This window comes from Lynx canadensis, chromosome D3, assembly GCF_007474595.2.
Source record: "Lynx canadensis isolate LIC74 chromosome D3, mLynCan4.pri.v2, whole genome shotgun sequence".
Taxonomy (NCBI): Eukaryota; Metazoa; Chordata; class Mammalia; order Carnivora; family Felidae; genus Lynx; species Lynx canadensis.
In genome coordinates this window covers 27,598,778-27,885,366 of record NC_044314.2, presented here as the reverse complement: position 1 = coordinate 27,885,366, position 286,589 = coordinate 27,598,778, and the positions used below count along the sequence as shown (strand labels likewise).

The 286,589-nt window shown below is 50.6% G+C and overlaps 2 protein-coding genes across 2 annotated transcripts; one reads left to right on the top strand and one right to left on the bottom strand.

Annotated features, from left to right (window-relative positions):
- The first annotated feature begins 61,879 nt into the window (after positions 1-61,879).
- Positions 61,880-102,853, top strand: RNF165 (ring finger protein 165). The gene is made up of 8 exons (XM_032595325.1): positions 61,880-61,931; positions 86,376-86,691; positions 88,627-88,737; positions 93,892-94,021; positions 96,198-96,302; positions 96,636-96,731; positions 101,543-101,649; positions 102,138-102,853. Exons 1-8 carry the CDS (start codon positions 61,880-61,882, stop codon positions 102,253-102,255), a joined length of 1,035 nt encoding a protein of 344 aa, XP_032451216.1. The 3' UTR covers positions 102,256-102,853.
- A 13,536-nt stretch (positions 102,854-116,389) lies between these two features.
- Positions 116,390-281,009, bottom strand: LOXHD1 (lipoxygenase homology domains 1). The gene is given in 46 exon segments (XM_036064316.1): positions 116,390-116,870; positions 121,836-121,994; positions 123,318-123,450; positions 129,352-129,522; positions 134,866-135,051; positions 136,668-136,842; positions 137,564-137,681; positions 143,976-144,103; positions 146,895-147,080; positions 147,939-148,147; positions 150,042-150,177; positions 150,284-150,493; positions 154,355-154,509; positions 157,989-158,151; positions 159,098-159,214; positions 163,390-163,571; positions 167,524-167,688; positions 168,849-168,977; positions 171,573-171,677; positions 172,552-172,721; positions 181,666-181,799; positions 183,722-183,876; positions 184,327-184,801; positions 187,378-187,538; positions 191,072-191,264; positions 193,653-193,849; positions 194,730-194,806; positions 199,377-199,405; positions 199,407-199,468; positions 199,471-199,528; positions 199,530-199,538; positions 201,423-201,443; positions 201,445-201,489; positions 201,491-201,579; positions 213,448-213,583; positions 213,978-214,064; positions 215,050-215,210; positions 215,771-215,906; positions 224,471-224,721; positions 227,244-227,367; positions 237,083-237,231; positions 244,213-244,311; positions 266,539-266,723; positions 268,584-268,664; positions 275,186-275,300; positions 280,880-281,009. Coding segments are annotated over 46 exon segments (6,837 nt in total).
- Positions 281,010-286,589: the final 5,580 nt, after the last annotated feature.

Below are 286,589 nucleotides of genomic sequence, written 5' to 3'. Positions count from 1 at the left end.
ACCTGTGTACCTAATAGCCTGCACATTTCATCATAGTTTCTAAGTTACATGGCACTCAGTTTGTGATGCTGGGGAAGAGGGAGGGGTATAACACTTAGGTTGAGAAAAGGGATACTGTTCTTAACTAGCAATCTTGTAGCATTTCAGACTCGCCTGAAAAACCCATTTTTGGTTGTGTTTGAACTTTTCCTTTTACTGTCTCATTGATTTACTGTCCTTATAAATCATGCTGGGGGTAACATGTTACATGCAGTTGAAACCATGGTCTAGAATTTTAAAGTACCCTCTTCTATGTGCATCTTTAAATTCTTGAGACCTGCAGTGTAAGTTTTGCATTGAGATCCTGCATAAGGAAGATGTTGGCAACAGAAACCAACCCAGACCACCCCCACATTTATCCCAGGGTCAGCAGCCTGACCTGTTACCGTAGAAATAAGAGGGTCTGTGTCCTCTGTAGGCTGTAAGCCAGTTAAAGCTGATTATAGCCTGGTTCCCTGACAGCTGCCTCATCTGTGGCCCTACTGCCTCTCTTGAGAAAGAAAGCCCGATCTCTTGCCATTGTCGCTCTGTGTGTGTGTGTGTGTGTGGGCGCGCGCATGTGTGTAGGAGGTGGGATGCGGATCAGGAGGGAAACTTACCCCAAATTGAATTGGAAGAAAAGCCCTTAACGTGTATCTTTTTTCCATAATTACATTTGAGAAGCCAGTGGAGAGGTATTTTTCCCCCAGAGTGGAACCCAAATTCAAGCATTTGTCAATTACACCTATTCAATTTCAGCCCAGAAGAAGTCTTGCTAAATGAAGCATTTTAGACACCCAGGAAATCAGTTCATTAAAGAAATTCACGGTTTCTACAAAGGGTCATCATTTTGGAGCCGCTCTTCCTTGGGCTGTACCTCCTCCTTCCTTCTCTGGGCTGTCTCCTGGGGTCCCTCTGCCCCTCTGCTGGCATTCCTTCCCCATGGAGGTGCACCCTGCCTGACCACAGTGCTTCCTTGCCTTCTTTGTGGCTTGGTAGGACTCTCCTCTCCTCCCATTACTGCCCTTTCTGCTCTGGGCCTTTGTTCTCATGCTCTCCCCAGCCTGGGTGGGAAAGCTGAGCTGATTTACTGTGACACATGGACACACATGGAAGTTCCCAGCAGAGGCTCATGCTGTAGTTGGTACAAGAAGAGTATGCAGGCCTTCAAGGATTTTTTTTTTCTTTTTTTGCTTCTCCTCCTCCTTCCTTTTCTTCTTTTATTTTGGTTTACATGAAACTTTTAATTTTGTTCCTAGCTTGAGAAAGCAAAATCAACCATTCCCCAACCCATCCTCAACAATGGTAAAAGTACCCTAAATCAGGTGATGACCCTCATTTTTGTCCTAGAGAGCAGTGGCTTTTATTAGATTGATGTTAACCAACCCTAAGATTCTATTTCTCTAGATTATGTGTGTCAGAATTCATTGAACAATACATTGCAAGGATGGTCTCATAACCTAGTAATAATATAGAAAGCTAGTGGGGTTAGCGGGAAGTCATGCTTTAGCAATTGATCAAATGCATACTCTATTTTCACCCAGATTGTCAGAAGAAACACATTCAGATGAAGAAGCCTTTTCCCCTGACTGGATGATCCAATCATTACAAAGCCATTGTACTTTACATCTACTCTCTCAACCATCTGACACATATCCGTTTTAATAACTTTTGACTCCAGGATTTTGGAAAAGCCATCTGTTACTTAGATCCTACAGCACAGACTTTGTAATGAGATGAAACACAGATCTTGTTTACCAGTCTTCTTTTCAAACAAAAGAACTCTTTTGAAACTAGCATCAGATAAGGACCACTTAATTGATGAGTTTTCTTAAATAATAGTTACCTATAAACCAGCAAATACAATTCATCACTCAAGACTAGGGGAAAACCTTCAAGAGTCTCGATGCTCTAAGATGCAGGTGACAGAGACCTGGGTCCTCTTTTCTTCACTTTACAGTTTGCTCTCCTCCTGTCTCATCCTTTCCCCCCACATCTCTCCCATCTTTAAATAAGCAGCCTAAAGTGTCCCATTGAAAAACTTACTCATTTCCTGGTTTCCTGAGTGAGGGAAGCAGCAGCTCTGAGCTGGACCCAAGTGCAGTGTGAAACCCCTTTCCTGGCCAGGAGACACACACCCTTGACTCCAATTCAGAGTATGACTCTGGATCTCTCAATCCTACCTGACTACTGTTTGCACAAATGTGCCAGACATTTTTGCCTTTGTTTTCCTATGGATCTAAATAGCTCTTTAAAAATTCCTGGCTTAACACTGTATGAATGTGAATGAGTTTTTATTAGTTTCCGGTACGGCTTGGCCACGGATGAGCCAATATATTTCCAAGAGAGTTGGGGGGAGAGTAATGGGGAGAGCTTGCTTTGGGGAGAATCAGATTTTCTGGATGCTTTGAGAACTAAAAGCAAATGTTCATAACCCTGAAGCACAGCCGCTTGCAATGCCTGTGCCTTCATGTACTCAGTCATTCATTCATCCACTTACCTGTTTGTTCATTTAGTTATTGAGCGTTTATTGAATACCTACTTGGGACCAAGCTAAGGGGGATACTAAAGCAATGTAGGACCTGAGTGTCTGCCCTCCTGAGGTTTATGCTGAGGCTGGGAGATGAATGCTTAGGAAACGAGATGCTGTCTCAGATGTTCTGTGATGGCAGAACATACTGACTGGGCAAAGTGGGAAGAGCCTGAAGCAGTCCCGGGGTTGAGTCCTAGCTCAGTCTTGACCTGGAAGGGTGAACTTAGACCTCTGCTCTGAGCATCCTCTAAACAGTGACCACCATCATACCCGATAGGGTGTGTCTAGACTATTCAAAGTCACCTGGCACACAGCAGGTGCCTAGGCTCCGCTAGATGGTTGCCCCTCCATCCCCCATAACTGGAGGCATTTATTCGTGAGGGATCAAATAAAGTCTCAGAGCTGACCTTGCTGAGGAAGTGGAGTTAAGATGTGCCTCAAAGGGTCGTATAAATACAGGAGGGAGGAAGAGGAAGAAGGGCTGCAGGTTGGGATAGGGTAGAAGTGAGACTTTGGCTAAGGCCAAGAGGCTCCGCTGATTTGGCAAGACCAGGATGTGCCTATGAGGAAGGGTGTGTGTGTATGCACATGTATGCGTGTGTGCATGTGTATAAGGGTGTGTGTGCAGGTCTGTCACCTTGCATGGCCATAGGAGGCCCTGGGGTCATTGTACTGCTTCTCCCTAGTGCACAGCTCCAGGGGTTAAGCAGCACGTGGTCTGGAGAATGTGGGAGGAAAGTCTGGAAGATATTTTGAAGCCAGTTTTTGAAGGCCTCAGGAAGCTTCAGCAGAGTTTGAACTTGCTCCTTTAGCCATTGGGAGCTCTTTGGGGAGAGTGGTATTTCGACAACTCATTCTGGCAGCTGATGACAGAGGGGTGAGCCAAGGGGCCGAGGCCGGGGAGGAGGCCATGGCAGGCTTCCAGGGGTGATGGAAGCCTAAACCAAAGGTCTGGGGGATGGGAAGGACAGTTCCCACAAGGGGCCTTACCATAAGAGGAAGTGAGCAGAACTGAGCCTGGGTGAAGTGGCTGGGAGTGTGTACGGCCATGAAGACAAACTGGGAGATGGGAGCAGTAGTTTCAGGGAGAGCTGAGTTCAGTGAGTTTGAGATGCCAAGAGTGACAGAGGAAAGGGGACTGTGACAGTGTCCTGTGGTTTAAGACTTCTGTACCCAGCGCGGTTAGGAAATTCACTTCAATAAAAATTCCTCATGTTTACATGGCAACTCCTCAAAACCCTCTCTCTGCAGTCTTGAAATCCCCTTCTTCGGTTATATGCACGCATCTTTAGTCAGTAGGCCATTCTCTCCATAGCCTCCCTTACGACACAGACCCCTGGGGAGCTGTGCCCCGCTGTGCCCTGATGTCTCAGTTTGAATGGTTTTCATCAAACTTCACCGTTTTTGAGAAGAGAGACTCCAAGGCAGGCAAGTGCCAGGATTCTTGCCTCCACACGTTTGCGGAAAGGTTGACTTTACTTACCCACGTGAGGAGGAAGAGCTTGGTGTTTCAACAACTTCTATCTGTGTTCTATCATGGAAGTAGTGGAATGACATTTTGGAAGGTTTAGAAAATAGACCAAAGGGAAAAGAAATCTTTTGGATGTCCACCCCCTCCGATCATGTTAGTGAAATTCCTTCCACGTGTTCGTGCACACATACGTGTATATATTGCGGAGAGCTGTAAACACAGTAACATACACTCCTGCATTCTCCATTTTTTTACGTCACATGTCACAAGCCTTTTCATGCTTTCCTATGTTGTCCCCATGAGCATCACTTTTAATGGCTGCGCAATATTCCCCTCGAATGGTGGCTCTGCCCTTGGGCTGGTGGAGTCCAACGCACTCACAGGGCACTGGGTTGAGGGCTGCTGTGAGCCACATGGGAGGAGAGGTCAGCGGATGGGTCTGACAGCTCCAAAGCCTCTCTGCTCACCATCGGCCTCTTCCATCAACAGGTCCAAATAGGTGGAGAGGAGGGCGGGTAAGAGAGGGCTTGGAAGCAGGAAGGTTTGCATAAACTTCTGAGATCTGGGTGCTGGTCTTTTTTTCTGCCACAAACTCCTGTGATCATGAGCAGGTCAGCTTCCCCCGCTGGGCCTCAGTTGGCCGGTCAGTCAAATGGGGATGATAGGTCCATCGTGTCTGTCTCACGGGGAAGGACTTGCCACAGAAAGTGACGCAAATGAAACAAAACGAGAAGTCAGCCAAAGGCCAGGGTAGCGGCACTGACTGGCATTCCCTAGTGGTGGTCCTCAGACAGGAGGGACAGTGCAGTGGGGACAGCCCGGACGCGGGGTCCTGCTCCGCCAATTAGCGAGGGTGTGACCTGTGGGTCACGTCCGACTGCTCGGTGCCCTCTTTGCTGTCTGCTACTGGAGATGATTGGCCGAATGGCCCCTTCCTGCCTTCAAAAACTGGGATTTCCCCCAGATGAGAATCAGTTGCATCACTCTTTGCCTTTCCTTAGTGCCACCTTCCTAGGCCACTTCCGCTGGCCGGCTCTCCGCGCCGCGGGACGGCAGCCAGGGGTCCGCCGAGGCCCTGAACGCCGACCCGACGCGGGCCGAGCTCAGGGTGGGGCGGCTTGCCGGCGCAGCGGCCCTGGTTCGGCCTCAGAGCGGCCTCAGAGCGGGAAGTTCCCGTGCTTTCCTAAGGCATCCTTTCCTTGAAACCTCCCCCCCCCCCCCCCCCCCCCGGGGAGCCAGCGCGGGCAGGGGAGACAGCGCTCGGGAAGTCACCCAGTGGGTGGCCTGGCCCGTCGGGGCTCAGCGCTCCCCCAGGTAGCCGCGGTGCGGCGGGGACAGGAAGTGGCGGCTGCTGACTCAGCACCACCCTGCCACGTGGAGAGGGGGTGGAGGAGAGGCTGGGAGGAAGCGAGCACTGGGCCAACACCTGTCTCAAGGAAGGGCAGGAAGCTCTGGAACAGCTGCTGCTCGCAGTCTGGGGCTGAGAGTGGGAGGGAAGGGGGCGGAGGCGCGCTCGAGTCTGCCCCTCCCCCACAGCCAGTGTCGCCGCGGCTCTGCTCCCCTAGCTGCCGGGGCCTCCGTGCCACCCCCTCCCCGTGTTCCCCAGGCACCCGCCTCCTGGAGCAGTTGCTCCCGTCCCCAAACTCTGTGGGCAGGAATGGATGAATGCCTCCCCCCAGGACTGGAGATCCTGGTAGCGTTCCTTAAGCCGGAGGGTGGAGCTCCCCGGACTGGTGGGGGGGGAGGGGGGCATTCCCTGCAGGCGAGCTGGAATGGACTGGCCGAGAAAGAGCGGCTGGCCTGTCCAGGCCTCCACCTCCACCTAGGAGGCATGGTCCTCGTGACCAGAGTTGAGAAATCCAACCCTGGGGAAGGTGAGACATGATGAGGGGAAGGCTTGGGTCCACAGGGATGTCCCCTTCTACGGGGCTCCATGCACTACCGGTCACCCCTGGCTTGGGAGCCTGTGTGTCCAGGTGAGGGAGACAAAAGAGGTAGCTGGACAGAGCCTCGGCCTTGATTTAGTTGGAACTCACTGGAGCTGCTCTTGGACACCAGGTTGGGTAGACTGTGGCACAGGTGCAAGTCCGGCCTGAGCCGGGAGCTCAGCGGCTGGTCTGGGTGGAAGCTGGGCTTGGGAGGCAGTGCCTCCTGGACTCCTTTCTGCTGAGGGGATAGATACTGAGGCTGCGGCAGGCAGGGGTGCCCGGGAGGCAGGGCTGGAGCCGAGCCAGAGGGGAAGGGCAGAGGGGAAGGACAGGAAGAGGCAGCCGTGGGGAGGGGGGAGGGGAAGAGAGGTCGCAGGTGGCGAAGGGAACAACAGCCAACCAGCCCTCACCTGGGCAGGTGAACTGGGAGAGTGACGGAGAAGGTGGAGAAGGACCCCAGACAGGAACCTGTGCTGCATTTTCGCATTCTATCCCCACTTCATCCTGAAGGGTCCTTGACCAGTCCGAGCTCCCCCCCAGGAGACAGGTGGAGGAAAGAAGGAGCACGACATGAAGGATGGGAAGGAGGAAGTTAGAGACATGTTGTCACAGTCCCCCCTGCTCTTCAGCAGGTGGCACTCACCGTCTCCCGCAGTACTCACTAAGTCTTTTCGGAGTCCCTCTTGTGCTCACCATGGCCGGGTGGTCCAGACCTGCCCTCTAGGAACATCCAGACTAGCGGGGAGTTGGGAGAGGTGTGCAAGGGACAGACCGCAGAAGCCGTGACTCCGGGCCAAACACGGCCCTTCCATGCCCCATGCCATGGAAACATAGCGTGGTTTCCAGTTTTACTACCAAATCTGGGGAAAAAGAGGTTTTTATATTAAACTAGACAAGGAGCTCTTAAGTCATCAATTGCAAAGGTTGCGTGAACTTTTGAGTGAAAATAGAAGACTTGGATGACACATTTCATGTGGGCAGGTCAGACTGTACCCCCATGGCTGGGGAGCTCGTTGTTTTACATTGACATTGGGGTGCTCCCGGGGAAGAGTATGAGGGGTGCTGGGTGAAGCAAGTTCTCGTCACAGAACCGGAATCCCAAGCCTGCCCAGTGGCTGGAGTTGCAAAGCCAGCTCCCGAGCGCCCCAGTCAGGATCGGGACCCGGGTGTCCTGATTCTGAGGGGCCAATGTTCTTCCTGATCTTGATTCAAGGCCAGTTGGAAGCGGCCTGAGCTCCAGGAGCCCTCACAGGGGTGGTCGAGTGAAGCTCTGTCAGGGGCACAACTGGGTGAGGCTGAAGACAGTGTGGGGTTTAGGCAGAGAGAGAGAAGGATGGTATTTCAATATGGTGCCTCATCTGCCGTATTGCCTCCGAAGTCTGGAGAGCCAGGGCGAGGACTGGGAGCGAGGGTCTGAGTGGGGGAGGCCGGGAGGTGGAGACGAATCCCAGGAAGAAGCAAGGGAGGGAGGCTTTCCTGTGGGGGGTGTCTAGCAGGGCTTCCCCCAGGACTCTCATTTTTACTATAGTAAAATACATACAGTGGCTCCCCCTTACCTCTGCAGTTTTGATTTCCACGGTGTCAGTTACCCACCACCAGCTATAGTCCAGAAACAGATGATCCTCTTTCTGACACATCATCAGAAGGTCAGTAGCAGCCTAACCTACGTCACAGTTGCCTGGTCGTCCCCCCCCACAATCATGGACGCATTTTGTCACCACACGTCATCATGGGCAGGCTGAGTACAGGACAGTGAGATGTTCCGAGAGGAAGACCACGTCCACATAACTTTTATTTGTACGGCGTATCGTACAGCATATTGGTACAATTGTTGCAATTTATTATTAGTTATTGATAATCTCTTCCTGTGCTTTATTTATAAATTACATTTATTGCAGGTAGGTGTGTATAGGAAAAAAACATAGTATATACGGGGGTTTGGTGCTGTCTCTGGTGTCAGGCATCCACTGTGGGTCTTGGAACATATTTCCTGTGGATAAGGGGGAGCTGCCGGATAGCATAAAATTTGCTGTTTTCACCACTTTAAGGTGTGCAGTTCATGGGCATGGGGTATATTCACAGTGCTGTGCCACCATCACCATTTCCTATTTTTAAAACTTGTGGATGACCCCAAACAGAAACTAAGGGCCCCCTTGACCTTGAGGCCTGCTCCTGGGCAGGGCACGGCTGTGCCTGCTGGGTCTCCTTGAGGACCACTGGGGGAGACTAAGTGGTAGCAGGAAGTACACAGATTTTGGCATCGGGAAATCTCGGGTTCAATTCTTGGCTTTGGCACCTACTAGCCAGGTACTTTGCGTCCCTCTGAGCCTTCTCTCTTCATAACAAAAAATGGAGGTAATTGTTATTGGTACCAGCGTCAGGGGACAGCGAGGATGAAGGAATTACATATCAGATACAAGGCACCTTGGAGGTGCTTAGTAAAACATGGTCATTCCCAGCTCCTGCTGCCTCCTCTGAACACGCATCCTGTTTGTTTGGGCCTGGAACCCTGGGACAGTCTAGGGGCAGACCAGAAGGGGCTGGACACGTTCCCGTGTCATTGCATACGCAGTTCATGAGAACCTAGGGTGCTGGGGAGACCCCCGAGCACCCCGGAAGTGGGTGGAAAACCCAGACTGGGCGACACAGAGGGTGAAGCCGATGGTGATGCTGGCTAGAAATGGAGCCTGGAGGCAACTGGTCAGGGTTGGCACACGGGATGGGGAGAGGTCGCTGAGGCCTGGAGAAGTCAGGAGGGCCTCCCGGAAGAGGCAGAGCTGGAGCTGTTCCCCAGGAGGGAGAGAGATCTGCCCTTTGCTGCCTGGGGGAGCTGTGAGGTCAGCCTGCCTCCCACGCCCCCTCCCACTAGGCCCACATCTGATCCAAGAGGTGAATGTTCAGAGTCCTGTGGCTGTCATCCTTGTCTGAGTTTTCTTTTTCTTTTCTGGAGCATTGGGCCCTCTCATTTCATTGTCATCCCACCCATTCCAGCCCCGCTCTCCCTGCTCTCTCCCCTGCCCCACCCCCAGCCATCTTCCCTATAACTCTCTGCCTCCTCTCCCACCCCCTGCCTGAGCGCTCCAGTGGGTCAGCGTGCCGTCCCTCGGGAGACCCTGTGGAGGGCGAGGCTGCCCTAGGGGAGCTGGGGCTTTCGTGACCTCCCTCTGGAGCAGGTACCCCCCTCGGGGCATTGGTTCTGTTCTCTGCAGCATGGGGTCCTCATCCTGACGTGCCAGGCTGCGTGGGGTGTAAATGGGCCCCCCGTGATGCCCGGCACAGAGTATGGGGCTATTTTTGTTCCATGTGGCTGTCCACTAGGGACGTGCCACACACAGAATCCCCTGCCTGCTTCTAGGAGGCACTTTGAATTTGGTAAGGGGAACAAAGGCGAGGAGCCAAGACTTCTTGGAGCCAAAGTGCCCTCATCGGTAAAATGGGAACAATCCTGGTAAGCCCATGCCCCACTCCCACTGGCCCCCCTTATCATGAGGCTCAGATCTGATGGTCGTTTTGTGCAGCTCATCTGACAGGTGTGCACTGAGCAGCCCTGGCCCAGGCGTTGTCCCGGGCACTGGAGACACAAGGGTAACAACGACAACAGGAGCACTATAGCATATGCTCACGGGGTACTTGTCCGTGCCAGCCGCTTTCCTAAGCGACTTACCCTAAACAGACTCTGTGTGGTGGGAAACAGGTACGTGAGCAGTCAGAAGTGAGGGCCCAGGTACGTACCGGGTGCTCTGTCAGCCTGCGCGGGGACGTCCCGGGGAAGGCAGTGCCCGGGGGAGCTGGTGCGGAGCTGAGTCTTGGAGCGTGCGTGGGCTTGACCAGGGGATTGGGCCGGGGCAACATCTCGCAGGCAGAGGGGCTGCAGGGGCACCGGGCGGGCTGAGAAGCAGAATGCTGCCCATGGGGCCTGGAGGTGAGGCTGATGTCCTGTGGGGCAGCCGGGGCTTTGTCACTCCTAGTTGTCAGCACAGCAGTGTTGCCCGTCCATCAGCGTGGCTGCTGGTTGACTGGCTTGTGTCAAGAACGAAGTGCACACGCCCTACCCAGAGATGGCATGTTCTGAGCCTCGGGCTGAGGGCGGGACCCAGAGCACTGCCCTCGAAGGCCTAGGAAACAAGGTTGACATCTCGACAGACCCCCTCCCCCCCCCAGCCCAGGAAGCAATGAGGGGACGGGATACCCTCCCCCCACCTTCCAAGGGTTATCATGGCTGACTGCTGGGAGGAGGGGGAGGAGGCCAGACGAGGGCAAGATGAGGGGGACGTGGTATCCAGGAGTCTTGGAGGACATGGGCCTTGAGCTGACTGACCCTTGAACTAGGGCCCCGGGGCAGCATTTTTCACCCAAACACTAGGACCCCTTGAGCTGTTAAATGTTGTTTCTGCAGAAAAGTTACATGTTCCGCCATTTGGGAAAATGCTGCACGCGACACCCCTGTCATGGAGGTCCCCATTCATGTGAGCACACTGAAGGTTCTGGTAGCTTGCACAGTACTGAATGCCCTTTGGTTCTGCTTCAGTAGCACTTCCCCATAGTCTCTGACCACAGAACTGTGTGTGTGTATGGTGAGTCCTAAAACATCCCTTGAACTTGGCGCACGGAGACCGTTTGGGAAATGGCAGCCTGGGAGCTGGGTCATCTACCTCAAGGCTGGCCCAAAGCAGCTCCTTATGTGAGGGGAAGTAGAGGCTAAGAAAGGCCATGAAAGGTGGCCCATCGGTTGGTGACTGCCTGTCTCGAAGTTCCCCCCCTCACCCCTCCAGCCCAGTCTTCCTCCCAGGAGGGCCATCTTTACCTGCTGAAGAGAAGACTCTAAGATCAGGAGGTCAGTGGTGAGCAGGTCACCCCCTCCCAGCGACACCCTTGCTGGCCAGCCTGGGGGAGCTCCAGCCAGGGAGCGGAGGAGACCCTGGAGGGAGCTCTCGGCCCCTGGAGGGATGGGCCTTGTACAAAGCCCTGCTCTGCTTAAGACTTTCCTCCCACCTTTTATATTTATGACCTTGTCCAGATGCCACGGGGTGGGCTTTCTCCCTACCCAGCTGGGAGCCCCCATGCCCCTGTGCCCATAGCTATATTTGACACACTGCACATGGTCCACGCAGCTCTTGATATTCACCTAATAATGCACCCAGGTGCTCAACCCCAGCACGCACGCACACACTCAACCCCACATGGTCCCCGTGTAATACACATTCGTACACGATCCACACGCAGTCAGAATGTCAGCACATACACTCATTCTCACTCGTTAACACCTGTACGGGATCGGAATGTGTGGTACACACATTCACAGATGCAAATAAATGCACACCTATGCACTTGCAGCCACGCACACGCGTGCACACAGGTATACCAGTGACACCTCCTCACCTCGCAACATACAAGCTTAAATGTCTCCAGATGGGGACCTCCTTCTCCTTCTTGTCACTGACATGCCACCTGTGCCCGATGAGGCCCCCATCTCACCATCACTGAAGTCACACAGTTAAAATTCCAACAAACAGATGGAGACCTTCAGCCAGGCTAAAGCCACGAGGCCTGAGCGTCTCCATATCCCCTGGTCAGGCTGGCCAAGGTAAGGGGCCCACACCTGCCTCAGAGCCGGGGCCTGTGGCATCCCGTTGTTCCCATCCTCAGGACTCTGCTTTCTCCACGGGGCCTTGCTGAGGCCCAGGAGGGGCAGTGGCTGTGTGGGCTAATGCGGGAGGCACAGCTGATTTGCTATGGTATCCACTATAGCCGCCTGGTGATGGATAAAACAAACATCGACAGCCCCTTTTGGATGTCAAGTGGCCTGGAGGGCTTCATGGAAGAGGTGGGTCTCGAGCTGGGGTGAAGGATGAGGACCATGTCAGCAGGAGGTGAGAGAGGGGAGGACGTGGAGGCGGGGAAGTCACACGAAGGGCATGGGGAGCAGTGAGCATGGCTGGTGGCCCCCTAACCCAGAGAGCCCCAGTGATGATTGTGGGAACAGTTTGAGCAGAGACGGGAGAAGAAGCAGTGGGGCCAGGAAGCAGTCAGTAGCCCTGCTCTGCTGGGGTTTCCTCCTGCTGCCCAGGAGACTCCTCATTCAGTGCTCAGCTTCTGCACCCAGGTGGTTGGGGGAATTAAAGAGACCATGCAGTATTAATGTTGCTGCCTTGTTTTATAAAGTGTCCTAACAAGCCAGTAAGCCAGGCACACTCAGTCTTATTTACAGCTGCTATTATTTCTCTGACATGGAGATTAATTTGATGATAGCCATTTATAAGCTCTTCTATCATCAGATGGGCCCATTACCTGGGAGGAGAGGAGGGCTGGATTTAATTTGTGAACAGTGCGCTGGGTTTTCCTGCTCCGGAGTGTGTGTGGGAGTCACAGTCATAAATCATGGAAGGGAACAGCAGCGCTGACTGAGACTGGAGGCCGGGGAGCTCCCCGAGCCGGTGGAGTGCGGGAGGGAAAGGGATGTCCTGGCGGGTGTGCAGGTCCGCAGGCCCAGCAAGCTGGGTGGGGAAGCCCAACCACCTGTGTGGGAGAGAGACACTGGGGATCGCCCAGCCAAGGAGCTTCAAACTCAAGTCTACACCAAGTAAGAATCATCTGGAAGCTTATTAGAATGCAGATTGCCCTAGCCTAGGGGCAGGGTTTGGGACTTGCCCCAGTCTGGAAAAGGGTCTGGAGTGTTCTCCGAGGAGGCCTGCCTGGTGCATTGTTGCCTGTGGACAGGCCACGCTAGTCCCCCTGCTCCAAACAGTGGCTTCCCTTCCCTGGATTTCTGAAGAAGAAAAGGACAGGAGAAGGGCTGGCCAAGAATGAGGTTGTGTCTTGAGCAAAATGGTCAAGTTTGCAAAGGCTGTCTCTTTGCATCTTTGGAGGCTCCCAGCACTGCGGACCCTCAGCTGGCTGTGGGAGCCTCCGGCCTGGCGGGAGAGAAGCATTAGTCCCGGAATGTTGTCCCACTGGGGGCTTTATAGGCACCCCCTGCCGATCATCCCATGTTGCTCTTGGGTTAGCTTTTATTAAAGCCAACTGAACAATCAGAAAACTGAGGTGTTGCAAGCAGTGGTTTTGAATGTCATGACCTAGAAACTGAGGCCTGGGTTTAAAGGCAACTTGGACGTTGATGTCCTTTCCAGGACCGGTGGCAGTATCCCCAGCCTGGAGGCAGGGCCCAGCCCTGAATCAGCGCACGCACACTGACACCGCAGCACTCAGCAGGGAGTAAGACAGCTGCGTGTGTTGGGGTAGGGGTCTGTAGGAACTCGAGCTATTCGAGGAGTCCTCATGGCTCATGGACCTACGCAGCCTTCCTCCAAGAGCTGCGTCTGTTTTCCTGGGGGCCTCTAGAACAGAATGCAGTGGATCTTTCTCCACGGGTGGCCCGGCAGACACTATTACAGGTCAGTGGGGGAGATGGGTTGTGGAGGAGGAGGGCCTACCTGACTCACACACGGAACTCCATCGTGTCCTGATGGATGGCAGTGGCCCGTGGGTGGTGAGCTTGCTCCTGGCATTTCCCCTTGCATTTCCTGGGCCTGTCCCCAGGATGGCTGCTTCGTGTCCCCTGCCTCCCAGGCCTTGGCCTTTCCTGCCCTGCCACCGGCTCTTGGCAGCTTTTGCGGGGCTCTGCTGGAGACTTCTGACGGTTCTTCAGGCCAAACACCCCCATTTCCTTCTCCTTGGGTGCCTCTGGTCCCATCCAGGACGCTTGCCTTGATGAGCCCCAGCTGGTTAAAGCCCATAAAATGGGAAGGCAGCCAGTATGGACTCCAGCAGATGTCTTCCCCTAGTCGAGAATCCACACTTCTGTTAATGCAGCCTGATTTTGCACCAGATGTTCTGAGCACACAGCACCCTTGTATTGAGCTTAATTCAGGTGGACCAGAACCCTCAAACTGCCAACACCTGCTACGGAGGCTCTTCTGCCTTAGCTTATTTGAACTGGTTTATTTGGTAGGGTGTGAGTTTGGCTCTGGTGACAGAGACACAAAGTAAAGGTGGCTCAAAGGGGCTACCAGCTCTCTGGCACAGCCTGGAGTTAGTGTTCCTGGCCAGGCCTGGTAGGTGGGTACTCGATGTCAAGCATCAGATACCTCCTCTCTTGCTGCTGCACCCCTCCCTAGGGCGTGGCCCCTTTCTGCGTGGTCCAGAGTGGTTTCACCCCCATGTCCACTTTCCAAGGAGTGGGATGGAGGAAGGAAAGAAAGGGTAGAAGGAGCATGACACAAGCTGCTGTCACCCAGTCATATCCCTTTGGGCAGAACTGGCCCACATGACCTCGTGTGGCTGCAAAGGAGGCTGGGAAATGTGGTCTTCATTCTGGAAGGCCATGTGCTAGCGAAATCCGGGAGTTCTGTTACCACAGAAGGAGAGAATGGATATTGGCAGAGAAGTCAGCTCTGCCTCTGTTGGTTCTCCGACCCGTACACCGGGCCTTACACTGACGACCTGTGTGTGTACTTTTCCATTTAGCGTTATGGTGGGTGGGCTAGCATGCCTTCTGTGGCTTCCCCACTAGGCAAGGACAAAGCCCCAAGGTGGGAAGGGGGAAGCCACCCTCCAAGCTGGTATCAAACCCTGTGCTGTATTGATGGGATGTGCTCATTCATCTAGTTGCAGATTCTCCTTGTTGTCCTGGTGACTAGCTCTCATTTGGCATCTTGTCCCCGAGAATACAGTAAGATGTTGGAGTGGAGACTGAGATGATGGTCGTGCAGTGCCCGGCCCGGGGCGTGTGTACAGTAGACCCTCAATAAACGCTGTGCGTCCTTGGGCAAGGCACTTAACCTCTCGGGGCTTCTGTTTACTCATCTGAGAAATGGGGATATAATCATGGCCGGCCCCTGGGTGGCTGGGGGGATTCAGTGAGAGTCCACAGGGAGCACCATGTAGTGGCTGGCGCAGGGGGTGGAAGCTACCACAGAGGCAGGCTGGCCTGGGGGTCCGGAGAGCAGGCTCTGGGTCAGGCTGCCGGGTGAGAGTGAGGCTCTAACCTCTCGAGAAGTCGTGTGAGTGAAATGGGATCCAGTGAGATTTCAGTACAGGTGCCTGGTAAGCAGTGGGTGTTCAATGAATACTAGTTTGCTCCCTATGCCTACCTCACTGCCACTGGTGGGGGACCCTGGATGCCAATCCCTGGATCCCTCCCCCTCCCCCGGTAGACACTCCGTGGAGACAAGAAGGGGGGCGGGGCGGGTCTCTGAGAATCAGAGCAGAAGTGATGGGGCCAAGGAGCTGCTGGTGAGGAGAAGACTGGGGTTGTGGTGCCTTAGACCAGTGTCATGCCCACTGTCCCCCGTTTCTGCCTCAGATCCTCTGCTGGGGGAAATGAGATGTGCCTCCAGGAACAGTAACTAGACACAGACTTCCCATTTTGAGGGCTGGGGGCATGGTTCCCTGGGCTCCTGGTGGTGGCCTGGCTGTGACAGAAGATTCTGTCTTCCTGTCCACCAAGACTCAGCTCTCTGGGTTCTTACTGGAAGCCTGGAATAGCAGGGCAGGAGGGGACTCAGAGATATCCAGCTCATTACCCCCACCCCTCATTTTACAGGAAACAGAGCCCAGAGAGAGGAAAGGGCTTGGCCAAGGACCCTCAGCCATGGTGAAGACCCAGACCCACCTCTCAGTCTCCATTCTTGCTCCTGACCTGGGAGGGCCGGAGCCACAAGCCTCTGTGCCCCCTCCCCCACTCCTCTTTCCTCTCCTCTGCCTTCTGCCCGCAGTTAGGAATTAGTCCGTTTCTTCCCATGGTGCAGTCACCTGTCTGGGGAAGGCCCAGGGAGGGGCAAGCACATTAGCAGAGGCACTGTAGGGAGGGGGGCAGGGGACAATCTCTTGGGGAAGCAGCTGTGATGGGGAGGGGGCATTGCAGTGTCAGGGGCTGGGGGCCGGGGCCTGGCCGCCAGCTCCGAGGCTCACCTGTGTGTGCCAAAGGGCAAGAGCGGGCACCGTCGGACTTGCCTGTTGGGGTCAGGGTGGAGATTCATCGACACAGGTTTGTAAACCGTGAGGGGCCATTCAGATTCGAGGGCTTCTGTCCATTTAGGCTGTAAAGATGAGGTTCCTCGGGCACAGGGCCCAGGAAGGGAAGAAGCATGGTAAGGATGCGTGGGCACCGAGATCTAACTGTGCTATTGGTAAGCTGGGGAAATGAGAGAAGTCTTTACAAGAGTGTCCGTAGTTGGTCAGAATGCTTGCAGGGTCTCTGCCTGACACTTCCGGGTTTTCACAGAACATTCCACTGTTCAGCCATCAGTAAGCTTCCGAGCTGTACACATTTCCGCAGTTCACATCTCCGAAACTGGAGGGCACCTGTGAAGTGCCCGTGCGTTCTAGTTTAATTGCCCTTAAAAAATCTTTTAGTGGTTGATAAAGGATGGTTCACTGTGCAATCGATGGCCTCTTAGAACTGATAAAACTCGGCAGCTTTTTTATGCTCCCCATGCACAAAGCTTTGGGGGCCACAAATAAGTCTGTAAAACCCTCAGAGACAAAAACATCAGTGCCAAGTTTGTGATTCATAATATCTAGGTTTCTTTTGCAATAGGGACTATCCTCCTTCATCTTGTTTTTAACATTTCACGAGAACCCAAGGACTCAGGACGATGAACACATTGGGGAGGGCCAGAAGTGGGCGAATCGGGAGACAAAATTCCTGGGACCCCTCTGATGGGGACCAGCTTTGTTACCATTTTGGGGGGGCCTTGGGCTCTTTGCTGGTCCAAAGGGAGGAGCATCCTCTTTCTGCCTTACTCTTCAGGGGCTGGTGAGGACCCACAGGGCATACTTGCTGTCTAAATAGCTTTGCAAAGGACAGACGTGCCCCAGAGCTAGGAAAAATGCGAACTTCCTTGACTTTCCCTCTTTCCCCAAACCAGCTGTCTAAGCCCCCTTCCTGTGCCTGTCAGAGAACCGCCAATCTCCTAGATGGTCAGATGACCCTTCTGGGGTGCTGACCCCTCCTGTTCCCATTCCTCCCCCAGTCACTGTCTCCCAGTGCCCTGTGATGTCCCTTTCCGAGCCTCTGCCATCCCTGAATTCAGTGCCTGCCTGGCTTTCTGGCAGCTCCCTTCTCTCCACCCCTTGTGAACTCAGCTGCCCCCTCAGGACCGTCCCTAAATCCAGCTGTGCACACGTGAGCCAAAGCCTTGCACGGTCCCACTATGCTTGCAGGGCCCCAGCACCGAGAGACCCAGTATGGCCCCAGCATGTGGGGGATCTGATGGGCATGGATGATGGTGATGATAAGGATGGTGATGTTGAAGATGATGAAGACGAGGATGATGAAGAGGCTCTGTGGCAGGAGGAGGCACGGCCATATGACGGGGCTGCTGGTTCAAGGCCATGGGGCCACTCGTTGGCAGAGTTCCCATGGCACTCAGCCCAAGGCCAGTATGAGGTTGACTCAGGACAGGTCCAAACTGCCACCATTCCTCCCTCATTCCCCCCTTGATTTATTCGTGAAATATTTATGAAGTCCCTACTCTGTGCCAGGAACTTGTGGAAACTGGAAAAAATATTGCCTTGTCTTTCCTTCCTTCCTTCCTTCCTTCCTTCCTTCCTTCCTTCCTTCCTTCCATTCAATCATTCACTCGTTCCCAAATGTTGATTGGGCGGCCAGCCCCGTTCCGGGTGTGTTCCAGGCCGTGAGGATGCAGCGGTGAGTCAGAACCTTCCCCCCTGACTTCACGGAGCTTACGCTCTAGTGGGGGCTGGCAGACAGCAACTAAGTAAGCAGGTAAAAGCAGGAAGGTGTCAGGGGCTAGGTGGAAGAGAAAGCAGATGGAAGGTGGCAGGAACTAGGCGGTGGAGTAGCTCGGGGCACGGGGACAGTGATGCTGGGGCCGGGGTGCTTTCTGTCCACGCTTGCTAGGGAAAAGCTCTGCGGTCAGTGCGGTTCTACCAGAGGCCTGGCTTGAGGGTCGTGCGAGAGGGGCCCAGCGGCTCTGAGGGGTTCGATCTCACCTCCCTTGTGAGTGCGGCTGAGTATGGCTGCTTCCTGCCTCCCCAGCGGGCTGGAGCATCCTCCTTCCCAGGCGCTCTGAGCACTGCCTCGCTCAGTCTTCATACTAACTCTGCGAGGGGGGGTGGTTAGAGACCGTCATTATCCCTGGTTTACAGATGGGGAAGCTGAGGCACAGAGAGGTGGCCAGAGTGCACATAGCTTGTAGAGGCTGAGCTGGGCTTCAGATGCAGGCAGGGGACCCCAGAGTCTGAGTGGTCACCACTCTGCTACACTGCTCTTGAATGTCTCTGCCGTACCCCTGCATCCCGTGGGTTCTCTGAGTTCCGGAGCCAGACAGACAGCTGGCTCTGCCATCCTCCCCACTCAGGGCAGGAGTGCCGACTGGTTGGTGTAGCACCCAACACGGCATTCAGAGTCTCTCAGTGCATGGCTCCCTGTCCCCTCTTACATGTGAGGAAACTGAGGCCCAGAGAGGCAAAGTGACTTGCTTGGAGCCACCTTCTAATTAATGACCCAGTAGGTTCAGAGAGTCTCCTCTCCCTCCTCCTCTTTGCCGGATTTCTTTCCGGGAGCTTCAGGGCTAGTGCAGGGCCATGGAAGGGGGAGTCTGGGAGGAGGCAGGAGCACAGTGGGTCCATCTGTCTTCTCAGGACCATCTCTGAGCACAAGGCAGGTGTGTGTGTGCATGTGTGCACGTGAGTGTGTGTGCCTGTATGCATGTGCACATGGAAGGCGTATTCCCACCAAAGTCCCACTAAGGACCCCCATGAGTCAAGCCCAGACATAGGCCGTTGAAAACTGAGTGGTGCCCGGAGTCTCAAACACCCCTTCCAGGGCCCTGTCTCCCCAGGCCCTTCTTGATGGCGGTATTGGCTGTTCCTTTCATGGTGTCACCTCTTGTCCCCTAGCTCACTGCCTCCAGTTGAGATCATGGTCAAATCTGGTGAGCATAGGTTTTATACTCAGGGGAAACTGAGACCCTAAAGACGGGGAGGCTTCCTCCAGAGCCAGATGGAGCCCTGGTTGGGAAGACAGAATTCTGTGCCTTTGAGCTGTGGAGCTGACTTCAGGTGGGGACAACTGGCTTTGTCCAGTTCTCATACATGTCATTAGGGTTACCTGGGGAGCTTGCCAAAATCCATATTTCCAGGCCCCGCAGCAGAGCTACCTTTCTGAGGGGGGAATCTGTATTTTTATGTATATGTGAATTTTATTTTTTAAATTTTATTTATTTTAAATGTTTATTTATGTTTGAGAGTGAGAGAGCACAAGCAGGGGAGGGACAGAGAGAGAGAGGGAGACACAGAATCCAAAGCAGGCTCCAGGCTCTGAGTTGTCAGCATAGAGCTGGAGGTGAGGCTCGAACCCACAAACCGTGAAATCATGACCTAAGCCAAATTCAGACGCTTAACCAACTGAGCCACCCAGGTGTCCCATGTATATGTGAATTTCAAATGCAAATGAGTTGTTTTGTTAATAAAGAAAAAAGTTCAAGGGACACCTGGGTGGCTCAGTTGGGCTCATGATCTGTTTCACGGGTTTGAGTCCTGCATTGGGCTCTGTGCTGGCAGCTTGGAGCTTGCTTGGGATTTTCTCTCTCTCTCTCTCTCTCTCTCTCTCTGACCTTACCCCACTTGCACTGTCTCTGTCTCTCTCAAGATAAATAAATTAATTAAAAGAAAGAAACTTTAAAAAAAGAAGAAGAAAGTGCAAAAAATGTGAGTGAAATGTAAGTGAAAAATGTAAGCCAAAAAATGTAAGTGAAAAATGTGCAAAAAAATGTAAGCAGTATGGAAGACTCATTGCTGAACAGCAGGTTTCTTTCCTGCCTCACAGACCTCTCCCCAGAGCTGACAATTGTTATTACCCATTCTTTTTTAAAAACATTTTTTAATGTTTATTTATTTTTGAGACAGAGACAGAGTGTGAGCAGGGGGAGGGGCAGAGAGAGAGGGAGACACAGAATCCAAAGCAGGCTCCAGGCTCTGAGCTGTCAGCACAGAGCCCGATGCAGGGCTCAAACTCATGAACTATGAGATCGTGACCCAAGCCAGAGTCAGATGCTTAACCAACTGAGCCTCCCCTTTTTAAAACAATTTTTAACATTTATTTTTATTTTTGAGAGAGAGACAAATGTGAGTGGGGGAGGGGCAGAGAGAGGGAGACTGAGAATCCAAAGCAGGCTCAGAGCCATGAGCTGTCAGCACAGAGCCCAACGTGGGGGCTCAAACTCATGAACCATGAGATCATGACCTGAACCAAATCAGACACTTACCCGACTATGCCACCCAGGTGCCTCTGTTAATACTCATTCTTGATTAAGTAGCAAGTGCTGCACCTGACGTGGCACATCCTGTGTTGAACAGAACCCTTGGGTCCCTGCCCTCCTGGAGTGCATAGTCTAGTTGAGGTGACTGGGAGAAACAAATGGCCCACAAATGTTCACGTTATCGTGAGACCTGACAAGAGTCGGGAGGAACAGAACAGGGTGTCGGGAGGGAGAACGGCAGGGATGACCTCACTTTGGGAGGCTGAGCTGGGGGAGGTGGTGGTGCATGGGTGAGGGTTCCCTGGTTTCCTGTCCAGGATGCCAGGTGGTTTTCGTGGAACCCTCAGTTTCCACTCCCTTCTTCTTCTTCTTCTTCTTCTTCTTCTTCTTCTTCTTCTTCTTCTCCTTCTCCTTCTCCTTCTCCTTCTCCTTCTCCTTCTCCTCCTTCTCCTTCTCCTTCTTCTTCTTTTAATTTTTTGGATGTTTATTTATTATTGAGAGACAGAGACAGAGCACGAGTTGGGGAGGGACAGAGAGAGATGGAGACAGAATCCGGAGCAGGCTCCCTGCTGTCAGCACGGAGCCAGACGTGGGGCTTGAACCCACAAACTGTGAGATCATGACCTGAGCCAAAGTCGGATGCTTAACTGCCTGAGCCACCCAGGCGCCCCAGTTTCCACTCACTTCTTACTCTAAGTCTAGGGTACAGAGGGGAGCAAGATGCCTCCTGATGTTTCAGAGTCACCTTCCAGTTAGGGAGACAGGACAGAGGTTTTGATAAGGATTGTACTGGCTGCCTTAGGATTGTCCTAAGGTTGCCGTAACAAATAAATGAGTGGCATAAAACAATAGAGATTTACTTTGTCACAGTTCTGGAGGCTAGGGGTCTGAAAGTAAGATGTCGACAGGACCATGCTCCCTCTGAAGGCTCTAGGGAAGGATCCTTCTTCCTTCTTCTATCTTCTGATGGTGGCCACAGTCCTTGGCTTGTAGATACATCCCCCCAATCTGTGCCTCTGTCATCATGTGGGCTTCTCCTTCTGTGTCTCTGTGCCCACACACGGTCTTCTTCTAAGCACACCCAGTTTCTGGATTAGGGCCCACTCTATTTCACTGTGACTTCATCTTAACTCGATCATTTCTGCAAAGACCCTATTTCCAAATAAGATCACACCCATAGGTACAGGGGGTTATGACGTTGATATGTCTTTTTGGCAGGACCCAATTTGACCCACAACGAGGATAAAACATGCAGGCCCCAGAGTGACCCAGATGGGTCAAGGAAGGGGGCCTGGGTCCCTGCAGGCTGGGGTGGGCAGTCCAGGGCAGGCCTCAGGAAGGGGAAGGTCTGGATGTTCTGGGAGGGTCCAGGTACATGGGGAGGAGGGTGGAGCATGAGCAAGCTAATGAATGAAAGATGGCAGAGTCAGGAAGGCACAGAGCACACACAGCCACAGGAAAGGGGCTCCAAGGACCTCTGCAGAGCTGCCTTCTAGAAGTGTGATCCAGTACAGTGAGGCCATGGCAGTTACGAAGGCTGCAGAGTATCCCACACGTCACTGTTCGCTCCTCCCCTGAAGGAGGCTCGGGGCGGGGCTCTGGGGTGTCCTCTGTGACCTTTTCCAGCTGCTAGCTCTGGCCTTCAGATACGGTGGCTGCAGACAGGGGAGAAGTCACTGTCACTTGGGCTCCTGAGATGAGCCAGCACGTGTCCCCAGAGCCCAGAGCCTCTAGCCCTTGATGATAGGCTCCAAACCATCCCTTCCTTACCATATGCCCACACAACTAGCTCCTTTTGCCATCTTTTCCCTTCTCCCACTCTCGGGAGAAACCTGCAGGTGGGGTATGACACTGTATCCCCACTGCCTAGAGAAGGGTTTGCTCGGAGGAGGCACATAAGAAATATTCTTTTGGGGGCGCCTGGGTGGCTCAGTTGGTTAAATGTCCAGCTTTGTCTCGGGTCATGATCTCACAGTTCATGAGTTCGAGCCCCGCGTCGGGCTCTGTGCTGACCGCTCGGAGCCCGGAGCCCGCTTCAGATTCTATGTCTCCCTCTCTCTCTGCCCCTCCCCCACTCACTCTCTCTCTCTCTCTCTCTCTCTCTTTCTCTCTCTCTCTCAAAAATAAACATTAAAAAAAGAAATATTCTTTTGACTTAAACAACAACCACAGAGACACGAGAGGCTCCTGACAGCGATGTCCTCAGACCTTGTCCCTGCAGAGACGGAGATCCCCCAGCCCTTCATGCAACCGCTGTGTCAGGAGGCTCACGTCCTGCCACTGCTGCTGGGCTGACGTGAAGCTTGGGTGAGGTGCCTCCCTGTCCTGGGACTCAGTTGCCCTCCCTGTAAAGTAGTAGGTGGTAGTAGCCCCTTCACGGGGCTTACGTGAGGAGATGTGCACAGCTGTCCAGGAGCTAGAATTGTGCGCTTCGATTCGGCCCGACACCCTGGGCTCCTGCTCTGCACTCCAAGCCCTATGCCAGGCCCAGGGGCTTCGGGGTAGACAAGGCAGGCTGTGCCCTGCCCACAGAGGTTATGGGCTGTCTGCTGGGAAAACCGTATCTTGCGTAAAGGGTTTACAGAAATGAGGAACGGTATAAGGAGGAGGAGGAGGTGTAACCAGGATTTCAGCTGGTGCAGGGGTCAGGTAAAGCCCTCCCAAGCAAGTGATACATAAGAGGGGAGTGGACTAATGAGGAGGGGTCAGTCAGGCAAAGAGCGGGAGAAGAGTTCTCAGCAAAGGGAATAGCATCTGGGAGACTGCAGTTCATGGCTTGTCGTAGAAATAGAGAGCAGCCCGGTATGGTGGGAGTGTAGAGAGCAAAGGGGGTATAAGAACTGAGTCCAGGGCCCAGGTGGACCCCACGTGAAAGGCCATTGCATTAGTATTTGCTTGGGTTCAAAATCTAGGTTGTTTCTCTCACCTGGTTGGAAGTCTGGAGGTAGCAATCCAAGGCAGGGATGATGTTCCCCATGGTGTCAGAGAATCAGACTCTTTCTGCTAATTGCTCTGTCATTCGTGACTTCCATTCCTGAAGTCACTCATGGCCCAAAATGGCTGCTAAAGCTCCAGCCCTGGGGTTTTCATTCCAGCAAATACAGAGGAGGAAGAGGTGAGGATGCCTTCTCAAACTGAGGCATTTCCTAGAAATTACATGTACCATTTGCACGTAAAATCCTATTGGGCGGATTGTAGACGCAGAATCGCATTTAGCTTCAGGGCAAGTTGGGAAACAGCCTTTATTCCAGATTGCCATGGGCCAGCTAAAAATGGGGGAGGGGGCTTCTATTAATGTGGAAAGAGCAAGATGGATATTTAGAGATAACTCACGACCTGCTTCAGTCACTATGCTAGTATTTCAGTTGATGAGGACACCCTGGATCCAGGAAATGAGGAGATGCATCATGGGTCCATGCACTGGCTTCACCGAGTGCCTTCCATGTCACTCCCCCAAACAGGGCAATCCTCATCCCACTGATGTGGTCCATTCAAAGGCCATCCTCCTCTCCCCGTGGAACCCTCACTCTCTGACAAGGGTGTTGAGAGCGTTAGAGGTCTTCCCTCTGATGCGTAGATTGGGAGGAGGGATGATGTATTTGTGGCCAGCCATGGAGGAACAGAGGGCGAATTCTACAGAGAGTGGACTAAAACTGGTAGTCATGCTCAACTAGAATGCAGTCCTGCTGCTTCCGTGGGTTAACCTGGGAACCCAGGGCTCCCAAGGAGAATGCAGTTGGAATTTCCTTCACCTCGTTCACAAACAGACCCGGAGACCCAGGCTCCTTGTGCCCTGTTCTCGAAGACATTTCCATGGCAAGCCCCTGCTTTCCAGCCTTGCCCTGCTCTCTTTTGAGGCCAAAGCACCAGGCAGCACCAGACAAAGGACCCCAGAAGTAGGGAGTTATCGGAGGTTCCCTGGGGGCCAGGAGGCGGGGTGCTATGGGAGAACCCTTCCCTGCCCCCAGGACTGCCTGTCACAGGCACGTGAGGTGGGTTGTGGAATTCTGTCTGGGGTTCTGCCAGAGGTCAGCCACTGAGGGGTCAGGCTGGTCCCAGGGCACTAGGCTGGGAGGGAGGTGAATGCCGTCCAGCCTGGGGGTGTCCAAGTTGCGCTTGGGGAACCATGAGGACTGCAGCCCTGCGGAAGAGGGAGGAACCCATGGGCAGGGCTCACCATCACAGCGAGAGACTCCCACTGGCTTTCACAGGGGGGCTTTCATGACATTGCATTTGAAGGAAGTCTCTGCAAATAGAAAAAGTTGGACTCCAGCCAGTCCCCCAATGAGCAGCTGATGGGAGATGGGCTGGGCAGGGCACAGTGACTTGCCAGAGACCCACGCTGCTGGCCGGCAAAGCTGGGGTGTGGGCACCCATTCCCGATGCTCGCCATATTGCCTGCAGTCGAGTTGGATTAGGTACTAGCTTCTTGACCTCGAGTGGAGCTTCCCTCCGGCTCCATCTGGGAAAACAAAAAGGTGAACTGAACACTCATCCTTGCTCTCTGAGGTGAAATTTTGTGATTGTTATTATTTTTTGATATATCTATATTTAATTGAAGTGTAGTTGACAACAATATTACTTTAGTTTCAGGTGTACAACAGAGTTCTAAAGCGAAATTTTAGCCCAATCCCTGTAAACTCGCTCTTGTAAAAAACAGAAAAAAATAGTATTTATAGATTATGATATGGAAATCATTATATATGCATGCATATATATGTGTGTGTGTATATATATATACATATATATGTATATGTGTGTGTATATACACATATACATATATATACACACACACATAATAGATATACACATGTATGTTTATTGATATTTGGTTGGGCATCATAGGCACATGACAGAATATCCAAAAGGCAGAGGGGGCACACAGTGACAGCAGGGCTCCCTTCACTGTGTCCAGCCCCCCAGTGGCCCTCCAGAGATTCCTGTGGACTCTGTCAAGGACTGTCATGCTCATTCTGGTTGGCCTTCTTGACCCCTGTTAATGTTATGTTTCAGTGTTGTTACTAAGTATGTATGGTTATGGAAGGAGAGGGGCAGCTGGCCGTCTGTCCGGAAGGGACCTGCCCCACTCAGGACAGGGCGTGGAGGCCCAGGTGTGAAGTCCTGCCCCCTACCCACTCATGAGCTAGCCAACCCTGGGGGCCTCCAGCCCCTCCTCTGCTGGCTCCTGGGAGAATGACCCTCGGATGCTCCTTGGAGCTTAATCTACTGTACTAGCAAGCCAGGAGCCAGATCTCCAAGACGCCTTTCAGCTCAAATTTCCCTGAGTCTCTTATCTGCTTCATGCCCCATTTCCCCACTTAAAGGCATTAAGAAATAGGGCAGCATTGAAGATAATAGCTCACTTATGTCCCTGAAGGATTTCAAAGCATTTACAGAGTACAAGCAAAATGGAGCTCAAATTCGGCTGTGGTTGGCCTGCCAAAGTCACCACCACCTGCCCCATCTCCACTCAAAGATGGGTGGTGTAGTGGGGAGGCCCCAGGCTCTGGGCTTGGGAACAGGTCCCAGGTGACAAGGGGCTGGAGGCAGTGGCTTCCCTTCTGAGGCCAGTCTTTTCTCCACCAGGCCATAAAGTGGGTCCCAGTAGGCCCATGGGATGGATCCTTGAAGACACCACGTTTCCCTTCAAGGTTTATCAAGAAAGTTGGTTTCCACCCAAGATTCCTTAGACCTGGGTTTACTGTCTGAGAGCCAGCTGGGAGAGTCCCTGAGAGCACTTCTAAAAGGAATAACAGACTTCTGACAAGATGCCTGCCTTACAGGAGGTGTGTGTGTGTGTGTGTGTGTGTGTGTGTGTGTGTGTGTGGAGAGGTCCCACTGGCCCCAGGACTTAGGCCCACTCCTTAGCAATGCCTGCAATCCCATCGTGGGTATCCTCCTTGTGACTCATGTTCTATTCTTGAAAACTCTGAAGAGCATCATAGAAGCCACCCAAACAGATGGTGACACAGCTACACCCCACTCATCTGAACTAGTGAGAGCCTCAAAGCTCTGTTACTTACAGACTCCGGGCAACTCCACCTCGGCCAACAAAAGTTTGGGAACATGCTTTGGTGAACCAACAAGAGGAATCTCTGATAACCATACCGAGTTCAGCTGTGTTTGAAGTAGGTGTGTTCAAAGTGCTTGACGAGGTTTTCTTTCTGACGGTCCCCTTTGGACCCCTTTCTTTAAATGACAGAAGCACAGCACCCTAGTGCTGAAAGGTCTTCAGAGATGTGTTCACCCAGCCCTCCATTTTGCACAGGTGGAGGCTGTCTCAGAGGGGAAAATCAGAGGATGAGATACTGGCAAAGAGCCAGCCAGTGCCCAGGGCTCGTGTGTGGAGTTCACAGAGATCTTTCCACGTCTGCAGAAAGCGTGTAGAGTGAAGCCCAGGCTGGCTCCTCTTCTGCCCATGCGGAAGCTCATGAGGGCATGGGTTTTGCCCCGTTTGATCACCACTGTATCCCCAGCGCCTGGCCCAGGACTGACACATAGGAAATGCTCGATAAATATTAGTTGAGCAAGTGAATGGGAATTGCAACACATTCTCAGTCAGCGGGGTCTGAATAAATGTGGCTTTGCTGTGCTGTCAGCCGAGAAAATCCCTCAGTCTTTGGGCTCCGAATATGGCTCTGGAGATGAGCGTGCTGAATTCTTCCACCTCCTTCAGCTGCAGAGGAGGCAGAGGCCGTCTTCCACCTGGCAGAACAGACCGCTCTCTTCCAGGTGTGAAGAAGACGGAAAGGAACACGCCGCAGTGCCCCCAGCCCATCAGCCCCGGTTTGCAAAGCTCACGGGAGCTACGCCGGCCTGGGAGTGGAGGCTGGCTCCGCTTCTCAGCCTGAGGCACACATAAGTCAGGATCCACCCCTTGGTGTCTGGGTCCCCGATTCACCCCTACGCCCCGTCCTACCCCGCCATGTGCCAGTTGATACATACTCTGAGTGCGGCCCTGTGGTGGGCCCAGGGGAGGGCACGTGGGGGAGAGCAGGTGGTCAAGCCACAGCCCAGCCCGTGGTAGTGGTGACAGGGGGGTTATGGGCAAGTGGAGGGCTCTCGTTGTCATAGTGAGCTGGCCGTGTCTCCCCAGCCTGGCTGCATGCTCTCTGGGGACGGGGAACCTGCCCCTTGGTCTTGGGTTTCCTTGGACTTTCTGGGTAGAATTGAAAAGTTCACACAGAACAGTGAGGGCCACCAGTGAGTGCGTGACCTCCGGACTCACCTCTCAGAGGGCCTGCGGTCCAGTCTCTGCTCCCTGGAACCCCTTTCCCACAGAAAAAGATCTTCTGGGATCTTTTTGCACTCCCCACCCCCTATCCAGGCACTTCCTCCCCAACCAGACGTTTGCTTGGGTCAAAAGTCCTCAGGAGTTACCCCGAAGGTATCTTGGTGTGTTCTAACAAAGCATCAGGGTACAGGCTCCAAGGACACAGAGCACACACTCTAAAGTGACCGCGGAGTGCCTCACTCTGGAGCGCTCGAGGACCCTTGGTGATGCCTGCCTCACACAAAGGTGAGGTGGGCACCTGGGCGTGTGATTTCAGGTCACCTCCCAACCCTCACTGCAAGAAGCCCTCCTCCGGCTGCTGCTACATGCCTAGATTTTAGGACTGGTTCGCAGCTGAATTTTGTTTTCTTCCAAAGTGCCCAGAACAGAGGAGGGAGCGTGGAATCTCCTTCGGTGGTTTTACAAGGTTGCCCTGGGGCTCCCTCTGACACCCGTCCTTGAGTGCTGGCTGGGGGTGGCCTTTGCTGAGGACCACACGGCCCTGGACTAGAAACCAGGAGAACCAGGTTCAGTGGGTTCCTCCGAACTCCTCCTGTCTGGGCTGCGGGCTGGAGGCCCCGGGAAGCAGCTGACGGGTTGGCCAGGTTTCCTGGAACTTCAGGGTGGCTTAGGTGGTGGAAAAGAACCCTGGCCCAGATTCGGGAGAGCTGGGCCCTCCTAGGCTCCCAGGTATCTGTTTCTCTCTCTGTGGCAAGAGAAGGGCGAGTGAGTTGGGGGTCTCTGGGACTCCCCTTGCTTCTAACATTCTGAGTCTGGTTCTCCCAGATAGTCCTACTTTATCACCTTCCCTTGCTTCTCCTGCCATGTCCTCTCCAGGAAGCTTCCTGCCTTCTTGTTAGAGGACAGGAAGGGGAGTTGCTCTTTGTAACCAGACTTGGGTGGGAGGGGAGGGGCTTGGACAACAGGGGCCTAGATGATAGGTGGCCCGAACCCTGGCCTTGAGGCTCCCAGGTGGGCTCTTCAGAAACTCAAGTCCCTGGGGCATCTGGGTGGCTCAGTCGGTTAAGTGTCCAACTTTGTCTCAGGTCATGATTTTGCAGTTCATGGGTTTAAGCCCTGAGTCAGGCTCTGGGCTGACAGCTCAGAGCCCAGAACTTGCTTCAGATTCTGTGTCTCCCTCTCTCTCTCTGCCTCTCCCTCACTCACTCTCCGTCTCTCTCTCTCTCTCTCAAAAAATTGAGTAAACATTAAAAGATCAAAAAGGAAAAAAAAAAAAGAAATGCAAGTCCCCTGTCTGCATTACCCACTCCATACCCCTGACTCAGGGCCACGTAAGGTCAAGGGTTCAGGGGTTCTGTTCTTGGAGTGTCGGTGTCTGTCTCCAGAAATTTCTAGAGGAGACTTTTCTACGTTAAGTAAACACATATAGTTATTTCTTCACAAAGATGCTGGCTCTTGATATCCAAAGTCCTGACATTGAAATCTGGCCAGGTACCTTCTTATCTTGTGACCTTGGACGTCTCACTTCACTTCTGGGCTTCCACATCCTCCTTCAGTAATGGGGAGCTCTAGCTTTTGGCTAGAATTTCCAGAAAGTGCAGGGTGTGAGCGAGGAATAGGAATGATTACAGGGAAGGTATACAGCAAGGTTGCCTCAAGGGAAGTTACAGTCATTTGCAAAGGAAATGTCATACCTTGTGAGCCATACAATTTGGGGTCTTTAGTCCTCTGGAAGATTAGTGGGGGATGAGCTGGGAACAACTGACAGTGTTGTCTCCTCTCCTCCCCAAGCCCAGCCCAGCCCCAAATCTGTTCTTCTCAAATGTCCCCTCAGATGCTGTGAGTCATTTTATGATGGGCCCCTGAGAACTTGATGAGGGGTCATGGAGACTTGTTCCCAGCTTCCTCTATGCTCTTAGTAAATGAGAGTGCCCAGCAATGCCTTGGCTGCCAAGGCGGGGCAATCCCTTGGCGGGGATTCCAGGAGAACTTCTCGAAAGCACAGTGGTCAGTAAATGCAGGAGTCAGGACAGAGGAATAGTAGGATTTCTGAAAAAATTCTAGACTGTGCCTTGAGATTATATAGGGAAATATAGCTGTGCCTTGAGATTTTTCTCTACACTTCATAGTCCTGGAATTAGGTTGAATTCATTCATTCATTCATTCATTCATTCATTTACTCAACACACACATGTGGACCATCCACTATATGTCAGGTGCTATACTAGAGGCTAGGGAAATGAGAGCAAACAAAATAGTCCTGGAGAGTGAAATGCAAGTCTAGCAAAAAGCCTTCTGTGTCCTGCTGGAAAGAATGGATTTTCTGAAACTGGCTTAGGGCCCGGTCCTCCTGTTGGGCTTCTGGGATTCACACCAAAAGGAAATTCATCATATACTTAATTTCTAAGAAAAAGGAAATAAATCGCCAAGCAAAACAACACTGTGGGCCTTGTAAAGCAAACACAACAGGAAGACACTGGGATCAGGTGGGTGAAAGACTCCTCCCAGGCTGCCCATCTGCTGGGAGATGTGGGATCTCTTCTTACAGATGCAGAGTTTTGGGGGTTTTCCAAGGACCTTTTGGGATTCAGCTTTGCATTCAACTGGTTCAACCCTCTCCAGATGTTGGATAGACCAGATGACCTCTGAGGTCTCCATGTGCTCTAAAATTCAACAGCTCAGGGATTTTCAGGATCTAAACTCATACTAGAAGATGTATTAACGTTCAGCATACGTGATGGGGAACAATTTGTCCATAGCAATGATCTGGAAAGTGAGTGGGATTTTGCTTGGAAGAAAAGTGGCTCTCTGTTCCATGCATTTGTGCCAAAGCCTTGTGCTGACCCTCTTTGAAGCAGGGTTGAATTGGTTCTTGAACGACAGACCGGTCTGTTGGACCTGTTGCCTGGTATCTTCCTAGTTAGGCAGTGTCTTCATGATGAAATCTGGCCTCAACCTGGGCCTTAAAACCCACATTGTCTAAAACTCCCAGAACGGAGTGAGTTGTGTTTGAATAAACTCTGGCAACATATGCCACCAAACTGGCCTTGGCTTTTCTCCCACCGGCAGCCTGTGACTCGTGCTTTAGTGGAGACCAGACCCTAGCTCCCCTGAGTTCTTGAATGTCAGAATCTCTTCAATGCTTTCAACAGTTCTGACTGCTGGGTTCTACTTCTTTGTATTCATGGCAGCTTCTCCGGGTTGGGAGCAGGTATCTATACATGTAACCACCTTCCTACACGGTTTTGATGGCTGAGCTAAGGTTGAGAACCGCTACTTGAGGTCAGTGAGTCTCCCAAGTGGGGCAGCACCCTGGGCAGCACCCTCACCTGGGAGCTTGTTAAACATGCAGTGTCCTGGGCCCCTCTCCAGAGCTACTAAATGAGATCCTCCATGGTAACTCTGGTGTGTCAGGCCTTGTCTGCTTCCCTGGGTCTCCATAAGCCCTGGTGCTCGTATGAAGAAACCCTTCCTAGGGGAAGCTTGTTGGAAGTTCACTAAGCGGGTTCACCCCTAGAGATGGAGGTTGGGTCTGGCTGATGTTCACCCTAGAGATTGGGTTGGGGTGTGGGGTCCTGAACAGAGAATAAAATATGTTGGTTAAATCATTTGCTCTTCCCCCATCTTCTTCCTTTCCTGCCCCCAACCTCCTGCTTACATCACCACCCTAACCCCCCAGGGACATTGCATGGGAAGCCAGAACTCCAGAACAGGCCTAGTCATGGGATAGAAGAACAGGAGGAAGCCCGTGAATGCCCCTGGCTTCCTTGTGGGCCAAGGGGACCCGAGTCATCTTGGTCAAGATGTCATGGGCTTTGTCCCCGGCCTCACCAGCTGTCTAGGAGCAGGCAGCTGGGCCTTCCCCTGTGGTGATTAGCTCTGTAGTTCTGTTCTCTTCGGGACAACGCTACGGAGCTGGGTCTTTTCTGTTGCGTGGAGGGTCGTGGAGCGCTTACCATGCACCAAGGTCTGGCTGTGAATAAAGATGCGGGTCAGCCTGCCCCGAGAGTCTGCATGGTGCTTGGGGGCAAACCCGCTCTGCCCTTCACTAGCTGTGGGACTGTGGGCAGGTCACTTAACCTCCTCGAACCTCAACGTCCTCACGTTTGTTGACGCATACCCGTTCAACCAATAGCGATTTATTGAGGGAGCTGGACTTGACCACGTCATTTCTGGGAAACTGGGTACAGTGTCCTGGCCAGACCATGTCAGGAGGCATCCCAGGGATGAGGCAGATTTCCTGTAGGGTGGGACAAAGGGACTGATGTCTACATAGGAGTGCTCCATGAAGGCAGTGTTGCTGGGCTGTGGGTTGGCTGCAGGTCCTTGAAGGTTGTTGCAGTGTCTGCTGTGTCTTAGCGATGCCAAGTTCACGGGCACTAGAGAATCCAGGTCCTGCATGGAGTCCTTTGGAGGGTGCTGCTGATCAGGGCAGAAGCAGAGTTTTCTAGAGAGAGAGGCTGGTTGAAGAACGAAGGGGCTCCGTTGTAGCGCCGCCCTTGTCGTGCATCCTTAGGCAGTGCACTTGGTTGCTTTCTGCGTGGGTGCTGGGAGCCATAAACCTGCCAACGTCCCTCCCAGAGGTCCTGTGAGGACTCAGTAAAAGAGTGCACAGGGCACTCTGCGAACAGTGCTCTGCGGTGTCAGGGCATCATTGTCCCTTCCACCGTCTCTGTGTGGGGCGCCTATGCTCACTCCCAGCTCACGGCACATTCCAGCTTGCTTCAGTCCTGGAAGCGAGGGCCACGTTTCCGTGGCAACAGTCAGGAGCAGGTCTTGGGGGCTGGCTGGCCTGAGGGATCAGGGGTTCTCCTGTCAGGGAACGGTGGAGGAAAGGCTGGGCTCCCCAGCTACGCCCGCTCTTGCTCTGGCCCCAGGAACGAAAGGGTCTGTTGCCTCTGGCCAGGCTGCTTTATCCACGTGTCCCATCCTGTACATTTGCGAAGGACAAAATCCGTGTTTCCTTTATTCTAACCACACTGCAGTGCTGTTATGTAAGGGCTGCGTGGCGTCCAGGAGGCCTCCTGGGGGCACAGGGAAAATAAGATTCCTCACCTCTGCAGCCCGCACTCTCTCTTCTCGCCCCGCAGCCTTTCGGGGGCACCGCCAACCCTGCTTTGGAACCAGAAGCACATGTGTGCGTGCATGCGTGTGTGTGCATGCGTGTGGGCGTGTGTGGAGGTTGTGAAATGGGTGGGCTTACAGCTCCGAAGGTAGCAAGTGCACAGTGGGCTCTCCCATCTTCTCGTTACTCAGGCCAAGCCTCCTGCGAGGGTACATTCTCTTCCAGGACCTCCAGGGCCGTGAACTTGATGCCGTGGTTCATGGGGTAGCCTGGCTAATGCTCAGCCTGGGGGAATGGGGATGCCAGTCAAAGGCTACGGATAATAACGGTGCACATTTCCACAGAGCTGCGTGCAGGCTTTCTAGGGTTGCGTTTGTCTTTCTTCCTGCCAATCACCTGTGAAAGCGGCTGGCCCGTCCAGAAAGACAAGAAAGTGAGGCCCAGCGGTGCTGAGGGTCTGGGTTGGGTGGCCCAGGGAGGGGTGGACTCTATCCAGGCCGCCTGACTCCCCGGCAGCCCATAGTGTCTCGGCTGGGATGACTGGCCTAATTGGACGCATCCCAGAGAACGTGTCAATGTGGTGGTGCCTCTTGCCATTGATGACCCAATTCAAAGTGATTCAGGACAAGAGAGAGCCCAGTGCCAGGGACACAGGGGGCTTAATAAACCCCTGCTGCCGCTGCTCCCCAGTAGAAGCTCCACGGGCCCCAGGACAGCCTGCCCGTATCTGCTAGAGCAGACACATTTGAACGGCCCTGTGTGGTTCTTCCCAGGACAGGATGCTTCCCAGGATCCAAGAGGGAGGAAGGAGTCGTTATCTGCATCGTGAGCGCAGGGAAGCTGGGCTCCAGGTGGCTCCGTGCCTTGACCCAGCCCTGTGCTGCCCGCTTTCCCCCAGCAGATGGGCATTTGCTCCCACAAAGAGGGTGTGTGGTGCCCGTGCCGCGGTTCCCGTGGCAATCTCAGGCCCCTCGTGCTTCTAATTACCCCTGATGTTCCTTTTTTCCCTGGGTGTGAGCGAGGCCAGGCTGGGGCGTTCTCGTCATCCTGGTCCCCTCCCTGACAAGTGTCGCAGCTGGAGCCCTTCCCACAAACAGACCAACTGGGGCCCAGGCACTTGTGCACCGGCCAGGTAGCTTGTGTTTTCTTTTAAAATTGCTGTGTTAGGGGTGCCAGACTGGGTCAGTCTGTAGGGCGTGCAACTCTTGATCTCGAGGTCCTGAGTTCAAGCCCCACATTGGGCGTAGAGCTTACTAAAAAAAAAAAAAAAAAAAAAAAAAAAAATTTGTTTTTTTTTAATTGGTTATTTTTTATGATGGCCAAATAAACATAACATAAAATTTTAACCATTTGAAGCGCCCAGTGGCATGAAGTACATTCACGTTGTGCAAACATCACTACCATCCGTCTCCAGAGCATTTCCATCTTCCCCAATTGACACTGTTCCCGAAAGACACTGACACCCCATTCCACCTCCCTTCAGCCTCTGGCAAGCTCCATTTTACTTTCTGTCTCTATGGGTTTGACTACTCTCGGAACCTCACGTAAGTGGAAAAATACAGTATTTGTCCTTTTGCGACCGGCTCATTTCACCCACAACGAGGTCTTCCAGGTTCGTCCGTGTTTTACCACGTGGCAGAATTTCCTTCCTCAGCCAGGTGCACAGGGACTTTCAGACTCCACGGAAGGCAGGTGGGCAAGGGGGGGGGGTGACAGTTGGGGACGGGAGCAGCACACCGCCTGGATCCACTTTGGGCGTCCCGTAAATCCCTGCCTCCGTCACACTGCTGTGGATTGATCACCCCTCCCGCGCCAGGGAAAGTGCACCTGAGACCCTGCCCTCCGTGAGACTGTGAGTCTAAGCAAGTCACTTCACCTCCTTTTGCTTCCCTTTCCTTCTCTGTAAAATGGGATGACGACGTCTGCCAGGGCTGTCCAGGGGTGAGGTGAGATAGAGCCTGTCGAGTGCTTGGCCCGGGCCGGCACGGTCAGGGCCACCAGGTGCTGGCCGCTCCGAGTGGCACCCTCGCCTGTGGCCGGGGGCCAACGGACGCCTCTCTGTACCTGCTGTGTGCTCCAAGCTTCCTGTCTGCAGCCCTGGCTTTTAGGCAGCAAAGCTGTCACCTGTCCTGACTAACATCAGGGCGCGACAGGGAGAGACCTGACACTGATTGGCTGCCTTCTCTGTGCCAGGAATCTCTGCGAGGTAAGGGTCAGTATGCCCGCTTTGAAGACAAGGAAACTGAGGTGCAGGGTGGTGAAGGAGCATGACGAGGACAATATGGTCAGGGCACGGCAGAGGACACAGTGTGGCCCTGGCCCGTCCAGCATTCCCTTTTGTTCCCTTCAGGGGAGGGCAGAGGCGTAGAGGAAACAGAAGGTGCAGCTCTGTGGGGCGATCATTTTGTCAGGGGTCTTTTGAAGCCTCCTGGATGGGACCCCAGACCCCACCGGTGCCCCGGAGTATTAGGCCAGCCTTTGTGGGATGTTGCAAAGTCATGGGCCAGGGACTTCGAAAAGAATTTCCTTCGGGGCCTCAATTCAGTTCATTTGAAGTTAATTCAGCAAACACCGGGTGAGAATGTTTTATGTGCAGGGGATGGCAGAGGCTCAAAGACAGCAACACCCAGCCCCTGCCCCAGGACGCGCCCTGGCCCCTGGGAGGAGGCGGCCGCACTGGGAGCACTGGGAGAGAGGTTTAGATATGGGGACCCCGCCTTAGCTCCAAGTTAGCACGCAGCACAGTGGGGTGTCTTCAGCTGTGAACATATGTATAGGAAAGGACTTAGGAAGGTGTAAATTGTATCACCTTTTGTTATATCTTTAGTAAATGGCCTTTAACGAAAAGAATAATGTTTCATAAGGCCGAGGTTGCGTATTTGAGACATGATGTCGTTCCTCCCTCTTTCTGCCCCTTCCTCCCTCCTTTCTTTTCTCTTCCCCTCCCTCCCGACTCTTCAACAGGTATTCGTTGGAACCTGCTACATGCTAAACACACCGGCTTATTCTAGCTATGGGAGCTATGGTGAGGGGAGGGAGGCAGACACAGAAAAGGCAATAGCGAACCTAAAACTGCTCTGGAAATGTCTACTTGAAAAAAAAAAAAGAAAGGGCAATATCAACATCGCTCCAGAATGGCTCTGCATGCAGGGGCTGCAAGAGCCTTCGGGGGGTACTTCACTTCATTCTGGGGCAGGCGGCGCCCGGATGAGGAAAAGGTGACCAGAAGGACAGTGCCATTTTGTCCAGTGAAGGAGGGGAGGATGAAGTGGGAGGTGGGGAGAAGGTGTCAGGTAGAGAGAAAAGCAAGTATGGAGGCTCTAAGAACCAAATATATGGGAAGTCAAGGGAGGATGTCATTAAATTTGCTTGATGGCAGAGGCACGGGAGGTAGACAAAGGCTTCAGGGAGGGGCTGGTGTTTGGGGCATTGTGGGATGAGTAGGAGTTTGATGAGCCAAGTTTGAGAGCACTCTGAGCCCAGGGAGAGGCATGTGCCGATAAATGCACGCTATATTTAGAGTGTGATCCTCAGGCCATCGTGTCTAGGAGAAGAGTACAAAAAGGTGGGACTTGGCATGATCAGGCATCTCAGAGAAAGATCTGGGGAGTAGGACTGCTAGTAAGTGATGGTGGGCTACATGAGGGAGGTGGTGCAGGAACGGAGAGGCGTTTGGGAAGAGGACGGCAGGTCTTGGCAGCTGACGAGTCACAGTTGAGGCGAGGCCCGTGGAAGATGGCCCTGGGCTTTGCGTCTTGAGCAGACTACTCTGCCAGATCCTCATGTGGACTTCATCAATGCTCCAAGGGACCCCCAGCCATTTATCAACTTGTGCTGGGGAAGCAAGCTTGAGTGTTCGGTTCAGAAGCAAGCTAAGGGCCCCACACATTCCCTGGGGCGGCCGAGCTCTGGTCCTCCCCTTGCCCCTGCCACGGAGGAGAAAACTGAGGCTGTTTTGTGGCTTCTGAAGGCACAGAGCAGTCACGGTCAGTGGCAGGGCTAGAGGCCAGGTACCCAGGGCATGTCCTCTAGAACACTCGTCCCTCTGAGCATAGTGTGGGGGAGGGACAGGGTGAGAAGTGGGAGCCTTTTGCACCCCTCTCTCTATAACTCACCACAAGGATGGAAAGGCTTCAGGGAGCTTGAGGGGAAGCCCTGAGGGGTCTTCACTGTCTGATGTTAAGCCTCCTCCTTCCCCAGCATGGCTCAGCTGAGTAAGCGGCTGAAAGTAACCATCTGTCAAGGGGAGGGACCCCAGCGCCCTGAGAGGGGCTCACCTGCTCCTAGTTAGGCCTGGGGTGGGGAGGATAGGGCGGCACCAAAGGACAGCAGCTGGCGTGTGGTCCCCAGGATGCAGAAAAGAAAGGGATGGCTTTGGGACCTCACGTCCCTGCTGGAAGTTCCCGGGCCTGCGCCCGTCCCCCGTTCAACCCCATGATAAGAGGAGGTAGAAATGCTACCGTCCCGGTGAGTCACTCAACCACTCAACTTCCCTGTCTTTTGGGGGGGCTTCTAGTACAGAAAATTTTAAGCTTGTTGTCCCCACTGGTCTCCACCTTGACAAACACAACATCTTCTCCTTTACATTTAGCTTGAAATTTAAGAGAACAAACCGATCTCATAGGGCAAAGTGCTGGTTTCCTTTCAGGGCTTATGCCTCATCCCTCCAGATTCTTAGAGGTCCCTCCCTACTCACTACCCCTCCCACCTCTATCCAGTTTACAGATGCGGGAATAAGCCCAGAGAGGTTGAGTGAACTGCCTGAGGTGACACAGTGCTTTGGCCTGGGACAGCTGCCCTGGTCCTCAGCTCTTTCTCCTGACCCCTTCTAGCTCCACCAGGCCCCCTGGGCAAGATTCCTCCTTTGGGTCACCTTCTGGATTTTTCTTCCTGCCCATTCCCCTCCTTGCTAACTGCAAGGGTGTGGCCTCTCCGGGGAGGCCAGGGTTTAGCCAGCCGCCCTGGGGAACCAATCAGCTTTCCAAACCTAAAGGGTGTGATTTCAGGACACACACAAGGGCCGAGGCACTGGATCCAGAGGGTCTATTCCAGGGTCGCTTTAAGAGAGGTTGCCCCGGCAGTACCTGTCACTGAGCTAAGTGCAGAAAGTCCTGTCCTGCCCCCCGGGGTCCTTGGTCCCCTGGGAAGTTCCTGCCACTAGGAACGGGTGACCGGCTTGCTGACCTCATCTCAAATGGAATTGGAATGTGAGAGAACAAAAGATGAGGGTCCAAAGGCAAGAGACACCCCCTTCCCCGAAACGCCTCCTGCCCTGGTCCTCAAATTCTATCAAGGAGCTGTGCTGTACAGCTTTTTAAAAACAGCTCGCCCCACCCCCACCCTCCCGGCAGGGGGCAGAGGGAAGAGCCTTGACAGGTTGTCTCCCTCTCCACCCCCCGCCTCCAGGCCTTGCTTTCCTCCATCAAGCAGGAGAGTGGGGCTGAGGGTCTCTGCCAGTCTCTGACTCAGTGACCCCCAAGGAAAGGAAGAAGGGAGAGGCGGCTGACAGGAAGTATGGCCACGAAGGGAGCTGAGCCACCGCCTGTGCGTGTGGCTTTGGTAGGGGGGGCTGCTGTATCAAGTGGCCAGTCTGGCCCTGCCGGGGCTGGGGGCCGGGAGGTGGACCCTGGAGTGCAGAGGCATCCGCTGGCCTGAAGGAGGCCCGAGGAACTTGCTTCACTGAGAGGAAGGTGTAGTAATAATGATGACGACAAGCACAATGTCAAGAGCAACGGCAGGGGTAATAGTGACAGCAGCTCTTGGGTGCGGCTTCCACGGGCCACCTACACGAACTCTGGCTCACGGCTTGTCTTTCCTCAGATCCCCAAACTTCTGAACCGGCGGCCTTAGGGAGATGCTGGGCTCACCACTGGGTCCTGGAGAAGCTCAGGCGGGTGGGGGCTGGGAGCCGGTGGCTTCTGAGGTCCCCCGACCCACACTCTCCGGGGTCCTGGAGTTCTGAACGCAGCCTGCGCACCCTGGGCTGGCGGCCCCTGTGGTGTGGCCCCTCACTAGCTGGGGGAAAGAGAGACCGGAAGGCGAGGGGGGCCCTCCTGGGTCAGGTTCACATCATCACACTCTTCCCAGCCCTGCTCCCCCGTCTTAGGGCAGCCCCAGAGCCAGCCCCATGGTGGAGAAGGAAGGAAAGAGATAGAGGGAGACTTCCCCAGAACGCAACCGTAGCCTGGCTTGGGTTTCTTTCTCTCTCAGAAACGAATCCTTCTTAGAGAACATCCTCGATCCTCGGGTTCCTCTGGCCACGTGTGGGAGTGTGGCAAAGCCCGGGCTCGACACTTTCCTAGGTCTCAGTCTCCCCATCTGTAAAATGGGGACAATGCCCTCACTCTGCCATCCCCCATGGAACGAGAGAAGGGAAGCAGAGTCGTCCTGAAGAAGGAGGGATTGTTGTTACTTCCAGCCTGGCTCGGAGATAAGGCCTAGCACATTCTCTGTTGTCTGCAGCCAAAGCCAGGGTCCGTCCAGATTTGCCGCTCCGGCTCTGGTCTCTGATGAGCTAGGCTCCCCCAGCTCGGGCCATAGCGGCAGACCCAGCCACAGGAAGCAGTGGCCCGCGCCAGGGCAGTGCTCTGCTTTTCCGCCCCCTCCCTCCTGCCAGGGCCTTCTGTCCCCGCAGTCACCGGGTGCAGCCTGTCCCTCGTCGGGGCTCCCAGGGCTCTCAGCTGCATCAACGTTTGGCCCCTCTCAACGTCCTCCTATTTCTGCAGAGCCCTCCTGAAGGGAAAAAGCACATCTTTTAAGACTCTTAGGAGCAAAACGTTAGTGATGGAATTTCAGGGACCCCCAGAGAGAAGGTCTTTATGGAGAGATGTGCTTCTCCCTGGCTCTCGGCCTCAGACGTACTGCAAAGCACAGAGCCCCCGGCCCGGCCCCCACGGCATCTGGGTTTCTGCAAGCCTGTGGCATTCAGAGATGTGAGTTTTTATTTTTACAAAGAGGAATCCCTTCCCTTGTGTGTCAGTTAATGTTTTAATAGTAATGCATTCATCTAGGGTCAGTCTCTTATCGTCCCGTCGTTTGTATTACCTACCCACTGAAGGTGAAACCCTGCTCATGCCTAGAATCCTGCAGGTTATGCTAACACTTTTGTATCCTGAGTTTCCACTTCTTCTAACCGTGCTCGTCTATGGCCTAGGCTGCCACAGCCCCCGGAGCCGTGTTTCCTCTGTGTGCAGGGAGAGGGGCTCACAGAGTGCCAGGGCCGGCCCGAGGCTTCCCTCCCGGTGAAGAGGCAGCAGAACTGGGCAGAGCTGAGCTGTCTGCCCCTCATGGCCCCCCCGGGGCTGGAACCTCACGCACACTCCAGGCTGGCTGACCAGCACGGCCTGATCGTGGCCCTCCGCCGTGCCCTGTGTCCTCTCCCCTGCTAGGCCGAGGTCGAGCCCAGGGCCCCGCACAGGCTGGCACAGGAGCCAGCTGCGTGAGACAGACTCCGGCGGATGGCTGTGCGAGAGCGGGCCACGGTCAGCACCCCGGAGCTGTGGGAAGCGGTTGGTGTTGGGGCTGAAGACAGAGGGTCAGGCTGAGACAGCGCCAAAGTCAGATTTTTAAAATGGTGAACAGTGTAATTCTCCTACAAATATATGGTGAGCACAAGTCAGAGATATATTTAAGTTGTTAATGAGGGAATCAGCAGGATACACACACACACACACACACACACACACACACACATATTAATGGGGAGGCAAAAAAAAGAATGCCGGAATAAGATTGCTAAATTAGATACAAAACTGGTATTCTCCATTGACCAAAAATCATTTGCACCTTACCTTGGATAATCTAACTTTACGGAGACTGGGTTCTCTCAGTAGTAACCAGTAAGTCAGGTAAAGTTACCTTGTTCCAGAAAGCCAGATGACTCCCAGGCAGGGCCGTTAGTGTTCTAGTATGACTTTGAAAGGATGTAGTCTCTTTTTTGCCTTATTTCAAAGTTTTGGGTATTTTCCTTAATAGCAGGCAGAAATAAGCAGGAGGTAAAACTAAGGGATTCCAGCCAGAGAGAGCCCAAGACAGAGACAGCACAGAGGATTTTTTTTTTTTAACCATCTAAGGTCACTGTCCCCCTCTGCTGGTCCCATTCCACCTACTTGGTTGACCCCTCCCTTCTAGAACATTCCATTCTGGTTATTAGAACAACCTGGACTGGACACTTTATGATGGACATGAATCCAAGAGGCTCTGGAGATGCCCAAGAGCTCATGGGGACCCCCTGTGGGCACCCAGTCTTCCTGGGGACCTTCCTGCAGGCTGGTGTGCGTGTATGTGTGGGGTTCCACTCCCTTACCACAGGGCCCCTCTCCTTTAGGGATCTGCCAAGAACTGGGCCTTGAAAGCCTCTTCTTTCCTCAAAGAACTCTGCCCTTATTTTCTACTCTCCCAAATGCATTGCTCTTTCCTTGAGTTTTTCCCACGGACATATATTCGCCTATTCCTGCCCCACCACACAGGCCCACATGCAGCACCTCCCATGAAAGCGAGCCCACTCACTCAGGAGCTCTGAAGGAGCACGGCTTTCTGATAGAAAAGGGGTCCGTCTCTACCTTTCACGTCTTTCCACTTGGGGCCAAGGCTAGCCTGTTCTGCACCTTTGCGTGAATTAGAAAATGGCTACCCTCCCTGCTGGCAGATGTGGTCAAAGCCAGGCTGCACCCACTGCTGCTTCGGTCCTACTCCCCCCTTTGCGGGACATCTTTGTGTTTGGCACAGACAGCACATCTACATGTAACGGCCCCATTCCCTCCCCCTCGGAGATTTCCAGAGTAGTCTCCAGAGCCCCCTTCAACCTCTTGGTTGGCAAACCTTTTGAAGTCTCGATGGGAGATAGTCCAACCACCAGTGGCATCTGTCCTCTGAGATCCTACTCCCCATACTGGTGCCAGCTCTTGTCTCTTGAGTTGGAGACTATGGTTGCCCAGGTGATGTGATGTCAGGGGCCAGGAGAAGCCCATTCTACCTCATGAGTTACAGGGCTTCTTCCTGGGCCCAAAATCAAATTGCACAGAAATGAGACTTACAGAGGGCCAGGCCAAGATGTTGTACATTCTTTTGGGAGATGGGAGTGGGGGGGGGGGGTGCATCTTCACAGCTGGGCGTAAGTGACTGATGACAGATCGTCTTGTCTGGAGGTGCTCTGGGAACTAGGAACTTGTGTGCATGCTCACGAACACAGAAAGAGGTTCTAAAGAGCAAGGTGATGTACAAGGATGTTGAGCCCAAGACTGGGAGCTTTCCATGTTGGCTCTGATGACCCTACTGGACAGAGAACCATGCCTGGAGCTTCTAAATTCCCAGATTTTCTCCTCTCTGCTGATGGGTGAAAGGAGGAACAAGGAAAGGCACAGAGAGAAAACCTAAATACAAGCCCCACAGCCCTTCATCTGAACATGTCACCTTTGACCCTCTGGAGTGTGAACTGGGAGCCCACTACCTCCTTCCAGAGGTTCTCTGCCACTCCCCCAACCCAGCCTCTTGCTCCTCTCTTATGGTTTTGGCAGGACCCCCTGGAGGTAATTAATGAATAAATCAGTGTTTGCCTTTGACCTGGAAAAGTGATTTCTCCCCCCGCCCCCCTGTAAGTGACAGATGTTTCAGCTGGGCTCAGCTGAGCCCAGAGAAGGGCCTGGGGCTGGAGGAGTTGTTTTTATGAATACGTGCCAAGAAGACTGTCATAGCATCCCCATAAACTGAGAGGAGAGGGCTGGATGACATCATGATGGTGTCTGCCAGCTCTGGGGCTCTGGTGACATAGACCCCGTGTCTATGGAGGAAGCTTCCAGGCCATCTGGGCCTTCCTCTTGGTTGGTTTGCCAAAAGGAGGTATTGGGCTCCACCCACAGCCTCATGGGCCTTGGCAGCAAATGCCTTGGCCCATCAGTTCCGGGGGGGAATGTTCTCATGGGTGAGAAAGAAATGGGCTCCCGCAGGTTGTCCTCCTTCTCCTGGCTGCCTCGGTGCCCACGCTGGAGAGGCAAAAGCTGAATGAGTCCCCCTATCCACATACGAGGGCCTGTGGACTCTGACTCCTCTTGAATCAACCACACTGTCACTGTCATCATCATCACCTCTGGCATTTGTATGATCTGGTGTTTTACCAAATAGCCACCATATATGTAGTCATCCTGCTATGATGAGGTCAGGACAGATATAACCATCATTATTTGACAAGAAGCAGTGGCTCAGCGGGGTTAATATCAATTTTCTTCCAAGGCCAGCAAGTGTTGGGGCCAGAACAAGAATCCAACTCTCTTTCTGTGGCATCTTATGACTTGACCCCAGATGCATCCATCCATCCCTCCATCTATCCTTCCATCCATCCTTCCATCCATCCATCCAATAGATAATTACTAAGAGCCAAGCATGTAGGTAGCGGTGAACAAAAACAAACCTGTTCCTTGTCCCTAGCTGCCGTCAGTTAAGTGGAGATTGTCTTTTCTGTAGATAGAAAGATCCAGGTGTAGAGTGAAAGCCTGGGCATGAAGCTCTCAGAGGAAGATTTCGTTTTCCCTTCCTACCACTTCCTCCTGCCTTCTACCCCCAGCAGACCGGTTTTTGGGAGCCCTCCACCTTCCAATTTCTAGAACCTTTGGCATGGTGAGCAGGGCTTGAGAAACAACAGAGCAGCTAAGCACTAGCCGAGGGGAGCAAGGACACTGATGTTTATGGGTACTGTTGGGTGCTGGTGTTGACCAGGCATTTTGCAAACACATCTCATCTAATTCATTTCTCGCAAAATCCCCAAGGAAGAGTGGGTCAGGTCAGAGAAACAGTGATTTCTGGTGGTCTCACTGCAGTGAGGTCCTGATGTGCCTTAAAAAATTTTTTTTTAATGTTTATTTATTTTTGAGAGAAAGACAGAGTGTAAGGTGGGGAGAGGCAGAGAGAGGGAGACACGGTACCTGAAGCAGGCTCCAGGCTCTGTTGACACGGGGGCTCAAACTCACAACCACGAGATCATGACCTGAGCCAAAGTCGGACGCTCAACCGACTGAGCCACCCAGGCGCCCCCTGATGTGCCTTTTTAGCGCAGGGCTCTGGTCTGGCCAGCTCAGCAGACAAGTTTCTTGACGACTGTGGTTCTCAACTTCAGTGTCCAGCCAGGGCACATGTGAAAAAGATTACCAGAACCCACCTCTGGAGAGTTCCACAGTGGGTGTGGGAAATTAAAATAAGCTCCTGCATTAAACCAAGTTGCTCCCTCTGACCTCAATGCCATGATTCCAGTGTCCCGGGGGCTACCCTGAAGTTGGGGAAGCAGCTCTCCTCAAGACAGTGGAGGCTTTGGGAGTGAGTCTGGCATGAAAATAGCGCTTACCTCTGCGGACGGGGCATTTGTATAGGACTTGCAGTATTCAGGGCTTCTAGCGGAGAGACTTGTGCTAGGTCCTCTTGAGGTTGTGTAAAACGTGGAAACTGTGTGCTTCCAACTCCACCCGAGTGCGGGTCCCCCAAAGGTGGGAAGGAAGGACATCAGAACAGGAGGAGGTCTGGAGCTGAGCAAGCAGGTTGAGTGAGGGGTGCAAGGACCCACCAAATGGGAACAGACAGAAACCCCAGGCGGCCTCCGTGACTGGAGAGGCTTCCAGTCTCTGCCATTGAGGGCTTCTGAAATCCCAAGTTCAGGTCCCCCCAAAACAGACTCTTAGGTGTCCTTAGGTTCTAGTTACAGGGACAGCCAATAGGGGGCACGCCGGCTGCCAGCCCAGCTCCTGGGGTGGGGGCAGACATCCTCGGTGGCCAGGTGGGTATTCCTCCTGAACCTGGAGACAGCTTTAGAATTCTTCCGACCGCACGGCAGCCCGGGATGTTCCCAGATTCTTGTTGGCACCTGCCACGTATGCACCACTTAGCGTCCCACGCATGCCTCCTTGCCATTCCCAATCTAGATGAACTCCCGCATTTGCCCCATGAGGACCAGGAGGCTGAGAAAGGCTTGCTCGATGGTTATTTGGAATTATTGCGGGGAGGTGAAGGAGGGTAGCTGCATGATAAGGTGGCCTTGTCAAGGGACGCTTGGGTCCTGGCTGGGTAAGTTTGACATAGCCTGTATGCAATGTCCCCTCTACCTGGAAGATTCACCACTCACCTGTTACGTTACAAGCTTGAATATCCGGGAACTTTTCTTTTACCCCTGTTTCCTGGACGCATTTGGTCTTAGGACCCTTTCAGCGACATACAAGCCGCTGAGTCCTGCCGCACAATGTGTTCCTAAAACACACTTTGGGACCTGCGAGATGAGCAGAAAGACACGGGGTGGGGGGGGCAAGATGCCTGCACTCTGGTTTCAGGGTCTGCCTCAGCCATGAACAAGGACACAGGAGGACGCGGGTTGGCACTAATTGGCGTTGCCCTCAGTTGGGGTCTGCGGGGGTCATTGACTTCATGGCTTCGTTTTGCTCTGGGGGTGTCGGCTCCTCAGGTGGGCGTGGGTGGTGGGGTGGGCAACAGCCTGCTCACCAGATCCGAGTCATGAAAAAGCGGCTCTTTTGGAAGGTGGTTTTAGGATGAATCAAAGAAAATGTCATTTCCCCAGAGTGAGGGGTAAACCTGGAGAACCCAGAGACATGTTTGTGTGGAGGAGGTGGGTGTGAAAATTTAACACCTCACTTAGGGGCGGTCAAAAACAGATCTAAGGACACAGAGATAAAAAAAGAAAAAAAAAGGCACAAAACACTGAAATAGCATTCATGGAGCTCACGTGCTTAATTCTGGGGCATAGGGTCTTAGATTTCTCTCATAGTTTATTGACTCTTAGTTTACAAAGAGCTCTACCAGTCTTGGTGCCCAGTCAACAATAGATCGAAAGCAACCAGTTGGAAGGGGAAGGACAGGCTTGGGGACGGCAGAACCTATCACGGGGACAACTGTGTACACCCTCATCCTTATCACAACTCACCACTGGGTAATTCTGACCACTAGGAAATAGGGGAGGATACGTTATATTTAGCCACTAGAAGGAACTAGGAAACTAAGTGAGCATTTAGGAAAGATTTCCATACTAAATGATGGGGATTCAATGGGTAAGTTTGTGTCATGGGGAAAATTCACTTATGTGAATCTTTCTCAACAAGGCTGATAAATGAAACGTCACTGTAAATTCTAAATGCTCTAGATACATTTTCCCTGGGACAGACACATACTATGTATAGGAAGCAGAGCATGTCAGAGTCATCTGGTTCAAGCCCTTCATTCTGGAGGCACAGAAAGGAAGGTGGGGTGGACAGGAGCCACCCAGTTAGACGCCCACAGCTGGTGGAGGGAGGGATAGTGTAACTCTCCCCTGTCTTTCTCCCCTGGGATTAAGCCCCCTAGCCTTCCCTAACATTGCCAGACCCTATGATTCTTTCTTCTTCCTGCCCCCCCACGCCCCTTAGGGTGGACTTGGCATAGGAATGGGGCATAGGGGGAGATTCAGCCAGGGTGGGGGTCTCTTAGGAAACCAACTGCGTTCGCCATCACTGGTCTGACGGCAAGTGACAGAGGTTGGAGCCGGGTCACTGCGTCTGTGTCCTCAGGTGGTGGGGCTGGTTTCACAAGGCTCTGGCATATAGATTCTATTTTCAGTGGAGCTTGATTTTAAAGCTTGTGGACTTCTGGCTTCCTGTGAAACGGAACACTAACCCTTCTCTGAGGGATGGAAATAGGCCAGTTTCTTCTATTTTTTTCACTATAGGACGATGAATCCATCCGCCCCCATTCACGAGCACTTCTGGTGTGGACTTAAGCACTTAAGGAGAGACGAAGGAAAGGCGGGAGAACGGGACTCAGAATTCCAGGCTAGCCTGGGCTCAGGTTCCTGTTGCATCACTGCTGAGCCGGGAGCCCTCGGTCTTGGTAGCTCGTTTGCCTCATCTGTGGAATGGGCATATGATGCCTCATAGCGGTGTGGGGATCAAACCAGATGATGGCTATGAATCATTTAGGGAGCCCACGGTGAATGGCAGATTATTGCTTGCAGGGGGATTTTGACTGACTTGCCGTTCATGAGAGCCATCGCTGGAATTCTTGAAAGCAGTGAGCACAATGTGCACACTTCACGTTCCATAACGGTCTCCAAGCGTGACGGGCTGGCTTTGAATCTGCTTTTGCCGGCTGGGGGGCTGCGGACGAGAGCTGCTGCCTCACGGGGCCGAGGACAAAACACGGGGCCGGTCGTGGCTCCCTCAGTGGGGGGACCGACGCTCCTTGGTCATTTCCAGCTCGCCGCTCACTAGCACTTCCTCGTGGGGTGTGTTTCACGTGAGTTACATTCTTTAGTCTGGAGGCGGGAGACTGGGGTTCTAGACTTCGCGCCTTCGTAGCGCCATGGATCCTGGAGCAAGTCGGGTCCCTGCTCCGCGCTGCGGGCTGTGTCTCTGTTGGGGAATGACACGGCCGTGCCCGCGGGTCGTGAGAGGTAAAGACGAGGCTCACCGCGAGCTCATGCTCTCAGAAACGACGGCACTCATGTTGCTGCCGTTACTCCAGCCCCGGTGTCTTCACGTGCGACGTGTATTGAACCTACTCCGTGCGTCCCCACCTGTGCCCTGGGGAGACACGGGGCTCCCGGGAGCCTCCTGGGCAGGCCCCGCAGGGGGGCAGAGGTGGCTGGCGCAGCCCGACTCTCCCACCTGCCCTGCGACCTAAGCGGCCCCGTTTGGTCTGTTGGAGTTTAAAATAAGTTTGCACAGCACCGACTGGGGCCACCTGGCTGCGGGCCCGGCCGCGTCCATCTCCAACAGTGTCCGCTGCTCACTTCCCTCCGCCAGCCTGGCCCCCAACACACACCTGCCCCCCACCCACGTACACCACACCCACACCCACACCCACACATACACACATCCCTCCTTTCGTTCCTGCCTTCACGCCATTGCCCTCTCAGCCTCTCACCTCACTGGACTTCACCTTCAGCCTGCCTCTTCCCTAAAGAGGCTGGGCTCACACGGGCCCGCGCTCACCTCTCTCCTTCCTGATCGCTCAGTGGGGCATCTGACTGGGTTCAGCCAGGGACTCCTTGCTGCCGGGAATGGCCCTACGTGTCCACCCCACAATAGGGCCCTCAGTGCCCTCCTGCTGTCCCTTGTTGACCATACTTGGTGGGAGGGGACAACACTCAGTATGGTATTGTTTGCTGGGTCCTGAAAGCCACCCTTGGCACATGCGAAGCCGTCTGTGGCCGTAGCTCTGTCCTGCTGGGCCCGTGAACACAGACTTGGCAGAAGCTGCCCAAGGGAGCCCGTGCGTGGGGGGCTGGGTCAGTTCACAGGGGAGGACCCACGGGATGAGCGGGCAGGTGCTGGGGCAGCCTCGGGGCTGATGGAGACACTGTCCCTGGCCACTTTGTTCTCTCCCTTCTGAGCACCAGGGCCCTCGATTCAATACTCTGTTATGCCCCTGCCGGGCACCCAGCTTGGGACGGGGCCTATGTGAGGAACAGCCCCCAGCATCATCACGCCGTGAGCAGGAGAACAGGGAGCCTCCGTGGAGCTGAAGTGCAGCGAGATGCATGGCCCTGGCCTTTAGGTGGTGACTCCTGGTTCCTGTTTCCATCTGGGTCCAGCCCAGGAACTGAGAACCGCCATGTTCGAGCTCCCTGAGAGCTCGAGGGAAAATGGAATCCCCGAAGCAGCTTCCTTACATCACTGGCACAGAGACCCAGGGGCCCCCAAACTCACCCCCCCTGCCGCACAGCAAGGGCGCAGGATGAGCCCTTTCCAACGCAGGGAGCTACGTCCTCTCTGCCGGCCTCACAGATTCAGATTTTTCATGGGTCAGGTTTGCTTAAATTGTGCCTCTGAATTTAAAAGCAGAAGCACAAAAGGGCACCGTGTTATGAATTCTCGTATTTGTCAAGAGGATATGCCCACTGGTTTCATTCTGACAACATCCAGTTAAATTTGAGGAGCACTTCACGGTATGAATCTTCTCAGACAGCTCTGGGCTATGGCGGGCCTTCCGCCGGTGACAGGGCTGCCCCGGGGCCCCGGGCCATTGGCCAGGCAGCACCTGACCAGGTGACCTTCCTCCTTGCCGACAGCTCTCTCTAGGAGGTAGGATGCCTAACCAGAGCCTTCCAGAGAGCAGTCCCCAGGGCGCCCTGTTCTCCCTTCTCCCCAGGGTTTTAGAAACACAGTCCTCAGAGCTGGGAGGCTTCCTCCTTCCGTGGTGGCCTCATGCCCTGCCCGCCACGGGCCCCTCCTCTACCCACCGGGTAGGACTGGAGCTGGCCCGTGTGCTGTTGAATTCACCCAAGTGTGAGGTCTCAGACCTGCTGTCACCCCACTCCAAGAGATTGTCGAACCCTGATGTGACCTGCAGGTTCTAAAACCTCCCACCCAGTGAAACCATTTCCCAATTCCTGGGAGCGTCAGCTACTCTGCAGAGGTCTATAGGGCAATGGCCCAGTAAGTAGAAAACAGGGTAGACTTGCAGTTTGGAAACTGGAAGGGCTCTGGAGTCTGACAGACCTGGGTTCAAAGCCTGTCTCTGCCACCCGCTAGCTGTGCTGTTAGTTAAGCCTCTGAATCTTGGTTGGTGCAAGGCTTAGAAAAGATACGGTGCCTGCCGCCTGGTGGGGTTGTAGGCGTCTCCAGGCGCTGGCTCCAGGCATTATGGGAGGCGGGGAGAGTGGCCTTAGGTGCCCCCACCTTTCCCTGTAGCTTTCTGCTGCCTAGAAGCATCCCCAGGGCATGGGGAGGGCACACCCTGCTGCAAACCAGACTCGCACTCATTTCCTTCCTCCAGAACCTTCTTCTCACTTAGGTGCAAATGACTAGGGATGTTGACATGATGAAGGGGCTCCTGCAGAAAGACAGACTCTAAATGGGGTGAGAATATGAACCTCAGGTGATCAAGTGCATGTCCTGATTTCACCACAGGAGGTCATCTTTCCGGGCCCTGACCTGGCATCCTTCGTGTGTCCCAGCCCCCCACACCAGCTCACTGCCCCACACCGAGAGGGCTCCTTCCTTCTGGCCTGCCCGGTGTCTCTGACATTGGATTGGTCTCTGCTGGGAAGGGCTCTCCCCTTCCCTCTGTCTGCTGGCTGACACCCTAATGACGCTTCCGGACTTTCACTTCCGTGGGGGGTCCTGAGTCCCCATCCTTCCCCGCACCCCCCCCCCAATCCACTTCCCCATTCGGCTCCCAGCTCATCTCCTCACATGGTTACAGTGGGGGAGGCTTCAGATTGATCAGATAGAATGCAGTCTCTCAGGTGGCTCGACGTGTATCCACAACTAACTATCCTGGGGGCGTTTTCCTACTTACTTCTATTTGGGGTTTAATGGACCCTCCGTAGCCCACCCAAATCCAAAAAAGCAGGAGTCCCCGGAGGCAGAGTTTTCCCTTCACGTCCCTGACCCTGTGCAAGGACAACTGTGGATCCTAATAAGTGGTCCCACGATTATTCCTGCAGGAGCCAAAGGCCTTCTTAATCAGCAAAGGAAGATTCCAGTGTATTTCATTACAGACTAGTTCTTTAAAAACAGATGCTCTAGCAGAGCGTACAAGGTATCTCTGGGAACCCGCAACATTCAGTTAACATTAACTTTCATGTGGGACTTTGCTCAAGAGTGCTATAAATCCCATGCACAACCTCTCAGTTTGTGAAGATAGCTACCTTTTGGTCACAGATGGCCAGAAACTCAGAAATGTCCTCCCCCTGTTGGAACTCAAGCTGAAACCTAAACTCCATCCAGACTGGCTGGGATCCCATGTTACAGACACACGGGGTAGACGAACTCAAAGATGGAAGGTGGGATAACTATCATCCGCACCCAATTTGCTCCTGCCGCTTTGCCAGGAACGTCCCAGGAATACAGGGGACCTTGGGCCCCGCTTCCCCAGGGGCTGTGTGACCATCTCCACTGCTGTTTGGTGTGTGCAGGGACTGGGGCTGGACACCTTGGGGTTTCACTGTTGACATTTGGGGCTGCATAATTCCTTATAGTGGGGGCTACCCCGGGGGCATCATTAAGATGTTTTCCAACATCCTTGGCCTCTCCTACTGGATGCCAGTAAGCAGAACCTGTCCCAACTTTGTGACAACTAAAAATGTCTCCAGATATTGCCAAGCGTCCCCTGAGGGGCTAGATCGCCTCCACTTGACAACTTGTGGCTTTACATATCATCACACGTAGCCCCTTGAGGGACCAACTTGGATGATCACCTCCACTTTACAGATGAATTCACTGAGGCTGAGTTAAGCAACATTTCTGCAGCTGGTCAATGGCAAAGCCAGGACCCAAACCTGAGTCTGCTGACACCAAAGTCGATTTTATTGCTTTCTAATTTTTTTCAGTTTAGTTTTTGAGAGACAGACAGAGAGAGAGAGAGAGAGAGAGAGAGAGACCGAGCAGGGGAGGGGCAGAGAGAGAAGGAGAGAGAGAATCCCAAGCAGGCTCTGCACTGTCAGCGCAAAGCCCGACGCAGAGCTCTGATGAACCGTGAGATCATGACCTGAGCCGAAATCAAGAGTCAGGCGATTAACTGACTGAGCCACCCAGGTGCCCCAAAGTCAATGACTTTAACCGTGATTCTAGCCATGATTCCTGCTGCAGGGGGGTGAGATGAGATCTTGTTCACTCTCTGAAGCTCCAAGGAGCCAGGGGTCACCTGGGAAAATGCTCAAGTTTTGGGTGTGAGAAAAGTGAGCTAACAGGTTCACTGCAAGGGTCCCAGCCCTGAATTCTCTTCCTTCAGAGGCTTTCTGGGGCCAGGCAGGGATGGGAAGAAGTAGCTGAGTGGTAAACCTACTTTCCTTCTGCAGTGGGGCTGGCTAGCTTTGGACCTTGTGTCGATCTCGAGTGCCGCAATCACGCTGCGTACTAAGTCGCCCAACACCAGTAGCCGCGCACCGGAATCATTTGCTGGAGCTCGCGATTCCCCCGCAGTGCACCCGGCCTCATGAAGTCTCAGGGAGGCCCACGTGTGCGCGTGCGGTTTGCTGCCCTTGGCTGGGCTCTGTCCCATGTCTGTGCTCCTGCCTGGCCACCGGGGCTGTCCTGGCTCTGTTCCGTTTGGTCTCATTGTGCGGGAGGTTAGTTTTAACTTGCTCACATGGTGGGGCAGGAATCCGAGAGAGGGAAACGGAAAAGGAAATGTGCAGGGCCCTGTGAGGCCTAGGCTTGCAACTAGAACAGTCACTTCTGCCTCATTCTGTCGGCCCCAAGTCACAGAGCCAGCCCAGATTCTAGGGTGCGGACATAGACTCTGCCTCTAATGGAGTGACTGCAGAGTCACAGTGTAAGAGAGGGGACAGCTGAGGCCTTTTTTGTGTTCTTTCTCTCAGAGAGTTCATCTGGCTTTCTGGAAGGCCACGGGAAGCCCAGGCCCTGCTAGTGAGAGAGGAAAGGGAAATGTCAGCAGGTTCAGGCTTCTGCAGAGAAATTGTGGCTGCCTGGAGGCAGAGCAGATCTCCTGTCACCCCTCCGGATGGCGAGCTCCTTGAGGATATGGCCTCTGTTCACCCCTGAGTTCTGAGCATCTAGCATGTGCCTGACACACAGTAGGTTCTCAGTTGTTGAGCGTGAGATTAATTCAACGAATTCACCTCACTGAAATCACATAACCTGATTTCAGTGGTCTTTGTTCTGTCCCTGCTGTCTATTGAGCTTAGCCCTACTTACTCTGAGAGTCAGATCTGCCCAGGTCTCCACCACAGACTGAGGGCTGGACGTGACTCATGGGGGACGTGACTGAGAAGGCATCCATCCAGCCTCGGAAGTGCTGGCCTTATAAACCACACCCATGTCGCGACAGCCTGGGCCACCCAAGGAAGGGCATGCAGAGGCCCGGGTCTCTGGAAACTCTTCCCAAGTTCTCGGCACCATGTGGGTTGGGTGGATTTTCTGCTGATTTTTCCAAGTGGTTCAGTTTAGCCAAATCCAGCGGGTGTCTCGGCAGCCTGCTGGCTTCCCTTTTCCTTTGAAAGCCTCAGAGCTTTGGAAGGGAAATCTGAGACTGTGCACGAGATTTACCACAATGCTGTCTGTGTAAGGGCAGCCGGGATGGGACAGACTTTCAAAGCCCCAGATTCTTAGAAACAGGAAGCTGCCTTCTGCCAGGAGTCAACGAGGTTAGCCTCCCCCGGGCAGGCCCGGAGTCCCGGCTTCGTTTGGCCGAGCGGGCCTGTGCCTGAGGCGTCCCCTCTTCCTGCTCTCCAGCTTGGAGGAGGAAGGAAGGGGTCTTAATGAGATATCAGTCCTCCCTCTCATCTCCACCCACATCTCAGGAGTAGGGCCTAGGGCAGGAGGTAAAGTGGGATTCCTTCCAGATTGGGAAGTAAATCAGGCCGGTGTGTGTGGTTTCTTGGTGGTGACTGAGAGTGGAGATTACCATATCAGTCACTTAGGTCAGGCTGTGTGGAATGTGTGTGTGTGTGGTCACAGGGAGGAGGCAGGTGTGTGTGGTTACAGGGAGGAGGCAGGTGTGTGTGTGTGTGTGTGGTTATGGAGAAGTGGCAGGGGTGTGTGTGTGTGTGTGTGTGAGTGTGTGTGAGGTCACGGGGAGGTGGCAGGGTGGGAGAGAGGGGACAGGTAGAAGGAAGAACAAATACCAGGAGACCAGGTGTTATATGTTGAGTGTGCATGTGGTGGCCTGAGCCTTTGCCAGCAGCTGTGGATGGCCCGGAGAAGAAAGGCAGCCCTTCGTCTCCAAGGTCCCCTTGTGAGTGGGGACAAGAACCTGGCACAGGTGAGACTGCTAGCCAGCAGGGATGGACAGTCAGATCGTGCAGCCGGGACACCGGGGCTGGGGGACAGCAAGGGCGGGTGGGGAAATCTTGGAGAAGAGCGTGAGCTGTGGTGGCACAGTGGGCTGGCGGGTCTGGAATGGTGGGGGTCCACTGTGATCGTTGGACGTGGATCGTTGTGTGATCTGTGTGACCCAGAGCACACAGTCCAGCGCTGGAGCTCCGTGGAGACCAGTAGCCTGATACCTGCCATCGCGGTCTCCGGTGCCCATGGCAGGAGAGGCCAAATACCCCAGATGCAGTGGCCCCGCTCCTCTGCTTGATGCTCTTGGGTGGGGTGGGTGCTTACTACGCTTCCATGTATTATGATTGTGAAATACCTTCAACTACAGGGTTTTCCCCACAACTCCCTTTTGCCCTATTATATTGGCTGAGCAGGGATAGCTGCGCCCATTTCCTGGATGGGGACAAAGGAACTCCTGAAAAGAAGCATTTGCCCAGGGGCATGCGGGAATGGATGGTAGAACCGAGATGCCCTTTTCCATCAAATACTCCTCGCTAGACTGGGCCAGGCAGCGAGGCCTCCTGGGAATGTGTGCACTTGAACTGGGCAAAGACATGTGACTCCCCAGGAAAAGCCTGTTTTATCTGGTTACCTAATGTGCTGTGGTTGCTGACTAGAGGCAGAGAACAGAGTCCGGGGGGCACTGGGACACAGGATGGACAGGCTTTGACAGGCAGGGAAGGGGAGGCAACGAAAGGAAGGGTCAGCTGGCAATGACAGTGTCCCATGCTGCTTCAGACCAGTCCTAGCCAGTCCTAGAGGCAAATATTGGCTCTTCCCATTCTCGCCGTTGGAGGACTCCTGGAGAGCTCCAGAATCATGGACTGTTATAAAACAGAAGGCATCTCATTTTACAGGTGAGGAAACTGAGATGCAGAGACCGGAAATGGCTCACGCAATAACTAATCATAGTGGACTAGGGTGACGCCCTCATTAACAGCAGACAAGGGCACACGCTTAGATTGTTCCAGATTCAACAGGCACTCATCAACTCACCTCCTTTCTTGTCCAGGATCTACTCTTGTTCTTCTGTCTCATCTTGGACTGTTTCTCTGGTTTTCTCTCCAATTCCCTGATGCCGAGCCCTTGTATTCTACATTGTGATTGGCTTTTCCAAAGCACTTTTGTGTATACCACCCTGAAAGGTGATCGGGGCAAGCAAGCCACTTTACAGATGAGTAAACTGAGCCACCGGGTTAGTGGAATGCAGATATGGGACCAGACCCTGGCTGTTCTGATCTTCAGGCCCTCGGTGTTGGACACTCTGACTCTCAGAGAGAGCACCCCAGGCTTACGTCTGGACCCTCACCCCACCTCCTAGCCTTCCCCTGGTTTCATTTCCCAGGGCTTGGATGTCCTGGTGTCCCTCTCTAGCTCAGACTTCTAAAAATGGGCTGGGCCTTTCTGACCCTCCTTGATCACCCCTCTCGTCGGCTCCTCTCTTCTGAGCCTCTTGCTTGGACCATATGGGCAGTCTCTGGGTGCCTTCTTTGTACTTGGGCTTGGCCAGTACATCGAGGGCAGGGCCCTGACTGCTCACTTCTCTGTGTTCCCTGGGAGAGGGGCTGGGCACCCAGCAGGTTCCCGGTGAATAGATGTGGCTTCATTAGGGACTCCAATGGCTTCTTCCTGGCCTGTTAAAAGAGTGCTGTTATGGCCTTCGTCCCCTCTCCGACAGGCTCAGATCGAACGGGGACCCTCGGTCTGTTAATGGGCAGTTTGTAAGATTGTGTGACCCGCAGAAATGGGGGAAGAACCTTGCCTATGCACTGTCGTTTCTCTGCAGTCAGAACGCCTCCCTGTTCTCACAAGTCCCCAGCTGTTCAGAACATTCCCTGACGCGTCAATGTGCCTCTTAGTGTGGTGGGCCGAGTCAGACAGTCTGTCGGGGATGCTCTGTCGTCTTCCTAGGTCTGAACACAGCCTGAATTGTGCCAGCTTTCAGCAGCCCTGTCACCGTGCTCCTGAGGGCCAAATCCTGTTTTCTCTGTTTGCATTTTTCCCTCCTTGGTCTTCTGCTAGAATGAAATGTGCTGGTGAGGGCTCGGGATCAGGGCTCATGGAGGCATTTACAACTCAGCGCTTCTGGGTCTACTGGGGAGAGCAGGTTCTAGATGGGCAGGTGGGATTCAATGGGGATGGGGATGGGATACAGCGAGGCCAAAGCTGCCAGAGGCAGAGATTGCCACCATCAAAGCTAAGTCTTGTACTGGAAATGCTGGGAGGCCTGGCCCTCCCGCAAGGATGGAGGGACTTTGCATGCAGGCCGAGAGCCTCAGGGCCATGTGACGCGGCAGGTGAGGACACGGGAAGCCCAGGCCCGGGTCCCCAGGGCCCTCCCTACTCAGCCCTGCGCAGAGGTGAGGACAAAGGCTCACCCAGTGCTCCTCCGGGCTCCGTCTGAGGGAGAGGTCCTGGGCCAGTGGGTCCGTTACCTGGGGAGCCACTTTACCTGCCGAGCTGGCCCCGGTGTGGCCCAGGGTCTCCCAGCAGCCGGCCAGCTGGACAGGCCACACCAAACTCAGCAGGTCAGCGGCCCACATCCCAGCCGAAGTCAGGGCGGCACGCAGCCTTGCACCCCACCTCCATTTCTGCAGCCACCGCCGTCACGCAAGGACACCGTTTCCTTATTACGGAATTTTTCTGACCTCTCCGTGTCATTCAATTAAGAATGAAGATGCCATGTATTTACATTCTGTAATGGATCCAAGAGCATGAAGGCATGAGAGGAACTTAGCAAAACCCTTATCCTCTTTTGGACAGGCCAAGTGACTTGCCCATGGTCACCCAGCTACTCAGGGCCTTGTTCCTCCTGGGCCATGCCAGGGTCAGAGGATGGAGCAAAGGAACACACGAAGGCAGCTGGCTCTCCCTCTCTCCAGCCATCTTCCCACTAAACCAGCCTTAAGAGACGTCCACCACCTTCTGGGCTGCCCTTGCAAACCACCGGCATCAGCCTTCGAGGCTCAAGCCCCTCCAGGGGGCTTCCCGGTGCCATGGGCCTTTGAGTTGAGGAGGTTTTGGAAGTGTCTCCTCCTGCTCCTCAAATAGGCGGGGGTGGGGGGGATGGGGGGGCGGGATGCACATCCAGGTCCCGGAGTCTAGCTGAGAGCACGCATCTCCCGCCACAGTGGGGGTTTTGCACTGTGGGAGGGGCCGCCTGCGTTCGTCTGCTCTTTGTGGGGCGGGTTGGGGGGAGGGAGGACTCTCAGCGAGATCTATTTACCCAGAGAAGAATTGGAAACCGCAAATCTGATGCAGATTCACAAAACCCTTCCTCGATTCCCAGCGGGAGGCTTTGGACTTAGCTTTCTCTGCAGGAGGTCTCCTCCTCTATTACAGAAAGACTTATCGAGGTATAGGTGATGCTCCATAAACTGCATGTATTTAAAGTGTAAAGTCTGATGAGTTTTGCCACGTGTATATACCTGTGAAAGCATCTGTTCCCTGCTGGTTGGTTCTTCTCGACTAATTCATTTATTAGATCAGCTGCTCCTTGAGAACACCCTCCATGCCATGGGCTTTTGCAAACTTATATTCCCTCTACATTCTACTCTCCAACCCCAGTTTCATTAGGTGGCCAGATAAAACACAGGATGCTCAGTTAAATTCGAATCACAAATAGACGATGAATAGGGCTTTTTTTTTTTTTTTTGGTATAAGTATGTCCCAAGTATTGCATGTGACATACTTCTACAAATACTGCACATGACATATTTATACTAAAAACCATTTGTTGCTTACCTGAAATTCTAATGTAACTGGGCATCCTGTATTTTTATTTGCTCACCCCGAGCTCCAGCCTCTTGTGTTGTATAGAATTCGTGTGTTCCCTCTGCCAAGGAACAGCCCTTCTGGTGTTTGAAGACAAATCTCAGCATTCCCTGATGTTCTGAACCTTCCTGGGGTTTTAGGGTGCTGCACAGCACCTCCTCTGGTCTCCCTGTCATGAATTTAATTACTGATGTTAAGATCGTGCTAGCCTTTTCGAGTCACGTTCATGGCCTCTGTTGACCTCACATTTACTTGGGTGCCATCAGGCAGTCCTCCCCTCCAGCCTTCAGGCGTTTTTGAACTGTCTTGGCCCCTTCATCTCTGCCCATGTTCTTTCACCTTGTTGATTTGTCCATGCTTCTGGGTCATTGGAATCCAGAGTGTGTAGCCCAGCAAAAAAGTCTATCCCCCCCAGGTTAGAGTATATTCAGACGTGATAAGCCTGACTGGTAGATCTACAGTCAAGTAGTTGGTGAAAACGGGGACCTGGCCAAGGCTAAGCACTGACATCTTTGGTGTGCCCCTGATGACAGCCTTCCCTTCCCCACTTCCTGTAGGCTGACATTAACCAACACTCACTGGGCCAGCTTACCTGAGTGTAGTATCTATTACCCAGACTACATTTCTCATTTCATCTACAAACATTTTATAACAGTCTTCTTCCATTTTCTGATTCATTCATTGCAGGGAATATTTTTAGAACGCCTCCTTGTGCCATGTGCCAGATGCCTGGTGAAAATCAGATCCATTACATCTCCCAGCAGAGGTAACCCCATCAGAAAGGCTCGTTCTTTAGGGAAGTCTACTGGCCCCTAGTGATTGTCAGTCTCCTCTTGCTCCCCTTCCCTTTTTAAGGGATCACAAACCATTTCGAAACCCATTAAAAATTTGTCAAGGTGTTTGAGATTCCAATTTAAAGTTTCTAGACTTCATCTTTTTTCCTTGTGGGAAAATTTAAACACAATTCATGGTCGGAAATGTCTGGCCCTCTGCTGCTATGCGTGATTCCTCCAAAATTGCTCAGCAGGTCTGTGGTCTCGTCTGCAAGTCCTTTCCCCATGCCGCACCACAATTTAACAGAGCTGAGAGACATGTGTCCAGTGAATGTGCTGAACGACTGGCTGCCTTACTCTTCTCAACTTCTAACTCTAATGAATTCTAAGTAATTTGGTGGATGTAGGTCAAGGACAGGAGAAAGGGCGACAGAAGGAAGCTAATAGTAAGCACTTGTTTTGTGTCAGATATGCAATGCATTCAGCATTCATTATATGATTCCACCTTCCTCCAACTCGATGAAGGGGAGATTTTCAGCCCCGTTTCTGAGTTGGGGAAACTGAGAAGTTCAGAGAAGTTACGTCACACGGCTGGAATGTCTGTGTGATATCTGCAGACTCCACATCCAGCTCCATTCAGCCTCAAAGTCTGTGCTCTTTCCACTGTGCTCCAGGATGCGCTTAACTTACAGCGAGTATAATATGGCCAAACTCAAATGTTCAGAGAGATGAAGTTCATCATGTAATTCTTTTTTTACATAGGATCTGATTCATGAAACGAGTTGACTATTTCAAACACATCTATCGTGGGCAGTGTGGCAGCCTGGGTTGTCTCTCTCTGGGACACAGGGAGGTCGAGTGATTGTTCAGTATCCCAGAGAATTTTTAGCCGTGGGGGCAGCTGAGAGGCCAGGATTTTTAGCTCGGGGGGCTCCCCAGGAATAGCAGTGGCTGAGGGAGGTGCCTACGGCCAGGGAGGCAGGCAGGCAGGTGGTGAGAGCCACGGAGTTCTGCGAGCCGGTGGGCTGGCACCCAGAGAGCGCAGGGTGGGGCCCACCAGGCAGGTGGTGGGGTGGGTGAGGGGTATGGTGGTGGCCCAGGGAGGGACCGTGAGGGCCGCAGGCACAGCTGAGACAGGGGGCTGGGGTGTCGGTGGGAGGTGGCAGAAACAAGAGAAGTGGGTGGAGGATTGGACTGAAAGGGTGCTAGAGAGAGAGAGAGAGAGAGAGGGAACAAGGGGTGACCCTGGGAAGGTTCCCAGGCCCCTGCCCTGGCCATGGGTCCAGATGGGTTCTGTGTACCCCAAGGGGTAAGACAGGTGGAGGAACAGGTGGGAGGGGAAATAAATTTGATTTGGATGGTGGCTTCAGACGTGTCATGGGACACGCTGGCTGACGTCTTAGTGTTTGGGGCTGGCTGCAGAGATTCGGGGTTACTTCCGGGAGGAGAGCTGTTTTCTAGAGTTATTTGTATGTAAGACCTTCCCCGAAACGAATCTCCCTTTCTCCCACCCAGTAAGATTCCGCTGCGATTTGTGCACATGCGCATGCCCTCACACACTCATCCACACACACCACGTGGTCCCCTCACGTGTCCACACTCACACACGTGTACACAGTCACACCTACACCCACACGCGTGTGCACCTTCACACACTTATCCACACACTCACACTTGTACATAACCACACACTCACGTACGTACCCACACCCACGTGTACATCTTTACACACTCCTATCAGACACACTCACACACTGGAACACATTTACACACACATTATGTATCCCTTCGACACACATCCATAAACACATTCACAGGCCCCTTCCACGCACATGCACACTCCCTCCGTACACACTCACACACCTGTACATATTTGCACACTGACATACACATACCCTCACTACCCTCACATGCTTGTGCGTGCACACACTCCCCTCATATACACACACACACTAGTACACACACACACACACACACATTGTGTACACCCTCACCCACCCACACACTCATGCAACCGACTCACACGCTCCCCTCATCACACACACTCACTCCTGCTCACACACCTGTGCACACTCACACACTCATTTAAACACACAGCCTCACACACACGTGTCCCCTTTCTCATCTCCCTCCTGCTCAGAAACTTCTCCTTCTGCACAGCCAGCCCTTTACAGCCTCCTCAGAGAGCGGCCACCATCTGGGGACTGGGCGTCCTGGGCAGGGGAGCGGCTCCACCGTCAGGTGGCCCCCACCTGGGCTGGCTCCCCACCTCTAGTCGCCACTGACCTCGTGGGTGCTGGCTGGGGCCGGCCAGCTGGAGCTGAGCCTCTCCAGGATGTGCAGCCCTTCGGTCCTCAGTCCCAGGCCTCCGGGAAACCAGGGTGTCCTTGCAGTGGGACGAAGCATTAGAACTCGAAGAATTCATAGAGAGCCTCTCATGTGGCTCATTTACAGAGGCCTGCCCTGCCCAGGGTCACCCTGCCAGGTGGTGGCAGGTTAGGAGCTAGAACACCAGGATCTGGGTCAGGGGGTGGTGCTCAGTGCCCAGGCTGACACGTTTGATCACAGTGGGATCAGAGGTGGGCCTGAGCTGAAGCCTGGGCACAGGGCCTACCAACAGCAGTGAGGCCAGATGTTGGGCGGGGGGGGGGGGCCTCTTTTGGTCCTGTCCCGAGGAGCTGCCGTCCTTGGGGCGGGGCCTGGCTGGTGCCTGGGAGTGGGCAGTGAGGGCACGCGGCATGCAGCCCCCGGCACCCACCCATCCAGCCCAGAACCCTGAGGCGGACCGGGAGGCCAAACGTGCTTGTCTTTGCTGATATCACCCTCCTTCTGTCCCTGAACAGCCTAGTTTCCCTTTAAAAATGGCTATTTATGGAGCTCTTATTTAAGAGTTATCTAAAACCTTCTCAAACCTGACTTTTGCCCCTGCCTCTCCCAGCTCTTGGGGGAAATGAGGACTATATATAAATTGCATCCTACCGCATAGAGTTGGGCATCTTTTGATCTGCCTTGAATTCCCCAGCGTTTGAGATCTATTTGAAATACTGGGCTCCGTGAACGGGGGCCACCGCCTCCCTTCCCAGGACGTGTGTGGCCTTCACCCCACAGGGCGGGACACCACCTCTGGCTTGGGCCTCTGCTTCAGACCCCCCAGGCCTTTGGAGGAAGCAGGTGTCCCCTCTGAGCCAGTCTCCTGACACCCCACCCGAGTGTGGCCACTCGGGCTGGCCTGGCCTGGCCTGGGAATTAGCTCTGTCTGGCTTGCTCCCGTGGGCTTTCTCTCTTTGGTGCATGCTATCTTTATTATCAGCCTGTGCCTTTACTTCTTCTCCTGTTATAAAATCATGTAACAAGAAATTTGGAAAATATCATTCCTGACTCCATCACCCAACAAGACCATGTTAACCTGTCTGTGTATTTCCTTGTAGATTTTCTCCTTAGGCAGATGAGGTCTTGGTTAGTTTGTTGATTTTGTTGATGTTGTTGTTGTTGTTTGTTTTTGTTTTGAAGTTGAAGGTTAATCTCCTCTAATGCAGAGGCTGTTTCCAGACCCATGGCTCCAGCAGCGGCTTGCATGGGGAAAAAAATGAATCACAGCTGCTATTCATAGCTGGATTTTAAAAATTAAGGGCAGGGAAGCACTTGCTGGGCCTGGGCTCGATGTCTTGAGGCATGTCAGGGAACTCCTGCTTGGAAGGAGCATATATTCTAGGTAAGGTGACAAGATCCACTCAGGTAAAAAGTTGGGTGATTTCACAGGCATTATGTCATCACAGATGTGATGCTGCTTCGGGGGACCTTGTCCTTTGAGAAACACAGAGATTGATCGCGCCTTCAGCAATCCGGGGGGGCAAAGGTCCGGTGAGGGAGTCAGAGAAGGCTTCCTGGGGGAGGTAGGATGGTGGCTGAACACTGAAGTCTTGGAAGATGGGCGTCGGAGAAGGGGGCTGCATTTCAGTTTGGGGGGGGGGGATACCCTGGGGGGATATTTGGAGACAGGAAAGCTCCAATATGTATGGAGGCCTGGAAGTGGCTCAGTGAGTGGGAGCGGTGAGCTGGAGTCAGGAGTGATGGGTGGCACCCGTCCTGGGCTGAGCAGGGAACCATGAAGGTAGCCGAACGAGGTGCTGTGATGGAGGCTGCTGATTCAGGGAAAGGTGAGCGGGAGGAATCTCAGGTCTGCTTCAAGGAATAGTAAAGAGGCCAGGAGGGAAATCTGCCAAGTCCTACCTCCTCTCTGCTCAGCCAGAGCTGGTCTCGGGCTGATCCGACTGGCATCAGCTTGGCCCACGGCATCTATAATGACAGCCTGGAGGCAGGAGAGGGTCTCTAGAGGTGAAACACTCAGCACGGAGAACCTGATTTCCGAGATTCAAATTCCACGTCTATCGCGTCAAAACCCACCGGCCAAGACCAGCGGGAACACACCTGTATCCCAACCCAGTCAGGGGTATTAGCCTGCGGCAGCAAGTGAGGGCACGCATCCTGGGCAACTGCGGGGCACCTCCAAACAGGGCGCTAAAGAAGGGGCGCACCCTACTCGTTGGGATGAGCACTGCGTGTGGTATGGAAACCAATCTGACAGTAAATTATATCAAAAAAAAAGAAGGGGTGCACCCAGAGTTTGGGGGCTGGAAAGAATCCCAGCACGGTCTTGATCAGAGTCGGTAAACTAGTGGGTTGCTGAACAGTCAGAAGTCACATCTTTAGCACACGCAAGCCTGCTCGGATTTGCCGTCAGATCAGTTTGTCTGTGGGCTTCTCTTGGAACAGATGGGTGTGGATGAGCTGGTGTCAAAGCATTTGAGCTTAGCTAGTCTGCGCTGTGCCGTTTTTCTGTTTTATGAATCATCACACGGGCCTCTTTGCAATTGGTGGTTTCTGTTTCAAGTCGCAGTTCCCTAGACACTGCCTATCTGCCCGCAGGGCCATGTCCTCCCTCATGTGTGCCCTTGGGCTAGTTACTTGCCCCCACTGTGCCTTGGTTTTCTCACTGGGCAAGTGGGAATAATAGCGGCAGCCACACCGTGCAATCCTGAGGATGACACGAGTTAATATGTTAGCAGCATCTAACGTGCCTGGCACACACTGGGTGCAATATACACACCGGCCATCATTATCACTAGAAACCTTCAAGATCGAGAAAAAAGAACATCGATATCCTTACTGCCCCTAAAGAAAGGATGGTCCGCAAATTTGTTTTCCACTTAAGGGGGGAAAAAAGAGGTACCGTGATCTGAGATACCCTGACCACAACAAGACAGTGTGGAAGCCACCATAATCTAGAACAAGCAAGTCCTGTTTGACTGGTGTGATCTTCTGAGCAGTGAAGGAAGGGGATGGAAGGAGGCTTTGAGGTTTGGGGCACATCTATGTGCAAGTGAAGGGGGGTGACACACACTTCCTTACTGTAGCCAAGGACAGTGCAGGAGGAAAGGCACTAAAGCAGTGACACTGAGGTTTGATTTCGATAGGGAAAGAATTGTCTGGCTCTGTGTTGTTAAGTACTGGGTGGGGAGGCTAAGGGGCCGCGGGGTGGTGGCAGGGTGGTGGCTTTCTGCCACTCATTGTCCTCTCGTGGTCTTAACCTCCCCATTTACGAGACGAAGGATCCGGAGGCCTTTCAGACTCCTTGCTTTCTTCACTTCAAGGCGTCCTGGAGATCATGGTCATTCTTCCTCATGACAGCACCGTGTTCTCTGAATACACGTTCCCTATCCACGGACACCCGGTTGTTCACAGTCTCACAAGCCACTGTGCACATTTTGTACATGTATCTCTCCGGACTTGTACGCGCTGAGCTGTAGGGTGCCGAGCGGAGCGGCCATTGCCAGGGGTTGTGCGTTTGTGATGTTCATGTCCATTTCCAGATGTCTCTCCACAGTGGCTGCACCGGTTATAATCCTACTGCCAAGTCGTGGGCCCTGCTACCTTACTCACGTGGTGGGGCGGTGGGTGGGATTCCTTGACGAGCCCTCCAATCTACCTGCCACCTGCCACCTCTAAGGCTACGTGACATTAGAGTCTTGCTGTGCTGCTGCTCCCATTTCTTAAGGTACCGAATGTTTAGCTGGGCTGGGCTTCTTGTCAGGCTCCGTTCCTGGGATGCTTCCCACCCCAATTTCAGAAAGGAGAGAGAGAGAGAGATAGCGAGAATGAGAGAGTCTCTGGTGTTCAGTGTCTTACCAGTGATATGCCGGCAACTGACATCATTCCAGCATCTGTGAACACATGCCTTGCCTCCCACGGTCAGGGTGGAGGAGAAGAAAAAGGAGAATAGCCAGCTGTGTGTGTCACTGGGAAGGTCAGAGTCCCTCAGGCTGTGAGACTGAGGGGCAAACTCACTGTCCAGGCCTTCGGTGAAGGATCCTCGTCCTTAGCATAACGAGGCTCTGATGCTTATGGTAATTTCACCCCAGGAAGATGCTGGTAGGGCCTAGATCTTGGTGGTGACCTGGAGCCATGCCCAGAAACACTCAAAGCTGTCACCAATAACCCTCCAAGGGCTTAGCTAAGGGGGAGGGCCTCTCTGACACACAAATGGAAATCCGTCACAAAGGAAGTGTAAAATGACCAAGGAAAGGAAATGCCTCTTGTCCCTTCCACTCTTGTCATGGGCATAGCACACGGTGAGCCTACTTTTATGCATCATTTCCTCAGTTGTCCAGGCTGATGAAAGTGGTCAGCAAGGAGTCCCCGGATCCTGCAACATGTACAGGGCCCTTCTCTCTCTCTCTCTCTCTCTCTCTCTCTCTCTCTCTCTCACACACACACACATACACGCGCACACACACACGTATTCTTTAATCAGACATCTCCTGAGCACCACTGTAAGCCAGATGCTGGCTGTGCATGGGTGGCAGATGACCAAATCCCTGCCTCCCCCCAGGGGAAACTGCTCAGACAAGACCTCTTGTGACAGAGCACAGGATAGAAGGTGACAAGTGTCGTAGACAAGATGGGCAAGTCGTGCCCTACAGATCCCCCCTTCTCTCTCAGTGACAGCTCTCTTAGTTTCCATTTCCTGGGCATCCAATGATTTCAAGGGAGAGAAGCAGAGTACATAGGAGAGGACGGCTCCACGGGCGGGTGGAGTGAGGCTTGCAGGCGACAGTTTCAGGTCTAGCGTTTGCTGGTTAACAGGGTCACTGGCAAGCTGCTTCAGGTGGGGCCAGTTTGCCGAAAGATGAAACTATAGTGGCGTTGGCTGGAGAAGGAAAAGAGACAAGATTTCCTAGGGGCCTCTGCACTTGGCCTTTGTTGGTGACGTAATGCCATATGACTATCATTAATAGGACCCCTGCTTCTGGATCAGTAGATCGTTTCTCACACTTGCAGTTGAGAGGAAGTTTACCACTGACCATTTCAACATACATTTGTTAAGTACCTACTGAGTGCCAGCAGTGAGCCGGACAATGGAGGTCCTGCCTCATGGAGTTGATACTCTATATGTGTCCTCAACTGTGATAAGCCACCCACCCCAGAGAGGCTCACTTGGATCTTAGTGGGGGAGTCTTGAAAAGGTCTTCACATTCTGAAGGGCTGAGCCTATACTGGTGGAAACTCAGGCATGGGTCCTATATTTGGGCTGTTCACCCAGTGTGAACAAGACGGGGTGTGTTCAAGAATGAAATCCTGGGGCGCCTGGGTGGCTCAGTCGGTTGAGCGTTCGACTTCGGCTCTGGTCATGATCTTGCGGTTTGTGGGTTCGAGCCCCGTGTCGGGCTCTGTGCTGACGACTCGGAGCCTGGAGCCTGCTTCAGATCCTGTGTCTCCTTCTCTCTCTGCCCCTCCCCCACTCATGCGCTGTCTCTCTCTGTCTCCCAAAAATAAGTAAGTGTAAACAAAAAAATTAAAAAAAAAAAGAATGAAATCTTGACGGTTTGTGACAACACGGATAGACCTTGGGATTTTTTTTTTTAGGTTTTTTTTTTTTAAGTTTATTTATTTATTTCGAGAGAGAGTAAGCGTGAATGAGGGTGGAACAGAGAGAGAATCACAACCAGGCTCCGTGCACTGTCAGCATGGAGCCCTATGTGGGGCTCCATCTCACAAACCGAGGTCATGACCTGAGCTGCAATCAAGAGTGTGCAGCTTAACCAACTGAGCCACTGAGGCACCCCAGACCTTGAGGGTATTATGCTAAGTGAAATAAGTCGGACAGAGAAAGACAAATACCATATTATTTCACTTAGAGGTGGAATCTGAAAAGCCAAACAGCAAAACGAAAAAGAAGCAGACTTATAAACACAGAGAACAACTGGTGGTGGCAGAGGGGCGGAGGGGCCTGAGGCGTTGGGTGAAATACACGAAGGGGTTGAAGAGGTACAAACTTACCGTTAAAAAGTCAGTAAGTCACAGGGATGAAAAGTACAGCACAGGGAATGCAGGTAACGATATTTCAATGACTTTGTATGGTGACAGATGGCAAGTACCCTTAACGTGGCCATCATTTCATAATGTGTACGTTGTGCACCTGAAACTAATAAGAATATCGCATGTGACATATACTTTAATTACAAGGGGTGTCATTCGGGGAAACCAGATACAGCCAAGTTATGGCCTAGGGCTGAGCCACGTGCGTTTGTGATCTTCACATCCCCTTGGTCCCTTTCTCCTGGACTCGTGGAGGCCCACTGGGAGGAGGAGGGACCGGAGGGAACCATGGCATCTGGCCCCCTGGAGTGGCATCAAAGATGCCAAGCTCCCTGGGCTAAAAGCCTCTTGTCAGCAGAGTAATTGGATCTGACTTGCAGCAGGCAGGGAGCAGAGGTATTCAAGTCAGCCGTGCTATTTTTAAACGCCCTCTCTTCCCCGAGTGCAGATCTCAAGCTCAGCGGGAGAGAATGGCTCATCTCGGAGCCTTGGGAATCAAAGAACAACTTCCCCCACCCCAAGTTTAACCAAAGTTTAAGTCTCCCCACCCTCGTCCTTCAAAATCACATCGACTGGGCAGCCGCCTGTGAATCCGGCCATGACCACCACATGTCCCGGATTGGGGAAGTGTGGACTCCACGGGCCGTGGGGTAGAAGGGATGCATCTCGGTTATTGGGCCGGCTGCCCAGCTGGCCGGAGGCAGCCCAGCAGCCCTGGTCTCTTGGTTGCCTGGCAGCCCCAGAGGCTCACCACTAGGCCAGCAGGCAAACATGTCCCTGCCTGTCTGCCATCTGCCACTGTCTTTGACTCTTGGTAGCGGCTCACAGCTGCCTGTCGGGCTTTGAAGACAGCGGGAGTCAGAGCAGAGAGCAGGCACCCACCTGTCCAGCGTCCCTCTGGGAGCTGAGCCGCATACTGCGTGTAGCCCTGGGTGGGGAGAGGGCTCCAGGGAGGCCAGCCTCTCTGAGTGGCACCACCTCGGAGGCACCCTCGTTTGTCTGGTTCTTTCCACTTGTGCACTTCCCGCCCCCCCGCCCCCCAGCCCCCAGCAGCTTCAGCCATGGGCTGGCAGTGAAATGCTCCCCTTGCGGGGGATGCAGGGAAGACAGGAAGGGCCTTGCTGGTGGTCCTGACGACCCCTCACTCTCGGAGAAGGACAAGGCCACCTTAGGCAGGAGCTGTGGCGGATATGGAGTTGCCGTTACCAGCCATCATGGGGTGAATGCCTTCCATGCTCTAGATATCACACCTGTGGGCCAAATATCACTGTGCCCTGTTACAGGTGAGGACACAGAGGCCCAAAGGGGAGCCCCCCTGGCCAAGGTCACTGGAAGATCCTTTGTCTCTCCCTGACAAGGATCCTCAACCCACCGCTCTCAACCTTGCCAGAATTCCCAATGTTCAGGAATTAGTGAGGCTTCAGCTTCAAACAGCACAGCTCTCTGAGAAGGTGGAGGTGTTCCAGACACCTTCCTGCCTTTGCTGAGGGCGGGGAGTGGGGGGGCGGTGGGTGGGAAGTGTGGCCATGCTCTGTGGCACTCTGTAAAGGCTTGTGGCTTTGGGTGTCAGGTCTTGAACTCAGTTTTCAAAATTGTTTGGTTCAAACACTGCAAGCCGGGAATCCTGCCAGGACCTCTTCTGTCTAGAGTGGAATTAGAATAAGGTGGGTTGCCTCGACCCTTTCCAAGGGCACTGATTCTCAAGTTCACACCCAAAGCAGCACCTTCGATAAAGCAGCCTCACTCAAGCCCAGCCTTCTCTAGAAGCAGACCATGTGGTGACATCCAAGGGGCCCTGGGAGGACCCTCTCCACCCCAAAGTATGTCTGTTGCAGCCTGTCCCATGGGGTCTGAACTCACACCACTGTAGGGGCTTCCATTGACTTTCTAGAGCAGTTCTGAGTTGTAGGTGCTACGTGGGGTCAGAGGGCCCCCCTGGCTGTGGAACTGAACCCCAATACACCTTGTGTTCACTCTGGGGTAATGTGATGGCCCGTTGTTGACTTTCTTAGCGCCTCAGTTTGCTTATCTTTAAATTGGGGAGAGGGGGAAAGCTGAAACTGGGGGAGGTGGGGGAGACAGGGTGGGGCACCCTGGGAGCCTGGGGTGAGAAAGTGAATAGAAAGGGGGGCAGAACAGTGCTGAAGACCAACCGACTTGCCCATTTTGCCGTGCTTAACATTTATTATTTTTAAAAGCTACTTTGTGTATTTTAAAACCCACACAGTGTAGGGCACAAAGCCACATGGTAGAGAGGGTGTATATAGACCGAGAAAACCACATCCCCTCCCCTCCCCTGCCATCAGCCACCCGTGCTCTCTCCTCATGGGAACCACTGCCGTCAGAGCTCGTGTCATCTTCCAGAAATCATCTGCTGCATGTACACTATAACCTAGTGGCAGACTTGACTTGAAGTTACTGCGGGACCCTCAGGCTCCTGTAAACGTCTGTTGTAACGCCCTTCCTACCCAAGCCTCCCTTCTGTGAGCCGTTGTATATTTTTCAAAGCCCTTGACCCCAGAATGTCTCCTCTGAACCCGTGACCATCCTGGATGAACAGACGGCAACATCCTTGTGCCGTTTTGTAGGTTGGGAAGCTGGAATTCAGAGAGGCCAGGCTGCTTGCCTAAGGCCACACTGAGAGTGAGTGAGTGAGACTGGACTTCAGTGCGACTCTCCTGAGTCCCAGGGCAGATGTACCCCACTGCTTCCTAGAGGGACAGTCTGCTCCCCCTTCTCCTGTCCGGCGGCGTGATTGACCTGACAAAGCAGGACTATGTGAAGCCACTGCCAACAAGTAGGCCTAATTCCAGCAGGCCACAGAGCAGGCGATGGATGCAAGGGCACAGCTGCCCCCATTTTTGCACGCACGCGTGCACATGCACACACGCGCGCACGCTGCCCCTCCCCCCGACACCCCTCAGACTCCAGAAGGGCAAATGCAGCATGTGGAATCCCTTGCTCCTCTTGGCTTCTCTTGCCTTAGTGGAGAGGGAAGGGTGCAATGGTAACTGGGAAGGGTCATGTGAGAGGCCATATTAGGTTCTTCGGGGCTCACTTTGTACCCGGTAAACATCTTTACTCTGTGCCGCCATAGCATTGCAGATGGGGAGCACTGCAGATGGGGAACATGCACAGAATTGCAAATGGGGGGCACTACAGATGGGGAACATGCACAGAATTGCAGATGGGGAGCACTACAGATGGGGAGCCTGCACAGGGCTGCATGAGAGTATGTGTGGCATCAGGACTTGGTTTAAGCACCTCGGAAGAACCTGGTAAGATGGGTCTTTATTCTTGGCTCATGGACACCCTGAGCTTCAGGTGACAGCTAGAGCCCAGGAGATGGGGGCAGGGACAGTTTCAGGGCCTGGGAGAGCCTGCGTCTCTTCAGAGAGTCCCCTTTCCTGGGCCTGGAAGACTGGCCAGAGTTTAACTGACATCAGCTAAATGCCCACGTGAGACCTGAGATGGTAACCTTACCAGTGAATTGCTTATGGAGCCCCCCGCCTCAGTGTTCTTGGCCCCATATTTTGATGGTGCAGACAATGAAAGAAAGACAGGCTTGGAATGAGAAAACTAGGCTCCACATTTCCAGCCCTGGGCCAAAGGATGTTGGTAAGTCTTTCTAACCCTTTGAGCCTCAGTTTCTTCATCTCTAAAATGGAAGTAATGTCTACAATGCACTGTGCTGGATGGTTGTGGGGCTGAATTTGGGAAAGGCTTTGTGGGAAGTGACATGGTGCACTGAGATTACTGTCAGCATCACAGAGGTACCGAAGCAGAGTTCCTGAGGGATTCAGAGCACCTGGGGTGGAGGAAAGACAAGCAGGGAGGCAGAAAACAGTGCCTAAGGCCCTGGAAATGGGCACCAACCTTGGATGGAAGAGTCAGGACGCCCAGTGCTGCACCAGCTGTCTACCCAGGGTTGGGAACTGTCCTCAGCCTTTTGACTTTGCTGTTGGCATTTTCCCTGCTAATTAGCATGTCATGGGGGTGGAGAGCAGGAAAAACACAAAACAATTGATTTGTCTCTTTGCCAGCACATCTGGGAAAAGGCTGGGTGTGGGAGGTCAAAAAGCAGGCTAAAAATCAGTGCTTCACATTCTCAAGGAAGCTCACGGCTCTGCAGGTTTCAGTTCTCCACTGCTATTGCCGGTGAAAGCGCTATGAAATCAAGGTTCAACTGCAGACTGGTGCTTAGGGACCAATTAATAAGTCATCCATGCATGCACGCATGCATGCATGCATCCATCCATCTATCCACCCATCCAGTAAGTGTTCAGTGTGCACCTAGATTCCATCTAGCCCCCTCTGAAGTGCTCTAGAAGAGATGAGGGAAGGAGAGGCTTTTGCTCTCTAAACATCCAGACTCATATTCAAAACAGAGCATAACTCAAAACTGGGTCCCCGCATCAATAAATCTATTATACCAGCTAGCTTTTCCTATATAACAACCACTCTAAAGCTTGGCTTTAAAACAACAACCATTGGGCACCTGGGTGGCTCAGTCAGTTGAGTGGCTGACTCTCGATTTCGGTTCAGGTCATGATCCCAGGGTTGTGGGATTGAGCCCCACATTGGGCTCCATGCTGAGCATGGAACCTGCTTAAGATTTTCTCTCTCCCTTCCTCTGCCCCTCTCCCCCACTCATGTTCTCTCTCTCTCTCTCTCAAATAAAATAAAAAATAAAAAAATAAAACAACAACCATTTATTCAGCTCACAAGTCAGTGAGTTGATAATTTGGGTTGAGCTCAGCCAGGACCTTTGGTCTTATCTGGGCTCAGTCATACATCCACAGGGAGCTGGGACCGACTGGGGTAGGAGGACCTCCACTAGGAGAGTTTTCCCCAGCTTTGCAGGTCTCTCACTCTCCAGTGGGACAGCCTGGGCCTGTTTATAAGGGAGAAGCAGGAGTCCAAGAAAAGTGTGAACAGGCAAGGTCTCTTAAAACCCAGGCTAAGAACTGGCATGATGTCACTTTCACTACATTCTAGTGGCCAAAGTCGGTCACACGGCCAACCCCAGATTCAAGGGGTGGAGAAATGGATTCTGCCTCTTGATGGGGCGGGTACAAATCGCCTTGCAAAAATCGTGTCTATCCAGAGTGGAGGAATTGGGGCCACTATTTTGAACAGTCAACCACACAACCTTTGTTGCTCACAGAGGCTCTGGAGTCGGCCTTGCGCTCTATCTCACATTCCACATCCAATCTATTAGCAAATCTGGTTACCTCCACCCTTGACATATATTTTCCCTTCCTCCCTCTGCCCCATGCCCTCCAGTGTCCAAGAAACCGTCACCTCTTTCTTGGTACCTGCTTCTTCCCTTTTGTCCGTATGGCCTATTCTCAACATGGCAGCCGGAGCAAGCCAACTCATATTACTTTCTGCTCAGACACCCCTTTGGCTCCTAATCTCACTTGGGGTGAAAGCCAACATCCTATAATAGCCAATGGGGGCCTGCACAATGTTTTCCCTGAACTCCCAATATCCACCTCACCTAAACTCCTACCACTGTCCCCTACCTCACTCTGCCCCACCCACACTGGCCTCCAGATGGTCCTCACCATGCCAGGCTTCTCTCACCACAGGGCCTTTGCAATGCAGACCCGTCTGCGTGGAAAGCTCTTCTCCTGGATATCTTCACCCCCAATCCTTGGCCTCCTTCAGCTCTTTACAAAAACCTCGCCCTCTCACTGAAGGCCCTCCTGGCCATCCTATCTAAAATTGACACATTCTCCCCACCCCTCCTCCTTCCCTGCTTCAGTTTTCTCTACAGCTCTTGGCAACATCATCAATGAATGATATATTTTCTTATATAGCCCCTTAGGGTCTAGACCAACATTGCCCAATAGAAATATAATGTAGGACACATATATCACTTAATTTTTTTCTAGCAGCCACATTAAAAAAGTAAAATGAAAGAGGTGAGATTTGTTTTAACAATATATATTATTTAATCCAATATAGCCAACATCACTCATCTCAATGTATACTTCATTTGAAAGTTAGCTTTTGGTTTTTACTAAGTCTTGGAGGTCTGGTGCACATTTCACACTGGCAGCTTATACCAATTCAGACTAGCCACGTTTCACATGCTGACAGTCACATGTGGTGACCACACTGCTGTCATACAGAACGAGACCACAGTCCCATGAGGGCAAGGGTTTTTGACTGTTTTGCTCATGGGTGCATCCCTAGCATCTAGAACTGTGCCTCGCCCGTAATAGGCACGCAGTAAATATTTGGTGAATGAGTAAGTCGGGTTTGGAATCAGATACAAGTCTGTGGCCAGATAGTTTCAGACCCAGCGAAGAAGTACTGTCTGGCTGTTCTCATCCTCAGGGCGGCCAGGCAGAGAGCTGCAAAGGCCATGAAGGTAGTCTTTCTCTCTGAGCCCTGCAGCTCATTCTGTACCTCCCCGGCTTTCCATTCTCTGTGGACGACAGAAAGCCCTGCATGGCCTTCCGCCTTAAGGACTTAAAGTGTCGCCCTCTTGGGGACATTTGCATCTTAAAAGCAGGAGTGTGAGAGAGCAATGCTTAACCCAAGGCAGTGCCTCTCTCCTGGGAATTTTTGGCTCCGGTGCCTTGCTGGGCTATGAATCTCTTCCTTGTCCCCGCGTTCACCCCAGGAGTAGGAGGCCGGCCGTGGTGGCTCTGCGGGCAGGGAGCCCCGGTGCGGGGTGCCCTGGCCACGCTCCCCTGCCTGACATCTCATCGTAGACCATGCTTGGGGCTTGGTGGGGAGAGAGGGGACCTGGGAGGAGTGGGTGTTCCCTGCGGCCGGCCCTGGCCCCTCCCTGAGAGGGGTGAGCGGTGTTTGTCCTCCGTGAGGCACCTTCCGCGGTGATGTCTCATGGTGTCCACCCTGCCAGGTGGCCAGAGGCACTACTCGCTCATTTTGCAGACAGAAGGCTGCAGCCCAGAGCTGGGAAGTGAGGTGGCTCAGCCGGTCTCCTGAGGGCTTGTGTGGGGCCCTCCTCCGGGCGGGCGGAGTCCGGGGGCCGCTGGGCTCTTAGGCCAGCTGGGGTGACCCGGTCGGAGGGACACTGGCCTGAAATGAGTATGCAGGATACCACGTGGTGAGCTGGGTGCCCGGTGGCCCGGCTGGCCCCGGCCTGCCTGGGGAGGCAGGTGCTGTCACAGGCCAAGCCAGTGGCAGCCAAGGGACTGACAGAGTCACTGGAGGTGACTTGAGATGGGCCTTGGTCGCCCATCAAGCAGCTGGGATCTGCAGGTTGTGAGACCCCCGTAGCTCTGCTCTTCCCAAGTCCTCTCCCTCTTCCTTCTGCCCCTTCTGTCTTCTCATCTCCTTTCTGTTCTCCCAGCCTTCCCTCTCTCTTGCCCCCCTTTGTGCTCCCTCAAGCATTTCAACCAAGGTCTTCCCTCCCTCCCTCCTGTCTCTGTCTCTGTCTCTGTCCCTCTCACACCTCACAGCCCAGGGAGCCGGCCTTAGGTCCTCATGAGCAGTAATGGACGGGGATCTAATTTCAGTGCCCCTGGCTCCCTCTGAAAGCAAACGGATGCCCACCCACAGATGTGGTTTGCTTTCAGGGGCACGGGGAGGCCAAGGACTCCCCCAGCGGGTGGACCCGCAGGCTTCCCCCTGAAACCCCACCATTAGCACTTCGCAGCGTGATCCCGCCCAAACGTAGCCGCTTCGGAGAAAGACCTCCGTCTAAGCTCTTCTACACTCTTCTCAGGAGGAGCGCGCAGGAGAACGTGTGGTCAGAGCAGACGGAGTCGTCCCGGTGGGAAATGGGAGGCAGAGGCACGGTACTCCCCGCGGCCCTGGCCTGGGTGTTCATAGGGCCAGGCCTCTGTGCCAGAGGCACGTATGTCCTGCACACCTGGGTAGGAAAAGTCCATGGAAGCAGCTGGCTGAACTTGGTCTGCCTGATGGGCACTAGGCGGTGCTGATATGACCAGGTCCAGGAAGCGTCCTGGCACTTCTCGAAAGTTGTTGGGGTTTGGTTTCTGTTTTTTATTTATTTATTTTTAAAAATTGTTTTTTTAACGTTTATTTATTTTTGAGACAGAGAGAGACAGAGCATGAACGGGGGAGGGGCAGAGAGAGAGGGAGACACAGAATTGGAAGCAGGCTCCAGGCTCTGAGGCATCAGCCCAGAGCCCAACGCGGGGCTCGAACTCACGGACCGTGAGATCGTCACCTGAGCTGAAGTCAGACACTTAACCGACTGAGCCACTCAGGCGCCGCTGTTTTTTAAAAATGTACTGGAGCATTAAGGCCATGAGGAGAGTATCTGAACTCATGACCTGGGATTCGCTGCGCGCGGTTTACGGAAGCTAACCAATGCCACCAACAGTGTGGACTCCTCCTCCCGCAGCCAGGAGCGGCAGGTGGAGGGCTCCTGTTCTGGGTCTGAAACGGCTTCTTCTTATGAGGTATTTGCTTGTGATTCATGGTGACCGCCTCACATGCTGGGCCACCCCAGTCCTGGTACTTGCATCTGGGCCCTGGGATTCACGGAAAGAATCCTCAGTCTTTCTGTGGTGCCCACAGGGTTAGTCCTCCTGCCCTACACTTGAACTCCATCAGCCCCTTTGCTGCCATGCAAGCCCGCGAGCCCGCGGGTGCTGACGCGCTGGGGGCAGATGGTTTGCACACTACCAAGGCTTTTAGCAAGATGCCCCTTCCTACATATTCAACTGTTCATTTTCATTCACTCACTCATTCATTCTTTCATTCAGCAAGTTCTTCCTGGGTATTAGGATCTGTGCCAGGCACCAGGAACATAGGTAAATGAGATAGACCCAGGTTCCGCCCTCAGGTAGCGAGGCCTCCTGACCATAGACGCCCTCCACCAAAAGCCCTTTTTATGAGTGCACTGGGAATGTTTGTCTGGTTTTTTCACATTTATTCATGTTTGTGAGACGGAGAGAGAGCGCGAGCAGGGATGGGGAGAGAGAGAGAGAGAGAGAGAGAGAGAGAGAGAGAGAGACGGGATCTGAAAGAGGCTCCAGGCTCTGAGCTGTCAGCCCAGAACCCGACCCGGGGCTCGAACCCACGAACCACGAAATCATGATCTGAGCTGAAGTCGGACACTTAACTGACTGAGACACCCGGGTGCCCACTGGGAATATTTTTATAGCCATCTTTGGCACTGGATGGAGAAGAGGTATCTTCGGGGCTAGAGGACGCCTGGAAGATTACCTTATCCCCGTAGGCATTTTCTTCTGTGGTAGCAGCCTGCTGCTGGCTGGCCACTCCCTCCTAGGCTCCAGGCTCCTACTCCTGGCCCAGTCGGCAACTAGAGCTAAACGCTTGCCCTTTGCTGCTTGTTGGAAGCATGCAGTTTAATTGCTTCCTGTCCAAGGGCAAGTAGGCTTCCTTAGGATGGAAATTTCCCTCCCATCAGTGGTTTCAGAGCCAGAATTCAGTTCCTTGGAAGAAGCTGAGCTTTTCATTAGAGATCAAAGATTGGCCCTGGGGAACCATTCAGAAAGCTGCTCTGGGCTCCAAAGGACCCCTCTGGGCATATCACTTCCTTTCCTGGCTCTGTTGGTAAGGGAACCAAACCACAGAGTGGGAGGAAAGGAGACCTCTGGCAGCCCAAGGGGCTGAGCCAGGGGACAGGCCTCTGGGGGTTGGTCGGACTGGGGCAAAAGGGGTTAAGCCGATTTACCTGGAGGAGGTAAGGAGGCGGGAAGAGCAGCCAAGAAGCTGGGCTCTAGGCAGATGGCTCACGTCCCGTTCTTTATCTCTGATTTTATCCGGTCTGTCATCAAGTACTCAGCTCAGGAAGTATATCCCAGACTCCTGGTCTTGGGATTCAAGATTCCCCACAACTTAGCCCTCCCTTCTTCTTCCCGTGTCCCCCCCACCCCCAAGCGTTCTGCATCTGAATGGATCGCAAAGGATGCATTTCTTGTCACATGGATCTCAGATGTGAGAAGTCAGTGTGGGCCATCAGGAGGCTCAGCAGCCGCAGGAGATGGGATTCTTCTGATATCAGCAGAGGGAAGAGGAAGCCCCTGGAGGGCCAGGTGGAGTAGTACAGGGAGTCTGACTTGTGGCTCACGTCGACTCCCTGTTCCCCGGGCTCCGGCCTCCAAGCTCGGGCCCCGAGTACCCAGGCTTGGTCTCTCCTCGCTGCTGTGCTCCATACACCCTTCCCTATCACCCAGGCCAGCCTTTCTGTGCCTTCCCACAACAGTTCGGCATCACTACGATCAAGCACTGGGAGGTGTTGCAGGGAGTGTGCATCATGTCCTGGTGTGCCTAGAAGGGGTCCTGGAGGTGCTCCAGGCCATCTCCAGAATCCACACACCTCTGCTGGGCAGGTAGTAGGCCTCTGCGTGGGCATCCCCCATGATGAGGAGCTTTGGGGGACATAGTGACATTCTAAAAGACATCCTCCTTATGTTGACCCAAATCTACCAGAAAGAGCTTAATCTCTTTGCCTGCAGCTATTATCTGCCCCAGAGTCTCCGCTTCCTGGTTCACACTCAGATTCTTCAGCTAGTCCTTGTACCACACAACCCAAGTCCCCTGACCATCCTGCTCTCGTCCTGGTTTACCTACGTGCATGTTCTTATAAGGCTTCCAGTGTTGGTGCTCAGACCCAGGGGTTTCCACCATCCTTTTTATTAGCTAAACCCCGTGAAGTATAGGGCTGAAAGCCTTCTGCAGAGGATTTGTCAGGGCTCCGTAGATTTGCCCTGTTACAGAAGCATCCGATGGGCTGGCAACATTGAATAAGCCCTTGGCATTTTCTTAGGCCGGGGCGGGAGGCGGGGGGGTCCTGGGGCCCCTGGCCAAAGTGGATTGGACTGTGCCTAAGCAACCTCAATCAGCATGGCTTTTCCTCAGCGGGACACCACTCTCCAGGGACAGTGGTAGCTGGTCCCTTGTCATTTCATGGTTACCTCCGTAGGCAGGAACAGGCTTTCTCCTGGGGGCATCTGGGGAGACAGATGAGGGTGAGACAGCGGAGGTGGTTCCAGCAGGGTCGTGTGCGTCATTCTCATCCAGCGGCCCACCGGGACAGGTGGGTTCCTCTCTGGGGGTACCATGTGTGGTCATGGAGGGACACGTGGGGGCCTGAGGGCTGGCAGGGGGACTGAAATAGCAGAGCTGAGGGAGAGCACACTCTCAAGGCCCAGAGCCTTAGCCCCCAGCTCGGCTGTCACTACCCGAGAGCCCTTGGACAGGCCACCCCGCATTTTCCCCTTTGGGGTTTTCACCTGTCCACTCACTGAGGATCATTTAGCTTGAATATTCAACGAAGAACCCTATTTCCTTACTAGCTAATAACGTAATCTTTAACTTTCTGAGATAATGAAGGTCTTTCTTTTCCTTTTTTCTTCCCTCTGTCTTCCCTCTCCTCCTCCTAGATTTTTCTTACCCTCTCTCCTCCATTCTCTCATTTCCTGCTCCGTCCCTCTTGGAAGATTCCAATCCCCTCCCCCCTTTATTTTTAATGTTTATTTATTTTATTTTGAGAGAGAGAGAGAGAGAGAGAGCAGGCGCACAAACAGGGGAGGGACTGAGGGAGAGAGAGAGAGAGAGAGAGAATCTTAAGCAGGCTCCATGCTGATCCCATGACCTGAGCCAAAATCAAGATTCGGCCACTCAACCAATTGAGCCACCCAGGCGCCCTGCTAAGCCCCTCTTGAGAACAAAAGACATCTACTGCATCGTATTTGCTTCTAAACCACTCACTTCACAGCTTATTTTTGGAGATAAAATTTGCCCACAAATGAAATGCCAGTGTATGAGGCGAAGGCCGCAAGTGAAGCGGAGAGGGCACCTCATGTGGCTGGGAAGGCGCTGGAGTGCTCCGAGGGGGACTGGCATCCGCCCTAGAGTCCGGGCTTCACAGGACATATGACAGTCTGGTTAGACAGGGCAGTAGTGCGGGGGCAGAGAATGGCGGCCAAGGGCTGGAGGCAGGCAAGGCCCCTGGGGGCCTGGGAGAGGTGAGAGGGAAGGTCACACAGGGCAGTGAGGGGTGGGGGCAGGAGGGGAATTTGGGCGGGGAATAGAATGCTCAGGGGTAGGCTTTAGGATAATGTGGTAGCCATTCCGAAGGTGGGTTTCAAAGGTCAGTGCTGGTCTGCTCTGCTCCTCACTGCTTTTAGCCCACTTGAGATGCTGGACACCACACAGATCGCAACAGGGGCCAGGGCAGCAGAGCCGGGTCTGGGCTTCCAGCTGTGGGCCCCTGGGGGAGCACAGATGTCAGTTCACAAACATCTTCCAGGGCTTTCTACTTGGCTTCCCAGTGAGTGAAATGAGAGGCCTGGCAGGAAAATGTTCATGGCCCCAGGCAGCCCAGACCTTTTAGCAGGTGTGTAGGATCAGGTGTCATCATCGTGGGTCACAAGTCTAGGAAACTAAGGCCTGGAGAAGCCCAACGTCCTGGCCAGGTCTGACTGCTAAGGGGAGGCGCCCTGGCCTCTAGGACAGAGGCTTCCACTGGATCACTCTGCCTGGCTTTGAAAGCCTCTTTGGTAGCAGAGGCCTTCCTCACTGGCCTCTTGTGGACGGCAATCTGCTTTTCTTTTCTTCTCTTTTTTTTACTTGATTTTTTTTTAACGTTTATTCATTTTTTGAGAGACAGAAACAGAGTGTGAGTGAGGGAGGGGCAGCGAGAGAGGGAGGGGCAGCGAGAGAGGGAGACACAGAATCCACAGCAGGCTCCAGGCTCTGAGCTGTCAGCACAGAGCCCGATGCGGGGCTCGAACCCATGGACCACGAGACCACCACCTGAGCTGAAATCGGCTGCTTGATCGAGGACAAAGCCACCCAGACACCCCAGCAATCTGCTTTTCAAAGGACTGGTTTTCTCTGCTGCTTGAGAGCCAGCTTCTCAGAAAGGAGTAAATGCTGCCTCCAGCCCTAGCTTCTAGGGAAAGGCTCAGCAGGGACAAGGTTTCCAGCTGCTCCTGTCCCCTTTCTCCCCAGCCATCCTCGGCCCCAGGGCAGGGAGTCTCCGTGGTGCCCCTTCCCTCCTGACTCTGCCTGGGCCTGCCTAGCGCCCCTCCCCCTGCCGGTTCTGCCCCCAGCTTTGAGGGAGGGTGACGCTGGGTCAGTGAGCCGAGGGACAGCAGGAACCTGACACCCTGGGAACAGGCCTGGGGAGGATGGGACACGCCAGGCTGGCTTCCCTGGGGACCTGGAGGGTTTGGTTCCCACCCTCCTCTCCCAGGGTCCCGGATCCCCTGGGGGAGCAGGCGAGACTCGGCCAGCTTGTAGACTCTGTGCACCCACGAGCACAAGGGGACTATCACCAGGCTGCGGGCAGCAGCCCAGACTGAGGAGATGTCAGTTGTCCTACTGCACGTCTGTTCTTCCCCCTTGCCTCCTTGTCTGAAGGCTTGAAGGCGGTGCCCCTGGGCCCTGGAGTCTTGGGGATTAAAGCCCCTTTGCCTCCGGGTGACCATGTTGATCAGGTTCGAATACAGCTAGAATCTTCCAACATCTCAGGGGGCTGCCTGCGCTGAAGAAGCCTCCGTCAGGCCTCAGGGCTCTGCTGTCTCAGTCACCATCCCTGGCATTCTGACATGTGGGCCTGGTTCCTCTGTGCTCCCACCTAGGCCCAGCCCTGAGGCTCCCCCAACCCCCTTGATTCTGCCCCCAGTACCACCTTCCTCCTTGGTAGGTCCCCTCGCTGCCACCTCTGCTTTATTTATCAAGCCTCCTAGTTCCCTGGGCTCTGGGCCCTCCTTCCATTGAGGATTTGCTTTCAGGAAAGACCTCGGTTCAAGTCTCTGCTCTGTTATTTACCAGACGAGTATCCATGAGCCTTTCAGAGACTCGGGACCTCTCTCACCGTTGTCTCCACTCACCTCACCCACCATCCTTAGCCCCACAGTCCTCGGCTTCTCCTTACCTTTCCCTCCGCTGTGGGGCTGTATGGTTTCTTCTGTCCCCTGGTCCACCCACTCTCCAGCTGCCAGCCTGTTCAGGCTCCCTGCCCACGAGGCACAAATCAGTCACTAATCCCCGGGCTTGTGTGGAGTACCTGTTGTGTCCCGTGTGTCAGGTGGGCATCAGGAGACCCCCACACCATGTGCCTCCCCTGCCCCAGCTGTGCGGGGCCAGCCCGGGGCCTCCCTCCCCAGCCCTGCCCTACCTTGTGCATGTGCCAGGCCCCCCGCTTGAAGGTATGGCTCCCTGCCAGCTCTCGGAGGGGGTGGGGTGGAGGGTTGCTATGAACACTGATTTTCTGAATTCAGAGATGCACATGCTTCTCTTCCATTGCCCAAACTAATTTGTGTCTTATGCTTGATGTGTTTCTTTAGTGGGGTGCTTTGTTTCGGGGAGCTCCTTCGTTCTCCTCACTCCCTAAAAATGTCATTTAGCTTATGGCGGATCTTGCAATTGATGGCGTATCAGCCCCGAGGAAGTATGATAAATGGATAGTGTAATCAGGGACATCTGGAGATTATGTTTTAACCCAAGGGAGTGGCTCTAATGGGAAAAATTGTGGGTTGTCTATTGATGGGGCCATTTGGGGATGCAAGTGCTGTTCAGACGTCATTGATCATTGGCTTGTCATGGGCCCAGATATTCTACCCTGAGAACTTCACTCCTCTGGTCTTAGAGGCCAGACAGAATCGCTATTACGTGCTACTCTCACAGACCCCACATGACATAGGGTTGAGGAGAGCCGGGGGTCCCTGAATGGCTGTCTCCTGGCTTCAATTCCCTCCTGAGCAGGGGTGTGGAGACTAAGATCTCCCCGGGCATGGAGGCGATGGGGAGAGGGACCCAAAGTCCCAGAGCGGGAGTCAAAGGGTTTTTGCAGGTAGAAACTGCCTCAAATATGGGACAAATAGACACTTTGGTTCACCTTTCTCTTGCCACCCCTCCCGGAGGGAAGGCACCTGTCCTCACTTCCCAGTGCATCAGTGTGAGGGTCCAGGCCGCAGGGAGCAAAGCCTCTCTAGGCTAGGACAGTCGCTCGGTCCTCTTTCTAAGAAGAAGGAAACCTGAAGGCTCCCCTGGCAGGGTGGGCACCCTGGCGGCAGGCCGCTGGCCAGCCCTGCCTGACCTGTCCCCGCCCAGCTGCCGAGTTAAAACCCGGGAGCTCACCCAGGCCCTTCTTGCCGTTCTCTCTCCCTCTCAATTTGAAACCAGCTTGCCACCAACCAGTCTCAGTGCACCAGTTTCCCGAGCTACTGTTTCTGCCTCAGACCCTCCAACAATCAGCCAGTAGGTCTCCACTGAATGCAGCTCCCAGAGACGTGCGTGGGGATCCAGAAACAGTAAGACACGAAGCTCAGCCAGCTGGGGGTGGCGAGTGTGAAGAAACAGCTCAAGGTAGCCCCTGCCAGGTGCCAAATGAGTGATAGAGACGGGGCGTTCTCCACGAACTCAGGGGAGGCTGGTGGGCAGGGGAGACGTTTTGGGAAGAGCTGAGAGGTGACCTTTAAAGATGGGGAAGGCGGCCGGTGCGGTGTGAGCCAAGGCCCCTCAGTGGGCATATGTGTGGCATGTCTGAATTTTGAGTTGACCAGTGCAGACGGCCGGGGGGGGGGGGGGGGAGCTTAGTGGAGTTAGCAGGGATCAGGAGGATGGGGCTTACTTTCTGGCAAAGGGGTGTGCATCTCACCTGTAAGCAATGGGGAGCTCCTCATTTGAAGGCAGACCAGTTAGGAAACTTGGCTCAAATGCATTGCTCCCTGCATGGAGTTGGCTTTCTTCCTTCACAGCTCACTGTCCAATAGGGGAGGCACTAACCCCAAGGGGCAGCTTGGGAGGGGGCTAGTCGGAACTCAGATGCTTTATAAGTGCAAAATGCACACTTGGTTCTGAAGACTTAGTGCACAATAAAAAAAACAACGTACTAGGGGCGCTTGGGTGGCTCAGTCGGTTGAGCGTCCGACTTTGGCTCGGGTCATGATCTCGCAGTTGATGGGTTTGAGCCCCGCCTTGGGCTCTGTGCTGACAGCTCGGAGCCTGGAGCCTGCTTCTGATTCTGTGTCTCCCCCTCTCTCTGCCTCTCCCCCACTCATGCTCTGTCTCTCTGTCTCTCAGTCTCTCAATAATAAATAAACATTAAAAAAAATTAAAAAAAAAAAAGCAATGTACTATATCTCATTTTTTTTTCCTGGAGTACCTGTTGAAATAATAACACTTTGGATATATTGGCTTATGTAGCATATATTATTTATTTATTTTAATTTTTAATGTTTATTTATCTATTTGGAGAGGGGGGAGGGGCGGCAAAAGAGAGAGACACAGAATCCCAAGCAGGCTCCACGCTGTCAGCACAGAGCCCGACGCGGGGCTCTATCTCCCCAACCGCAAGATCACTACCTGAACCGAAATCAAGAGTCAGGAAGCTGAACCGACCGATCCACACAGGCGCCCCTAGATATATTATTAAAATTAATTTCACCCATGTCTTTTTACTTCTTTTAAGGGTGGCTACCGGAAAATTTTAAGTTACACACGTGGCTCACGTCATAATTCTTTTGGACAGGGCTGGATTAGAGTCTGTATTTTTTACGCAATTCCCTTTCCCTGCAGTCATGCCGCCTTTCACTTCTTTCCATGATCTCTCAACAGCCCTCCTTCCTTCTTCTTGCCCCTGTCCTCTGTCACCTTGGCCTTTTTCTTCTCTTTTGATGGTCAGGCGTGAGTGAGGGAGAAGGGGGAATCCAGGACCTACTTGCTCAGGCCACCGCCCCTGGACACAGCAAAGCCAGAATTCAACAGGCAGAGAAGTCCTACTTATCCAGAATGTTTGTAGAAATAAACCTTCTAGATAATTCTTTCCTGGCTCATTTGAGGACAGTCAGAAACTCTTTTGGTTTTCATTTGGATTTGCAAAGAGTTATTTTTAAAAGATTAAAAACGTCTATCAACGGGCATGCCCATCATTTACAGAGTCAAAGGCACCAGTATGTAAGATACATGTAGCAATGTATCCGCCTCTTCCCCTCTCCTACAGCCCAAAGCCCAACTCATGCCACTCGTCTTTAGCTGTTCACTTCCTGAAACACATAAATTACTAAGTAAATTTCTAAATAAATTCTTATAATGCTATTTGTTGATTTTTCAATTTTGACAGTACACATTTTCTATTTAATTAATTAATTTAAAAATGTTTATTTATCTTTGAGAGAGAGAGGGAGAGCGTGAGCAGGGGTGGGGCAGAGAGACAGGGAGAGAGAGAATCCCAAGCAGGCTCTGTGCTGTCAGCACAGAGCTGGTGACGTGGGGCTCTGTTTCACGAACCATGAGCTCATGACCTGAACCGAGATCTAACCGACTGAGCCACCCAGGCACCCTTATAGTTTCTTATTAAGAGAGAAATGTCTTTTTCTGTTCTAATATAGTTTATTAATGTTTGCTTTATTATACATATAATATAATATATAATATAAATATTTTTTACTGCTGAACCAAGTAGTACATAATAATTACACTTTCTTGCATAACTTTTTCTTTCCTGGGAGGTAATAACTGCCTCTTTTTGTAGTTTAGCATTATTTTTTGTGGTTGCCTTGCTTTTTATGACATTTGCACAAATTCTTACCAAATTCTGTCAAACTGCAAAATTCTGTCAAGTATTATAAAATTTTTTAAATTATTTATTTATTTTGAGAGAGAGAAAGAGTACATGTGTGAGTGGGATAGGAGAAGAGAGAGAGAGGGAGGGAGAGAGAATTCCAAGCAGCCTCTGAGCTGTCAGCGCAGAGCCCGTCGTGGGGCTCGAACTCACAAACCGGGATATCATGACCTGAGCCAGCGTCAAGAGCCTAATGTTTAACCGACTGAGTCACTCAGGCACTCCCTTCAAATACTGTTTTTATGTGGCTAAATCTCTTGGTAGTCCTATCGTTTCCATCTCCACCCCCACGACACCCTCTCAGAGCGCCTCCCTTCCTGCTGCTTTCCTGTGCAGTGCTGGAGCCACTGCACGGCTTGGGAAACCCCATCTCTTTCAGGCCGCACCCCCTAGTGTCTGCTCCTCTTTCTTGGTTTGTGTCAGTCTGTCTCTGAGAAACGTGCCGAGAAGGTTGATGTTTTTGAGACCCAGCATGTTCGAAAATGTCTATATTCTATTCTCATGCTTGATCAATCAATAGTTGGGCTGGGCATAGAGCTCTAGATTGAAATCTTTTTCCCCCTCAGTATCCTGAAGGCAATTGCTCTACTGTTTTTATGCTACCAATGTTGCTTTTGAAAAACCTCATGCTATTTTGTTTCCTGACCCCTTGTGTGGCCCCCGTTTGCTTTCTCTCTGGAAAGTGTTAGAATCATCTTGGCTCCTACAATTTGGATATTTTACAGTCAGATGCCTCAGTGTGGGTTCTCCTATCCATTTTGCTGGGCACTCAGAGGACCTTTTCTATCTAGAAACTCAAACCCTCAGTTTGGGAAACTATCTTTTACAATGTTTTTCATATTCTCCTCCCCCTTGTTTTCTCTGTCTTTTCTCTCTCACGAGTCACGTATGTAACCTTCCGACCCATCCGTCTATGTTTACATCTGTTTTCTCCTATTTCCTGTCTCTCGGTTTTCTCGTTCTGCTTCCTGGGAAATTTCCCCAGCTTTGTCTTCTGACCCTTCTGTTTTTAATGTCCAAGAGCTCTGGTTTTCTCTTAGCTCCTTTTAAAAGAACTTCTTGTTTCATAGATCCAACATTTTATTTCTCGGAGGATGTCAATTATAGGGTTTTTCCTTTGCATGGCCTCTGTTCCTCTGGGTTCCTTTTGTTTTGTTCTTTTAAAAATTTGATACATTGTCTCTCTTTTCACTCAGTAATCTTCCTCAGAGACTGATTACCCTTGGGCTATCTGTTCATGGTGAAGACTAGGTCACTAAAAGCTATCCAGAAAGTGGGAGCGATTGTGTGTGCCTGTATGGACTTTTAAATGTACAGGTTTCATTACAGAGCGGCTAGTTGGGGACCCAGCCATTTTACTGGGCCCTCCCAACCAGAAGTATCTGCAGATGTCTTTCTGGGACCAGTTTCCAGTGCGCTGCTGGGTGACCGTGCTTTCAGAGCCAAGTGGCAGAAGGGGGCAGGGGCTTCCAAAGTTTCGTGCATAGACTTTCACTTAAGCCCCCCCGTTTGAGCACGCTGCTGCATTCTGGCCCAGTTTCCCTACAAAATGCCAGGATGAGGGAGGGGGTAGTCAGTGCCTCCGTGAGAAAGGGGAGAAGCCCCAGGCAGAACTGGTCCTCATACAGACTTGTCATCGGTGTCCCTCTCCCCAGCCTTCCAAAGTAGCCACCACCTCCAATTCCTGACCCAGAGGGGCGGCAAAATCTGTCCACTTCCTGTTGCCCGCCCCCTCGGGCGGGCACTCATTTCCGGTTTCTCAGCTGTGCAAATTCCTCCATTTGCTTTCCATCTTCCAAAATCTGTTGACATCTGCTGTCGGCTCGTGTCATTTCTACTGTTCTCTCTGTCCTTAGCTGTTTATCTTCTCTTTACAACTTTGCTCTCATTTCAGTGGGGTTAAGGAAGGAGCAGACATGTGCTGAACCTGCCACGTTTAGCAGGAAGCCCCGGTGAACGTTTCTGAAGTGCCAAGTTCTCTCCCTTGTCTTCATAAAGGGCCTCCAAGCTGAGAGCTGGCTCTTTCCTCATGGAGAATCTGTAAGGCTTTCCTGTCATCAAGGTCAATGTTATTTAGAAAAGTCGTGGAGACTAGATTAAGCGTACCCTGAGCCCAGCTCGTTCTTGGAAACGTTTGCTTTTAAATACATTGTAACACTGTAACAAGTTATTTAACTTTTATGGAACAAAAAAATGACTTGTCGTGGATTAGTCTGTTTCCCGAAACTGCATGGAAAACAATGTCTGGTTGTTTCATCTCTGGAAATTAGGGCTCCCCCCGGGGTTGGGTCCTTAGGCTGGACTCCCTGTGTTCTAGGTGGCATCTATGAACACGGGCAGGAGGGTCAGTGAGGGTGCACGGCAGGCATCGAATTCAAGAAGGCCAAACTGCCGCGAGGGGCCCGACACCTCCTCCAACAAGTGTGTTGATTTTTAAAAGGACGCTTGCGAATCGGGTCAGTAAACGAAACGCTCCTCTCTCCTCCAACACACACGGCACAGAGCCTCTACCTGGCGGCATTACAGACGGCCACGTGTGTCTAAGAGCAACGACACTGCTGCCTTCCGGCGAAACGCGGGGGTTTCACCAGCTGCCGCTGCGCGCGGCCCCTCAGTGGGGGAGGGGCGCAGGGCGGGTCCTCACCGCGTCTTCTCTGTCCTTCCTCTCCAGGTGCCCCCTTTCAAAGGTCTCAGCATCCTCACGCTACCTCCTGCCGCCACTTCCACCTGGGCCCCCCGCAGCCGCAGCAGCTGGCCCCCGACTTCCCCCTGGCGCACCCCGTGCAGTCGCAGCCGGGCCTCAGCGCCCACATGGCCCCGGCCCACCAGCACAGCGGCACCCTGCACCAGTCGCTGACTCCGCTGCCCACCCTGCAGTTCCAGGACGTCACAGGTCCCTCCTTCCTACCTCAGGCCCTGCACCAGCAATACCTCCTGCAGCAGCAGCTCCTGGAAGCCCAGCACCGCAGGCTCGTCTCGCACCCGAGGTGGGCGCTGCAGCCGGGAGCGGAGGTTGGGGGGGGGGAGAAGGGGGGGGAGGTGGGGGGGGAGAAGGGGGGGGGAGGAGGGGGGCGGGGGTGGCCAGAGGCGGGGGGAGGAGGGGGGCGGGGGTGGCCGGGGCGGGGCCTAGAGCGGGACGCCTGGCTTTACCCCCCCCCCCCCCCCCCCGGGCGGGGCAGGCGGTCCTGAGTGGGCTTACCCGCCATGGGGTGGGGGGGGGGGACAGCTTTTGCTCGTTAGAGGCGTTGGTGTCAGGCAGGGAACACCACCTGGACCCCACACGGGTTCCCTCAATAGCTAGTGTGTGTCCTTGTCATACCACCCGGGTGCAGGGACGGGGACTGAGTGACTGGTGGTTTCTGCTCACAGTGGGGGAGATGGGGTCCCTTATGTCTCCTTGAGCTCCATGGTCACCTGATTCTAACACCTCGGTTCTCTAAGGGACACCAAAGGACGTGGCTGCTTCCGCCCCGGAGCCCGAGGTCTGGTTGAGATGACTAGCTCCGAAACAAATGGAGAGTAAAATTAGATAATACTAATCAGATAGGTCCGAAGGATTGTGGGACCCTGGGGAAGTCACTTCACCTCTGTCAAGAGAAAGAGATTACACTGGTGCTTCCCAAATATTTTTGCCTTAGGACCCTTTACACTATTAAAAAAAAAAAGAATGTTTATTTTTGAGAGAGACGGAGACAGAGACAGGGCATGAGCAGGGGAGGGTCAGAGAGAGAGGGAGACACAGAATCTGAAGCAGACTCCAGGCTCTGAGCTGTCAGCACAGAGCCGACGCTGGGCTCAAACTCATGAGCCGTGTGAAATCATGACCCGAGCCCAAGTTGGTCGCTTGACCCACTGAGCCATCCAGGGGTCCCAGGACCCTTCACACGCTTCAAAATTATTGAGGATTACACAAGCTTCTGTTTGTGTGGGTTATGACTATTAATACTTACCATGATGGAAGTTAAAACTAAGAAATTTTAAAAATATTTATTAATTCACTTCAAAATACAATAACAAACTCATGCTAACACTAATAGTATCTTTTTTGGGGAACGAGCTATATATAAATGTAGTGAGAAGAGGGGCTTTTTTTTTTTTTTTTTTACATATTTGCAAATCTCTTTAATGCCTGGCTTAATAGAAGACAGCTGTGTTCTCATGTCTGCTTCTGCATATTCAATCTGTTGCAGAATCACATTTAGTTTCTAGAAAACCTCACCATTCACTTACGAGAGAATGAGAGTAAAAAAGCAAATAACGTCCCAGTATTATTATGAAAATAGTTTTGACCTCACAAACCCCATGATGGAGCCTCAGGAATCCCCAGGGGGTGCTTGGAACACACTTTGAAGACTGCTGGACCTGATGGTCTCTAAGGCTCTGAGGGGAGTCTCATCCATGACTGTAGGGGTGCAGGTGCAGGGGCAGAGATGAATGTTGTAGCAGGTCGGAGGGACAAGAGGTCACCATGCTTGGAGTGTTCAGGGAGGCCTTCCTGCAGGCGGCAGCTTTGACCGGCACTACGAAAGCTGGGAAGAGTGTAGAGAAGGGTGGAGGAGAGGGGTGCACAGGTGTGCGGAAGCCTGCAGGAGGCGTATCTGTGTGTCTTGGGGACAGCCTACCAAATTCAGAAGGAAGAAGTAGGAGAAGGAGCAGAGGAGGCGAGAGAGTTTGGGTGGGACGGGTGGCCTGCTGCAGGCACACCCGGGGAGAGGCCTCAGAAAAGTGAACAGAGCCGGGGCAGCAGGAATGGTCAGGCTGCTGCCAAGCTGGGGAATGTCCTCGGAGTTTGGGAAGGGAGGCAGAGCCCACTGCTCTGTAGGCTGCAGGCTCAGGCAGACGACGGCTGCTCTGTGGTCCTGGGAGCTGGGCTGGCCGTGGGCAGCCGTGACACCGCGGGCCCTCCTTCCCTTCCTGTGCAGGCGGAGTCAGGAGCGTGTGTCTGTCCACCCCCACCGCCTCCACCCCAGCTTCGACTTCGGCCACCAACTCCAGACGCCTCAGCCCAGGTATTTGGCTGAGGGTACTGACTGGTGAGTCTTTGGGGCCCCTGAGCGAGGGAGGGAGGAGGGTCGGAGGAAGGTCTTGCTGGTCCGTGGAGACCCTGTCTCCTTCACTTTGAATGGGGCAGGAAGCCTAGTCCTCAAGCTCTTGCCTTTGCCTGTGCCCCCAGTCACCCTCAAGGCCAAATGGCCCCCAGTGGGCCTGGTTTCAGCAATTAGCTCATTATGTGGCTGGATATCATCATGCACCCGGCTTGGGGCTCTGTGCTCACGGTCCTGCAAGGGAGGAGGGGACAGAGTTACAAAACATTTCCCAAGGTCAGTGAGGGCTGGAAACCAGCGGTTTTGGGGAGGTGGGCAGAAAGGAGAGTCTCAAGAGCTAGCTAGTCAGGGAAGGCTTCCTGGAGGGGGTGGGCCTGGAGGGATCCACAGAGAAGAGCCAGGGCCAGTCAGCAAGACCAAACACAGGCTCGTAGAGGCAGAGCCAGCAGGGTTGGAGGTAAGGACTGGGGAGAGAAGCTGGGGAGAGAGATTAAGAGCTTTGCCTGATGCCTTTTAGGCACCAGGTCCCTACGAGGCCTTCCACTATCTCTTGCACTTGAGACAGATGTCTTTGCAGCATTGCTTGACTTTGGGTCCTCTGCCCTACCTGACTCTCTGGTTCTAGCTCAAAAGTTGGCTGACCTAATCTAGAGTCAGATCCAAACATCCAAACACACGAAAAAGACGTGTAGTTTACTGAAGCACTTAGGCTTAAAGGGCATCATGCTTGTAATTTATTTTTAAATAGTTCAGAAAAAAAAAACAAACCCTGGAGAAGTGTGTGTGTAGATGTGTATATGTATACATGGAGAGAGAGAGAGAGAGAGAAATAAGAATGCAGTAAACAGTAAAACATCAACACATGGGGAATCTGGGTGAAGGGTATCCAGGAATTCTTTGTGCTGGTTTTGCAACTTTGAGGTCAAAAATGTTTCTTGAAAGAATGCAAAAGCAAACAAGAAACTTCTATGGAAAGGGATGGACTATTTTTTTTAAATTTTTTTTTAAATGTTTATTTATTATTGAGAGACAGAGAAACAGAGCATGAGCAGGGGAGGGGCAGAGAGAGGAGGAGGCACAGAATCCGAAGCAGGCTCCAGGCTCCGAGCTGTCAGCACAGAGCCCGACACGGGGCTCGAATTCACAAACGGAGAGATCACGACCTGAGCCGGAGTTGGACGCTTAACCGACTGAGCCACCCGGGGGGCCCCAGGGATGGACTATTTAAAAAAAAAAAAAAAAGACATCCACTGTGTCATTCTTCAGTCATTGGGCGAACTGGACATCCAGGAATGAATGATGCAAAAACTGGAAAGTTCTGGTTGGTTACATGTGCAGGGCGCTTCCAGGGGCAGGAAATTGTTGTTCTGGCACATTCCGATGTCTCTCAGCCCTCTGCTGGTTCTTGGGGACACTGTTAAATTGAACACTTCCTTAAAAGACAGGCTGCATGGCGGCCAACTTCAGCCCAGGCTTTTTCTAATTAGCAGATTCAAATCAGGAAGATTTAATTGCAGTTTGGATTGAATTCTGTCCCTCGGCACTCAAGCCCATCCGATTGAATTCAATTCAGCACACACCGAGTGATTTGAACAAACATGTCGGGGCCAGTGCAGCAGGTTGGGACCGGGTAGGTGACACGGGTGAGTGGAGAGTGGTGGCCTGGAGAGGTGTCAGGTGCAGTGTGGGTGTGAGCCCTGCCAGGCTGCTTGCTGTAGCCAGACCTTCTGTCCTCCTGCAGCTCAATCACGCTGCCCTCCTGACCTCTGTCTGCCTAAGAAACATAAAGACTGAGGCCCTGAGAGGCCTTAGCGGGGGAAGAGGGGAGGCCCCTGCCCCGAGGCACACCTGGGTCCACCCCGGGCTTTCTCTGCCGGGCCTGTCACCCTTACTTTAGGATATATGAACCCTACCTAGGCAGCTTCTCTTAGCTGGGCACCTTGGCCCCAGAGTGCGTGGGAGCAGCAGGCCTTGGGGGATCAATCCCAAATATGCCCCCTTTTGGGTCCATGCCTGATAACGCGACCCTGAACTTGAGCTCCAATGTCTCTGTCCTCATGGTGCTCCTTCTCTGACTCAGTCCCGGTTTCAGAGTTCCAACTCTGATGCCCTGTTCTGACTACCTATCCCCGGCCCTAGCCCTGCCCAGGAGGAGCCCCCCAGGGGCACCTGGGGCCTGTGAGGCAGGGCAGCGAACAAGAGCCTCCTACTGTCCTTCCCCTGCAGGCAGCTGTGCCTCTGCCAAGCCTCCAGATTCCCCTGTGAGACGGTCCAGCACGGATGCTCCCCCAGGGAAGAACGTAAGGGTCTGTGTAGCAACCGGACCATGGCATGCTTCAAGGCCATTGATAGTGGAAAATAAAGTTTAGCTATATGTATATATTAGTTATATTAGTGATATATATATTAGTTATATTAGCTACATGTATATGTGTGTGTGTGTGTGTGTGTGTGTGTGTATATATGTATATATATATATATATATATATATAAATTTTTTTGCGAGACAGAGAGAGAGAACATGTGTGAGAAGGGGAGAAGGACAGAGGGAGAGCAAGAATCCCAAACAGGCTCCACGCCCAGTGAGCCCAACATGGGGCTCAGTCTCACGACCCTGGGATCATGACCTGAGCCAAAATCAAGAGTCGGATGCTCAACCAACTGAACCACCCAGGCACTCCAAGTTTAGCTTGATATTTAGACAGAGCTGACATAAACTGTGCATTGAGACAATGCCCACAGGAAATCTCCAGAACACCGTTCTGGGTTAACCCTGTGGCTCTAGGGCTGTAAGGTATTTCTGTGACCCTGTTCAACCCTCAGCTAGGTTCTCACAGTCTGGGGCAACAGCAGAAAGGTGGGAGACACTGCTTTTCGAGGGGCTGATGTGTCCTAGGGTAAGTCCCAATCCAGGCTTCTTTTGCACCCAATGAGTGTCCCCTTTTCAGGGATCATGGGTTTAGGAAGGAATTTTCTGGTGAGATGATAAGAGGGGTATCCCAGAGACCACCCAGGGCCAACCTGGGCAGGTTATCCCACTCATTGAGGGTCAAGGTGCCGTTGCTCCCCCAGTTAGCATTCTTGCAATTGGGTCGACTCTGTTCTAAGTTCCTTTGGACATTGCTCTTGGTAAAATTCCCTGAATATCTCTTTGCTGCTTTGAATTTGGTGCCCCCCCCCCACCCCACTCCCTGAGGCTGCTAAGTAAATACTGACAGCCAGAGCTTCGGCCACATGACGGTGCGCCATGGAACACCTTCCCCGAGGCAGGTCAATGGGATGGGCCCGGGCAAGGCTTAGAACCCAGGTGGCCCAAACTGCCTCGCCTAGGACCGTGGGTCAGGCACGGCCACTCTTCAGGCCTCAGAAGGACCTGGGGAGCCCGGGGGCTGGATTAGTGGGTTTCTAAGTTTGCTTCCAACTGGATCCAAGAATTTAGCTCATTTCCCAAATGATAGACTCATGAAAAGTTATCCCAGGGATTTGGGCTAATATATTCAGGAAATACAGCACTACATGTACGTCGTAATATATATGTATATCACGGCTAGAAGCAGAAATCCCTTTAATGCCAAATGCCCCTCATATTGGTTGTTTGTTTGCTTGTTTGTTTTTGTTTCTTTTGACATATTTGTTGAAGAATTTGGCTGCTTCTGTGGAGTTTCTCCTTTTCTGGATTCAGCTAGTTGCACTTGTACTCTGGTGTATCCCTTAAGACCTCCCTCGGTTTCTCTATGTTCCCTGTGCTCTGGTGCTTAGATCAAGGTTTGAGCAGATTCCGGTTCAGCTCTTACTATTTCTTGGCAAAAATCCTTCACAGGGGGTGTGTTCTTCCAGCAGAGAGCTGGTTGCCTTTCCTCCTGTGATGGTAACATCAAATGATCTTCGCCAGGAGCCTCTATTCCTTTAGGGGCTGCAAAAAGGTGACAATTCAATCCTTGCTTCCTCATTTATTACCTAGGAAGCTTTTATGACGAGAAATTTCCCTTCTTCAGCCATTTGGTTACCCTCAAGTACAGCTAATAGAGGAAAGGCAGGGTAAACGTTGTGTTCTTTCCCTTTCTTTACTAGTTTTCAAAATGAAGTCTGGGCTCCCTGACATGCTTCAAAGGGCCCTGTTTTCCTTAGCGTCACATAACCTATGCGATGGGTTTCCATCCATCGTAATTATGCTCACTGACTTGCCAGGTGTCCAGACTGGCCAGGGGGAACCTCTTCAGGATGGTTCCTGAATCCTTTTCACCTCTGACCTGGGGTAGCTTCCTTACTCGCGGTTATGACAAGACGTTTCAAAACATTTTGTGCGTTTTCTGCCCCAGACCTGAAATTAGCCATTTCCCAAGGACCTGGTTCCTTTTCAGTCACATTGACTGGTTAAAATTTTTTTTTAATTTTTTTTTAAAAAGTGTGTTCACTTATTACTTCTGAGAGAGAGAGAGAGAGAGAGAGAGAGAGAGAGAAAGAGCACAAGCTGGGAGGGTCAGAGAGAGAGAGGGAGACACAGAATCCCAAGCAGGCTCCAAGCTCTGAGTTGTCAGCACAGAGCCCGACGCGGGGCTTGAACTCACAAACTGTGAGATCATGACTTGAGCCGAAGTCAGACGCTTAACTGACTGAGCCACCCAGGCACCCCATTGACTGGTTAGTTTTTAAGGGGAATGAGTTTTCCTGTACTTGCAGGAGTGGGGGGCAGGGGTCCAGGATAGATTTTCCAACCTCACCGCTCTAGAGGTCCGTCCCTCTTCTGTGGTTTTCTCCAAACACGGCCTCTGCTCCCACCTCTGTCTCTGCCTCCCTTGTCTTCCCTTTGCTGCATATCCCTCCCTGAGCAGCTCTATTTGGATTCTTCTTTCAGCATTTCTGCCAGGGCCGGGCTTTATCTTGGGAGGGAGGCTTGGTGCACTAATTTGAAGAAGCTTTGTGAGGCATAGACCGTCCCGGCCCCTTCAGGCCTGGCAGACCCCTTGCCTCCTCTGAGTCTCCATTTTTAAAGAGAGGCGACGGGGCTGGTGATGCCAAGCCCCTTGCAGCCTTGGTGGTTTGTGACTCTGACTCTTGTCCCTGGGCTTGAGGTCTGAGGTCCGTCCTCCAGACCCCCTTCAGACGGCTGAGTCACACCGCCCTGTGGCCTCATCCCTGCAGGGATCTCAGCGTGGACGCCGGCTTGAGCCCTGCCCAGTTCCAGGTGCGGCCCATCCCTCAGCACTATCAGCATTACCTAGCGACTCCTCGAATGCACCACTTTCCCAGAAACTCCTCCTCCACGCAGATGGTGAGTGGAAGGGCCCTGCTGGGAACAGACCCCCCCCTTGCTGCCGGCGGGTGCTGACGGCTGGGTGCCGAGGGTGGGCCAAGGCCAGAGGCTCCCGTGGGTCCTGCTGTCACGCTGCCCTCCCCTCCCCACTCCTGTTCCCACCTGCCCGGCCAAAGTCGGTACTGCGGCAGGACTGAGTGGGGCGCTCGAGGAGCCAAGGGGGCGCGTGGCAGGCTGTGGTCTGTGGGGAAGAGGCCGAGGACAGAACAGTCCTGGCGGTCCCTGGCCTCACTTAATTAATTTCTTGGAGTCAGTGCCTCCCTGGGCTTTGATTTTGCTTGTCTGTGGGATGGGAGGAAGAAGCCTGCCTCGTCCTTCTCACAGGGCTGTTGTGAGGGACAGAGGAGACCCCACGGGTGGCCCTTGGGCCCTGCCTGCTGATCCAGTTCTGCTTTCTGCAGGGGGCTGGCCTTTGTCACCGCAGCCATCAGGGTGGCAGAAGGGGGCAGGTTGGGTTTGGAGGCCTTCTGGTCGGTCCCTGGCGTTGCGAGCTAAGCGGAGCGAAGTTGGATATTCCATCAAAGCGGCAAAAGACAGATGGCAAAATCTTATCTCCACACAGCTGCTTCACAGTCCCACCCTTCCAGCCCTTGCCTGTGTCCTTAGCCACTCAGTTCCTCAGTCTCCGTATTTGTCAAACGAGAGGCCTGGAGCCCTCGTCAGCTCTGAGGCGCGATGGTTCGTGTCATGAAGCACCATCTCCTGGGGAAAAAAGCTGACGTTTGTCGAGCACTTACTGCATGGCAGGCCCTGTTCTAAGCACTTTGCGTGAATTATCCACAACCTTACCCAAAAGGGCATTGTCCCTATTTCACAGATTGGCAAACTGAGGTATAGGGGGGTTAGCTAACAGGGTTCATGCAGCGAGGAGCTGTGATGGAGACCTGGCCCCTCTGACACAAAGCTGATGCCAGAGCGAGGTGAGGGAGGCAGAGCCCTGCCAGCACAGGGTCAGATTCTGTCTTTATGTAAGCTTTTGATATTTTGTTCACTGTGGACTTCCGCATTGATTTCCATTTAAAAGATACTGCGTGAAGATATTATTTACCTTGATTACCAAGTCTTTTGTGTTTAAATTTTGTGCTCTCACCTGCATTTCCCAGTAAGGACCCTGGCCCCAGCTCTTCCCCGTCTAAGGCAGTGCAGAGTGGAGAGGAAGGAAGTGGCCCATGGCCACCCAACTGCCTGGGTTTGAAATTGTGGTTCTGCCACTTGGTTGCATAACTTGGGCACCTCCTTTATCTATTTGTGTCTCATTTGCACCATCAGGAAAATGGGGATTTTCCTATTTGTCCTATCAGGAAAATGTGTAATTGCACCCACATTCTAGAGCAGATGAGATCATTAACTTAATCATGCGAAGTGCTTAGATAGTGCCTGCCACGAAATAAATGCCCAATCAGCTCGGTTATTTTTCTAATTATATTAGTATATGGTATATATATTTACTAATTTATATATATTTTTAGATGTTTATCCATCTATTTTTGAGAGAGAGAACATGCGTGTGTGTGAGCAGGGGAGAGGCAGGGAGAGAGGGATAGAGAGAATCCCAAGCAGGCTCCTTGCTGTCGGTGCAGAGCCTGATGCACGGCTCGAACCCACAAACTGCAAGATTATGACCTGAGCCAAAATCAGGAATCAGATGCTTAACCAACTGAGCTACCCAGGTGCCCCTAGTTTAAATTTTTGTAATGTTTATTTATTTCTTGAGAGAGAGAGAAAGAGAGAGACAGAGTGTGAGCAGGGGAGGGGCAGAGAGAGGGAGACACAGAATCCGAAGCAGGCTCCAACCTCTGAGCTGCCAGCACAGAACCCGACACGGGGGTCAAACTCACACGCTGCGACATTATGACCTGAGCTGAAGCCAGACGCTTAGCCGACTGAGCCACCCAGGCGCCCCCAGGTGCCCCTAATTTATATTTACTTCATTGATTTTGTTATTTTTTTTCTGAGGCTGGTCTAGTACAGGCTTTGTTCTTGATGAGGAGAGGAGGACAGAGGAGCAGGAAAGATAGAACTTCTGCCTGAAGAATCTTGAGGGTGTGCAGATTGGTGGTTATGAGGGTGGTGAGGAGTTGGATGCCGGGCTCATGCAGCCGGGAATCCCATCTGACCGTTTCCTCCCCAACAGGTGGTCCATGAAATCCGAAACTACCCTTACCCTCAGCTTCACTTCCTTGCTCTCCAGGGACTGAACCCCAGCAGACACACCTCTGCAGTGCGGGAGAGCTACGAGGTATGCCTGCCCCTCTGTCTGGCTCCAGCTGGGTTGGTGGAGACACCATTATTGTTCATTGTCCCCTCCCTCTTTCCCCTGCTGGTGGGTAGGGCATGGGAGGTTGCAGGGAGCTTCAAGGTTGAGAGTAAGAGAGAGAAAAAGAGAGAGTGAGTAGAGATGTGGGGTCTTTCAGTACCAGGCAAGTTCTTCCTGATGGCTATGTGAATGGTTCCTGTTAACATCTTTCAGTGCCCTTCCTCCTTATCCTGTGTGTGTGTGTGTGTGTGTGTGTGTGTGTGTGTGTAAGCTTGTACATGCAGAGTGCACATATCCACATTTTTCTCTTTGCAGGAGCTGCTGCAGCTTGAGGACAGGTTGGGAAATGTGACTCGAGGAGCCGTACAGAACACCATCGAGAGGTTCACCTTCCCCCACAAATACAAGAAGGTGCGTCTGCAAGCAGGTCAGCCTGCATAGTTGAGGTGCTGTGGTTAGATGCTCTGAAGCTGTGATACTTTCCCAGGGTCTTCTCCCTTGTCTCTGTCAGGTGTGACCAGGAGAGGAGATGGGGGTGCCTCTCATCATAAAAGAGGAGGGCTGGGTGTGTGGTACACATGGACTTGTGAGTGGGTGTATTAGGTAGGGGTACAGGTATGTGAATGTTTGTATCTGAATGAGGTGAGCCAAGGGAGCACCTGCAGTGAAGGCTGAGATTTGCCTTAGAAGAGAATTCCAAGTCCAATCCCTTGTGTGGACAAATAGGCAAGTAAGCCTTCAGAGCAGGGGTTTCCAATCCTCACTGACCAGCAGGATCAGTTGGGGAGCTTTTAAAGCCACACGTTTACAGGCTCTACCCTAAGCCTGTAGAGGTAGATTCTCCAGGGTTATTGCTCAGGAATGTGGAGTAGGATTAGAACCCAGGGATTTGGTTTTTAAAACATTTTAACATTCAAATAAATAAAAAAGTTTTGGAAGCAACCAAGATGTCCTTCAATAAGTGAATGAATAAACAAACAAACTGTGGTACATCCATACAATGGAATATTATTCCATGATTTTTAAAAATGAGCTATTAAGCCATGGAAAGACATGTGGGCACCTTAAATGCGCATTACTAAGTGAAAGAAGCCAGCCCGAAAAGGTGGCATACTATATGATTCCAACTATATAGCATTCTGGAAAAGGTGAAACTAAACAGTTAAAAGATCCCTGTTGCCAACGGCTTTGGGGAGGGAAAATAAATGAGCACGTGGGTGACTGGGTATTTTTAGTGAAACTATCGTACGTACTGTAATGGTGGACACATGACATTGTGCATTTGTCAAAACCCATAGAATTCTACAACACAAAGAATGAACCCTAACGTAAACGAATGTTCTTCAGTTAATAACTGTGTATCACTATTGGTCCTTCAGTTGTAACAGAGATACCACATTAATGCAAAATGTTAATAATAGGGAAAATGTGTGTGTGTGTGTGCATGTGTGTGTGTGTGTGTGTGTGTGTGGTGTTGAGAGGGGGAGGGATTTGGGAATGCACTGTGTTTTCTGCTCAGTTTTAATGTAAACTAAAACCGCCCTACAAAATAAATTCTATGGAAACAAGTATTAAATAGTTTTAAAATTTAAGAATTAAAAGCTTGGCAAGTGCTGAGAAACTTGGAGTGGGAAAATGCTCATGGTGGTCAGGCCAGAGCCCATCCTCACTTCCTCATGAGGTGCTAGGGTGCAGTCGTTGTGATCACCCGGCGTTGAAGTCGGACAGGGCCAGCTTTTAATTTCAGTGTTACCACTGTCTTTGGGCTGTTATAACAAAATACTACCAGCTGGAGGGCTTAAACGGCAGCCATTTATTTCTCGCAGTTCTGGAGGCTGGGAAGTCCAAGATCAAGGTGCTGGCGGATTTAGTTCTTGGTGATGGCTCTCTTCCTGCCTTGCAGATGGCTGCCTTCTGCTGTAACCTTACATGGCAGAGAGAGGAAGCTCTGGTGTCTTTTCCTCTTTTTATAGGGGCACTAATACCATCCCAGGGGCTCTGTCTTCATGGCCTCATCTAAACCTAATTAGTTCCCAGAGGCCCCATCTCCTGGTACCATCACATTGGAGCGTAGGGCGTCAATATGTGAATTTGGGGATGGGAGGCACAGACATTCAGTTCATAACCACTGCTGATAGCTAGGTACTCTGGATAACTTACTTGGCTTTTCTGGCCCCTTCTCTGACCTTTATAATGTAAAACGGGAATGATGTGTTAGTAGCAACCATAAGGGGTGCTCCAGGGATTCAATGGGACAATGCATAGAATAGCTTAGTACAGTGCCTGGTATCTGGTGAGTGACCGGGAATGGTGAACCACTCGCACCTTGATACAAGGCTCACTTGTTCTAGGCTTGCCCAGGTGTCCATGCAGTCAGTGTCAAAGACTATGAATCTTGGTCTCTGCAGACCGAGATAGAGGCATTGGATTCACCCGTAAGTGATTTCAATCAACATTTATTAACCTCGATGTGTCCTGTATGGGTAGTGTGTTCGTAGAGGAAATGACAGTGTTTCAGTAACTAAAGGTGTCATCTCCAAGTGGAAAACGATCATTCTCTGCAGGGAGAGCTTTAGGCTACTGGGGGAGAACATGGAAGGAATGAGTGATGTGTTCAGGAGCCCGGAGCAGCTTCCGCATCACCGATTAGGGTGTCCTCACTCCTGCCAGGGCCACACCCTCACCTGCCCTCCTGGCAACAGGCCGTGAGGAGACAGGAACAGAACACACACTGAGAATGAGAAGGGAATGTGGACCAAGCCAATGATATAAAGAATTGAGGTAAAAATGATGAGACTAAAGGGACAATTAGGGGAATAGAATATTATAAAAAAGAAACCAGAAGAATTAAAAATATGAAATGATAAACTTTAGGACCCACCCAAATAAATTGTGAAAAAAACTTTGAAAATGTGAACTGAGAGGGGTGCCTGGGTGGCTCAGTCGGTTAAGCATCCAACTCTATCTTGGCTCAGGTCACGATCTCATGGTTCATGGGTTCGAGCCCCACATCAGGCTCTGCGCTGATGGCTGTCTCTCTCAAAAGAAATCAATAAATACATTTAAAAAAATTTTAACTGAGAGCCAAGTAATACAAAACAAAATGAAAAATATTTTACAATGGTGATATAAGAATAGAATATATAAAATAAATCTATTCATGTAGAAAAATGTAAAAAATAAGAATTAGGCAAAGATATGAAAGCAATAGGGGGGTGCCTGGGTGGCTCATTGTTTAAGGGTCTGACTCCTGATTTAGGCTCAGGTCATGATCTCATGGTTGCTGAGTTTGAGCCCTGCTCAGGCTGTCCACTGACAGTGCAGAGCCTGCTTGAGATTCTCTCTCTCTCTCTCTCTCTCTCTCTGCCCCCCCCACTTGCACACTCACTCTCAAAAATAAAATAAACACTTTTTAAAAAAGATATGGAAGCAATATACAGAATTAAAACCAATAACACTGACGTGAAAAGGTATTGTGCATGAGGACAAAGAGGGACAGACAGAAGGAGTAAAATAAATATGAAATAAATAAATACTGAGAAAAGTTACTGTTAAAATAAAAGTTACATGGATGAGAAGAGAAGAAACAACCCAGAAGACCTAAAAGATTACAAACACAAAAGAGAAAATAGGAAAAGATTCGAAAAGAGACAGTCATTAAATATAGATTAGACATGGTAAAACAAGGTAAGACAATTAGGTTTAAATCATTAGCTATAAAAAGGAAATCATGAATAATGGTCGGGAGAAAAAATAGAAAATAGGCAAATAGTGACTCTTATTAGTGTCATTTATGGAATATCCCTTTTCTCAAAGGACCAGCTAAAAGAAGGCCACTCCCCACCAGAAACACAGCTGGGCTGTTAGGCAGGCCGACTGTCATGACTCCGTTCAGACTCAAAAGCCATGGTGGTTATATGTGACTAAGGGCATAATTTTGATTTTCTGGATTCTAGATAAGGGCACACTTATGCAGTGGCCATCGCATGGTTTGCAGTTAGCGTGTGCAGGGCACGGGGAGGCTGAGAGCAGAAGCTTAGAGTTTCTTCAGTGTTCCAGGGAGGCTACGGTACTCTGGACGCCATATCACACTAGGGATCTCCAGGGCTTTGGACCAGGGACCAGAGTGGGGAAACTTGGCCCCCAAGCCTGGCATGAAGCTTACAGTCATTCTGTGCATGTTTCTTATCTTGTGACTCTTCAGATTTTTCTCTTCGCAAGAATGGCCTTTACCCCTGCTTCTCTTTGGAAAGGGGCCAGAAGGGCTAGTTTTCTTCCCATGGATATTATCAGACTGTTTCACTGCACAGCATGGAGATGAGGACAAGAAACATGGCTGGTTTTTCACTGATTAGATTCCTTGCTCTCCAGAATATGTTTTTAAGCACCAGTGATGTGCCTTCTACTTGGCCAAGTGTGGAACAGTACCTAAAGAAGGGTGGACCATGGTCCACAGCATCTAAGAGCTTGGAACTTCCTATAAACTAGTTAACTATTTTCAAGTAATTAGCATAGAATTTAAAACAGGACAACTAAAGTCAGTAAGTATAAACAGAATGATGTCCAGACTTGTGTTTGGAGCTGTTGCCTGTGCTAAAGGAACTTTCTGGATAGGAAGAGATCCAACAATATAAAATTATAGGAGTTAATGCCAGGTTGAGGAGTTTTGCCTTCATCTAGTAATAGATGAATAAATGAGTAGACGTTAGTTGAGTGGAAGAGAGGAAGGAAGGGAGGGAGGGAGGAAGGAAGGAAGGGAGGGAAACAGGATGGATGGATCGATGGGTGGATAGATGGATGGATGGAGGTTTAAATGGGTGGATGGATGGGTGGAGCTTGCTGGACCTGAATGTGAGGGAAAAGCCTGGAGGCAGGGATCTATGTTGGAAAGGATGTAAGGAGGATGGAGAGTATGAGGGGAATAGAGCAAACCGTTCATGCACAAACCATTGTTTTGCGAAGGATCGATTCATTAGGCACCCGCTTCCTGTCCAAACCCTATGTGCCCTCGGCCAGCATACCACCCCTGTATCCTGAGGCAAGGAGGAAGAGTTGGAGAGGAGGCCAGGAGAAGGGTCTAGCGACAGCACACCAGCCTGGGGTTTCCTTAAGAACTTAGAGAGACACTGACTTACATGTAAAGGAGGGGAGGCTGTGGATGAAAGACAGTAGGCACCAGGTGCGTCTGCTCCAGGTAACTAATGCCCCTCCTCTTCTCACAGCGAAGACCCCAGGATGGCAAGGGCAAGAAGGAAGAGGGGGAGGAGTCAGACACAGATGAGAAATGCACAATTTGCCTGTCTATGCTGGAAGATGGAGAAGATGTGAGGTAGGAGGCCAGACTCTTCTGTTCCCCCTCCCTTCCCGCACAGGCATTTGCGATCAGTCATCTGCTGTATGTCAGGGGCGTGGTGCTTGCTCACTTGTGCATGTGTGTGCTGGGCGTGCCACAGTGTGCCGCGTGGTTGCTCCCGGCAGGTGGGTGTGGAACACCGGAGATGTGCGATGTCTATGGTGTGGACTGGTGGACACAGAGTGTGAGAGAGCAGGGTGATATTTGGCCTGGATGGGTCTAAGACAAAGTCATGGCTTTGTTTTTGGCTGGTCTGAAAGGGCTTCGTGGAGGAGGGCCTTGTCATGACTTCCCATCCCAGCCGCAGCCTCGCTCTGGAACAGGGCTACCCACACCCTCTTTGGCCCATCCCCCGTGGTGTTGGTGTGGTCCCCAGTCCAGTGAGAGCCGGTGTTGCTCCACCTCTGGCCCCGCCCCGGGCCCCTCTCTTTCCACCAGTCCTCTGACCCTCCCTTCTCTTCCAGGCGCCTCCCCTGTATGCACCTCTTCCACCAACTGTGTGTGGACCAGTGGCTCGCCATGAGCAAGAAATGTCCCATCTGCCGAGTGGACATTGAGACACAACTGGGAGCCGACAGCTGAGGGAGGAATTAGCCAGTGGACACCCCATTTTCCTTCACCAGGTCCCCCCCACGGCCATAGCCCTTGCAGCCAAACTTTGCCTTCTGAGCCATTTGATGTAGAGGAAAAGCCTGCAAGCACATTTTGTGGAAAGAGGAGTTGGCGGTATCAGTGTCTGAGGGAAAGGAGGGGTGGGGGGCGACCCCCCCATCCAGAGCGGTGACTGCCCCCATCCACCTCGCTGCGCGGGAGGGAGCTGGCCGTGCCCGGAGCAGGGGTGGGAAGGGGGGGCCCACGCTGCTGAGAATCTGGATGCGAACTGGAAGGTCCTAGCTGATAGACAGGCCCCTCAATCCTGTCCTTTGAAGGATTGTGTATATACCTCTCGACCACGTAGAAACCATGTAGGGGTCTCTAGCTATTTCTGTGGATGGCAGCCGGAGCATGTTAGCTTAAGAAAAATGTTGTGTGTGGTGCTCTAGTCATCTTGTGGTGGACATGTCGCTATTACGAATTCGCACCAAATATTTCTCATTGAGTTCCTTGTTTTGGTGCCTGACTGAACCAACCAACGACAGCCCAAATCTTCCCGTCTTTATGAGAAAAAAGGAAAAAGGAATCAAAGGTGAAAAAAAAAAAAAAAGCCAAATCCTGTTTCTGGTGAAAAAGGATGATTTTTTTTTTTTTTTTCACCCGGGTTGGGAGGCGGGAGGGGGGTGGTTCTTGTTTTGTTTTTGGTTTTGTTTTTTCCTTTGCTTTTGTTTTTCTCATGTTTACAGTGCACGGAGTGTGGAAGGGGAGCGTCTGGGGAAGGGGAGGGCAGGAAAAGGGGGAGACGGCGGCTTCGCTGGGCACCCGAGGGGCTCAGCCAGGGCGAGGAAGGCAGAGTTTGGGTCAGTGAAAGGGGAAATTCTGTCTTGAAGGAGGGCTCCCCAGTTCCAGGACACATGCACTTAGTTCCAGCCATGTCCCGGGTCCCACGGTCCCCTGTGGAACTAGGGCGGAGCTAGCTTTCTGCTCGAGTTGCCCCCGTGTTCCTCAGAGCCAGGATGTCCCTGTGTATGCCACCTTCTTCCTTTTGGCTGTGTGTATGCCCTGTCACAAAGAGGCGATTTGGCCACGGCCTCCCTATGCAAAAAATTCACTGGATGATGAAGATATGATAGTACAGCTGGTGGTGGACCCTTGGCCTTGGCCAAAGTGCTCTGGCTGGCACTCAGGGGCTGGGGTCAAACACCCTGGACCTGGGGGAGGACTTCTGCTTCCTATGGGATGTCTCAAATCCCAGTGGAGTCCCTCAGAGATGGCCCTGGCCCCGAGACGGTGTCGGCTGGGCTTGGGAGGCCCTGTGTCCCTAGTCTCTGGCTCTTTCTGTCTTTGATGACCTTGGGCAAGTCCCTCTATTTCTCTGTGCCTCATTTGCCTTCTCCTGAAAGGGGGAGAAATGACAGTCCTCCCTATCTCCACTTCTTCGCCCTCACCTACATGTTGTGAGGACTGATAACCATCCACTCAACGCATTTGTGCTGTGTCCTGGGACCCTCCTGGGGGTTTAGGGATGGGAGTGGTGAGAGACAGAGATCCGGAAGTTCCAAGCGACACCACCCAATGTGTCTTTCTGCACCACCCCGCGACTTTTCTGAACCTCAAAGGGAGCAGGGAGATGGGAGGACAGAAGAATGGAGATGGGAAAATCCACCAAATCCCAACCCCAACCCCAACCCAGCTTTCTTTATCCATGTGCAGAACACCCCAGCCTAGCTGAAATTCTGCTCTCTTCCTTTACCCCTCCCCCTCCCTTATTTGCACTGCCCTCGAAGCCTCCCCCTCTCCTCGCCCCTTCCCCAATCTCAATGCCCTCATATCAGTAAGAGAAGACTAAGCAGGACAGGATACTTATCCCCTATATGAAGAAATTCTGTAAGGTTAAGGGTACGACCAGTACCAATGGGTTAAAAATGACTGAGAGGCAGATTTTGGCTTGAGGTAGAACCTTCTAGCACAACCAGAGCTGTCGGGCAGAGGCATGGCTGTTCTGGACACCTGCAGGCACAGAATGGGGATGTGGCTTCCGGTGGAAGGGTTACTCAAGGATCTTACTCAGACTGAAGCCTCTTCCAGCACCAATACTCTCGTGTTCTATAAAATCTTTCCTGAGTGCCTGCTCAGTGCTGGGAGAGAGGACAGTGTCCCTGCCTTGAGGAGCTTACAGTTTAGCCAAGGAGGCAAGACACATACAATAGCACAAAAGTGGTGAGTCACTGACACAGGGTTAACAGCAGCGAGCATTACGTCGTCCAGTTCCATAGTTCAGTGCATGAACTCTCTCCAGGGCTGAAGCCTGGAGAACCCGCCAGTGCAGAAAGTGCTTCCCAATCAGGATTTGGGGGGGAAAGCTCATCACTAGTAGCCACAGGAAGCTGGGACTTCTCCCCAGCCTGCTTTGGACCGGGAGGCAGCCAGGGTGGTCTAGGGAAGGTCACTCCCCTCTTAGTCTGGGACTCTTGTTCTCTCTGAGGCTGGTTCAGAAGGCTAGCAAGTAGAGGGAGTCAGTGCGGAGCCAGATGGCACGAGGGCTGGTGTCCGCGGGTTCTCGTCTTGGCTCTTCAGTGACCAAGCGCGTAATGCTGGAAACCTCCTTCTTTCTGGGCCTCAGTTTCCTCAGCTGCGACGCAAGGAGTCTGGATTGGATGCTTGCTAAATTTCCTTCCGACACTCACATTCTCTGATCCTCCCTGACATCAACACATCCTTCAAGTGGTAGGGCCACGTGCCCACCGAGCTGTTGAAAACAACTTCCTGTGGGCACCAACATCTGTCTCAGGGGCTGAGAGTGGGAGTACGGTCCCCTCCTCCGCCCTGTTCTGGGCACGCTCTGAGTGCCCCAGGCCAACACTAGGCACTAACTGGGGTGGGGATCACCCAGTGGGGAGAGGTCAGCCGCTGACTATGGGGGTGGATCCTGAAGCCCTCCTCCCCTCCCCATCTCTCTGGGGCCCTCGCACCTTGCAGGGGGGGGTACAGGAGGGGACGTGGACTCAGGCTCCTGCCAGCTCCAGGCTCCTTAGCCGGGCAGCTCTCTGGGTGAGAAGACAGGAGAGGGGTCTGTGCTTCTGCTCCCTGGAAGCCCCCTCTCCCTCGCCCAGGAGCCCGGGAAGATGGAGAAGAGGCAGGCTCGGGCCTCAGCATCTTGTACCCACCACCTCCGGGAAGGGAGACCCCCGGTAGTCCTCCTACTGCTCAACTCAAGGGACTCAGACCCTTTCTTGACTGAGACGCATGAGTGCCTTCTGGGGCGAGAGCCACCCCAGGATTCAAGTTGGGCCTCCCAGCCGCAGTGTAGCCCTGGCCGCAGCGGGTTGCAGAGGACGCCAATCAACGAAACCAACGCCACAGCCACAGCCACAGCCAGCGCCGGCTGGCGCCAGCAGGGGGGCGGGCCAGGGCGCGGGGCTCCTCTACTGGCCCGGACACCTGGCCCCCGTGGCCCTGGCCCAGCAGTCGTGACAGGACTCAAGCTACTCTTCTGCAAATGTCCCAGCCTCCCTGCAAGTATTCTCAACTCTTTACGCCTAATGAACAAGCACAGTTTTTTCAATGGTGAAGAAAAAGCACCAGATCTTTTTTTCTTTCTTTTTTTTTTTTTTCCTGAAGAAATCCCCCAAGCCCCCCGCCCGCCGGCGGGACAAACACTCCCCGCGTGGGGCTGTAGCAACGTCTGTCAGGTCCCCTGTCGTGTTTCATCTCCTGCGCGTAGAGCAAATGCTAGAGCGATTTCAGCTGATAGAAAAACAAAAATGAAAAAAAAAAACACAAAAAACAAAAAACATGGCACGTTGCTAGTTTACAGGGTTTTGTGAGTTTAAATGCCTTATATTTAACAATCATAATTTATGACTAACTTGTAGATATCGTGGGTTCTTATTTAATTATTTTTATAGTTGTTTTGCATTTTTAATTATAATTTATTTATTTAGAAAGGATACTAATTTTTTTTATTACTCCTATTACCTCATTTTGGCGTTGTTTCTGGGAGTGGAATGCTTTGCATGCATTGGTACGATGACAAACAACTATGAATACGAAAAAAAAATTTAAATAAAATTCCGCGAACTTTATTTCGTCCAAACTATCAGGGTGTGTGATTGCAAGCTGTCCTACTGTGGTGCTGGCCTCTTTGGATACATTCCATACGAAATGCAAACCTTTGATTCTGTATGCTGTGACCTAGTGAAAAACTCCAATATAGTGACTGTATTTAGCACATATATAAATATAATTTGCACTCGTCAGCAGACTGGGGTAATCCTTTCACTTGCTACCCCTGCCCCCTCCGCAGCCCCCTCCCCATTAACCTATTTTTCTTTCTTCCCTAACCCTTCCCACGACCTCAGCTGACCCTGCCTCCGAGGAAGGTCAGGGGCCCCTAGGGGTCACTCTCTCCACCTGGGCTCTGTATCTCTCTGGTTCCAGAACTGGGCCCTTCAGACATTACCAGCTGGGGCATCTGAAAGCCAAAATCTGAAAGCCTGATTTATTAGAAAGAGCCCTGGACTGGGGGGTCAGGAGGCTCAGGTTCTCAGACCAGTTTTTTTGCAAACTTGCCTGTGACCTTGAGCAAGTCGCTTGGCCTCCTTGAGTCTCAGGGTTCTGGGCAGAGGTGAGGGAGGCAAAAGGGAGGGTGTCTAGGGTCCCTCAGACCCAGATAGACTAGGATACAGACCCAGTGGGGACCCCTCGCTGGGCTTTCTCAACCTCTCAGGAGAGAAGGAAGGGGAAGAGAAAGGATGGAGGGGTGGAGAGAAGGAGATGAAAGAAAAAAGGGGAGAAAGAGAGCGTCCTGAGAATTTATTCAGTGGATTTGCTCACGGTAGACACCGGGAAAGGGTTTTGTCCTTTTATACGCAGCATCCCGCGGGAGTCAGGGAGGCGGGATAGGTGGACACATCCCCAGACGCAGGACGTGTGCTTTCACGGGGTTCCGTGGTCATTTGCAGAGCGAGCTGAAGTCCACATCTCATTAGATGTGGGGAGCGCATAGGCAGGACAGCAGCCCCGAAGTGTGGTTTTTGGGATTGGCACCCGTCCTGTCCTCTCTTGGAGCCTCTGTTGTTGAGCAGTACCCTGGACAACAGATTGGGACAAGGATTTCAGACCCATGATCTCTCCTCCCAGCGTCGTCTCCACCTCTGCCCCTGTTCCACGGCTGTGGGGAGGGGAGGGGCTGCTGTGAAGGACTGGAGGGCCTTCCGGTCTCACTACTGAGGACCACGAATGCTACGGGAGGGTTTGGGGGAAGCGGTCACCTCCAAGGCTGGTAATGCTGTGAGCCCAGATGCCTCTGAGCCAAAAAGAGAGAGAGGAGGTCCATGCCCCCCGGGGGTCCTCTGAGCCGGGGCTGTGTCCCTGGCCGGGAGAAGGAGGACCCCTCCTGTCCTCCTTCCCTTCTTTTCCTTCTCATCCTTCCCTCTTGCCTCTTGACATCACTGCCTTTGCCTGGTGGAGAAGTCCATCCTCCACATGAGGCCCCGGGATGGTGCTGATGGGGGAGGAGGCGGAGGCCCAGACCCACCACACTGCCGGCCTAGGCTTGCAGGAGTGGCCGGGCCACGTAGGGTCCCTGAGCTCCACCTTTGCTCCAGCCGGACTGTGGGCCCCGTTCCCTGGGCTTCCTGCCTGCTGCCTGTCCAGCTTCCCTTTCCGCCTCTACCCCGCAGCCGTGTTCTCCTGCTTTTTCCTTGGAGATGGCATGGCCACCACACTGCCAGGCCCGGCGGACACGGCCCCCTCGGCAGGGCTCCTGGACGGACATGCCTTACGCCGCTCTGCGGGGTCAGAGTGGGAAGGGGCCCTTTGCCCTGGCTGGCCTGTGCCCCCCCCCCCCCTCCTCCCGGCCCCTCGCCTTTCCCTAGCCCCACCCTGGCCTCGGACGTGGCTCATTTCTCAGCTCCAGAGCCAGCCACGCCCGGCGCCAGGCCCGCTGGGGTAATTTGGTTGCCCCTGGTAAGTGAAAGGATTATCCTCAGTGTTGATTGTCCTTTTTTGTAATCCTCCTGCTGTTCTGTTCTGTTGTGCTGTGCAACATTTTGCTACATAGACTATTTTATAGCAGAAAGCTAGAAGAATATTTATTATGAATATTAAAGCAATAGTGCATCAATGAAAAGGCGGAGACATTAGGAATTGTGTAAATGCTTAGATTCACTTTTGGTGGATTTTTTGTACTTTATTTATAACTAATAAAAATGAACTGCATTGCTAACTACACCTCGCTGGTGCAGGGTGCTTATTTCCACGCGTACCCAGGGCGTGTCTGGGGGAAGCCTCTCACAGACCTGTCTTGTGTAAGAAGTTAGGTAACACCATCCCCATCCATTTTCCTCACTGTCCTTCACCTGTTTCCCTTCTCCTCCCCCTCTCCTCTCCCCATCTCTTCCTCCTTCCCCCCCCTCCCCTTTCCTCCCCCTCCTCCTTGTTCATGGCTCTTCCTCCCCTCACCACCTCCTCCCCCTCTCCCCTTCCCTTTCTCCTCTCCTCCTCCTCCTCCCCCTCTTCCCCCCACCTCCCTCCCCTCTCCTCCTCCTCTATTCCCCCTACCTCTTCCTCCTTCCTTCCCCCTTCTTCCTCCCTCCCCTCTCCTCCACCTCCCTCTGTCCTCCCTCCTAGCCTTCCTCTTCCTCCTCCACTCCTTCCCTCTTATCATGCTTTTTTACCTCTTCATCTCTCAAGAAATTTGTTCAATGCCATGGATCTAATTAACCTGTTTCCTAAACTTTAGTTTAGGAATCTTAAAGGGGAAAGTTCTCATTTTTGATCAAGTTTCAAATGTAGCCTCTGGTGTTGTGAACGAGAGGGCTCCCCAGTTGCTCTTAACAGAGAAGGAGTCGGCTTTTCAGCGGTTGTCATGGATTTCTCATTTCTTTGTAAGAGCCCAAACCCAGATACTCTGCATCGTCTAAAGTCTGTTTCTCAGTGTGTGGATTAGCAAACTGAAAGGTGACTCTCTTGCATCACCTGGAAACAGAGCCCACATTAATAAGCCTTTTTGTTGTTGTTGTTGAAGTAATGGACTTCACTGTTCAGAGCAGGTTTGGGTCGACAGAAGAATGAGCAGAAAGTACAGAGAGTTTCCGTGTACTATCTCACCTAGGTGCTGCTATTAACATCTCTCCTTAGCGGGGCAGGTTTGTGACAACGGATGAGCCAATATCGAGACATTGTTATTAACTAAAGCCCATAGTTTACATTAGATGGATGAATGTTCAAATCCCTGGTTGCTGTGCCGGTGAGTGATCCAAAATGCTGTAGCTTTCCACATATTTCCATGTATGTTTCTTGGTCCATGGACCGGGGCTCCGTAGTCCTTAGCTCACCACTCACCACTAACCGTCAGGTGCACAGGGGAGAGACGTTTCCCTTCCCTGGTCTTGCAAACTATAAAAACGTGGATGGCGGACCCGGCTCCTTCCAGTGTTTGAATTCCACGGGTTTCTATTTACAGGCCCTGCGTCCCTCCATTATCCTTGTCTGTTCAGTCTCTGTGTGTACCTGCAATGGAGGTGACCCTGGGAGGACAGGCCTGGGCTAGCTTTGGGGTGGGGGCAGGGGGCTGGGACAGTAATTCTCTTTCTGTGGATTTTATGCTCCCCCCCTGCAATGGGCAAATGTAAACCCTTCCCAATCCCCTCCAACCTCGCTTCCCCCCACCTTTCTAAGGCAGTGCCAGGGAGGAAAGAAATACCTCAGAGAGCATCTAGGCTCACACTCTGCACAGGCCTGTGACTCCCAGGCGCTGTGACGCTCCCCCAGGAGGTCAAGTGAAGGAAGAAGAGTCTCTATTAGTGTTCTCCAGAGAAACAGACCAGTAGGAGATATATTCAAAAGGAGATGTATTGAGCAGAATTGGCTTGCGTGTTTCTGGAGGCTGAGTCCGGCCCCTGCTGCCCGTGGGCTGGAGGCCCAGGAAAGCCGTGATGGAGCTCCACTCTGAGTCCAAAGGCCTGAGGACCAGCAGAGCCGATCGTGAGAATCCCAGTCCGACGGCAGGAGAGGACCCAAGTCCAGCTGGAGCAGGTGAGCAGGAAGGGGACAAATTCTTCCTTCCTCTGCTTTTTGTTCCGTTCAGGCCCGCAAGGCGTTGGAAGGGGCCCACCCACACCAGGGAGGGCAGTCTACTTTTATGAGTCCAGTACTAATCTGATCTGGAAACCCTCACAGGCACGTCCCAAGTAACACTGAACCGGGGTACCCCACGGCCAACCGAGTGAACCATCACATCGCCCTCACCTCACCCCCAGGCTCCTGGCTGTCTCCCAGCCGCTTCTGTCCTCCCTCCAAGCCCTGCCCTGCAATGAGACCTCTCACATCGGGCCTCCTGTTTCTCCCCAGCACTCCCTGTTCTGGGGGGTGGGGGTGGGGGGAGACCCCCACCGCTCCTGGGAAGTAGGAAACAAGGAATTCTCTTGCCAGAGCATTATCTTCCCCACTCCCCTTGCCCTCAGTGGCAGGCCCTATGCAGCCGCCTGAAGCCCAGCAAATAACACTTCTTCTCCACACTTGCCCTGCACGGTGCTGATCTGCCTTCTGTCTCAGAACCGCCCCGTTGTCCCCACATCAGCCAGAGCAGCTGTCCTTTCATCTGGTTTATGTACCCAGCTCTCATCCAGCATTTTTTTTTTCTTTTTTTTTTTTTGAGGAAAGCCCTGCCCTTGGGTTTCCTGTGCCACCTGTTAGCTGTGTGTCTTTGGGCAAGCTACTTAAACTGCCTGTGCATCAGTGTCTTTGTCTATGAAATGGAGATCATAACAGGACCTCCCTCGTACGTCTTTATAAGGATCTAATGAGCTAAAGTGCTTTAACACGTGTCTGGTATATAGTATGCGCTATATAAACATTAGCTACGATGATGATGATTTAAAAAAAAAATCCCTGGGGCGCCTGGGTGGCTCAGTCGGTTGAGCGTCCAACTGCGGCTCAGGTCATGATCTCACAGTTCATGAGTTCGAGCCCCACGTCGGGCTCATTTGCTGCTGTCAGCACAGAGCCTGCTTCAGATCCTCTGTCCCTCTCTCCGTGCCCTTCCTCCGCTCACGCTTGCTCTCTTTCTCAAAAATAAACAAACATTAAAAAAAAAAAATCCCTGCGTTCCATAGTCTTTCTCCTTGGTCCTCTTGTTCTCCCCTCCCTTTCCTTTTCCTAGAGAGTTTTCCAGGCCCCATCAATGTGCATTCTTCCCCGCTGGCCGACCCCCCCCTCCCCCCCGCCCCCGTGGTCAGCCACCAGCAATGGCTTGTCCAGTAGGAGAGCCGGTAGCCAAGGCCTCAAAGCCAAGACTTCTGGAATCACCGCTTTGTAACAGTCTTTCCTCATTCAGTTGGGAGATTCTAGAAGAAAAGCCACATTGAGGCTCCTAGGCCAGAAGCACAGAACTCCTCTTTTCTCCAGCTCACAAGCAACCCCACCTCTCCCACCATCCAGGTGCCCCATCCAAATCCCCCCTGTTAAATTTAGGACGAAAATGCTCTTTCCTCCCTTACTCTCCAGGCCCATCTGTCCAAGACTTCCTTCTTTCTCATAGGCTCTCTTTACTTCCTTTGTCCAAAACTGAGGCTCCCTGACCTGTTCTCCGAAGCCCCTTACCTTGCCTTTGAAGGCTCAGGGCATTTCCTTCTCCTGGTGCCCCCCAGGGGTCGACGCCTGGTGCCATGCTCTTTCAAGGGGCTGGATAAATGGGGGCCCCTGTTCAGGATGCACACACAGCACCAGGGGTCCTCGGGGCGGGGGGTACCCACAGTACTTCTGACCTCATCTAGTTGGACCCCGCACAATCAGAATTCAGAAGGCGTGTAACTGAACTGGCGTATAAAAGTAAACCGAGTTTACTTCTCTCGAAATCTTGGAAGAAAAAGGTTGTTCAACCAAAAAGCTGAGAAAATAAAATTGGAAGGTTTTTGTTTAACCTACTTAAGAGCAGAAGTGTTTTTTAGACTTTGGTGCAACAGTTTGTATGTAAATAGATTGTGCTAACTGCAAATGAGTCTTATCTTTTCTTTGATGTGGGCCCCTGGGGATATTTATTTGGAAATACTTTGTTAGCAGTTACTCGAAAGCAGTGCAATTAAGTTTCTCTCCAAATATTCTTTAATGGAGACTTGTCTCTAAATCAGGAGAGGAAATGTGGAGCTGGTAGAAAACCTTGTCACTCAAGAAGCCAACCTTATAAGGAAGAAGTTTCCAACAAAGCAAGCTGTGGGTGCCAGGGGGATTTGGGGAGGGAAGGAGCAGCTCTAGCAAGATCTGAAGGAACGGAAAGGAGGCTCTGGGGGAGGCAGAGACCATTCCTTCGTTTCCTTCACCCTGAGCTCCAGTGAGGGGCTCTGTCTTGGCTGGAGGGTTGACGTGTAGCGCCTCCTGCCCATGGCCGACTGCCCAGCAACGACCTGGGACTCTGGTGGCAGCCTGGCCTCGGGCGAGCTGGGTTCAGGAGGGACCGTCCCAAGAGGGTTCACCCTCGCCATGGCTGGCTGCTGGGTCTCAGCCTCAGAATTCGGACTGCTGGGGTGCAGAGCTTGGCCACTGCTACGGGTAGAGTAACTTTCTGCTTGGGGCCAGGACTAGGGGGAGGCAAGGCGGGTGCCCGGGGGGCAACATTTAAGGGGCCTCACTCTCAGGTGCAGCCCTGCCATTGCACGAGCCTGAGGCTGAGCTCCCTTAAAGCTTCTTGCTTGCTTTATCCTAACCCCAGCCTTGCCTTCTGCCCTCCAAGAGGAGGATTCCTGGGACAGCCTACAAGGAAGAGACCGGACTTGAAAGGCAGAGCATCTCATGGGTGTCCCTCGTTCCTTCCTCGGGGCAGAGTGCCCTTCTCTCCAACCACCTTATAGGGGGTGCTCCCCACCTTTGCCTGCATCCTCAGCACAGCCCGATGGAGAAAGGAGGGCGGTACGACATGACTGGCCGGGGCCCCAACACTCCCTCGGGCAAGGTGGTGCCCACAGAAGCAGGGCTGTGGAGACTGGACCTGCCAGGTGTTGAATTCTGCAAGCCCTTGTGTTCCCCTGGCTATCCACCTCTCCCCCCACCTCCTCCACCTCCGCCATGGAGTGTGAAGGGCGTCAGACGGCCTGGTTCAAGCCCCGCGTTGCCCCTGGGGACCTGTGCGTGAGTCAGAGGCCTGCTCTGCCCCTACAGAGCAGAGAGAGTGGACTAGCATGAGGCCTGGGAACATGGTGGAGGGATGGGTGGCTGGGCGGGCGGCAGGAGACCTGAGGCAGACGGCGCCGTCTCAGCAGGGGCCCAGCAGGGAGGACAGTGTGTGTGGTGGTGCCGGAGGGGAGCCCGCGGGACCTGGAGCTGTGTGCATCTCGCCCCTGATGGAGATGGCCCAGGTCCCGGCACTCAGGGAACCGGGCTGGGGGGAACGTGCCTCGTGGGTAACAAAGTGCGTCTTCGTGCACCAAAGGTGTGACCACTGTTTACGGGGTCTTCACAGCAGCAGGGTCGTGGGTCTCAACAGGCCACCTGTTAGGGGGGCAGAGGAGGCAGGCAGGGAAGGGGTGGAAAGGGCTAATGAGGCCGTGGGTTGTGTTGGCAAACCAGGCCTGCCCCACCTGGGTAAGAGTGAGCCCACCCTGGACCTGGCAGCAGCAGGATGATAACACGGGCTGTCCCTGGGCCAGCTCGGGAGGATCAACCGGACGACAGCTGCCGCATTCCACAGCGAGAGCACACGGAGCTTGCCGGGGGGCATGGCGGAAGACTGTTTTCAACTTTGAGCTGGTTCAGACACAGTGGAGAGGCTGAGGAGGAGGCCGTGGCCACGGGAACAGGACGCGCAAAGATTGCTGTCGGTGGCCTGGGAGTACGCCCTCCCTCCTGGCTGCCCTTTTACCCAACGCTAGTGACCGCGACTTCCACAGGGCTACCCCGGGAGGGGATGTGTCCACCTCGCTTGAAGGCATAGCATCCTGCCCCATCCACAGAAACCGTAGGGATGAAGGATGGGCTGGCTGGCCGCTGGAAGCAGAGATGAGTGGCCCGAATGCCCAGAGTTCGTCAGAGCAAAGGATGCCACGGGAACTATCTGGGTGTCTTAGGTCCTGAAAACAAGGCAGGTGGAGGCTGAAGCACGGAGAAAGAACCCCCGTAGGCATCCTTCCCTTCCTTCCTTCTCCAAGGGATGGGAACCCGTGGTCAGCAAGAGGGGGGCTGGAGTGACAGTGCAAGGTGGGGGAGGGGCGCCCCCATGCACCCACACGTGTGCACACACGCACCTGCACACACAGTTGCACTCGTGTGCACACACACGCGTGTCCTTCTCCTTCACTTCTGGTCCCCCTGTGATAGCACTGAGTTGGGGGATGGCAGAAGATGAATTTTGAGCCTGACTTTGGCCTTTACATCAAAGCCAGACATTTATTATTTTTTAATATTCATTTATTCTCGAGAGAGAGACAGAGTGTGAGTGGGGGAGGGGCAGAGAGAGAGGGAGACACAGAACTCAAAGCAGGCTCCAGACTCCGAGCTGTCAGCACAGAGCCCGACGCCAGGCTCGAACTCACGAACTGCGAGATCATGACCTGACGCTCAACCGACTGAGCCTCCCAGGCACCCCCAGAGCCAGACATTTAAATTGCACACCTGTAATGGGCTTTGTGACTTTTAAGGTGGTGGTTGCACTTTTTACGACCTAAGAGAGTTCAGAAGAGCCGAGGCCTGGCTAAGTGTTCATCGGGGGCATGGGGGTGCTGGGGAGGTGGGGGCTGGGCGGAGGCCAGTTCCACGGAAAAAGATACAAATAAAGGTGTTTCATGATTACTTCTCCCCCACCCCCACCACCCCAGCTCCCCAGAGGCCCGCTTGTTCAACATGATGGACATACCCTTCAGTGCAGGTGCTGAATTAAACTGCCCGCAGATTAATTTATTTAGTCTGTATGACGACCTATGCAGTAGCTACTATCATTGTCCCTGTTGGACAAGTGAGGAAACTGAGGCCCCAGGAGATGAAATAATGTGCCCAAGCTCGCCCAAGCTCTCTGGCTGCCTCTGAGCCAGCGCTTGCAAACAGCCTTTCTCCAGGGTCTCTGGGAGCTCCTGGAACTTGCTTTAGACCCATCCACCTCATAAGGGTTTACACATGTCTGGGCTACAGGCAGGACACAGGGTGACGGGGGTGGGGGGGTACCCTCCTATAGGAAGACTTCTTTTCCACTCAGTCCTGCTTCGGCAGGAAAATCAGAAGTCAGGTGCTGAGACCTGAGGCGCTCTTGCTGCCTTGCAAGGATCTTGCATTGCAGATCCCTTCGTGACTGTCCACGAGGGAGGGTGTGTGTGTGTGTGTGTTTCTCCTGCAGCCTCGTCATCAAGGTCATATCCCTTGGAGGGCAGAGACTGCACCTTTATTTTGTGTCCCTCTCTGTCCCCCCCCCACCCCCAGCCCCATCACCTTCTGTTCAGGTCTGTGGGTCTCAACTGTGTTCTCACAGGTTAGAACAACCAGTGGGCACCTGGCACAGAGTTTCCCATAAATGATGGACAGAATCACGTACCGTTTTGCAGGCTTATAAACCAACCCCCGCCGGGGCTAAAACACTTCCTCCTGCTGCTTTTCTCTGCCACTGGAGTCATTGAAACTGGGGGAAAGGATGCATTTCTTCGTGAGCAGATGCCAAGATGAGTTCTTCATGGGGTGTGGTCAGCAAAAAATTTAATTAGCCCAGCTTTGGGGGGAAAAACGTGTTAATTAGTTTTCTCTTCAAATACACCACCTCAACGGCCTCCTCTTCCCCACTTCTATCCCCTGGGTGAAGCCCCAGTTTCCCATCTACACTTGGCAAGTCTCAGCCTGGCCACTGCTGTCACTGGAAGAGAAAGCGCAGAAAGTTCTTTTTGTGCAGCCAGGGATTCCGACACGCGTTGATCGATTCCTGTAGGTCCAGGGGACTGAGGAGGGGCGGGGCCCACAAGTAGTCCCCTGCAGCGGCCTCCGGAGAACCGTGAAGTTCCGGGCCATCGCGCCACCCATGCCACCCTTCTGGCGCCCAGTCCCGGTCCCAGGAGGCTCTGAGAAAGGCCTGCTGAAAGCCAAGGTGGAGGCAGCGGGCTGTGGTCAGGAGCATCTCGGCGAGACGGTGGGATCGAGAGCCTCCGGCCCCTCAGACGGAAGGGAAGAGGTCTCTCCAGGTGAGCCCGTCGCCCCGCTTCTTGTCCAGCCACCGGCCGCAGTTAAAGATGGTGGCCACTCCGGTGCTGGTGTTGGTGACTTCCACCTTCTCCACCAGCCAGCCCGAGTAGTAGCCGCTGCTGTCGTGCTCCACCCGCACCTTGCGCAGCTCGCCCAGCTCTAGCGTTTCCAGGAAGAAGCGGTCGGTGCTGCCCCGCTCGAAGAGGTTACGCATTTTCTGCTTCAGCTCCCGCTTGCCCGTGTCCCCGTTGGCCCCGAAGATGGTCACGAAGACATTGGCGTCGGTGCCTGCACCCGGCTCGTAGCCCGTCGTCACAATGACCTCGTACTTGACCGGCACCAGGCTCTGGACCTTGCTGGCAAAGCTTTCGGTCGTCTTGGTGACCTCGAACACCTTGAAGTACTTCCTCTTCCTCTTGAGGGGGATGAGGCAGTCACAGTTGAAGAAGTACCTAGCAGGGACAGAGGAGGCTCAGTGGATACCAGCCAAGGCTCTCACCCTCCCCCCGGGCCCCCTGGGCCATGAATGATCCCTTCTCCAGGTGGCAGGAGATGGGGTCAGAAATGTCTGCATTAAAATGAGGATGGGGGGGCGCCTGGGTGGCTCAGTCGGTTAAGCGGCCGACTTCGGCTCAGGTCATGATCTCTCGGTCCGGGAGTTCTAGCCCTGCATCGGGCTCTGAGCCTGGAGCCTGCTTCAGATTCTGTGTCTCCCTCTCTCTGACCCTCCCCTGTTCATGCTGTCTCTCCCTGTCTCAAAAATAAATAAATGTTAAAACAAAATTTTTTTAAAATATGAGGATGGGGTCTTGTTTGTGTTAAAACCCACGGCGAGAGGCATCTCTACTCTTCCAGTGTCTCCTTGATTCTTTCATTTCCATCCCCCCCCCCCACTCCACATCAAATCTACCAGCAAATCCCACCTTTAAAATAGGTCCAGAATCAGCCACTTGAAAAAGTATGCAGTATTTCACTATCTGTCCTGCCACTCGTCTGGTCCAAGTCACCACCACCTCCTCCCTCCTAGGTCGGCCTCCTAGCTGGTCTCCCTGCTTCTGATTTCTGTGGTCCATTCTTTATCCACAGCAGCCAAGTGACCCCGTGGACATGTAAGTCCAAGAATGTAATTCCTCTGCTCAGAACCTTCCAATGGCTTCTTAGATTAAGTAAAAATCACCACCTTACCAAGGGCTGCAAGACCCTATGTGGTTGGACCCTCTGCCTGCCGTGTGCCTTTCTGACCGGGCACCTGGCCTTGTCTAACTAAGCTCACTCCGTGCCAACCGTGCTGGTCCCCTTGCTCTTTCAAAGGGACTGATGAATGTTTGTACCTGGTATCCTCACCTTCAGGGACAGCTGCGGGATCCAGGCAAAGCCAAGTGGAAACGTCCCAAATCCCTCGCACTGGGCTGAGTTAGAGTGTGTGTGTGCATGCACGCACGCGTGTGCGTGTGTGAAAACACGTACATGCACGTGCTCATGGTCTGAGGGGTGCAAGGGGTAAGAGAAAATCCTCTACTGAAGCAGCGCCATAAGCAGAAGCAAGTACAAGGCCAAGAGTAATGGTCTTGGACCAAAATGTCCCCTCTTTATCCCCACCCTCCACACCCCCAATTTTACCCTCTGGGTAATGGTAGTCTAATTAATTACAAGGGAGGAAGTCAGGAGGCACCGTGGGAAAATGCTGCATGGAGTGCAAGGGGGCCTCGGGTCTACTCCAGCCCTGCCACCTGCTACTCTTGTGACCTTGGGCAAGCCACGTCTCCTACCCAGACCTTGACTTTCCCATTGGCAATGCTAGAGGTTTGAACTGAACAACTGCTATGGTTTCTTCCCACTCCCAACTGCTGATATTATAACAGCTTTGGAAATAAGCTGTCCTGGCACTGACTGATGACTTCAGGAATGCATCCCTAAAAGGGCGTGCCCAGTGGTGCAAAATCAGACCCGTTTTAGATGAAAATCCATAACCACAAAAAAAGCAGGATTTTCTGCTTGCTTCCTCAGTGCCGACCGGGGCTTTGCACCCTTGCATCTCGTCGGCTCCCATGACAACCCGGAGCTTCAGGCATCATCCTCCCATTTCACAGAAGGGGAAACTAAGTCACTGCCCAAGGTGAGCCAGAGCGGGCCCAGAGCCAGCCTGCCTCGCCACCTGAGGAGACAGCCACGGAAAGACACTGGCAGGAAATCCATATTCTGTTTCGAGATCTCTCTTCCCCCAGTTCATCACTTGATAAATTCGGATTGTTGTTACATACCACACTTTCTCGGAGGGGGATATAACTTCAATCTTTGTTTAGACGTTCTTTAAAAATGTATTTCTTTATGCAAATGCTGACTGATATACATAATTCTCTATAAATGCACAAATCATGTGATCACATGCGTGTTTTTCTAAATACACTCTTCTTCTTCCCCTTTTCGCTTGGCTCTCTCTCCTTTTTCCCTCCTTCCTTTCCACTTCCACATCCCACCTTTACCTCAGATAACCCATGGAACAGTTGCGGGTGTATCTTGCCAGATTTCCTTCCATCTCACCCAACCATGCACAGACCCACACAGACACAGACATATGTGGGATGTCAGTGTTCCCTTTACAAAATGGCATCATATAATATGTGTTTTCCCATATCTTGCTTTTCCCGGGAATTGCTCCAAGTCATCTGGTACATATTTAATTCATTATTTTTAATGGCTGAAAAATATTCCCTAGTAGACCCATAAGGAAAACGTTTCTCATACATATAAGATCACCAAGATGTGGGACCCTAGGGCTCCGTGGGGTCATGACTCTAGGTGTGGATCCACTGGAAAGGAGGGTAGGGACATCAGAAAGACTAATGACAAAAGCAAAAAACAACAAATGAAAAATTAAATATATTTGAAAAACATGTAAATAGGATCACACTTCTGTGAACAGCGTTTGTGAGATGTTAGAAAAGTGTCAGAGAGAGCGGGGTCACCAAACACTCATATGGTGGCTGTCTCTGATGGGTAGGGCTTTCGGGAAGTTTTACTTAAAAGACGATTTGTATTATTTGAATTTTTATAATGGCTGGATATTATATATGGTATTGAGATAAAACAATGAAGTTATATTTGGTTAAAAAAAGAAAGAAAGAAAGAAACAAAAGCCCCTGGGTGTGGCCTTCCATCGAATCCGGAGGATCTCAGTGCAAAGGAGAACCTTAGAAGGTACGGCACACCCTAAGGAGGAGTCACCACTGGAACCGGCTGAAAGATGAAAACTGGAGACTCCTGTGTTTACAGGACAGTGAGATTAAATTCATTTGTAACTCCTGGAAGTCCGAACGGTACGGTTAATGTGGTGGCCGGAAAGGAACTGTGGATGCATGTATGCCATCCATCAGGAACCAAGCTCGAGACCTGCACAGGCTGGTGCACTATGACCTCCGAGAGCTCCCTGAGCTGGACCCCTGTCGTCCCTCCCCCGGCGCCAGACTCCAGTGAACACCCAGCTCTCTTCCCGGAGGGAGACAGCACAGAGAGGTGACGGGTTACCGCCTGAGGCCACACAGCTGACTTGGTGACAGTTCTAGTATTCGGGGTCTGGACTCTCTGCACCCCCTTCCCTTTGGGCAGAGCCCCCACTCCACGGACATCCCTTCCTCCCCTTCCAGGCCTAGTGACATACTGACAAAAGGCCACCCTCTTTTGAGGGTGTGGGAATGGTGGTTTCTTTCCCTGGATGAGAAATTCTACAACTCGGCCCCAGGACTGTGGGGTAGGAAGCTCCCGGGCTGAGCTTGTATTTCCCCTTCCTTCTGAGACTGGAAGGTGCTTGGTGGTGCTGAGATTTTTGGCTCTGTGTCTTTCTTACAGCCACCATGGCTGGTTTAAAGCTAACTCGAGGGACGACTATTTCTTATTATTGCATAGTGTTGCACTGTATTATATTGTATTTTCTTATACCGTTTGGTTTTTTGGGGGGGTGGGGCTTGCAGAGGTGTGGTATCGGTAGCAATACTCGATGGGGTCGACAGGCCACTAGTGCTGGGTTGCAGAAGGGGCTCTGCCCTGGGCCCGACTTGCTGGGTGAGGTGGTAACTCCTCTGGGCCTCTATGTCTCAGCTCTCAAGTCTCCATCAGTAATCGCTCCAGGCAGCCAGGACCAGCAAGTCTGGCAGGATTTACTGTAACCGGCTGGTTTTTCACTAAAAGAGCAATGGATAACACTCTCTCTCTCTCTCTCTCTCTCTCTCTCTCTCTGCCATGATGACGCGGCAAGCCAGGGAGAAAGGCCTCACCAGCACCCAACCATGCTGGTTCCCTGACCTCTGACTTCCAGCCTCCAAAACTGAGAGAAAAAGAGGTCTGCTATTGGAGACACCCGGTCTGTGGCATTTTGATACGGCAGCCTGAGTTGGTCAAGACAGAAGTTTACAAGTCAGGACCCTTCCTGACCGATTCCCAAAGGGGAAGCTTGGGCATCCCAGGGAGCCTACTGTCACAGGTGGAGCGTGGACAGACACTGCTTTGAGCGACTTGAGCTCCTGAGGCCAGAGAGGGCAGCCGAGGGCGCTGCCCCGGTTGAGCCTGCACCGGTCTGCTGTGCTCACCGTGAAGGCGTTGCCAGGGGCAGGGCCAGCTCGAGGAGCGGGTGGCAGCAGCTCTGGGGGGTGACCCAGCGAGCAGTGGCAGGCTGGCCCCGGGAGCTGCACGTGTCACCTGTCACTCACTCCTCGGGTCTAGCCTCCCAGAGGCAAGCACTGCCCTCGGCTTCCCCTTCCTCCTCTCCCGGTGCCTTCACACTGTTGTTCCTGCCTTCCAGGGCCTCGGGGCTCTTTCTGGCATCCAATGTGGTAACCAAGTGGTTTTAATTAGAAAAACTGATGGCTGTGGACTGTTACCCAGGTAACTAAAACCCTTAATCCTTCAGAAATGCCTGAGTCTCCAGAAGGCCCTGGTGGGGGAAATGCAAAGCTCCTTATCCGGGGTCCTCAGAGGCAGGTGGGCCATGGGATTACTCCAGTTGGGCTCTGATCCCCACTCTGCCCACAAGGATGGCAGGGCTTTCACTGTGCCAGTGGAAGCATCAGGCTTCAAAGCTGTATTTCTTTGTCATCGCACCGTGATGGGAGGGGGAGGGAAGGGAAGCGTCCGCTGTCTGGTCTTGTTTGGCTTACTTCTTCCAAGGAAGCGTCCCTGGATTAAAAGGCCGGAGCCCTCAAATTCATCTGGCCGAGTCCCTGCCTCTGAGGGTAGGCCTATGGCTCAGAAAGCTCCAAAAGAGTACGGCTGCCTTTCCCTCCCTATCTCGTAAGTTTCCTGAACGAGGTGGCCTCGAAGGGGACAGCTCCCTGGGTCCTGACGTCTTGCCCGTGGTCTAGCCCCATCCCGCTGTGCGGAGGGAGCAGCCCTTCCGGGGGGAGGGGGGGAGGCACGGTACATACACGTTGCCGTACTCCATCTCGGTGATGGTGATGGTCTTGACGTGCCAGACCAGCTCTCTCTTGGGGATGAACCGGTCCTCCCTGGCGAGATGGCCCACGCAGAGGGAGGCAATGTCCCCCAAGTAGACGCTGTCAAACTCGAACGTGTCTGTGGTCCCCCTGCAGGACACAAAAGCATGGCCTCTAGTAAGAGATGCCGATGTCCGCTGTAGGAAGTGAGCCTTTATTGAAAGCCTACTGCATTCCAGGCACTGGTCTAAGGAGGAGGGATAGAATGGCAACCATGACCTGATGTCAGCCCTGCATTCTTGGAGGGGTTCAGTGTCATTCTGGAACAAGACAACCACAGCCTGGTCCCAGCAGGAGGGGGTGGTAACATCACGAAGCAGAGAGAGGTGGGAGGAGGGCGAGGCCCTGAGGGTTAGGCTGGGGAGGGTGGTGGGGATTCAGAGAGCACAGCAAAGGGAGGGAGGGAAGAGGCCCCTGAGGTGGACTTGGCAAAGTCACGGGATGGGGACTGAGGGCAAGGAGGCATCTGTGGGGGGTGTGTTGGCTCGGCTGCAGTTGGGGTCCAGTCAGGGAAGCAGCCATGGAAAAGGTGGGGTGCGGCCATCTGTGGTGGTCTGCGGGTGCCAGTCTAAGGAGCTCATACTTCATCCCGATGCAGAGGGAGTTCAAATGCAAGGTGCAGTGGGTCACAGGAGGGGGAGACTTCTGTAAGCAGTTCTGGGGGAGCGGGGAAATGAAGTGGGCATCTGGGCAGTTCAGGGGTGGCTCTGGTGTGGAGGAGAAGTTGAGGTTTCCTGGCTGTGCCTGTCAACCAGGAGGGGTGAGAAGCGCCTTTTCCCGAGACCCGATTTTGATTTTCCTACAAAGCATCTAAGAGGCTCTCTCCTCCCTTCCTCCTCCTAAGTAGAACTTAGTCTGTGCTGTCTTACACGGCTCCCTTGCAGACTAGACTGTGCGGTCTGCACGGACTTGGATGGGGTCCGCAATGATTCCTGGTCCTGCCGCACAGCGGGCTCTCTTTAATTAATTAATTACTAATGTTTGCTGTAGCTGTCCATTAACTTTTTAAAACTGAAATATATTTGACACAAACCCGTGTAAATGTAAGGTGTACAATGTGCTACTTTAATATATTGATATATTGTAGTAGGATTGCCACGGTGGTGATATTGGCACCTCTGTCTGGTTACAGAATTATCCTCTCCTTTTAGTGGTTGGAATAATTAAATTCTCCTCTATTATACTGGCCTCTCTTTGCGTGGCAATCTCCCCCTTTCCCTTTTATAAATCTCCTGTTTCATCCATCCGTAGGAGTTCGCATAGGATTGGCACAAAGTAGGTACTCAATTAAGTGCTTGCAGTTTAGGCCCATTTGCATACTTAGGGTACCCACCAAGGGGGTTGATTTGGGGGGGTCCCTCTCTTACCCACCCTACCCCCCTCACTCCCCAGTGGGAACCCCCCTCTTCCTACTTCCTAAAGGCCCGCTGTCGGGAAGAATTTTCCACGAGAAACTCTTTGGATCGGTTCTTCCTGCCCTCCAGGATGAGCCAGACGTTCTCCCTGGTTTCGCCTCCGTTGCCCGTTTCTATGACGATCTCGTAGGCTGCAGCGGAGAAGGTGGGAGAAGGTCAGCTGGGGGAAGCAGCTTCTCTGTCCTCCATCTGATCTTAGACCACAGCCTGGGGATAGGCTGGAGTCCCCACAAGGAGGCACTACAACAAAAACCTGCCCCAGTCTGGCCACCATAAGCATGCCTTTTATTTATAGAGCAGCCACTCTGCCTGGTGACCATGGGGCCGCTGGGAGTGAAACACCAGGAAGCAGGGGGTGGGGAGTTTTTTGGGACAGGTGCTGGGGCCTAGATCTCAGGGATGGACAGCAACCCCCCCCCCCCCCCCCCACCCCGAGATGCAAAACGGAGATCCTGTGCAGAAAGAGGGCAGAGAGGGAGAAGTGAGGGGGAAGCTACAGGCAGTCCAGACTCCAGGAGAGCCCTGAGCCCTATCCACATGCAGTCAGGTTCTGCCCTGTCTCAAGGCCGAGTCGCACCCAGCACCACCGCACCCCTCCCCTGCGCCTCGTTTGAGCATGTCTGCATTCACTCAGCAACATTTGTTATGTCGGTGCTAAGGGTCAGGATGGGGCTAGACTCTGGCGGGGGAGGGGGGTGCCTAGAGCTCCACCTGCAGCCCCAGGCACACACTGACTACCACAGGCCACAGATGGGATGTGCTAACCTTGCGACAAAGGATGTGCTAACCTTGCAACAAGGGGCTGAAGTAGCTGCAGGTGAGAGGACAAATGAGCTGCCCATTACCTCTCCCAGCTCTGTCTCCTCGCATTTGCTCTCCCCCTTGCCCCCCCCCACTCGGCCCCTTTGCCCCCCTGCTGTCCCTGGAGCCCTGGGGTGACTGTTCCCCTGGAGTGCTTCCAACTTCTCTCACTTTGCTCGTGGAGATCGCCCCACCCACCCTAAGATGGCAACTCGCCTGCCTCCAGCACCCCCGGGGTGGCCTTAAGGGGCTCCATGACATTCTCTTTATCACCTGCTACCTCCTAACATGCTATGTGGTTTGCTGCTTATTTTATTGTTTCCTGTACTCCCCCTCCCACCTGAATGTGAGCTCCAGGGGGACAGGGGCCTTCGTTTTGCTCACTGATAGATCCCAAGTGCCCAGAACAGTGCCTGGCATGCAGGAACTCAATAAGTATTTGTGGAGTGAATGAATGAATGGTTGGGCCACAGGAAGCTTCAGGAAGGAGGTCGCGTTTGAGCTTGTGCTTGAAGACGGAGCCAGGATTCCCGTCTGCGGAAGATGAAAGGAGGTTCTAGGCAGAGGGAGGAGCGCAGGCAAAGACTGAGGGGGGAGGGGATGGGACTTCACGGGACCCAGCTCCCACTCCCAAGGGACCAGGCCAGACTCGGAGCTGGTACACGGGACACAACCAATGTCGGTCAGAGTGTCCCTGTGCATATGGCTCTTGCCACAGTAAAGGACTCGTTGAGGGGTTGGGACTCTGGATGCACAGGACAGCTCTTTCCGCCCGGCTCTCCCAGGGACGTGATACAGACAAGGGAGACGAGGCGCCGCTGTGTCTGTAGCTCAGTGTATCGCTAGCCCTTCTGCCCTGGCGGCTTCTCTCCAGGACAGTGCGTGCTGCTGAGACGCGTGGAAGCAATCCTGACAAAGAGGCAGGTCGCCGACGAGAGGGCAGGAGAGCCACGGACAGCACAGAACTCCTGAAGAAGGTGGGGCTCTGTGGGTCCGTATAGACCCCAGCCCAGGAGGCTGGGGCCGACCGATGGCCGAGCCACTGTCAGGTCTCACGCTTTCCCCACAGAGGGCGGGGTGAGTTCTGCAAACCCAATACCCGTGAGTTCAAAGTGGGTCCTGGGCTTTGTTGAGGACGTGGTTTGTCAGCGCCTGGGGGAGGCGGCAGGGGCGCTAGGAACCCACGGGCTCACTAGGTGAACTCAAGTCTGAGATTTGAGAACAAATGCAGATGGGGTGCAAACAGGCCATTCTTCCCTGATGGTCCTGGGTTAAAGCACATCAGCAAAGACGTTTAGAGAGATTAGGAACAAATGTTGCCAGGGGCATCTGCGGTCTTTTGAGGAGAAGAAGTTTCAATGAGCGTAGTTCACCTTGCCCCCTTTCCCAGTATTTCATCGACAGCTTGATACAAATGTGGACGGTGTGATTCTCAACTTTGTGTCTATGTTGCTGGGGGGAAACGGACAGAGGAGCGTTAGGGACCTGAAAGAATAGGGGCAGTGGGGAGCCCAGGCCAGTGGGGATCAGTGTAAGGTCATCCGTGGGGCCAGCACACCCACAGGACAAGCTCAGCTGGAGAGAGGGGCTCGGCAGCCATCGTGTGAGGCACCAGCACTAAGGGGCCGCCAGCAAAGCCACCACAGGCTCTTGGGGCACGAGTGTAGTTCAAGTGGCAAGACAGGAGAGAGGAGAGCAGACCACCCTTGAAATCTTGCTCTGGGCATGGCATCTGCAGAGGGAGATGAGCAAATAGTTGAGGGCCCCCCATCATGTGGGCAGGTGCTGGATAAACAGGTGTTCGTCCCGAGGCAAGAACTGCAGGGGCACATGACGCTGTGGAGTGCCAGCAGGACGGCAGTGGGCTTCCGGAACTTCCTGCTCCAGATCACCTTGCCCACCTCACAGTGTCAGGAGTGTCTTCACTCTAAGGAGCTCCTGCAGTGTGGCTTGCATGGCCAGCCAGAATCTTCCCGTGGGAGACACTCTCCCCTTCCACTGAGGCTGTTAAGTAGAAGGCTGTGGGGCTGGGGCTCCCAGTGGCCGTCTTCCCACGATGCACAGGAAGAAGCAGAGCTGAGACGAAAGGGGAGACGGGGATGTACTGAAATGACTGGAGCCTCTGGAGACAGCCAAGTGGAAACCAGCTCCGCCCGAGCCTTGGAGTTCTGGGAAGCAACACGCTTCCTCTCTGCTGGAGCCAGCTTAGGTCTGGGGTTCAGGCACACACAGCCACGAGTCCTGGCCACTCCTGAAATTTTCTGTTTGACTCCACTGGGACTGCCAAAGAATGGAAGCTTCAAGAACGTGAGTATAAAGATGGATTTTCTAGCATCTTCTAGAGCTGCCCGGTGATGCGGTGAAGTCCCCCACCCCCTGGGGAGCTGGCCATCAAAATGGACTATATTTGGGCTGGAAATGTTGCAGAGAAGGCTGACTGAGCAGCCCTAAAGGTGTCAAGGGAGGGAGAACAGGGAGGGGAAGGGCTGTAAAGAGGGAAGCACCGGTCCTGCTGGAGGACGTCCCAGTGAGACAGATCTATTTTGTCCTCCCAAGGGTGTATGTGTGCACGCGCGTGAGCGTGACCATGTGGGCACATGTGCAAGTGTGCATGCATGTGCGTGTGCACGCATGAGCAGGTAATCCTATTGCCCAGGCCTTACTCCGGATTAATCGCAACAGAATTTGGGAGTAGGACCCAGATGTCAGTGTTATTTAAAGGCTGCCAATGGCTTTCAGCTCTGCTGCGCATTGGAGTCATCTGTAGAGGCAGGTGCTTGAAGAGGGCTGGGAGCAGCTTCTGGAGCTGCTAACAGGAGTTGGAGGTGAAGGTAGGGAACAGGGGGCCGAGGCAGGTGGGGCAATCGACCCATCTGGAGTAGCAGCCAGGCCCAGTAAAGACAAGGCAGCCAGCAGCGGTGCAGCGAGCCCCGGTCTAAGAATCAGGTCACCTGGGTTGTACCAGCTGTGAATGGGCCTTAGATGTGTCACTTCGCCTTTCTGCGTTTTTGTTTTCCTTACCCATGGGATAGAGGTGTGAATTTGTACCCTATCTAGCTCACGGGGTGGGAGTAGGACTGTGAGGATCTAATGAGAACAGAGGTGTAGAGTGCTTTGCACAGATGAAGCTGTTTGAGTTTTGAGTATGAGAGGGTGCTGTTCTCACAAGCTGAGTGCTCAGAGGCGCCCCAGGGGTCACAGACACTGAGCGTAAGTGCCACAAGGGCAGGGTCTTTGTTGTATCCACTGGTGTGTCCCAGAACTCAGAATAGGCTGTGGCACTTAGTAGGTGCTCAGTAAATCTTTGCCAAATGGTTAAATAAAGGTAGCTGAGGATTGGGATGTTTGGCTCCGGCTGTGTCCGTGGCTCTCCCCAGGATGACCCTCCAATCTGAGGACACAGGTGTGGCCGTCTGTCCCTCTATGGACTCCTAGAGGGTGCCCCTCTGCCCTCCACAGCCTCTCAGTAAAGACCAGTCATCCAGGCCGGCTCCCGGGGTCCGTGCCCTTGCCGTCCAATCTCTAGTCTGTAACATCCTTTCGGAACTAACGCAAGTGCCGCCTCCCCTCTGCAATCTCCCTGCCAACTCAACCCTCGCAGGTCTTAGCAGCTGTTTGGCAGGAAATCTGTGAAGGAGACTCAGTGATTATGCTCTGAGCATCACGAATCTCTCCTCCCCTGGACGCCAGTGGCCCGAGGAGCCTCTAGCGCTTATCTTGGCACGTGGGTCAGGGGCTTAAGCATTCCTACCGCGTAAGGGGCTTCAGCGTCTCCCTCTAACGGGATTATGAGGCTCCAAGGGAAAGGACCGCCTCTTCTTCCATCCCCTGAGCAGTGACAGCACACCGAGTCCCAAAGCCTACAGAGCTGCAGAAGGCTACAACAATGAGCGACTCTGTCCCTGACCTCTGGGAGCTTATAGTTGTACAGGGAGACTTACCATGTGCAAAGGTCAACACAAACTGGAGGTCACAAAGTGGTGTGTGCCACTCACAGCATCTACAATGAAACTGGGCACCCAGTAATTCCTCAGCTGAGTGTGGTTTACAGAAGCTGGGAGTCCACACTCTGAATTAGGGCAGGAATCCTTGTGCAGTAAGCCTGACAAGGGGGTGGTTGGCCCCTCCTTTCGGTGCTCCCTGGGACACGGGGCTCACTACCTCTGAGAGCCGCTAATCTCATCGTTGGGTAGTTTGGATGGTGTGGCCAACATGGGGGGGGGGCTTTCTACCAGAGATCCGTGCTTCCTTTCCTTTCCCCCCACCCCCAGGGGCTGTCCACCTGGGCACTACATTTCCCTGCATCTAGATGGAGTCAAGTGATTAGTTCTCACCAATAGAAAGTCAATCAATTCGTTAAGAAGGTAGGGGGGTATGCCTACTCCACACTCTTCTCCCTTTTCCAAGAATGTTGAAAATGGCAGAGACACAGATCAAAAGAGCTTGGGTCCCCCAATCACAGCGTGGAAGGTCTCCTGCCAACAACCACACTGTATGGTTTATCACATGAGTGAGAAATACATTTTGGTTTGTTAAGCCATTGAGATTTGAGGGTTCACCCCTTACTGCAGTTAGTGTTCCCTTAAAAACTAAGGTTAAAAAATCCTTTCTTTACACCGGGCTCTGCCTTTGATAAGGTTTCTTTGAATCTGTTGGACCCAGACGCCGGCATCTGTATTAAAGAAACAACTCCCTAGTCCTGGATGGCCAGCCACTTTAGGGATCAATTTAAACTCTTTCCCTTTAAATATCACCTAAGGAAGGATCAAAGAAAGTGGCCAATGGGGATGCTGGCTCCCCCTGCAAATTCTGTTTCCAGAAGTCTTGATCTGTCAGCTGTGGCCACAGGTACCAATTGTATGGAGCCCATGATATAAAAACAACCCAGAGAAGGCTTCCCACCAAAGTGCCCAGCCTGGCCTCGGGACAGGGTAAGCTTGTCCCCAGTGTTTTTCCTGCTACCTAATTAATCCCCGTGATTGGGGCCAAGATTTGGTAGCAGTGTCCTGGCTGTTCCAAGTTCACCGAGTAACATTTAGGGTGTTTATTTATGTACCTTCCCAAGACTCTTTCCTTCACTGCACGTCTGATTCCCCTCCAGCTATAAGGGTCTCTCCTTCAGACTTACCAACACCATTTCCATCCCGTCCTGAGCTACCTCGCATTTAACTCTGAAGCTTCAGCCCCGGAATCACACCTGGGTGCCCACCCCCACCCACCCCACCACGTACTGGTCTCCTCCAGCTCATCACGGATCTCATTGTTGGCACAGGCAAAGTCACGGAGTGTCTGCCTGTCACCCTCACTCCTGGAGAGCCAGCAGTCACATTGGAAGCGGAAGGTCTCATCACGCGAGTTGTCCTTCACGTCGATGTAGCTCACGTGCCAGCCAGGAAAGATCCCTGGGGAAGAGACGTGATGGGGATTGGGAGCTGAATGCGCTTTCACCTTTCTGCTACCCCCAGCCCACTGGCCGTGTGGCCCCGCACAAGTTCTCTGTCTTCTCTGGGCCTTGGTTTCCTTGTTAACGAAATGAGGATGTGGGTTAGACGATCTCTGAGGGCTCCTCTAGCCCCGAGCATATGATTCTCTTTGCAAAATCCTTAACCTGGGGTTCATGGGCCCTTGGAGGATTTGCATATGGGCATGAAGCAGTCTAAGGGCCCTGAGAAATTGTGCTATACATAATTCCACATTCACCAGGGAGAGGGCTCATGGTCTTCGCCAGATTCACAGTGGGGTCACTGACTTCCTGGGAGTTCACACAGCTGAAGGATGAATCCTATTGCTTCCTGACACCAGTGTCCACCTAGTTCATGCCCATTATCCTTTCAGAATCACTGCAGGCATCACTTCCTCTGGGGAGCCTTCCCTGGTGTCCCCTGATTGCTCAGGAGGCCTGTATCTGATATCCTCCTTGCTCTTACAGCACCCTGCACCTGCGTTGGCCACATCCTGACCACCCTGTGTCATCACTGTTTACATGTGTCTCCTCTCCTGACCACGAGCTTCTGGGGACAGGGACCTGGTCTTACTTGTTTTTGTTTCCCTAATGACTTGCATATCGACTGGCAGGTAGTACCTGCTCAGTGGATGCTGAATGTGTATGTTAGGACTTTGAGGACCTTGGCTGTTCGGCAGTTACAGAATGAATAAGAAGCTGCTATTTCGTCAGGGTATATGTGAAACTTGAAAGGTCTTGGCCTAATATTGAACATACAGCTACTTCTGTTCTAACTGGCAGGGCGTCCTTCAAAAGTGCTCCCCCCAAATCACAGCCATCAAGTATAAGTCCGTGTGCATTTGCTGTGGCAGCTGCATATTATTTGTACCATGCACCAGTTCAGTTACTCTCCACCCTTCCAAGTCTCTGAGCACTCTGAGAGCCAAAGCACCTGCCACCAGTGGGGGGAAATCCAGTGGTGTGACAGGTTATGGTGATGATACGTGCTGCTCATCGTATGTTCACAAGGCAACCTCACAAGGAAGGCTTGTATGTGCTCTACTCTAATGTCTGGCCCTCTAAGGTCACCAGGGGGTGTGGGGACCACCCCAATGTCCGCACCAAAAAGCCATTCTCTAGGACTGGACACTGCCCACAGCAACATCTGCTGACAGCAACATCTGCTGACAGCAACATCTGTAGATCCAAAAGCATTAAGGTCTTACAAGCACAAAGACACAGAAAGATGGACACACACTTCAGTCACGGGACTTCTGGGGTGGGTGACAGATGTGGAGGCTCTGGGCAGGGCATGCACATTGGCAGTCCTAGGATACTTCAATTCTGGGTTTAAAAAGTACTTCATATATTTTTTTAAATGTGAATCTCAACTGAAGTGGAAAACAATGAGTGCTAAAACAATTATGCTAAAATGTAAAACACTTCTGTTGAGTTAAAAGAGTGGTGAGTTACGTTATCAATAAACTTTTTAAAAAATCTCAATAATCGTTTTACTTTTCTACACTAGGGCCAGTTCCGCCCATAAGGTTATAAATTGGTTGCTTTCTGAGATGATTCCTGATAATATCATGAAACTAATTAAACTGCTTAATAATCCCCAATGTGTTCAGTCTGGAAATGATGTCCATAAGACCTGCTGGAGTGGTTCTTACAGGATTCCAGAGTGGAACAGAGAAAGGGCGAGGCAAGTAAAAAGGAAGGCAGAGAATGAGAAGCCAAAATGTTGGTCCTTTTGGAAGGCATGTGTGTGAGAAAGAGAGAGAGAGAGAGAGAGGCTGATTCTACTATCCAGGCCTTACCCAAATCACCTACAGTAGAATCTCGAGTAAGACCCAGGTATCAATAGCCTTTAAAGCTGCCCAGTGATTTCAATGTGTATTCAAGGCTGAGAACTAGCACCTGCACTGAAATCACCTGGAAGGCTTGTGGAAATAGATTACTGAGGCCCCCCCTCTCCCAGAGATTCCGATTGACTGGGTTTGTGGTGAGGTCCAAGAATTTCCATCCCTAACTAGTTCCCCGGTCATGCTGATGCTGCTGGTCCCAGAGCCACACCTTGAGAATCACTGGCTTAATGCCATCTCCTCTGACTCCAGGATGATGGTCTTTCTATCATATCACATCATGACAAAATGACCAGTGGGAGTCAATGGGAATTATAAGTGTGTGAGTGTGTGTGTATGCATGAGTGTTGGTGGAGAGAGATGGCATTCATTGGAGAGGTGGGTCATCATGAGATCATTTCTGTTGCTGGAACACACTATTCTTCTTGCTTTATACCCCAGGTAGGTTTCACTCCTGAATTTCATCTCCTGGATTCCAAGCAAGGTGGTGACAGAGGAAAGCCGCCGGCTGAAGGGAAGGGTGGATTCTGGACTGGCTTTAACTCTATCCATGGACAACCAGAGAAGGAATCTCCCTGGCCCATGTTGCCCTGGTGCTTGGTGGCAGGTTGCTTCCCACCCCACTGCACCTCCCTTCACCTTGTCCTCTGAAAGCATGGCATCGCCTCACCCATCCCAAATTCTTTTCTCAAGTTAGAATTCTATGAAAATAAACAAACCATTCCTTTCATGGTAAATACCACGGTAAAAACTCTAACTCCTTTAAGATGAAGCACACTTCACCCTCAGCATTTTTTTCATTGCTGATTTAGTTGTCTTGTTTTGAAAATATTGGATGTGAGTGACAGGGATCCTACCACAACTAGCTCCACGAAGAACTTATCAAACATGTAGCTGGGAACAGGTAGCTCTGGGAAGGCTGATATCACATGGTTGGCTTTCACTAGTGAAGACAAACCCACAGTTACAGCTTGGCTAACTGTGTGGCCAGCGCTAGCCTGAGAGTGGAGACCCTGGGGATCCACAGCGAGTCATCTGAAACCTATTATGAGCGAGTCTGTTTCTTAAATAGTCTCCTCTTGTAAAATTATATTTTATTTATTTTTTTTTACAAAAGCATTCTAGCTAGTAAGTGGATAAGAAAGGACAATTAGAAAATCACCATTCGTAATCCTAATTGATCATTACTGGATGAAGCCATTAGATGAAGAGTTACGGGACTGGTGGTGGGGGGCGGTGGTTGGGGTAACCAGGCTGATAGTCCCTGCACCCACTATTGGATGGGAGAGTCAGGAAGAGTAGAGCTGCTGTGGTGTAATGTGAAATACACGATTCCCATTGTAAAGAAGTCCTGATATCACCTATAAAGTATTCTTGCCAAAGAAAGTTGAACCTGAATCCAGGCAAGCCTTTAGAACTGACTTCCAGATTGTATGAAATATGGGGAATAAAGAGGAGGTGACACCATGAAGAAGTAGACAGAAAGGTCCAGAATACAGACATGCTACAGATCATTGGGCCCACTTCCTTCGACAAGCCAATAGCATGAAAAAAAATAAAGGGAGTCAGCATGCTCTGCATTAACAGATACTAAGGGGAAGTCACAGATAAATGCAGTGTGTGAACCTTATTTTCATCCAGATTCAAGCAAAATCAAAATACAAAGACATTTTTCATATTAAGGAAATTTGCATACGGAGTGGAAATTGGACGACACAAGGAAGTCACGCTTAAGTGTAGTGGCACTGGATTTCATTTAGAAATGTGCATTTTTGGGGCACCTGAGTGGCTTGGTTCGTTGGTGGCTGATTTCAGCTCAGGTCATGAACTCACGGCTTGTGGGTTCGAGCCCCGCGTCGGGCTCCATGCTGGCGGCTTGGAGCCTGGGGCCTGCTTCGCATTCTGTGTCTCCCTCTATGCCCCTCCCCTGCTCACGCTCTGTCTCTTTCTGTCTCTTGGAGATGGAAAAACGTTAAAAAAATAGAAGTGTCCATTTTTAAAAGGGAAACATAGCAACCAAAAAGAAAACAAGAAAGAAAAAGAAAAAGTGAAGAGAGGAAAGCAAGTATGACAAGTCATAACTGTTGAATCTACATGATGGGTACGTGGAAGTTGATTATACTATTTCCCTCACTTTTGTGCAGCCTTAAATCTTTTCATTAAAAAATTTCTGGATAAACAGAAAAGATGGAAAGGTAGAATCAAGGAAAGAGATAACTGCCATACTATTAAGTTAACTAAATGTTTGTAACTTATATGGTATCTGTTCAGGGATCCACAACTTTTTTTGGTGGAAGGCTCTCAAATGAAATATTTTTGTCCTCATAAATTGCTATGCAAGGGAAGCATAATGTAGCTTGAATATTTTTAAACTAAATATGAAAAAATGTGGCATAGAGAGAGCGCTTAAGGACATATTTAGCTGTCTTGGCTTATATTAACATTTAAGCTTCCATCTATGGAGGAGAAAGTTACTATAAAGAGGAAGCTAGGCACAGAACCTGGACTTCCCTGTACCTCTCCTGACCCTAGTATCCCAACCACTTGGGTTCAGTGAGGATACAGACATCTTCCTTTCCCTGCTTTCAGATCCAAATTCTGGTTGGAGGCGAGGAGGCCCACTTCTCTGCTTTCAAAGGAATGAGGATAATATTGGTGCCTCTGGGTTTCTTTAAGCCCAGGAGCCATTGTAGGAAGAAGGCAATCAGATAGTCTTGAGTTACCAAGAGAGGAACCAAGCTTTTTGAAGAGTCTGGCATGTAATAAACCACAGTAAGCAGCAGCCAACAATACAGTAGGACCTGTATGCAGCTGTCCGTGGTGCTGAGGGGACTCCTTTTTCTTTCAGGGTTTTGACTGTGAGGAAATACGAAATAGTTGGCAGTCAAGTTTTGGCATAAAAGAAAAATACACCAAGAAAAATGAGCAAGTCTAGATATGTGCACAGTCAGTGCTGGGGAAAAGGTGGGGAAGCTGGTATTAGAGGACCTAATCATGATCCTGAGATTCATGGCCAGGACTCAATTTTTGAAGTATTAGGCATGGGGGAAACTCTGTTTCCAGAGAAATGTGGGTTTCCTGTGACTGAGGCATGAACAAACCAGAAATGGATCTGAGAGAGTGAAACATGGCTATAAATAAATTCCATTAAAACTATATCAAGTCCCTACTATAGTCCAGGCAATGTGATAGGCATTAGGGGAAGAGCAATGAACAAGAAAATGGTGTTAGGAACGAAGCTTGATTTCTAAAATTTGTCCAGAAACATAGGACATTTTCTAACTGATGCAAGTGTAAAAATGGTGACAATCAACAGTTTTTAGTTGCCTGTCACCCTGCAGTAAAAGGTCAACATGCAGCCAGGGGGACGGGAAAGGGCTCAGGTGGAGAGCTGGGGCCTGCCATCCCCACCACCTCTGACCTTGAGCAGGAGTTACCTTTGTTGTCATGCCAGACCCTCAGCTTGCAGAGGTGGCCCAGGCTCAGCATGTCAGAGAAGTTGAACGTGTCCGTGTTGTTCCGTTCAAACTTGTTCCAATTGGCTGACTGCTTCAGGGCCAGGGTCCCACTGTCCCCATTCTCCCCAAAGATGATGATGAACACATTGGCATCGGTGCCTGCTCCTGGGGTGCAAAGACAGAGGCTCTAGGTGCTAGCCTTTCCAACGCACAGCCCACTTACTCTCCAGGTCTCCAGCCTGGCTTCCTCGGAAGCACCAGCGGTGCGGATGGGAAGTTTAATGTTGACGAGGCCAGCGGTGAGGTTGGAAAGGGCTGGTTAGTTTCCTGGGACCCTTGGGTCTCCAATTCTATCCTTCGTCCTATCTCTGTACCTTGTAAATGCTGTTGAGCTAACTGGAGTCCTGGTTAGCAAGTATGAGTGGTTTTAGTGCAAGAACTCATTTATTTCTGGGGGAAATGCACCCATACTTAAAAGGTATGCCATGAAGACTGGCTTTGTGGTTTAGAAATACAGACTCCTTCCTGCACAATGTGGGTTCAGAGGGAAATAGGAAAGTTCCTTGCTCCCCAGATCTACGATTGGTTGACAGTCTACACTAGAGCTTCATAGCATCTGCTTAAGCCAAATAGAGGTATTGACCCTAGTTAAAAAAAAAGAGATGCTTCTGGAAGAGGTGGCTCCATGAAACTTTCCTGACACACACCCCCTATGGTTATTAAGGAACTTATCAACTATTTTCTGAGAACACATCATGAGGAGATGGAGGGTGCAAAACATGTGGACACTTGGAACTTCCACCAAAAGGAGTGAAGGTTCAACTGTCAAGAGCAAGGAGGAAGGGAGGTGCCAACAGATTTACCAGCTATACTAACCCATCACTTGTGCCTGAGATCTTACCGGGAGAGCCTAATTTCTTTGGCTAAATGCTTCTCTGTTGAACATGTAAGCTATTAGGACCAAACAGGCTCATCCCTCACTAGTCATTTATAATCAGTGTGAATGAGTTTGCCATATTCCTCGCAACAGCTCCTGGAGAGCAGGTTTGATATAGAGAAGGGTAGGCGGGAGACACTGCCTCCATAAGAGCGTGTTCCCTCTCAGCTTCAGGCCTTTGCAAACACTAGTATTTTTGCTCGTAAGACCCTTCATCTGGTGTTCCATCTGCCTCAGAGGCTTCTGTCTGTATTTCTGGACTAGACTTTGGCATTGCCTCTGGGAGGCCCTCCATGACCCTTGCCCTTTATCCCCAACCGGGTAAGACACCCTCTTGTGAGTTCCCCAGCTCCTATGCAGACCTTGGGCAGAGCTTCATGTCACGGCTGTGCTAGAATGTCAGATTCATAAGGGCCCAGGGTCATATCTCCATCCTAAGACCCAAGGCCTAAAGCTGGCACACAGAAGATGGCTGCCAAGCACACAGATGTGGGAAGGAACCCAAGGGCCTCTGAGATGCACAGCATCTGCGTGAGGGGCATGGGACAGCAGTAGGAAGACAGAGGGCCTCTGAGTCAAGCTCCTGCATAGCTTTTGAAAGTTCTGACCACACTGCCTCATCATGTTCTCCCAGACTGCCTTGGGGGATGGGGGACAGAGCCAATTCAGTAACTGGGAGAACTACTTTGTTCAGACAGACAGTGACATATGGTGGAAAGGACTTGTGTTGACTAACATTTGGAAGGTCATCCAAAGAAAAGTGCCCTGGCCTGGGCCCGAGTTTGAGGAAGGGCAAGGGTAGTGGGATGTGGGACTGGGAGACGGGAGGGCCCCACCGACTCACCCAGGATGTCACTGGTCTTAACTGAGACAGTGTAGGAGGTCCACTCCATCATCTCCTCCCCATCGATGACAGCGCACATTTCACACACCAGGGTCTTCTTGCCCTTCCGCTGGGACAGCCAGTCTCCATAGTAGAACATGGTCAGGTCTCCAGTATTCATGTTCTTCAGTAGGATCTGGGTGAGGGAGCCAGTGTGGGAACACCTGCCCTCACTTCCATCAGCTGCCCACCTGCTAATGCATCCCCCTTGGCTGAACCCCAAAGACCCACGACTCCAGACCTGAGATGAGTTCTTTTGACCTAGACTCTCCAAACAAAGACCCTGCTCTGTATGACTTGCACAGGGTCTGAAGCCCCTACTGTGACCACCTTAGTTTGGAAATTTGGAAATGGAGAATTAATCCAAACGTGTTTCTGAGAGGTACCTATCACTGTGCACAAGGAACGTTTGCAGAGCGAATGACAGAAGAACGGACGAACAAAACCACCGCCAGCCATAAACACCTGAAGTCTGCCAGACTGTCCTTGGTGTGGGCACCATATTGTTGGTTCAAGGAAAATCTGTTAATGGCAGAACAGGGACGTAGGAGCCTGAGGGGACTCAAAACAGATAGCTTTTGGTGGATGGGAGAGGAGAGGACTGAGTGGGGGAGAGCAGAGCCCAAGATGGAAAAAGAGGCAGCTACCTAATGTGCGATCACAGGGGCAACCGAAAGCTTCCTGCCTTCCTGCCTGAAGTGCCCACCATTAAAGCCTCTGCTGCCCCAGTTCCTGCTGGGAGCCTGGCTCGTGTAATAACCCTCTAAAGTGACATCTGCACTTTAACCAGGTCCACTGACAACACAGAAGAGCAGGAAGAAGGGCTGGGCAGAAAGGGTGGAGGGAAGACATTTTACCCTCTCCAGGAACCACTCAGGCCGGCTGCCCAGGCCATCAATTCGGATCCGCATCTTAGTGAATGGAGCGATGTCCAGGATCTCCATGATGAAGGTATCATTCTGCTCCCGCTCAAATCTAGGGGAAGAGAGGAGGGGCATAAAGTGGGGACCTAGCTACCATGAGGGGCTGGGCAGGGGTGAGGAGGGTACAGGAGGCCCTTACTCAGCTCCTATCTCAGCTCCCAGTGACTCCCCAATAGCCTGTCTCTTACACCCCAGATGTGTTCCTGAAAGCCTGGATTAAGTGAGTTTGGCTGACAGCAATGGCCCTGCATCAAGAACTACCAGCTCTGGTTCCTAATCTTATTCTTCTAGCCACCTAGAGCAGTCCAAGCTTCTCTCTGGGACTTGGTTTCCTTATCTGTAGTCTGGGGGAAACGACACGGACCCTGCAATCTCACAAAACTGTCAGGAGGACCGAGTGAATGTGAAGTCACTTTAAAATGTAAAAGGAATTCTATACCTGCAAAGCTTTAAATGATATTCTATGAGTGACAGGGTTGCCATGAATGGTGGGGCAGGTTATCCACTGCTCAGCTCTAGAGGATATATTTCTATGCACAATCTGCAAAACTAAAAGCAGTGGCCTTAGATTGGGTAATAACTATTAAAAGGCAGGCAAACAGAAGGTACATTGCGTTTGTTGCTATTACTGTTTTTCTGGTGAATGACCTCATCGTCTGTGAGATGCTCTATCTTGATAATCTTACTCCTCTTCCCACAATGCTGCATGTATAATGCAACCTTCCATACTGACTGATTGCTTGACTGCTGACTGATTCCAGATGCTGCTGTTGATAAGCCCCTGGGGTAACGCAAGTGGCACTGAAGATATGATGCTGCATGGCAATTATACTTCCTTGTATACAAGAAGTATTTTTAAAAACAGAGGCCACCGCCAGTGTGGCTGGGACTGAAAACCAAGAACTACTCCTTGCCTTCAAGGCAGTGGTGGGGCAGAGGCCTAATCCTTTTTGATAACATACTCATGTGCACTTTATGATTATTAGAAGTGAAAACATTCTCCAAAAGTCTGCCCTAAATCCCTCCTGCTCTAATTTAAGCCCTGTCTGTCCTTCTGGTCTGCAGAAGCTAGGAGGAGGTGCTCACTAGTTCCCTCGTCAGGCTCATGTCACATACTAGAAATTCCCTCAAATAATCTTTCAACTAGTTGACTCCTCACCAAGTGTATAATTTTGCAGATCAAAGGAATTTAGAATTCTTGGCTTTACGCTTCTCGTTAATTACCACCCTTTGAATTTAGCCAAGAATCCCTATTTTATGGAGATTTTATGGCGGGGCAGGTATAAGGAAAAAGGGACAAAGAAATAAGTTTTTCTTCTAGAAGACTCCAGAGTGGATGACTCTGCCTTCACCTTTATTATGGACTAGACCCCAGTTACATCCGGATGGACCTCATTCTCTCAGGGAGAAAGGCCCGCAACCAAAGTGAGAGCCCCTCCGTGACCCTTCATCCCTCCGTGACTCACCAACCACATCTTTCCTGCTGTCCCAGAGCCCCTCAGGACACCTCAGCTGACACTCAGAGGGGCTCACACATTGAGGGGCACCTTTGGAGAGGCAGTCAGCCTCTGACCCAGGTCCCCCTTGTTTCTGGCTCAGGAGGACAGGGCCGCCCCAGTGGCCCAGAATGTACCCTGCTCATCTGCTCCAAGGAGCCTCTACTCAGCAGCTAAAGAGGTGGAGTTCGGGGACTGCAACCTTGGCCTCCCCTCAATCCCTTCCTATTCTGGTTTCCTTCTGTTCCCTACTCCCTGGCAAGGGCCATCCATCTTGGGAAAGGGCCTGGCACCCAGCCACTCACTGGCCTCTGTGACTTAGAACAGCCGGAGAGCTAACCAGGACCAGAGCTTTTGTCTGGAAAAGCAATTAGTTAATGGAAGAATTTGAGACACTGCTAAGAAGCTAGGGAAGGTGTGTGGGTAGGGAGCCTGGGGAGGGACTGGCTGGAAGACAGGGAAGAAGGGTGTGGGGTCCAAAACCAGCCTTGCTGGGGGCAGCTGCTTAGGCAGTCTGCCTTTGTGCATCTTAAGAGACGTGGCCGGGGCTCCCAGGAACTGCCGGGGTCAAGCCTCAGCCGCAGCTTCATGCTAGACCAAGTTGCTTCCAGGCTGGGCTCTCCACACCAATAGGGTTAGGGTTAGGGTTAGTTCATGCCCCTGTCACCTCCAGTGATGGGCCCTGCGTCAGCCTGGGGCAGCTCTTTCTCTCTCTGGATGGCGGTCACCAACTCCCGATATGTTCTGTTTACACTGACTTGGGCCTCCCCTCACTGGCCCCAGCTCTGCCCACCTGAGCTCATTGTTTCATTGGCAACAGCTCGGCCACACCTGGTGCCTCGACTTCCCTCCCCGGTCCCTTGCAAGAGGCCATCTGGCCTCTCTTCTCCAGGCCTCCGTCAATAGAATACTAAGCAGCAGTGAAGACGAGCAAATAAATCACAGCCACACTCAGCAGCTCAGAGAAATCTGAAAATCCTAACGTTGAGGAAAGAAATAACACATAAAATGCTTGCAGCCTGATTCACTTCCGTAACCCAGAGATCCAGATGAAATGGAAGCTGATTGTTTAGGGAGGCATGCACAGGGTAGGGGTAAAATGTTGAAAGAAAGCAAAAAAGTACCTTCAAAACCAACATAACGGTTACCTCTAGGGATGGGGGGGGGGGCGCGGTAGCGTGACCTGGAAGTGTTCAATTCCTGGCCTAGGGGGTGGCTGCATAGGTTGTTCCATAAGTATTTAGGATTTAGGTACAAATGTGTGTTATATATGCCACATTTGTTATGCATATGTGAATGGATGACTGGATTCAAATAAATACAACTATATTCTCTGATCAATCTGTGCCAAAGAGGCATGAAGTCACTAAAGTATACAGGTCATCGAAGGAGATGTATCCCCACCCATATATGTTTCAAAATAAAATTCTTTTGGGAATTAAATGTCCCTGGAACTTTTGACTATTCCTTACATGACAGGGTTTTCAGATCCATGCTCTGTGGGTCATGGCCCTTGTGGTAGGCTGACAAATACCCAAGGACGGCCCTTAATGCAGTCCCGAGTGTCTTCGTAAGAGGGAGGCAAAGAGAGATTTGACACATCCGCAGAGGAGGAGATGATGTGAAGATGGGGAGGGAGAGACTGGACAGATGCTGGCCTTGAAGACTGAAGAGATGCGGCCACAAGCCAAAGAAGTCTGGCAGTTTCCAGAAGCTGAAAGAGGCAAGGAAAGGATTCTCCCCTGGAGGCCTTGAAGGGGGTGAGGCTGGGCTTGATTTCTGCCAAATGGCACTGACTTCAGATTCCTGGTCTCAGGAAACGTAAGAGAATATGTTCCTGTTGTTTTAAGCCACTAGATTTGCAGTAAATTTTTGTCACAAGCCCAAGAGGCATGGAAGGAGCACTTTGGGGCCTAAAGGGGGGCAGATGATCTGCATAGGGGGAGCTCCAAGGAGCGGCGAGTAGCAGGACGACTGCCTTGGTGGTGGTGTCAGTGTCCACGGGTGCTCACGTGCCTGGGGGGTAAAAGGCAAAGCCAACAGCCCCTGGCCCCTCAGATCCCTCCTCAGGACCACTGAGATAAAAGTGAACACGGCACATGCCCCCATGAGATAGAAGGTGGCAACAGGGAGCTGCACCCACCTGCCTGCATCCATATTGCGTGAGTATGCTTGCAGAGGTTTGAGTGCAGACCAAAGCCAAAGAAACCCCAAACAGATTTTAAATATTTATCATTCTCAAATGCCAGAATCAGGCTGAGTACCTGTTCAAATCTGCCAATGCCCTCTTAAATTGTGACCTCCAAGCTGAAGGTGATGTGTCCAGAGGGGTCACCCAGCAGCGGGCCTGGGAGTTTCCAACTGCCTGACCTGGGTGCTCTCGAAGGCAGCCTGCATTCCTCTTCTGTCCCCTGAGACTTGTCTCCAAGCCCAACTGAGAGAAGGACTCAGCCTCACCAACGACTCCTCTGCCCCTGAAGTCCCCAAAGATGGGCTCTTTCCATTCTCAGAGTTTTAATGCTAACCAGGCAGTGTGAGTTCCAAATGATAAAGATATGGAAGGAAGACTCGAAACTTACAAGCTTATCACCACCCTGGCCATGGTCACTGGTCAAATAGTTCCTAACTGCCTCCTGAAGTGGCAGCTAGAACCCTAGCATTCCCTTGAGCTCAGCTCCTCCTCTTCTTTGCACTGAGGGCTAGTGAAAGCCATGGGGCCATTCTGTTGGTCAGACCCAACAGAACTCTGAATTCCCTTTGTTTCCAGACCAAGGAATCTCCCAGGACATGAGTTCTCTACTAGACCTAGGAATGATTCCTTACAGGCACTTACTTCCCTAAAAAAAAACCTCACATACCTTTGTCTAAAAATAGCACCTATGCCCACTGGACATCAATTGACTCCAATTCCACCATTAGGGACTCATTCCTTAGTTTTCACATTACCTTTTGAGGATGACCCCTCTTTTGGATGCCACATTAATTCACCAGCATCTCAGGGTGAATTAGTTTACCACAACAGCCTCCCCCAAAGTGGCAAGATAAGAAGTTGGGGCTTCAGCTGGGGAGTGGGGTGAGTGCATGGCTATCAACTTTGGCCTCTGGGTATAACAGCATTTGACAACAGGGCAATTGCAGCAGGCAAACCCACATAAGACCTTCTCTGTGTATGCGTGCATGTTTCTCCCTCCTATCTGGTTGCACACCATTACTTGGAGGAAGCATCTCCTTGCAGCACATGTCACAAGCACAAATGAGTCTTACTATCCAAGTCCCTGAGTCAAGATGTGGACACCCAGAACAAGGCATGGGTCAAACAGAGCCACTTGCAAATGAAATAAAGTTTAATTTGAGCTTGCAAACCAGTGATGGCTCTCATCACAAACAGCAAGTCTTTATTCAGAAAAACAAAATCCTTTAAGTAACAAGGTGCCTCAAATCATTTATGATATGGCTATACTTATAATGTGGCTTTTGAGCAACACTTTTGGAGTTTAAGTACTACCAGAAAGGTGTCTATCTCTCCGTCTGAAAAATAAGGTGGGACAGTGACATGGGATGATTAATTAAAAAAAACAGCAACCATAGGACTTTGAGGTTGGGATGGAAGTAAGGGTCAGAGTATAGAAGTGAGGACTGAAAGAGCATGAACATCCAAACAGACAGCATGTAAGATAGCAGATCTCTGGCCCACAGCTCTGTGGCAACCATCCCAGGCAGCCAGACCACTGCCTACGGTGGTCGAGACTTGTCCATGACTGCCTGCTTGGGCTCTGAGTCTCCCCCCTCTCCCCTCTGCTGCTCAACACATCAGGGGCCAGGGATGGCTTGGCGGACAACAGCTGAACACAGAAAACCATCCCAAACCCAGGACTGAGTCAGGGATTCGATGAAAGGTGCAGACAGTAAGGGCTATGGGAGGTCCACTATCATCATCCTTACCACTCACTTAAGAGGCAATAGAACCTAATGCTTAAGACTAGGGACGGGTGCAGTTCCCAGTGCCACAGTGTACCGGCCATGTGGCCTTCAACAGTGTGACTTCACCTTGTTGTGCCTCAGTGTCCTCACCTATAAAACAGGGATGATGATAGTGGTCCTCATAGAATTGTAGGGAGGGCAAGGTGTGCCAACACATTCAAAGGGCTTAGAAAAACTCATGGCACACAATAAGGCCACAACAGTGTTCGTGCTCTTGCTATGGTTCCCTCAGGTATTAAGCCTTGTGAACTTGGGGATCTTCTCTTCCTGGTTGTACTCCGTCTCCAGTGTCTAAGACAGTGCCTGATGGATACTAGGGCTTCAATCATTTTTTACTATTTAAAAAATTCTTTTAGCTTTTTATTTTGCAATCATTTTAGACGTGTAGGAAGGTTGCAAAAATAGAACTGAGTTTCTGTGTTCTCTTCACTCAGCTTCCCCTAATCTTAAATCTTACATCACCACCATCCAGTGAATGAAAGCAGGAGATTCACAGGATACAGTGCTATCAACTAATAAATATATAGGCTTTACAATAAACATTTTTAAGTGATGGATGAATGGAAGGCAGGAAGGCAAGAAGGCAGGAAGGAGGAAGGGACGAATGGATGGACTGTGGGGCTGATCAAAGAAGGTGATCAAAGAAGGCTTCCTGGAGGAGGTAGATTTGAGCTGGCCCCTGGAAGAGAAAGGTCCTGAGACAGAAGAGAATGGATGAAGGGCATTCTGGGAGGGAGGAATCACATGGATAAAGGTGTGGAAGCTGGAAGGCCCTAAGGCATGAGGGGAGAGTGAGGGAGGCAGGGTAGGACTGGAGGCTGGGGATCGGATGCGTGTAGCAGCAAGGGGCAGAGGCCACCTCTGGATACCTGGCCTTCTTTTTGTCCAGCTGCACTTCCTCTGTGCTGCCATTGATGCCATAGAGGGTCATAAAGATGTTGGAGTCTGTGCCACCGCCAACCACATCACCCGTCCACACTGTCATCTCATAGAGCACCTGCAGGGAGAGGGACGCGGATCCTGACCCTGGGCTTCACCCACCAACCCCACCGGCTTGCCTCATTCTCTCCAGGGCAGGGCAAGCTGCCAGCTCTATGGCTCTGAAAAGAATCCCGCCCCTGATCAATCGCTATCACCTGGAGAACAAGAGTCAGGCCTTGTTACTCTATGTCCTCAGCTGTGTCCAGTTTGGTGCTAGAGAGGAGTTCAGTTTCTGACAGAGGACGTGTGTGCACAGAAGCATGACTGAAAGCCTCAGCATTCACCGATCTCTTTGTCAATCAAATCCCAGCTCAAGCCCATGCAGTTGAGCAGCACGTGATGGTGGGACAGCGGCTTCTGGAGCTACCCAGCGTGCCATCTGCATCCCCAGTCTGCCACCTGCCAGCTGTTGAACTTGGGCAGACACTCCAGCCTGGCCAGCCTCTGCTTCCTCCGCTGAGAAAAAGGGATAAACGTTTCGCAGAACCGTGAGAGCCGCAGACAGGTAAACCTGGGCCCATGCCCAGCCTTCCATGTGCTATGGGCCCGGAAGCAGCAATTCCGGGTCCATCCCTGCTTCCTGTGCGGCCAGCGCACATCCTGAGCCTTCATGAGCAGTTACTGTTGAAGGAGCTCTGGCTCCATTCACTTGGGAGGTAGGACAACCACCGATTCCACGATTTGCTCGTCAAGTTGGGATTTTGCCCTTTTGCCTGAGGTTTGCTCCACAGAGAATGTATTCCTTTTGTGTGTGCTCACTGGAGGGGGAGGGAGCAGCCTTCTCTTTCCTAGACGCTGCCCTCGCTGGGCTCTTCCTCCAAGAAGCAGCCCTGTGGCAAGGGTGGCCACCTTCACCGCCTCTCTGGTGTCCTCTGGTCCTGGCTTCTTACTCCATTCCCTCTTGCCAGGTGCCCAAGGACCAGCATAAACTCGGGAGAAGTTTGCACACATGGCCGGGGAAGTGCCGGGTCGACCCGTCTCCTCTGAACGCGTCTGGCCCTTGTGGCCGCCACACTGCAATATCACCTGTGCAGGTGCCTGGTCCCCACTACCCAGACGCCCTCCAACTCAGAGCCCAAGTTATTTGTCACAGTGATCATGCCCCTGACGTTGTGCCTGTTGAGTGCTGGGTGCTTTGCATACAGTAATTAGAATCTTTACCATGATGCTCTAAGGTCAGAAGTGGCATTTGCAGGCCTGGCCCAGAGGACAAGTTTCGCACTTGTTTGCTGAGGACATGATTGAAGAGCCTCTTGCGTTACCAGGAAAATCCTCTCAGACCTTAACAGGGGCATCGTGGTGGCAGGCGGAGCAATTGGGAATGAAGGCAGGAGCCTGGCACTTTTTGCTTTTAGTCAGACAGGCATGAAAAATAGATCAAAATGAGTGCTTTGGCGACTGTATGGAGACTGGCCCCTTAAGGCTGGTCCCTCTGGACTCTTGTGTTCTCTGGGCCCACTTCTTTCTCCTTTACACGGACACATCTCTTTTTAGGTAAGAGGTTGTTTCCAGAAAGAGACACAGAAACAGGGCTTTTATAATTCTGGTCCGATATCTCCTGGGGAGATGGCCAGTCCAAAGAACCCTGTGGTGCTTTGCAAAGTGATAAACCTGTGTTCTTTTGTCACATGAATAATAGGGGCGTGGGTCTACATTTCCACAGACTAAAGGGCTCAGGGGGAGACGCGGCTGCACTGAGTGGGGTGTGCATGTGTGTGCCGGGGGGGGGCAGCACACACACACAGACACACTCACACCCACGCGCATGCTGGGAACTGGGTCAGGATGGAGGTCCCTGGATGAACTGTGTGCTCACCCACACCATCCGTCTGGCCACAGATGGAGATGTCTGGGGAAGGGAGGGGAGGATATCTGTGCTGTAGAAGGTTCTGCTTTCTGGCTCTCAAGCAGGCGAGGGGCAGGCATCCACCCTCCTGCCTGTCCAGGTTTTCAAAGCCCCAAACTCAGCCCTTCCTTCTGTTTCCATATAGAAATAAGCAGGGCACCCTCAGGTCTAGGGTGATTTCTTCTTATCTTTGTGGGACACCTTCTGACCTAAATCTAGTAGCTCGTTGGTTTGGATTTGGGAACAGAGATGAGGGCTGGAGCTTCCTGTTGATGCCACAGCTTTTTGGGGAGAAGGAGAAGCCTGTACGGGCACATGAACCGAGCCCTCTGAGCCACCAACGGGCCACGTATCCTTGGGCACCAGCACTCAGGCACCCCGACTCTTGCCCAGCACCGACTTGTGAGTTTACACAACTTGTCCCGGTCATTTGGCCACTTAGAGGTGGGGCCTGGACAGGAGCTCAGAGCTCCTGCCTTCCAGCCTTTTCCACTTAAAGAGGGTCCCGTGCAAGCAGCTCTAACTGCACTGCAAGATCCCGAAGTGCACAGCATCCCAAATGCTATCTTTTCCCACCCCTGCCTTTGGGTGTTGAGGGAGCCTTCAGAAAAAAATGACTCCGCACATCTATGCAGAGCTTGCAAAGTTCTTCGTGGACTATTCATGATCTCATCCATGCTCATCGAGGTCTCACGTGGAACAAGATGGGAAGTGTTACTTCCATGTACTGTATGAGAAGACCAAGGCCCAGAGAGGCCAGACGTCTTGCCCAAGGTAACCCAGCAGCAGACCCAAAGAGACCTGAGCAAAGCGAATGTGGCTAGTATACCAGGCTGCAGCCCCTGCCGGTGCCCCAGCAACGAGTCTCCTTCTTCCCTCACTTCTGTCTCCCCTTCCGCTCTCCGACCCCAACATGCACTGCCCTTGCCATGCAATATGTACACGCAGGTCCCCCTTATACCTTCACCCCAATGTTCACCACCATGGCATCCAGGAGGTCGAAGACACGGGAGGTGACACCATCGCCTCGGTCCTTGGCAAGCCAGCAGTTGCACCGCAATGTGTACTTGGTGCCCTGGGTGGGCACGGCCAAACACAGCTCCTCCACCAGCCAGCAGCTCTCCGGGGAGGCCCCGTCATGGCCCAGCTGGGAGGGGACAGGCCAGGGCCATGAGGGTCTGGGAAGGAAGCCCTCGCCACTCAGCATTCCCTTCCCCATTCTGCACCCTCCTTCCTCGGTGCTTCCTCCCAATGTGCTCTGCACGCACTGACCCAGGTCTTTCCCACGAAGGTGAAGAATTTGCAGATAAAATAAAGGCCCCTCATCAGATGATTTTGAGTTAATCCAAGATTATTCTGGGTGAGCCTGATCTAGTCAGGCAAGCCCTTTAGAAAAGGGTCCCGATGTCAGAGATAGGAGAAGTTAGAGAGATCTGAAGCAGAAGAGATTGTGTCTTATTGGCCTTGAAAAAATAAACTGTCATGTTTTGGAGAAGGTCACGTGGCAGGGACACACACGGCCTCTGGGAACTGGCAGCCTCGGTCCTACAGCTGCCAGGAAGTGGATTCCGCCAATGACCTTGGAAGAGGACCCCGAGCCTCAGACGAGACCACGGCCCCAGCAGCAACTTGATTCAAGCCCAATGAGATGTTGGAAAGAGGCCCAGCTAACTCGCATGTGGACTCCTGGCCTGGGAAACGGGGACATAATACATCTGCGTGTTCTTTTGCTAAGTTCACGGGAATTTGTTACCCGGCAATAGAAAACTAATACATCAGGCTTCCCCACTGGGTGGGTGGAAACAGACCTGGCTGGGTGGTGACTCATTCCAGGTCACCTAGCCAGCTGATGGCAGAGGCCAGGGGACCTTCCCCGACTACCTGCTCTGAGGTGGAGCTCCAGGTTGGTTGCTCAGCCTGCCCTCCACACTCCCTCCCACTATGTACTGGTTGGCTCCTTCCTTCCCTCGGGGTGGGCACCATCCCAGGACCCCGGGACCAGCACCTCTATTTTCTTGATGATGCCCACATCCAAGCCAGCAACATAGAACTCCTCCACGGAGCCACAGCTGAAGCCCTTCTTCCCCCGGGGGAAGTCCAGCCAGATGCGGTTACTGCGTTCATCATCCTCCCCGATGAGGAGGACAAAGGCCCGGCTGTCAGTGGCTGCGTCCTTGTGTTTCCCGGTGGTGACTGACACGTAGTATGGAATCACTGCAAGAGATCAGGGGGCCCAGCCTCAAAACGGGCCAGGTGGGCTCGGGGTGGGCTCACAGATTTGGAAATGACTTTTGGAGAGCAAAGTGCACCAGAGCTTTCTAGACTGGTGAATTATCTATGATGAGTGTCTGCTCTCCAGGGGATGAGAGATCGGTATCTCCCACACGAAGATCATCCTAAAAGAGCATCCTTGACACTTCTGGAAAGCCCCGTTGACCAATTATCTCAGTTGTGCCCAGCACTCCCTTGTGAAGTAGGGTAAGAAAATAACCTTTCACCAGGTACAGGGGTTAGATGCCTGAAAAGCTTACTGCAGTCAGCGAAAATAAGGTTGTTAAAAACAAGGCCTCACAGAAAGTAGGAATTTGGGGAAGAAAACTAAAATAGCATTATATGTGTAGCATGGTAAATGAAAGTTCTAGAAGGCATCCCCATTTCCAAAACAGACTAGATTAACCCGCAGGAAAACTTGCTCAGGTAGTGCAGCATAGAGTTCTAGTTGCCCAATGAGTACCCATTCTCCTTGCAGCTAGGGGTGGTCATAAAATACAACCAGATATTGTTGGGCGGGTTTCTGGGGGAACTTTCTGACTCAGCTGGGAGGAGCACCCTTTTACCCCTTATCCTTGCATTCATTCTGCTTGGAATGTGGGTGTGATGGCTGGAACTCCAGCAGTCATCTTGGAACCATGGGCAGTCTTTAGGAAGGAAGTCACTGACTTTATTGGAACTGCTGTGCCTGTCTCGTTGCCTATATGTGAACTTTTATGTGTGAAAAAAGGAAAATCCCTCATTTGTTTAAGCTACTATCTTGTCTATGTCACTTGCAGTTACTAACTGATACAAGTTGGAAACCCTTCTCTGGGAATATCTTGAGAGACAATGCTCTGGTATAGGTTAGAGGTTATATGGTTACAGGTTATGTAATTTGTATCTCTTTGAAAGTTTCCAAACTAGACCTTCTTGGCTGGAATTACCAGTACTGTTTTGTGCACCTGCCAGTGGCCTTATTTCACCTTTATAGGAGGATCCCCTTGGCCTTTCACAGTTTATCATAGTGCTTAATTCAGGAGAAATACTTCTTGTAGGTCCTGTCATTTATTTACATAGTGAGAAGGTAGAATAGAAAATGACTGACGCACTCTGGCCAGCCCCAGAGACACCCCCCCCCCCACACACACATTGTCTCCTGGGGAAGAATATAGTGGTTGTCATGCTCTATACTTAAGAGAGCTGAACAGATAGGCAGTGACTTTAAATGTCCAATAGACAAACACAGAACTACTTTTTCTCAAAACCCTGGTTGGAACAATGAGCTTGTCAGGGCATTACAGCATCACTTTATGGAGGAGGGGAAAACTGAGGCCAAAAGAGTGACTGTCCAAGGTCACATATATTATTGTCTAAACCAGAAATGGAACTTAAATCCCCCTAAAGCCATCTTAGAAATTCCTCCTCTGTCTGACCACATCACACTGTGCCTTAAGTCTACACGGCTGAAGTCCTCTGTGTGATGCTCTCCTGACATGCAAAGTGTTCTGACTGCTGCTGTGTGGGTCTGGAGAGAACTGTCCCAGGCCCACGGGGCTCAATCGACAACCTGAGAGTCTGGGTGAGGGCAGAGTTCATGGTGATAGCCTCCTGGTAGTGGGTCAGTGGATTAAGGGTATCATCACCCTGACTACTCTTAGCCTTCGTTTCTCCATCGGCAACAGGGCTGATGGCTGCCCCTGTAGGGCTCTTGTGGGGATGGAAAACTCAGTGTGAATTACAAAGCGCTAGGTAGAAGTCACATGACGGTGGGGCTAATGCATGGCCTGTCCAAGAACAGCTTGAACACACGTCCCGGTGCCTGCCTCCCCTCTGCTGAGCCCCCAGCTTGGCCTACCTGGGCCCTCCTGCACGTAGTCAGCCATGGGCCCCGTCACTGTGGCAATGTCGATGTCGGCCATCTTGGAGCTCAGGGCGATCTCCCAGAAGTCAGCCGGGCTGCTACAGTTGCTGCTTCGGTCCCCAGTGTACTCCTGCCCAGAAGCATGACCCAGTCCCCATTACGGCTCTGGCCCCTTCTGCCACAGTACGAGGTATGGCTGAGCCAAGTCCCCCCACCCCACACAGCCTTTCCCACACCTTCTCATAAAAGAGCCTCTCGAGCCTCCCGTCTTCCTTCTTCAGGGACAGCCAGCGCCCGCACAGGAACAGGAACTCATCCTCATTGGTGTCATTCCAGATCTCCACCTTCTCCACATACCAGTCTGCGCACCACTTGGTGTTGTCGTGGCGGAGCTTGATCTTGTAGATGACACCCAGGTCAGCGGCCTCGATGATGAAGGTGTCGGCCTGCCGAGTCCAGGTGTGGGGACTCGGGTGGGGGTGTGCCCCACCTGCACCCACTCCAACCCCGACCATCCAGTACCTTCCATACCCCGCAGTTGTGGGGCTGAACAGACCTTCCTAGGTGGAAACCCTCCAGGCCCAAGTCCCTACCACTGAGCGTTTGGTATTCTGAGGCCTCCCTCACTTCCACAGCAGCCCTGTTTTGCAGTCCTGTTCCTCCTGGGATAAGCCTTGTGGATGCTAGGAGGATGGAACGCAGGCAGGAGTGGGAAAGACAAGGGCGCTCAGCCTGGCCCTGGTACCTGGATGTCCTCGCTTATGTTGAGTATCAGCACGAGTTCAGGTGGGAGGCAGGAGGGAGTAACGGGGAGGGGCTCGAAACGCCCAGGGGGAAGCTGGGAGGCAGTCAGAGTTGCTGCTGAACCAGGCCCAGAAGAGAGACAGAGCTGGGGGAGGTCAGGCTGAGGGCTCAGGGACAGCAGCTGTGGTGCAGGTGGTTTTATGTGGGGTGTGATGTAAGGCCCTCTGGGTCCGATTACCCCTTCCATAAAGTGTCCTTACACTCCTGGGCGCTTGGACACTTTGGGGGTTGCTCAGTGAGATGTGGAGATCCAGGCCCTGAGTGAGGTACGGTCAAAAACACAGGCTGAATGTGGCTGGCAGGACCGTGAAGCAGGGCAGGAGAGGCCGGTGACCCTGAGCTACAGTGTTTTTCTTCCAGAAGGTGGAAGATGTGCTGAGTCACTGCTGAGTGCTGGGAACCCAGAGATAAATCCGATAGGCAGCGTCTGCCCCTCCTTGGGACCTCACGGCCCAGAGAGGGAGAGGGCCAGGTGGATAATCACAGCCCATGGGTGAGGAGCAGCCACCTGCCTGGGGGCTAGAGGCAGGGCTGGGAAGACTCTCCAGGAGGTGGCATTAAGCTAAGGGTGGGGGCCGGGCCTTTCTGGCACCACAGCAGGTGACTGCAGGCAGAGGAAACTGCAGGTGGGCAGTGCGCGGCTGACCCTGCAGGCTGCAGGGCTCTGCTACCTGGCTGAGATCACCGGAGCAAAAACAGGCACAGCCTATGACACAGCGATTCCACCTCTTTCCTTCTGTCCTCAGGAGGGGACAACTTTATGTGTGCACAAGGATGCGTATTGCAGGGTAATTTTTACAGTGGAAAACTGGGAGCCATCTGGTGTCCAGTGCTTGGGGAACGGCTAAATAACCATGGTGATATTGTGTGCAGAATGTCACATGTGTGGTGGTTCCGAAGAATGAGCCAGCTTCATCTACACTCGAATATCCTGACATAGGGAGATTGCACGCCAAAGGCAGGCTGAAGAAGCATTCGTATAGGAATGATGTCATATATATATATATATATATATATATATATATATATATATGGATTTTCTATGGGCACATGTACATGGATGCAGAGAAGATGCCCAGAAAGGTCTGGAAACAGGAGAGAGCGTGGGGTATTCTGCTGTGGACACTCCATACAGGCTGGCTGGCGGGCCATGAAAGGTTGTAAATCCTACAAAGGGCCCAGGCCAGATCTGGGGATCAGCGGAGGGCCCTTGGCCGGCTGAGTGACTGTCACCTTTGGCTAGGTGACATGAGGAGGTGCGGCAGGCAGCCAGGGTGGTTCAGGAAGCCAGGTAAGCTGAGAAAGGGCTAAGGAGCTGACAGGGCTGGTCTGGGAGCCGTGTGGAAGGGAGACTCTCCAAGACCTGGCTTTGGACTAGATGTGGGTGGGGGGATGCTGAGTGGGGGAGGGTGTCAAGGGGGACTTCTATATTCCGGAGGAGATAATTAGAGAAATGGAAGCTGCTAGATGCTCAGCAGTGAACTTAAAGTCACGTAAATCATCCGTGACTAAGCCAGAAGTAGCTCCAGTTCCCTTGATAGGACATCATAACTGGTGGGAAGGAAAGGGAAGAAGTGGTGTAGAACGGGACAAAGGTTTTTCTCGTGACGTAACAATTGCCTAGAGAGAAAAAAAATCTGACTCTGAATCCAGGTGTAATGGACTGCATCACCTTCATTTATAAGTTCATTCATTTATGAGTATGTATGGTGCCTCTTCTGTGCCCGGCTCCGTGGGTGTGGCCACAAACCAACATCGACCTGTCAGCTCTGCACATTGCTGTCTTACAGTGCAATCACCAGATGCTGGCTCCGGGCATCAGCGAAGGCAGCCGAAGGTGAGCTCCCCAATCCTCAGCGCTGATGAAGAGCTAGGCACCTCAGAGTTTCTAACTCAGTGAACCTACTTTACGGTGGAAGAAACTGAGGCACAGAGATGCAAAGAAACTTGCCAAAGACCACAGGGCTAGTCAGTGTCAGAGCCAGGATGTGAACGTGGGTGATCTGGCCCCAGCCCACAGGGCTAACTGCTGAATGGCACTGCCACATCCCACAACAGCACAGGTGACAGAGCTTGTCCCCAGTATAGAGTCCGGGACATCGCGTGAGCCACTTAAGTGTACCTCTCTGTATTCCGTTTTTCCCCAAAATGGATAGGCCTCCTATTAGCTACCTTACTGGTGCAGCAAACCATTATATCTCGTGTGTGTGTGTGTGTGTGAAATTATTTCTCCCTGATACAAAGTGTTCTTACATCTCTTGTCCTGTTTTTCAGCCCAGGGGTCTAAGTAGCTATCATACTGCTACTCCCACTTCCAAAGCAGTAAACCAAAGCTAAAAGTCAATGGTTCCTATCCGGATGATGGAACAAATGGATGGGAGCACCAGGGCCTGACTTCCCCGGGACCTTGAGGCCAAGGCTGGACTCCTTCCAGATGGCGGGGCCCATGGGGTCACCAGATGGCCGCAGACCCGCTTAGACGACACCTGCTATCCCTGCTCCAGAGCTCATTTCCTCCTCACAAGTAGGAAACGTTTCAGTGCCAAGGATCATGCCTGGCTGAGAGTCAGGCTTAAACAGACCCCTACTAAACACCCACTGCTCAGTACAGGAAACCCCTGCATGTGCATAGCCAAAGGCAAGACCACAGATCGGGTTACCTTGCTCTGATCACCTTGCAGCTACAGCCTGGTCTGTGGGGAGTTCTGGCAGATTTAGGTGAATGGAGTGAAGGCAAAGAGACTGAGGCTGTGTGAAGGGGGTAAGGCAGAAAGGGCCTGGGAGAGAGCAGAGCTACCGTGGGGAGAGGAGGGAAGTCGAGGGGCTGAGAAGAGAAACTGGGACAGAGGTCTTCCTTTTCCTAAAACCCCAGCAGGTCAGAGCCCTCTGCCTAATAGAGCACTTTCTTGGCACTTCCATAGATAGTTCAGGTCAAAGCGGACCTTAGCTGGGGGAGCGGGGTACTTGTCTGCTCCTCTAAGCCCTCCGTGGCTCCCATGGGCCTCAGTTCTGCCCAGAGCTCTGCACAACACAGCTTAGCTGATTCACATCGGGCTCCTCATTTTACAGATGGAGAAACCAAGTCCACACAGGTTCAACCAGATAAGGAGCTGACAGGAGAGGCAGGCCTCCAGCCCCCGCCACTCTGATGTTCACCCCCATGCTCATCATCCGCCCATAGTGAGCTGGATTTTCTGATGATGACCAGCATCCCCCCCCCCCCGCCCCGCCCCAGTACAGCCAACTCAAACAGGCTTCTCAGTTGCCCAAACCCTACCCTCTGGTCTACCCTCCACCCCAGATGCAGGGCCCAGGGCCCATGCACAGGCTCAGAGAGGGGACCAGCTGCTCTGCAGGAAGAAGTGCAAGGCCAACCGCCCACATGAGGGAGCTTGACACCCCACAAGGTTCACAGACAGCTTCAGGGACCAAGAGCTGGCCCCCAGACACCTGGACCCCGGAGGGGAAGGGAAGGGGGTAAAAACTCTGTGTGCCCCGCATACCGTTCCTTTCTCGAACTTGTTGGTGCGGTTCTCTGACTTGCCAAGGTACCGCTCCCCAGTGTCCCCCAGATCTCCATAGATGGTGATGTAGACTTTAGCGTCCGTCCCTGCCCCAGGAACATTTCCTGTAAAGATCTGCACCGAGTACAGCACAACTGGGCGTGCAGTCGGACAGACAGACAGACAGACAAAGGGAAGAAAAGAATGGCATTGGCTTTAGGATTAAAGGAACTGTAAGCCCTCAAACCATCCACCCACCCAGCTGTCTGTGCTTCCAGCGGGGGAAGATGCCAGAGACTGCCTGACGTGTGTGCACGCTGTGGTCACTAAATCTACCTTCCCTGACACACGGACAACAATATGCCTGCCCGGGGCCCCTGGGTGGCTCAGTCGGTTGAGCATCCTACTCTTGATCTCGGATCAGGTCATGATCTCATGGTTGATGAGTTCAAGCCCTGAGTTGGGTTCTGTGCTGACAGCACAGAGTCTGCTTGGGATTCTCTCTCTCTCTCTCTTTCTCTCTCTCTCTGCCCCTCCCCTGCTCTTGTTCTTTCTCTCTCAAAATAAATATAAATTAAAAAAAGAATATGCCTTCCTACTTGAGGGTGACTAGTATCCATGCCAGTTCCTTCTAAGTGGTTTTTAGAAAAAAATCAAATGTTTTTGAAAGTATAGCTTCCCCATAGTGTCCATTTCCTGATTTTTAAAAAATATTTATTTACTTGAGCTGAAATCAAGAGTCAGACACTTGACCAACTGAGCCACCCAGTTGCCCCATTTCTTTATTTTCCTTTATTCTCCAACTCCCTGCCATCCAGCACCTGCCCCAGTGACTGACACCCTCTTCTTCAGCTCCCATGGCCCATGGGAAGGGCTGGATAAATACTGGTGCCACAGTTATTAAAAGTTATTCATGAAAATAAAAACAAATGCTGTCTTGTCTTTGTTTTGCTGCTGTGGGCTCGTCGAGGAAGAATAAAGTATCTCTTTTTCCAACTTCCACCCCTAGGGGAAAGGCAAGAAGTGCATTTTTATGTGGCTAATAATTCTCTGTCCCCTCTCCATATTCCTCTGTCCTAAAAGCTTTGGAGTTTCAGGCCAAGGAAGAGGGGACTTAGCCAGATTATCCCCAAGGGGAGGGATGGAGATTGTGGCTTTGAGGTGAAGGGCGGGAGTGGCCAGCCTGGAGGAAGGTTGGTTTCCCTAGCCTGCGTGGGGGTGAGGGTTCGGGAGTCCGCTTGGGTGGTGGGAACCCCTCATCTGCACACAGAGTCCCCGCAGGGAGAAGGCTGAGGTGGTTATCTGGGAAATTGAAGCAAGGAGGCCTCATGGCCAGAGAGAGGGTCTCATGATGAAGCTGAAGTGTTTCTGGCCACACAGAGAAACGCTGACCCGCGTGTCTGCGGAGAACCAGCAGCAGCCGTCACCATGTGTTGGGAGGACATAGGTGTCGGTGGTACCCGCCCTGGACTAAGGGCCAGGCCCCTCCTGTGAGGCTCAGGATTCTTATGAAGCCGAAAAAGAGGGATCCCCCGCTCCCTGCAGTGACTGAGATGGACTTTCTCACCAACCCCTGCAAAGTGGGCTCAGACCACATTTAATTAAATCAAAAAAAGGAAGATGATGTGAGTTACTCATACCCATGGTTATGGAACACGTTCACGCCCACAGAGTGGTTCCTATTATTTTCCTCTTTTTCCCTTGGACTCCACAGCATCATTCTCTCCTGCTCTCCATCTGCCTCTCTGGTCGCTCCTTCTGGAGCGGCTTTCCGGGTTCCTAATCTTCTTCCCGCCCCCCAGATGCCTGGTTCTGTCCGCTTCCCTCAGCTCCCTTCCTGCATGCTTTGGGTATTGACCTCTCTGAGTTCCCCGAGCCTGTGTCTCCAACCCAGTTCCCTCGTGTGCCCTGGATCCACACCCTTGTCACCTGGAGGACATGTCCGCCTTGACTAGATGTCACAAACTCACATGCAAACCTGAGCTCAGCCCCCTCCCGCAAGCCCCTTCTCCAAACCTTTTCCCCAGCCACCCTCCCTGCCCAGTGCTCTGCTCTGCCGACCTCTGACCTCCGAGGTGCCCCGTGAGCACAGCTCCCCAGAACCTGCCCCCTCAGCCAGGGTGGGAACCAGAACCAGGCCCACTGCCCTCGGGCCCTACCTCGCTCAGCTCAGCACGGCATCTGTCAAGCATTTCACGTGCTGCATTAATAAATAAAACCTTCTCTTTGGTGTTTGAGAGTCAACATTACCCAAGTCTGTCTGGCTGACACTGACATGAGGTGACATTAGGAATCCTGTCACAGTTTAGACACAATCGACTGTCCTCCCCTTCATGTTTTCTCCGCCTTCACTTCCCAGCCGTGCATTCAGCCCTGCTCCGCACTGAGGTAGGACCTTTGCTAGGAGCCCTCATCCCAGAGTGGGGTGCTGTGTCACCAGGGGCTGTGGATGGATGGCCCTCCTTCTCCCCCTCCTGTGCCCCCGCTGCTCTTTCCAGTCCTTGGGGAATGGAACACTGATTCCGCTTCTGGGCGCTGAGCAATGCAGTTGTGCAGTCAAACCCGGCTATTTCTGGATCCTCCTCCCTCCCTTGTCCCACCCAAGCCACACGGCTCTTGGTGGAAAGATGTTTCCCTAGAAACATTGCCAGGCACCGAGTGGGTTTGTGGCATGTTATTAATACAGAACAGCCCAAGTGTGCCGCTGGGACAGCTTTCCAGGGCATCCTCTGGGACCCAAGTAGAAGAGGGAATTTTCCTCCAGATTTAACAGCAAAGGGATTTGGGTAGGGAAAGGCACATTACAGAGGCAACACTTGTTTTTATCTCTAACCGAGTGGCAACTGAGATCAAAGGAAATGTTAGAGCTATAGCTGGTTTACATCCCCCTGGTTCCATATGGGGCCGGGAATCTTGGATTTTAGTCCAGTTTTTTCCAGAAGGAATGCAAGGCAACATATATGAGCCGAGTCTCCAAGCCTTCGGGGCATCTCTGATCCGTGCAGACCGCCCCCATGGGGAGCCTGTGGTATTTTGCACCTCGCCAGTGGTAGAAAGCTTGTTTTTGGCAAGGAAATTTGACTTTTGATACAGCCAAAGCTTATTTAGGGCTGACAATAACCTGGGGATTGACAGGACAGTGGCATTGCTGCTCAAAAAAGAGGTGTGACTATCCCTGTCGTCCAGGAGGAATGCGTGCCTGTGTAAGGGCGTGCCCACACGCTCGCATGCACACACAAATACATGCAGTCCAGGATGCTTCTTGAATCATACGCATCCTGTGAGAGCAGAGAGGACCAAGCCTTGCAGAGGAGTAGTGAATAAACGAAGAGGAGGGAGGCCACAAGGATCAGGAGAATCCAGGCACAGAGCACACATGGGATGCAGTGTCACCATCAGGCCACGGAAAGACGTGCAGTGACACAGCCGGGACCCTGAAGAAGAGCCTGCCATTTATCAGCTGTGTGAACCTGGGCAGGTTAGGCAACCTCTGTGGGCCCCAGGTGCCCTCTCTACGGAGTGGAGATAATAACAGACCCTGCTTCCTGGGGTGCAAAGACTCGGCCTGGCACGGGGCAGGTGCCCTACAAGGAAGGGCTGCTGCTGACCGTGAGGAGGGCACCCCCACACTTACTGTCTAGAGGTTCCTCCACTTCCTTGTAGACTTGCCTCAAGGACCCATCTCTCATGTATTTCTCAGTGAAGATATCATAAGGAACCAGTTCTCGAATGGTCTTCTTGTCATCTTCTGACGTGGCAAGCCATCGGTCACAAGGGAAAGTCAAGGTCTCTGTGCCCTGGGGTGAGGAGGCAAGAGGAAAATTAGCCCTTTGTGTGGAACCTTCTGACTTCAGTGATTCATCAGCATGTCAACACTCATGGGGACCAATGACAAGGGTCATTGAGCCCCACAGATAATGCAAAAGCCACCAAGGGAGGCCAGTATATCCAGTCTTATTCAAAGACTTCAACAACCACATCGGGGGTTGGCTCTTGAAGGTGGGGTTCCCAGGGTAACTTAAAAACAGGCATCGGTGGGGCGCCTGGGTGGCTCAGTTGGTTAAGTGGCCGACTTCGGCTCAGGTCATGATCTCGCGGTCCGTGAGTTTGAGCCCCGCGTCAGGCTCTGTGCTGACGGCTCAGAGCCTGAAGCCTGTTTTGGATTCTGTGTCTCCCTCTCTCTGACCCTCCCCTGTTCATACTCTGTCTCTCCCTGTCTCAAAAATAAATAAAAAACATTAAAAAAAATTAAAAAAAAATAGGCATCAGAACCTCATCCCACAGACTCAGATTCAGTGGGTAAAGGGAGGGGCTCTGTATTTTTAAATTGCTCTCAGGTCACTCAACCACAGCCACAATTGAAACCTGCCTTCCACGTTTAGAATCGTGTGGCTTCAGGATGTTTGCCAAGTTGTTCTGGTGAGTTTTTTTCTGTGAGTTGACTTTGAGCAGTGGGAAGGGCATACTCGGTCACTCACATACTGAGGGTCACTCAGTAATGTGGCCCTGGGGGTGGGGCACAGAGACGGGGCTGCCCAGATGCTCCTCCTTGACCCTTAAACCAGGTTCTAAAAGGTTCTGTCCTGGACCTGAGCTGGTTCCTGTACTCTGAGTGAACTGGGTGAACTGTCCTCAGATTTTACCTCAACTCAATAAGGCTGCAGGTTCTTATCAGGAATCTGCCTTGAATCTCCTCTGGAAAGGGGCAAAAGAAACAGCAGGACAGATCGGTCAGAAACTCACATCTTTATCGGGGAGGAGCCTGCGGATGTCCACGTGGGAGCAGTGCCACCCCGGATTTATGCCTGTGTTGTCATGGCCGATCCGAATTTTCTCAATGATTTCCCCTACATCTTCTAACTGTGGAAAGGAGAAAATGCACCAGATGGTAGTAGAAAAGTTCAGGAAAGTAAAACTCAGCAACATACTGTCTGCCCAGGGCATCCACTCTTGAGTCCCTTTGAACTTCCAGGGGCCGCTTTCTCCCAGTATGCCCCCACTGTCCAGCCAAGACTGCCCCCACTCTCCTCTCCACACGCCATGCTCATGCTTCCCTTCCTCTCTCCCCACTTAAAATCAGCCTAGATTCCAGAACGCAGTTCCATCAACCTCTGGGAGGCTGTTCTCCTTTTCATGGTGGAGCCCACCTCTCTGTCTTCCATTACTTACCACTGTAGTAGTTCATTCCCTGCTTGAGAACTGATTTGGGTTTCAGAAGAGGAATTCTGGTTCTGCCCATGCCCTGTCTTGTCAGCCTGACCTTCTCCTTGGCCCCTAAGGGCCCCTCTGTCTCCAGCTACCCCTCTCCTATATCCTTCAAATTCCAGTCCCTCAAACTTGATGTTCTCTTGCCACAGGACCTTTGCACAGGCTCTTCCTGCTCTTCCACTCTCCTCTTCTTTAGCTAAACCTCAACCTCATCATTCAGGTCTCAGATCAAGGATCACTTCCTCAGGGAAGCCCCCCTCACCACCTCAAGAAACGCAAATCTCTTCATGAGAAGCTCTTACAGCATCCCATAGCACCCCCTCCCCTGCACTTCTCACAGTCAGAAGTTTGCCTTCATTTGTGTAATATCATCTTCTCTACCACTGAAAGCCACAAGGGCAGGCACTGCACCTGTCCTTGCCCATCATTCTATCCTTAAAACCTAGAACAGAGCCTGTGAACCCCAGAACTCAGGATATCTTTGCTGAAAGGATGAAAGAATGAGTGTTTCCTCATCTGAAAAACAGGTGTGACAGTATCAGTCAGGTTCTGTCATGTGCAATGTTGACCTTAACCATGATCGTATGGGTGGAAGACTCACTGAATGGAAAAGCTGATGCTTGTGTCTGAAATTCAGGAAACACCATGTCTTGTCTCTCCTGCCTGGAGCCGATGGCACAGGGTGCAGGGGAGGGACTCTTGTCAGGAATGACTGATGCCCTGATCCTTCCACATCCCTTAACGAAGCAGTGGGATGGCCAGACACAAGGCAAGGGGGGATGTGCTGACTGGAGTGTCCTCGAAGCCTCTCTACGGAGCTGGCCGCCTGGCCGGCACCATCAAGTTCTCAGTGCTAGGAGACAGCAGAGTCAGCTCCACGGCAGGCAAGGGCTTTTGATGAGGGAACGGCATCTGAATGATAGATTAAGTCATTCATCAAACGCACAGCCTCTATAACCGCACACGGAGGTGACCTCTGAACGAAACGGAACAGCTTCCAACCACTGGTTTCCTTCTTCCCCACACACCCACCCACGGCTGGCAGCCAAGGACGGGCCCATCAGCCCTGCTGGGGGACCTGCCCGCACTCCTGTCTCCACCCTCATCCTTCCCAGTTGTAGCCACGGTGCTCCCACCTACCACCTGTATAATCTGAGGCAAGGCACTTGACCTTCCAGGCCCCAACTTTCTTCTCTATAAAATGGGGGGAGTAATGTGTTACTCAGCTGAAGGCAGAGGCGTGGGTGGGGTGACCCCCTGAGGTCACTTCCAGGTCTAAGATCACAGCCATGGTTCTGTCACCTCGTCTCTCCTTCCAAGTGACCAGCATGGCACGTCACTGCTGGAGCCTGCGTGACTCGACAAGGGTGCTGCCACTGAGGTTGGTTCTGCTGCCCTGCAGCGCAGCCCCCCACCCCCTCCAGCCAGCTCACTCTCACTTCACCAGAGAAGCGCTGTCCCCTGTGATCCCCTGAGGGCCATTCTGATCCCCGAACAAAGATTGCTGACTTCAGGCTGACATTAATGCTCTGGGCATTTTAACAAGGCCTCGTTTTCTCGAAACAGGAGAGACACAGGAGCTGCGGGGGAAATCTGTGGCCACAGGACGTCCACTTAAGGACACTGAGCTGCCAGATGCATTGGGCAGTGAAGATTCCCCTGCCCCTCCCTCTGTCCAGAGGTCTCTTTTCTTCCTTCCCCATTCCATCTCTGAGGTTCCAGATGTGTGGACCTTGGCTTCAGTGGTACTTTTGGAACCTTAATCATCCAGCCAGTCAGTCAGGGATGCCACGTCAGGGTGGCCGTCTTAGCTGTGACCCTCAGGGAGCAAGGAGGCCTTCAGGGGAACGCGAGCCATGGATGACGGGCCTCAGGAATAGACTCGGAATCAGAAGAAACCCTAACATCCTCCCAAGAGGTGGAAGAGCTAAGCAGAGAAGGTTCTGGAATTGAACTGGAGTCCAAATCTTGCCTCTGCCCTTTGTAAATTATGACGCCCTGAGTGAGTTTCTTATGCTTCCCATGCCAGTTCAGCTGTGAAAAGAGATCATCATACTAGCAACTCTTGGAATGATGATGAGGATTCCGCGAACTGATGCACACGAAGGGCTCAGGACAGGGCTGGCACAAGGCAAGTGCTCAATAAATTCTAGTTATTATTGCTATTTTCTCGGCCACTCCCCGAGTCTTAGGACAAAGCCACAGGGAGAGGGAGTGGCTTGCTCATGACTTTCCGTCTGAGCCCAGAGCCAGAACCAGGATGCAGGGCTATGTGCTTACGACCCAGCCCTCTGCGTCCTACCTGAAGACCAGTCCGAACAGAGACACGGAGAGACAGAGACACAAAGCTTTTTCATTTGTTTCCAGACCCTCACACTCCCCCAGCAGCCAGAAAGATTTGAAAAGAAGAAAGAAAAAAACAGAGCAACAAACTACTGGCCAACTATAGCTGCCGTTAGTGGGCATTCCATTGATAAAACTCCACGGAAGCCGTGCCGAGGTGTGATCACAGCCCCACCGCTGACGGAGTCAGGGCTGGATGACTCAGTACCACGCCATCTTGGGTGGATGAGCTGCCGATTCGTGTGGATAAATGAATCAGCCTTGAATTTTCTTTGTTAAAGACTCCACCAAGGTGGCGACCTTCCCACAAGTGCTGACTGCTCCCAGAGAAGGTGGAGAGGGAGCAGGGAGCCCCCCAGGACAGACACTGGCCGGGGAAGGAGGATGGGGCTCTGGATTTTGTTTCCCATCAGAAGGGGCACTTCTCCAAAGGTCCCTGCTACCTGGAGAGTCCAGCCTCGTGAGCCGCTTAGCTCTTCAGAGCTGTCCCCTCCAAGTCTTGCTTCAGCTGGTCTTCTACCTGTCATGTCCCTCTCCTCCTGTCCCTCCCACCAAACCACATGCTGTGTTTATTTCCAGCTCTGCCCCTTGGCCATGATGTTCCCCTTGCTAGGAATGCCTCCCCCTCTTGTCCCTCCTTTGCATTCTCGATCAGTCCCGCATGTGCCTTCATCACCATGGGCTAGTGACCTGCAGGGGCTAAGAGCACATATTTTGAGCCAGTACTCCTGGGTTTGAATCCTGGTTCCATTACACCCTAGCTGTGTGAATTTATGTAAGCTATTCAACTTTCTGTACCTCAGTTTCCCCATCTTTATACAGGGATAATAACAGCACAGAGCTGCTATGAGGCTTAAGTGAGTTAATAGAGATAAAGCCCTGTGACACTGCTCTTACCCACAGGATCAGTTATTCTCTCTTGTTGGCCTTGTGTGGAGGTCTGGGGTTCTCCAGCTGGACTGCAAGCCCCTTGCAGAGAGAGTCTGGGCCCTCCCCTTCTCCTACCTCTCCCACCCAGCCTAACACACCGCGGAGAGCACAGGGGAGACGCTGAGCTGAAGTGCACAGGACGCCAAGGTGCTGTGCCCGACGCCTACAGTAAACATGGAACAAGCAAACCCCTAGGCCAGAGGGGAGCAGGGGACCATCTGGGATGTCCAGAAGCCAAGCTCTCGACGGATACACATGTGTTATCGCTGGCCCTGGAGGTGGCCCCAGTGGAAATGGGATTGTGCCTCTATTTTCCTCAAGCCCTGTCCACTCGCTGTCTCCTTAGATCCTGACACTAGTCCCGGTGGGGCCGGGTGAGGTGCCCGCCCTCCTGGTTATTCCGATGTACTGAGTGAGGCCCAGTGAGGCTGGATGAACTGCCTGGCCCTCTCACCACAGCAGCCCGTTAGGGTGCCTCCTCCCCTCTTCTGGTGCCCCCTGCTTCCCAGTCCCAGCTCCCCCGGCAGCCTCCCGGCATCATGGATCCCAGGCACCTCCATAATGAAGCGGGAGGCTGACTTCCTCTCAAAGAACAGCTTCTGCTCCCTCTTGTTGGTGCACAAGTACTTCTGCTGGGTGCACACTGCATCGCAGCCATAGATGACGATGAAGATGTTGGCGTCCGTCCCGGCAGCAAAGACGTCACTCGTGTAGAGGATGATCTCGTAAGGGACAACTGAGGGTGGTGGACAGACGGTGAAGTCAGAGGGGAGGTGAGAACAGAAAACAAACGTGGACAAGATCAAGTTCTTCATCGGCACCATGGCCCCAGGCCCCGTCACCGGGAGCTGCTGCCCAGGGACGTGGACCTTCGCGTGGCTGCTTAGCAACCACAGGTGCAGGGGTGGGGGGAGACAGTGTCCTGTCACGCCTAGTGCCCACAGGCAGCGCCTGTCACCTCAGACCAGGGTCTCTGTGCCTCTCACAACACAGAGCTGGCACAGCAGTTTGGCTGAAAGCACAGAATCTACTCTGACCGTCTGTGTGACCTGGGCAAGTCACAGGAGCCTCAGTTTCCTCTTCTGTAAAGTGTCCACCATGCTCCTTAGCTGTGGACACTATAAACAGGAGGATTATATTTCAGGGGGCAAGGGACCAATCAGATCAGCAGTCTACAGGGTGAGAATCCTTTCTCTTCTCACCCTCACTTGCTCCACACTGGCTTGCCCTCCTAACCCGTCCATAACGCATCTGGCCCTTGCTGGGTTGGATGTGGGTGGTGGAGGGGGGTGGTGGTGACCTTGTGAACTCCTAAAAGGGAGGTTGACCCATCAGTGTTGTTGGCAAGCAGCTTCCCGATGGGCACCTGCCAGCCTGGCTAGAGGCCAGCACTGCCCAGTGTGTGGGTCACTGGCCCTTCACCTCAGAAACTGTTTGGGTACTTATTAAACACCCAGATTCCCAACCTTTCCTCAGATTCTCTATGGGATGAGTCTACTGATCTAAATATTTAACTCAGACTTTACACTGCAGTTTGAGACCAGTAGTTTAAAAGTGTATGTTGCTAACTACAGACTGAAATCCATTAGCAGGTTATGGAATAAATTTAGTGAGTCATCACCAGTATTTTAAAAAATATATGGAATTGAATAGAATCAACTAAAAAATATCACTGGACATCACACACAGGCTAAAAATTTTTTGTGACACTTGTTTCATATGTATATAAAGGTATATACAACTTACTCTAAGTCACAGTAATAAAAAAACATTGAAAACCCAGAGAAACAGTTTAAGTGGAAATCTACCCTATCCTGTGGTCTTGACCTCGAAAGGAATCACATTTAAAAGTCACCTTCTCACAGGTGGCCCCAACCTTCCCCAAATTTGCTCCAAAGCCAATGAATTTTCTTTTCATTTAGTATGATGGTTACTCTGCTGTAGAACTATAACACCTGTATTAACGATAACTGCCATCTGCTGAGTACTTGCCAGGTGCCAGACTCTTTACTAAGTGTTCTACCTTCCTCATCCCCTATAACCTTGACAATGACCTCTGGAGGAGATATCATTGTACTTTATTTTATAGATGGGGAAAACAAGGCTCATACAGGTAAAGTAACTTGCCCCAGATCATATGGCTGGTCAGAAGTAGAGCTCCAGTGTGAGCCCAGGCTTGTCTGACCCCTAAATCCTGTGTGGTCAACCTCTAAGGGTGCTGTTGTCGTGAATTGGAGGCGAATATTGCTCACTACCTACAAGTCACAGGGCCTATGGCCTACGGGGTGATTGCCATTCCCACAATGGCCTGAACCGGGCCCTCACCAAGGTTAAGGGAAACAGGCCATCAGGCAGTAATAGAGGCAACTTCCTCTGAGGTCTCTTGGGTGTCTCCCTGGTCTAAGGCCAGGAGGAACTGAACTTTCCTGAGACTCTCTGGCAGCAGGAGAAGCCCTAAAAATATCTGGGCAGGAACAGCCCACCCTTCAGCCCTCATCCCTAGGCCCGAGCTCAGATTTGCTTTCTGATTTCTAGTTCTGCCTCTGCCATTGAGGAGCTGTGTGTCCTTGGGCAAATGGATATACTTCTCTGGGTCCTTTTCTTTGTCTGTGAAATGAGAGGGTTTGACATAGAATCTGTGGTTTTCAGATTATTTAACTGAATTTAATTTTCAGAACTTTTGTGGAGTTCTGAAAAATACATTTAGGACAAGGGGCGCCTGGATGACTCAGTTGGTTAAGCATCCAACTTCAGCTCAGGTCATGATCTCACAGCTTGTGAGTTTGGGCTCCGTGTAGAGAGAGCTCTGTGCTGACAGCTCAGAGCCTGGAGCCTGCTTGGGATTCTGCGTCTCCCTGGCTCTCTGCCCCTCCCCCGCTCATGCTCTGTTTCTCTTTGTTTCTCAAAAGATAAACGTTAAAAATTAAAAAAAAAAAAACATTTGGGAAGAATGCTCTGAAAAAACTTGACTTTTTAAAGCTGAGGAGTAGATCTGGACGGCATGAAGTGGGGAGCTGTTCCCTCTCATCCTTTCCCTTCCTGCACCAGCTGCCCTGAGACACCCGCTTCGATACCAGCAATCCCCAGAACACAGGCTTCAGCCTTAACAGGACTCTGATGTTCAGGGCTCCATGCTACGTGGAGCCTGTAAATTCAGACCATCACAATGGTCCACTTCCTAATTGCCCCATCTCTACTGTGTGGGCAGCACGTGTCAGTCGGCCAGGAGGCAGTGCCATCTTGCTGTGTTCTTTGGGTTTCACGTGTATTGGGCAGCCTTGATGAACTGCCAAATCTAGTTCTAAGCCTTCCAGGCCCCTGAGAATGACAACTGGCCACCACTCCTGGGACTGCAGCTCCTCATCCCTGGGAGCTCCCTGGCTTTGGGCCCTCAAGACCTTTCCCAAACAAGGAAATAGGTTCTGAGCAGCAGACCCTCCTCTCTGGGCACTTACTTGGGGAGAGGGGCACTTTGAAGCTGCCTCCATAGCTCTCTAGTCAGAAAGGCAAGTCTCTCCTGCGCTGTGTGTGTGTGTGTGTGTGTGTGTGTGTGTGCGTGTGTGTCTGTGTGTGTGTGTGAACTGAGTCTAAGACAAAGGGCAAATGGGCTTGCTTTAGTATGAGGCCAGAGCTGAATGTATTCAAGGTCAGGCCATACAAATTCAGGCCTGTCCTAGGGCACGAAGGGAGAAACAGCTACTTCTGTCTTAAAGTGCCTCACCCAGTATGCTGCCAGCTCTATGTACATCTGTCAGGTCAGTGTGTCTGTCCTAGACTGCAGGCGGCTCCTGGGGGCAGTGTCTACATCCAGGGTTTGCTTTGTATATGCAGAGATTTTACTAGAGGGAAATGTCACTTTGTTTCAGGCTTTGGACCAGAAAATATCTTGATGGATCGGGTCATTTCCAGTTTAATTGCTTTAGGCAAAAAAAAAAAAAAAAAAAAAAAGTCATCACTGAATCATATCATGTAATTATGAGCTGTTTGGGGGAAATCTTTTGGTATAGCTAATTATTTGGTTAGAAAAAAAAATTATATTCTCTGGGTTTGGTTCTGATTTTAGCACATTTAAACAGATTTTTATAGTTTGGTTGATTTCAGTTTGGTTCTCAGTACCTAGTATGTCCTACATGTAAATGAACGTTTAATCCATACTTTCTGATGACACTGGAAAGGAAGTGTCAAAACTTCACCAAATTGTTCCCTTTCCTCCCCTGCTTTAGCTGGTGAGAGGCCTACATTTATCATCTTTTCAAGTCTCCACCCTCCACTCCCAATCAGGATAAAATCTTACAGCAGTGATTTCTTGGTCACGTTACTGACTGGACTGAACACCGGTGATGGGGCCCATATGACTTCTCACAGTTAGACTTTTGTCCTTCTTCCCTTTTGGGTCTTATGACCATGTTGTATTATTATCTCTATTTTGCAGATGAGGAAGCAGCCCCAGAGAGGCCAGGCTCTCTGCCTGTTGCCACCAGCTGGTTTGGGGTGGAGGTGGGACTAAATTCTCTATTTCCTTACCGTGGATCCAGGGCACTGCCCACAGCCCACGCAAGGCCCAGGGAACTGGGGAGAGGAGGTACACCTGGCCTGGGGTCGGGGCTGGAGGAGAGGTTGGGGCCAAGACGGGGTAGTGGGTGATGGGGTCTGGGAGGAGGGTCAGCCATGCCGTGCACAGTTCTTACATGGCGTGTACAGCCTCGTCTGAAGCTCCGCGTGGAAGAGGTCCCTGACGATGGCACCGTCGTCTTCATTCTTCGCCAGCCAGCGGCCACAGGGGAATGTCATGCACTTTCCAAGAGACGGGGCGTCCACCTCTACCCAGTCTACAAACCAGCCTGGAGCCTTGCCTGCAGAGAAGGAGACACGGAACCCACCACGGAGCTCTACACAGATGGTTTACTGTGGGTGACCTCAGCCACTCCAGACACGCTTCCCTGCCCGTGGCTGACGTCTACAGCTTCACCCGTGCCCACGCCGTTCTTTTCCCTGATAGCGTTGCTAAATGACTCCTGTTGAAATGTGCACCCAGCTGAAGCTGGGTCACACTCCAGGCTGCTGTCGGGGAAATTAACAAGAGCAAAGGAGCCTGGGGAAGAGGTGACAGGAGGTGACGGCAAGCACACTGTCCAGGGTGGAAGGCACTCTAAAAAGGGAGCTCAGAGATGCCAGAGAGAACTCGTATTAATGGGGATTTTGTCATTTCACCCAGCGACAAGGATGACACTGTGAGCTCTCTGGCTTTTGGTCCTGGAGGATTCCAGGAGGGTCATTCCTGCCAGTTTGTGGTGCATGAAGGAAAGGGAAGTCTGTGAAGGACTGAGGGTCTTCCCTGGAAAAATGAGCGATCAGGTTTAAAGAAGGAAGTAGGAGCTGAGCAGAGAACCTGTCTCTCCATCCCAGGGGCTGGGAAGGTGGCCTCCTTCCTTAGCCTTAAAATACTTAAAGACCAAGAACACATGTCCTACTTCACTAAGAGAACAAACTTTGTCTGGCTGTAGTGTCAGTGGGTTCTGGGAAGAACGGACTAGATCCATGGTTCTCAAAGTGGAGTTCCCAGACCAGCAGCCTCATGTGTGCGAAGCAGAAATGCTCCGGTCCCACCCCAGACCTACTGAATCAACGCCTGTGTGGATGAGGCCCAGAAACCTATGTTTAACAACCCCCCGAGGTGGTTCTGTTAAGCAACAGAACCTGTCAGGAGCTCTTGGTTCTCAGGTCAGAGAACCACTGAGCTATACTGGGGACTCTCAAAGGTGGCTGCACAGTGAAACCACGGAAAGTAGGGGTTTTGGGAAGTCACTGGTGTCCAGGCCCCAGCCCAGGCCAACGAGACCAGAGTCTTCTGCGTGCAGCTAGGGTTCCATTGGGTTGAAGGGTTTGAGGAAGTTGTGTCATCGTGGAAGGCAGATGACATTCAAGTTTCTTGCATATTCTTTCCCAGACCCACAGGGACCTGTGTGTGGGCCTTATATTCTTAGCAGAAAACAGAGGGGGAGGGAAGCCAGACCTGTGTTGTCATGGCCAATCCTGACTTTCCACAGATCTCCCAGGTCCAGCGTCTCCACGGTGAAGATTTCGATGCTGTCCCTCTCAAACTTGTCGCTGTTGGTCTTGGAGGATTTCAGGAGGGTCATTCCTGTCAACCAAATGGCCCCCACACGACTGGCTGAACCTGAGACCTTCAAACCGAGCCGGACTACCCCTTTGGGTCCCTCCTCATAATGACCAAATTTTTCTAACTCTCATAAAATTTAGAGCACGCAATTACTATCCACCGGGAACCTTTGCACATTTAACAATTTGGGGTGTGTGTGTGTGTGTGTGTGTGTGTGTGTGTGTCTTTTTAGTGAGCTTTGTAATTAGCCTTCGAGGTGTGTATTTTTATTTCCAGTTTGTATCTAAAGAAAAGGAGGCACACCACGAGGTGAAGTACCGTATTCAAGACCATCCGGGAGAAAGTGGTGGGGTCCTAAGTCAGTGTTGACTGTGCCTCCACATCCCCACATTTTTCTACATGCGGAGGAAGCCAGGGACAAAACCAGCCTCCCCGTGCTCCCTGGGGTCTCAGCCTTGAACAGAAGAAGAAAGCTGGCAGGAGTCACGGAGAAGAGACCAGTCACTGTTTGGACTGGGAGGCCCTTCATTGTGGTTTTGAAAGGTAAACGGAGTGATGCCTCCAGCAAGAGTACAAGAAATGGCAAAAAAAGTTTCAGGAAGGCCTGGAGAAAGAATGACCACAGGATCAGGCACCATTACTTAAGGAGAGGACGCTGAAGGGAAGAGGATGCATATGGCTTCCAAACACTTCTGGGGTGGTAGACAGAGGAATGAAGACGGGAGAGGGGACAGGGGGCTCTCTGCCCCCTGGTGTACAGGAGAACCGGCTTAGTAAGCTTTAGGAAGAATCTCTAAAGGAACCAATGTTTACAATCCAGGTAGACAAGTCACGTCGCATGGAGATTTTTAAGAAAAAGGGAATATGCCTTCCTCCAACAGCACTAGTTGCATGCAATCTGTCAGGACACAGAATCCGAAGCAGGCTCCAGGCTCCGAGCTGTCAGCACAGAGCCCGATGTGGGGCTCGAACTCATGAACTGCGAGATCATAACCTGAGCTGAAGTTGGATACTCAACCTACTGAGCCACCCAGGAGCCCCAAAATGGATACAGATTTAAACATAAGACCTGAAACTGTAAAACTCCTAGAAGAAAACATAGGAGAAAAGCTTTGTGACGTTGGTCTTGGTAATGATTTCATGGATATGACACCAAAAGCACAGGCAACAAAAACTAAAATAAACAAGTGGAGGAAGCATCTGGGTGGCTCAGTCGGTTAAGCGTCTGACATCAGCTCAGGTCATGATCTCAGAGTTCATGAGTTCGAGCCTCATGTCCGGCTCTGTGCTGACAGCTTGGAGCCTGGAGCCTGCTTTGGATTCTGTGTCTCCCTTTCTCTGCCTCTCCTCTGCTCATACCAACTCCCCTTTCAAGAATAAACAAACATTAAAAAATTAAAAAAAAATAAACAAGGAGGATTGCATCAAACTAAAAAGTTTCTGCACAGCAAAGGAAACGGTCAATAGAATGAAAAGGCAACCTACAGCATGGGAAAGAATATTTGCAAACCATATATCTGATAAGGGGTTCATTACCATAATATCCTACAACTCAATAATAAAAAGCTAATAACCCAATTAAAAAATGGGCTAAGGACGTAAACAGACATTTCTCCAAAGAAGACATACAAATGGCCAACAGTATATGAACGAAATGCTCATTGTCACTAAGCATCAGGGAAATGCAAATCAGAACCACAATGAGATCTCACCACACACCTGACAGGGTGGCTGCCACCAAAAATGAAAAGACAACAACTGTTGGTGAGGATGTGAAGGAATTGGAACACTCGTACATAGTTGGTGGGAATGCAAAATGGTGTCGTTGCTATGGAAAACAGTACGAAAGTTCCTTAAACAATTAAAAATAGAACTATCATATGACCCACCAATCCCACTTCTGGGTATATATCCAAAAGAATTGAAATCAGGATCTTGAAAAGATATTAGCCCTCCCATTTCACTGCAGCACTATTCACAATAGCTGAGATGTGGGGGGGAAAAAAACCCTAAATGTCCATTAACTGATGAAAAGATAGAAAAAAATGTTGATATATATACATACAATGGACCACTCTTTGGCCTTAAAAAAGAAGGAAATTCTCCAATCTGCAACAATGCGGATGGTCCCTGAGGACATTACACTGAGTGAAATAAGCCGGACACAGAAGGACAGATATAGCATGATTCCACTTATACCAAGTATCCAAAATTGCCAAATTCATAAAATCAAAGGCTGGAATGGTGGTTCCCAGGAGCTGGGGAGAGGAGAGGATGGGGAGTCATTAAGCAACAAGCGTACTTTCAGGTTAGTAAGATTAATGAGCTCCAGAGGCCTGCCATACAGTCCATACCTACAGTCGACAGTGATGCATTATCCATTTCAAATTTGAGAGGATAGAGCACATGTTAAGTGCTCTTAATAAATAAAATAAAATATTAAAATAAATAAAACAATAAAATAAAGACAACACAGGGGAATTCTTCAATTATTTTCTTTGAAGAGAGAAAAACAGAGGCATGACCAGGATTTCCTTGGAAAGTTCTGCTGAGTCTCCTAGTCTCCCCGGGGAGGAATGTGGGTGAGTCTCGCTCGGCCCCATGCTGCGTTCTTACCAGTGTTGTCTTGCGTGCCAAAGAGCGTGATGAAGACATTGGCATCTGTGCCTGCGTTCTTCTTGTCCCCAGTCTTTACGGTCACTGAGAATGTGGTAGATTTGTCTGCAGGGAGAGGAGTGTGGAGAAGTGAGTGGTAGACTGCCCCTCTCGTGGAGGGAGGAGGGAGAAAACGTACTGAGTACATTTCTACATGCGTGGTGACCATTTCTAGGAATCCCTTTACTTGTAGCATGTGTTGTTCTGCAGTTGCCTGTAGTCTGGAAACTTCCTCAAGGCAGAGATGAGGTCTCCCCGCCTCCAGCTCACATAGGAATCTCTCAGTTAATAGAGTTGTAGGATGTTTAGGGGAGACTTGGGGTGACTGAGAGTCGGAGGCTCATCAGCCAGGAGCCTGGTCTGATTTCTCCACTGGGAAGTTTTAGGAATGTAAGTTTCAAGGAAGGGAAGCATCCTAGAATTCTTGAAAGTTCATTCTTTCCCTTGACAAAAATGTATTGAGGGCTTATGGTGTGCCTGGAGGGGAGAACACAGAACTAAATCGGAGCAGGCTACAACCTATTCTAGTCTAGTCTAGTCTAGTCTTATTCTATTCTACTCTACTCTACTCTACCCTACCTATTCTTATTCTATTCTATTCTATTCTATTCTATTCTAGTCTATTCTATTCCATTCCGTTCCGTTCTGTTCTGTTCCGTTCTATATTCCATTCTATTCCATTCCATTCCATCTCATCCTATCCTATTTCATTCCACTCCATTCCTGACCATAGCTCCATGCCTAGTCATGTGCTTTATACCCAGCCTTATGCTAGGCATGTGGGAATATGTCTCCTCACCTCCCCATTCTGGCCATGGAGGGATAAGGGCAGTACAGACACACTGCCAGAGGAGGGGTTGCTCAGAACCCACAGGGGAAGGGAACATGGAGACCGAGGGAGGGAGGCTGGAGGGAAGAAACCAGCTCTAGTTTAGGAAACCTTTCTGCTCCAGGGCCAGGTTGTCAAGGGGGTTGTTGTCACCACCTCCCCCGGCCCCCTCATCCTCGCTCGGGGGCAGCACATAGGACTCATCCACTGGCAACAGCTCCCGGGACAGCTGGCCATCATCCTCCTCCACTGCCAGCCAGCGCTGGCATGGAAAGTAGTACCTGTAGGAAGGGGAATGAGGAGAGTTTAGGAACGTCTCTTAGGAAAGGTTTCATTAAAGAGCAGTCCTGGGCTGCAAAATGACAGGCCCTCAGAGGCCCCAACACTCCCCTATCTGCCCCCCATCCAAAAGCATGGCCCTCCCATCCTACCCAGCCTGGGGGTCACCCTATGAGAGTCACTTGCATGGAGCAGAAAACAAACATGGGGACACGGTTTCAAGTCCCCCCCATTGAAAATGGCTGCGTAAGAGTTGCCTGGAGCATATTAAACCTTCACTCAGGGTCATATTGGAGGTATCTAGAAGAAGTGCTTCCAGGGACTGTGCCAGCCTTTTCTAGAATTAACCTGGTAGCCAAAGCCACTTTAGCAGAGAGTATTGTACATAGTAGGTGTTCAATACCCAAGGGTTGAGTAAATGGATTTTAATGGAATGATACCCAATTATGCTTCTGGAAGATACAGAAAGTGTGGCTAAGGAATGGCATAGCACACAGCTGGCACCATGTAGGGAAGGGAGGTCCACGTTAGACTCCTCAGTGTAGAGGCTGAGCCCAGCTAAAATGAAGACACCTAAACAAAGCAAAGGGGGGGTCCAGGGATGATGGAGGTAGCAACATGAACTAATTAAGGACTCGCCTCTGGAGCCAGACTGGGTTGGAATCCCGGCTCTGCCACTTATAGTCATGCGACCTTGAGCCAGTTTCTTTACCTCTCTGTGTTAGGGTTGCCAGATTTAGCCGACAGAATCACAGGGCTCCTAGTTAAATTTGAGTTTTCGATAAGCAATGAATAACGTTTTAGCGTAAGTATGTCCTACCCAATATTTGGGACATACTTATACTAAAACATTACTCACCGCTTCTCTGGAATTCAAATTGAACTGGCCATTCTGTATTTTACCTGGCAACCCTACTTTGTGCTTCAGTTTGCCATTCTGTAAAATGAAGATCATATTGCTTATGTCAAAGTTGTTATGAGGTTTACGTGGGTTAAATGTTTTAAAGAGCTTATAAAAATGCCTGGCTCTCGGTAAGAATTTGCTAGTACTATTGCTGTTGTTACTCTTATTGTACTTTCCTGTTTCTCCCCTGCCCATGCCTGGGGTCTCTGGAGCTTGTGGCCTGGACAGCTGGCCTTGGGCCCCCAAGCTCCCAGAACAACTCAGAGGGTTGGTGGATGCAGCCCATGTCTAAACTGGGGCCATTCTACCCAATCTCCACCCCTTCCTGCCAGACTGGATGCTTAAGATGCATTCAGGGACTGATCAGAGTCCCTGAGGAGAGAAGGAAGTCCCTCCTGGAGAGGAGGGAGCAGTGTAGGCTGGGGGTCTCATCCCTGTCAGAGCCCCACATTCCTCTAGAGACGTTATTGCCTCCTAGGGCCAACACTTTAGAGAGGCAGAACCTCAGCCCACACACGGGCTCACACGGGGTGCAGAGGGGCAATTCTGTGTTCATGGACCCGGATTCAAAGTGTGGGAGGAGCTCAATCAAGGGCAATATAGATTAAATTGCCTTTAAATTAGGGTTTAAGGGAAAAATGTATATTGTTCCACTTTCTAGTCTTTAAGTTATGAATGGGAAAGTTACATTTTTTTATTCAACCAATTAACTTATGAATAATAGGCTTTGGCTCTTAATTATGGCCAAGTAAAGGAGCCACAGAAATAAAGAAAGGAGTGGGGTTGCGGCAGAGGCGGAGACAAGGAGAGTGGGAAGCTGGAGTAGAACAAGGACAGAGGGAGAGAGAGACACAAAGAAAGAGTGGGCGACTTATCCCGGGAGAGAGAAACAAGTCAGCCAGACGGAAGGGGTAAGGCCCAAGCCCGCCCACACCTGCTGAGCGTGTGCCTACTTGGGAAGCAGAGGCTGGCTTTCATGGAGCGACTTCTCCAGTGTCCCCAAGATACTTGTACTGGGACATTAAAGCCCCTCGGCATGCCCAGAGTGGCAGCATCTCTTCCCATCTCTTTTCTCAGATCCATCCCCCTGGAGGGCAGAACTAGAGCAGGGGCTGGGACTGGCCTGAGCGCTGGGCCTTCAGCCTCTAGCCCCATGATGCCAACAAGCACCCACAGAAGGTTTAGCAGAGGATTCCCCTTCCCCTTCCCCCCCCTTCCCCTTCCCCTTCTTCCCCTTCCCCTTCCCCTTCCCCTTCCTCCCACAGCAGTAAGTCCTGCTCAAGCAGGTCTCTGGGTACCGGGGACGGAAATTGCCAGGGATTCTGAAGGAGCAAAGGAGAAGAGTGGCGAGTAGGTGTGCTGGCCAGGTGTGGCCACCGCCCTGCTTAAACAAGGCCACTGGAAGGAAAGGGAGGGTTTGGGTGAGCAGGAGGTTTAAACTGATTATTGGAGCAAATCTTAAGTTTCATTCAAAAGTAAAAACTGAGGGGCGCCTGGGTGGTTCGGTTGGTTAAGCAGTTAAGTGTATGACTTCAGCTCAGGTCATGATCTCATGGGTCATGAGTTCAAGCTCCGCGTTGGGCTCTGTGCTGACAGCTCAGAGCCTGGAGCCCACTTTGGATTCTGGGTCTCCCTCTCTCTCTCTGCCCACCCCTCCCCCCCACCCCGCACCCCTGCTCATGCTCTCTCTCTCCTTCAAAAATAAATAAGCATTTTTTTTTTTTAAAGTAAAAACTAAGGGGCACCTGGGTGGCTCAGTTGGTTGGGCGTCCAACTTCGGCTCAGGTCATGGTCTCACGGTTTGTGAGTTCGAGCCCCGCGTTAGGCTCTGTGCTGACAGCTCAGAGACTGGAGCCTGCTTCAGATTCTGTGTCTCCGCCTCTCTTTGCCCCTCCCATGCTCATGCTCTGTCTCTCTCTGTCTCTCAATAATAAATAAACATTAAAAAAAATTTTTTTAAATAAAAAAAGTAAAAACTGAGAAGACAGAAAAACTTAATGTTGTAAAATGTATGTCATTTGGTATAGTCTTCCCCATTTTGTGCACAAGTGCTGGGCCACATCAGGTGTAAGTCAACAGGTGATACTGGTGGGATGACATGGCCACAAGAGCATGAATCTGGAACTCAGGAATTCAGGGTTTGTGTTTCTACTCTTCCCCTATAAAGCTACGTGGCCCCAGGCCCTGAGTTCCACCACTACAAAGGCTGGATAAAATCATCTGCGAGGTCTTTTGTGTCTCAACATTCCAAGGGCCCTGAAAGAGTGTGGGGTTCCAGAGAACATCTTGTCAGATGAAACTCCAGAGGAAGAAGTCCAACAAGCTTTCTGTTCAACTCTCACTGAAAAGCCCACCCAACAGCATCTGTCTTTAATGAGGATCTAATGACACCCTCAAGCCACCAATCAGAATGGGAATCTCTATCTTCGGGTGGAAAACACGTAGAGAAAGCAAAATATATCAGGCTGAATATGGGCAAAACTCAGGACACTAAATATATTCCTAACTTTTGCGGCATTTGCCTCTTCCTCTTTGAACTTGAGTGTATTAGATTTTAATGCAGATCAAAAAAGCAGCTAACCTCTTAAAGGAGGAAGGAAGACATGACACAACCTCACTTCCTCAACAAGTCAAGAGCTATGGAAAAGAGGGAGAAAGCAGAGCCCGATGAGTCAACGACTTAACAAAGATGTGCTAGTTTAAAACAATGTACCCCTCCTGCCAAATCCCACCATTTCTGTCATGTGTTCTGAAATCCAAACATCCGAGGTTCATAGCTTTGGATGTTAGGAGGACTTTGAAGTTTTAAGTCCTTGCTAATATGATTAGAATCTCTGGGCTGTAAGGAATCTTTAAGTCAGTGGGTGATTTGTCACACCTCTTTCCACTATAAGAATGACCGTGGACACATGTGTTGAGGAAAACGTCCCATCAGCCTGGGTCGCTGAGCGATCACATTGAGCAGAGTCCCCCGATGCCCTGTCCTGGACATGCGGTGTGAGCAGGAAATAAGCTTCTATTGTGTTAGGATACGACATTTTAGGGCCATTTGCTACTCAGCACAACCTAGACTATTCTGACTGGTATGACTGGAGATATAAATTGTGGGCACTATTCTCAAATAAATGGTCATGGAAGTGATGAGGATGGAAGAGTTTGCCCAGAGAGCATAAATCTGTCTGTGTCCCCCATTAGGCAAACTAACCCCCTGAGCTTGGGATCTTCTTGCTTCTTGCCATGTTCACAGTCCCCACATACACCGGCAGCCATAAGTATCCACAGCATTGGAAGGCACTATCTCCTATCAAGGTGAAATGTTCTCATTTCCTCCTTCAAATTCTTGCAATAACTCTAAGTTTCTTAACCGGCCACTATCCTTTCCTTGAAGATGCATTTTTTCTTTTTTTTTTTTTTCAACAGTCCCCTTAGAACGTGCTACCTAAAGCCAACCCAAGGCTCCAGGAATTATCTGAGCAGAGGAGAGGGGGTGGGAACAGACTCTCTGCATTCCAAATACGGCTACCAATACAAAATCAATCTGACGCTTTTTTTAACTTTTTTTTTTCAGAGTGGCGAAGGAGTGGGGCTTCCCAGGCTAGAGGAGGCTGGAGGAAGCCACAGATAAATTTCCCCAGCTTCACCATCTTCTTACTAGCCCAAAGGACCAGAGAGGTCCTATCTTGAGGGAACGTGAGCCTGTGTGCGGAGCCCCAGTCCAGCCACGAGGGACCTCAGACCCCAGGACCACCCACTCAAAGCCACCCTCGGCTGCAAACCACCGTTCAAAAGCCTTTTCTGAATCATCTTGACTGCCTCCTGCCAGCTTGGGACTCCTACAAAGGACCTCAAGCACTCCCTACTTGAAGAGAAAGAATGCTCTCCTTTTTTGGCAATTTGCATTGTGGATCAATCCACCTCTGCCCTTCCCCTCCCACCGGCCCTTCCTCCAGGTATTTCCAGTCAGGCTCGGCTGCTCTCCAGAACCGGCAGCCTTGGAGGCCAAAGGGACTGGGCATGGCCCCGCTGCCACCCTGCTGAGCGCTAGCCTTGTCGGGGCATCAGAGCTCTGAGCCACTCTGAATCCTGCTTGGGTGACTTCAGTGTGGTGGCAGGGGCTCCGGAGATCACATCCTCTTTAATCTCTCTGCCCCCAGGCCAACATCTCTCATGAGTGCCTCCCTGCTCCTTCTATGTCTTCCTACCTCAGCCTCAGAAGGCTCTCTGGGAAGGGCACCTTGGTGGCTCAGTCGGTTAAGCGTCCCACTTCTGCTCAGGTCATGATCTTGTGGTTCACGAGTTCGAGCCCCATGTCAGGCCCTGTGCTGACAGCTCAGAGCCTGGGGCCTGGCTTCAGATTCTGTGTCTCCCTCTCGCTCTGCCTGCCCCCCTGCCTCCTCTTTCAAAAAAAAAAAAAAAAAATTAAGAAGCAGGCTTTCTGGAAAAGCTGGCCAGCTAGGAGCCTCTGGCTGTGGAGCGGCACCCCCACCCCAGCCTCCCTTCCCAAAGTTCTTGTCCTGTTCCCTTCATGCACGAGTTGGACAGAATTACCCACCACCTGCCGTTCATGCCCCTCTTGCCCCTCGGCTCCCACGTCACACAGTTCAGCCGCTTTAGTGCCCTTTGTTCCAAACACCAAACATCACGGTTTGTGAAGGCCCATCTGAAATGTCACCTCGGACAGAGGAGCACCCTGACCCCCTCCTCACCACCCAGTCCCTGAGCCCCATTTGGGGGGTGCCGCCCTGAGACAGCAGCCCCCTCGCTCTGCCTTTCCTGCTGCCCAAGGAGTTCCTTCATAATCCTGCTCATGCCCGTTCCTTCCTAGCTATGCAGCCACTTTTAGATGCCAACTGACTGGGTTCTTACTGCCACGCTGCTACCTTTTGCCGGGTGCCAGGCCCGGCCCTGGCCCTTACACGGGTTATCTTAATGCTGTGTGGGAGTTTTATTATCCCGTTTCATGGATGGAAGAACTGAGGCTCAGAAGGATTAAGTGACTTTCCCAAGGCCACACAAGTAAAGAAAGGAAGAGACAGGAAATGAACCTAAAACATCTGCCTCCTAGACCATCACAGTTTTCTGTTCTTCAGGGGCAGAGTCAGAACGAGCCGCTTGACTCTCCGCACTTAGCATGGCATGTGTTTGCTGAATGAATGAATGAGTCAACACAGCAAATGTGGTTTGTATTCATTAGTTGATTTAGTAAGTATTTATGGCAACCCTGTTGTGCACCAGGCCCTCTTCTAGGTGCTGGAGAGGACACTGCAGGGAACAAGACAGGTGAAATAGTTACCTTAGGCAGGGACCTTATATTCAGTTGTGGGGAAAGGAACAATGATGAAATACTGCAGTCGATTGTAGGTCAAACATTAGTGATGTGCAGAAAAAGAAACAAAGGAAGAGAAATAAAAGGTCCAGGGTGGGAGGCTTGCTGAGCAGATGACTGTTGAGCAGAGACCTTACCCAGAGAAAGCATGAGTAAGCCACTAGGGGAAGGAGGACCAGGGAGAAGGGACAGCACATGCAAAGGCCCTTGGCTGTTGGGCTCAAGGAACAGCAAGGAGTGAGCAGGAGGGAGACCAGGACCAAGAGTTAAGGAGGGGGTGTGGGGCAGGCCACTGGAAGTGCTCTGGCTCTCACCTGGGGGTGAATGGGAGCCTCTGCAGGTTGTTGAGCAGAGGAGGAACACACCCCTGACACAGGAGGGGCCAGGGTGCAGCAGAGGGACCAGGCAAGAGCCTCTGACCAGGGCTGGTGAAGATGGGGAGGTGGACCCTGACTCACACCAACAAGACAGGATGACGAGGGCTGGGGAGGTGATGAGGGGGCCAGGAGTGGGGGAGGGAAGGAAAAGAGAAAGGGAGGGAAGAAAGGGGATGGGGAACGAGAGGATACCATTCACGAGAGCGATAAAAATAGAAAATATTTAGGCATAAACTTAGTACGACTATAGAAAATTGTAAAGCATCACTGGGATACCAGAAGGAACAATTGGATAAATGGAAATGCGCTCCTGGGGCAGCACTTAATATTCTAAATACACAATTCTCCACACATACGATTAATGGCATAACCATCAACATTCCAACGGGATTTTTTTTCTTCAAATCACTTAATGTCTTGATTTGAAAAGGCAAGAAAAGCTAATATTTTTAAAGAATAATGAAAAAGGACAAGTACTGACAGATATTAAAATAGATTATAAGGCTACAATAATTTACAAATTGTTGGGCTGGCCCAGAAATGTCAAATCAATGGAACAGAGTTAACTGACCCTAACGGAGCTCTAAGGGGAAGCCAGGGATATTTGGTCTGTTCCTGTCCTTCTGTTTTTGCCACTACTTTATCCTTTTCCAGCTTAAATGCCTTAGATTTTCAGAACATCTTGAGAAGTAAGCTGGGCTGACATCATTAAGCCTATTTATCAGAAGAGTGAATGAAAGCCCATTCATTAGCACTTAGTTCTAGAACGGAGCACTTAGTTCAGGGTGACCTGGCAAGTTTCTGAGAGAGGACTACCACAGCTCAGGACCCTGGTTCCTGGCCACAGTGTTGTCCCACTGCCCTTCTCTGCCGTCACAATGACCTCACGGAAAGCCAGGACACCAGGCCATGTGAGAGGTGTGCTTTGGTGTCCCCATCTGAGGCAGTCTCTTGGGCTGGTGGGGTGGGGTGGAGGTGGGAGATGGGGTGAGCCTCCTCACCCCTTGCCCTGCACAGAGAGTAGCCCAAGAAGAGGGCTTGCTCTAAGAGACACCAGACTGCAGACCAAGAAGTTAAGTCAACGTATGTTTGTTTATTGGGTGCCCGCTACATTCCAGACACTGGCGGGCACTCAGCAGCCCTACAACACACTCAGGATCTTGCCTGCCTTCCTCTCTGTCTCCCCCTGCACCCCCCCCCCATCACACCTCCAGCCTTTTTTCATGTCTATTGCTCCGTGGCCCCTTTTGCTCAAGAGGCAATGGGGCCTAATGATGGAGACGCACCAGACTCATCATTGATGGTCTGGAGTTCTGACCTTGGCTCTGGTATGAATGGGCTCTGGGGGTGTGGCGGCTTCACCTCCTTGGGGCATGGTTCCTTCACCTGTCAGGAGGATAATATGCCTTCCTCAACCTAGCTCCTGGTGGTAGCTGGGAATCCTGAGCAGGGGCCAGCAAACTATGGCCTGTGGGCCAAATGTGGCCCACTCACCTGTTTATGTACATCCCAGAAACTAAGCATGAATTTTACATTGTCTTAAGTTTATTTATTTTGAGAGGCAGAGGGAGAGAGAGAATCCCAAGCAGGCTCCACCCTGTCAGCACAGAGCCTATTGTGGGGCACAAACCCACGAACCTCGAGATCACGACCTGAGCCAAAACCAAGAGTCGGACGCTTAATCGACTTAGCCACACAGGTACCCCTGAATTTTACATTTTTAAAATGGCTGAAAAAAAGAAAATCTAAGGAACACTGTTATTTTGTGACATGTGAAAATGACATGAAATTCAAGTTTCAGCGTTCACGAATAAAGTTTTATTGGAACACGGCCACATCCACCAAGTATCACCTGTGGCTGCTTCCCTGCTGCAAAGTCAAACAGATCAATTATGACAGAGACCAAATGGCCCCAAAGCCTAAAATATTTCCTATCTGGCCCTTAGAGAAAAAGTGTGCTTACCCCTGGTCTAGAACATTAAAACATTGTACTGGAAGCCGCTTCATATGTGGAGACACGGATGAGTGACTAAGTCTAGGCATGGAGACTAGGCCAGTGGAGGTCTGACAGGGACAGGAAACCCGACCTTCTGAACTGATGGATCTCAAGAACTAGATTGGAGGTCCTGTCACCTGCCAGGGCAGGAACTCCAGGGGGCTGCCCAGTGAGAGGGGAGAGAGAGAGGCAGTGCCCACCCAGCCAGCCACAGGAGCCAAACTAACATACAGCCACCACCCCGCCCCAGCCTCAGACATCCCAACCACCCCACCCTCAGCCCTCTTCCCAGGACTAAGAAGCAGGCATGGCCATCCCCCCCCTCTCCTCAAGCCCCACTCACGTGACTTCATTGTTCATGTCGGTGATGTCTATTCTGTCCAGGAACCAGCCCGGTCTGTTGCCCGAGTTGTCATGGCGAATCCGAATCTTGGTCAGAGCCCCCAAGTCAATAGCATAGATGGTGAAGGTATCTGTCTGGGAAGGGCCAGAGAAGCACTCAGAGGGATGCCCCCCCGCCCCGAGACATGGTGCGCCCCACCCCCCCTACACATCAGCACCTGGGGGATCCTGGGGCCGGCAGGGAGACCCAAACCATTGAGGGAAAGGGGTGTGGAAACCTGTGGCAGCCAGTTGACTGTGTGTGATCTGCACTCTTTTATAACCTGCCCACACCAGGGGTCTTTTCACTCTGTGTCCCAAAGGGTGGCAGGAGGAGTGGGAAGGCCAGGAAGGTGACCGTGAGGGGCAGAGGAGAAGGCAGGTGGGCTGGCCGCCCACGTTTGTGTTGTGGGGTGTGTGTGTGTGTGTGTGTGTGTGCGCCCGTGGAGGGCCCGTTGTTGGGTGTGTGCTGAAACCCTGTGCTATGCGTGCACATGTGTGCATAAGCCCCTTCAGCCACGCATTCTAAGCACCTGGGATGAGCCAAAGTGCAAATCCAAGGTGATTTACAGAATTCAAAGTGTAAATCCAAAGTGATTCGCAGGAACAGGAGACTTGCACTCCCTCACCATGTGAGTAGGAAGGCCGTGCGTGTAGCCCAATATACGCGTCTGCACTGCAGGAGGCAGGCGACATCGGGACCTGATAAGGGATTCCTCTTGGCTGTAACTTCTTAAATTCTTTATATTGAAAAACAATCAAGTCTACAGAAAATTTGCAGAAACAATACAATGAAATTTTATATGCCCTTCACCTACATTTTGCAATATTTGCTTTCCCTCTCTCTTTTGCTATCATTTTTCTGAAACGTTTAAAAGTAAATGGCAGATACCATGATTCTTCACCTCTGAATTCTTCATCATAGCTTTCCTAAGAACAGGTGATTCTCATGTAATCCCAGGACAATTACCAAACTCAGGAAACACAATACTATCGACACAATACTATTATCTAACATACAAGCCCATATTCAAATTTCATCCATTGTACCAGTTACGTCCTCTAGGACAGTTTTCTTCCAATCCAGGATCATAGTGGCTATGGAAACAAACCCTAAACCTCAAGTCATGGCAAGGCAGTGTTGAAAGAAAAAGCAGGCAGCCTCTGAAAGAAATCAGAGGAGCCCAGAAGTACTTTCATGGGTTTGGTTTCTCTTCTTCCTCTGTGTGGATGAGGAAATGTGGCTTTGGGATCAGGGGCAGGAATGAGAAAGGTGAGCTGGGGACAGTCTTCCAGCCAGAGAATATTGTAACATCTTGAAGGACAAAGATGACAGCTGGATTTTTCACACTCTCCCCACGATACCTGGAAGAGGGGTGTGCGTGCATTTCTCTCACCGCTCAAAAGCCTTCGTGGCTCCCGCTAAGGCAGGACCAGGACTGAGTCCAGGCTTCTCAACCTTCTTTCAAGGCTCTCATGCCCCACCCCCCTTAACTGGGCTCATCAAGCTTCCCAGGGGCAGTGCGCCCCCTGGCTCAGCGTTAACACAGCACAGTGGGAAGACTCCCTGTCCTTGAGCTGGGCCTTCTAGATTTCCACCCCACATCTCTGTCCCCGGACCCATCCTCGGGGAACACCTCTCACGGTAATCGTGGGCACCCATCCCACACTCACCCACCATGGCCCTGTGTACAGCTCTCCTTCCTACCATGTTTTCCCCAAAGCGCCGTCGGCACTTCCTCCTTGAACCCCCCTGCTCCACCCCCTCAGCGCCTGAGCGTCTGCTACCTGTAATATCTCTGGTCAGTTCCTGTGGGCTTCGTGGTGCTCGACGCTCCCCTCCCCGGCCTATCTTATGCCCCCCACCACAAGGCGCCGGAGCTCACAGAGGAACCGCTTCGATTACATCTGGGTAGACTCAACAAAGCACCCTGCTGGACACCGTGCTGGTGGGGGTGTGGCCTCCGGAACCAGCAGTCGCCACCACCCACGCAAGGGCCAGAGAGCCCCCACTCTACCTGGCCCTGCTCAAACTTGTTGGACTTGTCCGACTTCTTCAGGGGCCGCTCGCCTGTGTCCCCGTACTCCTCCCCGTAGATGGTCAGGTAGACATTGGCATCGGTGCCGGCCTTGGGCACATTCCCCGTGATTACCTGGACCTCATAGGTGTTGGCTGTGGACAGAGAAAAACGTGGCATTGAGGACACCTAGGCCTCAGGGTGGACCTGAGGCTCAGCCTCTCGGATCCAGCCAGCTCGTGGGAGCGGGAAGGACCTACAGATTCCTCCACATCTGCACTAACCTGGAAAGAACCTATCCCTCCCCACTGCTCAAGACTTTTCTTTGCCATGAGGCCCAGGAGCCTGAGAGTCAAGGGGAGACGCCCTTGGCCGCCCTCCTACGTTACGTCCCACTTTCAGTCATCGCGAGCTACATCCAGGCTCCCCGAGAGCCGCCCGAGGGGGCAGAGCTAACCCCAGGCAGAGGCCTGTCACAGGTCAGGAGACCCACTTGGGAACCATGACGGGTGCCCCGCTATGGGGCAGCCACGTGACTGGCGAGCTAGACACCCCCCTTCACTGGGCCCCCTTCAGCGGACCTGCACACCCCTCCTCGGGCTTACGCTCAGGACCCGGCCGGCCTGCCGGCACCAGCTCCACGACAAGTTCATTGTCCTCCTTGCCCCGGGCCAGCCAGCGGTGGGCTTCGAACTTGTACTCCTCAATCACCTCCTGCATCCCCGGCCCAAACTCCTCCTCTTCCTCCTCCTCCTCGGTCTCCTCCTCCTCCTCCTCCTCAGACGAGGACTCCTCCGACGAGGACTCCTCCTCCTCGTCCCCCTCGTCCTCCTCGTCGCTACCCTTCTTCTTCTTCTTCTTCTTCCTCTGCAGCTTGGCCTTCAGCCGCTCCTTCTTGAGCAGCTGCCGCAGCCTGTCCTTCTCTTTCTTCTTCCGGGCCTCCTCCTCGGGCGTGAGCTCCACCTCCCGCACCACCAGGTGCCGCAGCCACAGCGTGTCCACGAACCAGCTGGGTCCGAAGCCTTCGCCCGTGTGCCCCAGCCGGATCTTGAAGACCTCACCCACGTCCGCCGCCTCTAGCTGTGCAAAGCGCAGGGCAGTGGCTGGGGGTGCCCCTGGTGTCCTCCCCGCCTCCCCTGTGCAGCCAGGCCTGGGCCTGTGTGCGGAGCCCCGGTGGGGAGGCCCGGGGCCTCGAGCTCACAAGCTTCCACCAGCTCCCTCTCTCTCAGCCTGCTTGTTCGGCCGGCCTTCCAGGACCTCTTGCAGCCCCTCCTTCCACCCACACTTACTTCCTTCTAACCCCTGGGTCGTGGTCAGGATGGTCTCCCTGCCTCTCTCCCTTCACCCCGCCCCACATCCACACATGCACACACACACACATGCACATCGCACTCATTCCTGTCACTCCTGGTTCCACACCTCTGTTCATGTACTCCCCTCACCCAGAGCGCCTTTATTCCTTCCTCTGCCTTCAAGAAAATCCATTCATTCCATTTCCTGAACCTTGTTACTACTTTCCTTTTCAGTTTGTGCTTTTCAGCATTCTCTTTCCAAAGTTTTTTTCAGCATGAATCATATACAACTTTTGTATGTAATGAGCAAGAAAACAGTGTTATTTTTCAAAAATGCACCCAACCCCCTCCCCCATGTCCCCAGGGACCCCAGGCGTCTCCCCCAGCACAGGCTTCTTTCCCTGGCAGTGCAGAGGGAGCCCAGACCTTGGCCGTGGTTCTGGTCTGTCCTGGATGCCCTCCCTGTCCACATGAGCTGCTCCCCGCCCACCTGAACGGGGAATTACTTAAGACAGGGACTGTCGGGGCGCCTGGGTGGCGCAGTCGGTTAAGCGTCCGACTTCAGCCAGGTCACGATCTCGCGGTCCGTGAGTTCGAGCCCCGCGTCGGGCTCTGGGCTGATGGCTCAGAGCCTGGAGCCTGTTTCCGATTCTGTGTCTCCCTCTCTCTCTGCCCCTCCCCCGTTCATGCTCTGTCTCTCTCTGTCCCAAAAATAAATAAACGTTGAAAAAAAAAAAAAAAAAAAAAAGACAGGGACTGTTCTTTCTTGCTTCTCTCCGGCACGGTCTGGCAGAGCATGGATGGATTTAGCTTTAGCTTTTCTTCAGAAGATTAGGTCCTCGGCCTTCGATCTCCTTACTCTGTTCTAAGCCTCACCCTGCAGTGAGGTCTAGCCCCACAGAGCTCAGGGGAGGGTCCACATGGGGTACCTGCTGGTTGAGCCACTCTGTTCCCCATTCTGATGGGCCCCTTCTGGGTGTCTGACACTTTTCAAAGCCTGGTGCCACCAATTTTCCCACATGTGTCCTGGTGACTGGGGACCTGAGTTTCTCAGTGCCCCATAACTGGAGTCCAGGCCTAGATGAGAACTCAGGTCTTCTGACTCTGTTCATGAAGCCACAATGTAGGCCAAAACCACCTTTGTGAGAAAGTTATCAGCCAAAATGAGAGCCCAGGAGCCCTGAAGGAGAGGCATTTTTCCCTCTCAGCTACTTAGGGGATGGGCTCTGGGCCTGGTAAGTTCGTTCTTCAGCACATTAGATCTCCTCCCCAGCATTTTCCAAGTCAGAGCATCCCTGCCCTCAACCTCTCCAGTTGGGCCTGCTCACCATCCCCTCTTCCCACATCTGTCTTCTCAGCACCCATGCATCTCCCATGACCGCATTCATGACCGCATCACTTCCAGCCACACAGCATGCTGGCATTGGAAGACGCTCTGCTCTGTTCCACCCCCACAACTGGCCACAATTTCCTGAGTACATTCCCTGACCTTCACCGTTTTGACCCTTCTAAGGACTTCGAAGCAGGCTAGGGAGGCACTCTAAGGCTAGGTTTGAACTGAGGAAGGATCTGAGGCTCAGAGAGGTGAAATGCTAGGGCCTCTACCTTCTCAGCAGTGTTATGGGGGGTTGGCCCTCCAGCACCAACGTTCCATATGCCCTGACCCAGCTCAATCAGACCCTGCCGGGCACTGGGGTAGGACTCTTTGCCGAGGGCCAAGTGACCTGAGGCTCACAAACACACACAGAGCTCCCAGCATGAATATGCTCCCTGCACACACATACCTGCTTACACACACACACACACACACTCACTCACACGCACTAGTATCCCACAGGAAACATTCATGTGTCCCCCACAGGGCATTACACCTGCATTCTCCTCCCCTGCCAACAACATGCTCACATTCTCATCTTTTTCTTCTCTACTCAAAGGGAAGTACAGAATCCTGGGGCATCGAGAACGCAGCCAGGAGGCTCCTCCCCAGATCCTGCCTCGAAGTGTGGCCCTGCCCACAGGCGGAGAGAGCTGTACAATCACAGGCTGGCAGTGGATGCAGTAACCAGGGCTTCAGGACATATTTTGTCAAATTAGAATCATCTACTCCAGCGGTTCTCGGAATTGGCAGCTTGTTAGCCTCCCGGCAGAGCTTTCAGAAGCATACCCCGAAAACGCATCCCACCATAGAGGTTCTGACTTAACTGATCCGAATGTGGGCCAGGCAGCACTTTTTTTTTTTTTCTTAAAGCTCTCCAGGTGATTCTAAGAAGCCAGGGACAAGAACCGCTGAGCTAGTCCAATCCCTTCATTTTGGGGCATCCCCTGGCCCTCTGTGGGCACTCCTGCTGCCTTACCCACACACACCTGGAACGTGTCCTTGGATGCCCGCTCAAAAACTTTCGAGCGGCTGGACAGGAAGAGCACTTCTGTCTTGCCGTCCTCGCCATAGATCTGCACGTAGACTCGGGCAGTGGTGCCTGCACCGCCCACATCCCCCGTCCAAACCTCAACCTCATAATGGACCACTGGGTGGGCATGTGGGGAGAAAACAGGACATTCGGTAATATTAATAATAGCAGTGATAGCAGCAAAGCCAACATTCCTGACCCTGTGCCACGCCTGGTGCTTCACAGGCACCATCTCATCTAACCCTCTCCGCAGCATCGAGATGAGGACTATCAGTGCCATTTTGCAGGCTGACAAATTGAGGCTTAAAGGAATTGAGTGGGTGGCCGAAATGGCAAACTCAAGCAATCAGACTCCAGAGCCCAGTGATCCACTGTACCACACGCGACTTCCGGAGCCAGGCATGAGGAGTCGTTAATACACCAGTGAGCACTCACTGCTGTCTGCCGGCCCCTGGGCAGACACCACGGAGTGGAAAGAAGCAAAGGCTTCCTTATGTTCAGTAAAGGACAAGGGACTGAAATTAGAATTTTCTTTCTTTCTTTCTTTTCTTAAAATACATACATTAACATGGGGCTTGAACTCATGACCCCAAGATCAAGGGTTGCATGCTCTACCAACTGAGCCAGCCAGGGACCCCTGAAATTATAATTTTTATTTAAATATATGCACCTTTCAGACGACATCGACAGATACATCTACACCCAGAGAGAGCTGTGTCCTGAAGTAATACGTTAGTAAGTAGTTAGAGGGTGGAAATGTGTTAGAGGTGTGCACCACTAGGTGTGCACCATTTCTGACGATGAGGGAGATGTCTTCCAGAACTATGGGATCATGGTTTTTCAGCGACTACTGTTAAGACTTACCCTCCCAGAAATGCCATAAGATGATATTGTGATTTTTATTTTCAAGGTAAGATTGTTATTTTCAACAAGATGGGGGCTCTTCCATTACCATAGCAATATGAGAGATTTGGGGCAGAAAATAAGAGGACTGGCTGAGAGCCTAAAGAAGTTGAACTAGAGATACCAGGATCAGCTGGGAGTGAGGGTAGGCAAGCATTTGCACAATGGGGGGATTCAGTAAAAGCTGGCATTCTGAATGGACAGAACCCACAACCTCATTCCCTCTGTCAGATCCTAGAGCAATAGGCAGCCAGAATTACACAAAACTATGATAAAAATGACCATTCAGAGAGCAAGAACCAGCTATTGGAAATCAACATGTGGTAGCTGAAATAAAATAGTCCATAGTAAGGATAAAGTCAAGGACAGCTCATAAGAACAATAGAGGAAATTTCTCAAGAACAAAATAACAAATGATAGAAAGGTAAGAAAAGTAGAGGAATTGCAACATCTTACCAAGAAAACAGAGGATAGAGAGTTAGAAATTGTTAAAGAAATACCCATAAAAGTCTCAGAATTAAAAAATTCTCCATAGAAGGAGCCCGTGATGAATCCAGAGTAATGGATGAAACTAAGATCACAAAAGGCAGTGAGGACATCATGAAATTTCAGAATGCCAGGTATAAAAATAGGATCCTAAAAACTTCTAGAGAGAAAAAACCCTAAAGGGTTGGATAACAGAATGGTATCAGACTTCCAAACTGCAACACTGGGAGTTAGAAAATGGTAGAATAATTCCTTCTAAACTTTAAGGGAAAATGAATTCTAACTAAGAATTCTATAATGAGCCAAATTCCTGATCAATTGTGAGACATTCCCAGACATGCAAGGTCTCAACTTTTCTCTTCCATGCACATTTTCTCAGGAAGCTATCCAGTAGAAATGAAAAGAAGGAAGAAACCAAAGAAGAGAAAGACATGAAGTCCAGGAAATAGGAAATCAAAAAAGAAAGGAATTTCCAAAAAGATGGGCAAAAGGAAGTCCCAAAAGGACAGCTTCATGGCAGCCTAGAGAGCAGGAGGACAGAGGTTCCTAAAGGAATGTCTTGGGGCAAGGAGTGAGCGGAAGGAGGTAGAGAGGAAACAGAATTATGAAAAGAATTTTAGTTCTATTGGGGAGATGGAGATAAAATGATGTTATGGGAGAATTGTCTCGTACTCCAATGCAAATTCATGTATTAAAGTCCTAACCCCTAGTATCTCAGAATGTGACTTAGAGATAGGACCTTTAAAGAGAAAATTAAGTTCAATTATGGTCATTAAAGTGAGGCCCTAATCCTATATGACTGGTATCTTTATAAGAGGAAGATACTAAGACACAGACATGCAAATGCCTAAAGGAAAGACCATGTGAACATGCAGCAAGAAGGCAGCTATTTGCAAGGCAAAGAAAAGGCCTCAGAAGAAATGTGATCTGCTGACACCCTGGTCGTGGACTTCTGGCTTCTGGAACTGTGAGAAAATAGATTTCTGTTGTTTAAGCCATCTATTCTGTGGTATTTTTTTATGGCAGCCCTAGCAAACTAATACAGATAGGTGGGTATATAGAAATACAGATGGGTATATAGAAAACTATATAGATGAAAACTGAGGCTATCATTAACTCCAGAAAAAACAAAGAGTTGTACAAAAATTGAAATGGAATCATCATACAGTATGTGTTTCAGAATGTATAATATTTACATAGTCATAATAATGTAAAAATTGAATACTGATTTAATTTTATTGAAGGCTGGGAGGAATGGATGCACACACATACACACACACACACACACACACACACACACATACACACATTCATGTGTGTTAAAAGAGCTAAACCCTCCTCTTCCATTGTAAGAAGTCAAGAGTTCATGTCTATGAATAAAATAATCAAGGAATTGGCAAGCAAATTATTAAAAATATGGAGATAAACTTCAGAGGGAAAGTGAAAGCAATTGTTACCTTTGAAGAAGGGAGATGGTAAGGAGAAGGGAACTACTGCTTTCTAAAAATATGTATCTTATTAACTAATACCTGTATTATTGTGATGGAAATCAAGTTCTAACTTCTAAAAAGAGAAAGAGTTGATTCTTCACAGTGGCAGGTACCATTACACAGCATGTGTATATGATACAGCCCTCAAGAAACCTACAGGATAGTTGAGGAGAGATCACTGTGAACTTCACCCTCATTCAGAGATGTTGTCATCCTGTCCAAAAAAGTCCCCCACCTCCATGTCATTACTAACATCCTATCCTGCTTCATTTTCTTCATAGCTCTTACTTGGCATTGTATTATATATTTATTGTTTGCCTCCCCTGGTAGAATGTAAATTCCACAAGGGCAAGTTTCGCCTATTTTGTGCCTAGGGCAGTGCTGGCTCAGAGAAACAGTCAATATATATACTTATTCAATAAATGAATAAACAGCTTTATCTCCTCAGCCAGTCTTCCCAGAAGAAGACACAGACTATGTCTCAAACTCCTGTACACAGGGCTGAGAATGTACTTTTCTTAATAGAATCATTTGCTGCCTTTATTCCAGAAAAAAATATTTCATCCATGGAGTCCTCACTTTCCCTATCTGTAATTTGAGCCGCTTTTCCCCTCCTAGAACCATGGCACCACAGGCAATCAGAAGCCCCATCATCTCCCCTAAGCCTCCCCCTTGGAATCAAGTTAAGTCACCCCACAGTCCCTTCTCCTTCCCCACACCCCATCCTGCAGGGAAACAATGCTGGTGGTCCCATCACTGCTGCTTCCATACATTTCTGGATCTCCACGACCTCACTGGGATAGAGCTCCACCTCCAGGCGCCCATCAGCTTGGTTCTTGTCCAGCCAGCGGTTGGCAGGGAAGGTGTACTGCTTGCCTTGGCGGGGCACGCGGATCTGGACACTGCCGAGGAACCAGCTGGCGTGCATGCCTGTGCTGTCATGCCCAATCACCAGCCGACTGATCTAGAAAGAAACCCAGGGTGTGAGTGAGCAAAGAGCTGGTGCACAGAAATCTCCATGGTTCCACCCACCTCCCACCCACCACCAACACTGATACAAACTGCTTTCCTTGACCCAGACCTCCAGCTCCCCAGAAGAGGGGGGCTCAGCAGGAGGAGGCTGGGTCCCAGTCTTGTCCACCATCAGCCAGTCGGGGCACTTCTCCCACCCGGAGCCTTTGTTCCCTCCTCTTAAGAGGAGCTCACCCTTGTGGTAGTTGTGAGAAGCAAGTTGGGGAGCGGGTGTGACTCCAGTATGTCTGTGATTGTGTTGAGTGGTGGCCACACAAGGAAGCAAACATTCAAAACATTAACCATTTGCTTCGGTAGCCGTGTTATTGGTTTGGCTTTGCTTTGTTTAAACAAGACAGTACCGTACCCATTTCTGCATTTCTTCTCTGATGTACCCCTCGGTTCTGTGCTCAATCCCTTCTCTCACTCTTGGCCCTGAGGAACATCTTTCTCTTTCCAGTAACACTCAGTAGTCCACTTGCTTTGCTATTTTACATTTTAACATCTTTACATTTAACACAGACCACTGCGTAGATCATCATGTTACCATCCTCACGAGTACTTGGTTCTTCAATGTTCAAATCCCTTTAGTGCGTTTTGTTTTTTTTAATGCTGTTTACGGGGCGATTCGAACATTAGACAGAATTATCAAATAGCCTTGAGATCCCTGCTGGTCCCTCCCACTCCCCTCAGCTTCTCTCTGTGATGGTTTGAAGGGGTAATGCTAGCCATGAGTCTGGTGCCAGAAGGCTAGAGTTAGAAAATTGTTCCTCTAAGCCCTGTTCTCGCTCTTATGAGTGCTAAGTGCCTCTTGCGGCTGATAATGAAAATAGCATCAGAACTGAGTGCATGTAGCCTGGGTCCCCTGGAATTGTAGGAAGGAAACAAGCTTTGTTTACAAAGCCTGAGAGCCTTCTGGGTGAGTGCCAAGGGCCACAGGAGAGCTTCATTGTCTGTGGTGCTGGGACAGCAATGGGATCATCTGGAAGAATAAAGACAGGGACAAGTGTCTTCTACCTGACAGGAAGGGAAGCTCCTTAAGGACAGAACTCCTGAAGTTCGTTCAATTCCAGAATGCCTAGCACCTACATGGCGCGACTGTTGATTAACCGCCAGCTTACTGAGCACCTACTGTGGGCATGTGGGTGCTATCAACATGATTAATGCCAATAACAATCCCCCTGGTGTCCCCTGTTGTTATGAATGAAGACAAGCAAAGGTGAAGAAACTTACAGGCTCAGCAGGTAAGTGGAAACATGGAGCCTTGGGCCGTCAGCAGCCAGAGCTGGCTCTCCCAACCTCTTGGCCACACTGCTTGTTGAGTGGGTTTCAAAAAAGCAAGGAAAGTCCCCAGATGCCATTCCCCTCCCCTCAGATGTCTCATCTATCTGGGGCTGTTGCCAGAAATCCTCAGTAAAGGGAACAGCATCTCACTCCACGATTATTAATTCAGCTGAAAATGTAAATACATTTTGAGGAAGGAAGACTGTGATTTAAGCTCATTACCATCAAGAGATAAATGACTGACATGAGAGCACTTTGATGGAGTACCTGAAATATGGTGAGGCTTAGAGAGAGGGGAAAGGGACAGGGAAGTAAGGTCACACATGGGAGCTTGTCAGCATCCCAACTCCTGCTAGCCACACCTTGAGAAGGACAGGTGCTAACAAGAAGCCCAGCTTGGACATTTCCAGAAAAGTTTCCAACACTATGGTTGAGGGCATTAGATCTGTGTTCTTCTAGATGAACTGCTCAGACTTCTAGCAGCCGGGCCACTGGGTCCTTGACAGAGGGACACCCTCAGGTGCCATCTTCTAAGGCAGTATCTCTCCAGTGTTGCTGGGGTTGTACACTGAAACAGGTTTCCTGAGCATAATTCAGATAGATGGATACTCAAGTTTGGAATTGGGAAGATTTTCAGCCCCTCTTTTCATTTTTTCCCTTCTCCTCTTTTCCTTCCCCACATGCCTGTGTCCCCTTCTCCAGTGTCTGGGACCCAGCTACATTGGTCTTGCCTATGTAGGTAAAGGAAATGTTGGAACTATAGACACAAAAATACACATTCTGTCCCTAAACGGACTCGGGGAGCTTAACCACTGTTCACATATATTCTGCTGCTCCGGGTCATAGCTGGAAAGTAATGTACTTCGCTAACCCCCAAGAGGGCATTTTTTCCCTTTAAAATGTGTTCACCCATATGCATGTGAGAGTGTGTTTGTGTGTATGTGAGTGTGCAATGTGTGCATGAGTGCGTGTGCATGTGAGTGTGTGCGTGCACCCACACGTGGACACATGTGGGGTGGGTGAGAGCATGTCACATGGTCTTGGGAAGGAGACTTACAGTTCCAACGTTCAGGGTCTCCAGCGTGAACTCATCCACCCGGCCACGTTCAAAATAGTCCTGCAGATTGTTGTCAGAGACGAGAAGAATTTGCTTGATGGTGTCAGATTTATCTCCATAGAGCTTGATGTAGACCCTGGAATCTGTGCTGGCCCCAGAGACGTCCCCGGTCTTCAGGCTGATGTGGTAGCGGAAGTCTGGGAGTCCAAGGTGGGAGGCAGGGAGGGAGGGATTAGTGCAGGGTGGGTGGAAAGGGCTGCAGCAGGAGGGCAATCCGCAGCCAGGGAGGGACACTGGTTTACGGGGGGCGGGGGTGGGGTGGTGGTGGTCAGCCTAACCCTTGCTCTCCGTAAGTTGCCCTGTGATGGGGCAGGGCTCCCTTCATCTCTGCCAGGTCCCCTCATCAACACTGGGACGCTGATCCCTGTTTGGCCTGCCCGCAAGGTATGAACATGCCGACAACAGGAAAGCATTCAAAGACCACTGAGTGTAAAAGACTTGAATGAAGGACCTCAAACAACCACCCTGTCCAGTTTCTCATCTGATGGATGAAGACACTGAAACAAAGGAACGTCAAGCTTTGCAGACCGTGTTTAGCGCATTATATATGCACTGTATATGTATTCTGATCTTGGCTTTACAAGTGAGGAATCAGAGCCTTAGAAGGTTACATGTTTGGCTCAAGATGTCAATAGTTCGGAAGTAGCCAGCCAGGAGTGAAATCCTCATGTGGGCCCGAAGCTCCCTGTCACGAAACAGGATGCCATGTCGGTGTTCTTCCATTTTATCACCCAGAAAGGTCTGCATCGTAGGTGCACAAGGGAGGATAGACATGTCTGTTTGGCTGGTGCTGCCTCCTTTGTTGCTCTCATCAACAGAGGCCTGTGTGCACTCAGGGGCCCATACCCAATGCCACAAAGAGACTACAGAGAAGAGGATTCCAGATCCTCCCTCAGAGCCTCGTCCCCTCCACCCTCCCCACTGCTGCCCTCCAGGAATGACATGAACAGTTCAAGAGCCGGGAGGACGCCTCTCTCATCAGGGGCACACCCACCACCTGGTCTCGGGACAACTTACTCTTCAGTGTCGCATTGCTATCACTGGGCAGCAACTCTCGGACCAACTGACCATCATCCTTATCCTTGTCCAGCCACCTGTTGGGCAGACAAGGGGCTGTTAGTTCTTTGAGTGGCCAACAACCAGCCATCACACTGTTCGTGGAGAGTCACCAGAAAGGCCAAAAGTGGGAATTCAGCAAAGGAAAAGGCTCTAGGGGGGCTGAGAACAAAGGTCCCTGCCCAGACTGGGGAGGAAGACGGCCCTGAGAAGGCAGTATTGGCTGATGTTGGAAGGGTGACAAGGAGTTAGCTGGGAGAAGAAGAAGGTGCCATCTCCAGGGAACAGCAAATGTTGGGACAGAGCAGAGCCTCTGGGAGCTGGTGGAAGGCCAGTGTGGATGGAAGACAGCAGGGGAAGGGCAGCTAGCCTGCAGCAAAGAAGGCTAGACAGGTGGAAGGGTCACAGGATGTAGGACCTTGGCAGTCACAGTAAAGAGCTTGTCCTGAAAGTCATGAACACCGGTGTCACTGTTATCATCAAAAACAATCACCTTGTTTTGGGAGAGCCTACCATGTGCGTGGCAGTGTGCTGAGGGCTCTGGGGAGGGGAGACAGCAGAGATGATGCATGGAGATCAGTAAAGACACAGCTCGGCCCTTAGAGAACCTACTGTCCAGTTAAGAAGACAGGCTAGACTGGCCAAGGTGCTGAAGACCAGGACAAGGATGGCTGTCGAACCAGAGTAAGTGCAACAGGAATTCAGAGCAATGAGGACAGCTTGTGGGGAAGGGGCTCTGCTCCGAGTCCTCAAGGAAGAATGAGATTTGCCAATAAGGAGAAGTTGGGTCTGGACCCTACAGGGCTGGGTTTGATGGTGGGGACTCCTCTATACGTCAGAGTGGGCCATGGCCCCAGCTCTCTGCTGGTCACCCACCTGGGGGCAACATATTGCACTGGTCACCCAAAAAGCGCCATCTGCCCCGAGCATGGGATGCAGCCTGAGAAATGAGACGACCGTGCAAGCACCAGGTGCCCAGGCCCCAGGACTCACGAGGGTCTGTGATATAGGTGACGGCAGCAGAAGAGACACCCTCGGTGATCTCCAGCACCGCGGGGAAGCCAAGGCACTCCTCTCTTGACCAGTGTCTCCCCATCTGCCTCTGTGCTACAGCTGGTCTTGGCAACCCAGCCCTGTTATATTCCTGGCAGGGAGGCACCTCCCTGGCCACAGAAGCCATCAAAGGAAGCCAAGGCGTGCCTCCACCCCAGCCCTCCTGACACGGAGCTCAGGCCTCCGGGAACCACGGTCTCTCTGCAATATACCCCCACCTGAGTGTCGGCATCCCCATCCCTTCTCTCTTGCCCCCACCCCAAGCACACGAACTTACACGCCCACCTGCCGGCTGTTAGCTCACACAAAATGTTAGCTGGCAGCTGAGTGGCTACACTCGCCATGGGCTTCTCAATGCTGCGAGCCTAGAACGCCACAATCATTCGGGATTCCAAGACGTGAAGACGCAATTGTAAAATTCTGAGGCTGACACCAGCGTGGGTGGGGGTCAGGGAGAGATATTTGCGAGCGGGGGCTACTGCCTAGAGCCCCTCCGTTAGGAGCCGCCACCTCTGTCCTGCGGAGGTCACCGCCTGCAGAGGTCACCCGGCATTTCCCACAGATGCAGACTGCAGAGAAGGGTGTGGCTCTGGCCACCACTCACGGGGACGGGGAGGATGGAGCCAGCAGGCCCTCCGCCATCGGAAAACCCATGCTGCCTCCCAACCTTCTCTCCACCACTCACCCATCCCCAGGCCCACCGCAGTGGTAAAGGGACACCGTGGCTTGCCATTTCAGTTTCCAATGAAGTACTTGCAGGGTATCGATCAAGATTTCCAAATACAGCCGTTTTCTTTCAGCTTCAGACGCTTGGGCCCAGCACCCAGAGGCTGCTCAATGGGTGAGCCCCTCTACAGGTGATTTTATTGTTCTTTCCCTGGGCTCACAAGAATGTACAAGCATGCACACACACGTACACACACACACACACACACACACACAAACACACCTGCCAGAGCTAAACCGCTCACCCTACCTGACCCTGGCAGAGAAGTTGGGAGAAAGAGGCCCGGTTTGTCCTCTCCCAGCTCAGGTGAAAAAGAACCAGCATGGAGCTCCAGCCCCGCCTCCAGCTTCTTCAAAGTCCTCCTGGATCTCGAGTCGGCAAATGCCATCACCACATGCCTCAGAAAGGTACGAGAAGCCATTTTCTCAAAAATGCATGAACACTTTATGTGTCTGGGGGCAGAGAGGGCTCTGGGGTGTTTGGGGGCCTCAGCTTGCCTTGTGCCCTGCAATCAGCATCACCTGTGCCTCTGGCAGACTGGCTCCTTTCAAAGTGCAATCCCATTCCATCCTCCCCATCACCATAAGACACGTGCTGGGCAGGAAGGTGCAGAAGACCAGAGAGGTTAAGAAATTTGCCCAAAGCCACACAGCAGGGAAATGGCTAAGACTCCTGGTCCCACACTCCCTCTGCATCATGCGTGTAGTAAGGCGGGCAGTGTGGACACACCAACTTTTTCCTCATCCCCTTTCCAGATTCCTCATCCTCTTACTGGCCTGTCTCAGGGCTCGGTCTTCACCATTCTTTATCCATGCTCTCCCTGAAGGATCCTATGCATTTCCCTGACTTTAAATTCCATCACTACGCTCTCATTTCCTGGATCTATTTCTCATGGCCTGATTCTGGCTACTCGATTCACAAGCATCTTAAACCTAATGTGCCCCGGCTAAACCTCCCGAGTCCAGCCCATCTCCACCCTCAAACCTTCCTCCCCTCCCCCTCCCCACCCAGAACCCTTCCTCCCCAGGCTCCCCACTTCAGCAAGAGCATGACCTCTGCCCATCTGCCGAAGGCAGAGACCTGGGGTCTCCAATTCCCCTCTCTCTTGTGGGCACATCCTATGAGCTCTACCTCCGGGATCTGCCCCCAGTGTGGCCCTTTCTCCCCACCTCCACTGCAACCCCCTAGAGCCGAGCTGCCATGTTACAGGTTTAAATGCATCCCCTCAAAGTGATACGTTAAAGTCTTTTTTCTTTAATTTTTTTTAGTGTTTATTTATTTTAGAGGGATAGAGACAGAGCATGAGTGGGGGGGGGGGCAGAGAGAGAGGGAGACACAGAATCTGAAGCAGGCTCCAGGCTCCGAGCCATCAGCACAGAGTCTGACGCGGGGCTCCAACTCATGAACTGCGAGATCATGACCTGAGCTGAAATCAAGAGTCACACGCTTAACAGACCGAGCCACCCAGGTGCCCTGATATGTTAAAGTCTTAACCCCTAGTACCACAGAATGTGACCTTATTGGGAAATAGTGTCCTTACAGGGGTAACCAAGTTCACATGAGGTCACCATAGGGCAGGCCTTACTCCAAAATGACTGATATCCTCATAAAAAAGGAAAATGTGAACACAGACACAGACATGCACAGAGGGAAGGCAACGTGAAGACACAGGGAGAAGGTGGCCATCTAATCGCCAAGAAAGCCTGTGGCCACCAGAAGCTGAGAAGCATGGGGCAAACCCTGTGCAGAGCTCCTTCAGACGGGACACGGCCCTGCTGATACCTTGAGTTTGAACTTCTGGCCTCTGTAACTATGCGTCAACAATCCTGTGGTGTAAGCCACTCGATCTGTGGCGTGTTATTACAGCAGCCCGGCAAACTAATACATCATGGGCCCCGCCTATCAGGCTTCGCTTCCCCTTTGGACCTTCCATCCAGAAGCCCTGCTGCTTTCCTTTTTATTCCTCAGGAAGTCAGCCTCAGTGTCCCCTCTGCAGACAGAAATTACCCAGCGCCCCCTCCTCGAAGCCACCCCACCTCAGTGTGGCCGCTCCCAGCAGCCTCCAGGCCATCGTGCGGTTTCCTTCATCCCGTTCCTCACAGTCCATGAGTACAGCTTTCATCGTTTATTCACTTCCTTATTGTTTAGTCCCCCTCTAGGCTACGCACTGCATGAGGTCAGGGAGCAAGTGTGAGCAAGTGCTTAATAAATATCTTTTGAGTGGATGGGAATAAGTCTGCTCCATCCAGCTATCAGCCAGGCAGCCTCCTGGTCCAGTAGGGAGGAAAGGAGTGGGTGACCAGAACTCTCCCACCTCGTCCTTCATCCCCACGTGCACATCAGCCCCTTGCCGGCCTCTGCATGAGCCCCCTCCTCAGTCCCGTGCCTCATGCCACCTCTCCAGCCTGGAGGACCCACCACCCTCTCTGCTCCTTGCCATCCATCCACCCTCTGATCTTCTGATCTTAAATCTTAAATCTTCATTTTTTTTTTTTAAGTTTCATTGAGCGGGAGACTACACTCCAAGGTAACTCAGTTACATTCTGCAATTGCCATATTGTATCTTTAAAAAAGTAAGAACGCTTTGGTACATAAATAGGACAGTAGCCGCGCACCGGGACACCTGAACCGGGTCTCCGCACCTGCGGGTGGGGTGGGGACGCAGGTCTAAGCGCCATCGGGAGGGCCATCTCTTTCTTGGCAACCAGCTACATCCTTCAGCCCGCTACTCCACTCCCCGGTCCACGGCGGTGGTAGGGCTGAGTCTTCCCAAGGCGGGGGCCCAGGACCGAGGCGGGAGAGCGCCAGCAGCAGCTGGCCCCACGCACCTGAGACACGGGAACTCTACGTTGTCGCTCCTCGGGCTGCCCTTCTTCTCTCACGAGCACGCGCTCCAGGAACCAGCCGCTGCCCCCACCTTGCCGTCGTGCCTGATCCTCACCCGCCTCACTTTCCGCATGGTGACCGACTCAATGGTGAACATCGTCAGCCTTCAAATGGGGAAGACAGCAGGGTCAGTTGGACAGTGGCTCCCTTAGGACCCAAACACCAAGGGAAAACACGGGCCCAGAAATCAAAAAAGCCAGGGCTGATGGGTTGGACTACTGGTCTTTCACAGGTGGGCTGGGGATACCTAGAAAGAACAGGTCTTACCCCTTCTCTAACTGCTCCCACTGGGAAGTCACTCGATATCAAGTTCCCAACAATGGAAGTCTATGTTTTTTGGTTAAACAATGGCCATTCCTTATGATCTTTTTTTTTTAATTTTTTTTTACATTTATTTATTTTGAGAGACAGAGCACGAGTGGGGGAGGGGCAGAGAGAGAAGGAGACACAGAATCTGAAGCAGGCTCCAGGCTCCGAGCTGATGGCACAGAGCCCGACACGGGGCTCAACTCACAAACCGTGAGATCATCACCTGAGCCGAAGTCAGACGCTCAATGGACTGAGCCACCCAGGTGTCCCTTTATGATCTCCTTCCAAATGGCAGATCTCCCAGGAAGATGGACACATTAGGCTGTTACCAGTCACTAACCATTGATCATGAATTAATTCCTTGGCTAATCAACTTGGGCTCCTGCCACAGAAAGATACTGACTGGGGGACCAGTGGTCTGCTAATTTCACCGTTCTGCCTGCTAACGGGGCAGCAGAAATACAGTAGGGGCTGGAGAGTTGCCAAGCCTACATGAGCACATCTGGGAGCCTCCAGGAACAGAAACACGAGTGTGGGACTGGTGGACAAAGGAGTCAGAAGAGGTAGAAGGAAAAAGTTAAGAAAGGGTGGGTAGGGTGGGAGGGAGAGAATAAACATATTGGTCTATGTGAACTCCTCCCTCTCCATCCCTCCCCAATGAACCTCCGTGTACCCAAACACTCAGATTACTTTTGCCAGCCAAGAACCAGGCCAGCCTGATTGGCCTGAGAGAGACCTCCACTCGAGTTCCAGGGCTTGTCCTGCCATCGCCAGGCAGGGAAAGAGCCAAGACTTATGTGAGGTTCAGTCTGCAAATCTGCTTCACCCTGGTAAGCACCTCCAGCCTCCCACTACTGCCAACAACCACTCTACTGAGCACCTGCTCTGTGCTGTAGGCCAGGTCTGTTGGGGCGGGGGGGGGGGGGTGGGGGGGGGGGGGGGGGGAGGGGGGGAATATATGCGCATCCCTAATGTTCACATCAGCTGGCTACAGGTAGGCATCCATCCCTTCCCCATTTTAGACATGGGAAAATAGGCTGGGGGAAGGGAGCTACCTGGCCCCAGGCTGGGTTTGCCCCCAGATCTGCCGCCACTTTTCCCATTGCCCTACTCGGCCTCCCCAGGAAACCCATCTGACAGATACTGAAAATGAGGGGGGCACCCAGCAACATCAGTAAGGAGGCTAGGAGCAGATCCCAACTCTTCCATTCCCATGTTTAGTGCTTTCTTGGTTTTTCTTTCAAAAGGAATGACAAGGTGCCCCCAGTGGTCATGTCGAGTGGAGAAGGCAAAGTTCCCAGCTTTCCACTAGCCTGTGTCCTCCGGTCCCACACACAAGGTGCCCAGCATTCCTCCCTACCTGGCCACCTCTGAGGGAAGAAAGGTGCCACTCATACTTCCCCAAATGTCCTCCTATTCTGCCCCCTTCTCAATGCTTAAGGTGGGGAGGGGACCATGACCCCTCCTGGGTGGCTCTTCAGGCCCCAGCTGAACAGTCCCAGGAGCCTGGAGGGTGTCGTGCATGCTAGTTCGCCATTCCCCTGAGCAAGCCTCTCTGACAGCTGGGCCCCAGCACCCATATCAGCTCTACCTTAGCAGAGAAGGGAAGACAGAAGACAAGGGCACAGGACCTGGGACCAGTTGAGCGGGCATGGGGGGAGGGGCACGGCTGCACTCACATTGCCCTTCTCAAACAGGTCGGGTGTTGTTCCTGCAGTTGTAGAGCAGCCGCTCCCCGGTGTCCCCCCACGTCGCCAAAAAGGCACAGGTAGACGTTGGCATCGGTTCCTGCGCCTTCGAGTTCTCCGGTGCACACGGTCACACGGTACCGGGCCACTGTCAGGTACAGAAAGGGACATAGTGGCTGGCCACCCCCTGCTCCCAGGACTGGCCCTGCTGCTCCTGCCTCTAAGTGCCTCCTCCTTCTTTCCCTCCAAGTCTTGCTTGGGCTGGCCCTGCTCCCTCCCCAGCTACACAATCCCGACTCAACCCACTCCAGGATCAGCGTCCCTCTTCCCACATAACCAGAGGCTCCCAGTCCTGGTCAAGCATCAGAATCCCCTGGGAAATTCTTGAAGAATGCAGATTCCTGTGTCCCACCTAGGCTTCCCAAATTTTAGTCTCCAGAGGTGGGATCCCTAAAACTGCTTTGTTACATGCTCCCCCAGGAGACTCTGATGGGGTTGGCAGTGTTTGGGGACCACAGGTCTGATTCAAATATTTCGACACTTGATTCCATCCAACCCAGCAGATTCTTTTGTCTTAGGTTGTTCTCCCAATTCTATGGTCCTGTCTTCCCTAGTAAGAGAATTTTTCTTTGTGAAACAGAACTGAGCCCCCCTTTTCTTCAGAACTGAAAGCACAAAATGCAGCCACCGTGGGAGGGGTAGCAGGTCCTTTCTCTGTTGAAAATGTACTTGGAGGAGGTGGACTGCATCCCCACACATCACAGCTCCCTTCTCACTTCAAATAAGCTAGAAAGCAAAGTTCATTCACTCATTCACTCACTCATTCACTCATTGGTCCTGTATATGTTGACTGAAGCCCAGTCGGTGTTCGGCATCATGATAGGACAGGGAATCAGCAGCGAGCAAGTCCAACAGACTCCTGTCCCCACGGTTACAGCAGAGTTGAGAGGGGGCAGGTGGAGAGGAAAGATGGACAGTAAAATCATAACAAATTATAACCGGGGAAATTTCTGAGTTACGTCTGCAACAAAGATTACATAGGAGCAGGGTGCCCTAAAGTGGAATGGAAGTGGGGAGGGGGAGTGTGGTGAGTGAGTGTAAAGGATTTAGAGATTCAGTGAGAAGGTGATGTCTGGCAAAATGCTAATGACAGGAGCGGACCACAGAAGTTCTGAGAGAAGAGGGTACAGGAAAGTATGAAGCTCCAGGGTGGGGATGGGTATGAGTAGCAAATGTTCCAGCAGAGAGAAGGCTAGTATATCTTGGGGAGGGGAGGAGGGGGGTTAGATGAAGTCCAGAAGGGGGCCAAGGCCAGCACTGGGGGTATGACAGGTCAAGGTAAAAGTGTGACTTTCTAATGGGAAGTCATTCGAGCACTTTTAGTGAGCACATAACTTGATCTGATTTATGTTTTAAAGGGTACTCTGGCTGCCATGTGGAGAACTGATTGTAGGAGTGAATCAAAGAGGCCAGTTACAGAATAATTACAGTTGTCTAGAAAAGAGAGGAGAGTGCTTAAGACTGGGGTGCTGTGGAGATGGAGAGAAGCCAGTAGATTAAAGATCTATTTTTGAGGGAGAACCAACAGTACTTGGTGATGGGTTGGATAAGTAATTGAGGGAAAGAGGAATCTGGATGACTCTTAGGGTTTTGGCTTGGGCAACTGGGTACTGTTCCCAATAAGAAGTATGGATGCCTAGGGGGAAGGATAGGTTTGGAGATACAGATCAATGGTTCTGTTTGTACATTATATGTTCTGTTTGTACACAATGGTTCTGTTTGTACATAAATTTGTGGTGTCTATTAGATGTTCATAAAGAGAGGCCAAGATGGCAATTGCATGTGTGTCTGGGGAGTCAGGACTGTTGGCATGACTGGTCATCACTGGCACATTGGATTCCACTGAAAATCTATGGGAATTAGATCCCCCATGGAGAGGATGTAGACAAGGATTAGAGGGACACCAACATTAGGGATCAAGCCCAGAAGAAGCTAGCAACTCAGATGAGAAGCAGCCACGGAAGCAGGGGGGACATGTCTCTGAAGCCAAGAGAAGGCAGGAATGATTTCAGAAGTAAATGCCACAAAGATAGAGAGTGATCTTTGGTTTAGCTACAATGGAAAGGACTTGTGTTGAGGGACAAGAGCAGCCTCAGTGAAATTGTGGGGAAGGGAAGAATCCCTCCAGCAAAGTTTGAACAGAGTGAGAAAGAAGTGAGAAAGTGGGTACAGCACCTGGATGCCTGGATAGACCTCTCTCAAGAAGTCTGTTGTGAAGAGGAATACAAAAGGGAAATAATAGTTGTGGGTGGGGATTAGGTTTAAAGATGCTTTATTATAAAATATTTAAGATGTGAGATACTAGATTATTATACTAAGTGGGAATGATCCTGTAGAGAAAAGAAATGATGATGCAGGAGAGAAGGTGAAGTTCTTTAGAGAGGAAGAAGAAGAATGACCAGAGCATAGATAAAGGACTAGATTTTCCAGGGTTCAAGAAACTACAACTATGGAGACTGCAAGGAGGGCAGAGGTATAGCCTCAGAGGAGTGACAGGTTGTGGGAGAGCCTTGAGTACAAACTGAGATATACTGAGTCATAAATTTAAAATAAGACCAGTCCTGGGGCACCTGGGTGGCTCAGTCACTTAAGCACCCAACTTTGGCTCAGGTCATGATCTCATGGTTTGTGAGTTCGAGCCCTCCATTGGGCTCTGTGCTGACAGCTCAGAGCTTGGAGCCTGCTTCAGACTCTGTGCCTCCCTCTGTCTCTGCCCCTCCCCCACTAGTGCTCTGTCTCTATCAAGAATAAATAAACATTAAAATTTTTTTTTAATTTTTTTTAATGTTTATTTATTTTTGAAACAGAGAAAGAGAGCATGAATGAGGGAGGGTCAGAGAGAGGGAGACACAGAATCTGAAGCAGGCTCCAGGCTCTGAGCTGTCAGCACAGAGCCCGACATGGGGCTTGAACTCATGGAGTGTGAGACATGACCTGGGCCGAAGTTGGATGCTTAACCGACTGAGCCACCCAGGCTCTCCCTTTTATTTTTTTTTTAATTTTTTTAATGTTTATTTATTTTTGAGACAAAAATTTTTTTAATAAAAATAAAATGAGGCCATTCGCAAGGCTGCATGTTGTACTACAGTAAATCTACAATAACTGAATAGGTCACTTGTTGGCTTCACCTAGGATAAGGTTATCCAGGCAAGCATGATAGAAGGATATAAGGGAAGAAAAGATAAGGGCATGTTTAGAGGTAGATTATAATGGTGGTCCATGCAATCTCATCCAGGTACAGAGAAAACTAAGTACAAGAAGAGGTGATAATAAAATGAGTGGATTAAAGGTCTTGATGCAGTTAAAAAATGTTAGGGTGGGAAAGGCAAAACTATGGAGACAGTAAAAAGATCAATGGTTGCCAGAGATTGGGTAGGAGGGAAGGGACAGAAGAAGAGACAGAGCACAGAGGATTTTTTAGGGCAGTGAAATTACTCTGTATAATACTATAATGGTGGGTACATGTCATTATAAATTTGTCCAAACCATTGGACCATTATAAATGGTCCAAACCATTTGTAGAATGTACAGTACCAAGAGTGCTCCACAAGTAAACTATGAACTCAGGGTGCTAAGGATGTATCAATGTAGGCTCACTAATTATAACAAAATGTATCACTCTGGTAGGGGATGATGATAATGGAGGGGGTATACATGTATGGGGGAACGGAGTGTATGATAAATCTTTATACCTTCCTCCCAATTTTGCTGTAAACCTAAAACTGCTCTAAAAAATAAAATCTATTTTTAAAAATGAAGAAGCTATTAGATACTCCCAGATAAACAAAAAGTGAAAAAAATTCATCACTAGTTGATCTGTCCTGCAAGAATATTTAAAGGAAGTCCTTCACATTAGACATTAGACAGCAACTTGAATTCAACCAAAGAAATAAGAGCACCAGGGAAAGTAACAACATAGCAAATGTATAGACAGTATCATGTGATTTTTTATTATAATTATTTTCTTCTCATATCTTATCAAAGACAATTGCATAAAGCAGTAAATATAAAACTTCACTGGTGGATTTAAAATGTATAAAGACGCAATTTATATGCTAGTATAGCACAAAGGAGGGGGAAGAGAACAAACCTACAACGGAGCAAAGTTTTTGTACATTATTGAAATTAAGTTGGTACTAATCTGAACTAGATTGCTATTAAGTTGTTAGTTGTAATTCTCTGGGCAACCATTAAAAAATTACAAAAAATGTATATATTAAAAGAAACAAGGGAACCAAAACAGTATTCTAGAAAATATTTATTTAATTCAAAAGAAAGTGGTAATGTAAAAATACAGGAACCAAAAAAAAATTCGAAACATAGAAAACAAATAGCAAAATGGCAGGCATAAATCCTGCCATATCAGTAATTACATTAAGTGTAAATGGACTAAATATTTTAATCAAAAGGCAGAGTGTGGTCATCATCCTGCAGAAACAGGATGGGTTTTTCACCCCATATTTGCTCAGATATCAAGGCTGATGACGCTACACATGTACCAAGAGTGAACATAAGATGTATTATTCACATAATGAATTCTGGGGAGAGTATGGTAGGTTCCCAAGAAGGTCCAAAAATGGCTTGAGACAGCAGGGAAGGATGACTAGCTTGGGATTTTATGGTGATTAAGAGATGAGAGTTCCCTTGTGGGGGTCAGGGCTTGCATGGCTTGAACTTTCCACCAGTGCTAAGGGAGGAAGCATCCAGTCTTTTTATCAAATTGCCCAGATATTAGGCAGAAAGGGGGGGGGGGGTAGTGTAACTTGAAAGTTGTCAGCAGTCAAATATCAAAAAAAGTCACACTGTTACACAGAGATTGGCAAAATTGATAATGGATCTAACTATCTGCTATATAGAGAGATACACTGTAGATTCAAAGACCTAAATAGGATGAAAGTAAAAGAATGGCTACCAGAACTGGCTACCAGCAACAGACAGTCTGAATAAACATATAACAAGTGAAAAGATTAAATCAGTAATCTAAAGACTACTCACAAAGTAAAGCTCAGGCACAAATGTCTTCACCACTGAATTCTACCAAGTATTCAAAGAAGAATCAATACCAATTCTTCTCAAATTCTTCCAAAGAACAGGAGGGAATATTTTCCAACTCATTTTATGAGGTCAGCATTACTCTGATACCAAAACCAGACACAGATATCACAAGAAAAGAAAATTAAAGACCTATATATCTTATGAATATGGATACAAAAATCCCCAACAACATATTAGCAAACCAAATCCAGCAACATAAAGAAGAATTATATACTTTGACAAAGTAGAATTTATCCTAAGGATATAAGTTTTGAAAATCAATTAATGTAATGTATCATCAATAGAATAAAAAACAAATATAACATGAACATTTTAATAGGTTCAGAAAAAAATATGACAAAATCTACCATTCTTTTTAAAAAATTTTTTTCGAATGTTTACTTATTTTTGAGAGAGAGAGACATAGCATGAGCAGGGGAGGGACAGAGAGAGGGAGACACAGAATCTGAAGCAGGCTCCAAGCTCCTAACCGTCAGCACAGAGCCCAGCGCAGGGCTTGAACTCACAAACCATGAGATCATGACCCGAGCTGAAGAGCGGATGCCCCGAGCTACCCAGGTGCTCCCAAATCTAACATCATTTTATGACAAAAAAAGAAAACCATCAACAAACTAGGAATAAAAGGGGACTTTATCAACCCATAAAGTCATCTATGAAACCCTACAGCTAACACAGAATTTTTGGTGACAGACCGGATGCTTTCCTTAAGCTCAAAATAAGACAAAGGTATTTGCTTTTCAACATTTGTTTTCATTATGGTACTGGAGGTTTTAGCCAAGGCAGTTAGGCATCCAGATTGGGAAGGAAGAAGTAAAACTACTTCTATTCATGGATGGCATGATCTTATATATAGAAAATCATAAGGATTCCACTAAAAAATATTTGAACTAATAAATGAGCTCATCAAAGTTGTAGAGTATTAAATTAATATACTCGGTCAATTGTATTTCTATTCTCTTGCAATAAACAATCTGAAAATGAAATTAATAAGACATCTCCCTTCAAAAGAGCATAAAAGAATAACATATGAATAAACTTAAAAAAACAAGTGAGAAACTTCTGCTCTGAAAACTATAAAATACTACTGCTGAAAAAATTAAAGATTATTTAAATAACTGGAAAAGCATCCCATGTTTACTGATTGGAAGGCTTAACATTGTTAAGATGGTAATACTTCCCAAATGGATCTATAGATAAAATACAACCTCTGTCAGAATCCTTTAGAATTGAAAAGCCAATTCTAAAATTCATATGGAACTGAAAAGGACCCAGAATGGCCAAAACAACCTGGAAAAAAGAATAATGAAGAAGCGTTGGCAAGGATGTGGAGAAACTGGAACCCTCACACATTGCTGATGGGAATGCAAAATGGTGCACCTCTTTTGAAAAACAGTTCTGTAAAACAAAGAGTAACCATGTAACCCAGTAATTCCACTGGTGGGTGTATATCCAAGAGAAGTGAAAGGATATGTCTACACAAACACTTGTACCTGAATGTTCATAGTAGCGTTATTCACAATAGCCAAAAAAGTAGAAACAACCCAAATGTCCATCAACAGTTGAATGTGATCTATCCGTACAATGAAATATTGCTCAGCAATAAAAAGAAATGAAGTACTAATAGGAGCTGTGATGTGGAGGGACCTTGAAAATATGCTAAGTGAAAGAAGCCAGACACAAAAGGTCACCTGTTATATGATTCCACGCACATGAAATGTCCTGAATAGGCAAATCTACAGAGACAAAAAAATATATAGATTATTGGTTGTCAGAGTCTGAGGAGTGAGGTAGAGGGAGGAGAGTGTGACTGCTAATGGATATTGTGTCTCTTCTGGGGGTGATGAAAATGTCCTGAAATTTGACAGTACTGACGGATGCATGACTTTATCAACATACTAAAAGCCACTGAACAGTACACTTTAAGGGGGTGAATCGTATGGGACGTGAATCATACCGCAATAAAGCTGCTGTTTTTAAAAATGGACACTACTCACGGATGATTCGTCTACAAATGAAGATAAAGTATGCCAGGAATGAGACAAATCACCAAAAAGTTAAAGTCAATGCACACGTTACGTTTTCAGTAATATACCCATTTTTATCTGGAGATGTAGAGACATCTGAAAGTCACATTTGACCATTAAACATGTGGGTCTGTGAAGACACAGTGTGTGTAGCCAAAGCTCTGGTCAGAAGGACAGGCAGAGAATGACTGCTTGCCCACAGAGCTGGCACAGGCGGGCACTGGAACCAAGGGGGGTGGGGGCAAAAGCATCCTGCCCCTACGCTGCCTCTTCACAGGGCCACAGCCCCTGAACTTATTAGAGCCTTTCTGCCTTCTCCAGTCACCTCTGCTGAAATGCAAACACGAAGTGTCTTCAACCTTCAGCCTTTGCGTAAGTGAAGCTGATGCTTCTGTGTTTAGCTCCCAGTGACAGAACTGGTAGCAGCAAGAGGGATGAACGGCATGAAGTGGAGTGAGTACTGAAATGGGGAAGCACAAACGGGAAGAAGGAACACCGGCCTTGCTGACTCTTAATTCTGATGGACAGTTCTGCAGTTTTAGCTGTAACCACCCGGCAATTCCCAGAAGCAAACTGATGAGGGAATGCAGCCATCCCTTCGCCTGGGAATTCCAGTCCTCTTTGTTCAGGAGCGCTGAGGTCCATTTGGCTGGAAGTTCTCGGGGCTCCCGATCTTCTCCAGGGGCCCCTCCCAGCCCACCAGCCATTGAGGTCCATCCTCAAGCTCCATCCTGGCGGGAAGTCTACGGACAATTAAAACTAGCTGTATTGTTAGCTATCAGCAGCGTAGACTTCCAACAGATGGGTACATACTACCAGAGCCTCTTGTACTTTAATTTAAAAATTACAGCTCGGACTGATTAACAAGAAGCTTTGATTTTCAGCACTCGAGTCCAGTGGTCTCCCGCGCACTCGTCAGCGGTGTGGCATCACTTCTGTCACGCCAGCAGTAGGGATTGCAGATCACATTGCTTCTACATCTCACCGGGCTCCTGAGGGAGGGCAGGGTGCACATACATCATAAGCAGTGTGTCTAGTCCGTGTCCCGGGGCTGCGTGAGTCAGCGAGGCCGCTCCCGAAAGCCTTTCCCCCTCAGACATGGCATTAACTGCTTCTTTGAAAGGCCCTAGGATGTATGTACATATGTATGTATGTATGTATGTAGTAAACCAGGAGTACACAATTTCAAAGTTAGAGAACTGGTTTTAAATTGGGACTTATCTTATGAGTCTAAGACGCTCCACTTAAGGGACTGCCAGGAAGCCCTGCACATTATTCACTATACCGTGGTACCAATGGGGGACGTGGCACTTGTCACCAGCTCTGTTTACTGTTACAGAGAAGTATCCAGACCAAAAAAAGAGATCCAAGTTCCTGTAGAGGTGTGTAAGGACACCAGGGTGGGTGTTCCCAGCACAAGAGAAATTTATGGGGGCCAGATAAAACATCTGGGAGCGAGGAATCCAAGTTGACATGGGCTCAGAAGTACTGCCAAGGACCCCAGAAGGCACCAAACTGCCTTTAGAGCCAGGACAGACAGCTCTTTGATTCAGCTCTTCATTAGAGACTTTTTTCATTGGAAGGGTTCTTTAGCAGCATCACAGAAGACAAAACCAACAGCTACGATAGCCCCACATCTCGTACCCTGTTTAAAGATATTATGTGCACATTTACATATATAACCTACAGAGATGCTCTTCCTGCCACGATCTCTCCTTATCTGTCACATCCCTATTCAGAGAACACCTAGCTCAAATGGCACCTCATCTACAGTTTTTCCCAACATCCTGAGCAGAAAGTTCACCTCACTGCTGTGTTCCCATGGCATTCTTTCACCAAGTCCCGCCACAGTCACCTTCAAACTCTCTCTTGGATTTATCCTCTCTCTAGTCTAGCCAATCTTTGCCCAGTCCCAGGACCTCTTTTTCTCTGCCCTTGATGACTTCTTAGAGACTCGCCCCTAAAATCCATGCTGCACACGTCCGTGAGACAGGCGAAGAGAAGTGTTGGGAGTAAGGAGCTAGAAGGAGTTTCAGGACAGGGTGCAGTGTCATCAAGGTCATGGGAGGGCCGGGAGGCAGGAGCCTGAGCCAGAGGTGGGACGTGTTGCTCAGAGGAGCTTCATGGGCTGATCCTGAGTGAGGCACGGGGACGGAGGGGACTGGGTAAGTGGGTGAGAGGTAGCGATCAGCAAAGTGGATGAGGACCAGGGTGTGGGTGAAGGGATTTTCCACATGAACATTGAAAGAAGCAGCACAGAGGCTCTGAAGTCTTGCTGTGCAAACAAATTGCTTGGGATGCTTGATTAAAATGCAGATTACCAGGCACAGGCCTCAGAGAGTCTCATCAGCATATCTGGGGCGGGGCTGAATTGAGTCCCCTCCCCAATTCATATGTTTCAGTCCTAACCCAAAGTACCTCAGAATGTGACAGGATAGGAAGGCAGAGCTTTTAAAGAGGGGATTAAGATAACATGAGGTCCTCCGGGTGGGCCCTGACCCAATGCGATTCATGTCCACATAAGAAGAAGAGATCAGGACACAGACGTGACCACACAGAGAGAAGACCGTGTCAGGACACAGAGAGAAGGCCACCGTCTGCAAGCCAAGGACAGAGGCCTCAGGAGAACCGAACCCTGCTGACACTTTGATCCCGGACTTCCAGCCTCTAGAACTGTGAGAACTGTAATTTCTGTTGTTTAAGTCCCTGGTCTGTGGTATTTTGTTACGGCAGCCCGAGCAGACTAACAACACTGCCCCCAGAACAATGGCAGGAGGTGGAGGTGTGGACAATGACCGAGGGGCACACCACATCACCTTCAGCAAAAGAGGAAAGTAAGCAGAGGCCACCAAAAGATGGGACTGATCGGGGGCAGAGGCAACACTGTGAGATGGTGTGAGCCCCAAGTCTGAGAGTGCAGAGGGAGTCAGGCGAACTCCCTCCCCCGGGCCCCACAGTTTGTGAGGAGAGAAGACAGGTTCGGATGGACGGGGAAGCCAGGCTTCAGTCAGGGTAAGGAGGAGGTGGAGTGAAAGAACATCCGGGGCATTCTAAGTAGAAAAACCTCACTGAAATGACAATCTATCAGTATTTTCAAGTTTTAACCAAACAAAAAGTGATTTCATCCATAAAGCTAGGGGAGAGGGACAAGTACAGACAATGGCAACAAGAATTTGGGGGCTTGAGAGCCCCTGGAAAGGTGATTAATGCCTTAGCACAGTGTTTCCTCACCAGCAGCAGGGCCACCACTTAGAAATCTGTGAGACAAACAGGTCCTGGGTCCCATCCCAGACCTCATGAATCAGAAACCCTGCAGGTGAGGGCCCTCACGCTGTGTTTTCAAAAGCCTTCTGGGTGATAATGCACAGGGAAGTCTGAGAAGCCCTGACTTACCAGACCAGAGAGAACTGATCAGAGCTCTCACTTGTGCAATTTGAGAGGCAACCAGCAAAAAGGCTCAGGAATGACAGCAGCAGGGTCACTTCAGAAACAGGGAGTGAGGATCTAAAGTCATGAGAATTGGTTAGAAAGACTGAGGAAGGGGTTAGTCCTAAGACCCCAGCCCCACTGGTTCCTCTCGGGCTCAATTCTGGTGCACAAAGGGGCCAGATCCAATAAGAGCAGGTTTATTTCTGCCTTGATGGGCTACATGTTATATAGTAAATCTCAATTTGGGGCATAATGCTGTTATTGACCATGTCCATAGGGACATGATTGCCTTGTTACCACAGAAAACATTACTGAACGTGAAAAGACAGAGTGTAGACCCTGAACCAGGAGGTGGGAGACCTTGCTCTAGGTCTGACTCTCTCTCTGACTGTATGATCAGGGCAAGAACGCCTCACTTTCCTGAACTGCACCAGGCTATTTTAAAGGCCTTGAACCCAAATATTCTATGGTCACATTTTTATTTAAAAATGAAGAAGAACCATAAAGTAGATGATACATAATTGCAAGCACTGCCTAATTAGGCTAACAGGGTGCTTTTGTAGTTGATATTTGCTATGTGGGGTTTCTAAGTTTTTGAGTATTTACCTCTATTTAAATCATTCAACAAACATATACAGAGCTCCTATTAGATGTACAAATGTCTGAGAAGTGACACTATCCAAATATTTAGAAGGGTTACTGCAACTATGAGTGACATTGTTTTCTATATATTCTTAACTCGGTAATTTTGCAATATTGCTATACTATTAAAAACTTAAGGACTACCACAGTGATAGCAAATAGATTATCTTTGCCAATTCTGATCAATTGCTAATGTCTGCTTGGGGAGCTATATCGAGAGCGCTGAAACTCATTTCAGACTCAATGGGAGAGAATGCTGTGATCACTCAGTAATGTCTGCCGGGGCAAAGGCAGGACATGTGCTGTGTCTCTGTCTATTCTGCTACTAGAACCTAGAGGTAACTTAGCCCCTTTCAATGTGGAACCTGGGCCCCAGATTAAAAGCTTAGTCCCTCTCCTACTGGCCTTAAATAGAAATAGAGGACTCATCAGGGGTAGCCAATCACCAGATACAGCCTTCCTTTTGGGGGAGCATTTCATGCATAATTTGAAGAAGATGTTTTCTTTAATGTCAGGAAGGCTGTGGAGAAACATTGCTCAGTGCAGAGTCTTCTCATCCCCTCATAGCCCACCTGAAGACCCATAAATGTCACCTCGCTCCCCCACACCCACCATCATAGAGCGCTGGTATCATGCCGTAGAGATGACTCCTTCAAGCCAGTCTTAAGGCCGAGAACTAAGTTCACCCGGCATTTGGAGGGGGCCTGATGAGGTACAGCAGACGAGACTACCAGCTCATGGGCCAGCCCCCTGCTGACACACCGAGGAGGAGTTCTGCTGCCTCCCCCAGGACGGTGGGTACTCACTGGCCATTATCCTCCGCACCGTTGGGCCCTCTGCGGTCATTTCCCTCACGATCTCATTGTCATCCTCGTTGGCATCCAGCCAGCGATTGCAGTTGAAGTTATACTTGTCCTTGGTCAGGGTATTCATCAGGGTCATCTGGAATGAAGTCCTGGGTGAGCAAGGGGGTGTCCCAGAGATACACCACGCCCTGGGGGCCCCGTTCTGCTATTGCATCTAAGGGAGGCCACAACCATCCTGTCAAGAGGATTTTTGTGGAAAGCGGAGTGCCAGATTAACCCTTGTCCCTCTTGGTCCCTGGAGACCCACGCTTGCCCAGCAGCCAGGTGACCGGGGAAGAATCCAAGTCTGCTAAACACCTGTGCATTTTCTGAGTCTGCTTTGGAGGTCCTCTCCACTCACGAAGTCCCCGTGTGTCCAAATTCGAGACCCACACTTACCCACCCCAACTCCCAACAGACTTATGTGACAGGGTCATTAGAAAGAGTTCCTCTCCCAACCACCTCCCAAGCCCCAAGATGGCACATCTCACCCTCTCTAAATGCCAGCCAGAACCAGGGCTCCTTCTGTCATGCCATGCCCGAATCTTGTAAAACCTGCCAAGATCCGGGAGCTCAATCTATGGGGTGAAATAACAAGCCTTGGGTGGACATAATCAAGTGAAATGTGTTTATCCTCACGGCTTACCCCCTCCCTGGAGGGCACCCACCCTGGGCCACTTCTTCAGCAGTGAGGATGGCTTTGCTTCAAGCCACCCTCATAGACTTTGTCCTCTCGTGACCTTGCGACCAGGGACACGTGAGGGCAAGATAGCCATGTGGGGCTGGGATTCAGTCTGCCCTGGTGAAATTGAACAAAAATAACTGACCCACAGTAGGATCCAGAATAAAGAAAATCTTCCAAGCAGTAAACTCCCAGTAACAAAACCCATATGGCAACCCTGTAAATTAGCACAGGCCCACAGCCCCAGAACTCTGCTGGGCACTGAAACAGACGCAAAGATCAATACAGCAGTCACGCCCTTTCCCAAAGGGGCTGGCAGTCTAGCCGGGAGACAAATACATGAAGAGCAATGAACTGAGTGCATAACAGAAGCACCAGCGGGGTGCTCTGGGAAGACAGCTGAAAATTACAAATCATTCTCACCTAAAGGTCAGAGCACACTTCTGTTGGCAAAATAAGCCTTGCTCCGGTTAAATATGCACCAGAAATTTAGCGTTAAACTTACAATTTACCTTAAATTTGCTCCTTTCTAATTCATTCCAGATGGGGTGATTTGATGCTGCGGGCTCAGGGTCTCTGCTCTACTATGATTCCCCAGGATTCTAGGCTCCCCAAGAGCATTTCATACCTGCTTCTGTCCCCCAGGTTTGATTCTGCAGTGTTTGATTCAGGTGAAGGGCCAGATTCAAAGTGCACACCATTCAATCAATACTTTGCCTATAAATCACTCTGGCACCCCTTGCAAGGAGCTGAACTTCTCATTGCACCCTTTTGTCCTCAAACTGGATTCAAAATCTGGCTTAGAAAACCATCCCCATGACAAACACGTCTTATGTCCCTTCCTCCTTCATCCCTCCCAGCCCATTACACTTCCTTCCTACCCTAAATTTCTCGATTATGCCTGGTTTGAACCACTTGTTGTTGGGATTCAGGAGAATCTCATCCGTCCGCCCCTTCTGCCCATAAATCTGGATGAAGATTGGAGAGTTGGTACCAGCTTTCTTCAAGTCGGTCGTCCAGACCCACAAGGACCAGGGGAACTCTGCAGAGACAGGTCAAGAATAAAGAGATTTTCGTGTTACCAGTGGGGAAGGCGAGCAAATCCAAAGGAGCTCAGGAATGAAGCACAGACCATGCACAAGTGTGGCCCACTCTCAGAAACCTGCTCTAACAGGTGCCAGTATTAGGAACCCAAGGATTCCCTGCTATTTGAAAGAGGGTACCTCAATGTTCCTTTTAACGTGGAAGTCTATTAGTATGTTTTAAGTAGGGAGAAGAGTTGACACCTTGCACCTCTGTATATTTAGAGTGCATTGTGTTAAACCGTTCAGCTTAACATCTAGCCCCTCACAGCAGCTTATGCAGTTTGGGGTCACAGGGGTACTAGGCCTTGGTGCCGGGTATGTAACTCTATGCCGGGCACGCAGCCTGTATCTTGGAGAACCGAGCTCTGCGGGGCCCATTCCCTTCCTTTCTAGAGGAGACCTGAGAAGCAGAAGTGGACTCCTTCGAGGTGAAGCTCTTGCCCAGGGGTCTGATATCCTGGCCTCTGTTGGCCCTGTCTGAAAGGCCACCAGCCTCTGATGCAGCCCCTGCACCTACTTTTTAGCCTCTTCTTCCTGAGAGACACCATCTCGTAGAGCTGCCTCTCGATCAGCCCGTCCACCTTCTTCTCGTCCAGCCAGTTGCCGCAAGGGAAGGTCTGCTGGATGCCGGTGAAGGGGCACAGAATCACCACCTGGGAGGGCAGATGAGTCTCCTGCAGCAGGTCCCCGGGTTGGGACCCTTACAAAGTTTGACAGCCTCTTCATATTAAGGGTCGTCTACATCAGGTTCCTCAAGGAATGGCACTTCTCTTACTGTTCTCTGCCTCATTAAATCTTTGACCAAGAAATACCCCCCCCCCACAAGAGGTCTTCCCAAGTAGGTATTATCCGTCCTCCAATTTACCAGCCCAAATCCCGAATCCTCCCCTATATATAACATGCTCTTTGAACCCCGTGTTTCTTCACGCGCTTCATAAAACCTCAGACCAAACCAAATGAGCTAGAATACAACATTAATTCCCTACATTTGTCTTGTAGGGAAAAGGTCAATCACATAGAGAGCAATGTGTATCTGGAATTTAATACAAAAACAAACTGCTCTCTTCGGGGCTTGAGCCTCATTAAACCTTTCCTACACTTTCTCTAATCACATTCTGAACTCATGAGTTTAGAACTCAGAAGTGTATCCAGCCTAGGCCACTCACATTGGAGATGTCCAAAGGAATGTTCTTGTGACACTACAAGATTTTCTATCAACCAAGAAATTTTGACCAGTCACATTGCTAGATTCTCTGCTTTATCTTCTTTTTAACTTGAAAGCTAATTTGACTCTAGCGCTGATCAAGCATTTTGACAAGCTACTGTCTTACTGGGTGTTTGTTATCAGTTGTTTATGGTTATTACCATTGACTATAGTTTCCTTGGATTGAATTATTACACTTAGATATACCCAGATATCTCTGAGAATTCAACTAATACTGTATGACTGTCATAGCCGTATGAAACCTTGCCTTATAACCAAGGGGAAGGAAGATAAAAGATTAGGGTGGGGGAGGGGAGCGTATACACCCTCAATCTCCCAGAGAAACTCTCCTCCCTAGAGATAAATGATGTCTCAGAGCCTCAGGCAGTAGCCTCCTCAAACACAAATGTGTTAGCAATTCATAGAGTCTACCCCAACATGCATTCAACATATGGGAAAGCTGAGGTCTAGAAAAGGGAATGAAGTGCCCAAGTTTGGAGTTAGTTGGTGTCAGTACCAGAAGCATAAATGCTCCTGACTCCTATTAGTTAGGGGCCTTTTACACCCATCAGCAAGAATTTCAGGATTCCTATTAAGGCTGAGGTCCCATGGGACCCATTACTGCACGCCATCTTTTATGCTGAAGAGTCTATGCAACCATGCATTCAGAAGTGGACCTACCTATACACAAAGATGGAGGGCACCCACAGAGGGTGGTCTAGGGGCACAGAAAGTAATAATCACCAACAATTATTTAACAGCCTTTCTTTCTTCCCTCTGAACAAATCCTGCAATTACTTCCTCTTAGTTTACTCCTGAATTACTCTCTAGTTTTTACATGTGTATTAGTCTTGTTTGATCAATAGGAGGAGCAAACTCCTAAAAGGCTGAGGTTGTATGTTCTCACCCCTTATGGCTCCCCCAAAGATGGCTCTAAGCATACAATAAGTACTTAAAAATTCTTGTTACAAGTTCTACTTCTGGAATAGGTAGTCCAACAAACAAGGTAGTCTGAAAAGCCTCTCACCACTACAAAATACCCACAGGCCATATAAATAACAGGAAATATCATTTTATATACATTGTTGAGCTGACAAGAAGTTACAGAAAGGCCATAAGAGCCAGCAAAATTCAGAGTAAGCAGAAGCCAAGAGAATGGGTATATGTGAAGGCTAAAGTTGGTGCTGCACCAAAAGCGAAAAGACAATACCAGACACTCAGAGATCAGGAAATCAACAGCCAATTGGAAGCAGAAGGCTAGCCCTTGGGCTTTGCAAACTGGAGGATCTGAACTACAAATCCTGAATAAGCAGAAACACTTGAAGGAGCTGCTCCCTCAGAAAAAAGGTAGAGAGGGGAACATCTGCAAAGGGATCCTATCTTCTCTGCTTTCGCTCCAGACAGATAATAATAATCTTCCCTGAGAATTAGTTACCATAAGCCTGGTCCCAGGCAGAATAAGTAGTAATACACGGACACCTAGATGTGTCAAAGAGAAGCACCAGCATGTCAAAGACAAAAAGAAGATAAGAGCATCAGAACAGAAAAGAGAGCTGACAGCAATTAGACTAACAGAAGCCAGAAAATGCCTGGGGGAGGGGAGGGGCAAAATAACTCAATCTAGAATTCTGTACTCCAGAATTATCTTTCAAGAATGAGGATGAAATAAAAACATTTCCCAAATGAACAAAAACAGAGCCCACCACCAACAGACCCTAACCAAAGGGACTTCTAAAGTGTGAACTTCAGGAAGAAGAAAATGGACACCAGAAATAAGGTCTCTGATGCAAGAAGGGATGGCAAGCAAACAAACTGGCAAGCACGTAGGTAAATCTAAACAGTGATTCTACAAAACTGTATCTCACGTGTGGATTTGAAAATAATTTAAAATAAGCTAAAACACTAAGCGAGAATAGCATGAGGCCCAGATGCAGGGTTATTACCATTAGAGATTTTCAAGGTCCTTGCCAAAAAGAAAGTAGAGATGGTAACTGAATTTTGGGTTTGCCACATGTAGGGTAAAAAGTAAGTATGTAGGGTAAAGTATCAAGTATCAAGGGAAAAAAACAACCAATCCAAAAGAAACAAAAACTATAAAAGTAGAAAAACCAACATGCCAGAAAGTACAATAAATATAAGTGGACTAAGTTTGCCAGTTAAAAGACAGATGGTGTCAGACTGGATTATGGTAAAGATTTAGTTAATTCACCAAGAGGCTATAGTAACTCCACACTTAATAACATAGCCTCACACTATATACAGCAAAAACTGTTAGCTCTACCATAAGAAATTGAAATATCTACCACTCATGTGAGAAATTTCAACACATCTTTCTTAGTAATTAATAGGTCAAATAAAATGCTAGTAAGGAAATAGATAATTCAAATATAAAAGTATTAATAACTGAAGTTATATATAAACTCAAAATCTTAAATTCAACTCTAGGAACAAATGTGCAATTGAACTGCATTGTAAAGTAAATTTCAAATCTCCTTAAATGGCATCATACAGACTATGTTTGCTGGTTGAAAATGATATTAAATTAGAAATAAAATAACAAAACACAACAAAAGAACTGTATTTAAAACCTAAAAATCACACACTCAAAATAGCTAATGGTCCAGGAAAAATTTAAGTAGAACAATAACTAAGCATAAAGCAAAAATAAAAAAGCATAAAGGAAAAAGCTGACAAATTGCCTTTCATCATATTGAAAGTTTCTGCTCTTCAGAAAACATTGCCTGAAAATGAAAAAGGAGGGGCACCTGGGTGGCTCAGTCAGTTAAGCATCCAACTCTGATCTCAGCTCAGTTCATGATCTCACAATTTGTGAGATGGAGCCCCACATGGGGCTCTGCACTGACAGTGCGGAGCCTGCTTGGGATTCTCTCCCTCTCTCTCTGCCCCTCCCTTGCTCGCTTGCTCTTGCTCTCTCAAAATAAATAAATATACTTAAAAAAAAAAAAGAAAATGAAAAGGTAAGTCACACTTTGGGAGATTATACTTAATACACCACAAACATATAGAGATATATCTGACAAAATACTTCTATCTTTTTTTTTTTTTAATTTTTTTTTTAACGTTTATTTATTTTTGAGACGGAGAGAGACAGAGCATGAACGGGGGAGGGTCAGAGAGAGGGAGACACAGAATCTGAAACAGGCTCCGGGCTCTGTGCTGACAGCTCAGAGCCCGACGCGGGCGCTCGAACTCACCGGGACCGTGAGATCATGACCTGAGCTGAAGTCGGTTGCTTAACGACTGAGCCACCCAGCGCCCCCAAAATACTTCTATCAGAATATATGAATAGCTCTTATAAATGAGTAATGAAAGACAAAAAAAATTTAGATAGTCAAAAGATACTTCACAAAGATATACAAATGACCAACAAGCACATGAAAAATAATGTTCAACATAAGTGGTAATCAGAGGCATGTAAATTAAAAATCCACAATCAAATACCATGATATGCCATTATAATTGTAATAAATAAAAGATTGACATATCAGCGATAGTGAATTCTCATACATCAGATGGGCATACAAAACAGTATAGCCACTTGAACGCAGCTTGAGAGATCTTTAAAAAGATATGTGTATCTTACCATAGAATCCAGATATTCCACTTTTAGGTATTTACCCAAAAACTTAAAAACAATGCTCATACAAAGACTTGGACATGATTTTTAATAGCAGCTCTGTTCATAATAGCAGACAAAAGAACAAAAACTGGAAGTGACCAAATTACACAAACAGTTGAATGGATGAACAACTTGTAAACCCTAACAATGAAATAATACTTAGTGATAAAATAATAAATTACTAATATGCAACACAACACAGATAAATATCAAAAATATTATACTGAGTAAAAGAAGTCACATGCACACGTGCGCATACACACACACAGGAGTGCACGCTGCACGATTCCACTTACATTAAATGCTAAGAAAGACAATTCTAATCTTTAGTGACTGAAATCATGTTAGTGTTTGGAGCCGTATAGACTGACAGGGGTGGGTGGAGCACAAGAAACAGGCTGCAGTCATGGAAATTTCTGTGTATTGGTTCTGGTAATAGTTACATGGTATACGAATTTGTCAAAACTCATAGAACTGCACAGTATAATTCTATGTCAATTATACCTCAACAAAGTTGATTTTAAATGAAGCAATAAAATTAAACTGAATGGTAATAAAAATATTCCATACTATAATGTGTGGGGTGCAGCTAGGGCACTACTCTGAGGCAAAGTTATAGTATCAAATGCTTATATGAGAAAAGAAGTCGGCTAAAAATTAATGAGCTAAGAATTCAACTTAAGAATTTAGAAAAATAAATGAGGCCCCAGGGTGGCTCAGTCAGTTGAGAGTCCGACTTCAGCTCATCAGGTCATGATCTCACAGTTTGTGAGTTCGAGCCCTTCATTGGGCTCTCTGCTGTTGGCACAGAGCCCACTACAGATCCTCTGTCTCCCTCTCTCTCTGCACCTCCCCCGCTCACATGCTCTTTCTCAAAAATAAACATTACAAAAAAAAAAGAATTTAGAAAAACAGCAACAACAGAAACCCAGAGAAATTAAGAGAGAGAACAGAAACCGACAGATGGAAATAGAGATAAAATGGACTATAAACAAACCAAATGTTGATTATTTAAAATGATAAACACACTTTTTGTGAGAATGCTATTTTAAAAAGCAAGAAGGCAGGAACAAATGATGTTAGAAATAAAAAGGAGATCATAATTATAGATGCAGCGGAAGTTAAAAAGATAAGGGAATGTTGTATAAGACTAACGTTGTAAGTGCCAATACATTTGATACCTATAAACATACAAATTCCAAGAAAAATACAGCTCATTAAAGCATTTGAGAAGATGGGGTGCCTGTGTGGCTCAGTCGGTTGAGCGTCTGACTTCAGCTCAGGTCATGATCTCACGGCTCGTGAGTTTGAGCCCCGCGTCGGGCTCTGTGCTGACAGCTCAGAGCCTGGAGCCTGCTTTGGATTCTGTGTCTCCCTCTCTCTCTGCCCCTAACCCATTTGCATTCTGTCTCTGTCTCTCTCAAAAATAAATAAACATTAAAAAAAATTAAAAATAAATAAATAAAACATTCGAGAAGAAATAGCCTAAATAATTCTATAACCAGCAAAACAAACACAACTTTTTAAAATCAGTAATTTCTCTCTCTCTCTCTCTCTCTCTCTCTCTCTCTCACACACACACACACACACACACACACACAATTTTGTAAGAGACTGCAACCAAACTTTGAGGGACAGATCACTGCAATTTTATACACCCTCTTTCAGGAAAGACAGTATTTCTCATTCCATGCCAGGATCAAACCTGCCAAGGACTATAGGAGAAAGGAAAATTAAGGGTCATGCCCTTCATAAACATATACACAAAAATTCTATATAAAATGCTGGCAAACCAATTCCAGAATCATGTAAAATTAAAATCTTTTATGACCAAGTTTGTCTTAAAGAAATTCGGAGTTGGTCTGCCACTAGAAAATGCAGTCCTAATTCATCAAATTGACAAGTAAAAGAGAAAAGCTTCATGACTAGAGCATTAAATGCAGAAAAAGCATTAGATAAAATTCAACAATAAATAATAAAAACTTTGAACAATACAGAAATAGAAGAGGATTTCTTAATCTAATCTAAGACTATCTACCAAACCCCTCAAAAATCATAATTACCTCAACAGAAAATTAGAAGCAGTTCCTGTAAAATCAAAACCAAAACAAAGATGTCTACTATTAACCCTACTGTTCAGCACTGTACTGCTCATGTGGTCAAATACAAAAAAAAAAAAAAAATTAAATATAAGCTTTGGAAAGAAAGAAACCAAACTGTCACCATTCACAAACAACAGAGTTTCTATAAAGAAACTTCTCCCAAAATCTGTAGACAAATTATAATTAATTAAAGTTTAGTAAGATGGCTATTTGTAAACTCAATGCACGAAAGTCCTTCTATTTCTACAGAGTATTTCTATTTCTTCTATTTTAAACAAATAGTTTAAAAATATAATTTTAAATTGATATCATTTATAATAGGAACAAAAATTACAAGGCCTCTATGAATGTATCTAACAAAGATGTGCAAGATCTTTATCAAGAAAGATATAAAACTATAGAAAAACACTAGGTCTCCTGGGTGGCTCTGTCGGTTAAGCATCCAACTCTTGATTTCGGCTCAGGTCATGATCTCATAGTTGGTGAGATCAAGCCCCTTGTTGGGCTCTACACTGATAGCAGGGAGCCTGCTTGGGATTCTCTCTCTCCCTCTCTCTCTGCCCCTCTCCAGCTCACACACACATGTGTTTTCTCTCACTCTTTCTCAAAATAAATAAACTTTTAAAGTAAGGAAAAAAAGGGGAAATATTAAAGAAGACCTAATATTAAAGAAGACCGAAATTTTAAGAAGTACATAATGCTCATACATATAAAAAGTACTTAGTAAAGATATCAATTCTTCCAAATGGATCTACATATCCAATTGAATTCTGTTGAACATAATTCTTCATGGAACTTGGCAAGAAAATTCTAAAATTTCTATGAAGGGTTAAGAGCCATAAAAATTAATACATTCCTAAGGAAGATGAATACGATGAGTAAATTTGTCCTAGCAGATACCAGACTTACATAAAGATATGAAATGATGAGAGTGAGTATTGTATTAGTGTAGGAAAAAATTAAATCAATAAATGGAACAGACAAAAAAGCTCAGAGGCAAAACCATACATTTGGGGAATTTGATGAGACTAAATTGCCTTTTTAGAACAGTTAAGAAAGAATTACTATTTAGTAAATCAGTGATTCTGAAACTTCCTTAATGATAAGAATTATCTAAATATCCCAATTACCTGGAAATTCTGACTCAGTAGGCTTGCATTGTAGTCAAGGAATCTATATTTTTAAAAGAATTACAGGGTTTTTTTATTGTTTTTAATTTTTATTTATTATTTTGAGAGAGAGAGAGCGTGAACAGGGAGGGGCAGAGAGAGGGAGCCACAGAATCCGAAGCAGGCTCCAGGATCTGAGCTGTCAGCACGGAGCCCAACAGTGGACCATGAGATCATGACCTGAGCCAAAGTCAGATACTTAACTGACTGAGCTACCCAGGTGCCCCTGGATAAAGTATTTCTAAATTAAATCTTCCCTTGCTCAAAGAACATTGTAGGCAAGCTATGAAAAGATACTTGAACATATACTATCAACCAACTGGATGTTTGCACAAAGATATATAAGAATGTCATGGCAACATTGTTTATATTAGCAAATATCAAGAAATACAACCCCAAAATGTCTGTAAATAAAAGAACAAACAAATAAATGGTGACTGATTCATGCAATGGAATGAATGTGAAATTGATGAACTACAGTTTCTGTTACCAATTCAGATGAATGTCTAAAGCATAGTGCTGAATGAAAACTGCTACATACAAATAATATATACATAGGTAACAATTCATAATAGTGTATGCTCTTTGGGGAAAAGAAAATTTTATGATTGGGTAAGGGCACAGTGGAGTTTCAAAAGTATTGGAAAAGTATTTCTTAAGTAGGGTGGTAGACAAAATGTATATTTGTTTTCTTATCATTATCTATAGTTTACTTTCATTGAGTATATGCTTTAAAGCATAAGTATTCCACAATGCAAACATACATTCAAAAATACTTGCTGATTGACAGATTTATAAGGTGAAGTGAAACACTACACCAAGAACCAGGATAGTTTGTAACTACCAACTACTACCTCTGGATAAGCTATCCTGCAGTCTGGCCCTTGGATACGTGCACAGTGCAGCCTTCATTCCTGACCATAAGCAGAACAAGATGGACGGGCATGTTACCAATCCAATTGCCCAATGAAAGGGATTGCCCATGTGCTCTGTAGCTGGTCCAAAGCAAGCAGGAAGCAGGAAGCAGGTCAGAGTTTGTATTTTCAAGTTAAAGAAGAGAGGGGTTGAATCAGGAAAGGGCCGTCCCTGGGGCATCCCTTACCTTCTCACAGTACCAGCCTCTGTTGACGCCTACGTTGCCGTGTCCGATGGAGACCCGACTCAGGGGGCTAAGGAGGACAGCCAACTCGATGTGGAAGATGTCTGTGCGGCCACGGTCAAACACACCGCCTTCCAAGAAGATTTTCCCACTGTTCTTATTCCCTCTGGCCCCATACATAACCAAGTAGATTTTGGATTTGGTCCCGGCACCCCGGACATCCCCAGTGAAGACGGTGACAATATATGAAATAGCTGGTGTGGAAGCAACAGGGAAGGAGAAAGTTAGTGCCAGCTGATTACAAAATCCCACCCAAGTCTCCCCTCCCTGACTACCGCCTCCCTAGGCCCTCCCTCTTCCACACTTCCTCATTCCCCCCTCGTCTTCCTTCCCCAGATGACATCCAGTGCCCCTCTCCGCTTTGTGCTCTTTTTTCAGTTTGTGTGTCAATGTATCTGAGTTTAGGAATAAACTGCAGGTATTACCCTAAGAAGCTGCCAGCCCTGATTACAAGAAACTAACAGAGAGAAGGAGGAATTTGAGTTGGCTAAGAATAGTACTTGTTATTAATGTTAATTACCATGTGCATATTATAATAGCTGCCGGACGAATTCTGTTATGTCTGATTTAATTATAAGAGTCAACTCCATTAATGGAGATTTATATTCGGGGCTAGCTGATTCATTTTGCTTGCTCTTTTGCTCATAACTTAAAAAGATAACTTTTAATAGAGGGCACTCATGTCTGAGCCTGACGTGGTGGGTTGAGGAAAGAGTGAGGGAAGGAGAGCACATTGTGGTCAGGCCATTTGAGGTTTTGGTCAGTCAGGAGGTGAGACGAGGACATGAAGTTCTGGGCAAGAGCCAGCAAAGGGAGATTAAGCTGTGACGTGGGACTGAGTAAGAGAAAACACCAAAGACCAGCATCTGGACAGGAAACTCTGCTCAGGTCTGGCCTCCCTCCATTTTGCTCTGGAGTCTAAGGCAATGGTGTACAGGCACACACCCCTCCACCCCACCCCCTGCCTCACCCCTAGCCCCGGACCCAGGGAAATGAAAATCCTGAAAGTCTTTTGGAGCTAGCCACATGCAGCTACGGGATGCCTGATTCATTGAAGCGTTTACACCTTCCTTTGTTCAACAAACGCTGACTGAGTGCTTACTACATGCAAGGCCTCAGGGAGACTAGAAGATGAACAAATGGTGTCTCCAGCTCTGTTTCTCCAAAACACACCCAGTACGTACTCCCATGGCCCAGGCTACCAGTAATTCCCAGCCTTTGACAGACGTTTCTCCTTCTCCTCTACCACTGGAGGTCAGTAAGAGTAACATGGTTAAAGGGGTCAGAGCAGACTCATTCTGGGATCTGGTTTTGTTGTTGTTGTTGTTGCTTTGTTTTGTTTTGTTTTGTTTTGTTTTGTTTTAAGTAGGCTTCATGCCCAGTGCAGAGCCCAACACCGGGCTTGAACTCACGACCCTGAGATTAAGACCTGAGCTGAGATCAAGAGTCCGATGCTTAACCAACTGAGCCACCCAGGCGCCCCTCCTATCTGTTTCTAAGTAAATAACACGCAAGCTTCACTTACAAATAACGTGCAAGGCTGGAAAGTGCTGGAGCAGAGGAACGTGTGATTTCCTAACTGATAGCAGTCAAGGTCTGCCCAAATGTCTGGTGCAAAGGAAGGGAGGGAGTGCCTGTCTACAGGAAAGAGGGAGGGCTCAGAGGGAGTGACAGGGAGCAGGAATTTGAGGAGTGCAGAGAAGAGAAATGGCATTACAGGCTGAGGAGAAAGATACTCTAAAGATAAAGTGAGAGAAAGAGTAAGGCCAGCAGCTCAGGGAGGGGCGGGGGAAGGCACGGATGAGGAGAGGGCCAGGCGAGGGGAGAGAAGCTCCCTCCCCCCCGCCCCCCCTGCAGAAGCAGAAGACAAGTGGATGAGGCAGAAGGAGGGCAAAGGGGGCGTAGGTTCAGGAAACAGCATAGGTGTGCTGATGAGGTGGAGCGAGACAGGTGAGCATCTGGAAGTGAGACAAGAAGTTGGAAGATTGGAAGATTCAGCTGACACGTATGTTGCAGCCAAACCATGAAGCAGTTTGCATACTGTGCCCCAGGACTTGGACCTCTTCTCTGTGCAGTGCTAAGCAACAGGATGCTGTGCAGCAGAGCACGTTCTCAGATGGGCACATTCACGACACTGATGTTCCGGAACATCCACGAACTCCCGTGCTGGGAGGTGCGGGTTTTCTGTGGAATCCGCACAGGGTGGAGACTAAGGTGGCAGCCCGAATCCGGATCTGTCACTTGCCAGCTGCGTGACCTTGGACAGGTCTCTCAATGCCTATGTGACTCAGTTTGCTCCTCTGTGAAATGGAAATGATAACAGTTTCTATATTATGGGGTCCTGGTGAGGATTAAAGGGGACAAAACGGGTCAAGTGCCTAGGGGGCCTGGCATACAGTAAGCACGCAATAGTAAGAGGAGCTAAGAGTAAATCAACACCCTCATCCACCGTGAACAGGAGTTCACATTCCAGCTTCACCTAGTGGCTAATCTCTTCTGCCCTGAAAGTTAGTATCTGCTCAGGGGCACCTCCCCCGCCTCCTCTGGCATCAGCAGAGCCTCAGGCTCCAGCACAAAGGGACGGAACACTTTCAAGAGCAGGAGGAGTGGCTGGCTCCTGCTGGATCACAGGCCTCCAGGCCCACCAAGGAGAACACTGAACCTCAGGCAGAAAGTGAAATACCAGCCAATCGTGCTTCCCCTTTCTCACTTCTACCTGTGGTCTCAGCTCCGCCCACTAAGATATCCCTTTGGATTTTGCCGTCATCTTCATCCAAGGCCAGCCAGCGGTTAAGAGGGAAGTCATATTTTCTCTTGTTCCCAATATCTTCAATGACAATCTGGGAAGGAGAAGAGAGGGCGGGGACGGCAAGGGTCACTAACAGCGCACCTGGTGATCGAATACCTCCATCACTTGAATGCACTCTAAGAATACACTCTCACCTTCTTTGTGGCCCAGGGAAAGCTTAGCACAAGCACATGCCTTTTGCAAAGCACTGAGAGGCACATGGGGACGACTGGCAAGTACCTCCTACTTGAATGACTGAGCCACTATTCCCTCCTCTGCTGCAGATCATTTTCACAACTAAGTGCAGGAAATTTGGCAGGATGTGCCCTGTGAGACCCGGGTGTGAAGCCTGTATTTACAGACTGCAACGAGAGCATCACCTTCCCCACCTGCTGAAGCCTGGGACCCTACCCTCGGTGAGAAGCCGAGTCCACACAAGAATTACAAGCCCCAAATGAGGCACACAGAATCCCAGGGTCTGGTGATCAGGTCAGAAAACATCAGCCACTGATAGCAAGGATAATGGAAGTGGCTGTCTACAAAGCCTCCCACATGGCACTCACATGTGGGCCAGGCTGGCGAGGCTGAGATAAGAATGTCTTTCAGAGTTTACCAAGGAGCTGAAAGGCCCTTTCAAGCGTGCCAGGAACCCAACTGAAAACCCACTCTAAGATAAGCAGACTCATCAATAACTAGAATCTCTCCCCCAGTTGTAGCCCTGTGAAGGCAGAAGCATCTGGAGACAGGGTGAGTTGGAAAGTGGAAGTGTCTGCCCAGGTGTTCCCAAGATTGCCCAAGGGCGGCGGGGGGTGGGGGGGGGTGGTGATTTCAATGAAAGACTCCCTTCCTAAGATCAAAATGTCTGCAGTGTGGAAACAGGGCACACACTGGGCTGCCTGAAGCCATCTCACCGTATTCTAATCCCGTTTTCAAAAAAAGAACTTTCTGGGCTAAGAGCTGTTTTCCCAAGGATACCACCCACTAGGGAAAAGCCGGTGGCCTGAACCAGTGACTGGAAGCCACTGTCCTCCCAGCCTTCTCTCCTCAGATATATCCAGCATTCAGGCTTTGGGTTATAAATCAGTCCCTTGTGAGTTTGGTTGGTGTGAGTCACCCTTCAGAGCCTGCTGATTTGATGGAGTGTCTGTACTTTTAAAGCTGAGCACCTGGAGGCCACGGTGGCACAGGCCAGAGAGGGTTCTGCTGTCAAAGTCCAGCCTCTCACAACATTTCTATCTGCACATTTCTCGCTGGCTTTCATCTCCATGTTAGGGGGAGACTGGGGAGTCAATGACAAAGGTCTGAGGCTTCAGCCCGCCTCCTAACCCCCTTTACTCTGGCTCCCACAAAGTTGGAAAAGCAGAGTGAAGGAAAACAGGACTTTGTTTATCAGAGAAGCTATCAAGCCTACTAATAAACCTTGGCATACAGATTCACCATCTCTGTCTTTCAGTGTTCACAGACTGGCGTACCAGTCACGGTTTCAAGAGCGAGAACACCACCCTCACAGCTCATCATCAATACCACCCTCACAGTTGTCATCAATAAAGGGCCCCCTACTGGCCTGGTGTCTGATGGAAATTCCTCACCTGAGAAGTTGAGCTAATCCGAGAAATAGAACGTGTATCATTAACTACCTCTACAAGACAAAACTAGCTGAGCCACGAAGGAAAGAGACAATATTTGAATACATTTTTGGAAAAATTAGATTTTCCAAAATATTAAATACAAAGAAGGGCCAAGAGAGATGATGAGAGGTTAAATACTGGTGCAGAAAGTATCGGAGTCCATGAACAGGTCTTAAACTTTTCTAGGGGTGCCTGGGTGAAGCGTCCGACTTCAGCTCCGGTCATGATCTTGCGTGGCTCATGAGTCCGAGCCCTGCGTCAGGCTCTGTGCCAACAGCTCAGCTCGGAGCTGGGAGACTGCTTGGGATTCTCTGTCTCCCTCTCTCTCTTCCCCTCCCTTGCTTTGTCTCTCTCTCTCTCTCTCAAAAATAAACATTAAAAAAATTATAAAAAATTGAAAAAAACCTTTTCTAGATGCATATTAAAATATGTAAACAATTATTCATCAAAACTTTTGGCCCCAAGGTCTACAAGATGAGGCTGGAGGAAGCTGGCTCCCGGGGAGCAGGGTATCTGGGAGCACGTCTGGTAGCAGACGGTGATCCTTCAGTGGGCAGGAGCAGAGAAGGGGAGGCAGGGAGGGAAATGACCACGCGCCGACTGCCACACGTAAAGACTGTACAGGGGTGTGTGTGTGGGGGGGGGGGGGGTAGTGGGTTCTCTCAGAAGCGTCCTGGCCTCTGCTGGGTGGGTTGTGGCTCACTTATGACCCTGATGCTTAGACGGTCATAACCAAGAGCCCCTTCCGAGGGAGGAGTGAGCGGCTTTCCCACTTCCGTTTACAAGTTGCCCACACACCTCTGGGATTTCATGGAGTTCCTTTCAAGACTCCAGGACATGTCAGGAATGGTTTTCGTAAGAGAATGAAATGGTGGTGTTCCCTCCAGACCACTGTTACCCAGATCCTGTTGTTGTGGTGGCGACCGCTGTAAAATAGGACTGGGGAAATAGAAACGCCCCTCACCATGACTGATAGAAGCACATACTTGGAGGCAGGAAAGGGGAGAGAGAGAGAGACAGACACTGTGTGTGTGAGAGACAGACAGACAGTCAGAAGCAATGACCTAATAAAAAGCAAGAACCATTATCTCCTGGAGGAATACTCTCCATGGGCAGAAAGCCCCCAGGCAGCGCTGGCCCTTCTGAGAGGCAAGAGGGCAAGCAGGGGTCACGAGCCCCCTGGGAGATGAGGCCACAGCCAGAGAAGACCTGTCCACAGTGGAACTCACTGTCTTCAGCAGCCACAAGGACACAGCAGAGTCATAAGATCGGACCAGCCAATGGTAAAAGTAGCTTATTCTTCTACCCCAAAGAAGAGGAGGAAAAGCAGGGGTCATTTCTTCCCTATTCTTCCCGATGGTTTAGAGATACACTCAGATGATCCAGGGCCTTGGGGCCTTCATTTCCGCCCCACCCTGCAAGGTAAACGTGCCCGTGGGAGCACATGGCATGGGTCCTGGAGTCAGTAGATTTTTAGATCGATGGGGAGTGTCACGTATGATTCATGACAGCTCTCCCTGCTCTACACTGAAAAAATGTGCACCAATTTTATATAACCTATTAGAACAGAGGCCTGTTCTGGGCAGAAGTGAAACCCACACACACAGCAATTTGAGGAGGATGAAGGGTCCCCTCCCTCGCACTCATGCACCAAGGTGCCCGAGATGTGCACAATCTGAGTGGTCCACACAGCGTACCCACTATGTACCAGGCATGAGGGCATGAGGGCAGGCAAAGAATGTTTTCAAGGGGTTTTCAATCTTTCCTTTAAAAATGCATAAATGGGGACACCTGGGCAGCTCAGTCGGTTAAGCATCCGAGTCTTGATTTCAGCTCAGGTCATGATCTCATGGTTCATGAGATCGAGCCCCAAGTCGGGTTCAGCACTGACAGCATGGAGTCTGCTTGGGATTCTCTCTCTCCCTATCTCTCTTCCCCACCCCTGCTTGCGCTTGTGCCCTCTTTCTCAAAATAAATAAAGACTAAAAATGCATATATGTTATCCAGTAAAAGTAACCTGTGACCCATAAGCAGCCATCATCACATTTCAAGAACCACTGGAGAACTGTGGCTTCCTTCCAGAGTTCTAAGATCAAAGGGCAAAGACCAGGTAAGTTCTGACACAGGAGAAAAAAGGAGGAAGACTTTCGGAGTTTATGAACCCACTAAAATAAATCTCAGCGTCTAGCTTGTGGAAAAGCAAATGAATGTTCCTTGGGGGAAACTGAGGCCCACCAAAGGAAGGTGAGATCTTCTCCCTGTCAAGAGGCTATCTTTCCCCATATGGTCCAGGTCTCAGCCATCACACTGAAAAACTATAAAACTATGTCCCATAATATAAATAAGTGTAAATGGCAGCATTTGAATGGTGACAGCCTAGCATTCTCTCCACCCTCTGCACTCCCTCTCTTCTGAGCCCACCCACACACCCCCCACCACCTCAGGCTACTGCTCAGTGAAGGCCTCTGATGGCTTATTATGATCAGGGCCTGCAGTGGTCCTGCCCGCACCTTCCTCCCTAACATGACTTCCCACTTCTCAGTCCTCTGAGCCCTGTGCTCTGGCCCAGATCCACTCGGTATCCCTGCCTCGCCCTCTGGCTCCTCCTCATCTGACCACAGGAGTCCTCCTCCCTGCCCCTCCTGGCAAACCCCTACCCATCTTCATGGCCCAGCTCCAGGGCACCCCTGCTGCCCAGTGAGACACAGCTCACCCCCACCACCTTGGTGTGTTCCTTACTCAAGACTTTTATCTCATCCTGCTTGGCATTAAAGTCATGGTAACTCTGATTTCTACTCTTCAAGCCAGGAAATCTGATCTGATCGACATTACTTTACTTGTGGGACTCTCATGACAGAATGTTCACCGAAAGCTGGATTCTCCCAGAAATTTAGGGGTATATGGGTATAGTAAGTATAATTATTTAGGGATTTGTCTTATTCTTTCAAGAAGAGTGATGCTTGGGGCACCTGGGCGGCTCAGTGGGTTAAGCGCCCGACCTCAGCTCAGGTCATTGATCTTGCAGTTTGTGGGTTCGAGCCCCACAATGGGCTCTGTGCTGACAGCCTGGAACCTGCTTCAGATTCTGTCTCCCTCTCTCTCTGCTCCTCCCCTGCTTGTGCTGCCTCTCTCAAAAACAATAAAGCAAAAAGAGAAGAATGATGTTTATCACAACAGCTGCCGTTGGTAGCCACACAAATGTTTGTTGACTGTTGAGTTTTATCTGGTAACAGAAGGACACACTGAGCTTCCTGATGTCCCTAAGATCAGCTCCATGAGCCTTGGTCTCCTCCTCCTCCTGGAGCCTGTGGTGCGGGCTGCCGTTACACCGCCTACAGCATGCAGCGGGTGATCGATCTCCCGACATGGACGGGCTAACACGTGACGCAGGGGAGGGAGTCCAGACCTGGAGTCCGGAGGACCAGGGTAAGTGCCAGGCTGGCCACTGAAGAGCTGCAAGGCCTTGGGCAAGTCTCTTTACTGCAGCAGATGGACCAAGGACAAGGCCCATTGGAGTGTGACGTGCCATTTTGTGATTGTTGCTCTTCTGAAGTGCTATGACCATCTGAGCTGATCACAGTTGTGGACTAACCCCATGTGAGGGCCCAAGCCATGGGTCGCGGGGCAAGAGCCGGGGGAGGGGAGGATGCCAGCCCCCTATGCTCCAGGAGAGGGTGCAACACAGGGGACAGGGGGTGTTGGTCACCCCAAGGGCCGTACCCCTGGGCTGAGAAGCATATGTGGGCAATTGACTAGAAGGGAGACCACCTGTGAAGTGGATAATTATACTGGCTTTTAGGTTTATCCACCAAGCCCTTGAACGTAAATACCCAAGGAGCAATTGTCCTGTGAAGTCCAAGGCAACCAGCCTGGCAACTCTGAGGAAGAAGGGCACTTTCTGTGCAAGCGTCAAATCTGGAAACTCGGGCAGTTCAGCAGCCCCTTTAACTGGTGTCCCTGGGAAGCTGAGGACCAGCAGATCAGTCCTTGTAAACTGTGGAGGGGCAGCACATGGCCAGAGGTGGGGGAGGCAGAACACTAGAGCTGGCTGTCCCCAGTATGGTGACACAGTGCTTTCCCCCAGCCTCTGGCTTCCGGCTTGCACCCACCCTGCCTGAGATCTAAACCCCTCCTCCCTCTCTTCCTCAGGAAAGTATCAAGTAAATCCAGGCACACTGACCTACGAAGCGCTTAAATTAGTTTCATGTCTTATCCCCAGGAAGCATTTTGGTTTGGCTTAAGTTACAGGAATAGGCTGTCAGGAGTCTTTCAGAAGACCGTGAACCTTTGAGGACACCCACCTTAGCACTGGGGGGGACGGGTGGAGGCCTGCCTTACCAGACCCTGAACTCACCCTGCACACAATACGGCTGCACAGAGAACAACCAATCTAATCCTGAAAGGAGCCAAGTGCTTGGCCTTCTGGTTGAAAATAGTGCCTAATTAGCACATAAGAGGAGAAAAAGAAAGGAAGGAAGCAGGAAGACAAGGAGGGAGGGAAGGTGGGAACATCATTCCAAAGAACCAGAAGAAGGGGAGAACTCTGCAAAGGGCCTCACGCTGGATACAGTACAAGAACTGAGGAGAACACACACGCTTAATGGAATACAAGAAGACTGGTCTTTATGAAATAGGACTAAACATCTTTAAGACAGCAGTGGCTGCGTTGAAAAGGCAAAAGATGATAGTAAAAGGGAACCAGACTAAAGAAGAAAAAATATCAAGGAAACTATAGAGCAGCAAATCTGTCAAGGCTCTCACAATTCTGCAAGCCCTGTACCCAACTCCTCAGAATTTACTGTAAGAAGTAATCCTAGATGTGCATAAATATAAGCTATAAGAATGTTTGTGACAGCACTCTTTATGGTATCAATAATTTTGAGGAAAAGAATGTTCAACAAAAGAAGATTGATTCAATAAGTCATGTTATATCTGTGCATTGAAATACTCTAGGACTAGGGGTGCCTGGGTGGCTCAGTCGGTTAAGCGTCCGACTTCAGCTCAGGTCATGATCTCACAGTTCGTGAGTTAGAGCCCCGCGTCGGGCTCTGTGCTGACAGCTCAGAGCCTGGAGCCTGCTTCAGATGCTGTGTCTCCCTCTCTCTGCCCCTCCCCCGCTCATGCTCGCTCGCTCTCTCTCTCTCTCTCTCTCTCTCTGTCAAAAATAAAAATTTAAAAAAAAAGAAATACTCTAGGACTCATTAACAAATTGCACTGTAAAACCCTCATGTCACTCTATTTAAATAACGTGGGGACATATGCATGTTCTATTTCAAAGTGGAGACACTGCAGCTTGTAAAACACTGTTTATGATATGACCCCATTTTAAAAAATGATACATGTATATTAATTCATAGAAAAATAGCTGGAGGGGACCTGCATCAAAACACGAACTCTGGTCATCTCTGGGTGGTGAAATCGTGATGGTTTAGGTTTACCTTATTTTTTGTTTATTTCTATTTCCTAACCTTTTACAATGAACATGTAAATGTTCCTAACCTTTACAACAAACATGTAAATTCTGAGAAACACTCAGAATTAGAATGGAATGCACACTGGTAGGAGAAGGAAGGGACTGGACAGCACGGCATGGGGGAGCCAATCCAGGACAGGGTGAGGGAATGTGACACGTTCTCCTGGAGTGGAAAGAACAGAAAGTGGAAGGAACAAGAGAGAAGCTGAGAGCTTTGGAAAACAGAGAATGGAGAGCCCGTAAATGGTTAATTGTTACTCCTGAAGAAGAGACCAGAACAAATGCCATCCAAGCCAGAATCTGGCATATAACAGGAGATTCTCTTTTCTGAGCTTACAAATAAATAAATTGTGAATAAATAAATATCCTTTGCATAAAAGTAAAGACTAATCGTGTCCCTGAAAAATCAAAAACAAAAGCAAAAGAAAGGAAGGAACGAAGGAATGAAAGGAAGGAAGGAGGGAAGGAGGATGGGGCATAAATGAACTAACAGACCCCCACAATTTAGACTTATTATAAATATAAAGAAAAAAAAATTCTGCAAGCATCCCGGCTAGAAAAACAAAATAGAACAGATTATCCTGAAAGAAACAAAAATCTCCTTGGCCTCAATATCAAATTTCAGAAGGCAATGGAACGAGATCTATAACACCTTAAAGGAAAAAAAGAAAAAAGAAAAAAATGTTTTCACTCTGCTAAGCTGCCCCTTCCTTTTGCAAAGGGGCCTGTTCTGGCACGAAAACCCACTTCCTTCATGAGGTTTCTGAGAGCACAGAAGTGGGGTGAGTGGGCCCATGTGACCAAGAAGGAACCTGACCTCAGGAGAGGGCAGTTGGAAAACATGTCAAGGCCACACCCAGGCCCCGGGGTGCACCTTGCAGCTCTTTGCACTAACCCTGGGTTTTCACTCAGATGGTCCTTCTTCCCCGGATGAGGGAACTGGGCTTCGAGGCACCTGCTCTGTGCCTCATCCCGGCTGAGGTCACAAACCGCACCTGCCTCCTCTCCCTCCTCCAACCTGGAGAAACACCCCGGCCTCTCATTGGCTATTCTCGTTCTGGACCCCTGCCCCATTTCTTCTCCAATCCAAGCAGCATTTAGCCTCCTAGAACCCTGTTCAGCACCAGGCTGGCTACTCTTACGGCCAAACAAACCCCTTCCTTTCCAAAGGAACCTTGGCCATTCCTCACTTCACCAATTCATGCCCCACCCCACGCCAAGAGCTGGGGAGAGGCCCTCAAAGAACTTCCAGGCTAGTTACGGAGAGGAGTGTGGCAGACATGAGAGGATGCTCTCAGCCCTTTCCCGATCACCTTCTTCTTATAAAGTCTGGAAAGCCAGCCATTTGTCCCAGTTTCCACTGTAGCTAGGTTGGTCACACGACTCATTTCTGGCCAATGAAATGTAGACAAAAGGCCTAAGGAGGACACTGCATCTCTCAAAATAAAGAAAGGCTTGCCAGGAAAAAAAAAAAGTGGTTTTCCCCTTGGGTCTTCCCTTTTCTTCCTGCCTGGAACACACTTAAGATGCCTAGAGGCTCAGCAGCCATCATGTGATCGTGAGGCAACAAGGTAAAGGATGAAAGCCACAGTGCCCAGGATGGTGACACAGCAAGAAAGCAGGTGTCCTAGAAAGCAGCTGCCACATCTGGATTTTGTGTGGATGAGAAGTCTTCTGATAACTGCAGGTCAACCACTGCTGACATTAGAAGTAAATGAAGTTAAGCAATAACAAAACCTCACCTATCAGACAGCCTCATTCTCCATTGTCAAATTGTCTCAAATTGGAAGGGTTTCTGTTTTAAGCGCTAAGAGCTTTTTCAAAATATTTTTCAAAACTATGTTATACAATAACCTTTCCCTATCATTCTGGAATGAGCTGAAATATACTGATAGCCTCATGAAGGGAAGTATCTGCAAAGAGCTGATAGCCCATTTTCTAAGTGACCTCAGACTTCTATGGATTTTCAATTATTTTTTGGCTTTTTCTATCTTCTCTGAGTCCCCATTACAGTTTTCAACAGGCCTACCTAATACAAGGACTCTTTCCCTCTCTAATCTTCTACTTTAGGTTTAAAATTGCAGGCAAGAGTTTGCTAGAAGGGACTGTAAGTGAGCACTAGGCTATGAGAGAGAGTCTGAGGGGGTCTCTCCTTCAAAATCAGGGCAGGGCAAGATAAAGCCAGGGGCATGAGCTCTCCTCACGAGCTCTGAACCTGCTGTTTTAGCTTCCCAGAAGCCTTTTTGCTTTCTTCTTGATTCTTACCATTGTCTTGGGTTGGTGAGACTACAAGGCATCTAAGATGCAAGGCAACAGCCCAAGATAAGTCACAAGAAAGCTTATGATTAGGGACCAACAAATGCTCTAAGCAGGCAGGGTTATAAACATTCACAGGAGGGAGAGGTTCCGGTGGGCAAGTCAGGGAGGGCTTCACGGCAGAGTCTTGAAGGATGATCAGGCCCTGGTTACATTCCGATGGGAGACCTGGGCTTTCTGGGAAGGGGGTAATGTGGGCAGGGTCGGGCAGTATGGTTGGCCAGCAGGCTTAGGTAGAAGAGTGGAGACAGACAGACCAAGAGAGGGAAGTCAGGGCTGAAATATACCCTCTGAAGAGCCAGAATTCCCCCTCCCAGGCCACAGGAACCACAGACAGGCAGTGAACCTACCTTGGACAGGAACCAACCTGCAGACCCGCCCTTGTTGTTGTGGCCAATATTGATCTTCATCAGCTGCCCCAGATCGGGAGCATCCAGTGTGAACTTGTCTTCAGCTCCCCTCTCAAAGTTGTCCTTTTCATTTTCCAGCCTACGCTCCCCTGTACACACACACACAGGCAAGAAACTTACAAAGGAGACCCGAAGAGGAGAAAGAGCCAATGGTCTGCCCACTGAAGGTAGTCTCAAAAGTCAATAAGGCGGGGAGGCTGGCAGGCAGGGTGGGGGGCAGGTGGTACATAGGTACTTTCTGTACTTGCACCCACTTTTGCCGTGAACCTAAAACTACTCTAACAACAGTGTTAATTTTTTTTTTTTTAAGTCAACAAGAATAGCTTTACCCTGAGATCTCTGGGCTCTGTAAATCTCTTGTGGCAACCTCCAGTCAAGCTTGTCCTGTGTGTGGCTTGTGCCCAGGTCCCATAACTGGGCTTCTGATTTCTATCTTAGTCTGGAGTTCCCATCCTGGTAACCACATGTGTACCCCCATCCCTGCAGCTGAGGCCCTGCCTGGCTTGTACCAGTTGCTTGTCCCAAACTGGGAGCACAACCATGGAAGTTGGTCCAGGATTGTGCTGGGACCCTGACAGCCGACACACTTCCTTAGGCCTGCCTCCTTTTCTGGAAAACAGGACGGCCACCATCAGACACATTAGTTTCACATAGATTTTTTTTTTCTTTTCTATTTGTCACCACAATCTGCGAGGGGGTATTATTAATTCTGTCTTGTGGATGAAGAAACAAGCTTGGAGAACTGAAATTACATGTCAGAAGTCACACTGGGTGATAAGCACGTCATTAGGATCCATTCTAACCTGTTCTTTCTGCTTTTCAATTTTCCATTATTATGTTCCCAAGCTTACATATTAACCCTTATGGCCCCACCTAAGCACCAGCTCCGTGCTGATGCCATCCATTCACCTTCTCTTCTAAAATTTAATTCTTTAAATCTTTCTACGTTTTAAATGGCAAAAACTCAAAACCGTACAGAAAGTAGTATAAAACATCTGTAGAGGGGTGCCTGGTTGGCTCAGTCGGTTGAGCCTCCAACTTCGGCTCAGGTCCTGAGTTTGAGACCCACCTCGGGCTCACTGTTGTCAGTGCAGAGCCTGCTTCGGATCTTCTGTCTCCCTCTCTCTCTCCCCCTCCCCCACTCATGCTCCCTCTCTCTCTCTCAAAAATAAATAATTTTAAAAACAAAAAAAAAGGAAGACATCTGTACACCCACTGCCCAGATTTCAGAGGCAGAACAGATGCTAACACTTTGTCTAATTTGCTTTAGACCTTTCTCTGTCTTGAAGAGATAACTGGTAAGTCTACAGTCTCACTGGCCATCCTGCCTTCCCCCGCCTTCTCCCTCCCCTAAATAAACACTATCCACAAGCAATATGTATCGTCCCCGTGAATTTTTGTTTGCACACGGAGGTATTCATAAAGAAAACGTGCTATTTTTGCATGTTTTAGAATTTACATAAATAACATCGCAGTGCATATCTCTCTGTCTCAGGTTCCTCATCTATATAGTGGGGATAATGGCACCACCACACAGGGTCCTGTTGTGAGGATGAACTGAATTGGTAAACACTAAACACTGCTGGTGACACCCACCCATGGAAAGTGTTACGTTAGTGATGGAGGCTGTTGCTATCGCTCTCTAATCATCCTACCATCGTCATCAACATACCCTGTGCAACTGACTTTCCTTTCAGTTGATATTATGCTTTTGAGATTACCCTGTTGATGCTGGTAGCTTGAGGTCATTTGCGGAACTGCTATATAAAAGTCATTGAATAAAGAAAATACTATTAATGTTTCTTCTGCTGATAGACATTTTGGTTGTGCCTGGTTTTTTGCTATTGTAAACAGCGCTGAAATGGACTCTTTCATAACTGCCTTCTGCTGCATTTCTGTGACAAATGCTCTGAGTGGACACCTACAAAGAGTCGCTGGGTCCTGGGGTGTGCTCACCTTTGGTATATTAGATATTGTAAAATTACCTTCCAAAATGCTTGTACATCAATTATCACCAGCAGTGTATTCAGGGTCCCATTCCCCACAATCATCATTAACATATATACTTAAAAAGTTTATATCAATATATATACCATAGTATCTCATTGTGATTTTAATTTATATTCTCTTGATTATGTGGAGAGATTATAATATATACTGTTCATATACATATATATATTTGGGGGGGGGAGATATACCCATATATGTTGGCCATTTAGATCCTGCTCTTCTGTAATTTTTTCTGTTCATATATTTTATATTCTTTATTACCTCTCCTCTGTCTATGGTGTCTTTTATCATACAGACACTTTTTTTTTTAATTTTTTTTTCAACGTTTTTATTTATTTTTGGGACAGAGAGAGACAGAGCATGAACGGGGGAGGGGCAGAGAGAGAGGGAGACACAGAATCAGAAACAGGCTCCAGGCTCCGAGCCATCAGCCCAGAGCCTGACGCAGGGCTCGAACTCACGGACCCTGAGATCGTGACCCGGACCGCGAGATCATGACCTGGCTGAAGTCGGAGGCTTAACCGACTGCGCCACCCAGGCGCCCCTTTACAGACACTTTTTTTGTTTTAGTAGACTTTCTAAATATTTTCCTTTGTTGTTTGTGCTTTTAGTGAATAGTTCAAGAAACTCCATCCTAAATTGAAATTCAAAAGACATGCTCTTAAAGTTTCTTCTAAAAATTTCATAGTGTTGCTTTTACACATGTAAGTCTGTAGCCCATCTGGAAGTTACCTTTGTGTATGGTGAAAGGTAAAAAGATTTAATTTTATCTTTCCTCATATGGTAAGACAATTGTTTGCACACCAATAATTGAATATTTCATCCTTTCTTTCTGATTTATAACACTATCTCTCTGTGTGGGTCTAGACTCTATTCTGTTTCACTGGTTTGTTTCTCCTTCTATCAATACCACACTGTTTTAGTTTTTAGAGATCTGTGGTATCTTTTAGAGATCAGAGTAAATACCCTCACTTATTCATATTGTTAATATTATTTTCCTTATTCAAAATAGTCTTGGAAATAGCCCTTATGGATGGCAATTTTATTAGCAGCTTAAACTGTGGGATATTGCCTTTTGGAAATGTAACTGAAATTGCATTGCATTCATAGGCTAATCTGGGAAAATTTGACTTCTTAATGAATTTGAGACCATTCTCCTCCACGAGCATATTTTTCTGTTTAAATATTCTTGTATATCCTCAAGTAAATATTTATATTCTTTACAGAAAGCTCTTTTTGTTAGTTTTTCTTAGGCACCTTATAATTGCCATTGTAAGGTGCTATTAGGCACCTTAATATTGCTATTATTTTTAAATTAAATGTTTGCTTGTTGTTTCTATTAAGATTTATCTATTAATCTTGTACCCAGCATCTTTATTAAACTTTCTCTCCCATGGTTCTGATCATTCTCCTGAATTTTATAGTTGATTATTTTTCATGAAAGTTAAAATTTGTTTCCAAATGGACTGAGAGGTTGGAGTTTCTTCTAATTTTACTGACTGTGATCAAAGAATCTTGTCTCTGTCTTATTGCTTAATTTCAGTTTGTTAAGATATGCTTTGTGGTTTAGTATGTGGTCATTAAGTGCTTGAAAAGAATGTGTATTCTCTACCAGTTGGACACAGGAATCTACATAGATCCAGTAGATCAAGCTTATTAACTGTGTAGTTAAAGTCTTCTGTATCCATACTAAATTTTTATCCATTTTACTTATCAGTTATTGAGAGTGATGTATTAAAATCTTCCATTATACTTACGCATTCGTCAAGTTTCTTCAAGAACTTAGTTAATTTCTGTTTCCCATATTTTGGGAATATGCTGTAAAATTTATAAGCGTTCATAATTATTACATCTTGTAGGTTCATTGTTCCTTTTGTCATTGTCCGACATACTTTTACTTCTCACAAAGTGGTTTCTGCCTTAAAGTTTAACTTGACGAATAATAATATGGCTACACAACCATCTTCTGTGTTATTGACATGCTCTTGACACATGTCATTCAGTTTTATTTATTCTCAGCCCTTCGGCATCACATGTTTAAGCTGGATTTTTCTTTCTTTTCATTTAATATGAAAACACTATCCTTTCAATGATGAGTTTAGTTTATTTGTATTTATTGTGATTATTATACATTTACTTTTTTTTATGATTGGCCATTCTTTCTCTTTGTTCCCCTTTCCTCATTTCCTGCCTTCTCTTGCATTTTATTGAGGCTTTATTCTCTTTATTCCCTCTATTGGTTTAGAAGTTACACATTTTGTATTGGGGGGGGGCATGGGTACTTTTACAATTTTAATATGCATACTGGACTCACTGAGGTCTAAAGTTCATCAATGTCTCTACTCTCCTATCACTTGGGGAATGAACTGTGGCCAAGAACCTAATTATGATTTAACTTTCATTATCCACCTTCCTTAAGATTACTGTGTTTGAGGGGCGCCTGGGTGGCGCAGTCGGTTAAGCGTCCGACTTCAGCCAGGTCACGATCTCGCGGCCCGTGAGTTCGAGCCCCGCGTCGGGCTCTGGGCTGATGGCTCAGAGCCTGGAGCCTGTTTCTGGTTCTGTGTCTCCCTCTCTCTCTCTGCCCCTCCCCCGTTCATGCTCTGTCTCTCTCTGTCCCAAAAATAAATAAACGTTGAAAAAAAAAATTTAATAAAAGATTACTGTGTTTGAGTATTTTGGGTCCACATTTTCTCATGCCGTAATGATAGTCATTATTAGAATTGTTTACTACAGTCAGTGCTTGCTTACCTTTGTCACATAATTATCAATAGTTTTGCTCACTTTCTTCCCTGCTTTACCTGTCTTGTGGGCATGATTTCCTTTTTCTTTTTACTATTTTTTTAATGTTTTTTCATTTTTTTTAATGTTTATTTTTGAGAGAGAGTGTGTGCACAGAGTGCGAGCGGTGGAGGGGGAGAGAGAGAGGGAGACAGCACAGAGCTGTCAGCACAGGGCCCAAGTGGGGCTCAAACCCACAAACCGCGAGATCATGACCTGAGCCAAAGTCGGATGCTTAACTGACTGAGCCACCCAGGTGCCCCAGATTTCCTTTTTCTTAAAGCATATTCTTCAGTGGCTGCTTAAGTCTATGAGTGGTAACTATTTCTCTTTGTTTGCAAGGCAATTCATTAATTTTGCCCTCCCTCTGGAATGATAACCTAACTGGATCTAGAGTTCTAGGTTGATATATATTCTTGCTCAGAACGCTAAAGCTATTATTCCATGAACTTATGACCTTGTGTAGGTAGCAGACAGGAATTTGCTATCAACCTAATTGTTTCTGTGGAAGAGAATCTGCCAAATCTGGTTACTTTTAAGATCTTTCCCTTTGCCTTTGGTTTTACCACAATGTATCTAAATGTGGATTTGTTTTCATTCATGCTGCTCACTGATTCCTTCTGTTACTTTAATCTGAAAATCCGTATCTTTGCTCAATTTTGAAAAAGTTTCAGCCATTATCTCTTCAAATATATCCTCTTGCTTATTCTATGGGTTCTCTATTTGGAACTCCTGTTCAACATCTATCACAACTTACTCTGTCCTACATATCTCATGACCTCTCGTTTATATTTTCCAACTCTTTATACCTCTGCTATATCTGAGTATTTTGCTCTTATTTGTGTTACAGTTTATAATCTCTATTCAGGGTTTCTAATTGTGTTGCCTAGCACATCCATTAAGTGTTTATATTTGGTAACTACATTTTCATTTTCTATATTTCTGTTTACTATATTTTTCATGGGGCCTTTTTATTTTCTTCCATTGTTTTGTTCATGTCTCTAGTCCATTTAAACATTCTTCAACTATAGTTTTTCTCAGATTACTCTATTATCTGAAATTCTGCAGGATTTAATCTGTTGTGTCCGCTGATGTTTAGTCATGGTGGATTATGTCCTTGACTGTTTGGTAATTTTGGAAAGTGAAGTCATCTCCAGTACCTTATCTTTGGGAATGTTATATAATGCTTCTGTAAACTCCCAAGGGTATTACTGGCACGGAACCAATTTTGTGTCCTTTGGGGAAGTGGGGGTTCCCAAATCACACCTGTAGTGTAAAATCGGAAGTCAAGCCCACATGTATGCAAGCAGGAGGTATCGATTTCTCAGCAACTGTCTTTTCAATCTAGAGCTCTTGCAGAGATAAGGTTACTGTACTGATGAGCAAATTTTTTCCTGGCCTATTTTTTCACTGAAGATGTTCCTGTGAACTTTCAGGGCTCCTGGCTTTATATGCGGTTCTAATTTTGCCTGTCTTGCTTCATGCAGGACGAAATCTCATTTTCTGACCCCAAATGGGGATGACAATCTAGCCTGTAGATAACTGAACATGAAAGGTCCCTCCTTCCAAGAGCCACAGCACCAATTCAGAGCTAATACTTTGGTTTTGAGCTCCCTCTTCATTTCTGGCACCTGGAGATTTCTCTTCTCCTCTTATAAGCTCAGCAATGCATTCTGAATTCTTTAATACATTGTGTCCAAAGTTCACACCTCGGTAGATTTTCTGACTCCTCTGTTATTTCATAAAATTGGAAGAAGCAGGAGAGACTCTCCATCCCAGTTCTACTGGCCTGAATGGTCTCCCAACACCTGCAGCCATGTCTGTGTCCTCAGCTCTTGCTTCACCCATGAAGCCAAGTCTAATTCTATCCCCTGATCCCATTCTGGTCTGCATCAAGCCAGTGCACTGAATCAAGCCATGCCCAGCCACATTCAAAATATAACTCAAGATGGAGCTTAAGGAGGTTAGGAAAGTAACAGTTGAGCTCCCTGATGGAAGTAAAGCTTGGGTCTGTTCTTGTCTAGGATGAAGGACAATTTTAAATAGACCCGAACCCAAGAACACCTTATTCTGAAAACACATCACACACATACATTTTACAAGATGAGCACCTTGCTGTCCAGGGAAGGCTGTGACAAACCACACCACAGGCAGAATTATTGCTCAACAGAAGAGACTTGGAGCTGCCTTCCTCTGCCAGGAGTCGGGCCGGGGGGGGGAGCCCAGCTAAGAAGCAGAACTGGGCACAGCTAGGGAAGAGAGGATTTCAAACCCATTACCCGTGTCTCCATACTCTCCGAAGATATTGATGACGACATCAGCATCGGTCCCTGCACCAATGACATCACCAGTGTATACCTTGACTTCATACTTGTTACCTGGGAATGAGGACAGAGAAAGCCCCAGCTCATTAGGATCTCGAGAAAGAAGAACAAAGGCCCCAAGGCAGCTACCATATCACCTACCCTTCCCTCCAGCAATACAGGAAGTGTCACCATCGCTGTCAAAAACAGAGCAAGAAACAAGTTGCCTGACATTGGTTCCAAATGGTCATTGCTAGTATATACGTGTATCAAATCAATACATCGCACACTTTAAACTCACACAATGTTATATGTCAGTTATATCCCAATAAAGCTGGAAAGAAAAGAAAAGTCAAATGGTCACTGCTAAAGCTAAACGGTGTGCAGAGCATAAATCAGACGTAGAGGAAACTTCTGTTTTCATACTGCCTTGGGATGCAAGAATCAGCCCAAATGCCACACTGAACCAGACCACCAGCCAATCTCCCCTGGATATTGAAATGCTTCTTACTGGGCCCACTGCACATCTACTCTGCCTTCTCCAATCTGTTCTCCACATACATCACAGTGTAAAAATTACTTGGGGAAAATACATTCTGCATGTGAAAATCAAATCTATATGTAAACTGTCAGGGCCATAACCAATGCAAAGACTAGGGCACCAAGAGTAGCTAGCGCATGCGTGCTTCGTGGTTACCTTACTTAAAGATCTGTATCGCTTCTTCTATCTTTCCCCCAATCGCTGAGCGGAAACCCATGCACTGTAACCCACAAATGCCTCAGCCTTGCCCAAGGCCTTGTAGGGGAGATGGGCTCACTGTAAACTTCACCAACATGCTGAGCCCACCTAGGTCTCCCCAGCTGGAGCCCGCCTTAGGATGGGGAGCAAAGGACAGGCGCCGGTGTGTGTATGGGAAGGAAGACTCCTCTAGACTTTCTTTGGGTCCCAACGATTCTGAGGGCTAAGGCAATTTTCCTTTCCCTCCTCCCTTCCTTCAAAGACTTTCTATTTTTTATGTAGAAGAATTTTGTTCAGATTTCTTACTCCCAATACGTGAAGTTAATAAAAATTAGAGGTGTTTCACTAACTCAAAAAGGTATCTGTACCCTCACGTTTACTGCAGCATTCCTTATGATAGCCATGACATGGAAAAAATCTAAGTGTCCATCCATGGAAGAATAGATAAGGAAGTTGTGTTATAACTGTTACAATGGAATACTATTCCGCCATGAACAGCATTCCAAGAAGAGAATCTTGACATTTGCAACAACATGAATGGAGCTTGAGGGCATTTTGCTAAGTGAAAAAAGCCTGTCACAGAAAGACAAACATAGCATGATTCCACTGATAGTGGAATCTAAAAACCAAACAACAAAAACACCCCACAAATCCCCAAAACAAAAATAAAAAAGAAACAACCCAAATTCATAGATACAGAGAACAGATTGGTGGTTACCAGAGGTGGGGTATAAGGGGGTGTGCAAAATGGGTGAAGGGAGTCAAAAGGTACAAACTCTGGGGCTCCTAGGTGGCTCAGCCGGTTACATGTCTGGCTTGGGCTCAGGTCATGATCTCACGGTTCGTGAGTTTGAGCCCCGTGTTGGGCTCTGTGCTGACAGCTCAGAGCCTGGAGCCTGCTTCAGATTCTGTGTCTCCCTCTTTCTCTGCCCTTCCCTTACTCGTGCTCTGTCTCTCTCAAAAATAAATGAGGGGTGCCTGGGTGGCTCAGTCGGTTGAGCGTCCAACTTCGGCTCAGGTTGTGATCTCACAGCTCCTGAGTTTGAGCCCCGCGTCGGGCTCTGTGCTGACAGCTCAGAGCCTGGAGCCTGCTTTGGATTCTGTGCCTCCCTCTCTCTTTGCCCCAACCCACTCACATTCTGTCTCTGTCTCTCTCAAAAATAAATAAACCCCCACGATCTCGCGGTCCGTGAGTTCGAGCCCCGCGTCGGGCTCTGGGCTGATGGCTCAGAGCCTGGAGCCTGTTTCCGATTCTGTGTTTCCCTCTCTCTCTGCCCCTCCCCCGTTTATGCTCTGTCTCTCTCTGTCCCAAAAATAAATAAACGTTGAAAAAAAAAATTAAAAAATAAATAAATAAATAAATAAATAAACCTTTAAAATAAATAAATAAATAAATAGGTGAAAACATTAAAAAAAACATTTTTTTTTTTTAATGTACCAACTCAGGGCACCTGGGTGGCTCAGTCACTTAAGTGTCTGACTCTTGGTTTTGGCTCAGGTCATGATCTCACAGTTACATGAGTTCAAGCCCCACATTGGGCTCTGCACTGAGTGTGGAGCCTGCTTGGGATTCCCTCTCCCTCTCTCTGCCCCGTCCCACTCACACTGTGTGTCTCTCAAGATAAAAAAAAAAAAAAAAAAAAAAAAAATTAAAAAAAAATAAATTAAAATTTTAAAAAAGGTACAAACTCCCAGTTATAAGGTAAAGAAATCATGACATGGGATGTACAGCATGGCAACTATAATTAATAACACTGCATTGCATATGTGAAGTTACTGAGAGAGTAGATGTTAAAAGTTCTTATCACAAAAGTCGTAATTATACGTGGTGATGGCTATTAACTAGACTTGGGTGATTATTTCACAATATGTACACACATCAAATCACTATTTCGTATACCTGAAACAAATATAATGTTTCATGTCAATTACACCTCAATAAAAACAAAATAGAACTGTTTTAATTGAGGCCCAGAGTTCCAGCCCCTCTACCCACGGCCTCCTTGGGGCCTTCCCTGATGTCCTAGCCCCCTGGGCCTTTCTCCCCTGAATTCCTTGGTTCTGCTATGTTGTCTGTGCCGATGATTTCCAAGTTCACCAAGGACTGCCTTGTGCAGTCTGGTGTTTCCTGCAGGTGAGGCTTCTAAGATTTTCAGGAATTTACAAGAGGTCTGAGGCGGGACTTCCTTTTCACATATGGCTCCCCCCACACACGTTCCCTAGCACAGTGCTGGGCACATACTAGAGCCTCACTAAGTGTATCAGAAAACAACTTGAGTCGAACTTCATAAAGCTCAAAGTCCTGGGGAAGTTGCTCAGTGCAAAGGAGTGAGAGGTGGGGGCGATAAGGAGAAAACCTAATTTCACTCCAACCCCATCTCGAATCCTGCCCCGCCTCTGCCATCTAGAGACAACACGACGCAGAATGTGGCAGGGCACCCATAGAGGACACCCTCCGACATACGCCACAGCCCTGAAGGCTGATCTTTAACCTGCTGAGAACCTGAGCCAGGAGGCAGTGATTCTCCCCTCAAACCTCACTCGGTGGGACCCATCACAAGAGAGGGAAGACCCTCCAATCCTGTCCCCAACTGAAGATCTCCGAGATTCTCACCCCGCCCCCCGCCTCGGATCCCCATGAAGCCCCCCTGAGATGGGAGGCAGAACCATGGTCTTCAGAAGAGGTCAGACTCAGGCAACCCCGAGGTCAGTGGCTTGAAATCTGGGCCATATTTAGGCTAGCTTGCTGACAAGGCAATTTCCAGGTTCCCTCCCCCCACCCCCCACCCCCCACCCCCACCCCCGGAAGCTCCTGAGACACACGGCTGTGAAGAACCAAGAAGGCCTTGGCCGTGTCCAGCCGCCCCTGCTCCTGATCATCTTTCAAGTTGCAGAGGCCCCTGGCTGCGGGGTTGTTCTCTCCTCTCCTGGTTGGCAGGGTCTCTGAGAACCATTCATTTTGGCTCACATCCTTTCTCAGGTCCAGTCTGGGGCTCACTTCACACGGAAGCAAGTCCCCTCTGCAGGGTGACAAGATGCCCAGGGCCCCCTGGCTGGTGATACCAGGGGGGTGGGGGAGGCGCTAAAGGCCACCGCTGAGCATCAGTCAGTCAGAGGGCAAGAGGACGCCAGACAGCACTGGGCACAGGGCAGCAGGAGAAAGGATGAGGGGGGATAGGGGAGCACTCAGGGCAGGAGTAGCAGACATTCTGCATCATTCCAAAAGGCAGAATTAGACTTAGCACTTGAATTATAAAGAAAGATATTTTAGCTCACCAAAAGAAACGTTTTCTAATACCTGGGGCTATCCAACAAAGGCATGGGATGCCCTTGGGGGAAGTGAGTTTCCCATCCCTAGAGACATCTAAGCAGTCACTTTGTGACAAGCACTTTGGTGGAGAGCCATCTGTCAGGGAGGCTGTAAAGAAAATGCCAGAGGTGAGAGAATGTGAGAACACTAAGGGTCCTTTTCAATCTGCAATTCCATGACATTTGACCAGGAAAGGCAGCCTGCAGACTAGAGAGAGAAGCCAAGAGATGGAGGGGGCCCCTCAAAGTACAGGGGAGGTGCCCGAGGCTGGTACAGGCAGGCCTGGGGAGCAGGACCCTATGCAGGGTTTAGGGAACACACAGCATCCCAGTCCCAGGGAAGTCCAGAGAAGGAGTCATCAGGGCTGGAATGAGGCAATGTAGGAGACAAGCCAAGGGTGGAAGGAGCTTCCAGAACTCTCTGGCTGAGGTGGACAAAGGGCCCAAGCCCAGGGGTCAGAAAGTCAGCTGAACAGAATGCAGTAGGAAATCGGTTCTGGAATAAGGCTGGGCTGTTCTCTCACCTCTGCAGAACTCTCTATGGCAAGATGGGGCCCCGGTTCTCCACATAGTTGGCTGAGTGAGAAGCAAGACACCCCCCCCCCCCGCCATGTGCCAGATGACCTCTGACCACACTGGGGAAAGGCTGAGGGCTGCAGCGGGGCAGGCAAGGCACACCTCACAAAACCACTCTGTAAAAGGCCCCGAAGACAGACAATGAGCCTTATTATATTACTGTTCTCCTGCTTTTCGTCCACATTTCCTCTTCAAGCAGAACCCCCATACTATCTGATTTGCCATTTTCCAAACAAGGCCGAGGGCCCAGCGCCAACCCGAAATTGTGATTAAATGCATATACAGTGGAAAGAGCAAGACGGGATAAAAGCAGGGCTTCATTCTCTCCCGGCTGCCAGACTGTCAGCACAGTGCATCAAGCCTTCCTCCCAAGTGGTCACGAGAGCCCCCCAGTTCCCCGTGATCAGAATTTCAATGAGCACAAACTTGCAATTCTGGTCACAAGTGGGTTTTTATGTGTTGAATTCACCCCTTGGATCTGGTGATCCATGTGAGAGCAAAATGCCCATATGTGAAATGTGGCTGCCTTCCTGGCGAGAGCAACAGGGCCAGAGGGAAAGGTCCGAGGCCAGTAGAAATCCCCGCCCCGGGGGCCAGAAGGGAACAAGGCAGGACAGAGAACGGGGATGGGAGGAAGGACTTGAAGGAGGACGGGCCAGGACTGGCCCACCTTCTAGGGCAAAAAATAGGCAACAGTCACCCAGGCCTTGCAGCTCACGAGGTCCCTGCACGTCCTCGACGACATCTGAGCCGTACAATGGCCACATGATACAGGCAGGACAGATACTGTTGACATTCTCGTTTACAGATGGGGAAACAGAGGCTCAGAGGGCAAGGTGGCTTCCCGGGGGACACACAGCTGCTAAATGATGCAAGAGGGGCTCAAAGCCAGGTCTCCTGCCTCTGAAGTCAGGGCTCTTTTTTAGAGCGTGCCATGGCCTCTCATTCTCTATGTCAGGGGTAGGCAAAACCTGTCCGTAAGGTGCCAGGTGGTAAATATTTTAGGCTTTGCAGGCTGCCCGGCCTCTGTTGCAACTATTCCACTCCGCGGCTGTATCATGAAAGCAGCCCACACGCAATACAGGAGTCTTCCACGCCTTCCCCACGCCCCCCACCGCCACTTCCCTGCAGGGCCAGTCCAAGACCCCTGGAGGATGCCTGCAACCCTGACACGGAACCCTTTATAAACTAGGTTTTCTCCTATCCATACATACTGTGACACAGTCTGACTTCTAAAGTAGGCACAGTAAGAGTTTACCAACAGTAACTAATCGTGTTACGACCGTAATAATACGCGGTAGTAACAGTGAGGTGAACGCGGTCTCCCTCTCTCAAAATTCCTTCCTGCCCTGTACTCACCCTTCTCCTGAAGATGGGGGAGGACAAGAGCTGCGTGATGACGAAGGGAAGAGAACGACGCATGTTACACTACTACTCACCTTCCGACCCTGGATCAGAGCGAGGATCATCCGCTCGCTCCGGATGCGGGTTCACCTAGAGAAACTCAAACGGCGGGAAGGGAAACGCGGCAGCTACGACGCTACGTAAAAACTACGTCAGCAAAGGGGCGTGGCCTTGTGCCATAAACTTTGTGGGCAGCAGACCTCGGAACCTCGTGTAACTTTCCTGTGTCATCAGCTGTTGTTCTTGTTTTAGTTCTTTACAGCCCTTAAAAAATGTAAAACGTCTTTGTTAGCTCCAGATCCTCGCAAAGCTACACCCAGTCGGCCACCGTACTTGTCGTTGGCCACCAGCTGCCCCAGGCTGCCTTGGGCTTTCAGGCCCTCTTCTGTGTGTCTAGGCAGGAACTTCAGGTAACTCTCCGCGCTGCGGCCTGGAACAGGCTCCGAGTGGCTTGGTGCTGCCGCAGGGTAATCACAGCACACTCTATTCACCAGCGAAGCAGCTCAAAGCTCTGAAGATTGGGGAACTATTGCCCTTTTTCTGTTGGGCTGGAGGGGGTGAGAAGGAGCATGTCCTGTGCCCAGTGTGGGTAGGCAGGGCCAGCTTTCCCTGCCCATGCAATGCTGGGTGATTGGGCTGAGCTCAATGTTCCCGAGTGCAGTGGAGAATGGGGGGACTCGGCTGGGGTTTCCTAAAGGTGGGGACAGATGGCAGCACCAGTTCTGCAACCTCGGGTATTGTGCCTTCAGCTCCTTGCCTGCCTGACAGTGAGCAAGGAACAGAGATGAAAAGAGAGGGGAAGGTCAAGTTGGAGGAGGGGCTAGCAAGTTCACTGTGCTTCCCGAGCAAGCGTGGGACCAGCATGACCTAGTGATGGATGACAGGAATTGTTGCCCTAGCCAGTTCTGAGGTTGGCCTGTGGTTTAATCAATGCTATTAACATTCTCCCTAGAACTGATTTCTGTCTGGCCTTTTAGGGAGCTACCATTAGTTCATAGGGTGCCTTTTGACAAATTAGAAAAAGGCTTCCTTCCTCAAGACACTTTACTGCCATCTGTTGGATAACTGTCATCATAAATACACAAACCTACAACCTCTATGATGTGAAAGATGTCTCTTTACATAGTCTCAATTGTGCAGTGCACAACCTGCATGTCTGAACCCAGGAACACTACCTTTCAGGGAGTAGTTGCCTTTTGCTGAAGGTCAGTGTGAGCTCAAAGACACCAAAGTAGTTTGAACATTGATCTGAACAACATACAAGAAGGGAAATAGACCAGAGATTAAGGTAATTACATGGTACCTCTCAGAGCCAAACAGAATTGAGTTGGGGTACTGCACGGATGGCATTAGCAGCAGCCTAAAGACAGATGGCCCTCAAGGCCACAGCATATGGCTGTCTGTGCCCTGCTTGCCCTGCCCAGAGGATCCACAAGCCCAGCCTTGCCCCTTATTTCCTCTGTAGCCTCCATGGCAGAGGCACAGGCCTGCTCCCTCTAAACAGGAACCGTGTCCCCTGTGGGCCAGCCGGAAGCTGCCTGTGTGGGCTTCCAGAAAAGGCAGGCACTGGCAGGCCCGAGCTGCCTCCTGCGCCTGGTGCGCCAAACCACCCCCACAGCCTCGCCTGCGCTCTGTCTGGAACAGTCAGCACACAGCAGCGACAGGACACATCTGAGAGAACCACCCTGGGCGACGTGGGGGAGGCGCAGCCATGAGTGGGCCAGATCCCCCAAATCTCGGCGCTGAGCTGGGCTAAGCTGGTTGTCACGTTCCCGATGACAGGAGTCAAGCAAATGCCCGGAAACTAAGCCTCCGTCCTGCTTGCCAAGGAAGGGACCATCCCACACCCAACGTGATTTGTGCCTCGCAGTAGCTCACGTGGCCCAAGCTTTTTTAGGAAGCTGGGAATCATGAATGAAGTGATCCTGAATTGCCGCACGGTGTTTCTTTCCCTAGCCTTCGCCCCCCATTCTCAGGTCGTGCATATTTAGAATATTTAGACAGTGGCTTCATTCGCCCTGCCCTGCGGGTGAGCGGTGGGAAGGGGTGGCAGGAGGCTGGCTGTACCTGATTCCCCCCCGCCCCCCACCCGAGGCCACGGCTGCTCCCTGGCACCTATCACTTCCACTCACCCAGAGCCAGGCACTGGGGAAGTGCCAGGGGAGAACACAGAAACAAGCGAGAGACGTGAAGCGGGGCTGCCCTGGGGATGGGGGCGAGGGGAATGTTCTCCCCCAGCTAGGGAAAGCCCCCAGCTCCTCCGGCCTGCCTGCACCGGTGCTGGGAGGAGTGTCCACGGACCCAAAGGATGGGCCGCAAGGCTACCCATGGGGAACAGCTTCTTGGCCACTGAGCAGTGAACCAGGTCTCCAGACTCAAGTCTCCCTCCCCTGTTGCTGCCCCCAGAACGTTTCCTCTTCCTTCCCTGGGGTCCAGAGGTCCGAATCGCTCACCCAGATTCGTCCGCTTCTTCAAGTAGGACTGGAACTTCTCTGCTTTCTGGAGAATACCCTCAATCTTGCCGCCCTTGTAGACACATGCACACCTCAAGCTGGTAAGAGCCTCTGGTGCTTACTGAGGACTGACTGTGGGCCGGTCACATCTGTTTCTCATGTAATCCTCACGATGACAGACCCTATTACTACTGTGGTCACTGCTTACTGAGAAGAGAATGGAAGCAAGAGGTTAAGAAACCTCATCAAGTTCCCACAGTTAGAAAGGGTGAAGCCCGGACTCAAGAGTTCCGGGCAGGAGGGTTCACTCTCATCTGTCCTTTCGCCCACCCCACAAGGTCTAGCTGAAAGCCCACCTCCCAGGCCCAGGGTGTTCCATTCCAGAACTCCTGTGGCCTGTATCATTTATTTGGCACTTAACACGTGCTCAAGCACAGGCCATGGGGTGAACTCAGCTGAGCCTGGTTGCACAAGGACATTAAAACACTGCTCAGCCGGGGTGCCTGGGTGGCTCAGTTGGTTAAGCAACTGACTTTGGCTCAGGTCATGATGTCACAGTTTGTGGGTTCGAGCCCCGCACCGGGCTCTGTGCTGACAGCTCGGAGCCTGGAGCCTGCTTTGGATTCTGTGTCTCCCTCTCTCTCTGCCCGTCCCCCACTTGTGCTCTCTCTCTCTCTGTCTCTCTCAAAAATAAATAAAATGTAAAAAACAAAAACAAAAAAAATTGCTCAGTCATTAACAGTTGCTCCCGGGTGGTAATCAAGAAAAAATACTCCGTCCTTTGTTTTACCCCCAAATCATAGACAGCTAGCACATCTTTTTGGGAAGCTGTGACGTAAGCCTGATGTGATCAGGTATTGAAAGAGTATGGAGTAGGTAGGCTTTTTCTCCTTTTATCTCACTGTGCTCAGCCCCTCTTACCCAGTTCACTGCCAAGCCCCGCAGAGCTATTTCCACACGCCCCTCAGTCACTCATCTCCCTTGGCTCCCCCTCATGTGGCTCTACAGCCGACCCTCCCCTTCAACCTGCACACCCCAGCAATCTCGTCCATTTCTTCCCTTTCCAACCCAGATTCCACTCTGCTGCAGGAGCTTATCGTCCTCTAATGCACTTCTCATATGCTGCTGGAGGAACCAGAACACCACACAGCCTTCCTGGAGGGCAGGTGAGTACTGCCTGTCAAAAGGCTTAACATTCTGCAAATCCCGGAGCTAACAATTCAGTCCCTGTGCCTAACAATTCATTTATATGAGGAAATACTTGTGTTCACAGATGACCCGTAAAGATGTCTATCACAGCATCGTTAATAACAAAAAATTGAGAACAACCTAAAAATATCCAGAATGGGGGATTGTTGGGGTGAATTATGATATTCACCCATGTGGCCATTTAAAATAATGGTTTAGGATATTATTCAATGTTTTAGTATTCAGTGAAAAAACCTAGTTACAAAGTCGACTGTGATACAACACTACTTTCCGTCAGTATGTAGTGTTTAATGCATTCATGCGTAAAAAAGCACAGGAAGGAGATTCACCAAAATGTTAACAGCAGTGTCTCCAAGGCTCTCCTACACAGGGATTAAGTTCAAGGTTCTGGGTTTACTCTTGGGCCCTTCACTTGTATGCACATTACTTAACCACTCTGTGCCTCAGTTTGCTTTACCCATAAAATGGGTATAATAATAATAATAATAATATATCTGTCATGGTATTGTGAAGATGAGATAGACAGATAGATAGTGATTAGAACAATATCTGACATTGAGTGAATGCCCAATAAATTTTAGCTATTATCATTTTGGGGTAATGGGGTTATGGAAGATTTTATTCTTCTTCGAACTCTTGCTTATTTGTACTTTTAATAATTTATACAACAGCCATTTTTCTTTTCCCTGCAATTGAAAACTAAAGATTGAAGTCACCTAAACTTCAATTGAATATTCAATTTGAATAACTCATGCCCTGTATAGTCTGGAAGGAGCTGTTGAGAACTGCCAGCTTGAGGAAAACCCATGCACATGATGGACATCCTTACACCCTCAAGCTGGCTTTGGTACCAGAAACCTTTGAGCTTGCTGGTCTGGGCAGCTAGGAGGCTAGGGGGAGGGTTGAGGACTGGATGAAGGAAGAGAAAAAACAAAGGCAGGGGCCACCTGATAGACATTCAGCTCCAGGTAGGTGGGAACCCCTTCTCTGACACCCCTGCACCACCCTGGCCGATGCTTGGGGCTCAGGGGAAGGGTCCAGCAGGAAAACATTGGTGGCTGGAATGGACACCCACAGCTGGATCAGGCCCAAGGCAATGTCTGTATCATAAGTTCTGATTTCATGCACACAAACTGCAGCTCTGAGAAAGTACTCTCCATAAATGGGGTGGGGGGAGTGTTATTATAAACACCTATTTGAAAACCTCCCTCTGTTGAAAGCCTAGCAAACTCCGTCTCAACTATGAAGTCTCAATTGGGCATCACTTACTCTGTGAAGCCTTACTGATTCCTCCTTCCTCTATGCTTCTAGTGATACAGGTCAATCCCTAATAAGAACATTCTATCTTTTTGCACTCACTATTTCCTGGCTTGACCCTCTCCCCTCTAGTTGCTAAGTTCCTAGAGAGAAAGGTCTGTACATATTTATCCTGAGCAAAGGATCTGGTACATAGAAGATTCCCAAATAGTGCCCATTGAATCACTGAATGACATCGGAGGAGCACAAGGTAGCATCTGGAGCCCAGGGCACTAGCTTTGCCCACACTGTGTCACCAAGAGCAGGTGGCTTAACTTTCCGAGGCTTCTGTGTTCTGCAAAATGGAGGAAGAGCAGATAAGGTCCCTTCTGGTCCTGAAATTCTCTGATACTCGTCACTGGGGCCTCATTGGAAACAGTTCTCTTCTTCCCACTCTTTCCGGAGATGATTTTCTGCAATGTTAGGTGGGAGCAGATGGGGTGGGCGGGGAGCTGCTGGGAAGTTCAGAGGAGGAGAGCGCTGCAGGACTGGCCCAGCTCCCCCCACCCCAAAGCCCTCTCACTCTGAGTCTAGCTCTGAGTCCATGGGCCCAGGACCACCTCCCTAGAGGTCAAAGGAACAGTAACTCCCAACTGGCATCCACAGCAAATCTAGCTCAGAGGGCTTTGGATAACGTTTGAGCTGAGTTGAGGGGACACATCGGGGAGAAGGAAAAGTGTTTGGAAAAGAGGCACTCCCTGCAGGCTTTAACTGAAATCAAGGTCATCAGCCTGTTTCCAGTTGTCTAGATGAGCCTGCTGCCTTTTAGAGGCGATCCCGGCACTGAGTGGCTCCAAAGTCCTATCTGATTCTGAAAGGCCAGAATCTTGAGTCTATGCATCTCAGAGTCAGAATAAGCCTGGATGTAGGGGAAGAAGAAGGTAAAGCGTCAGGATCATAACCACCACCACAATACTCGTTTACTGAGCGCTTACTCTACGTCCAGCACTACAGTCAGTCTTTATGTACATTTCCCCAATTAATCAGCCCAACCACTTTATGAGTGGGAATTAGTGTTATCCCCACTTTACAGACGAAGAAATAGAGGCACAGAACTTAAGACATCTGCTCATGCTTACCCAACCAGTAGAGTGGCAGGGTCAGGTTTTGACCACAGAGAAGGGGAGTCCAGGGACCAAGCCCACAGTGGGGAGACAGACACTATGCAGAAGAATAGTAAGTATTGGGGTGGGAGTGGAATGAGGAAGAAGTGTCCGCAGCAGAGGGAGGTCACCAAAAGCCAATTTCCCCTGCCCCATGGAGGAGGGCTAGCCCCAGACCCGTCCTTCTCTCTTTGGATATGACACTCTACTAATCCTAAAAAGACCCCCAGAGGCCACCTAATGCACCCATTCTATAGAGGAAGAAACTGAGGATGGGAGCGAAACTGAGATCTGCCTCAGGTCTCATCACTACTGGTGGCAAAGCGAGAACTAGAACTCAAGGTATATAGTCTCATGTGCTTTCTGAGCCAGAGAGCTATATTTTTTAAAATCAATGATTTAATTACTCTGTGGTGTCATCCTGTAGAATGTGGAAATAAGTCAGGGCTGCTGGCTTGTGTGACAGAGCCCTCGTGATAGGTGCTTTCTGCATCAATCACCCAGGCTGCTTTCATGCCGCATCTGCTTTGGCACCAGGCAGTTCTCAGGAAGGCCCATCATAATCCACCACAGGTCAGCGAAATGTGCACATGCCCCTAAAATGTTAATCACGAGCCCTTTCTCGTCCAATCACTTCTTCAAATGCACCGTGGGCACCATGCCCAGCATGGTCTTGCCAAGACTGGGTGCACATCTGGAGCTGTGTGATAATGACTGTGTAGCACAGTGTGGGCTCTAACAAAATTATAACCCAGTTGCCTGATGAAATCACTGGGAGTGGAAATAGTGATTATGCTGGACAAACACAGTCCCATTTCTACCTGTTCTAGCTGGCCTGTGGGCAGCTTTCAGCCACAGCATTAGCTCTCCTATTTGCTATAGCAAAAGAGAAGGAGGAGGAAGAGGAGGAGAAGGAGAAGAAGGAGAATGAAAGGAAGAAGAAGGGGGAGGAGAAAAGGAAGATGGGGAGGAGGAAAAAAGGAAGGAAGGAAGGAAGGAAGGAAGGAAGGAAGGAAGGAAGGAGGGAGGAAGGAAGGGAGGGAGGGAGGAGAGGAGGAGGAGAGGAATGGAGGAAGGTGGGGAGGGAGGGAGGAATAGAGAAAGAAAGGAAGAAAGGAAGAAAGAAAAAGCCCCAGACTTGGAATCTGGAAGAAAAGGGGGAATTCGCCACTCCCCAACCTGCACGCTCCAGGCCCGCCTCCCCAGTGGTTGCAACTTCTCATGGACCCCCTTCCCTTCAACGGCCAGCCCCTCGGTCTCTCTGGGACACAGCACAACATTGGCTGCATCCATGTTTATTATTAACCCACCAAAGAAGATAAATGCTCCTTTAGAGAAAGGGTTGTCCCAAAGGAAGCCTAGGGAACAGGCTCCACTGAGAATGGGGAGCGACAGGACCCACTTCAGACAGGGCCCTTCTGAATGCAGGGCCTCCTCCGCTGTCTGCGAGGCCTGGGTCTGTAACATCGATGAGCTGTTGTGCCTGGGTTCTGACAGCCCTGGGGTGTGAACAGCCCCCAGGCCAGCTGGAACTCAGCTCTTGGCTTCAGAGGCCTGTCGCATTGCCAAGTTGGCAGAACTTTCCCGAAGCAATGTGGTGTGGGCTCAGTACTAATTTCAGCCACGTGATCATCTCAGTGCTTTTTAAGGTGGGCGGGTTTGTGGGTTGGTGCTGGGATGAGAACAATTACTTGTCCAGGAAGCAGGAAATGACATCATATTGGCAGTGAGAAGGCCAGGCAGGGTCTGTCTTAAACAGGTCTGGCCCTCTTCAGCCCCAGAGATGTGTCCTGAGCCTCTCTGGGGCCAGAGGGATGGGCAGCCCTGTGCTCTCAGCCTGTGCAACTCTGTAGCACAGTCACCAGTTGCACCTGGGTGCCGTGCCTATGAATGTCAAACCAGAAGTAACAACATCAAGGTTCAAGGGAGTGAGTTTGGGGAGTGGGAGACCCGGAGCCAGGTAACAGAGACAAGGAGGCATTTAGCTAGCAGAATACCAGAGAAAGCCAGTGCTACAAAGGACCTCGGAGAACATCTAGCCCAGCCTTCTGGTCAGATGAGGAAGCAGCCCAGAGAGGACAAGTAACCTGCCTAAGGCACACAGTTACCAAAGGGCAAGACTAGAAGCCAGTTAACTGCCTCCCACTCTGTGGTAGAGCTCTTTCCACCCATCTCTGCTGCTGGCCTTCATAAATGATTGTGTCTACACACACACACACACTCACACACACACACACACACACTCACACACATGCCTGTTTCTTACTAATCTTCACTCAAGTCCCTTAGTGCCAGTGACCAAGTTGGCAGGTACAAGAGAAATAAATCACCAGGTGGGTAGACCCCAGTGTTATGCCCAGAGAAACCTGAGCTTGGCTGGAGAGCCCAGATAGACACATAGTCAGCAGTTAGCACCCAAAGAGGCCAACAGCAGTCCCTGAGATACGGAGTGTCTCAGCCATTTAGCCATCTCAAAATCCCTGGGGGCTACAACCACCCCGTCAGCCATGGTGGCTCCTTCCGGCTACGAACTGGCTGGATCATGCCTACATCTCAAGGAGCAGGCTGAAAAGCTCCTCCTCTCTGCCCTGAGATTCCTTACACATCCTTGATGCAGTTGGGTTGGGGGAACCCCCTGAAAATCCACTTCAGTGGATGGCACAGACTTCAATTTCTCCAGAGTTTGGAGGAGCGACACCCGAGGTGAGGGAGGAGCCAGTGCTTTCCAGAGAGGCTGGGGCTTCCCCCGCAGTGGGGTTTGGGTAGCACAGAGAAGACTGAAGTATAGGATAAAAGAGAGCAGGTGGGGGGAGGGGGACCAAGAAGGCATTGGCTCTGACATTTCCTGATCCTGAGATATGTTTTAGTAGGAGATCCACAGTTTTCTCTCTAACCAACTTGACACAGAAGCGTGGGAGCAAGGATGCCCCTTCCAGGCAGGAGGCAGGCAGGATTCTGGGGCTCTGGGGAGAGCAGTCCTACTGGGTCCTTGTGGGGCTTGATGGGACAGGGCCCAAACCCCAGAAACTTCTGTCAGCAGTCTGGCTTCTCTCCACAATCTGGGAGCAGGTGGGGAGAGAATGTCTCATTCTCAGACCCGTTTCCTATGGGTCCCTTGAAACTTCCTCATGGTTTATTAGTGCTGGAGAGAACAGCTTTCAGAGACACCGCCTGCCAGACACTGGAGCCAACACGATCTGAGCAAACACGTTGACAAATGGGAACTGGGACTAAGAATGGGACTAAGGAACACAGGGAGAGGTGGGAAGCGCTCTATGCATGCTCACCTTGGCCTTTGTTGCAGGTAGAAAATGGGGAAAATAATAGACCTTACCTCCTAGGAGTGCTGTGGATTTGTACAGTGTATACATATGAAGACACAAGACTACACAAGTATTTTGTCCACAGGTCACATAGCTAGAAGGTAGCGTTTGGGGATTTGAACCTAGGGCTCTTATGACTTGAGACATGGAGCTGTGGACCATGTGATACCTTCCACTCCCCTTGAGGGTAGCTCGTACTATGATGGTCTGTGTCCTCACTGGACTGCAAGCAACTGGAAGGCAAGGGTGATATCCTTACCCCAGACTCAGCATTTAAGAGCAGCTTGGGGAGCAGAAGGGCATGACCAATGACAGCTGCTAATGGTGATGCTTCACTTCGAGGCCTGGGAGACTGTGCTGAGATTCTGGCCAGGGGCTGCCCTCAGTGTATAGCTGTCAATGCAGCTATCCTGCCCCTCTGGGTTCTGGGTTGTCAAGAGGGGCAGCCATTCTAGGTGGAAATCCTCTCGGAAGAGAGTCAGGCATGCATGGCAATGGGGGGATGCCAAGAGGCAGATGGCAGGAGGGAAAATTCACTACAATTCTGGAGTGGTTCGAGAGCCAAGACTGTGTTCCCAGGGATAGTCGATGCAGACATGCTGAAAAAATGGCTGCCAACCCTCCCCAGACCCGAGAAGGTGCCAGGACCCCTGACACCCACTCTAAGAGGGAGATGACCATAGAGATGGCTGCTAGCTCCCTAGTAGTGTGCATGTATGTCTGCAACTATTAATCAGGAGGTGTGGTGCCTCCTGGACCTTCCCACTAAGATGTGGAGGGGAGCCAGCCAAGAATGGGATACCCGCTCCTGCTGACTCATGTGGGAATGAGTCAGGACAATCCAGGATGTTTCTCCAGAAGCCTTGAAGTCCTGAGCAAGAACTGAGGACTTGGGGTGGAGACAGCATTTTCATCTTTTCTTTTGGGGGGAATAAGAGCCCTTTGGCCTCAAAGTCAATGTGATATATTGTCACTGTGAAAAACGGTTAATGAAAATGTAGGATGGATGAAAAGAAGCAGGACATCAAGGGAGCCTGAATATCCAAACCATCTTAAAAGAAAAGAACAAAGTTGGAAGTCTTACACATCCTGATTTCCAAACTCCGTCCAAAGCTACAGTAATCAAAACAGTGCAGTAGACTTCAGGACAAGCATTTGGGTCAATGAACAGAATAAAGAACCCAGAAATAAGCCCTTGTGAATATGGCCAAATGATATTTGACAAGAGTGCGAAACCATTCAGTGGGGGAAGGGACAGTCTTTACAACAAGTGATGCTGGGAAAATTGGTTCTCCATGTGCAAAAAAATGAAATTGGACTCTTATAATGTCCACAAAAATTAACTCAAAATGGATCAATGACCTAAATGTAAGATGTAGAAGTATAACACTCTTAGAAGAAAACATGGGGCAAAATCTTCATGATATTGGGTTTGGTGATGATTTCTTGGATATGACACCAAAAGCACAGGCAACAACAGAAAAAATAATAAATTGGACTTCATAAAAATTAAAAGCTTTTGTGCACCAACAAAACTCTTTCAACAGAGTGAAAAGGCAACCCATGGAATGGGAGAAAATAATTGTAAATCAATCACATCTGATAAATGATTAATACCCCCAAATATATTCTGGATGGACCCATACAACTCAACAATAAAAACAGACAACTCAACTTTAAAACGGGCAAAGGACTTGAATGGACATTTCTCCAAAGAAAATGTACAAATGACCCATAAGCACAAGAAGAGATGTTCAACATCACTAACTGTGGTTATTATTTAAAAAACCCAGAAGATAACAAGTATCGGTGAGTATGTAGAGAAGTTGGAACCCTTGTCCACTGTTACTGGGAATGCAAAATGATGTCGCTGCTGTAGGAAACAGTATGGCTATTCCTCAAAAAAGTTAAACACAGAATTACTACCCGATCCAATAACTCCACTGCTGGGTCTGTACCCAAAAGAAATTAAAGCAGGAACTTCAACAGCTATTTGTACACAGTGTTCATAGCAGTGTTATTTACAATAGCCAAAAGGTGGAAAAAAACCCAAATGTCCATCGACAGATGGCTGGATAAATAAAATAGGGGCTGCGCATATAATGGAATATCATCTAGCCCTGTAAAGAAATGAAATTCCCACACATGCTGTAACATGGATGGAGCTTGAAGACATTACGCTAAAGTAAAATAAGCCGCTCACAAAAGAACAAATATTGTATGATTCTACTTATATGAGATTCCTAAGTCGGCAAATTCATAGAGACAGAAGAAAGAACAGAGGTTGCCCAGGGCTGGAAGAAATGGGAAAGGGGAGCTATTTTATGGGCACAGAGTGTTAGTTTGGGAAGAGGAGCAAGTTCTGGAGATGGATGGTGGTGATGGATACCCAATAATTAATTTATTTAATGCCACTGAATAATGCACTTAAATATGGTTAAGATGGTGAATTTTATCTATGTCTTACTGCAATAATAATAATTTTTTAGAAGAAGTAGGATAATGGAGTCAGGGAGACCTATGCACTCTTGTTCTGAGGAGTCCACTCCCCCCACCGCCCCCCACCCCCGCCCATCACCCGCCAATCCGGAACATAGGGTTCTTGCCTAGGAGGTACATTCTTGGGGATCACTGACAAACCAGAGCTACTCAGGGATGCAGACTGGGCATAAGCCACAAGAGGAGAGGCCAAGGAACCTGGGGATGCAGTCCTGAGAGGAGGGCAGCCTTTCTTCACATGGCTGAAAGGCAGACATGAAAACATCCAGGGTGTTTGTTGGAAGAGGACTGCAATGGACAAGCAGAAGTCCCAGGGAGAGTGTATGGGTTTTAACTGCAGGAAGAGCTTTCTGAAAACCAGTGCCCCTTAGCACTGGGATGGCTGAGCTGGGTGGTTGGGAACCACCCACCGTCAAGAAAGGCTGGATTCAAACCAAGGCTGGAGAAGCAACTGATGTGGACGCTGTGGAAAGGATCCCTGTGACAGTCGACTAGTCCTACTAACCCCCATGAGCCCTAGCTGTGATCCTTCAAGCCTTGATCTCTTAGGGGCCAGGTTGGTTGCCCTTGGTCTTGGAGACACAGGAAGCCCATTCCAAGAATTAGGAGCCTCGCATTCTAGTCCCAGCTCTATCAGTGGTTGGCTGATTGGTATTAGATGCATCACCACCTCTCTGAGCCCTCAGTTCAGTCCTCTGTGCAATTAACACCTGCCTGCCATCCTTCACCTTGTCTCCCCCAGAAGTGTGCTAGGGATGAAGTGAAGCCAAGGACTCTTGAAGAGAACAGCCCAGATACCCTACCAGCCCTTCTCCCCTCCTCCCCACTTCTACTTTCCCTTCCTCACAGATCAGGGCTGGTAGTGTTTCCCAGGGTGCAGTTTGCACACCACGGGTGGCACACGGGATGCTAATGGTGATACAGGAGGGTTATCTAATGTTACGTATTTGTTTTCACATGTGCTGATATTTACAGGAATTGATAACAGTTTTTTGTGATAGTGATATCTGCTTTCTTTTAAAAATAAACTTGCAAGTAAATATATGAGTTGCCAAAAGTGAGTTAAAGAAGAATAAGTAAACAAAGAAAATTGCTTACTTGAATAAGGCAAGACTCTTGAAGATGGAATGTGAGCGGCTGGGGTTCGGGAGCCTCCAGTGGTTGAGGGGATACCACAGCCTGTCTCCCTGGTCCCCAGCAACAGATCCCCCCAGGCTTGGCAGTCAGATACAAAGGAAACCAAAAGGTGAAGGGTTTGGGTTGGCTCTGCTACCTGGTTTTCTTAAGGTGCCAGGTGTAGCGATTTTACCAACCAATTGAGAACAATTGAGAAATTGAACTTGGGCTCTAGGATCTTCCACCCACACAACTTCATTCCACAGTAACTGAGTTAGTCATCATCCCCTTCCTTCTTTTGGAACCTCCTGTCCCTGCTTTTTCTCATGGCTACCTTTACCCCATGGGCTCCATGAAGGAAAAGGGTGGCCCTGACCAGGCGTTCACCCCGACGTACTAGGAATATGTGGGGCATTTTCCCATGTTTAAAGAGAACCCAGAGAAGGAAAAGTCATCTCCGTGGCAAACGTCAGGCACTGCATCATGCAGGAAGGGTAATGTTCTTGCCAGGGCAGCAGTCCTAAAGCTACACAGCTCACCAGCAACCACAGGTGCCATGTCTCTAACTAAGCATGATATATGAGATCCCCTATAGAGGAACCATCTAGAAACCTGATCAAGTCCAGTCCCTCTGCCCCTGCCATTTTATGCTGATCACCTTGGCCAAAAGGTCAGTCAGTCAGCCTAGAACACCTACCCTCCTTGAAGAGCAGGAACAAAAGAAGGTTCCAGCTATTTATCAGACAGAGCTTCAGGAGATGGTCCTGGAGGTGGGGAGAGAGGAGCAAAGCTACCCAGCTAATGACTCACTAACCCTTGGAGGATGAAATATGCACTAAAAAGTCCCCTTCTTAAGCCCCCATCCCATGACTTAAAGTATTTTCATCTGTCAAAATGCATGGATGAAGAAATAATTATCTTCCCCATTTTGACCATTAGAGGCTCCCCTGCAGCAACCAAATATCAAGTGGGTATAATTCCAGGTGAAAGCAAAGAGAGTTTACCTTTTGTTTACCAACGCAGTCCTCTGAATATTCGAAGATCCCCCTTTTCATTCCTTCTTTCAGAATCAAAATCCAGTGCCTCCAGCTCATAAAAGGGCAGGGGGCCCAGGCGGTCTGATTCAGGGACAAGGTCAGCGGGTGTCTTTGTCCTTCCTTTAAGAGGCAAGAACACTACCCTGGATGATTCTTGTGGAAAGCTGGGGAACCATGGGGTCACATGAATTTTTTCTTAATGGTGACTTCTCAGAAGCTCTTCTAACAGGGGAACCCTAGATTTTCATGTGACCAAAGCAAACGGTAGCATGAAGAACTAAATAGTGGGAAAAGGCCAAAAAAAAAGGGGAGCCTGGGAGAATAGACAGGAAGATAGCCAGCTTGACAACTTGCTAAGGATTTTTCCTAGTAAAGAGACTGGATCAAGAAGTAAAGATACGTAAAGTTTTGACGAAAATCTATGAAATTCACCCCAGTTGAAAAGACAGGCATGGGGTATGGGCAGATAATTCATACACACACACACACACACACACACACACACACACACACACAATACCAATGACCAATAAACACAATAAACACATTAAAAATATCCAGCCTCACCAATAACCAAAGAGAGAACATTGTAAAACCCCCTTTCCTAGCCAATTAGAAAATTAAACAATACTAAGAATTGAGGGTGAGGAAACTGGGTGCTTTTGCATAGCTGGGGGGGTTGTGCACTGATGTACCCTTTCTACGGCATTTTAGAAAGTCCCATTAAAAGCTTTAACCATGTGCATTCTATTTGACCTGGAAATTCTATTTAGGAATTTATCCTAAGGAAAGAATCGTTTATCTGTGCAAAGATTTGGGTGTATTATTTATATCAACAATAAAATTTTAGAGGGGGACACGATGTCAATGTTCAACACGATGTCAATCATTCAGTGAATGGATGATGGTGCCCCTCTATACAAGGACACTTCACAGCCACAGCAAGCAGGGGTGTTGAGCCATATTTAATGGTATTGAAACAAACATGCTCTAAAACAGGATGTGGTACCAGCCCATTCTCTCAAACTATGCATAGAAGAGACTAGAAATGGGGGCACAAACATGTCACCAGTGATGTTTCTCCAGATGATGGAATTACAGGTATTCTTTTTTTTTTTTTTTTAATGTTTGCATGTTTCTGTTTTCTAAATTTTCTACAATGGTCAAATTTGGCTTTTGTCATAAGAGAAAGATCAATAGCAACTCTTTTTTTTTTTTTTTTTTTTTTTTTAAAGAAACAGTGAAGTTGCAAGGAATTATGGTGGAGGCCACAGAGGAACAAGGCAAGTTCAAGATCAGCTGGAAGGTAGGAAATCAGAGGTAGACAGAGAAAGGTGAGCTGAAGCCCAGTGGACACAGAATATGCTTATTTCTGCCCAGCTGGGCTGCAAGAGAGGACGGAACCTGGAGACGACAGGGCACACGCTGGAAGGCAGAATCTAAGGAGTGCGTCCGCCTTCTGTTACTCTGTTGAGCGACCCCGGCAAAGTCACATGGCTATCAAATGCCTTCACCTCCAAAAGTCTATGACACTCTGCAAGCAAGGTGCTATGATGGTGGTGCCCACGTGTTATGTCTCCGTTTTTGGAAAGGCAACTATGTCCAATAATGAGGTGAGGTGAGATCAGAACTTTAGAGGACAGAGTGTGATTAAAACAGGCCATGGGATACGGTGTGTGTTTTTACATGATTTGTTCCCCCGCCTCCTGTTGAGCTAAAATGCCCGAATTTAAGGCCTTTGGCCAGAGATGCACTTGAAATTAGTCGTTTCCCTCCTCATAGAATCAGGAGGAGGTAGGGACAGCTTGATGGAGCCCCTGTAGCTGTGAGTTCTGATTCCCATCTGCCCTGCCCTGGCCGTAGCTCACCTTCTTCTGGGCATCAGAAGAAGGGCAAAGAGATAGGAAGACGGAGGCAGCTGCCTTTGAACTCAGAGAGGACTCTAGGTAGATACCCATCAACAAGAGATGTTGAAAACACAGGATATGCCCAGGGCTGCTCCCACTCCTCCATCATGCCTCCTGGTTCGTTTGCATTTCCCATTTCCTTGAGTCCCCAGAGCACATAAGCTTGCTCTTGGGGAGGTCATATGGAAAAGATGAGGCTTCAGCTGGGCCCCAGCCGACTGGAAGACCCTGGAGGAGTGGCAAAGGGGACACGGGACTGCCCAGAACAAGACAGGGACGGGGGCCAGCCCAGGCAGGGAGGGATGGCAGGCAGGCCCGCCTTGGCACTGACCTCGGGGCATGTCCATGGGGTTGAAGCTGGCTAGCAGGTCACGGCACCACTGGCGGTCACCTTCCACCTTGCTCAGCCAGTTGTTGCAGTTGAAGTAGTAGCGGAGGTGAGGCCGCTTCATGTCGGTCACGATCACACGATCCAGGTACCAGCTGGCGTTCAGGCCGGTGTTGTCATGCTCGATCCTGGGGCAGAGGCAGACACCCACATGTCATTGGCAGCAAGAGATGACACCCTTCCACACTGGCATACCCAAATGTTCACTCCAAAGAGAGGTTCCCTCATTTTGTCGCGGTCGCTTTCCCCCTCGAGCCTCAGTTTCCTCATCTGCAAAATAGGAATACCTTGCAAGGTAGATGTGCCTATTAATGAGTGTTAACGTTGTGACATCACCTGCAAGGTAATATTGCCTTCCACGGAAAGTCCAGGATTGCCCAGGCTTGCAGCGGGACCATCTTGAGCTTCACTTCTCTCCCTGATCCCCAGACCCCCAGAGACCCCCAGACACTCCCCTTAGTCTCTCCACCCAGAGAATACCCTGTAGCCATCTACACTGATGTTGCCTCACAGAAATATCACATGAGCTTGCGTGTGCGAGCCATGTACATAGGTTTAGATTTTCTAGATATCTAGAAGCAAAAAAAAAAAAAAAAAAACAGGTGAAGTTCATTTTAATAATACATTGTATTTCATCCATTTATCATTTCAACATGCAACCGTGTGACAATTTATCAGTGCAATATTTTATATTCTCATACTAAGTTTTCAAAAATCTGTTGTGCTCATATATGTACGGTGCATCTCAATTTGGAGTAGCCACATTTCAAGCACTCAGGAGCCACATGTGGCCAGGGGCTACTGGATCGGGCAGCATAGATCCACACTCTTCAAAATCTGGCCCCCCAAATTTCCTGCACTTCTGATAGTGCCCCTTATCCTTGGCAATCCCAGTTTTTTCTCTGAGGTCAGTTTCTCCCCCAGACCTTGACCCCTGCATAACCTCACTTTATGCCAAACATCACCTCCCTGTGCACTGCAGTGGGGCCTTATCTTTGCAGGCCCTCATGGGACAGACACAGCTCACAGCACACAGCCCCGATGGACCGATGACCCATGACGTGCCCGAGGATGTGTGCCTCTGTTTGGCACAGAGCCCAGCACCTAGTGGGACCTCAGCATAGCGGTTGCCTTTCCCCACAGCAAAACCCTCTTCCCGACCCTCCCCTTCCCTGTTTGTCACACCCTTCCCTCACACACCAGTGCCAGGGCCCTCATTTGTCCCTTTTTTCCAAGAAAGACAGTGCATGGTCCTATACTTTCTAGTGAGAGGAAGACAACTTAGGACTGAGGCAGCCAGGCCCTAGCCTGGGTGCAATCAGACCCCAGATGATGACATTCTGACAAACGGGCATGAACTTGAATGGGTGTGGGTCGTAGGGAGGGAGGAAGGAGGGGGGAAAGGGGGGCAATTGAAGACTCTTCCTTGGCAACCAAGCTGATAAAATTATCCTTCCCAGCACACTCACACAGACGCCCCCAGAGAGAGGCAAGCTCTCTGTCATAAGGCACCCTGCAATGTGACCCAGCATCTCTAATACTTGCTGAGTGCCAGTTACCGTCTGAGCACTAACTTGTTGAGTCCTCCCTAACTCTAGGTGGAAGGAATCGTTATTACAAATGAGGAAACTGGGGCTTGGAGAGGAAACGCCCGAAGTTCCACAGCTAGCAAATGGAAAGGCAGAAGTTTGAACCAAGGCAATCTGGACTCAGAATCCACTCTTAACCACTATGCTAGTGCCTCTTAGAGCATATTTCCCAAGTTTGTGAGAAATTGTCTTAAGTAGTCTCAACACAGAGAAGTGAATCTCTAATGGGCAAGTTTAGGGAGCCATGACTCAGCATGGGTGGGAAAGATCTGGGCCTTCAGTCACCCCTCAAATGACACCAGGGAGTAATTGACATCCAGAAAGTGTCAGTAGTGACATCAGTTCCTAATCTACTGGTTTTCATCTCACTTCCTTCCTGGTCAGGGGCCAGATTCTGACCTGATTTTGTAGATGAGGCCCACGTTGTTGGTTCTCACCCGGAAGACGTCGACATTGGCTTTCTCAAAGGCAGATTCACTCCTACAACGAACACGTGCACACTTAGTAATCTGCACTTGGCTCACAAGCCTGGGAGGAGAGCCAAGGGCTGGCATCCCCCTTCTTCCTCCACCATCCCAGTCCTGGGAAGTGCTATGAGTAACCACTCCCATTCTGAGACTCCTTTCTGACAGAGGGCAAGGTCGGTTACTACTCGTTCCTTGCTTTCACACTCAAGTTGTCCTGTGATGTTCGCCACGCATCACTAAGGCAGGTATGGTGGGCAACAATTAGCCCCATTTTACAAACAAGGAAACTGCCAATTGATCGCAGATCTGGGATCAGAACCTGGATCCCCAAAGTCATGACCCAATGCCCTCTGGCTGCTCTGCGTTGGGACAGCGGAGGAGGAAGGAGGCCATAGTGAACGCCACGGTGCTCTTGGGTCTGCAGGCCCCCAGGCCTCTCCTCACCTGCCTTGCTCTTGCTGGGGGGAGTTGCAATGGCAGCCCCAAGCAGATGCGGAGCTTGGGTCGTGGCCCATGGTCCTGCCATTCCAACAAGAAAGGAAACGCTCAACCAAAAAACCAGCCACCAGGGAGGCGGGTGGCGAGGGAATGCGTATCTGGTGTCACAAAGACCATGTGAACAGAAGCAAGTACACCTGAGATGTTCCTCAACGAGCTGCCTGGGTGGGTCCAGACTCCGGAGCATCCTAGGTTGCATCAGCTTAGACACAGGAGGGCTGGAGCAGCCTCACCCGGAGTCCTCTGGGAGCAGAAACCTGAATCTCGCACGGACATCTGCTGTGTCCTCTGTGTGGGCTCGGACCCGGCCATCCAGTTCCACTCACAGCTCTTCCTGCCCACACAGCGACGCCCTCACAGGCCAGAGAGCCGTCGACCTCCCCCGGGGCTTCCAGCCAGGGCTCCCGTCACCAGCACTCAGCCCACGGGAAAGAAAAGTGTGGAAGACAAACACATATAATAACTAGGCCATCACTGTGCTTCCAAATAAAGACAGAGGGGAAGAGCCTTCCCTCTAAGGCAACAAGGCTCAGACTTGGTAACAGAAGGCCTATAAGTTCTGCACACTCCAAAGCTGTGGTTCTCTGCGAACAGACCCACTTTAGCAAATAGTCTGTCCCGAGAAGTTTCCTTCAGGTGGGCATGTCGTGAGACATGAGGCCTAAGGTCCTCCAAAAGCAGGGCAGATCTCATGAAATTAAGTGGAAAATGTACACTGAGGGGTGCCTGGGTGGCTCAGTCGGTTAAGCATCCGATTTTGGCTCAGGTCATGATCTCACGACTTGAGGGTTTGAGCCCCGCGTCGGGCTCTGTGCTGAGAGCTTGGAGCCTGGAGCCTGCTTCGGATTCTATGTCTCCCTCTCTCTCTGCCCCTCCCCTGCTCGCACTCTGTCTCTCTCTCCCTCAAAATAAATAAACATTAGAAAAAAAATTTTTAATGTACCCTGAGGCAGCCTTGTTGGGGGGAAAGAGGCCCCCAAGTTGTGGTCTGGGCACCGAGGGGGAGGAGGAGAAAGTGATGGAAACTTCTGGCTTTTTGCTCGAGTGAAAGGGCCCCTTCTCCGGGGTTGCTGCACATACCTGTGAGAATCTTATCTCCAAAAGTGATGAACAACAACCCCATGTTGTGCTGCAGGGTAAGAGCAGATGTGCAACAACGTGGAAAACACAGGAACGTCAAATCTATGCACCATCAGGCTTGTGTGGGTGGGATATAAGGAAGTGAACAAGAAGTATTTTCAACCTATGAGACCAGGAAATAAATGTGTAGAATAGACAAGGGTCTCTACACCAGATAAATACCCTAAGAAATAGCCACCCTGGGAGGCTGTGAGGTAGAATATTACACAGCCACCAAAAACTCCCATCATAATGTTAATGGAACAGGACCAGGTTTATGATATGGGCTTAAAAGAAAAAGCAGTTGCAAAAGAAAATGTAGGAACACCACAGGAGGCCGGCTGCTTTTAAAAATGATGAAGAAGAAGGATTTATACAAAACATCATGTCTCGATGGCAAGAGTATTATGAAGTGTTGCTTATGTTTTCTGGTCCGTGTGTATTTTCTAAGTTTGCCGAAGGGAGTACATCTCGATCTGTGATTATGCACACGGCGACAGGTCCTGTCTCCACAGCCCCTCGTGCCCCGAGGCCAGCAGCTGCCTGGGCTGAATCCTTGGGGGATGAGTTCGAGGCTTGTCAGGCTTCATCTGCTGAGCCGCCTGGAATTTGGAAAACAGCGAGTGCCCATGAGCAGGGGAAGAGGAGGGTGATTTGGAAGGAGAGCAGCTGGCGTCCTGGGGGGGCCTCTGACCACAGCTCCTTCTGGAGAAGCACTGACAGCTCCCTGCGCCCTGCACAAAGGCCCTGAGCCCAGGGCCAGGGAGAATGTGGATGCGTGCGTTCCAGCATGTTTGTTAAATAGTTGACCGCCATGCTTCACTGTCTCATGGAAAACAATTCATGAAAAGCAAAGCGGAAGGAGGGGGACCAGGAAAGAAAGAACTACCAGTGGGGGCAGAGGGTCTCAGGACCACACCGAGTGTTCCAGGGCATCACACAATGTGGAGTGATTGTCCGCAGTGTCAACATCTTCCGGAAGACGAGAGGAAGGCCTTGTGAGGGCCTGTCCTCAGAGGAACGAAAAGAAGGACTGTGGAGACAGGCCTACCCGGACTCTCTTCTTGCAGGGAGAGGCCAGGATAATCCCAAACAAACCCCCAACTGCAGCCCACCAGGGTCAGATTCCCGAATCCCCACGTCTGGGAAGTCAGAATGCAATGCCGGTGGGTTTCAGAAGCTGGAGGTGAGGTGGAAATACCAAAGCATGGAGGGTCCCCTGTCAAAGGAAACATTAGAAATGCAGACCGCTCGTTTCTTTGTGGAGACTGCGGCTTCACCGGGGCTCCTGGCCACTCAGCAAATGAAGCGTAATGCAGTACCCAGCCCCCTCCCTGTCCGTACCTGCCCATTCAGCGGGGACCCCTGCCCAGGAGAGGCTTCACAGGCTGCACAGGGCATTTTAGCCACCAGCCTGGCAGGGCCAGCAGGCTAAAATGCCAGGCGTTCTCTGACACTCAGCTGGCGAATTCTCAACAGGAGATCCGTGTTCCAGAAGATGCATGAGATCCCATCCTTTTGCCATATTCTGAACATGTGACCCAGTCAGTGCTGGGAGTGGTCCTGGGTCACCGGGAAGGGCGCCCAGCATATGGGGGCCTTCCTGTGGGACCCAGGGCTGTTGACACTCAGCTTGGTCTGGGGTCGGGGTGGAGCTAACAGAGGATCAAAGTGAACACGTCACACTCTTTGCTGCCCAAGAGACGGGCCAGTGTGTACGGAGGAATTTAGACACTAGACCATGAGGATAAGCACAATCAGCATGTTAACCTCAGGCACCAAATAATTGCAGCAGAATGATTCTGTATTGGGAAATAAGCATGCTGATAAGCCATGTGGGAGGTCCTGGGGCTCAGGAGAAAAGGCAGAAGACAGAGCAGGAACAGAAGGGAGAAAAGAGAAGACGTAGGCGAAGCGGGAGAGGACGGTGGGGTGAGGGGACAAGACCAGACGCTGTGGAGAAAGCAGCCAGGAAGAAATTCCAGGATAGGCAGTGGTTTAATCTTAAGATGAGGGAGTCTGTCTAATATTCCATTTTAAGTCATTTGCTTGGCTGTGCTGGGAACTCCCTCTGCTGCCCTGAGTATTGGTGAAGTCTGATGGACTCAAAAACACCTTGTAGCCCGTGTGTACGTGTGTGTGTGTGTGTGTGTGTGTGTGTGTGTGTGTGTAAGGCAAGGAAAAGGAGCTCAGTTCCAGTTGACATGCGAGTTGGGTTTGGGTGACACAGCGTGGCAAGGAGGGACCAGCAGCAGACAGCGAGATGAGAGATTCCGAGCCAGACCCCAGGGCGAGGGTGGGGGTGAGGGGTGGGCTGGAACACCTGCATCTAAATAGCACAGAGCACGGTGACCTCTGCGGCCCTGGCGTCCGGGTCACTCGGGCAGCCTGGGATTCCTTGGAAAGCGGTGCTCCCTTCCCAGGCCCAAGGTCTCCGTCTTGAACTGAATGCGTCTTAGATGGCGAGGACTGACTGTGTCTTTGCAATTCTCTCTGCAGACATTTCCCTCGGGTCTTGCGGCAGCCAGATTCGTCCTTCTGGGCCGCATCGTAAATCGGGCCTCTGCTGATCAGCTTGCAAGCAAGGCCTGCCACAGCCTGTCCTCCCCTCCTGGCCCCTTGCTGCCTCCATGTGTCTGCAAGCTGTTCCCCGTGGTCTAAACTACCTTCCTCCTGCCCCTCTCTCATCTGAGTCTTTCTCTCACCCAAGGCCCAGATCACCTGCCCTTCCCTATAAAGTCCCACTCTGGCCACCCTGACGGTATGACACTTCCTGAGCCCTGGCTGTTTGCCAACAACTGGGAGAGGGGCCAGAGGGACGAAGCAGACTCCCCTCATCACCCCTCCACCTGGCATCCCTGTGCATGTCACCTCTCCAGCCTCCCAGGACATATGCTGATGCTACAAAAAGACCATCTCCGAAACCACCCACTCCCCATGGGCTCCTGCAGAGCCCTCCAGGCCAGCCTGCCCGGAGTCCTGGCCAGACCTGTGCCCCTGCTGCCCCACCCGGAGCACCACGCGGGTACGGGAGAGACCTCGGAGTAGCAGGGGGAAGGGGTGTTGACTTCTGTCTACGGGGCTGGCGGGAGGGCCTGCGTGTGACGCCCGGAGACCTCCCGGCCCTGCTCGTGTCTTAGCCCCTCTGCTGTGAGGCAGTACCTTCCACACTGAGAAGGAAGGCTGGATCTCACACTCCTGGAAACGGGGACTCAGGGACAAACCTTCACACCAGCTCATGAAGGGTGACTCTGGGGCCTTCCCGAGAGGCTGTTTTGACAAATGAAAAGGCCGAGGGGGAAGAGTGAGGGCACTAGGTGCAAGAAAGTGGGAAAGACAGTGAGAAATGACCATGAAAGGAGAAAGTGGCTCTTTTTGTTTCAAAAGGGCAGGCTGGGGATGCTAGAAACCAACTTGGCTGCATTCCCAGAGCCTAGTGGCTTCTCCCTAGAACGGTGTGCTCGGGGGAGGTCACATGGCAAAGAGGATGGACATTTCATGTCTTCCCTTTACCGTGCCCACATCACTGGTGAGAAAGACTTCCACAAGCCAGTCACTCTGCAGTGTAAGCAGTACAAGAAGGCGGGTACCCTGTTCTGCAGAAATGGACAAAATAGGACGTTATGCCTGCTTCGATGGGATCGCATTTATACCACAGCCCGCGCTCGGGGTAAACCTGGGACATGGGGCCAGGTCAGTCTGTGAAGCACAGAGTTCGGGGATGTCCTGGCCTGTGGTCCCCCCCTCCTCTATAGCCTCCCCGGCCCCCTTGGAAGTGACGACCTGGAAGCCTGCAGGGGAAGCTCCCACGCACCCTCTGGGCCACAGGGCCAGCGCTTGAGGAAAACGTCCACATCAAGTACCTGGGGTTTGAGGACCAGCTTTACCATCTAGGAGCTCCATGGCTCAGAGCTAATCTCCACTCCTCTCTAGGCCTCAGTTTCCCCATGAATAAGTTGAAATAAATTTAGTGGTTTTACAAACTTTTCTTGGCTATAGAACTCTCAGTACAAATAAAATCTGACTCCGAAACTCGGTGGGTAAGACAACCATCAGTGAGCTACTCTGCAGGAAGGATGGGGGCACGATGGGCCCAGAACCAATGGACTGATCCCTGGTTCCATTCAGCACAGATTGAAAACCAGGGCCTAGACCACGCCTACAGCCCCCGGGAAGCTCTAGAACTCTAGAATTCCACCAAAGCGTTCCCATGTTTTGCTCTGGGTATATCTGTGTGCGCCTGTGTGCGGTTGGGGGACAGGGTCCAAACAAAGAGGCAGCAGCCCCTGCTGTCAATGGATCACAAATGATATGGGGAACACAAGGCGCACACACGAACACATACACAGAGCACGTCTACACAGACACACACACGAGCACACATGCTAGCCTATACAGCTGACTCGAGTGTGCGTTAGCAGGTTTAGTGTGACATTGGGCCCCTGGAGAGACACAGGTGCAGAGCACTTTAAGCTCATGCTTCCTTTGAATGCATGCTTTTGTTTCTTCCTCTCAACCGCCCTGTAAGTTTGGTAAAAGGGGACTTCTCACTTCCAGACGCTAGATGAGGAAGCCAGGCCGTTGGATGCAAAGAGATTTGGCCAAAGTTACATGGCAACCACGTGGTAAAGCTGGACCTAGACCCAGGTTTCTTAGTCCTGAGTGTCCTCTCCCAAAGCAAGGGACAGCTAATAAGTTCCTGGGGAAGTCTGAGATCCAAAGTGGGCGATACTTCTCACAAAAGCCAACAGGGGAGCTAAGGAATATTGGCTGGAGATCACTGGGAGAGACCTGGTTGACAGAGGCCCCGTGCCACTTAATATGCCTGTGGACACACGGGTCTTCTCCCTGGGCTCCAGAACGGCACCAACCCCGACTAATGGCCTGTGACCCCACTAAGGCCAAGTTGGTACTCACTTGCTGGTGAGGTGGAGCTTGGGAGAGAGCCCATTCTCTCCGAAAATGGTGATGAAGACATTGGCATCTGTCCCTGCGCCACGAACATCCCCCGTGGCTGTGACCACCTCGTAGACTGGAGGAGAAAAGAGAACACATCACAGGCTTCTGAGAAAATCCAGAATCCTACAGGGGCTTGGAGAAGTCACAGCTCCTGCCAGCCGTGCAGAGGATATCCAGCCACAAAGGCGTCTATTCTGTAAACCCCGCTCCAGCCCATAAGCCACTGAGCCAGGGTCAGAGCCACACCAACTCCCGTGTAAGACCCAAACCTCGCATTTAATGCCACACATTCATTTTACAGGTGAGGAGCCTGCAGGCAGCAGGGAAAGCCCAGGTCACATACCACTCGGTGTCAGCACTAGAGCCCAGCCCAGGGCCTCTGGAGGCCTGGTCTGTGATCTTTCCAGCACGGCACTCATGTGCCTCCTAGACCTGGCCTTCTTCAGAGCCTGCACCTGCCCCTCACTCTCCTCTCTGCCCTCTACGAACACAGCTGCATTGCCAGCCCTCGTCTCCCGTGAGCTCCCGGGCACTGCCATCACAGGCTCCAGACAAGGCATCCCAGAGCCGAGCAGAGCTTTGTCCAGTGTCCCTTCTTAGCAGGGGCACTGATTTCCCTTCTCTGAGGTTCCTAGAACCTTGTGCTGTTTGCTGTCGATGGCTTTTCTCTTGAAGTCCCTGGTTCTGATGAAGGTCTCGATCAAGGCACTACAAGACAAGAAAGGAAGCAGCAGTACATTTGCACAACTCCTTGTCTCTGGGGACAAACAAATCCTAATTCTTCATAGCCTACACCACAAGGGTGCCTGATCTGTACACAAGCCCTCCTTGGACGACTCCAGGGCCTGAAGCGTTGCCCACACAGCTTTGCACGTACATAAGGGCCTTTCCAAACTGAGGGTCCACAGAAGAATGAGCAGGATTGTGGAAATCCCAGGACCACATCATCTGTGAGAAGACAGAGGCCTGGAGACGTGTGGTTTGGAGAAAAGGAGAGTCTGGGGCACGAGAGGGATGAGGAAGCTGCCTCAAAAGCTGATTTCAAGGGCACACAGCTCCTTCTTCAACAGCACACTGGCCATAAAAAATGTGATAAATTGGACTTAGTGAAAATTAAGACCATCATGAGAATGAAAAGGCGAAGATATTTGGAACGCATATGGCTATCAAAGGACTCATAAGCAGAAGATATAAAGAAGCCATACAAATAAATAAGGAAAACAGATACCACACTATTAGGGCAACAAATTGTTTAAAAGATAAACACACGCTTACAAGAAGACCCAGACATTCCACTTTGGGTATTCACCCGGGAGAAATAAAAACATGCCTTCTCAAAGACCCGCGTACAAACGTTCAAAGCAGCTTTGTACATAACAGCTCTACACTTGATCTTAGCCAAAAGGCCGAGAAGCAATAATAATGGCTCTAAACTGGACACAACCTAAATATGCAACCGCGGGTGAACGGATCAACAAATCGTGATATAACCATACGACGGAATCCTACTCAGCAACAGAAAGGAGTGAACCACCCTTATATGCAATATAGGTGAATCTCAAGCAGGTTATATTGAGCAAAAGAAGTCAGACACAAGACACTGCACACTATAATGCCATTTACATGAATCTCTAAAAAGACTAAACTATTTTAACAGAAAGCGGAACACAGCTGCCTGGAGTTTGCAGCATGGAGAATTGACTGAGGAGGGGCTCAGGGAACTTTGGGGGATAATTTAAACGCTCTATACATAGATTGGGCTAATGGTTACACAGAGGTATACATTTGTCAATGCCCATCAAACAGCACATTTAAGATCGATACATTTTGGGGCGCCTGGGTGGCTCAGCCAATTAAGCATCCGACTTCAGCTCAGGTCATGATCTCGCGGTTCATGAGTTCAGGCCCCATATCGGGCTCTGTGCTGACAGCTCAGACATGGGGCCTGTTTCAGATTCTGTGTCTTCTTCTCTCTCTGGCCCTTCCCCTCTCAAGCTCTGTCTCTCTCACTCTCTCTCTCTCTCAAAAATAAACATTAAAAAAATTTTTTTAAATGAAGTAAAATTGATGCATTTTATTAAAAAGTAGTTACAGTTCAATAAAACTGTATTTCAATAAAATTGACAAATGGGCCAAAGATTTAAGTAGGCAAGTCATAGGCGAAGATATCCAAATGGCCAATAAACATATGGAAGAGTGTTCAGCATCACTGTTCGTCGGGGAAATGCAAACTGAAATTACAATGAGATACTACTATATCCCCACCAGAATGGCTAAAATTAAAAAGACTGACAGTGCTAAGTGTTGGCAAGAACGTGTCCTGATCTGAATGGTAATTACCCAAGCACGCACATACCTGAAAAGTCATCCAACTGTATCTTTGTGAAAGTTTTATACTGTATATATATTATTCCCCAATTTAAAAATTTTAATTAAAAAACTTAATTCAGATGGCCAAAGAACGATCTCGCGGAGGACACATATCCCGGGGAAAACACAACATTCTGTTGGGCTCCAGAGGGGACGACCCCAACGAACAAAGTACCCTCCCTGGTCAGCACAAAGAACCATCAATGGCACCATAGCATTGCTCCTGGCACAGAGCCTGGCACGTGGGAAGTGCACAATAAATAATTACCTGGGGGAATTAATGAGCAAATGAATGTGTCAATCGATGAAATGAACATAGACTATGGAACTCAAGTGACCGATATCTGACCCCCAATTCTACCATTACTGGGTATGTGATAGCAACCAAATTTTGTACACAGCCTCCATTTCCTCATCTCTGAAGCAGGAACAATTTCTTCCTTGAAGGATTGTGATCAGGATTGAATCAAATAAAACAAAATTTTCAGTGTTCGTTCTCACTGACTCTAGCACTTGCATTTCGAGGAACTTATCTTACAGATGCTCTTCCACAGTTGGATAAAAGATATGCGTTCCTCGAGTGGTAGACTGCCCTCATAATCACCACCACCATCATCACCATCATCCCTATCATGGTCATCATCATCTCCATTGCCAGCATCAAAGGCATCATCATCATGCCCGCCATTATCCCCATTAAAAATTCTCAGGGAGGCTGCCTTGGGATATTGTACCGCAACCGATGCTGGGCAAGCCTGTCTGGGCTGCACAAGAGGAGAGGGTCTCAGGGCTGGAAGCGTGTGCTGGATGGCCCCCAAGGTCCCTTGGATCTCAGGTTCTGAAATGAGTCACACTCTTCCCCTCATGGCCCTGTCCGAGCCAGGAGACAGACCAATGCCGGGGCTCAGCCTTCCCTCAGAGGATTGACGGAGCCGCTCTGCTCCCACTGGCTGTTGCTGAGCTCCACTGTAGCCTGGAGGTGACCTGAAGAACAGAGAGGGACACCGAGGCCTTTCTCCTTTTCCTCCTTCTTCTTCCCCATCCCACTCCACAACAGTCTCCCCATAATGCAAGAACTGGAGTTCAAAAGAGTGGGAGACATGTTGTTCTAGAAGCGAGAGAGTAGCAGTGACCACGAGGGTTCAGCATGTGACTACCATTAGCAGCATCCACGTTTACTGCCAGTGTCCTGCACCTGACTGGGGGGCCTGTGCGCCCACATCTCTTAGAAATGTCAGCGTTACACCCACCTCGCCTTGCTCTTCTCCAAGCGCTGGTACCACAGTCAAGGTCAAGCTGCTCAAGAGCAAGCACGAGCCAGACCAGCTCGATTCAGATTCTGACTGCGACTGGGTAGCTTTGTGATCTCGGGCGAGTTATGTAACTTCGCCATGCCTCAGTTTCCCCATCTGAGAAAGAGGACAAGGACCCCACCTGCTCCTCGGCTGGTTGTGAGGATCACACTGGTTAGTATGAGCACAGTTCTCTCGATGTGCCCGGTGCACAGAGCGCCGTTCCGTCTGGCGGCACCGAGAGGTCAAGGGGGGACTCGCCTTGGGAAAGGATATTTTAAACTCTTCTTCTCTCTCCCGCCTGCGACTTTGCTCAAGTCACTTAAGTTCTCAGGACCTCAGTCCTTAACCTGTGAATTGGGACTGATCACACCTGCCTTGACCGTTCTCAGGAATCTTCGAGATCAAACGTGAGCACGGAGGGAAGAAGGCTTCATGAAGGGTAAAAAGAAGAGCAAACATGTGAGGGACCAGATAGTCACACAGGCGTGCAGAGCCCCTGAACAGAAGTGGACAGGGTGGCAGGTCCAGGAGCTTTGAGAATGTGCTTCCCGGCAGGCAGCCGTGTGCACTGGGGAGCTGAGAGTACTTGCCGAGGGTGCTGCACCCACATCCAGCTGCAAACACCCCCCCCCCCAAATGGTCTGGGATTGTAGCACCTGCTCTGGGGGAGGGCGGCAATGCCTCACTCGTCCAGGCACATCTTTTCTTCCCGCAGCCCCCACTCCCCGCCTCCACCCCAGGAGGCACCCGGGACATCCTGCCGGACCCCAGCTGAGCCACAGCCTGCATGCAGCGACCACCTTCTCTGAGCCTGGATCTGTGCTGGCAGCTGGGGGAGGAGTGAGGACAAGGGAAGGAGGGCCCCACCTTCATGGAGGGCGGTGTGGCTGAGGCTTAAGAGGCTACAACACGCCAGGCTTGCGTGAAGCAGCGGAACAATGAAGAAGTGGATGTAATCAAGGAGTTCCCAGTGGGCTGGGATTAAGGAAGGCTTCATGCAGGAGGGGGACCCGAGCTGGGCTTTCAAAGTTAAGATAGGAAGAGGGAGAAAGGGGAGGGCGAGCAAGTCCATGGGCAGGCACAGGGCAGGCGTTCAATGGATATTTGGTGTCTCAATGATGGACGGGTGAATGAATGAATAGGTGAGTGAATGAATGAATGTGGTGCTTACAGGGACTAGTGAGCCACTTTGGAGTAAGCACAGAGAATTTAAATGCCTTCAGGGGCCAGGCAGGCAGCGTCCATGGGCGAAGCGGACCTAGTCTGAGCGACAGAGAGCAGTGGAGACTGTGATGTCCACAAACTGGATGTCCACAGCCTACAGGCGTTCACGGGCCAAACCTTTGAAAACATGGTAACGGCAAAAAAAAAACCCTGAACACCATCAAACCAAACCAACGACAACCCTCTGCGGGCCAAAATTACATTCTGGACCCCGGATTCTGCCCTCTCTGATTATCTGGCAAGAAGGTGGAACCCTTCAAAGCAGCCCCATCCACCCCGATCGGCGGTGGGGGCGGGGGTGTGCAGAGACTGGAAGAGCAAGCCCCGGGGTGCAGATCGGTAAGCGTCCTCCTTGCTGAGCCCCAGGCTCCATCTCCACCGCTGTGGTGACAGCTGTCCCCACCCCGCCAGGCCAGCCGTGAGGGGTCAGGCCTCCCTCTCTCCCCCCTCCACAGCCCGAGCAGGGGCTCTGGGCCGTCAGACCACAGGGTGGAGGCCAGGTTGGAGCCTGGCTCTTGGGAGGCGTAGGACTGGAGAGCATGGGCACCGCGGTTCGGGTCTATTCTGTGCCACTGAGACATGACTAAGGGCAGCTGGCCTCGACTCTGTACAGGGGGCAACCCCGTGTGATGCCTGCCCAGTCACTCCCGGCGACGCAGCACAGACCCAGCAGGAGACTCCTCGGGAGGAGCCGGGTTGGAACCCTCATCTCCTCCTCCAAGCGCAGGAAAGGGCCCCGCGCAGCCCTGCCCGCTGCCCGCACCTTTGGCCTTGTAGTACTCGTGCTCCAGCTCCTCCTCGTCGTCCTCTGAGGCATAGTTCAGCAGCTCCTCCTCGTACAGGGCGAGAAAGTCGATGTCTTTCTTTCTCCTCTTTTTCTTTTGGGGCATCATCTTGCCGGCTGCCCCTTCCTGGCACTCGCAGGCTGACGGCACCCACCACCTCGCACCCTCCTGGCCCCGAGGCCTTTTCTCCCTGAGCTCCGGCGCCCACCTCTGGGTCCCCTGTGTCTACAGCCCCCTCCTGCTCCCCTGTCCTCTCAGGCCCCTGAGCAGAACCCCTGTGCCCTATCTCTGCCCTTCCTGTCCCTGGCCCCTCTCTCCGCCACCCTGTGCACCTGCCCTGGGGTTTCTCCTTGGGCCTCATCTCTTATTCATGGGGACTGCGGGCACGCTGTCTTCCTTACCCCGCCCCTCTCCTCCCCTCATGGAGAATCAGGTGACATCAAGCCCTTGGCATCTTCTCCCACCTGGCCTCACAGCAAGGGGGCCCCCTGGGGCCTCTCCAGGTCACCCCAGGGGTAGGTGGGGGCCTCCCCCATGGAGATCCCCTAACCTCACAGCTAGAGCTGTGAACAACGTCCCCAGGCCATGGGGCCCTTCCTAAGGAGGGCACGGCCCAGAATCGTCTGAGCTCCCAGGACTCAGAGGCCTCTGTTTCTCTCCATTATTCATGACCTCTGCTCGCCTTACAAAGCAGGCAAGGTTCTTACTGGATCCTTCTCGTTCCATCTCTCTGCTTCCATCTCCTCGTGACCGCTGGCTTCTGGAAGAGACCATTTGGCTGGAGGAGACCCTGCTGCCCTTCAGAGACGCTTCTCCAACCAGCACTCAGATAATCCACAAAGCATTTTCTGAGGTGTGAGTTACCGGTACCACCAGGCCAGAGCCATGGACGCTGGAGAGGCGCGCTGCATCATATGTGACCCCCACAATGCCTGGACAGGCCAGTCAAGGTTAGCCAGCATCTGTTTTAACCGGCACTCTCCATTTGCCCACATTGCCCTCTGCCCTTTCAAATGAAATGGTACAAGCCCTCTGAGCCCCTCCACTTGGCCGACATTCCCCCAACCACGGCCCCACAAGGGGGGATTCTGAGCTGGGGCAAGAGAACCGAGTCCCAGGGACCCCTCTCCACCCTCAATCAGCAAGAAAAGTTTCCCTTAGGTCCACTGGACTCCTCTTCCTTGCTTATTTTATTTTGCTAAGATTTTATTAAAGCACTTTGGCCTTAATTTTATTAAGATTTCTTACAACCTGAGTTGTAAATTTTCTGTGTAAATCCCCAAATGCTAGAAATTTCCAGTCTACGTGCAACTCCTATCCCTCTGTCTTGGCAGTGTGAGGTCAAGAGGCTAGAACTGCCTCACTGCCTCCTGGCTGTATGGCCTTGGAGGAGGCCTGGCCCCCCATCGGTGGAAGGGGGATAATGACCCACGAAGGCATATTGAGTACTTGGAGAAAGTGCTCAGTAAGCAGAAGCCTCTGGAACACAGTAGGGGCTTACTAAATGCCTGTGGCTCCTAATGAGCATTTCTCTCTTATTTTGCAAGGTGTGTGTGTATGGGGGGGGGAGGGGGGTAGGCAATGCTTTGAAATCATCTCAGATTGTTCCAGAAGCCCCCCCTTTGGGTCCCCTGTGCAAGGACCGGCCCCATGTGTTCTCCTTCTTCTGTGGGGCCCAGTCCAAGGCAGCACATCAGAGACCACAGGTGAACACGCTGAATCATCTGTGTCCTCCAACATAGGGCAGAGATGTCCGTTTACTTGTTGGTCTCTCCCCCCCGCCTCTCCCAGCCACAAGCTCTGAGGGGGCAGGCATCACGCCCCCTTGTCCTGGACCTATCATATGCCTGGCACACGGCGGGCTTCGGTAAGCATCAGTTCAGTGGATGAATGCACAAATTGCAGGCAGATCTATAAAGCAGCCATGAACACAAGGCCCTCTGTTTCCGAGGAAAACAGTATGGGCTGAAGAGAAGTCACTTTCAATGATATGTTGGTAGGGTGAGTGTCCCAGAATGGGTACTATTCTGAGCACATTAGGCCTAGAGAACAGGACACTTCCTCACAAATGTGAACAACTGTCCTGTAGAGCAAGCACTGGACTAATCTGTGTGGCTGTGGGCGGTGATTACAGAAAAGCAGGTTTCAACACAATCCGGGAAGAAGGATGGGACCCCCCAGGCCAGAGGTCCCTGGGTGACACACTGTGGCTGGAGGGCATCGCTCATGACCTACAGCAGGGGGCGCTCCAGCAGCCCCTGTGGATTTGGATTGGACCCCCCCCCCCCCCCCATCTGGGAGCTGGGATACTCCCAGCTGGTGCAGACAGTGAAGGAACCATGCAGGTGCAGGTGCAGGTGCAGACAGACAGTGGACGAACCATGCCAGGTCACCCAGCACCACACGACTTTTCACCAGCTCCTCCTTGGTCACCCCTGTGTCCCACCACCTCTCGGCCCAGAGCTGAGTCCACCGACTGTGCCCTTGGCCCAGAGCCCCAGCGCCCAGGACCCCCGGCCACCACCTCACCTTCTCTGTTGTGGGTCTTCTCCCTCTGAGACGCTCTCTGTCAAGGTCAATGTTTCCTAAAGCCGGATTCCAGAATGCCTGGATTAGCCCCGCAGGATTCACCAAATGCCGATTTCTGACCCCACACCCCTACCCCAGACCTACCAAGTCCAAGTCTCTGAAGATGAAACTTGGGGATCCAGAGTTTCGACAAGCCCCTCTCGTCAGGGGGGAGGAGGGGAGATGGGGGAATGTCCTAAAATTAGAGAGCAAGAGGGCCAATACCTGCCCAGGTGAACTCACTAACTTGATCAGTTCACCTGGGCTAAGGGGAGGGGCTCAGCAAGCTTCCGTCGCCACACACAGCCTTATCTGCACATTGGAGTCACCTGGAGGGTTTTTAAATGCCGATGCCTGGTTCCCACCCCCTGAGATGCCGATTTTCCCTGTTTGCGGTGGAGCCTGGGCGCAGGGAACTTCCGAAGCTCCCGGCAGATGCGGGACAGCTAGGCAGCAGTCAGCACTCACACCCCTCCCCAGAGTCTGGGGCAGCATTGTTCTCTCGAACCACCCGCGTCCCCACCATGAGGAGGCATCTCTGACCCCAAAGTCGTCACCCAGGAAAGATCAACTTCACCTCTTCCCCTGTTCTGCTGAAAGATCGCCCTGGAATCAGCCCAAAGTCCTTGTGAGGGAAGAAGAGCGAAGTTCAATCGTGGACGATGCGCGCCCCCTGCTGGCAGCATGTGGTTTGACCTGTTGTTAATTCTACCTTTGGGTTCTTTAGAAACAGACCTTAAAGAGTACAGAGAAGTTACTAGGATTGCTATGGCAAATACTATCCGTCCAGAGAAAAAAATAAAACAAAGTGCTCATTTTGCATGCAGGACGGTTTAGATTTAAAAAAATAAAATAAAATGCTTATTGGACTGTTTCTTTTTTTTTCAAAAAATTTAAAATAAAATATTTTGAGAAAATCCATGGTATTAAAACACGATAAGAGAACAGGGTCTGAAACAGTACCACGTGTTGATGGGGACAAGAAACGACTAGAGCTCTCACGCTGCTGGTGGCAGTGGTAAGTGGTGCAGCCACTTTGGAAAAGAGTTGGCCCTGTTTTATAAAGCTACCCAGACACTTCCCACATAACCCAGAAATTCCACTCCGGGGTATTTACCTAAGAGAAATGAAAATACATGTCCACACAAAAGCTGCATGTGAATGTTCACACAAGCTTTTATTCGTAAGAGCCCAAACCTGGAACAACTCACACGCCCATCAACTGGCCAGTACTACTCAACCACAAAAAGGCAGGAAGTGCTGGACATGCTACAGTATGGACGAATCTCAAAAGCATTAAGCCAAGTGAAAGGACCCAGCCAGAAGAAAACTGCATTCTGCATGATTACGTTTGTGTGACATTCTGGGAGATTTAAAACTGGACCAATGGTGGTAGGGGGTGGGCCGGGGGGCAGGGGATTCACAACACGAGAGGCACAAGGAGGCAGCGCTTTGGCTCCCCCCATCTCTCTTCCTGGTCCTGCCTCGTGCAGGTGCCAGCCCATCGGGGGAAGGCCCACCCTGTAGGCCTGGCCGCTGACCTGAGCCTCGTCCCAAGCTCTGTGGTGTTAGGACCCTGTGTGTGGTTGGCTGGGAAACAGGGCTCAGGGCGGGTTTGCAGACCCACTCTCCTTCCAGGCAGGGCCAAGGTCAATGCCGGCCCCTTCCTCCAATCTAGGCTTAGCATCCTCCAATCCAAACTATATAGGGTGGTTCTTGGGGCGCCTGGGGGGTTCAGTCAGCTAAGCGACTGACTTCGGCTCAGGTCATGATCTCATGGTTTGTGAGTTTGAGCCCCGCGTCCGGCTCTGTGCTGACAGCTTAGAGCCTGGAGCCTGCTTCGGATTCTGTGTCTCCCTCTCTGTCTGCCCTTTCCCTGCTCTCTCTCTCTCTCTCTCTCTCAAAAATAAATAAATACTAAAAAAACCAAAAAAACAAAAAAAAAACATTTTAAACTGTATAGGGTGATTCTGTACCCTAAATGATAAAGCTGACACTTGGATTCCCATCAGTTTCTGGTGTACTGGTAAAAACACCAAGACCAGACATGGCAATTATAGGAATCCCAAACCTCTGATTATAGGGAAGGGGCTGTTTATCCCACAGACCATTTGCACATGCACACAAATGCATGCACATACACACAGAATGATTTCATTGCCCCAGCCTCACTCTCCTTCCAGGGCATCCTCCTGCTGCTGAATGAATTCTCTTAAAGCTTGCCTTTGGTCATGTCACTTTCCAGTTCAAACACCTTCACTTACACCTCAGTGCAAACAAATTTTATCAGCCAAGATTCTGGACTGCAAGCAGCAGAAACTAACACTAGCTAGTTTAAGTAGAAAATTTGTTTAAAAAGTTAATATCGGGGCAAGGGGATCTCAGAATTTCTGAGAGGTCTTAGGAGCTGCTCCCTAGAAAGGATACCTGACCCAGGGAGACCCCTACTGCCCCCAGTGATGGGCCTGGACACACAGTTTGTATCAAGCTTCAGCACTGGCCTCTGCTGCCCCTGCTGATGCCAACCTTTCCAGAATAGACTCTGCTGACTTCTGCCAATTCAGAGTCTGGGGCTTGTGCACCTGATTGGCTGAGCCTCAGTCATGTGCCTATACTTTGCAGCAAAGGAGGCTGGGAAAGTGAGTTTGGGGTATGTTCAGCTCTTACATTGGGAGCTGTCCTCTCCTCAAACTTTAGAAGGGCGCTCAGACGCTAGGTTGTGGAAAGAATCACAAATGTCCCCAACACAAATTAAATTCTAGCACGTCCAGCTGACATCGGAGGCCCTCTGTAATCTGTCCCAACCTCCTGCTTAGGGGAGTTAACATTGTAGTTAAACTGAAGACGTCCCTGGGCACTTTCCTCCCGCAAGCCTTAGTTCACTCTGACATCAGAACTGTAGCGTGCGTTTCTGTATCAGCCAGCTATTGCTACATAACAGACAATCACAAAAAACTCAGTGGTGCAAGTGTCACACGGCTGGGGCTTGGCTAGGGTGACTCACTTACCCTGGGCTCAGCTGGCAGCTCTGTGTCAATCTACAGGCCTGGCTGAACTTGGCTGGGGAGGCTCACCCTGGGGCCAGGCTGAAGGAGCAGCTGCTGCCGGGAGAGCACTTCT

Excerpts from the sequence above, each read along its gene's own strand:
- RNF165 (XM_032595325.1), top strand. The coding sequence starts at position 61,880 with ATGAAGGTAGCCGAACGAGGTGCTGTGATGGAGGCTGCTGATTCAGGG. Across the intron at positions 61,932-86,375 it reads GGCTGCTGATTCAGGGAAAG|GTGCCCCCTTTCAAAGGTCT; the intron begins GTGAGCGGGAGG and ends CTTCCTCTCCAG. Across the intron at positions 86,692-88,626 it reads AGGCTCGTCTCGCACCCGAG|GCGGAGTCAGGAGCGTGTGT; the intron begins GTGGGCGCTGCA and ends CTTCCTGTGCAG.